General features: G+C 48.1%; 1 protein-coding gene across 7 annotated transcripts; it reads left to right on the top strand.

Moving 5' to 3' along the window:
* Positions 1 to 74885: 74885 nt before the first annotated feature.
* LRFN5 (leucine rich repeat and fibronectin type III domain containing 5) lies at positions 74886 to 236201 on the top strand. 7 transcript variants are annotated; one of them, XM_073350304.1, is made up of 5 exons: positions 74886 to 75764; positions 222855 to 224262; positions 225037 to 225749; positions 233137 to 233190; positions 235791 to 235881. In XM_073350304.1, the coding sequence occupies exons 2-4, from the start codon at positions 222875 to 222877 to the stop codon at positions 233148 to 233150; spliced, it is 2115 nt and encodes a 704-aa protein (XP_073206405.1). In that variant the 5' UTR covers positions 74886 to 75764; positions 222855 to 222874; the 3' UTR covers positions 233151 to 233190; positions 235791 to 235881. The 7 variants fall into 7 exon arrangements, with proteins under 7 accessions (XP_073206405.1, XP_073206404.1, XP_073206398.1 ...); XM_073350303.1 differs by lacking the exon at positions 233137 to 233190 and having other exon boundaries at positions 235791 to 236201; XM_073350300.1 differs by lacking the exons at positions 74886 to 75764; positions 233137 to 233190; positions 235791 to 235881 and adding exons at positions 76012 to 76213; positions 222207 to 222414 and having other exon boundaries at positions 225037 to 229226.
* The last annotated feature ends 52157 nt before the right edge of the window (positions 236202 to 288358 follow it).

Below are 288358 nucleotides of genomic sequence, written 5' to 3'. Positions count from 1 at the left end.
CATCAGAGTCCTTTATGGATTTTACCAACAGATTGCAGGAGGCTATCCTCCGACAGGTGGATAGCCCTGCAGCAGCTCAGGAGATCCTGTTAAAAATGGCGGTTGAAAATGCGAACGAGGACTGCTGCCATGCTCTCCAGGCGGCACAAGCCGCTGGCGTTCTAGAGCTGTCAGACATGCTGCGGGCGTGCCAGAACATCGGCACCCAAGCCCATAAAGCTGGAGTTCTGGCCGCTGCCCTGCGGAAAAGCGGGAAGGGGGGAAGCTGTTGTTACTGCTGTGGTAAGGAGGGTCACTTTCAGCGGGAATGCCGCTCATCGGCGGCGCCCGCCCGCCCCTCAAAGAAGTCCCCCAAGTGTCGGAAGGGCTATCACTGGGCTAATCAGTGCCGTAGCGGGTCGGGAAACCGCATGATGGGTCCCCCCCGAACCCAGGGCCAAACGGGGGTGTTTCCCACTCAGACAACTGTTCCTCTGCTTCAAAACCCATAGACTCCATGAAGGCGGTGACTGCCGGAAGTGCAGGGCTCGATTTGATTATGCAGGAGGATGCTGACTTTTGGTTGCCGGGGGAGGTTTGCGCCATACCTACCCAGGTGATGGGACCTCTCCCTGCCAGATTTGTGGGTCTGGTTCTTCTTCGCTCACACGCTGGGAAACAGGGTTTTTTGTCATCCCAGGGGTCATTGACGCCGATTACACCGGCGTTATTAAGGTTCAGGTATGGACCCATCTTCCGCAGTCGCTCCCGCGTGGACGGTCAATTGCACAATTGATTTTAGTCCCCTATCAGGTGCCAGCCGCAGAGGATCGAGCCCGGGGCGGAGGCGGCTTTGGATCGACGCTGTCTCAGTCGCCGTCTCACAACACGTCCTCTCCACTTGTTGCTCTAACAATGTCGGTCCACCCCTCGAAACCTCAGTTAACACTTCTCTTAAATAATGTTCCTTTTACAGGGCTGGTGAACACTGGAGCTGACGTTACGGTGATTCGTGATCTGGAGTGGCCGGTCAGTTGGCCAACAGTTCCTTCTAAAGAGTTGTGGGGGATTGGGGGTAGCAAACCTGGGCGCCAAAGTTTGTCTTGGGTCACGGTCTCTAAACCAGGAGGCCGGGCCCTTGCTACAATCTGCCCTTTTGTGCTCCCTGTTCACCTCAATATTTGGGGCCGTGACTTACTTACAAAGCTGGACACCACCCTCGATATTAACATCTGATGGCCCAAAACCCTCCCTCACCCACCGTGCCTTCAGCATTACCCTTGGTGTGGCAATCCTTAGAGCCCGTGTGGATTGACCAGTGGCCCCTCCCTCTAGAGAAGCTGAAAGCGCTTCATTCGCTTGTGCGACAACATTTGCATGCCCAGCGCTTGGAGAGCCCCACTAGTCCCTGGAACACCCCGGTGTTCGTTATTAAGAAAAAATCGGGTGCATGGCGGCTGTTACATGATCTAAGGGAAATAAATAAATGCATCCAACCCATGGGCCCCTTACAATTTGGCTTACCGAACCCAAATTTAATTCCTCAAACCGATCAGCTTTGTGTGTTAGATTTAAAGGATTGTTTTTTCACCATCTGCTTAGTCTGCAGAAGAGAAGAATGAGGGGGGATTTGATAGCTGCTTTCAACTACCTGAAAGGGGGTTCAAAAGAGGATGGCTCTAGACTGTTCTCAATGGTAGCAGATGACAGAACGAGGAGTAATGGTCTCAAGTTGCAGTGGGGGAGATTTAGATTGGATATTAGGAAAAACTTTTTCACTAAGAGGGTGGTGAAACACTGGAATGCGTTACCTAGGGAGGTGGTAGAATCTCCTTCCTTAGAGGTTTTTAAGGTCAGGCTTGACAAAGCCCTGGCTGGGATGATTTAACTGGGAATTGGTCCTGCTTTGAGCAGGGGGTTGGACTAGATGACCTTCTGGGGTCCCTTCCAACCCTGATATTCTATGATTCTATGATTCTATGATTCATCCCCCTTTGCCCACAAGATCGCGAAAAATTCATGTTTACGGTGCCACAATATAATAATCAGCGACCCTCTCAAAGGTATCAGTGGAAGGTCTTGCCCCAGGGAATGCAAAATAGTCCGACCTTGTGTCAGCTCTTTGTGGATCGGACCCTCGCCCCTTTTCGTGCCCGATACCCCACACTAAAGGTCTACCATTATATGGATGACATTTTGCTTAGCGGTCCCCAGGTCACAGCAGAACAGCTTGAATCCTTGTCCCAGATTCTCGGCCAAAATGGCCTGTTAATGGCACCAGAAAAAATCCAACGCTCTTATCCTTACCACTACCTCGGGCATAAGGTTTTACAAACCTATGCCGCCCCTGTTCGCCCAGAACTGGTTCTACCTCAACCCCTAACCCTTGTTAAATTACAACAGATTTTGGGTCATTTAAATTGGATTCGACCCTACTTCCGTCTCCCCACATCAATGCTGCAGCCGTTGTTCGAGCTCCTACGTGGAGCTCGGGCACCGGGCGCAGTTATTGCCGTCACTGAGGAGCACATTGCCTGCATTCGACAGATCAATGCAGTGTTTAGTCAGCAGTTTGTGGATAGACTCACTGAGGTCCGTCCCCTACAGTTGGTTCTCCTTGCCACCCCTCATACGCCCACGGCGGCTCTGTTTGTATCTCGTACAGACACAGCCGTCTCTATCATAGAGTGGATATATTTGTCATCCACTCCTCCTCGGAACATTTATCCTTATTTAGATGCCTTGTCCGATCTTGTTTGTAAAGCCCGCCACCGTGCAGTGCAACTCACGGGTACCGATTTAGTTGCCATTGTGTTCCCCTTGTCCCGTAGTGAATTTGATTCCTTGCGCCACACCTCCTTGGCCTGGCAGGTTGCTCTTTGTGATTATGTGGGACAGATCTCTTATAATCCCCCAAAAGATCCCCGATTGGTTATTACCCAACAGGTGCCCTTGGTTGTCCATCGTCTTAGCCGCTCTCAACCCATTGTTTCAGCCGTCACTCTTTTTACTGACGGCTCTCCACGTCGAGGTGTTGTCACCTATCAATTTGGTGACCCCCCTCGTTGGCATTCTCGATTTACACTGCCTCAGCGTTCCGCGCAGCGCTCCGAACTGGCTGCTGTTGTTTTGGCCTTTCAACTTTTTGCTGATTGTCCCTTTAATTTGATTGTGGACACCCATTATGTTTATCAAGTAATTGATCATTTATCCCTTGCCCTCATTACCCTTCAGGTCGATGCAGTCAAGTTGCAGTGGGGGAGGTTTAGATTGGATATTAGGAAAAACTTTTTCACTAAGAGGGTGGTGAAACACTGGAATGCGTTACCTAGGGAGGTGGTAGAATCTCCTTCCTTAGAGGTTTTTAAGGTCAGGCTTGACAAAGCCCTGGCTGGGATGATTTAACTGGGAATTGGTCCTGCTTTGAGCAGGGGGTTGGACTAGATGACCTTCTGGGGTCCCTTCCAACCCTGATATTCTATGATTCTATGATTCTTCACCTGTTTTTGTCCTTACAGTATTTCCTCACCACTCGTAATTTCCCTTATTTTGTTGCTCATATTTGCAGTCATACCCCTCTGCCTGGGCCACTCACTGAGGGCAATGCACGCACCGATCGCGCGTTACGTGGTGAGGTAAATTCCCTTTTTTCTGACCCCATTGAAAGCCATGCCTTTTTTCATCAGTCTGCCTCTGTTTTGGCCCGGCAGTTTCACATTCCTGCTGATCATGCACGTTCTATTGTTCGTTCCTGCCCCCACTGTGCCGCTGCTGCCCCTACCTTTTCTTATGCTGTTAACCCCAGAGGCACCACGGCGAATCAGCTGTGGCAAATGGATGTCACTCACGTGTCACAATTCCGCCCCTATTCGTTTTTACATGTTTCCATTGATACCTATTCAGGATTCCTCTGGGCGAGCCCACAGCGTGGGGAAGCCACTCCCAAAGTTATTCACCATTTGCTAGCCTGTTTTGCTGTTATGGGTCGCCCGAGCCAGATAAAAACAGATAATGCCCCAGCCTACTGCTCCACAGCCCTTTCTGCCTTTTGTGTCCAATGGGACGTCCGTCTCACACACGGGATCCCTTATAATTCCACTGGCCAAGCCATTGTTGAACGTGCAAATCGCACGCTAAAAACCTTGCTTGACAAACAATTAAAACAAGGGGAGCTGCGTCTCCGAACCTTAGGAGACATTCAGCAACAACTGCATATCCTTTTGTTCACTCTAAATAATTTAACGCTGAACGCAGATCAGCAGACCCCCGCGGATCGGCATTTTCACAAATCCGAGGTACTGGAAAGACCGCGTGTCTATTACCGTCAGCTGCCCGATCCGCAATGGCTGGGCCCAGTACCTCTAATCACTTGGGGTCAGGGATATGCTGCTGTGTCTCTCCCTGCAGGACCGTTGTGGGTTCTGGCCCGGTGTGTGCGACCGGCACTGAAGCAGCATGGCGTGGCACCAGGAACTATCGAACCCCATACCGGAGTTTCTGAAGGAGAGCACGGTGCCTCCCGGGTCGACAACGAAGGGACGGAAATGGAGGAGGCGTAGTGTCCCAAGCCAGCCCGTGACATGGGGAGCAGTAAAAGCATTGGTCGCCGCAGCTCAACGACGACTGGCAGCAAACCAACAGCCAGAGACTCCTGAGACTTTGTTTGTGGCCATTTCTGCCCAAATTACTGCTAATTCTGTATTGATTGTATGCCTTTTGTGCCTGCTATTTCCTGTAGGGGTTGGCTCGGGAGCGCTTCCTCCGTTACGGGCCCGAATGACATATAACCTATGGCAAAGATTGGCTTCAATAGCAAATGTTACCCACTTTTGTTTATCTAATTCTGTAGCTGCCGGAGAATTGTTAGGTACATGCCTTATTCCAGTATGTCATCACCCTGAGGAAATTGGGAATGAGACGATGCTCGCTGCTTACGCAAATCTCTCTTCCCAGTACTCTGGCATGGCTAATTGGGGCCCGACCAACTATACCTTGCCTCACACGGCCATATCCCTCCACACACCGTACCCGGCCGGGGCCAACAATGTCACCTGTGCGCGTGTGGTTAACTGCACTAGTACAAAGGTGCCCTTGGGCTGTTGGCAAATTTCTCAACCCCTTTTAAATTGTTCCCACGCCATGAATGTTTCGTACAATTATGGCCATATCATCCTACCATTAGGGTGTTTTTTTACCTGCGGCTCACGCACCTTTAGTTATATTCCCGCAAATTTAAGCGATGGCACCCTTTGCTGCCTTAGTAGAATGAGACTCATTCTGCCTTTTGCCTGCCAAAAGCGCAGTAAAAGAGGTGTACCCCTTTCAGAAGATTGTGTTGCAGATGTTGATCTTTTTAGCCGCACTGAGTATACCGCCTTAGCGGCCTCTATTGTTGGAGTTCCCGGGCTTGCCACTTATACAGCCAGAACTTTAAATAACCTGGCGTGTTTTGCGGCAAAGGCAATTAATACAATATCCCAGGCGATTGCCCTACTTAACACAGAGCAACACAAATTAAGGGATGCAATTTTGGATAACAGAGCAGCCATTGATTTTTTGCTCTTAAAACACCATCTAGGCTGCTCCACGTTTCAACATATCTGTTGCTTTAATTTAACTGATAATAGTCGCTCCATAGAAACTAGACTGGCCGAATTGGCCAATCTTACGGCACACATACGCCAAGATCTGGGGTTTGAGGGCTTTTGGAATTGGCTTACAGGATGGCTGCCCTCTCCAGGATGGCTGCGACAACTTTTCGGTTATGCTGTGTTTGTAATTGTTGGGCTTATATTTTGCTGCTGCTGTATACCCTCTTTGCTAAGGCTTTGTAGAGATCCGCCCTGGCAGGCTCCCTGAGTTATGTCCTTGTCAGTCCAGGGGTTAAATCGCTTGCAAAAGCAAATTGATGGCTACCATGAGATGGCCGAGCACAAATAACAAAAAAAGGGAGGATGAAGAGTTCATGTAGCGTTCATGAACTTGGAAACAGTCAGGGCACACCCTGACTGTTGTGTAGGAGCAATGCACACATTGCTCTGCTCTGTCCAAGGACATGGACCATGGAAACATGGACCATCTGGGAAGTCAAAATAAGGACATCAACCGTGGGAAGCTTCCTCGGCCTAGGCTCAAGGCCTGAGAACAAAGATTGTAGTAGATAGAGGCTGGTAAATAAGAATATTAATCAAAGTCATATTATTTCCTTTGTTGATGCCTTTTGCGGTCGGAGTATGTAATGTGCAGGGGGGAGAGAAATAAAAGAGAGGTGGAAAAGCTGACAGGGAGATCCCATCAGCAGACCAGCCGTTTGCTTGCCTAAAGCCGTGTCCTGTCTTGTACTGAACCGCCACAGGTCCCTCTCCAAAGGCTTTTAAGCAAAGTAAGTTGTCATGGGATAAGAGGGAAGGTCCTTTCATGGACAGGTAACTGGTTAAAGGATAGGAAACAAAGGGTGGAAATAAATGGTCAGTTTTCAGAATGGAGAGAGGTCAATAGTGATGTCCCCCAGGGGTCTGTACTGGGCCCAGTCCTATTCAACATATTCATAAACGATCTGGAAAAAGGCTAAACAGTGAGGTGGCAAAATTTGCAGACGATACAAAACTACTCCAGATAGTGAAGTCCAAAGCAGACTGTGAAGAGTTTCAAAGGGACCTCACAAAACTGCGTGACTGGGCAACAAAATGGCAGATGAAATTCAGTGTTGATAAATGCAAACTAATGTACTTTGGAAAACATAATCTTAACCAATCATATAAAATGATGAGGTCTAAATTAGCTGTTACCACTCAGGAAAGATCTTGGAGTCACTGTGAATAGTTCTCTGAAAACACACACTTAATGTGCAGCTGCAGTCAAAAAATCTAACAATGTTGGGAATCATTAAGAAAGGGATAGATAATAAGACAGAAAATATCATGTTGCCTCTATATAAGTCCTTGGTACGCCCACATCTTGAATACTGTGTGCAGATGTGGTCTCCCCATCTCAAAAAGATATATTGGATTTGGAAAAGTTTCAGAAAAGGGCAATGTTAGGGGGCTTTTCCTTCACTCCCTCCTGTGGTTCTCTTTACCAGACAGAAGGCAGAAGACCAGAAGTCTGAAGTGCGGGCAATGCAATGTTTATTGGGTTTAATTTCAAGCAAGCATAACTATAGCTATAGCATAACTATAACTAATTATGATGCTGCAGAGCCTTGTTTCCCAGTGTCCTGTCTGCTCTCCTCCTCAGCAGGCATAATTATACCTGTAGTACACACCCTTGGTCCCACCTCTTACAACTTATGGTCATGTTCTGTTTTGGAGGATTGTGAGTCTAGGGTCTTCGTCCCACCTCTTTTGTATCTCATGGGATGGATAAGGAGTGAGGTTGTGCTATGGTCAGGGACAGGCATTTCTTTGGGCTTCGTGTTTCTTATACCTTTCCCCCAGTTGCTCTTGCTCCTCTCGATTCATTGCTTGACCTTGTCTTGAGATAGGAGTGGAAACAGTCTTCACGTGTGTGTTCGTATATTATACTCCCACCATGCCCAGTAACACTTTAATTGCTCTTATCTGTTCCCACTATACTAACAAACCCCTCTGGCCGGGCAGAGCACATGACTTATGAGGAGAGGCTGAGGAAACTGGGGTTATTTAGTCTGAGGAAGAGAAGAATGAGGGGAGATTTGATAGCTGCTTTCCACTACCTGAAAGGGGGTTCCAAAGAGAATGGATCTAGACTGTTCTCAGTGGTAGCAGATGACAGAACAAGGAGTAATGGTCGCAAGTTGCAGTGGGGGAGGTTTAGGTTGGATATTAGGAAACACTATTTCACTAGGAGGGTGGTGAAACACTGGAATGTGTTACCTAGGGAGGTGGTGGAATCTCCTTCCTTTGAGGGTTTTAAGGTCAGGCTTGACAAAGCCCTGGCTGGGATGATTTAGGTGGGGATTCGTCCTACTTTGAGCAGAAGGTTGGACTAGATGACCTCCTGAGGTCCCTTCCAACCCTGATATTCTATGATTCTATGAACAGCTTACATATGAGGAGAGATTAATAAGACTGTTATTTTTCACGTCATAAAAGAGATGACTAAGGGGGGAATATGACAGAGATCTATAAAATCTTGACTGGTGTGGAGAATGTAAATAAGGAAGTGTTCTTTACTCCTCATAACACAAGAATTAGGAGTTACCAAATGAAATTAATAGGAAGCAGGTTTAAAACAAATAAAAGGAAGTATTTCTTCATAGAGCACAACACACAGTCAACCTGTGGAACTCTTTGCCAGAGGATGTTGTAAAGGCCAAGTCTATAACAGGGTTAAAAAAATAACGAGATAAGTTCAGGGGGGATAGGTCCATCAATGGCTATTAGCCAGAATGGGCAGGGATGGTGTCCCTAGCCTCTGTTTTCCAGAAACTAGGAATGGATGACAGGGGCTCGATCACTTGATGATTCACTGGAATGCATTACCTAGGGAGGTGGTAGAATCTCCTTCCTTAGAAGTTTTTAAGGTCCGGCTTGACAAAGCCCTGGCTGGGATGATTTAATTGGGGACTGGACCTGCTTTGAGCAGAGGGTTGGACTAGGGGACCTCCTGAGGTCCCTTCCAACCTTGATATTCTATGATTCTATGATTCCCTGTTCTGTTCATTCCCTTTGAAGCACCTGGCATTGGCCACTGTCAGAAGACAGAATACTGGACTAGATCTGGACCATTGATCTGACCCAGTATGGTCATTCTTATGTTCTTATGTTTGGTTGTTTTTTTGTTTTGAGGATGGGGTTTTGTTTTGACGGGATTCACTAAACAGAGACAAAGATAGGGAGGGGAAACTCGGGCTGGGGCTGGGGTAAAGAGGGGGAAGAAGAGGAGAATGGAGGATGGGAGAAAACTACAGGGAAAAGATTGACCATTATAGATTTTATACAGTGCCTAGAACAATGTGACTGCAACCTTTAGGCACTAGAACAACACAAAGAATAATAATTAATAGCCTCTTCTGTGGGACAACATCAAAGGACTTTTGAAAGTCTAAATAAAATATGTCAACTAGTTCTATCTCCGACTTTCCTGAATGAATCAATGAATTCTTGGGTTCGTGGGGCACAATTATCCTGCTGATGAGACCTTGCCATATCCTAGATCATAGATTCTAAGGCTAGAATGCATCATTGTGATCATCTAGACTGACCTCCTGGAGAACACAAGCCAGAGACCTGCCCCACAATAATTCGTAGAGAAGAGTTTTTAGAAAATCTTCCAATCATAATTTAAAAATTGTCAGTGATGGGTGGTAGCCTGCAGGGGGCGGGCATTGGGGCTGTGTGTTTGTTTGTTTCAGGGAAGCCTGGCTGTTTAAAAATAGCCAGAGGTCCGCGAACGAGCTGAGCGGGGACGAACCAGCTGAGCAGCAAAGAACAGCAGAGCAGCACACAGCAGGAGTTTGCCTGGAGTGAGCCCAGTGAGGCTTACATCTTGCCAACTGCTCTGAGGAAGCTCATAGTAGGAAGGTGATATGGAAGGGGGGGGGGGGTTTCAGCTGTTGTGACCTGCGCTGGATGTGCCATGTTTGTCTTTCTTCCACAGGACAGAAGCGACTTTGTCTGTACAAAGTGCAAGCTGGTTTCCATATTGGAAGAGAAGATTGAAGGTCTGGAGCAACAGATAACGACCCTGCGTTGCATACGAGAAACTGAGGATTTTCTGGACAAAAGTCAGGATAGGCTTCTACGGGCACAAAGCTCTACAGATATAGAGCAGGTTGCACAGCAGAGCCAAGAGGCCAGTGAAGAAGCTTGGCAACATGTGACCTCCAGAAGAAGAAGGGGGAATGTCCGGGTTCCAGCAATGTGGACACAGGTAACTAACCGCTTTCATGTTCTCTCCACAGGTACCATTGTGGAGAGTGGACCAGATGATATGTCTGGGGGGAGAAAGCAGAAGGAGACTCCGCTGGTTGGAAGGCATGAGATGCGATGTCCTGAGGTTGGGGGTTCCACGACCACCACTCCCAAGAGAAGGAGGCGGGTGGTGGTGGTCGGGGACTCTCTCCTCTGGGGGACTGAGTCATCTATCTGCCGCCCTGACCGGGAAAACCGAGAAGTCTGCTGCTTGCCAGGGGCTAAGATTCGCGATGTGACGGAGAGACTGCCAAGACTCATCAAGCCCTCGGATCGCTACCCCTTCCTGCTTCTTCACGTGGGCACCAATCATACTGCCAAGAATGACCTTGAGCGGATCACTGCGGACTACGTGGCTCTAGGAAGAAGGATAAAGGAGTTGGAGGCGCAAGTGGTGTTCTCGTCCATCCTCCCTGTGGAAGGAAAAGGCCTAGGTAGGGAGCGTCGAATCGTGGAAGTCAACGAATGGCTACGCAGGTGGTGTTGGAGAGAAGGCTTTGGATTCTTTGACCATGGGATGGTGTTCCATGAAGGAGGAGTGCTGGGCAGAGACTGGCTCCACCTAACGAAGAGAGGGAAGAGCATCTTTGCCAGCAGGCTGGCTAACCTAGTGAGGAGGGCTTTAAACTAGGTTCACCGGGGGAAGGAGACCAAAGCCCTGAGGTAAGTGGGAAAGCGGGATACCGGGAGGAAGCACAGGCAGGAATGTCTGTGAGGGGAGGGCTCCTGCCTCATACTGGGAATGAGGGGCGATCAGCAGGTTATCTCAAGTGCTTATATACGAATGCACAAAGCCTTGAAAACAAGCAGGGAGAACTGGAGGTCCTGGTGATGTCAAGGAATTATGACGTGATTGGAATAACAGAGACTTGGTGGGATAACTCGCATGACTGGAGTACTGTCATGGATGGTTATAAACTGTTCAGGAAGGACAGGCAGGGCAGAAAAGGTGGGGGAGTAGCACTGTATGTAAGGGAGCAGTATGACTGCTCAGAGCTCCGGTACGAAACTGCAGAAAAACCTGAGTGTCTCTGGATTAAGTTTAGAAGTGTGTGCAACAAGAGTGATGTCGTGGTGGGAGTCTGCTATAGACCACCGGACCAGGGGGATGAGGTGGATGAGGCTTTCTTCCGGCAGCTCGCGGAAGCTGCTAGATCGCACGCCCTGGTTCTCATGGGTGACTTTAATCTTCCTGATATCTGCTGGGAGAGCAATACAGCGGTGCATAGACAATCCAGGAAGTTTTTGGAAAGCGTAGGGGACAATTTCCTGGTGCAAGTGCTAGAGGAGCCAACTGGGGGGGAGCTTTTCTTGACCTGCTGCTCACAAACAGGGAAGAATTAGTGGGGGAAGCAAAAGTGGACGGGAATCTGGGAGGCAGTGACCATGAGTTGGTTGAGTTCAGGATCCTGACACAGGGAAGAAAGGTAAGCAGCAGGATACGGACCCTGGACTTCAGGAAAGCAGACTTCGACTCCCTCAGTCTTGATGGGCAAGATCCCCCGGGAGAATAACATGAAGGGGAAAGGAGTCTAGGAGAGCTGGCTGTATTTCAAGGAATCCCTGTTGAGGTTACAGGGACAAACCATCCCGATGTGTCAAAAGAATAGTAAATATGGCAGGCGACCAGCTTGGCTTAACAGTGAAATTCTAGCAGATCTTAAACATAAAAAAGAAGCTTACAAGAAGTGGAAGGTTGGACATATGACCAGGGAAGAGTATAAAAATATTGCTCGGGCATGTAGGAATGAAATCACGAGGGCCAAATTGCACCTGGAGCTGCAGCTAGCAAGAGATGTCAAGAGTAACAAGAAGGGTTTCTTCAGGTATCTTTGCAACAAGAAGAAAGCCAAGGAAAGTGTGGGCCCCTTACTGAATGAGGGAGGCAACCTAGTGACAGAGGATGTAGAAAAAGCTAATGTACTCAATGCTTTTTTTGCCTCTGTCTTCACTAACAAGATCAGCTCCCAGACTGCTGTGCTGGGCATCACAACATGGGGAGTAGATGGCCAGCCCTCTGTGGAGAAAGAAGTGGTTAGGGACTATTGAGAAAAGCTGGACATGCACAAGTTCATGGAGCCAGACAAGTTGCATTCGAGAGTGCTAAAGGAATTGGCGGCTGTGATTGCAGAGCCATTGGCCATTATCTTTGAAAACTCATGGCGAACGGGGGAAGTCCCAGATGACTGGAAAAAGGTTAATGTAGTGCCAATCTTTAAAAAAGGGAAGGAGGAGGATCCTGAGAACTACAGGCCAGTCAGCCTCACCTCAGTCCCTGGAAAAATCATGGAGCAGGTCCTCAAGGAATCAATCCTGAAGCACTTACATGGGAGGAAAGTGATCAGGAACAGTCAGCATGGATTCACCAAGGGAAGGTCATGCCTGACTAATCTAATCACCTTCTATGATGAGATTATTGGTTCTGTGGATGAAGGGAAAACAGTGGATGTATTGTTTCTTGACTTTAGCAAAGCTTTTGACACGGTCTCCCACAGTATTCTTGTCAGCAAGTTAAGGAAGTATGGGCTGGATGAATGCACTATAAGGTGGGTAGAAAGCTGGCTAGATTGTCGGGCTCAACGGGTAGTGATCAATGGCTCCATGTCTAGTTGGCAGCCGGTGTCAAGTGGAGTGCCCCAAGGGTCGGTCCTGGGGCCGGTTTTGTTCAATATCTTCATAAATGATCTGGAGGATGGTGTGGATTGCACTCTCAGGAAATTTGCAGATGATACTAAACTAGGAGGAGTGGTAGATACGCTGGAGTGCAGGGATAGGATCCAGAGGGACCTAGACAAATTGGAGGATTGGGCCAAAAGAAATCTGATGAGGTTCAACAAGGATAAGTGCAGGGTCCTGCACTTAGGACGGAAGAACCCAATGCACCGCTACAGACTAGGGACCGAATGGCTAGGCAGCAGTTCTGCGGAAAAGGACCTAGGGGTGACAGTGGATGAGAAGCTGGATATGAGTCAGCAGTGTGCCCTTGTTGCCAAGAAGGCCACTGGCATTTTGGGATGTATAAGTAGGGGCATAGCGAGCAGATCGAGGGACGTGATCGTCCCCCTCTATTCGGCATTGGTGAGGCCTCATCTGGAGTACTGTGTCCAGTTTTGGGCCCCACACTACAAGAAGGATGTGGATAAATTGGAGAGAGTCCAGCGAAGGGCAACAAAAATGATTAGGGGTCTGGAACACATGACTTATGAGGAGAGGCTGAGGGAACGGGGATTGTTTAGTCTGCAGAAGAAAAGAATGAGGGTGGATTTGATAGCTGCTTTCAACTTCCTGAGAGGTGGTTCCAGAGAGGATGGTTCTAGACTATTCTCAGTGGTAGAAGAAGACAGGACAAGGAGTAATGGTCTCAAGTTGCAGTGGGGGAGGTTTAGGTTGGATATTAGGAAATACTTTTTCTCTAGGAGGGTGGTGAGACACTGGAATGCGTTACTTAGGGAGGTGGTAGAATCTCCTTCCTTAGAAGTTTTTAAGGTCAGGCCTGACGAAGCCCTGGCTGTGATGATTTAATTGGGGATTGGTCCTGCTTTGAGCAGGGGGTGGGACTAGATGACCTCCTGAGGTCCCTTCCGACCCTGATATTCTATGATTCTATGATTTATGATTCTATGTAGAATCCACCATGACCATTAATAAATTGTTCCAGTGGTTAATTACCCTCACTCATAAAAAATTGTGGTTTTTTTCCATTTTGAGTTTGTCCAGGTTCAGCTTCCAGCCATTGGATTGTGTTGTACGTTTCTCTTCTAGGTTGAAGAGCGCATTATCAGATATTTGTTCCCCATGTAGATACTTATAGACTGTAATCAAGTCACCCCTTAACCTTCTCTTTGTTAAATTAAATAGACTGATGAGGCTCAAACTATCAGTATCAAGCAGGTTGTCTAATCCTTTAATCATTCTTGTGGCTCTTTTCTGAACCCTCTCCAATTTATGAACATCCTTCTTGTAGTGTGGGCACCAGAACTGGACCCAGGGTTCCAGCAGCGGTCGCACCAGTGCCAAAAACAGAGGTAATAGAACCTTCCTGACTCCTACTCATTCACATTAGTCTTTTAGGCTAAGCATCACACTGGGCGCTCATGTTCAGCTGATTATCCACCATGACCCCGAAATACTTCTCAGAGTCACTGCTTCTCAGGACAGACTCTTCTGTCCTGTAAGAATGGCCTGCATTCTCTGTGCCTAGATGTATACATTTATATTTGGCCCTATTAAAATGCATATTTATTTTCTTGAGCGCAGATTGCCAAGTGACCCAGATTGCTCTATCAATGACCAGTCCCCTTCATAGAATCATAGAATATCAAGGTTGGAAGGGACCTCAGGAGGTCATCTAGTCCAACTCCCTGCTCAAAGCAGGACTAATCCCCCACTAAATCAGTTAGCCAGTTTTTAATCCATTTATTTAACCCATGCCTGCAGCAGGCCGGACTCACTCTTGCCTCTTTTCAAGCCCATAGCCAACAGACCTTCTGCCAGTAAAATATCCCTGTAACATTTCCCTCTGGTGTTATCTGGGCTGGTGATCTGCTAGGCCTCTCCAATCCTTGACTCTGGGAGCCAGCCTTACCCTGCTCTGCTGGGAGAACCCCCACTTCTGGGCACAGTCTCTGTCATGTAAGCTACTCCTTGGATTGTGCAACCGAATGATACTAGGCCTGACTATGGCCACTGATGTTTAACAGCAATGAATGAGTCATAGAAATGATTTAATATTCATCCAAATGACAGGGCCCAGGCCTGCCAGCCCTGTATGCCGATGGGCCCTCCATTGGGGGAGAGCTTAGAGGATATGAAATGCCACCAAGTACTATGTACAATTTCTTTTCCTAACCCTTCACCTAAAACAAAAGTTCTTTTCCCCTTTCAAATCCTCTAGAATGAGTGTGGAACCGAACACTCCTTAGTCGCCTGTTCAGGATTAGGGCCAGAGTCATTTCTCCATAGAAAAGGCCTGCCAATGTCTTAAAAATCTGGGGTTTGGTTTTCACTGAAAGCAGGCACTTTCTGAAACGCTGTGGTATGTAACTGGGACACCTTCCATAGATTGAATACTGGTAGGGTGCTCTGAATCTGGCACATGAGAATCTGCATAGCACTTAGAACTCACCAGCCGTCCCTCTAGCCCCGTTGCCTGTCTCAGACAGAGGCTGGCACTAGCTGCTTCAAAGAAAAGTGCAAGAACCACAATTATGGAATAACCCAACTATAAGGGTTTTTTTTTTTTCCTGACTCTTGACAGTTGCTGGTTGGCTTAACCCCTGAAAGATGGGAGTTTGCATCCCTTCTTTTTTCTTTTTTCCTCTCTAACGGAATATGGATGTTCTCATTATCGGTATAAATGGCTGATGGAAGAACTGAATATTTTATCCCCTCCCCAGACGCGGCAGTTTTTGCAAACAAAACAGAAGCTGGTTGAAAATTTGGCATGAGGGGGTTATAATTACTAATAACAGGAAACATTAGAATGACAAAGTCACGTCTGAGGCAAGGACTGTGTTTTTGAGTCTTGCTCCATGTCTAGGGTTCCTATAGTAATACAAATAATGACTAATAATAATGTCTTGATTTAACTCTTAATATGCTGCCAGGTATATGATCCCTAAATACCTGCCTTCTACATCAGGCTGGAAATCTGCATGTGGAATTTTCTGAAGTTGTGCAACTCTGTGGGGTGTAGTTATGCATGAAAGGCGTTTTATAAAATTGTATTGTGCTGATATTGAACAATGGAACAAATGGAAAAGCGTGTTTGAGCAAAGAGGATGGTAATGTCCCTTGTATTTTAAATGCAATCAACAAATTGTTGTTTCCTGTGAAATAGGCGTGAACTGCTAAGGAAACAGTTAATCTGCATTACTCAATACACATGTTGTTGTTTTCTTCATTAGCCAGCAGCACAGATAAACCAATTGCACAATAATTATTCTTTCTGACAAGCCATGAATAATGCAGCAAAGAAACAATCCTGAAGAGAGAGATGAGATCTGTGTCATGCTTGATTACCAACTCTTCATGAAACGGGGTAAAAAAAGAACAGGAGGACTTGTGGCAACTTAGAGACTAACAATTTTATTTGAGCATAAGCTTTCGTGAGCTACAGCTCACTTCATCGGATGCATTCAGTGGAAAAATACAGTAGGGCAATTTTATATACACAGAGAACATGAAACAGTGGGTGTTACCATACACACTGTAAGGAGAGTGATCAGGTAAGGTGAGCTATTACCAGCAGGAGAGAAAAAAAAGAACCCTTTTGTAGTGATAATCAAGGTGGGCCTTTCCAGCAGTTGACAAGAATGTGTGAGGAACAGTGGGGGGGGGGGGGGCGGAAATAAACATGGGAAAATAGTTTTACTTTTTATTTTTATTTTTATATACTTTTATTTCCCCATGTTTATTCTAGCCCCCTCACCCCCCTCCACACACACACATTCTTGTCAACTGCTGGAAATGGCCCACTTTGATTATCACTACAAAAGGGTTCTTTTTTTTCTCTCCTGCTGGTGATAGCTCACCTTACCTGACAGGTTTCAGAGTAACAGCCGTGTTAGTCTGTATTCGCAAAAAGAAAAAGAGTACTTGTGGCACCTTAGAGACTAACCAATTTATGATGTCACTCTCCTTACAGTGTGTATGGTAACACCCATTGTTTCATGTTCTCTGTATATATAAATCTCCTCACTGTATTTTTCCACAGTATGCATCCGATGAAGTGAGCTGCAGCTCACAAAAGCTTATGCTCAAATAAATTGGTTAGTCTCTAAGGCGCCACAAGTTCTCCTGTTCTTTTTGCGAATACAGACTAACACGGCTGCCACTCTGAAACCTGTCTGTTAAATATTCTTTTTTTACCCTAACAGTCCCTTTTTCTTTGGATTGAGAGGTAAAACATTTGAAAGAGGTCATGCTTGCCATCACATGTAAACAGATCCTACCTCCCAGATCTACTTTGCTGTCCATCAAGGGAATTTATTATTTGGATTTTCACATTTTTGGTGAAAATTAAGGTTGACAATTTGAATTTAGAAAAGGGAAAATGGGGACAATTTGCCTCCTGAAACTGGGTGATAAAAAGATTTTCAATTTCAAAACATTGATAAAGTTTTGACAAAAATAAAATAAAAGGCTACGCTTTTTAATCTCTCCTCGTATATGGAAGCTCCATACCCCTAATCATTTTTGTTGTCCTTCTCTGTACTTTTTCAATTCTAATATATAGATATAGATATTTGAGATGGGGTGAGCAGAACTTCACACACGAGTGGGCTTGTGATGGATTTATATAGAGGCAATATGATATTTTCTGTTTTATTAGCTATCCCTTTCTTAATGATTCCTAACTTTCTGTTCGCTTTTTTGACTGCCGCTGCACATTGATCAGATGTTTTCAGAGAACTATCCACAGCGACTCCAAGATCTCTGTCTTGAGAGGTATCAGCAAATTTAGACCCCAACATTTCAAATGTATAGTTGGGATTATGCTGTCCAATGTGCATTACTTGCATTTATCAACACTGAATTTCATCGGCCATTTTGTTGCCCAGTCACCCAGTTTTGCAAGTTTGCTTTCTAACTCCTTGCAGTCAGCATTGGACTTAACTATGCTGAGTAACTTTGTATGATCTGCGCTCTTTGCCACTTCACTGTTTACCCTATTTTTCTGAATGTCTATGAATATGTTGAATAGGACTGGCCCCAGTACAGACCCCTGGGGGACACCACTGTTTACTTCTCTCCATTCTGAAAACGGACCATTTATTCCTACCCTTTGTTTCCTATCTTTTAACCAGTTACTGCTCCATAAAAGGACCTTCCCTCTTATTCCATGACAACTTACTTTGCATAAGAGTCGTTGGTGAGGGACCTTGTCAAAGGCTTTCTGAAAGTCCAAGCACACTATATATCCACTAGATCACCCTTCTCCATGTTTGTTGATTCCCTCAAAGAATGCTGATAGATTGGTGAGGCATGATTTTCCCTTCACAAAAGCTGTTGACTTTTCCTCAATAAATCATATGCCTCTATGTCTCTAACATTCATAGAATCATAGATTTTAAGGTCAGAAGGGACCATTATGATCATCTAGTCTGACCTCCTGCACAACACAGGCCACAGAATCTCACCCACCAACTCCTATAACAAACCCCTAACTTATGTTTGAGCTATTGTAGTCCTCAAATCATGGAGTACTGGAGTACTGTGTCCAGTTTTGGGCCCCACACTTCAAGAAGGATGTGGATAAATTGGAGAGAGTCCAGCGAAGGGCAACAAAAATGATTAAGGGACTGGAACACATGACTTATGAGGAGAGGCTGAGGGAGCTGGGATTGTTTAGCCTGCAGAAGAGAAGAATGAGGGGGGATTTGATAGCTGCTTTCAACTACCTGAAAGGGGGTTCCAAAGAGGATGGCTCTAGACTGTTCTCAATGGTAGCAGATGACAGAACGAGGAGTAATGGTCTCAAGTTGCAGTGGGGGAGGTTTAGATTGGATATTAGGAAAAACTTTTTCACTAAGAGGGTGGTGAAACACTGGAATGAGTTACCTAGGGAGGTGGTAGAATCTCCTTCCTTAGAGGTTTTTAAGGTCAGGCTTGACAAAGCCCTGGCTGGGATGATTTAACTGGGAATTGGTCCTGCTTTGAGCAGGGGGTTGGACTAGATGACCTTCTGGGGTCCCTTCCAACCCTGATATTCTATGATTCTATGATTCTATGATTCTATGGTTTAAAGACTTCAAGGTGCAGAGAATCCTCCAGCAAGTGACCCATGTCCCATGCTGCAGAGGAAGGCAAAAATCCCCCATTGCCTCTACCAATCTGCCCTGGAGGAAAAATCCTTCCCGACCCCAAATATGGTGATCAGCTAGACCCTGAGCATGTGGGCAAGACTCACCAGCCAGACGCTCAGGAAATAATTCTCTATAGTAACTCAGATCCCACCCCATCTAACATCCCATCACAGGTCATTGGTCATATCTACCACTAATAGTCAACAATCAATTAATTGCCAAAATTAGGCAATCCCATCATATCATCTCCATAAATGTATCAATCTTAGTCTTGAAGCCAGATATGTCTTTGGCCCCACTGCTCCCCTTGGAAGGCTGTTCCAGAACTTCACTCCTCTGACGGTTAGAAACCTTTGTCTAATTTCAAGTCTAAACGTCCTGATGGCCAGTTTATATCCATTTGTTCTTGTGTCCACACTGGTACTGAGCTTAAATAATTCTTCTCCCTCCGTGGTATTTATCCCTCTGATATATTTATAGAGAGAAATCATATCTCCCCTCAGCCTTCTTTTGGTTAGGCTAAACAAGCCAAACTCTTTGAGTCTCCTTTCATAAGACAGGTTTTCCATTCCTCGGATCATCCTAGTAGCTCTTCTCTGTACCTGTTCCAGTTTGAATTCCTCCTTCTTAAACATGGGAGACCAGAACTGCACACAGTATTCCAGGTGAGGTCTCACCAGTGCCTTGTATAACGGTACTAACACCTCCTTAGCTCTACTGGAAATACCTCTCCTGATGCATCGCAAGACCGCATTAGCTTTTTTCACGGCCATATCACATTGGCGGCTCATAGTCATCCTATGATCAACCAATACTCCAAGGTCCTTCTCCTCCTCTGTAACTTCGAAGTGATGCGTCCCCAGTTTACAACAGAAATTCTTGTTATTAATCCCTAAATGCATGATCTTACACTTCTCACTATTAAATTTCATCCTATTACTATTACTCCAGTTTACAAGGTCATCCAGTTCTTTCTGTAGAACATCCCGGTCCTTCTCTGTATTGGCAATACCTCCCAGCTTTGTGTCATCCGCAAACTTTATTAGCACACTCCCACTTTTTGTGCCACGGTCAGTAATAAAAAGATTAAATAAGATTGGTCCCAAAACTGATCCCTGAGGAACTCCACTGGTAACCTCCCTCCAGTCTGCTAGTTCACCTTTCAGTGTGACCCGCTGTAGTCTCCCCTTTAACCACTTCCTTATCCACCTTTCAATTTTCATATTGATCCCGATCTTTTCCAATTTAGCTAATAATTCTCCATGTGGAACCATATCTAATGACTTACTGAAATCAAGGTAAATTAGATCCACTGTGTTCTCTTTGTCTAAAAATCTGTTACCTTCTCAAAGAAGGAGATTAGGTTGGTTTGACATGATCTACCTTTTGTAAAGCCATGTTGTATTTTGTTCCAATTACCATTGACCTCAATATCCTTAACTACTTTCTCCTTCTCCTCTGATGCTCATTTTCTTCTTTACTATAGTTTCAACCAATTTGCCTGGTACCGAAATTAGGCTTAATGGTCTGTAATTGCCAGGATCGCCTCTGGAGCCTTTCTAAAAAAACAGGTGTTACATTATCTGTCCACCTGTCATCTGCTACAGATGCTGATTTAAGTGATCAGTTACATACCATTGTTAGTAGATCTGCAATTTCACATTTGAGTGCCTTCAGAACTCTTGGGTGAATACCGTCTGGTCCTGGTAACTTATTACTGTTTAATTTATTAATTTCTTCCAAAACCTCTTGTATTGACACCCCAGCCTGGAACAGTTCTTCAGATTTCTGACCTAAAAGGAATAGCTCAGGTGTGGAAATCACCTTCACATCCTCTGCAGTTGCTTTAGCTTCTCCGCAACTGCCTTGTCTTCCTTGAGTGCTCCTTTAGGACCAAGATCAACCAGTAGCCCCACTGATTGTTTGGCATACTTCCTGTCTCTGATGTACTTAAACATTTTTTTTTTTGCTGTTAGTTTTTGTGTCTTTTGCTAATTGCTCTTCCAGTTCTTTTTTGGCCTGTGTGATGGGGTGTTCACACCACACAGGCTAAGTGAGGTCAATTAACCTGATAGGTTGTACCTAGGGAAGAGCCAGGGATGGAAAGGCTGATTGAAGATGGGGCCCAGTTGAGAAAGAACAGGTGGTGCTGGCATAAAGCCAGGACAATGCTAGTTTTGAAACTTCCTGTGTATTGTCGGGGGGGGGGGGGAGGGTTGAAGTCTTATGGAAAATGGTTCAGGAGAATGTAAAGCTGAATGTGAGTTATACTGTATATTTAGGATGATGCCTGTGGTCTTCTCCCTGATCCAGAATATGTTAGCTGAGAGATGTTTACAGTCTTTAAAATCAGAGCTTAGCTGAGGACTTGTAGGGACTGTCAGAAGCGTCCTCATCCAGTCACATAGAGTCATTGGAAGGGACCTCAGGAGGTCATCTAGTCCAACTGCCTGCTCAAAGCAGGACCGATCCCCAATTAAATCATCCCAGCCAGGGCTTTGTCAAGCCTGACCTTAAAAACTTCTAAGGAAGGAGATTCCACCACCTCCCTAGGTAACGCATTCCAGTGTTTCACCACCCTCCTAGTGAAAAAGTTTTTCCTAATATCCAACCTAAATCTCCCACACTGCAACTTGAGACCATTACTCCTTGTCCTGTCATCTGCTGTCACTGAGAATAGTCTAGATCCATCCTCTTTGGAACCACCTTTCAGGTAGTTGAAAGCAGCTATCAAATCCTCCCTCATTCTTCTCTTCCTCAGACTAAACAATCCCACTTCCCTCAGCCTCTCCTCATAAGTCATGTGCTCCAGTCCCCTAATCATTTTTGTTGCCCTTCACTGGACTCTCTCCAATTTCTCCACATCCTTCTTGTAGTGTGGGGCCCAAAACTGGATATAGTACTCCAGATGAGACCTCACCAATGTCGAATAGAGGGGAATGATCACGTCCCTTGATCTGCTGGCAGTGCCCCTACTAATACATCCCAAAATGCCATTGGCCTTCTTGGCAACAAGGGCACACTGTTGACTCATATCCAGCTTCTCGTCCACTGTCACCCCTAGGTCCTTTTCTGCAGAACTGCTGCCTAGCCATTCGGTCCCTAGTCTGTAGCGGTGCATTGGATTCTTCCGTCCTAAGTGCAGGACTCTGCACTTGTCCTTGTTGAACCTCATCAGATTTCTTTTGGCCCAATCCTCCAATTTGTCTAGGTCCCTCTGTATCCTATCCCTACCCTCCAGCGTATTTACCACTCCTCCGAGTTTAGTGTCGTCTGCAAACTTGCTGAGAGTGCAATCCACACCATCCTCCAAATTATTTATGAAGATATTGAACAAAACCGGCCTGAGGATCGACCCTTGGGGCACTCCGCTTGATACCGGCTGCCAACTAGACATGGAGCCATTGATCACTACCCATTAAGCCCGACAATCTAGCCAACTTTCTACCCACCTTATAGTGCATTCATCCAGCCCATACTATGCATATGCCCAACTCTCTTTCGGTATGTGTGTAACTGGCAGGATACCTGGGCCACTGAGCTGAGAATATCTCAAGACCTCTGATGCTCACAAACCGCCCACTACTGTACATTCCCCAGTCTGCCCCCTACACAGCATTTGGTAATATGTACAGTGAATCCCCCCATCACTGCTGCTGGAATCTCTGTGTGTGAAGACCAAGTTCTCTGGGGCAGGGCCTCTGCAGTATTTTGTGCATTGTGCAGAGTGGTTATGGAGTTTCTGCTTCTCCAGTTACCAGAGAGGACCATGATATGTTACAGGGGGGAGCTTAATACATGTAGAAACTTTTTGGTTAAAGAATTCTCTAGCAGCTGCTTAATGCAAAGCTCTTTGTGTTTATAGCTCCATACTACGTGGTGTCAGAAGTGAGTGACTGCCTTTCTCTAAAGGAGTAAAGGAAATGACCCCCCCCCCCAACAGCCAGCATGGTGAGTGAGTGGCAAAATGGAAAATCAAGAAGGAGACCTGTGAAAGCAGTAGCAGGAAGGTAGGAACCAGAGCCATCTCAGTGTGGCAGTAGCACGAATTGCTCTAGTTTGAGTTTTTGGCACCTCACATGGCTGGCCTCACTGTATCTGAAGATTTGAGCAATTCCAGATGGCTTCTGGTTTAACAGAGAAAACACAAAAGTATCACATTCAATGTACAGTCAATCTGTGGAACTCATTGTCAGAGGATGTTGGGAAGGCCAAAACTATAACCTGGATTCAAAAAAGAACTAGATAAGTTCCTGGAGGACAGGTCCATCAATGGCTATTAGCCAAGATGGTCAGAGACACAACCCCATGCTCCGGGTGTCCCTAAACCTCTGACTGTCAGATGCTGAGACTGAACAACAGGGGATGGATCACTTGATGACACCCCTATTCTGTTCATTTCCTTTGAATCATCTGGCAATGGCTACTGTCAGAAGACAGGATCCTGAGCTAGATGGACCATTGGTCTGATCCAGTGTGGCTGTTCTTATGTTTTACCAGTTAAATGCCCTAATATTTGCCATGGGTGATGCTTATGGAGACATCCTGTGTGCAGTACCCCTCACTGATGAGGAAAAGAAAAAATACACCAAAGCAAATGAGGCTTTTGATGCCCTTGTCATAGGCAGACAGAATATTATATACAGAAGAACTAAATTTAACACGAGGTGCCAGGAGCCAGGGGAAACAGCTGAGCCTGTTATTACTGCAGTTCATATTCTTCCTGAGCATTGCAAATATGGAATGATAAAAGAACTAATAAGAGATGAGCACTTGTTGGTATAACAGACACCAGTTTATCCACACAACTTCAGTTAGATACAGCTCTCACAGTAACAAAAGCGAGAATGCAAGAGACCACACTGGAATAGCAATACGACTTACATGCTAGCAGCATAGGAGAGACTGCATCAGGCTACACCGATGCAGTAAAAAGGAAAGACACATGCAAAGGAGGAGTTGGACCAAATTCACAAGAGTAGTGGAGAGCTAGACGGGAGGGAGACCAAAGAACCTTAATAGGAAGGAAGCTTAGAAAAGCTGTGGAAGATGGGGGAAGACACGAGGCCATAGCAGGCAGCAATGTCCAGCTAAAGAGGCAGAATGTCGGAGATATCACAAAATGCGACATTTAGCAGTAGGATGCAGGACACCAAGAGTAGTGGAAACACTCCAAGAGAGAGTGTTATCATCAGATGACAAGGAGTGTGTGACAGTGCCCCCATAAGGCTTTATGCAAATATGCTTATGAATATATATGACATAACTGGAATATGTTCTATGCTACTGTCATAAAAATAAAGGGAAGGGTAACCACCTTTCTGTATTCAGTGCTATAAAATCCCTCCTGGCCAGAGGCAAAACCCTTTCACCTGTAAAGGGTTAAGAAGCTAAAGGTAACCTCGCTGGCACCTGACCAAAATGACCAATGAGGAGACAAGATACTTTCAAAGCTGGAGGGGGGGGGAACAAAGGGTCCGTCTGTCTGTGTGATGCTTTTGGAGGGAACAGATCAGGAATGCAGTATCAGAAACTCTGTTAAATTGGTAAGTAATCTAGCTAGAAAATAGAAAAGGAGTACTTGTGGCACCTTAGAGACTAACCAATTTAAAGCTCATGCTCAAATAAATTGGTTAGTCTCTAAGGTGCCACAAGTCCTCCTTTTCTTTTTGCGAATACAGACTAACACGGCTGTTACTCTGAAACCTAGCTAGAAAATATGTTAGATTTCCTTTTGTTTAATGGCTGGTAAAATATGCTGTGCTGAATGGAATGTATATTCCTGTTTTTGTGTCTTTTTGTAACTTAAGGTTTTGCCTAGAGGGATTCTCTATGTTTTGAATCTGATTACCCTGTAAGGTATTTACCATCCTGATTTTACAGAGGTGATTCTTTTATCTTTTCTTTAATTAAAATGCTTCTTTTAAGAACCTGATTGCTTGTTCATTGTTCTTAAGATCCAAGGGTTTGGGTCTGTGTTCACCTTTACAAATTGGTGAGGATTTTTATCAAGCCTTCCCCAGGAAAGGGGGTGTAGGGCTTGGGGGGAGATATTTTGGGGGAAGACGTCTCCAAGTGGGCTCTTTCTCTGTTCTTTGTTTAACACGCTTGGTGGTGGCAGCATACGGTTCAAGGACAAGGCAAAGTTTGTACCTTGGGGAAGTTTTCAACCTAATATGGTAAGAATAAGCTTAGAGGGTCTTTCATGCAGGTCTCCACATCTGTACCCTAGAGTTCAGTGTGGGGAAGGAACCCTGACAGCTACATATGCCACGTAACATATCTATGTAAAGGTTATGACCTACTGAATCTATTAATCCTATTTGTATGCAGGTATCATTTTTGTATTCAAAGTTATGAATATTGGCCATGTACTAGCTTGATTTCTAAATAACCTTAGTAGAGCATTTAGTCAGTTCCTGGAGAAAGGAATTCTCAAAGTTAAGTGACCAATCAAGAAGCACTTAAAGAACAATGCATCTTGGAAGGCTCCAATCCACATAAGAAGTCTTCCTGGAGACATTCAAGATGCCAGGTGGGCAATTGCTTCTGCCTGTAAAACCTGAGAGTAATGCATGGACATGTGACTTGCCCAGGTGACTCCAGAACTCCATCTTGGAGCTGGACTTTGCATAGTAGAGAGGAGGGGTCTCCACCCACAAGAGAAAGTCTATTTAAGCCCATGGGAGGCCCCTCCATTTTGTTTTCAGCTGGCTAAGGAGATAGCCTCTCCACCCACAAGGATAGGTGAAAGAAACTGGAACAAAGGACAGTAACTACAGGGGGTGTGAGTGATTGCTGGACCCAGACTACAAGGAGATTAGTCTGCAAAGGGAAGCTTACTGGAGCTGGTGAGGTTTTGTCTGCATTCAGTTTGATTAGACATAGACTTGCGTGTTTTATTTTATTTTGCTTGGTAATTCACTTTGTTCTGTCTGTTACTACTTGGAATCACTTGAAACCTACTTTCTGTATTTAATAAAATCACTTTTTTACTTATTAATTAACCCAGAGTACGTATTAATATAAGCTTTAGTATAAGCTTCAGTATAAGCTTTATAGAGGGTAAAACAGATTTGTTTAGGGTTTGGACCCCATTGGGAGCTGGGCATCCGAGTGTCAAGGACAGGAACACTTCTGTAAGCTGCTTTCAGTTAAGCCTACGGCTGTTAGGGGACATGGTTCAGACCTGGGTCTGGGTTTGCAGCAGGCTAGCAGGTCTGGCTCAAACCAGGCAGGGCACTGAAGTCCTAAGCTGGCAGGGCAGGAAAACAGGAGCAGAAGTAGCCTTGGCACACCACGTGGCAGCTCCCAAGGGGGTTTCTGTGATCCAGCCCATCACAGAGTGATTCTGGGATGCATGAACTGGGAAATCTCAAGCAGGAGTCTTATTTTATCTCTGTATTTGGCACTGGTGTGACCGCTGCTGGAATACCATGCCCAGTGTCCACAATTCCAGAAGCAGGTTGATAAATTGGAAAGGGCTCAGAGAAGAGCCATGAGAAAGTTTAAACCATTAGGAAACCTGCTTTACAGGGAGTGAGTAAAGGAGTTCTATCTATTTAGCTTAACAAAGAGAAAGTTTAAGGGGTGAGTTGATGACAGTGTATAAGTATCTATAGGGGAAATAAATATTTAATATGGGGCTGTTCTATCTAGCAGACAAAGATATAACATGATGCAGTGGCTAGAAGTTGAAGCTAGACAAATTCAGACTGGAAATAATGTGTAAATTTTTAATGGTACAAGTAATTAATTACTGGAAGAACCTACAAAGGGTCATGGTGGATTCTCCATTATTGGCAATTTTGAAATCAAGACTGGATGTTTTTCTAACACATCTGTTCAAGGAATAATTTTGGAGTGGTTCTATTGGTCTGTGCTATGCAGGATGTCAAACTAGATGGTCACAGTGGTCGCTTCTCTCCTTGGAATCTATGAAAAACTATATTATCCAACCTGCCTTATTAGCACAAAAGGATAAATCCCTTCAGATCTGGTCACTGGTCCTTTCTACTGTACTTCTCCCATCAAATGTTCATATCCTCTGAATATTAAGGCAGAGAGAGGCACACCAGGTTGGACAGAGATTCTGTACATCATGCTTCTGTTTTATGTAGCTGACATCTCTCTACTTCCACTAGCAAAATCCATCCTATTCTACTTCAATTGTTCAATACTGAGTGTCGTCCATAGACTTCAATACTATATTAAACCTGTCTTTAATCAAGAGTTTGCTACATAAAACTATGTATTTAAGATAAGTCGTTAAAATTTCATTCCTAGTTTTTGGTGCTCTCTGCTTCTAAATCAGTAAAGCCGTGTTAGGAATCTCTGACTAGCTAACGGCGTGTACTGGCAGGTGACCTAGATCTCCAGTTGTACTCCCTTCTGCCTGAGCTTGTAAATTGCTTACCAGCAGCCCAGCAGAGTGGAACGTTGGCCAAAAATGAGACAGAAAATTCTCAAAATCAAATCAGTGAAACACTATTCCTGAAAAAAAAAAAAAACAAACACCCTGTCATCTGTGAAATTGCTGAGTGGGTCCCATCTTCCAGTTACGCGATTTCTGGGCAGGCAAAAGGTACATTTTCATTTTCCCCCTTTGCTAAAGCAGTGTTTACAAAACAATTGTTCTGTCCTATTTGATGCTGTACAGGGTTTTTGACCTCACTCATTCAAGCACCCTCCAGGAGTGCACTAAGACACGATTGTGAAAGCAGCTAAGAAAACGAGGAAAGTAGAACGAATTGGCTGATATGGCAGCAGCCCTGTAAAGTTACAGCTAAGATTTTCTTCTTATATTGAGTCTTTTCTAAAGTCTTGCTTGAAACTCTCATGTGATCACTAAAACATAAGGTCAGAGGATACAGCCCTCACGGCCGGAGTGGCGTCTCCTCCTGGTCATGCTGGGGATTAGCTAGAGGCCGACACCCTCATCCGCGGTCTCTGTCTGCTCCCACCTACGGCTCCTCTCTCAGCTCCCAGAACGGCAGCACCCTCTTTGCGACCTAGCCCTCTGACTGGGTTGTCATCTGAGTGTCCCCTTTCCAGACGGGTAGGGGTGTCTCTGTCCAACAGCCCAGCCATTTCCACAGTGGAGAGGGGGTGGGGGTCCTTGGGACAGCCCAGGGACCCTGTAAATAGCAGCCTCCTGCCGCTCCTCTGTAACCTCTGTCAATGCTGCTCTATTTCCCTGGGACACTTCCCCATGCCCCCAGCACCTTCTTCCCCCTCAGCTCAGGGCCTCAGCTGCTCAGTCCCGCAGCCAGTCACTGCTCTGCCCAAGGGGCTTACAGCTCTCTCAGCGCTCCAGGGATGCAGTCCTTACTCCTGGGCTTCCAGAAGTAACTGACCTGCTCTGCCCTGCAGCTCTCTTTTATCTGAGCCTGCCAGGCCCGGATTGGTTGCTCCTTGCAGCTCCTCCCTGATTGGCTGTGCTTCATGCAGACTCTCTAGGCCCTTCGGAGGACTCACCTCCATTGCTGCTTCCGGGGCAGGACATGATTAACCCCTTCTGTGCCTGTGTGGCGGAGGCACCCCAATGCACACACCAGCACTGGGGCCAGTTCCACAGGTCTCATCAGCAGAGCTCTCCCCCTGTGCTTTATGCCCAGCTGGAGGACAAAGGAAGATTTCAGTAACACTCTTACCTGTGGCTGCAAAACCATGTAAATGGGGAAGGATGGGAGCCTGTGGCTCAGCTAACAAAGGTTGCAAGTGGTGAGTACTCTGACCCCAGCTCAATGTTGCTGGTTGCCAAAGCCGTGCTAAGACGGTCTTTCCGGTATGGCACAGGGCTAGGGTTAGAGGCACTGCATAAAAAGCACTCATTTTCAAATAACCGTTGACAAGGCAGCTGATTATTTCAGCCTCCAGCCATTGCAGATAAACTCCTGCATCATTTCTCCAGGTGAGCTGCTTCCGACAGTAGCCGAGCTCTGTTTCCATTATCCTTGGCGTGCTGGAAATGAAGCTCGTTTCAGTCTAGTTATCAAGGCCTGCCCTGAGGTGGGCTGATGCTAATGGGAAGCTGGTGCAATTGGTGAAGCTGGTGCAATTGGTGAACTTATCCCAATAACGTACATTTGTGATTCGCCTCAGTGTCGGCAGCAGCCTGGACTGCTCGGAGCAGAGGCATCAGTGCTGCTCCAGGCCAGTGGGGGCGGCAGGAAGCGGCGCGGGCCAAAGGACATGCTGGCTGCCCTTCCCGCAGCCCCCATTGGCCTGGAGCGGCGAACCGCGGCCAGTGGGAGCCACAAACCGGCCCAGCCCACCAGGGGCTTTCCCTGAACAAGGGCAGCCCTAGTTTGAGAACCACTGACCTAGACCATCCCTGACAGGTGCTGGTCCAACTTGCTCTTAAAAATCCCCAATGATGGAGATTTCACAACCTCCCTAGGCAATTTATTCCAATACTAAACCACCCTGACAGTTAGGAAGATTTTCCTAATGTCCAACCTGAACCGCCCTGGCTGCAGTTTAAGCCCATTGCTTCTTGTCCTTGCCTCAGAGGTTAAGGAGAACAATTTTTCTCCCTCCTTCTTGTAAAAACCTTTCATGTACTTGAAAACTGTTATTGTGTCCCCTCTCAGTCTTCTCTTCTCCAGACTAAACAAATCCAATTGTTTCAATCTTCCCTCATGTGCCATGTTTTCTAGACCTTTAAGCATTTGTGTTGCTCTTCTCTGGACTCTCTCCAATTTGTCCACATCCTTCCTGAAATGTGGTGCCCAGAACTGGACACAAGACTCCAGCTGGGGCCTAATCAGTGCTCAGTACAGCAGAATTACTTCTTATGTCTTGCTTACAGCACTCCTATTAATACATCCCAAAATGATGTTCGCTTTTTTTTTTGCAACAGCGTTACACTGCTGACTCTCATTTAGCTTGTGATCCACTATGACCCCCAGATCCCTTTCCGCAGTACTCCTTCCTAGGCAGTCATTTCCCATTTTGTAGGTGTGCAACTGATTGTTCCTTCCCAACTGGAGTACTTTGCATTTGTCCTTATTGAATTTCATTCTATTTACTTCAGACCATTTCTCCAGTTTGTCCAGATCATTTTGAATTTTAATCCCATCCTTCAAAGCACTTGCAACCCCTCCCAGCTTGGTATCATCAGCAAACTTTATAAGTGTATTCTGTATGCCATTATCTAAATCCTTGATGAAGATATTGAACAGACCCAGACCAAAAACTGAACCCTGCGGGACCCCACTCATTATGCCCTTCCAGCATAACTGTGAACCACTGATAACTACTCTCTGGGAACGTTTTTCCAACGAGTTTTGCACCCACCTTATAGTAGCCCTATCTGTGTTGCATTTCCACAGTTTGTTTTTGAGAAGATCATGCGAGACAGCATCAAAAGCTTTACTCAAGTCAAGATATACCATGTGTACCGCTTCCCCCCCATCCACAAGGCTTGTTACCCTGTCAAAGAAAGCTATCAGGTTGACTTGACACAATTTGTTTTTGACAAATCCATGCTGTTACTTATCACCTTATTATCTTCTAGATGTTTGCAAATTGATTGCTTAATTATTTTCTCCATTATCTTTCCAGGTACAGAAGTTAAGCTGACTGGTCTGTAATTCCCTGGATTATCCTTATTCCCTTTTTATAGATGAGCACTATATATTTGCCCTTTTCCAGTCTTCTGGAGTCTCTCCCATCTTCCATGACTTCTCAGAGAAGTTTTACTGATGGGACAGAGACATAGCCAGGCTAAGTGACATGCCAAAGGTCACACAGGGAGTCTGAAGTGGAGCACGGAATTGCACTCCGGTCTCCCAAGTGCCAAGCTAGTGGAAGACCCAGCCTCGCTGTTCACTTTCAGACAATGCATAGCGATGGCAAAATTAACTTGTGCTGCACCATCTAATATGACTCTCACTTTTGAAACAACATTCAAGCATTTGCAAATGTTTGTCTTGTTTTCTATGGGCCACGGTGCACAGATTCTGCATTCACACTGGTATATCTGAGATCAGAATCTAGCCCTAAACTGGCCATCCTGAATTGTGTACATTATTTTTCTCTATGTTTTTCTGTACAGTACATGGGTATAAACAGCAAAACTAGGGTCTTACCTGATCACAGGCATCATCTCTACTGCTAGGTAAGAGTGCTTCACTTCCTTTAGCCCCAGCTTCATTGCAGAGCCTGGGCAAGCCCCAGTGTTGTGCCAACACCGATCATTAGTAGCAGAAGCTGAAGAACAGTGCATGTGGTGGAGAGGAGAAGGAAGGAATGGAAGCAATATGTTCTCTACGCAGTGAATCAGCAGAACTGTCGGATGGCAAAGCAGTTCCCAGTGCTGAAGCTGATACCTCATACTGTGAGAACAGGTGCGCCTTACATCGCTGAAATGATAAACTGTCCTTTGTTAAATTTGCTGGCCCAGCTTAATCCATAGTATGACCGAATACCTGTCTATAATGCACCAACACATCATGGGTGAATCTGACCTTTAGTTTTGGGGAGTGTTGAGCTTTCTTACTCAAAAGTTACATTTAAACCAATTGACTGTTGATTTTAAAAAGACAAAGAAATACTTTAATACGCCTAATGCTAAAATAATACGAGTATATGTTAGCATTAATTTGTCAACTGTAGCAGGTTCATGATTGTCCATCCATACTGCCCACTCTGGCAGTACGGTGTAGTGGTTACAGGATTTGAATTATCTCTAAATAAGGTGTTTTCCTGCTTTAAAGTTTTAAGAGAGGAACAAGTCTAATGTGGGTTTATGGATTTATTAAAAGAAATATGACGCTAAGCAAATACATCACTAACTAATTAGCTTCTAATTTCCATAAAATAGTCAAATATAACACAATGCAATAAGCAAATTAAGGTGCAATTGAAATTCAATCAGTAGATCAGTGGTTCGATTTACCCGGCTAACCAATGAGTAGTTACATCAATTAACAAGGTTAACCCTAGAATTACCACAATGAGTTAAGGAAGAGCACTTTTCTTTTCATCTGATCAGTGGGCTAAGAGTCTGCCAAAACACAAGTCACTCTCACCTTTATTTTAACTAAGTATAACTCTTAAAATCATTTCTTTACAGCTTCCCAGCTGGTGTTCCACCTAACATCGCTCTCAACATGCCATCTACGTTGGGCTCTATTCATCGAGCTTATGCCCCTCTGCAAAATAATACCGTGTCTGTGGCAGTCTGCGCTACAGGGTTTTGTAGACAGAAGTTACGCGGCTTTAATTAACCTGCTGTTGCGTGTTGTGTCTGCAGGGTGACTCCACACACCGAGCAGGAGTATCCCATTGTGCAGCTGGCCACAGGGTGCTCTGGGGAGGGTTTGCAATGCCTCCTGGGACAGGTACAGTGTCACATGATGCAGGTTTCTGAATCCCATTGCCAGCTGCTTTTCAATGGAAGTGCATATGGAGAGGAGGAGGGGGAGTGTGTGTGTGTTGGGGGAGTGTATATGTGAGAGACACAGAGGGTGTGTTGGAGGAGTGTGTTGTCATACTGTCTCTTTAAGTTCAGACAGCAGCCTGAGCAACCAATCCTCGGGGAGGGGGACACCCCGCAACATCAGCCCCCACCCTGCACAGCACAGCAGTCCCTCCCCCCCCCCCTGCCCCCCAGCAGCAGCCCGCTCTGCCTGCCTCCCTATGGCTCTGATTCCCTCCGAGTTCTCCCACAGCCTCCTCCACAGCTGGGTGAGCCCCTTCAGAGCAGCAGAGCCGTCACGGCGGGCATCGCGGGATACTGCGGGAGGTCAGCTACGGCAACCTAACAAACAGCAGCCTCTGCACTGATGCTTTGTCCCTCTAACTTTGCCACAGAAAGCTCCCTGCCTCTCGTCGAGGGGGGTTTATTTCACCGGCAAGTCAGCAGAGTTTTGCCACCAACAGTAGCTTTGCGGCGTGTACACCTCCGCTGCTCTGTCGGCAAAACAACCCTGGGTAGTGTGGACAAGGCCTGCGTCTTTCTGTTATTTTTACACAGATACAGGAATGATTCTTAATCCAGGCATTGAGCAGCTTTGCAACAACCTCCTTTTAACCCAAAATGATTTCTTACTAATTAGAGAACAAGCAAGACTGGTCAGTGTCTACCTGGGGAAACAGTTAACGAGATACCCTCTCTAATGGAACGTTGGCGAACTCAGATGTCTTTGAATTCTACACAGCAGCGTTCTCACATCTTATTTTTCTTCCTAGAACCACTAAGGGATTGTCTACACAGCGTGGCAAAGTGGGCCAGGGGAGGGAGGTGATTTGTAAAGTGTTCTAATGAGTTGCACTCTAATTGCCCCATGTAGACCGAGGTGACTACCTAGTTTGTGTTGACATAGTGTTTAGCTTAACAAAGAAAAGGTCAAGGGGTGGCTCGATCACAATTTATCATTACCTACATAGGGAACAAATATTTAAAATGGGCTCTTCAATCTAGCCGAGAAATGTCTAACACGATCCAATGGCTGGAAGTTGAAGCTCGAAAAATTCAGACTAGAAATAAAGTGTAAGTTTAAATGGTGCAAATAATTAATCATAGCAACAGGTGTAACAAATAGCTAGTAAATAATGTTATAAAAGACAACAGGCAAGAGAGGTCATGCATGGTGAATTCAGAGAGGTGATAGCTTGAGCTCCGATTAAAAAAAATACAAAGAAACATTTGTTATGGAAACAATAACTTTCATGGAATTTTTTTCAATTTTATCAATATTTCTTCCCCTTTTTGGATGGTAAATCCAAAAACTAAACGATTTATGGGTTCAGGGTTGTGTTCTCCCAACTGCTTTTTACATGCTATTTCCTAGTTAAGTGGAAATTAAAATGAACAGTCCCAAGACTGAAAGGCCTGCAAGCTTCATGTAAACTCTATAAAAACACCATAGAGGCTCAAACAAAACATATACCCAAATAAAAAACAAAAACAACACAAAGTAAGAGGACCACCAAAAAAAAATATGCCACCATGGCTAAACAACAGAGGGAAAGAAGTGGTTAGAGGCAAAAAGGGCATCCTTTAAAAATTGGAAGTCAAATTCTACCGAGGAAAATAGAAAGGAGCATAAACTCTGGCAAGTCATAGTGTAATGAGGCAGGCCAAGAAAGCATTGGAAGTGCAAGTATTAAAGACACAAAAATTAACAGCAATTTTTTTCAAGTACATCAGAAGCAGGAAGTCCACCAAACAATCAGTGGCTCCGTAGGACAATCAAGTAATAAAGGAGCACTCAAGAAAGACAAGGCCATGGTGCAGAAGCTCAGTGAATTCTTTGCATCTGTCTTCATGGCAGAGGATGTGAGGGAGATTCCCAAACCTGAGCAATCTGACAATCTGGGACAAATCTGAGGAACTGTTCTAGACGGAGGTTTGAGAACAAACCGATAAATTAAACAATAATAAGACACCAGGACCAGATGGTATTCATCCACTAATTGTGGTATGTAAGCTGTTGTAACCTACGTGCCGGATGACTGGAGGATAGCTAATGTGACACCTATTCTTTTAAAAATGCTCCAAAAACAATCCTGGCAATTACAGGAGGGTAAGCCTAACTTTGGTACCAGGCACATTTGTTGAAACAATAGTAAAGAACAGAATGATCAGATGCACAGATGAACTCAATATTGTAGGAAAGAATCAGCATTGCTTCTGTAAAGGGAAATCATGCCTCACCAATCCATGAGAGTTCTTTGAGGGGGTCAACAAGCCCTTTGACAAGGGGGATCCAGTGGACATGGTGAACTTGGACTTTCAGAAAGCCTTTGGCAAGGTCCCAAACCGAAAGCTCTAAAGCAAAGTAAGCTGCATGGGAAAAGAGGGAAGGTCCTTTTAGGGATCAGCAACTAGTTAAAAGATATGAAACAAAGGGTAGGAATAAATGGTCAGTTTTCACAGTGGAGAGAGGTAAATACATGATCCCCTAAGGATCCGTACTGGGACCAGGGCGGTGCAACATATTCATAAATGACCTGTTTGCAGACGGTACAAAATTACTCAAGATAGTTAAGTCCAAAGCAGACTGTGAAGAGTTACAAGGGGATCTCACAAAACGGCAGATTAAGTTCAGTGTGGATAAATGCAGTGATGCACACTGAAAAACAGAATCTCAACTACACATACATGATGATGGGATCTAAATTAGCTATTAACTAATCAAAAATGAGAGCTTGGAGTCATTGCTGATAGTTCTAGGAAAACATCTGCTCAATATACAGTGGCAGTCAAAAAAGCTAACAGAATGTAAACCATTAGCAAAGGAATAGATAATAAATCAGAAAATATCATAATGCCATTATATAAAACCGTAGTATGCCCACACCTTGAATACTGCATGCAGTTCTGGTCATCTCATCTCATTCAAGATATATTAGAACTGGAAAAAATACAGAGAAGGGCAACAAAATTATTAAGTTTCAGAGAAGCAGCCATGTTAGTCTGTATCAGCAAAAAGAACAGGAGTACTTGTGGCAGCCCTCAGCTTGGCTGTTTTTCTGAATTCACAGTCCAGGTCGACTCGTCCTGGGTCTGACCAGGAGTTGGGAGGATTTGGGGGGAACCCGGGCTATTTAACATCTGCCTCTCGACTCAGCTGCTCGCCCTGATTCCACCGCGTGGGCCAGAAGCACCAGCCAACCAAACAGGACTCTCTAGACAAGCGCACGGTGGTTCATGTGCCCCCCCCCAAATTGTCCACCCCACAGCTTGTCCCCTTCTACCTGACCCCAACTCCTGTTAACCACCTGCCACTGCCCCTGTTAGGGCATCGGCAATGGAGGGCACCGGGGTGACCTCCGCTGCTGCCATGCCCACCGCCTCCTCAGACTCTAGGGGACCCCCCTAGCCGGCAGGAAAGGCCAGGGCAAGAAGAAGGGGAAGGGCCCCACTAAAACCACCGGGCCCTCCATGGCAGGGGCCACTCCCACTGCTGCGGCCCCACCACCGACCACGGCATCCTCCCCCGCTGCCCCCTCCACCGGCTCTGCGGGTGTCCGTCCCTCAGCCCCCAGGACGTATCCCGGGCGGCGGCAGCCCCCCGCCCCCGCCTGCCGCTTCGTCATCTCTCCCGCTCACCGCCTCCATCACCATCAATAGTGGCCAGGGCCCCTTTCCCACCATGACGAGGAAGCACGGTGTCCGATGCCTCCTGGTGCCCGCCTCGCCCCACGTGGAGACCTACGTGCGGGCGTTGGCGAGCGTGGTGGGGCCCTCGGCCATTGTGGCGGCCTCCAAAATGTACGGGAAGGTCGTCTTCTTCTTAGCATCGGAGGCTGCCCCCAGGAAGCGGTGGAGAGGGGCCTGGCAGTGGGGGGGGGTGTTTGTCCCCCTGGAGCCGCTAGAGGACCTTGGCATCTGCCTGGTCCTGACCTCTGTCCCTCCTTTTCTCCCCAATGCTGCCCTGCTAACTGCCCTTTCCACCCTGGGGAAACCTGTTTCTGTCATCAGCCCTCTCCCATTGGGCTGCGAGGACCCCACCCTCCGTCACATCTTTTCCTTCCGCTGGCAAGTGCAGCTTCTACTGCTGTCAGCGGCGCGTGATGGAGAGGCGCTCGAGGGGCCCTTCCTGGTCCCGCACCAGGAGGCCCGTTACCGGGTGTACTTCTCCACGGGGGAGGCCCGGTGCTACCTCTGCTGGGCGTTGGGGCATGTCCGGAGGGACTGCCCCTTAGCCCGGCAAGAAGGGGCACCTGGGATCCCCGAGACCCGGCAGGACATCGACCCTGTCATTGCCGATGCCCCTGGCTGCCCGATACCCAACCCCCCCCCCCCCCCCCCCCCCCATTCGGACCATCATTTCTCCCGCTCAGGCCCAAGGGGCACCTCCCCTACAACGCCCAGACGAGCGGGAGAGCCCCGCCCTCGCTGCTGACAATCTGGCGGGGCCTATGGAGGAGGGTGTGGCAGAGATACCACCAGGCATGGGAGAGAGCCTGCCCCAGGGAGAATCCTCCCTCCCTTATGCCGCCCCACCGTCCCCCCCACAAGCCCTTGAGCCATCGCCTTTACCCCCTGATACGACCCCTGCTAACCAGCCCCCAGATGATGCCATGGAGGGCTGGGCCCTAGTCCAGGGGAAGCGAGGCAAGCGGAAGGCTCGAGCTCCACCTCATCTACCCGAGGCGGACGCCTCCCAGAAGACCAGGAAGGGGGGCACCGATGCCGAACCTTCCGCTTTGCCCACGAGTGCGTCCCATCCACCGGTGTCAGCCGGGAAAGACGTGGCAGCACCGGAGGGTAGTGTCTCCCCTCCACAGGAGACCCTCCCCTCCGAGACCCTTGAGGAAGCCCCTTCTGTCCTGACTCTACCCGAAGCCCCCATGAACCCCAAGACAACTGTCGTGGCGGGTGCCGGCAGGGAGAATCCCGGGGCGGCGGAAAGTGTCCTTTCCTCCATGTTCGAGGAGATGGAGGCCCTAGATCTGACCCCAGCTGCCCAGGGGGAGGACGACCTTTCGCCAGCAAATCTCAATCTGGGCAACCTCACTCCACCCCTCTTTTCCCCATGCTCCCTCCCTTAACTGTTGTTTCCGCTCCCACCTCCGAGGAGCCCCTGGACTCCTCCACTGACCCAGCCGCTGATGGCACCCCGCTGATGACCACCGAGCCTGCTCAGGTGACAGCCGGTGCCACGCGGCCGGGACACGAGTCGCTAGGGGCACCCCCCGTTGGTGCGGAGCAATCGACTTCCTTCCTGGGCGGGGGCCCTACAGAAGATAATCCACCTCCTGATGCTGTGGCCGCTAAATCCACCACAGAGCGTGCACCCGGTATCACTGAGAGCTCCCGCCCCACCCCCTTAACCCTTGAGCCTGATCGGGAGGCGCCACCATCCAGCTGCTTGCCTCCCGAAACCCAGAACCTCTCCTCTGCCCCTGCCCCTGCCCCTGCCCCTATCCAGTCTACCTCCTGCGATGTTATCACCGCCCCCGGGGCTGTCTCTTTCCCTTTTCCAACCGATGACCCCCAGGGAGCAGCCTTTGCATTCTCCTGGCCCGACCCATTAGGGGCTGCTATCTTCCCTCCACCACCCCCTATTGCCCCAGAGCTTGAGGTAGGCCTAGAAGCTCCAGCCCATCAGGCACCCCGTTGGGGGTCTGCACCCTGCTTGTCCGTTTTAGTGGACCACAGGGCTGCACCAAGGGCCCCGCTGGGGAACAGCCGGGAAACCATAACCCCACCTCCCCATGAGCTGTGAGGAGAGCTGCGGAAGTTTTTAGAGGATGTCCTTGGCTCCCGCAACAAGGTACAGCTTGCTCTCCAGCAATGGGAGGATTTTTTTCAAAATCCGGGGCCACGCCCTCATGGGGGAAGGTAAAGGGATGGGGAAACAGGATGCCGCAGCCAACTGGCAGGTCCACGTCTTCCGTGAACAATTACTCACCTACGGGATGGGTCAAGGACTGTTGTGCGGCCCGCTGGGGGATGCGAGCATCCCTGCCAGTGAGGATCCCCCCGCCCACCCCTCCATGACACCTCTCACCATCGCAACGTTGAACACCCGGGGCTGTAGGATGGCTCTCCGCAGGTCCCAGGTGCTCTCCTTCCTTCAGGAGGGAGGGTACTCTGTGATTTTCCTGCAGGAGACCCATACAGATCTGACGCCGAAGACAGTTGGCGGCTGGAGTCGGGGGACAGGGTCTACTTTAGCCATTCCACGATTCAGCAGTCTGGAGTGGTGACCCTGTTCTCCCCCGACCTACGGCCCGAGGTGCTTGGGGTCACCGAGGCCATACCGGGTCGCCTGCTGCATCTCTGGGTCTGTACAGAGGGGCTCGTGGTTAACTTCGTTAACGTCTATACCCCGACATCAGGCCCGGAGCGGCTGCAATTCTATCAGCAGGCGTCCGCTTTCCTCGGCACCTTAGATTCTCACGAGTGCCTGGTCCTGGGAGGGGATTTTAATACGACCCTTGAGGTGCGAGACCGCTCGGGGACCGAGCAGAGACCGGCCACTGCGGACACCCTCCGGGAGATAGTTGAACATCACTCCCTAGTGGACATCTGGCGTGACCACCACCCAGATGACACTTCCACGTTCACCTTTGTCTGGGTGGAAGCCCATCCGTTGAGCCACTCCTGGATGGACCGCATTTCTATATCACGCTTCCATCTCTCACGAGCCCAGTCCTCCAGCATTCGGCTGGCCCCATTTTCTGACCATCACCTAGCCACTGTGACAGCCTCCCTCTGTGCAGAGAGGCCGGGGCCGGCCTACTGGCATTTTAACAACAGCCTGTTGGAAGATGAAGGTTTCATGAAGTCCTTCCGAGAATTCTGGCTGGCCTGGCGAGGCAGTGGCGTGCCTTTCCCTCGGCACGGCGATGGTGGGACCTGGGGAAGGTGCGCGCCAGGCTTTTCTGCCGTGACTACACTCAGGGCACCAGCCGATGGAGAAATGCGGCGATAGAGCAGTTTGAACGGGAGGTCTTAGAGCTGGAGAGGCGTCTGGCCGCCAGCCCCGAAGACCCGCTCCTCTGTGGAGCGTGCCAGGAGAAACGGGAGGAGATCTGGGCCCTTGAGGACCATTGGGCCAGTGGCGCCTTTGTTCGATCCTGCATCTGCCTCCTTTGGGAGATGGATCACGGCTCCCGCTTCTTCTATGCCCTGGAGAAAATGAGGGGGGCCAAGAAACATGTCACCTGCCTCCTGGCAGAAGATGGCAGCCCCCTCACGGAACCGGCGGAGATGTGTGGGAGGGCCCGAGCCTTCTACGCTAGTCTTTTCTCCCTGGATCCGACCGACCCTAGCGCTTGCAGAGTGCTTTGGGAGGAGCTCCCTACGGTCAGCGCGAGCGACCGAGAGCGGCTAGAGTTGCCTCTCACTCTGGCCGAGTTCTCGGAAGCCCTCTGTCGTATGCCCACTAATAAGTCTCCAGGCATGGACGGGCTGACCGTGGAGTTCTATTGCATGTTTTGGGACGTCCTCGGCCCAGACCTAGTCACCGTCTGGGCCGAGTCTCTGCAGAGCAGTGTCCTCCCTCTTTTGTGCAGCCGAGCTCTGCTCGCCTTATTGCCGAAGAAGAGGGATCTCCGCGGTTTACGAAATTGGCGTCCCATCTCGCTCCTCAGAATGGACTACAAAATTGTAGTGAAAGCAATCTCACTGCATCTAGGGTCTGTGCTGGTGGACGTGATCCACCCAGACCAGACCTACACTGTCCCGGGTTGCAGTATCTTTGATAACCTATTTCTGGTTCGGGACCTTTTGGAACTCGGGCGTAGAGACGGTCTGTCGTTCTCCCTCCTGTCCCTAGATCAGGAGAAGGCGTTCGATAGGCTGGACCATGGGTACCTCCTGAGCACTCTGCAGGCGTTTGGCTTTGGACCCCAGTTTGTGGGTTTTCTCCGGGTGTGGTACACTTCCGCAGTGTCTGGTTAAGCTCAACTGGACCCTGACCGAACCGGTCAGCTTCAGGCGAGGAGTACGGCAGGGGTGCCCCCTCTCGGGCCAGCTGTACACTCTGGCGATCGAGCCCTTCCTCTGTCTCCTCCGCAGGAGGTTGACAGGGTTGGTGCTGCGGGAGCCGGAGCTGCGGCTCGTCCTGTCGGCATACGCCGATGACCTGTTCCTTGTGGTCCAGGACCCGGGCGACTTGGCATGGGTGGAGACTTGCCAGGCCATCTATTCGGCAGCCTCCTCCGCCTGGGTCAACTGGGTCAAGAGCTCTGGCTTGGCGGTAGGAGACTGGCGGCAGGCGAGCTCCCTCCCACCCATGCTTCAGACCATCCGGTGGAGCACAGGTCCACTGGTCTACCTCGGCGTTTACCTTTCTGCCATGCATCCTTCTCTGCCGGAAAACTGGGAAAATTTAGAGGGCAGGGTGATAGAGCGGCTCCGGAAATGGACGGGACTACTCCGATGTCTCTCCCTCCGAGGGAGAGTGCTGGTGCTTAACCAACTAGTCCTGTCCATGCTCTGGTACCGGCTCAACACCCTGGTCCCAGCCCCGGCCCCGGGTTTCCTGACCAACCTCCGGACATCGATTCTGGGGTTCTTTTGGTCAGGAACGCACTGGGCCCCTGTAGGGGTTCTTCATCTACCCCTGAAGGAAGGAGGACAGGGCCTGAAGTGTCTTCACACTCAGGTCCATGTCTTCTGCCTCCAGGCCCTGCAGAGGCTCCTCTATGGTGCAGGCAGTTTGGCGTGGAGCATATTGGCGCACGCCTTCCTGCGCCGCATCTGAGGGCTCCGATATGACCAGCAGCTGTTTTATCTCCATCCGGGAGGTCTTCCGCGAGATCTATCGGGGCTGCTGGTCTTCTACCAGGACCTCCTCCGGACTTGGAAACTGTTTTTAACAACCAGGTCTGTGGCGGCCACCGTGGGAGCAGATCTCCTCACGGAGCCCCTGCTACACAATCCCCAACTCCGTGTGCAGGTGGCGGAGTCCCGCTCGGTGCGCCAGAGCTTGATCCTGGCAGAAGTCACGAGAGTCGGAGACCTCCTGGACTATGACCGGGGAGACTGGCTGGATCCCCTGATGCTCGCCCGGCGCATGGGGCTCTCCAGACCTCGCACCCCCCCGGCGCATACTTCAGGAGGCGAAGGCCGCTTTGTCGCCCGCTGCTCAAGCTTACCTCGACCAGGTCCTGCTCGAGGGCATGCCCCACTTATCCTCTACCCCAGGCCCGCTGGACCTTTTAATTGGACCCCTGCCCCGCAGACCCAATCGAACCCCTCACCCCTCCACCGCGAGCCAGCTGCATGAACTGCAGCCGGTACGCTTCCAAACCGCGCCAAGGAAACATCTATACATGTTCGTGCTCCACACCCTTCATGCCCTCACCCTAGTGTCCCGCCCCAACACAAAGTGGTGAGACCTTCTGCCACCTTTGGAGGGTGAGCAGCCCCGGTGGGCCAGCCTCTATTCCACCTTGGTTCCGAGGCCCCTCGGGGACATCAGTTGGCGGCTCCTTCATGGAGCTGTGAGCACGGGAACGTACTTGGCGCGGTTCACCCCCGTCCCAGATACTTGTCCCTTTTGCGGTGTGAGGGAAACCCTGGCACACGTATATTTGGAGTATGCCAGGCTGCAGCCCCTGTTCCAGCTCCTCACAAATCTCCTATTACATTTTTGGTTCCATTTTTCCCCTCACCTTTTTATTTGTGCACTCCCCATCCGTGGCCTCACAAAGTCACGGGATCTCCTACTTAACCTCCTCCTGGCCCTGGCTAAAATGGCCATCTATAAAACCAGAGAGAGGAGGTTGGCCGATTGAGTTTCCTGTGACTGTGGGGCCGTTTTCGGATCTTCGGTCCATTCACGTATCTGGGCGGAATTCCTCTGGGCAGTGTCCACTGACTCCCTTGATGCTTTTGAGGAGCGGTGGGCGCTGTCCGAGGTTGTCTGCTTGGTGTTCCCGTCCGGGTCCCTTTGTCTGACCCTTTGACTGGGAGAGAGAATAAGGGACCCCAGCCCCAGCCATTGCTGCTGTGGACACCACCAACCTAGAGGGGTCCTTTCACACGTGGGTGCACGTGACATCCCCCCCCCCCCGGATTGTCCACCCCACAGCCTGCCCCTCTTATTGGGTGCTTTCAGAGGAGGGAATTGTTGGTGACACTTGGGTGTGGTGCCAGGTAACTCAAGGGGGTGGAAGATCACGAGAGTCGATGAAGCCCCCTCGCTCTGGGCCACCAGGTAACTCGGAAGGGTGGAAGACCACGAGAGTCGAGGAAGACCCTGCTCTGGGCCTAGGCAAGCTTCAACACTTCCCTCCCCTGAAGCTAATGAGGAAACAATTGTGATTGGTTGCTGTGTTACACATTGCATATGCTGCTGTTTTTACTTTGTAAGTGTGTTATGCAAATAAAAAAAAATCTTTTGCTTAAAAAAAAAATTACTCTCCTGTAGCCATCCTGCCTGACCCTGTCACACACCTTAGCGACTAACAAATTTATTTGAGCATAAGCTTTCATGGGCTATAGCCCACTTCATCGGATGCATAGAATGGAACATATAGTAAGAAGATATTTGTACATACAGAGAACACGGAACAGCTTCCATATGAGGAGAGATTAATAAGACTGGGACTTTTCAGTATGGAAAAGAGACAGCTAAAGGGGGATATGATAGAAATATATAAATATATAGAGAGAAATATATAAAATCATCAATGGCATGGAAAAACTGAATAGGCAAATGTTATTTACCCGTTTGCATAAGATAAGACGCAGGGGTCACCCAATGAAATTAATAGGCAGCATGTTTAAAACAAACATAACAAATTTCTTTACACAACACCCATCAACTTGTGGAACTCATTGCCAGGGGATGGTGTGAAGGCCAAAAGTATAAGTGGTTTGAAAAAAGAATTAGATAAGTTCAGCAAGGTTAGGTCCATCATGGCTATTAGCCATGATGGTCAGGGATGTTCCCAGCCTCTGATTGCCAGAACCTGGGCATGGACAAGAGGGGATGGATTACCTGATGATTGTCTGTTCTGTTTATTCCCTCTGAAACATTTGGCATTGGTCACTTTCGGAAGACAGGATACTGTGCAAGATGGACCACTGGTCTGACCCAGTGTGGCTGTTCTTATGTTCCCCCTTTTCCAGTCATAAAAAAATGGAGCAAAAAGAGTGGCACCCCAAATACTCAGGGGAACAAAGAGGTTTTGAAAACTGACCCCCACCTCCCAAAAAATAAGTTCCATTTTTGTATCACTGAAAAATTCTGTGAAGTATTTAAAAGAAATGAATACCTTCCACTGCGCTCAGATGTTCTTTACATACAGTACGCAGCATATTAGCCCTTAGTGATATGTGTTCACAGCAGGCACAAGGCAAGTGAAGTCGGTTACAAGGTAGGGTGCCTCCAGCCAGCTGGGCAGCAGCAGTATGACACCTGTTGCCATGTGGTCAGCTCCGAGTGCCTGAAAAGGGGGATAGTTTAAGTAAAAATGGAGGCAGGAAACTTTCTAAGACATAAAGGAGAAACTTGACTAAATAGAGCTGTACAACACTGCAGGATAATGAAGTCTTTTCCTTGACTACTGAGGTATTGAATGGCATTATGGAGGAGAAGTCTATTATAGGCAATATGCAAATCTTACCTAATGTATCGTATGACAAAAAGGGTGCCTTTGAGGGATTGCATTAAATTAATGACATTAGCAACTGTAGGCATAAAATAACATTTGTACTTTGAAAAATGGCAGCACTTTCTGGATGAGACACATACTTTCAAGGCTTGTACGTCATTCAATTCTTTACGTGTCAGGTGGCTGCAAAGTTCTTAGCAGGGTAATCCAATAACCCTCACGGTAAGAGAGGAAATGTCAGCCGTAGTCTGTCTGAATTATCATAATTAGGGCATTACTTAATTGTAAGTGTTTCTGTTGATTCTCATTCCCTGGTAGTGCACTGTCAAACCCAGCCTTGCTGAGTCTTGCCCTGCGTGGAGTTGGAGTTTGGCCTGCTGTTTATTCTCCATAAGGAGTCCAGTCTGAGGCAGGTGTAATACACTGATAATCTGCATGTCTGCTGCTCTTATTTTACTGTGTTTCAGAGCTTAGCTACTATGGTGATGTGCAGGAGTCAGACCGGAGAAAAATGAGGGATGCTTTCCCATGTGCTACCCAGTCTCTACCCACTTGTGATGCCAAAATATGATGCCAATCATGGCAGATGCTACTGTTCCTCATGATGGGATTATCTTTATTTTATTATTTTAGGATTATTTTAGGGCAACAAAAATGATTACGGGACTGGAACACATGAGTTATGAGGAGAGGCTGAGGGAGCTGGGATTGTTTAGCCTGCAGAAGAGAAGAATAAGGGGGGATTTGATAGCTGCTTTCAACTACCTGAAAGGGGGTTCCAAAGAGGATGGCTCTAGACTGTTCTCAATGGTAGCAGGTGACAGAACGAGGAGTAATGGTCTCAAGTTGCAGTGGGGGAGGTTTAGATTGGATATTAGGAAAAACTTTTTCACTAGGAGGGCAGTGAAGCACTGGAATGCGTTACCTAGGGAGGTGGTAGAATCTCCTTCCTTAGAGGTTTTTAAGGTCAGGCTTGACAAAGCCCTGGCTGGGATGATTTAACTGGGAATTGGTCCTGCTTCGAGCAGGGGGTTGGACTAGATGACCTTCTGGGGTCCCTTCCAACACTGATATTCTATGATTCTATGATTCTATGATTCTATCCCTCTCCGTTCATGTGTGCTCTGATCAGCAGTGAAATCATAGATTCAAAGGACAAGAAGGGACCTCCAGAGGTCATCCAGTCCAGTGGCTCTCAACCTTTCCAGACTACTGTACTCCTTTCTGGATTGTGATGGGGCGCACTTGCTCCACAGTGGATTGGGAAGGGCTAAGCCTACATTGCGCGCTGAGGAAACCACGCCCCCACAACTCTACTGGGCATGCTCCAAATGCACTAGTATAAAAGGGACCAGCTCGGCTGGGGCTGACTGCCGGAGAGGAAGGATGCGTGTCTCAGCCGAGGACCAGCCAAAGCCCGAGGCCATGGGAGCTGGCGATGCTGCAACCCAGGCGGGCACCAGGATACCCACAGAGGCTCCGCAGAGTCCAGAGTTGCCAGGGACAGGGCAGACTGGGGAGCCTGGAGACGGTGGAGACACCCGGAACGCAGCAGCAGGAACCATGGTAGGAAGCAGCACAGGGGGATTAGACAGTGGCCCAGTGAGTGAACTGGACCTTTGAGTCGGTGTATTTCGTTCGGACCCCACTGACTCAGTGGCATGTGCTCTTGCAACTACCAGGGCCCTGGACTAGGGCCCAGTGGAGAGGGAAGACCCAAGCCCCCCTCCCTGGGTCGTCACCACCCCATTTTATGTGTGTGGCAGCCCCCCTCCCTGACTGATGCCTCTTGGCCATTAGACCCTACTGCACAGCTAACACGGGCAAATCTATTGACATTGGCCACTGGTCCTTGCCAGCTGGCTGCCTGGGGCAAATCTATTGACTCAGGTCACTAGGCTGTACTGCCCTGCTAATAAGGGTGAATACACTGACTTTGACCATTAGGCCTTCGTGTCCTGCTAATAAGGGCGAGTATATTGACGTTGGCAACAGACAGGTGAACATGGGCTGCTTACGGCCCACCCCTACACCCTTAAGGGGACAGGGCGCACGTGCCCCACACTGGACAGGGTCCCCCCCAACGCTGTCACAAGGAGTCTGATTTGTCTTCTGTACCTCCAAGTTTCACCTGACTTAAAAGCTACTTGCTTACAAAATCATACATAAAAATACAAAAGTGTCACAGCCCACTATGATAGAAAAAGCCCCACTTCCTCATTTTTACCATATAGTTATAAAAAAAATCAATTGGAATATAAATATTGTACTTACATTTCAGTGTAGAGAATATAGTCCTTATCTGTATGAAACTGTAGTTTGTGCTCACTTTGCTAGTGCTTTTGATGTAGCCTGTTGTAAAACTAGGCAAATCTCTAGCTGAGTTGAGGTGCCCCCTGGAAGACCTCTGCATACCCCCAGGGGTACATATAGCCCTGCTTGAAAACCACTGATTTAGATAACGGCATAGTGAGAACACTTATAAAGTTTGCGGACTATACCAAGTTGGGTGGGGTTGCAAGTGCTTTGAAGGGTAGGATTAAAATTCAAAATGTTCTGGACAAACTGGCAAAATTGTCTGAAGAAAACAGGATAAAATTCAATAAGGACAAGTGCAAAGTACTCCAGTTAGGAAGGAACAATCAGTTACACACATACAAAATGGGAAATGACCGCGGAAAGGGATCTGGGGGTCCTAGTGGATCACAAGCTAAATGAGAGTCAACAATGTAACACTGCTGAAAAAAACGCAAACACCATTCGGGGATGTATTGGCAGGAGTGTTGTAAGCAAGACGTGAGAAGTGATTCTTCTGCTCTGCTCCACGCTGATTAAGCCTCAAGTGAAGTATTGTGCCCAGCTCTGGGCACCACATTTCGGAAAAGATGTGGAATAATTGGAGAAAGTCCAGAGAAGAGCAACAAAAATGATTCAAGATCTCAAAAAATATGATCTGTGAGGGAAGATTGAAACAATTGGGTTTGTTTAGCCTGGAGAAGAGGAGACTGAGAGGGGACATGATAACAGTTTTCAAATACATAAAAGGTTGTTACAAGGAGGAGGGAGAAAAAATTGTTCTTTTTAACCTCTGAGGATAGGACAAGAAGGAATGAGCTTAAATTGCAGCAAGGGAGGTTTAAGTTGGACATTAGGAAAAAGTTCCTGACTGTCAGGGTGATTAAGCACTGGGAAAATTGTCCAGGGAGGTTGTGGAATCTCCCTCAATGGAGATTTTTAAGAGCAGGTTAGACAAACACTTGTCAGGGATGGTCTAGATAATATTAGTCCTGCCATGAGTGCAGGTAACTGCACTAGATCAGTGGTTTTATGTCTGATTGTGTAAGCAAGTAGTTTTTAAGTGAGGTAAAACTTGGTGGTACAGAAGACAAATCAGACTCCTGAAAGGGGTACAGTAGTCTGGAAAGGTTGAGTGCCATTGCCCTACACAAACTGTTTTCCTTTTCATGAGCATGCTACCCAGGAATTTAGTGGATCATTATGTAACAAACCTCTTTTATATCAATTATATTGTGTTTCCTTACAAAATAAGTGATTTCAGTTACTATTAATAATGTCTTTAAGTAATTTCTTATTTATACTATCTCAACTTTTTATCCTGGTTTGCAATTAAAAAGTGCTTGAAGCACTTAGCCATAATAATCCTTAATACATTTAAGACTTAACTGCATTATCAACAGCTCAATGCTGTAACAAATGTAAAAGACTTTCTTTCTGGGTATCCTGTTACATAAATCCAAAGCAAGCAAATACACACATTTCCTTTAGATAGGGGACATTTACCAAAAATGTGTACATAAGAAGCAGCTTTATAAAATGGAGACATTTGCCTTATGTCCACATGGGTTTCACAGGGATGTGTTTTGGGTCAAATGTCATTTAACATTTTTACGAATTACCTGAATGTCGGAATAGAGAGCTTACAGATCAAATTTGCAGATGACACAAAGCTGGGGCGTTGCAAACACTTTGGAATACAGAACTAAAAGTCAAAGGGATCTTGATAAACTGGAGAACTGGGCTATAGACAACAAAATGCAATTTAACAAAGACAAATGTGAGGTGCTGCACTTAGGGAAGAAAAATCAAATGCACAAATACAGAATGGGGGATAGCTGGTGCGGCTGCAGCACCGCTGGGAAGGATCGGGAAGTTGAGGTGGATCATGACCTCCGCGTGAGTCAGCAATGTGATGCTGTTGCAAAACAAGGAAATGCAGTTTTAAGTTGCATTAACGGAGGCAGAGCATGGAAGTCACAGGAGGGGATCGTAGCGCTCTACTCGGCGCTGGTTAAGCCTCAGCTGGAGGACTGTGTCCAGTTTTGGTCACCAATGTTTTGAAAGGATGTAGAGAACCTGGAACAGATCCAACAAAGATAATCAAAGGGATGGAATATGAGCAAAGGCTGAAGGAACTGGGTATATTTAGTTTGGAAAAGAGGAGCTTAAGTGGGGGTAAGATAGTGGTTGTCTTATATTTGTAAGTTTGCCATAAAAAAGCTGGAGAAAAGTTGTTCTTTCTTGCCACAGTGGCAGAACAAGAGGCAATGGGTTCAAACTAGAGCAGAGCAGATTTAGATTAAATCTCAGGAAAAACTTCCTAACTATAAGAACAGTGGGACACTGGAACAGACAGCCTAGAGAAGTCATGGGATCTCCTTCATTGGCGGTTTTCCAGAGGAGGCTGGATAGCCATATGTCTTGGATGGTTTAGACACAACACATCCTGCATTTTGGCAGGGTTTAGACTAGATGACCCTTGTGGTCCTTTTTAACCCTATGGTTCTGAGATTCTGTGATTCTAAATCAGGTGAGCAAGGTGAAAGCTGCTTTTTAGTTACTAAAATGTAACTCATTTACTTGTTTTTGTTTCAGAATTACAACTCCCCTTGAATTAAATCTCGGCAGCCTCCCACTGTGGTCGACCATGCCATCAGCATAGGCTTTGGGCCAGTGCTCCACTGGGCTTTTTTCTATGAGTAGCTTCATGGTGGGCCCTTAGAGGCTGGCTCTTGGTGCTGTACCCCGCATTGAATTTCATCTGCCATTTTGTTGCCCAGTCACCTACTTTATTATCACTACAAAAGGTTTTTTTCTCCTGCTGATAATATCTCACCTTAATTGAGCACTCTTCTTATAGTGTGTATGGCAACACTGATTGTTTCATGTTCTCTGTGTGTATATATATATATATATCTTCCTACTGTATTTTTCACTCCATGCATCTGATGAAGTGGGTTTTAGCCCACGAAAGCTCATGCTTAAATAAATGTGTTAGTCTCTAAGGTGCCACAAGGACTCCTCATTCTTTTTGCTTATACAGACTAACGCGGCTGCCTCTCTGAAACCTGTCACCTAGTTTTATGAGGCAGTAAGAGGAATAGGAGGGAGCCCTGGACTTTGTATCTAGTTCAGGGAACTAGAGCAAAGGAAGGGGCTCTGCACAGCCCTCCGCAGTACAGGAGTGCTGTTGATGTGTGGAATGGCCCATTCACCTCAATGGGATGTGCTCAGATGAATTAGAGTGCTCCAAAGAGATGAATAGTCTAACACAATAGCTCTGCGTGGTGCGAAATGACCCATTCATCTCAATGGGAGTTCCCTTCTACCTCAGTTTCAGTTGTGCAATACTGTTAGGGTTCCCTCCCCACTCTGAACTCTAGGGTACAGATGTGGGGACCCGCATGAACGGCCCCTAAGCTTATTCTTACCAATTTAGGGTAAAACTTCCCCAAGGCACAAAATCTTTGCCCTTGGATTAGGTAAAACGCTGCCACCACCAAGTGATTTAACAAACAATCAGGGAAAGGACCACTTGGAGTTCCTATTTCCCCAAAATATCCCCCCCAAGCCCTTACACACCCTTTCCCAGGGAGGCTTGAGAATAAACAAGATGAGCACAAACCAGCCTTGGATTTTTAAGACCCCCAAAACCCAATCAGATTCTTAAACAGAACTTTGTTAGAAGAACAAAAATAAAATAAGAGAACAACTCTGTAAGATCAGAATGGAAGATAATCTTACAGGCAGTCAGATTCAAAACATGTAGAATCCCTCTAGGCAAAAGCTTAAGTTACAAAAAGACACAAAAACAGGAATACACATTTCCTACAGCACAGCAAATTTCACAAGCCTAAAACAAAGAAAACCTAATGCATTTTCTAGCTAGATTACTTACTAACTTTACAGGAGTTGGAGGGCTTGCATCCTTGATCTGTTCCTGGCAAAGGTATCACACAGACAGACAAAAGCCTTTCCCCCCCACTCCAGATCTGAAAGTATCTTGTCTCCTCATTGGTCATTTGGGGCCAGGTGTCAGCCAGGTTACCTGAGCTTCTTAACCCTTTACAGGTGAAAGGGTTTTGCCTTTGGCCAGGAGGGATTTTATAGCACTGTATACAGAAAGGTGGTTACCCTTCCCTTTCTATTTATGACAAATAGCATTGTTCATGCATCTCACTATGCATGTCAGTTTTAGAGCAACTAGAATATTAAAATTTTCTTCTTATTGTGGAGGACAGTATCTGAGGAATGCCTGAACCAAATTGTTCCAAACTTGCACCATTGCCCCTGTTGTGGCATACGGATATCCTAGATAATCTCAAAAAGAAAAGGAGTACTTGTGGCACCTTAGAGACTAACCAATTTATTTGAGCATAAGCTTTCATGAGCTACAGCTCACTTCATCGGATGCATACTGTGGAAAGTGTAGAAGATCTTATTATATACACACAAAGCATGAAAAAATACCTCCTCCCACCCCACCCTCCTGCTGGTAATAGCTTATCTAAAGTGATCACTTTCCTTACAATGTGTATGATAATCAACATAAACACCACCCTATACCAGAAACCTACTGACCTCTATGCCTAACTACATGCCTCCAGCTTTCATCCAGACCACACCACACGATCCATTGTCTACAGCCAAGCACTGCGATACAACCGCATTTGCTCCAATCCCTCAGACAGAGACAAACACCTACAAGATCTCTATCAAGTGTTCTTACAACTACAATACCCACCTGCTGAAGTGAAGAAACGGATTGACAGAGCCAGAAGCGTACCCAGAAGTCACCTACTACAGACAGGCCCAACAAAGAAAATAACAGAACGCCATTAGCCGTCACCTTCAGCCCCAACTAAAACCCCTCCAATGCATTATTAAGGATCTACAACCTATCCTGAAGGATGACCCAACACTCTCACAAATCTTGGGAGACAGACCAGTCCTTGCCTATAGACAGCCCGCCAACCTGAAGCAAATACTCACCAACAACCACATACCACACAATAGAACCACTAACCCAGGAACCTATCCTTGCAACAAAGCCCGTTGCCAACTGTGCCCACATATCTATTCAGGAGACACCATCACAGGGCCTAATAACATCAGCCACACTATCAGAGGCTCGTTCACCTGCACATCCACCAATGTGATCTATGCCATCATGTACCAGCAATGCCCCTCTGCCATGCACATTGGTCAAACTGGACAGTCTCTACGTAAAAGAATAAATGGACACAAATCAGATGTCAAGAATTATAACATTCATAAACCAGTCGGAGAACACTTCAATCTCTCTGGTCACACAATTACAGACATGAAGGTCGCTATCTTAAAACAAAAAAAACTTCAAATCCAGACTCCAGTGAGAAACTGCTGAATTGGAATTCATTTGCAAATTGGATACTATTAATTTAGGCTTAAATAGAGACTGGGAGTGGCTAAGTCATTATGCAAGGTAGCCTATTTCCCCTTGTTTTTTCCTACCCCCACCCCCAAGACGTTCTGGTTAAACCCTGGATTTCTGCTGGGGATGGCCCACCTTGATTATCATGCACAATGTAAGGAGAGTGGTCACTTTGGATAAGCTATTGCCAGCAGGAGAGTGAGTTTGTGAGTGTGTTGGGGGGTGAAAACCTGGATTTGTGCTGGAAATGGCCCAAGTTGATTATCATACACATTGTAAGGAGAGTGATCACTTTAGATAAGCTATTACCAGTAGGAGGGTGGGTTGGGAGGAGGTATTTTTTCATGCTTTGTGTGTATATAATAAGATCTTCTACACTTTCCACAGTATGCATCTGATGAAGTGAGCTGTAGCTCACGAAAGCTTATGCTCAAATAAATTGGTTAGTCTGTACGGTGCACAAGTACTCCTTTTCCTTTTGTGAATACAGACTAACACGACTGTTACTCTGAAACCTAGATAATCTCATTATGCATGTTAGAGTACTTTGAAAATTAAAAGAAGCTCATAATGCAGAGGGAGGACAAATATTGGGAACCTCTTGATCAAATGACCTAAATTTGCACCATAAGTTCTACCCCAGCCCCTGAATAGCTTTTTAATTATTGCTCCCCCAAAAGGGAAGTGGGTGAAAATTATCCACGATTGATCCCGAGAGTATAATATCAGCATCAGAGCCATAGTTTGAGCCCCAAGTATGTGTACAAAAAAGTTATAAGAAGTGAAATTTGGATGTTACATATTTTTTTCAGTGGGACTGTATCTTACTTATATGACCTAAAAAATCTTCACAAATAAATCAACCCTGTGGCTATTTTCAATACAAGGTTTTTTTGAAGGCATCTTTCCCCTAATCAGCTTTATTTTACCCTAACCTATGCTGTTGGGCTCCCAGCATCTGTTCTATATATACATGCAACGGTAGACAGGGATAAATTTTCATACCCAGATCCAGTCTTTCAGGCCCACAAAGTCAGCAGTTACCCTGATTTTGGGGAATTAGGAATGTAAAGGATCATTTCATTTTTAAAGGTGATCTGTAAACGGGCAATAACTGAAACTGGGCCTTTCTTTGATTTTCTTTGGATGTGTAAAGAAGGCATGAAGATTTGGGGGGCCTAGATGTTTTGTTTTGTTTCTTGTTTATATGTTTGTTTTGGTAAGGGAAGATACATTTATGTTGCCTCCTTTTATATTAAAAGTCCAGGTCCTGCCTAGCCTGGGGGATTCATGCTTTGGCTTTGTCTAGACTAGAGTTGATGCTCCAGTTACAATTTGAGCTAACTGATCATAAATGCTAATTGTGTTGATAACTGAGGCTCTCCATAAATGTTTGTTCTGTTTTGTGGTTTGCCCCAGGCTGAATCCCCATGTCCTGATACTCTGCAAATGTTTGAGTCTAGATTAGCATTTACAGTCACTTACCAAGCAATTGGCAATCAATTACAGCAGGAGGACACCTGCTAGTCCAGATAAAACCTAGGATAACAGGGGAACTAGTTTCAGAGTAGCAGCCATGTTACTCTGTATCCGTAAAAAGAAAAGGATGACTTGTGGCACCTTAGAGACTAACAAATTTATTAGAGCATAAGCTTTCGTGAGCTACAGCTCACTTCATCGGATGCATACAGTGGAAAATATAGTGGGGAGATTTTATATACACAGAGAACATGAAACAATGGGTGTTACCATACAGACTGTAACAAGAGTGATCAGGTAAGGAGAGCTATTACCAGCAGGAGAGCATGGTGGGGGAAAACCTTTTTGCAGTGATAATCAAGGTGAGCCATTTTCAGCACTTTACAAGAACAGTAGGAGGGGAAATAAACATGGGGAAATAGTTTTACTTTGTGTAATGACACATCCACTCCTAGTCTTTATTCAAGCCTAATGTAATGGTGTCGAGTTTGCAAATTAATTCCAATTCAGCAGTCTCTCATTGGAGTCTGTTTTCGAAGTTTTTTTGTTGAAGAATTGCCACTTTTAGGTCTGTAATCGAGTGACAAAAGAGATTGAAGTGTTCTCCGACTGGTTTTTGAATGTTATAATTCTTGACGTCTGATTTGTGTCCATTTATTCTTTTACATAGAGACTGTCCAGTTTGGTCAATGTACATGGCAGAGGGGCATTGCTGGCACATGATGACATAGATCACATTGGTAGATGCGCAGGTGAATGAGCCTCTGATGTCACTAGGCCCTATGATGGTGTCCCCTGAATAGATATGTGGACATAGTTGGCAACGGGTTTTGTTGCAAGGATAGGTTCCTGGGTTAGTGGTTCTGTTGTGTGGTGTGTGGTTGCTCGTGAATATTTGCTTCAGGTTGGGGGGCTGTCTGTAATCAAGGACCAGCCCATCTCCCAAGATCTGTGAGAGTGATGGGTCGTCCTTCAGGATAGGTTGTAGATCCTTGGTGATGTGTTGGAGAGGTTTTAGTTGGGGGCTGAAGGTGATGGCTAGTGGCGTTCTGTTATTTTCTTTGTTGGGCCTGTCCTGTAGTAGGTGACTTCTGGGAACTCTTCTGGCTCTGTCAATCTGTTTCTTCACTTCCGCAGGTGGGTATTGTGTTGTAAGAACGCTTGATAGAGATCTTGTAGGTGTTTGTCTCTGTCTGAGGGGTTGGAGCAAATGCGGTTGTATCGCAGAGCTTGGCTGTAGACGATGGATCGTGTGGTGTGGTCAGGGTGAAAGCTGGAGGCATGTAGGTAAGCATAGAGGTCAGTAGGTTTCTGGTATAGGGTGGTGTTTATGTGACCATCGCTTATTAGCACCATAGTATCCAGGAAGTGGATCTCTTGTATGGACTGGTCCAGGCTGAGGTTGATGGTGGGATGGAAATTGTTGAAATCATGGTGGAATTCCTCAAGGGCTTCTTTTCCATGGGTCCAGATGATGAAGATGTCATCAATATAGCGCAAGTAGAGTAGGGGCGTTAGGGGACGAGAGCTGAGGAAGCGTTGTTCTGAGTCAGCCATAAAAATGTTGGCATACTGTGGGGCCATGTGGGTACCCATAGCAGTGCCGCTGATCTGAAGGTATACATTGTCCCCAAATGTGAAATAGTTATGGGTGAGGACAAAGTCACAAAGTTCAGCCACCAGGTTAGCCATGACACTATCGGGGATTCTGTTCCTGACGGCTTGTAGTCCATCTTTGTGTGGAATGCTGGTGTCGAGGGCTTCTACATCCATAGTGGCCAGGACGGTGTTATCAGGAAGATCGGTGATGGCTTGTAGTTTCCTCAGGAAGTCAGTCTTGTGTCGAAGATAGCTGGGAGTGCTGGTAGCGTAGGTAGCCCACCGTGATTATCACTACAAAAGGTCCCCCGCCCCCCGCTCTCATGCTGGTGATAACTCACCTTTCCTGATCACTCTTGTTACAGTCTGTATGGTAACACCCATTGTTTCATGTTCTCTGTGTATATAAAATCTCCCCACTGTATTTTTCACAGTATGCATCCGATGAAGTGAGCTATAGCTCACGAAAGCTTATGCTCTAATAAATTGGTTAGTTTCTAAGGTGCCACAAGTACTCCTTTTCTTTTAAGGGGACTAGTGAAATGACATCAAAAGAGTCAAGAGACAGAAAATTGAGCAATGGAAAGGGGAAGGGGTTTTAAATCACTTTGATAAACTCTGTTTTGTCTGATTTTGTTAACACCTATTTAACATCAGTGCCAAATGAGTATTTTGGATAAAGGATGCATGGGTGCAAGGGAGGGAAGAGAGAGACAAATTTGCCCCCAGATTTTTACTATCCTGGGGGCCCAGGAAAGTCCCCCCCTTCCTCCCCTAAATAGCACCCTGAGGAGAGACACTTCCCCACCTAGGCAGAGCAGAGCAGCTCGGCACTGGCAGAAATGGGGGAAGGCAGTGCAGTGACTCTGTGTGTCCCCACACTCCCAAACTGCGCCCATGGTGGACTCCCCTCCCCCTCTCCCGACACCGCTGCGGCCACCCCCCACCCGCAGCCAGGCTCCCTCTGCCTGGCCTCACCTAGCGCTGTCTGCAGTTGGAACTGGCCCAGGAGATCTATGCAGGGCACGTGGCCACCCACCCCAGGTGAGCAAGGTCTCCCCACTGCTGATCAGGCTGGACTTCAGCAAAGCAGAGGGAGCCCCGGGCTCCCCCCTCGCCGTGGCTGGAGCAGCTCCCTGAGGCTGCGGGAGGAGGGGCCCCATCCCCCACTGAGGGATGAAGTAGGGCTGGGTCAGCCTCTGCTGCAGCCAGCCCAGGGGCCGCAGAACAGCTGACAGGCAGGGTGGGGCTGCATTCAGGGGAGCTCCCCAAGCATGGATTAGCACAGCAGCCTACCAGCGGGCCGGTGGAGGCGGGGCTGCTCAGGAACTGCTGATCCGTGGCTGGGGCTGCAGCTCCACAATTGCACCCACTGGTTCCTTTCCCTGTCGGTGCTCCAGGGCTGGAGCACCCACGGAGTCGTCGCCGATGACGTTTACCCCCTCCAGTCTTCTGGGACCTCACCCATCCTCCAGACGTTCTCCAAGATAACTGTGAATGGTTCTGAGGTTCCTTCAGCTAGTTCCTTAAGTACCCTAAGATGAATTTCATCAGACCCTGCTGACTTGAATACATCTAACTTATCTAAATATTCTGTCATCTGTTCTTTACCTGTTCTGGCTTGCATTCCTTCCCCTTTGTTGTTAGAATTAATTGTGTTGAGTATCTGGTCACCATTATCCTTTGCAGTGAAAACTGAGGCAAAATAGGCATTAAACATACCAACTCACTTCATGTCATCAGTTAGTCTCTCTCCTTGCCTGCTAAATAGAGGGCCTACATGTTCTCTCATCTTTATCTTGCTCCTAATGTATTTTAACAACATTGCCTTTTACGTCCCTTGTTAGGATATAGATATTCAGGCCTGTGTGTAAAGGCCTAGACTCTAAGAATGTAGGTGTATTCTTATCACTTGGCTAGTTATAGTGGTAAAAAAAAAGAATCAAAATCACTGTCTGCCGGTGTAAGGGCCTTCTCTTACTGTGACAGTCTGAGGCCCTGTGCTTAGGCTAAGGCCTCTGGCTAAGCAGCAGAGGCAGCCATAAGCTGGGAAGTGATCAGTCACCTCCTCACTAGTCACATTGAAATAAGGTGCTATTGGGCTGTTAGGCCAGGATTGTATTCCTATCACCTCCAGAGAAAGGGAAGTGCCTAGAAAATGTAAAAGGAAACTTAGTTTGATAGCATCCTGTCTGGCAAGAACTCACTTATCAATAGCTGGGATGTGAAATCCTCACTTCTGTATTGTTTTGTCATTATAGTTCCCACTTTGCTATTGTTTGTCTGTATAATCTCTGTCTGGTTCTGTGATTGTTTCTGTCTGCTGTATAATTATTTTTTCTGGGTGTAAACTAATTAAGGTGGTGGGATATAATTGGTTAAATAATCATGTTACAATGTTAGGATTGGTCAGTTAAATTTCAGGAAAATGATTGGTTAAGGTATAGCTAAGCAGAACTCAAGTTCTACATAGTTTTATATAGTTTGCAGTCAATCAGGAAGTGGGTGGGGGGAAATGGGAACAGGGAATGGGGATGGGGAAATTGGAATCATGTTTTGCTCAGGGGGGGAATGGGAACAGGGCCACAGGTGTAAGGCTCTGTGGTGTCAGAGCTGGGAAGGGGGACACTAAGGAAGGAAACTGGAATCATGCTTGCTGGAAGTTCACCCCAATAAACATCGAATTGTTTGCACCTTTGGACTTCGGGTATTGTTGCTCTCTGTGCATGTGAGAAGGACCAGGGAAGTAAGTGGGTGAAAGAATAAGCCCCCTAACATCCCTTGTTAGGGGTGACTCATTTTTTGCCTCAGGACCTCTGATTTTCTTCCTTCGAGTGTGCTACTCTTTTGTACTCCTCCTTACCAATTTGTCCATGTTTCCACTTTCTGTAGGATTCCTTTTTGATTCTGGAGTCATTAAAGAGCTCCTGCTGGAGCCATATTGCCCTGTGACTATTCTTCCCGTCTTTCCTTCACCTCAGGATAGTGTGCAGTTGTGTCTTTAATATTGTCTCATTGAGAAACTGCCAGATCTCTTGAACACCCTTTCCCTTTCGATTTTCTTCCTGTTAGACCTTACGTACCAGTTCTCTGAGTTTGTTACAGTTGGCTCTTTTGAAGTCCATTGTCCTTATTCTGCTGCTCTTACTCCTTCCTTCCCGTAGAATCATGAAATCATCATTTCATGGTCACTTTCATCCAAATTACCATCCACCTTCCAATTCGCTACCAATTCCTCCTATTGGTCAGAATCAAGTCTAAAATGGCTGTCCCCCTGGTTACTTCCTCCAGTTTGGGGGACAAAAAATTGTCCCCAACACACTACTGGTTCTGTGGATGAAGGGAAAGCAGTGGATGTATTGTTTCTTGACTTTAGCAAAGCTTTTGACACGGTCTCCCACAGTATTCTTGTCAGCAAGTTAAAGAAGTATGGTCTGGATGAATGCACTATAAGGTGGGTAGAAAGTTGGCTAGATTGTCGGGCTCAACGGGTAGTGATCAATGGCTCCATGTCTAGTTGGCAGCCGGTATCAAGTGGAGTGCCCCAAGGGTCAGTCCTGGGGCCGGTTTTGTTCAATATCTTCATAAATGATCTGGAGGATGGTGTGGATTGCACTCTCAGCAAATTTGCAGATGATACTAAACTGGGAGGAGTGGTAGATATGCTGGAGGGCAGGGATAGGATACAGAGGGACCTAGACAAATTGGAGGATTGGGCCAACAGAAATCTGATGAGGTTCAGTAAGGATAAGTGCAGGGTCCTGCACTTAGGACAGAAGAACCCAATGCACAGCTACAGACTAGGGACCGAATGGCTCGGCAGCAGTTCTGCGGAAAAGGACCTAGGGGTGACAGTGGACGAGAAGCTTGATATGAGTCAGCAGTGTGCCCTTGTTGCCAAGAAGGCCAATTGCCTTTTGGGATGTATAAGTAGGGGCATAGTGAGCAGATCGAGGGACGTGATCATCCCCCTCTATTCGACATTGGTGAGGCCTCATCTGGAGTACTGTGTCCAGTTTTGGGCCCCACACTACAAGAAGGATGTGGATAAATTGGAGAGAGTCCAGCGAAGGGCAACAAAAATTATTAGGGGTCTGGAACACATGACTTATGAGGAGAGGCTGAGGGAACTGGGATTGTTTAGTCTGCGGAAGAGAAGAATGAGGGGGGTTTTGATAGCTGCTTTCAACTACCTGAGAGGTGGTTCCAGAGAGGATGGTTCTAGACTATTCTCAGTGGTAGAAGAGGACAGGACAAGGAGTAATGGTTTCAAGTTGCAGTGGGGGAGGTTTAGGTTGGATATTAAGAAAAACTTTTTCACTATGGGGGTGGTGAAACACTGGAATGCGTTACCTAGGGAGGTGGTAGAATCTCCTTCCTTAGAAGTTTTGAAGGTCAGGCTTGAGAAAGCTCTGGCTGGGATGATTTAATTGGGGATTGGTCCTGCTTTGAGCAGGGGGTTGGACTAGGGGACCTCCTGAGGTCCCTTCCAACCCTGATATTCTATGATTCTATGATTCCAAGAACTTATTGATAACTCTGTGTTTTTCCATATTACTTTTCCAAGACATGTCTGGATAGTTCAAGTCCCCTATTACTACCGATGCTTGTGGTTTGGATTTTCTGTTGTTCTAGAGATGCCTCATCCACCTTCTTTTCTGGTTGTCTCTAGTAGACCCTTTCCATAATGTCACTCTTATTTTTTAACCTTTTATCTTTACCCAATGCCTCTCAACCAGTCTGCCTCCAACTTCTTTTTGGATGTCAGAACAAGTGTATGTTTTATTTGGTTATAATGTGACATTTCCTCCCTTTTTTCCCCTGCCTGCCTGAACAAACAATGCCCCTCTCTACCAATATTCCAGTCATGAGAAGTATCCCACTAAGTCTCTCTGATGCCAAGTAAGTCATATTGAATGTATCTACTAATCTACATGAAAAGGAGGTTATGATGATTCACCATTTACCGTTACATTCTGAGACCTATCAGTTAGCCAGTTTGTAATCCATTTTTGTGTAGCTAGGCCATGGGCTGATTCTCTTTGACAGGAAATCACCTTCTCACTATTCAGACAGTGTAACGGGTATTGAAGAGGGTGTAAATGTCATTGTTACCCACTTGAAGGCCCCTTTACACTGCCCATGTGGTGTGAAGGGGCCTTACCATGCCTCAGAATGTGCCCATTGCTTTTGTTGTTGAAAGAATAAAATGTCAGTGTAAAAAAAACAATCTGACTGCCAGGGACATGAATTTCACCAAGAGACCAATGGCAAACACATTTTATTAAAATGGATGAAAATAAATTAACAGAACTACCAAGGAAAATTCAAAGGGCACAAAAACAAGATGTGAAAATTCACCCCCAAAGGCCTCCCTTTTGTGGAGAGAAGCAGAAGTGCGTGTGCACCATTTCAGAACAGATCATCCACTACGGAGACATGACCAACACCCCTCTTGGTACACGTGGATAAGACTGATTGACTGATTGATTTAGGACCTGCTCCAAAGGCCGGGGAGTGGGAAAACTCCTACTGATTGCAATGGCTAATGGATCAGGCCTTCAGGAGGAAGGCTATTCTTGTGTTTAAGGCACTAGACTCTTCAACTGCTGGCTGCACTGCAGACACCTCTGTGAACTTTGGGAAGTCTCTGGTCTCTGGGGATCAGCCCATCACCTGTCACAGGGGGATAATAATCCTGCCTTTTCCTCACTCTTTGACATGTCCATTTCAACTGTAATTTCTTTGTGGCAGAGACTGTCTCTTATTCTATATGTTTGTACAGGACCTAGTACAAAGGAGCCCCGGTCTAAATGAGGATCGCTACGGCACACAACCCACACACAAATAATAAATGTTAACTCATTGATCCCGAATCAACATCAGGGTCGATGGCACACCCAGATTTTACTGCTTCGCCCTCCCAGAGCATGTGGCCGGGTGTTGTTTCCTCGTGACAGTATGTGAAAACGTGTTATAATCCAGGCTAAGCAAAGCCTGCCCGAAGTGCTGCTGTGCGTTTTCTGTATGGGAAATGCAGAGCGAGCACCTGTCGGGCTGCATAAAAACAATCTCCTGGAAAATTAAAAGCTGCTTGTGATTAAGTACCAAAGATCAGCATGGAACCCTGCAGGCAGTTGCTGCTGCTACGGCCCGTCTCCTCATTCTCTGACTCTCTACATAGCATTAGTGGGCGGAAATGCAAAATAAAACACGAACCTAACGGTGAATGTACAGCGACGGTGCAAATCAGGTATCCTCTGTGGCCACTCAAAGTGCAACAGGTGATTAAACCAACCCCAAGAGGTTCTCATGTTGAGTGTGCAAATTTCAGTAACCTGTAGCCCTGTGTTATTCCTCTCCAGAAATCAGGAGAGCGGATTTTCAGTTCAGCACCGAGTGACAACTCCTGTAGGGGCTCATCAGGAAAACTGCTGTGACAAAAGCTGCAATGGAAGATGCTGCTGCCTGGGAGATGACTTTCATTAAACCCGCCTGCCTTTGGCAAGGCAAAATCCATACTGAACCTTAGAAAGAAACACGGACAGCTGCAAGTGGCAAGGCTGAGACCGCGATTCTGCAGCTGCGGCAGAGCACCCCCCATCTGCAGCGGGAAAGGTATATTTAACTGATGATGTCATCATTAAAATCCCCTTCTGGAAAGACGCTTTTCTAAGGGAGACAGTTACCATTTTCTTTCATTGACTGTACATGAACGATGATTCTTCTACTAAACTGTGGCTGCTTTTCATCTTAAAACAGTGTCTCACCTTTCCTAGAGCTATAATTTCCCTTTGCTGCTTCATGTTTATTTTTTCCAATGTACTGAATGAGTATTTACCACGTACCCTCTGATTTTATTAATGTTTTGTATTTTCATAATCCCCTGTGTTCTGAGCCTATGGAAAAATGGATTTTCTATTTTTAGAAGCAATCATTTCTCACAAAATAATTCACACGTGCATTGCCGTCGCGTTATAATTTCTAGAAGAATAGAACTAGCTGGGAGCTAACATGGCAAATTTAGCTGGACAAACTGAAATCAACTAAATAGGTATGTTAGAAGTAGAGCTGGGCAAAACTTTTCAGCAGTGTTCAATTTTCAGCAGACCAGTCAGCTTAACTTAGGTACCCGGAAAGATAATGGAGCAAATGATTAAGCAATAAATTTGCAAACACCTAGCAGATAATAAGGCGATAAGTGACAGTCAGCATGGATTGGTCAAGAACAAATGATGTCAAACTAACCTAGTAGCTTTCTTTGACAAGGTAACAAGCCTTGTGGATGGGGAGAAGCAGTAGATGTGGTATATCTTGACTTTCGTAAGGCTTTTGGTATTGTCTTGCCTTCTCATAAACAAACTAGGGAAATAAAACCTAGATGGAGCTACTTTAAGGTGGGTGCATTAAACTGGTTGGAGAGATAAATTATCAGTAGTTCACAGTCAAGCTGGAAGGGCATATCGAGCGGGGTCCTGCAGGGATCAGTTCTGGGTCCAGTTCTGTTCAATATCATCATCAACGATTTAGATAAAGGCATAGAGAGTACACTTATAAAGTTTGCAGATGATACCAAGCTGGGAGGGGTTGCAAATGCTTTGGAGGATAGGATTAAAATTAAAAATGATCTGGGCAAATGGAGAAATGGTATGATAGTCAATATAGTCAATAGTCAATAGGATGAAATTCAATAAGGACAAATGCAAAGTACTCCACATAGGAAGGAAGTATCAGTTGCACACATACAAAACGGGAAATGACTGCCAAGGAAAGAGTACTGCGGAAAGGGATCTGGGGGTCATAGTGGATCACAAGCTAAACAGTGTAACGCTGTTGCAAAAAAAGCAAACATCATTCTGGAACGTATTAGCAGGAGTGTTGTCAGTAAGACACCAGAAGTAATTCTTCCGCTCTACTCTGCACTGATTAGGCCCCAGCTGGAGTACTGTGTCCAGGTCTGGGCGCCACATTTCAGGGAAGATGTGGACAAATTGGAGAAAGTCCAGAGAAGAGCAACAAAAATGATTAAAGGTCTAGAAAACATGACCTGTGAGGGAAGATTGAAAAAACTGGGTTTGTTTAGTCTGGAAAAGAGAAGACTGAGAGGGGACATGATCACAGTTTTCAAGTACATAAAAGGTTGTTACAAGGAAGGGAGAAGAAAATTGTTCTTCTTAACCTCTGAGGATAGGACAAGAAGCAATCAGCTCAAATTGCAGCAAGGGAGGTTTAGGTTGGACATTAGGAAAAAAAAAATCCTAACTGTCAGCGTGTTTAAGCACTGGAATGAATTGCTTTGGGAGGTTGTGGAATCTCTATCATTGGAGGTTTTTAAGAGCAGGTTAGACAAACACCTGCCAGGGATGGTCTACTCTAGACAATACTTGGTCCTGCTTGCATACAGGGGACTGGACTAGATGACCTCTCGAGGTCCCTTCCAGTCCTACGATTTTATGAGTCTATGAATTTGGAATGAAAGAGGTTCCAGGGCTCAATCAATTTTTTTACGTTCATAAGTGACACAGCAAATGCAGAGGTCTTGGGGCTACGAACTGCCATGCCTAGAGGTGCCGGGGATCATAGAATCATAGAATCATAGAATATCAGGGTTGGAAGGGACCCCAGAAGGTCATCTAGTCCAACCCCCTGCTCAAAGCAGGACCAATTCCCAGTTAAATCATCATCAGCCCTGTCAAGTCCCATCATGATTTAAGCGCTGCTTTTCAGCCCAAACATTTTTTTCCTTCAAAAATGCACACTTGAGTCAATGTAAGCATGTCATGGATTTGTGCTGATTTTGGCAATTCGGTTCAGTCAAAAGAAATCAATCAATCCAAACTGTCAGGCTAGGTTCACCAAACGTAGGAGGAGCAGATGTGGGGCCCCCTTATACTCAATAGCCTCGTGGTTTGGGCACTCAGTGGGGAGGTGGGAGCCCCACATTTAAGTCCCTTGTCTGCCTGATTTTGGAGCAGGGACTTGAACCCAGGTCTCTTACCTTTTATATAAGTAGCCTGACCACCAGGCTCTTGCTAGCCTGTGCGGGAGTCATTCAACCTCTCCTTCGAACACTGTTCCATTGTCTGTAAACGGTTCCACTGTCTGTAAAAGATCTGAGAGTTTGTTGGCTTCAATTGTAGCTGTTGAGAAAGAGAGGGAGCCCTTACCAGATTGTGTCCGAATCTCTCTTCTGCAGGGTTGTTATTACTGGCCTCCTTTTCCATTTTTTTTTTCAAACTAGAAACTTCCCACATCGATGAGCTGTTGTATGCTCAGTGGCTGCTAAGCCTCTTCCCTTTTCATTCCCCTCATCCAATGGAATGCTCCATTCCATTTTTGCTGAACAAGATACCTGCCAAAAATCAGCTCTTGAATTCAGATAAGAGTACAATTTTGCTCTGGGAGTATTAGGCCAAATTAATTCCTGGTGTAACCCATTGGTTTTAATGGAGTTACTCAAGGGTACATTTGAGCCACTGTATCAAATCATTGCTCAAAAGGCATTAACAGTAAGTTTTCCATGAGATCCCAAAATTTGTGTTTCCACCCATCTGATATCTCTCCTATAGGAGATTGGCTAGACTGCAAGGTCTTTTTGGGTAGTGACTGTCTTTTATTGTAAATGTGTACAAGCACAGTGGGGAGCTATCATCATCATAATGCCATTACGCACTGAACACGAGCTCCTAATGTGACACTGTAGCTAATAGTGTGAATATAATCCTTGACTGTATAAGAAGGGGACTAGCAAGTGGAAGGGAGATGTTGTTACTACTAAAAAAAAAGGAGGACTTGTGGCTCCTTAGAGACTAACAAATTTATTTGTGCATAAGCTTTCGTGAGCTACAGCTCACTTCATCGGATGCATGCTGTGGAAAATACAGTGAGGAGATTTATATACACAGAGAACATGAAACAATGGGTGTTACCATATACACTGTAACGAGAGAGTGATCACTTAAGGGGAGCTATTACCAGCAGGAGAGCGGGGGCGGGGGGGGGGGGAAGGAGGGGGAGGAGCTTTTTGTAGTGATTACACAAAGTATAACTATTTCCCCATGTTCATCCCCACCCCACCCCCCCCACTGTTCCTCAGACATTCTTGTCAACTGCTGGAAATGGCCCACCTTGATTATCACTACGAAAAGCTCCTCCCCCGCAGCTCTCCTGCTGGTAATAGCTCACCTTACCCGATCACTCTCCTTACATTGTGTAGGGCAACGCCCATTGTTTCATGTTCTCTGTGTATATAAATCTCCCCACTGTATTTTCCACTGAATGCATCCGATGAAGTGAGCTGTAGCTCCCGAAAGCTTGTGCTCAAATAAATGGGTTAGTCTCTACGGGGCCACAAGTCCTCCTTTTCTTTTTGTGAATACAGACTAACCCGGCTGCTGCTCTGAGACCTGTTGTTACTACTGTAAACAGCATTAGTAAAATCACTACTGGATACTGTGACCCGTTCCGGTGTCCATACTCTGAAAAGGATTTTGAAAAATGGGAAAGTGTTCAGAAAAGTGTACAAGAATAATTCAAGGGCTAGCAAATCCAACTCCAAGTGAGAGACTAAAGACAATATATTTGTTTGATCCAAAAGAAGTTTAAGAGGCGATTTGTTTGCCCTCTACAAGTACCTACACAAGGAAAAAATTTCTAATAGGAGAACATAAGAAGGGCCACACTGGGTTAGCCCAAAGGTCCATGTAGCCCAGTATCCTGTCTTCCGACAGTGGTCAATGGCAGGCGCCCCAGAGAGAATGAACAGAACAGGGAATCATCAAGTGATCCATCCCGTCGCCCATTCCCAGCTTCTGGCAAACAGAGGCTAGGGACACCATCCCTTCCTGCCCTGGCTAATAGCTATTGATGGACCTATCCTCCATGAATTTATCTAGTTCTCCTTTGAACCCTGTTATAGTCTTGGCCTTCACAACATCCTCTAGCAAGGATTTCCACAGGTTGACGGTGCATTGTGTGAAAAAAATACTTCCTTTTATTTGTTTTAAACCTGATGCCTATTAATTTCATTGGGTGACCCCTAGTTCTTGTGTTCTGAGGAGTAAATAACACTTCCTTATTTACTTTCTCCACACCAATCATGATTTTATAGACCTCTATCATATCCCCCCTTAGTCGACTCTTTTCCAAGCTGAAAAGTCCCAGTCTTATTAATCTCTCCTCATACAGCAGCTGTTCTATACCCCTAATCATTTTTTGTGGCTCTTTTCTGAACCTTTTCCAATTCCAATAGATCTTATTTGAGATGTGGTGACCACATCTTCATACAGTATTCAAGATGTGGGTGTACCATGGATTTATAAAGAGGCAACATGATATTTTCTATCTTATCAATCCCTTTCTTAATGATTCCCAACATTCTGTTCACTTTCTTGACTGCCGTTGCACATTGAGTGGATGTTTTCAGAGAACTATCCACAGTGACTCCAAGATCTCTTTCTTGAGTGGTAACAGCTAATTTAGACCCCATCATTTTATATGTATAGTTAGGATTATGTTTTCCAATGTGCATTACTTTGCATTTATCAGCATTGAATTTCATCTGCCATTTTGTTGCCCAGTTACCCAGTTTTGAGAGATCTTTTTGTAGCTCTTCACAGTCTGCCTGGGATTTAACTATCTTGAGTAGTTTTGTATCATCTGCAAATTTTGCCACCTCACTGTTTACCCCTTTTTCCAGATCATTTATGAATATGTGGAATAGGACTGGACCCAGTACAGACCCCTGGGAGTTACCACTATTTTCCTCTCTCTCCATTCTGAAAACTGACCATTTATTCCTACCCTTTGTTTTCTATCTTTTCATCAGTTACCAATCCATGAGGGGACCTTCCCTGTTATACCATGACTGCTTTTTGTAGAAGCCTAAGAAAAGTTTAACAGAAATTTGCAAATATTCATTGTATGAGTATGTCAGGACAATTCTGGTGTGTAGAAACATAGATACACAGATATTTTATGTCATTCAAAGGACTGTTTCTCACAAACAAATACATCTGGAATATCCTCCTTTTCAAGGAGAAACTGTACAAATTCTTCCAATCGTGAATTTGTAACACATGTAATTCAAAAGAAGATTGGATACACCGATTAAATTTTATTTTAAAATAAGGACTAACTCTGACAAGTACAGGGGTGCACTTTAGATGTAAAGCATCTGCTTTCAAACATTACCAGATTGCAGTTTCAGTTGCACTTAAAAGCAAAAGTGTGTAAGGCCAAATTCATCCCTGGTGCAACCTCATCAACATTTTGTATCCCCAGTACAATACACTGACACATTAACATGATTGGTCAGTCATAAATAGTGCCGTTAGGCAACACCCTGGATAGGAGAGTGAAATCAAGCTGTGATAATGATGTATTAACATTGAACAAATGTAGCCCAGATGAGTAATTTGATATAAAGTTGCTTAAAATAAAATTAAGAGGAGTAACTCTGCAGAGGGGGTTTCTCATCTCGAAAACTGTCTGTCAGAGCTGGAATTTAGGTCTATACTTATAGCAAGTCCTCCTTGGCTGATAAATGTAGTATATGGAGGCTCTAATGTGGATAAACGTCATTTCAGAGAGACGCATACACTAGTTAGTGTCATGTGATACTCTCTGAAAGGGTTTACACCTAATTCATACCTCAAACAGCTTAATGAGAATATAGTACTGAGCAGCGAGTGTGATCCAGTCACAGGTTTCGCTTTTGTACAATGCAACAGCTCCCCCATCTTACAGAAGGAAGAATTTAAAGTGGGGAAAAAACTTCCATGGGAAAATACTGGAGGAACTCAACATGTGAATGGCTTTTATTTTAGAGAAAGAGAAAATCACTAGGCTGTCTGTGCCAGAAATGTTTTACAATTCCCAACGTGCCACTTTGGGAGAAAAGCTAAAAAACAACCAACCAGAAACCAAAATCCCACCTCCTCTGCAGACCAGTGCAGTTGACATTTTGATGATTAGGGGATGAATGTGCTTCTTGCAAGAATGAGTAAACGCTGTGGTTTCCTACCAGTTTTTGATGAGGTTCAGCAGTGTATTGTGCAGAAAATTACATTCACGCACTTCTCGTGTTTGGGGTTTGGAATGGATTCTCTCTCTTGCAGGAATTTTAGTGTGTGATTCTCCCACTGTCAGCATACACTATCACTGTGATTAACTATGGCTATTACCCTAGCACCCAGAGGTACCGACTCAGACACAGGCCCCGTTGTGCCAGGCACTGAACACATCCAGGGGAAAGGCTTGTCTACACGGCGCGGCAAAGCGCACCAGATGGGTATGACTTGGAAAGCTCACTTGTGTGCTGTGATCGAACTGCCCCAAGTACTGCCTGTGAGATGCTCTACCGGGTCCTAGTGAATGAGAACTCGGCTTCTTCTGGAGCACGTTAGCAGGGGGTACCTGGCACAGTAAAGGAGTAACATGCTACAGCCCTTTACAAATCAGAGGGTGGTGAAGCACTGGAATGGGTTACCTAGGGAGGTGGTGGAATCTCCTTCCTTTGAGGTTTTTAAGGTCAGGCTTGAGAAAGCCCTGGCTGGGATGATTTAGTTGGGGATTGGTCCTGCTTTGAGCAGGGGGTTGGACTAGATGACCTCCTGAGGTCCCTTCCAACCCTGATATTCTATGATTCTATGATCCTTTAATTCAAAGCAAGGGTCCTCAGTGGGAACTAGAGTGTCCTGCCCCTCGACCTGTTGAGGTTACTCTTTGTGCCTGGATAGCCAGCCTGGCCTCAGCCCCCAGGCCGGACGAGGACCATGGCCATGTCTGGGGAACCTGGATTCACCGTGGAGCTGCCAGCCCTGGTAACTGAGAGGTTGGACATGCACCACATTTGATGCATGCGAATGGCCAAACCCCGCCACCCAAGAAGGACCTTGACAGACCCTGAACGTTTGGGGCAGAGGCTCAGATCAACCTCCCAGGGGGTGCAGGGCCCCCTGCCATGGGTGTCCCCATGCACCTTTTCCACTGGCCTCCCCAGGCAGCGAACAGAGAGGAGCTGTGGAGTGAAGGGTCAGGCTGTGGGCAGTGGGGTGCCAGGCACCCCCAACATGCTGTGTAGGGTGGGTCCGGAAACGGTGAGGTAGCAGCAGTGGGATGGATGGTCCCACCTTTCCAGGTCATATTGTCTTTGCTGGAGACCTGGCCTTTTTGTGAGACCCACACAGCCAGTTAGGAACCCCAGAAGACCCCAATGCAATGGAATTGCACCAGTTCTGCTACACAGGCTAGATGGATGCACATGGGGGAGCCAGTGCCCCATGGACAGCCACACTGTGGTCTGTGCACTCCAGCCACAGGGGATGATATTGGCCATTGGCTGGGGGAGGCGGGGTAGTGAGGGCACAGGGGTCAAGGCCTTTATTCTAGGCACGGGGCTGGAAGAACAGCCAACGACAGCCGACCTGCCTCCATGCTGGGGGTCGATTCCATCCCCAACACACACAGCCCAGCTCCCTGCCTGCCACGTTTGTCAGGGTGTGCGCAGGGCAGGGGTGGGGTGCATCTCATCTGGGGGTCCTTAGAGTCAGTCACAGTTCCAGTGCTGGGCCTGAGAAGGGTTTCAGGTTAGTTCTGCTCGCCCCCCAGCTTGTTCTCTGGGCACAAATTCAGTGTTGTTTTCTAATGATTCAGGGAGGCCACGAGGTTTGTTTTTAGAAGAGACTGAGCGGGAGGTCCGAAAACTGCTTTGGGCAAATTCGACAGCACTAACTCAGGCCAGCGGCCTGACCCAGCCGTTTGTCACCAGGAAGTCGAAGAGCAAGGTAAGCATTTTCTCTGATGCTAAGTAACAGGCGGTAGGATTCTGAGGGAGTGAATATTGGACATGGTCACTGATGCACTGAAGGGCTTTTCTGTTTCCCTCTCTACCATCTCCAGCGCTTCAGTTCCCCACTCCCTCCCTTCCAGCCCCACGGATACACACCCCTACCTGGGGGCCTGCCCCATCTGCAGCTAACCCCATCCCCACCTCCTCCCCGTGCAGGCACCAGGAGTGGGAGCAGGGGAGCAGAAGGGGCCCACTGTCTGAGTGGCCAGGTGCCCACTGAGAGCACACAGCTGCCCCCTGGCACTGTCCCACCTGCAGAGGTGATGGTCACATTTTGATGGGGAACATTGTATTTGAAAAACCCCTAACACCACAAAGCTCGGTGAAGGGAACAGAGCCAAAGCAGGGGCCACTGCTCAGGGATGCACAGGGAGAAGGGTTGGGTGGTTTCAGGGCTGGAGAGCGGCTCTCAGCATTACATTGGTATTATCCGTGTGTACTAGGGGAGTGCCAAAGCCCCTTTGCACTCGGCGCCGTAGGACCACAGAGGTCCCCACCCTGAGGCGCTTACAGCATAACTCGACTGGACGGACGTGGGCGGAGGGGGGGGCACGCCAACAGAGTGAACAGTGGGGGGGCAGGAAATGTCATGATAATACATTGGGGTGGTGGTGGGGGGGCTAGGAGGGGATCAGCTAAATGGGAAGGGAAGGGAAGGGAAGGGAAGGGAAGGGAAGGGAAGGGAAGGGAAGGGAAGGGAAGGGGTGGGAGGCACAAGGCAGGGAAGAGAGGGAAGGAGGGTGGACCGAAGCTGAGGTGAAGAGACGGGGCTAGAGACGACAGGGGACAGGTTAGTTCCCAAGAAGACTCAAGTGCGGGCACCTGAGGCAGCATGTCCTGCCCCTGGCCTGCAGCCATCGGGCAGGACGCTGAGCTAGGGCCGGCGGAAGGTTTCCACACAGCTCACAAGTTCAGTCGTGCCCACCCCAGCCCTTACAGATCAAGTCAAACTCTCCCCTCCCACACACTTGCTACCAGAAGAGCCAGGGGATTGGCTTATAAATCATGAGATAAAAAGCACACCCCCTTTTTGTTTTTGAAATTTTCCTTCTGGCTTTACGTCCTTTGGGGTTCACAACTTCAAGCTTCTCCTGCTCCCCCGGGGTCAAGAAACTGCATTTATTGAAAAACTAACCAACCAGCCCTGTCTCTAGCAGCAGGGGCTTTAAGGTAAACTCCAAGATGGGTGAGGCTTGCGGGAACAGTAGCAGAGCCCTGCCAAGTCCTTCTGATGGAGAGGCAGAGCGGAGCTGGCAGCTGTCTGCCAGCATCAGGCCACCTGAAGTTCTCGCCTTTTGCTGCTGGAGAGCTGGGTCCCAGTGTGGGTTGGGTCACAAGCGGTTGCCCTGGTCCATACCAAAGGGCTGCCACTGGGGCCCTTTTCCAGCACAAAGCAAAATCTCTCTTGTGGATGTGTAGAAGTGTGACATCAGGGGCCACAATCTTCCCTCATTTGTGCCAGTGTATGGCTCAGCCCATCTGGCTTTCCCTCCCTCCTCCTCCTCAGGACTGGGGTGTCCCGCTCCCCACAGGAAATCCCTTGAGCTGGGGAAAGGAAGCCAGTCAGAGCAGCTGCATATACCAGGACCTGCTTCTGCCCTCCACTCCCCCCACCCATGGAGCACTCTGCCATGGCTGGGGAGCTGCTCCCCCTGCCCTTACGGCAGCAATTGCCCCTCTCCCATCCCCCTTCTCAGATCTGGGGAGCAGGTGAAGGTCCTGCCCTGCCCCTGGCAGGCCCAGGGTGCCCTTGGCCCTCAAGTGGCACGAAGAGGGAAGCAGGAGGTGTGAGCGCGAGGCGGGTGGAAGATCTCACACACTCCAAAGGGGAAATGGTACTTTTGAGGAACTGGTACTTTTGCACAGGGTGTCTATTTCCACTAACAAAAAAACACTATCAAACAAAGTTATTTGGTTGTTTTCAGCCACAAGTTTTAGGTTTTCACTTAAAATGTCTGGAGAGAGAACTGCCCGTTTTCCTGACCAGCTCTGTGGAGAAGCACGTCTAGCAAGGCAGTACGGGAAGGAACGTGTGTTGGTGGTTTCAGGAGACAATCACCGGTGTGTGTGTGTGTGTGTGTGTTTTCTGTTAAGTTCTCATAATGCTGAAGCATGCATCATTTAAGAGTCAGCACAGATATGTTAAAACCACTCAGTGTCATGAAAGAAACCTTTGACATTTTCCTACAGTTGAAGTCACTTGGTAAGAAACAACCCTACACAAACACTTACTTTGCTTAGAGTCGTGCAATGGAAGTCTAACAACGGTGATAAATTCTGCCCACTATAAAGTACAACTACCTGCTAGGCTATAGGGGGTACAGCCAGGCAGCTCGAACTAATGTTACTCCAAAATTTGCTGAGATTAAATCTGAATACAATCTCCACACACACTCTCAGAGCGGTTAGAGCTCCAGAAATTGTCACTGAAGTATCAAATGGTTGCCATGGAACTCAGAGCCTACCCCAAACCATCACTTTTCCTATTAGTCTTGATAGAGAGAGGAATTTAAGATGATTGTCTTCTTTCTGAATCTGCAATTCAGCTCTTTACTAGGGTCATTCGACAGACCTTAGGAGGAGCAGACTTGTCAATCGTGGGGAAAAGTGGCCCAGGAAGATGCCCTGTTTATGCAGATTACATGCACAGACATTAATCAGTCATGAAAGCCAGCAGTGGTTTTCTAGAAGTATTTTCTCTGTTGTCACTTTCTCTCTCCTTGTCATTCCTCTCATGCCTGTGACTTTGTAAGCTAATTCTGCCGGTACGTTTGCCAGATAAATAATGAGGTCAACATAAACAGACATAAGCTACTGCTGTCAATCCTTTACTTATTTACTCATCCACTAGAGATGGGCCTGTCCCAGCCCTGGCAGACTGGGTCAGAAGAGGATGCAGGATAGGGTCCTAAGTATTCCTGATGCTGCTGTGGGAGCGTGCACCCCCGCCCACCGCCCAACAAAAGCATTACACTTAAGTTTGAAATTGTGTTTACTTTTTCCTCCCCCCAGAATGGCACTAAGTCTAGAACATTAACAATACAAAGTCTAGCCGTTTGGCATAAACGCGTCAGAATCTAGAGGTGGTCGGTGGTACTCCCCTTTGCTGCTGTATTAGGTTATCAGCTAATAACTGAGGCCTACATTGTCGAGCATGATTTGTAATTTTGGGTCTGCAACTAGACCCCTTGAAAGGCCTGATTTTCAGAGGGTGGGGCTCTGCACTGTCTGGAAGAAAAAAGGCCACTTTAAGGAATCTCTAGTTGTGGATCCAAATAAGGTACAAGCAAACCACCAGCCACTTTTGGAAAGCAGGACCCACACCCCTTTGTGACATCAGGCATGCCTGCCTGCAATACCCATGGACATGTTACCTGCTTAAGAACAGCAGAATCAGGCTGTTAAATTCTGAAAGAAATGATCCCTCATGAGTTATTTTAGGGGAAGTTTGCGATTTCTTCTTCTGTTGACTTCAGTAGACCTGGCCCAGTGAACACCTATGGGTCTGAACAGCTTCAGAGCTGCAAAGCAGAGTAGCAATCTCATCACACTAGTTATTGCATTATCTTCCCCACATTGCATCTGTATTTGCAGCCATCTACAGCTGGAATTTCTGTAGGCTCCAGCACACATTTTCTCCTCAGGATGCAGAGTACAAGAAACATCCTCCCACTGAAACCCCACTCACCCCATCAGCCTCCCAGGCCCTGTGGATGGGAATTTGCCCTCAGCACTGTTGTGCCACACACCAGAGGATGGCTAGATGAGCACAAAGCCTCTTGCCTATACCGCAGCCCTGATTTCTAGGCCATATTGGACAGAGAGCAAGTCACTCCACTGGGTACCACAGGCCTCCGGAGTGTCTGGACACCTTGTGCGCTCCAGGAGAAACCTGGCAGTGCAGCTCACAGCACAGAAGCGTGCAGCACCCCCCAGGAACGCTCCCCTCACTTCTGGCAGGAGTCAGACAATCCCACCCAGCAGCGGGTGTCTCCCTGCTGGGCAGCCCTGCACCCAGCCCAGCCCAGCCAGCCACTCCCTGCTGTCAGAGGGCAGGGGCTCGGGAAGAGGGGCATGGTTTGCTGAGGGACCTGTGTGGTTGGTGAAGTCCCCTTGCCTTGCCCAGCCCAGGGACCCTGCCTGTCTGCCTGGCCCACTCTCTCCAATGCCCCCTGCCTCCCTCAGCCTCTGCGCAGCGCCTCGCTAAAGGAGCCTAAGGGACAAACACAGGAGCCCCGGCTCAGGGGGCCTAGGCCATGGGCTTCACTGGTGCGGCTCAGCAGCAAAGCGGCCAGGGGCCAGGGGCTCGGCGCAAGAGCTGGGCAGGGGGCAGCGGGAAAGCCAAGCACGGAGACGCACCCAGCCCATCACACTCACACCCCCTGAGAGCGCCCTGTCGGAAGGTGAGACACGATCCCCAAAGCCAGGCTCCAAGTCCGCTCCCTGAGCCCCAGCTGTGTCCGCCCGGATCCACGCAGCGCCCGCCACGGTCCCCGAAAGCTGCCTCAGGTCCCAAGCGCCGGTTTCCAGCAGTATCCACGTTATGTCCCCAGGAGGGTCCGAGACAAGGGGGCAGCTTCCCAGGACCGGCGAGCGGCGCCTCTCTGCTCCCCGGACAGCGCGCTCGGGTCAGCGGCGCCCTTCTCGCCGGACCGCAGGCCCCTGTCTTCTCCCCGCTCCGGCAGTCCCCCGCGGGCGCTCTGGGCTGGCTGCCCCGGACCCCGCTGCCCCGAGAGGAGCGGAGAGCCCCGGGGAGGCAGACGAGCCTGCCGCCCGCCAGCCCCGAGAGCTGTGAAGATCGCAGGGCCCCAGCCCGCTGCGCCAGGAGCGCTCCGCCGGGACCCCGCGCCAGCGCGCACGGCCCCTCGCAGCCACCGGCTCCGCCGCCGCCGCGCTCACTCCGGCTCCGCCTCGCCCCCTCCCCGGTTTTGAGCAAAGGCTGCTTAACTGATTGGCTCCCTCCTCTCGGCGGCGCCCCAGCCCCCACCCCGAGCCACCCCCGAGCAGGGCTGGGAGGGGGACCCGCCGCTGGCGCAGGTACCTCCGCGCCCTCTCCGCTCCCCGCCCCTGAGCGCACCCGGGACGGGGGCTGGCCCCGAACGGCGGAGCCCGCGGCAGCCCCTGGGCCCCAGGGCAGGCCGAGGAGAGCGAGTCCCTCCAGGTGCCCCGGGGAGACCCACGGGGGCTCCGACGTGAGGGTGGGCCCGGGCTGCGCGGGGAGCAGCTTTTGTGCCCTGTAACCCCGGACGCGCCCTGCCGGCCTCTTCCCCAGCGAGCATCTCCAGCGCCCTGGCAGAGCCGGCAACCAGAGGCCCCTGCCCGCTGACCCCGCTCCAAGCGCAGCCTTCCAGCCGCTGCCCGGCCCCCGGGGTGGGAATCCCCCGAGCCGGCCCCGGAGCCGGAGGCGCAGTTCTCCAGCCCGGGGGAGTGGCCTGGCGGAGGCAGCGCTGTTACCCCTGCGGAGCGGGCTGCGCCCCCGCTCTGCCCGGCCCAGGGATGCGGGGTAGCCCTGCCCGAGGCTGCCAGCTCCTCCGGCCCGGCAGGAAAGGCGCAGCGACACGCCCCCTCCCTGCCCACTCCCGCGCCAGCAGCGCCTCCCCGCGCCAGGGCGCAGCCGCTGCTCACACGCTCCCCCGGCTTCTCCCTGTCCCTGCGGCCCCGGCTCGCCGCGCACCGGCTGGGCAGCCCTAGCCCTGTCCCCGCCGGCGCTGGCGAGCTGCCCAGCGCGCCCCTGCCCCTGGCTCGCAGACACGTCTCTGGATTAGCGGAGCTGGGGGCGCCCGGCGCCGCTCTGCGCCCGCCCGCTGCGGCTGGAGCTGCCTTTCCCGGCTGCGCCGCGCCATCGCTCTTCTCGCTGCGGAGCAGGCGGCGGCTCGGGCTGGCACCAGGCTGCAAAGCCGGCTTCATGCTGCAGCGAGCGCCGCGGCTCCCGGGGGTCGGGCGGCAGCCGCCGGAGCTCGCCGCGGGGAGGATGGAGCCAGCAGCAGCCGGGGAGGAAACGCGCAAGGACCCAGTGCAGCCAGCTGCGCCCCCCTGCAGCGCCCGGGGCTCCGGCTGCTCCGCCTGAGGCTACCCGGCTCTCGGAGCGCCGCGGCCGGTGGGTCGCTCTCCCTTGGCTGGGGTGTGCATGGCTGCGCCGCGGACAGCCGGCGGGAGAAGCCCGAGGACGGAGCCCGGCCGCGCAGCTCGGCTGTAGCTCCCCGAGCGCAGGAAGAGCGCCCGCCTCCCGGGGCCATGGGCAGCGCGTCCCCGGCCCGCGGCGCTCCAGCCGGCGCCTGAGCCGGGCTGGCCAGAGGCGGAGCGCGGGGCTCAGCGCTGGATTATCCGGCGCCCAGCGCACGGGCGGCGTTAGGGGAGCGCAGCGAGGAGGCTCGGCGAAGCCCGGCGGAGCTCGGATTGCCCTGGCGCAGGTACACGCTGCAAGGTCAGCGGGGCGCGGCTGCGGGGTCCGCGGTGGGGGCGGTGGAGGGGCGCTGGCGCGGGCTGACCGGGCTGCGCCCCTGCCTGGTGTGCGCGGGGGGCCGCGCGGCTCGCTCCCTCCCTCCCTCCTCCCCCCGCCCGGCGCCGTGCGCGCCCGTGCAGCCGCCCTGCCTGCGCCCGCTCCCCGGGAGCCGAGCCGCCGCTTTGCACCGGGCGAGCAGCGCGGGCGCCCCCCAGCCGGACCGCGGGCGCCCCCCAGCCGGACCGCGGGCGCCGGCCGCCGCCTGCCTGCCGGAGGATGCGTATGCGGAGCGATGGCACCGGGCGGAGCAGGGACCGGCCAGCCCGCCGCCAGCCTGTGAAGCCAGCCCGGAGCCGCCGCAGCTGCACCTGCCGGGGGAAGTGCTCCGGCCCCGTCTTTCCCGGCTAGCGGCGCCAGGTAACGCGACCCTCCCGCGCCGGGCGCTGCGCTGCATTGCGGGCTGGGGGGAGCCGCGGGCGCCGCTCCGGGAGGCGCCCCCGTCTCTGCTGCGGGGCGGGGGGCGACCCTGCCCCCAGCCCGGGGCAGGCAGGGGCAGCCCGGCCGGGGGTCTGAGCAGGAGCCTTTCCTTCGTGTGGGGCCCCGCTGGGGCTGGAGCTTGTCCGGACACGGTCAGGGCTCCCCGCGCTGCCCAGGGGCACCGCTCTGCGCTGGTGCCAGGCTTGTGTCTGCCCGGGGCTCGCTCCCCCTCGGGCCGGGGCTGGGTTCCTCTCCGCGCCGGCTGGGGACAGAGCCTGGGGGTAGGGGCGGGGTAGGGGCGCGCACCCCGGGGTGCCAGGGCGGAAGGGGGCGCGGGCGGACTGAGGTCCCCGGTAGCGGAGCAGACGCGCACAGCCGCTGTCCTGCCAGCCCGGAGCTGGATCCGGACGGTGCTGTCGGGCAGGGACGGGACCTGCGGGGCGGCTCCCCGGCCTCGGACAGCGCCCTGGCTCCTGCCGGGGGAGCAGCGCTGCCCGACGAGTCCATCCCTGTTTCATGCCATAGTGAAGCCGAGCTTAATTCAGCTGGGAGCCGCGCCTGCGGCTCCCTGTCCCCGGCGGGGGGAGAGCGGGAGCTGTTGCCCGCCCCCCAGCCTGCCATGTCCCCGGCTGCACCGGGGCTTTCCTCGCACCCCGGCCGCTGCGCTTCTGCGGCTCTCCAGGCGATGGCAGGTGCAGCCCGCGCTCCGACGCCCGCAGCCGGCGATGCACAGCGCCGGGGCGCAGGGAGGGACCGGCCGAGCCCCGCGGGGGGGACAGGCCCCTGCGCTCCGTGCCTGCCCCAAGCTGTGGCCAGGTTACCCCGGCTGGGAACCCTGCGGCAGGAGGGGGCTTTGGGGATTGCGTGTGGCAGGGGCTCTGGGTCCCCGAGCCCGGCGCCTCCTGCCTGCGGCTCCCCTCGGGGCCCGTGGCCGGGGCTTGGCAGAGACGCTGAGGGTGTGAACCCCGCGGAGCGAGCCGGCCGGAGCCCGCAGCTTGGCCCAAACTGTCGGCTCCCCCGGGATGGCCCAGCTGGAGGGCGGGGGCGCCCGGGCGCTAATCCGCCCCATGCCCGCTCTCCAGTAGCCGCGGCCAGGCGCCCCGGTGCGCCCCGGCTCCGGTTTTGTAGCTGCGCAGTTTTCCCGTGCGCCAGGCTGGCGATGGAGGCGGGGAGAGGCGCTGGCCGCCGCTGGCCCTGGCGGGGAAGGGGGCCCACGGGGAGGGGCAGCTCCCTGGGGCCGGGGCGGGGTATGGCCGGCCTGCGCCCCTGGGGTCGAGTCACAGCAAAGTTTAGCCCCGTCTGTTCCACAGGGGATGCGTGTAACTCCCAGCCCATGGGCGCCGTCCTGCCGGGGCAGCCCCGAGCCTGGCGAGCTCGGCCGCTCTGTCGGGTGGCAGGGCAGCGACCCGGCGGCCGGGCTGCAGGCAGCTGGCTTGGGCCGGTGCCGAGGGGAGGCGCTTGAGGCTGGACTGGAGCTAGACTGCCCCGCTGGCGGAGCTCCGCCCGGGGAAGGGCTTGGCTCGGTGCGGCTGCGAGCGGGTCCTTGCGGAAGGCTGGGGTGGGAGGGAGGCGCAGATCCCGGCCGGGGGAGCTGAGGTTACAGGGCTCGGGATAAACCGCACGAGCAAAGCCCACAGCCTCCATTGCAGCCCGGGGCGGCATTTGCCCCCTGCCTCCCGGCTGAGGTGGGCGTGGGTGTTAAAGGGCAGTAGCTGGAGCCCTTACAGAGATCGAATTGCAGGGTGGGGAAAGCTCTTCTCCTGCCTGTCCCTTCCCTGTGGCCCCTTTCCTCTTTGCAAAGTTTCCCTGAGGCACTCTGCTCCCCGCAGGGAGGCAGGCGGAGAAGGGAGGAGCCATTTTGTGTTTTGTTTAAAAAGAAAGAAGCCATCCTCCGCCCGCGCTTGGAAGGGTTGGGCGGGGAGTCTCTCCCGGGGTAGCGTCCCCCAGGCAGGCCTCTTGCGTTTCCTGAGTATTTCTATGGAAAACAGGCTCAGGAGAGAGTGAGGCCCCCGTGGTAACAAGGACATCACAGCTGGGGAATAGCCCCTGGGAAAGTTGCAGCCATGCTGACTTGAGGAGCACAGAACACCCCCTTGTTCCTCAGCGCAACGGGGAGAAGAGGACCCAGTGAGTCCCCCGGAGAGGAAATGAAGGCTGAGGGTGGCCAGCTGCAAGGGTGAGGAAAACCAGTCAAAGGCCCCGGTCTGCAACTGTTATGCTCCTTGAGCAGCACTTACACACTCCCTTGACTCAGTTGGAACTGTTCTTGTGAGTAAGTGTTACTCGCCGTGAGTAAGGACTGCGGACTTAGTGTCCAGCCCCCCTGGGAGGAGCAGTGGTTGTCTGGAATTTGTGTGCGGACACCTCTTTGGTTGTACGACAGTGCAGAGATACTACCTGGGTACGGCCATAGAAGGGCATGGATAGGTCATATTAAGATTATTAATCACTTTGGGTGGGATTCTCGTCTCCTGATGTACTCAGGGTGGTGGCACCTTACTGCACAAGGCCTGTCGTTGCCTGCAGGGGAACAATCTGTGGAGTCAGGCTCTCGTCACCAAGAGTAAAGGTGTGGGCAGCTGACCCTTTAGTAGCTGTAATCCAATTCACACATCTTAAAATATTGCTCTCAGGAATAACACCTTTGCTCTAAATGCCAAATCAGTAGCTATGTCTCTGTGGTGTCAGATCTCTCCACGCAGGGCCAGATCCTACGTTCCCTCATTTAGAGAGTAGCCTCGCTACAACCATAGTCCTTTTGTTCATACATCGATAACAGCTGTCAATTATTTTATGGCAACAAATACAATGTTAAGTAGATCTTGGATCATTCACGTGCCAAGTAAACTAGTTCCAAGTTGGAATAACTGTTTTGTTAGAACATTCCACGTATCGCATAGTTTCCTGAACAGGTCAGCTGTTACTGGAGTGGATTCAAAATTACTGCTACTTAGTTCAGTCACCATCGAATCAGACGGAGCTCAAAGGCTTGTGAGTGGCAATGTGTAGCAAGAGAGTTACCTGATGTTCCATTTGTGATGAACCCATGGGCTGGACGCTTTGGTACAAGCTGAACTGGAGTATTTGTCGTCTTATAGATTTGCAGAGGCTCATTTCCCCCGAGGCTGTTAACTTCTGTGGTGGTCTTAGTGAGCGTCAGTACAATTCACAGTACGTGCATGGCCACTGATGAGCCGAGGTCATTAGGCCTTTGGAGAGAAGAGGAGAGACTGGGCATCCCATGAATTGTAGCCTGAGAACTTGGCTAAACACGTTTCCCAGACAGCATCTGAAGGAACAGCAAATGGCAAATGAAGGTGGTGGTGATGGGGGGGGGGGATTCCTAAAGCAGCTTTCCTGGGGTCTAGGGCCCCTGTAGGTGAAAAGACAGATCAGAGGTCAGAGTGAGAATTTTCAGCCACTGAGTTCAAAGGAAGCTGAATGGGTCCTCTGCTGACGTGGAGTTAGCAGACCAGCTGGTGAAGATGTTCCCAAGCTAGCAGAGTTTAACCCACACCCAAGTGTGGTTTAGAAAGGTCTGCAGAACAATGAAGAGCTCATGGCCCTCCATAGATGATCAATACTTCCTCTGCTTTAAGGCTTGACAACAGGTTCAGTTTTATAGAACAACCTTTCGACTACTCTCTGAACAAACATCCAGACCAGAAAATCATTATAAGAGCTTTGCCATTAACAGGCCAAGCAGAACCTGAGCCAAGCAGGAAATATTTGTCTAAATGCTACTGTAGCATTTTAGGGAAACCGTCTTCCATGCATTAGATAAAATTGGTGCTACTTTGAGCAGACATCACTGAATCTGTTCTATGTAGATGTGTCTAAATGTATTCCACATGGTCCTCAGAGACCAGTTACTAGCTGGGGTTAAAATTACTGTTAGCACTCTCCCATTACTGTGTAAAATGCACTGTTGAGTCCATTTGATGATTTTTTTTAACTAAGGGACATGAGTGTGGCTTTACATCAAATTAATCTTAATTTAATTCTCCAAAATGCTTAGAAAATGAACACGTTTTCACTATGTTCGTCTAAATCTATTGCAGAGGAGAAAATTAGTTGATCAGAAACAAAACTGGAGATCGGTGCAAGCCTAAAAATCCAGATCTGAACATTTGAACTTCTCCATTGACTCTAGGGATTATGTTCCTTACTTTCTGTGTAATAAACAAAACAAAAAAAAAACCCATCTTTAAAACAACAACAACAAACTCCCCTGAAGCTTCACTTTCAATAATTAAATGTGTACTTTACACTTAGAAATTTGTGCTTCTCATTCATTTGCTATCTTGTCTGTAATGCCCTTAAGTCTTAAAGGCCTGTTTGCAAACAAAATGGCAAACCTTGAGCTAACCACTCATCTGCCCCGCATTTATGCAGTTGCAGTGGGACCCATCCTTTACCTTTAACAAACGTAGAGTCTCTGGGTTCCTGTTGATGCTCACCTGAAATTCTCTGAAGGCTGATGACATCAGAGCACTGAAGTAAGGAAAGAACAGCTCTGTGTCTAGGACATACACTAAAAGAAACCAGGGCTTGTTTCCTGGATGAATAAACAGAGGAAGTTAGTAGCACTTTTGCTTCATAGCTAGAAAGTGACGGGTTAAACGCCCACCTTAGAGCTCAGGCTCCAATCTATGGCCTGTACTGCCCTACAATCCTGCGTGAATGCTGCGTGGGATGGTTAAAGGAACGACTGCAGCGAATTACTCCTGAAGAATGTAATTCTGAGAAGCAATCTGATCACTTATCAAGATAAATGTAGCAATGATTACTTTCAGGTATTTTCCTTGGAAAGCTGGCCTTTCCTGTCCCAGGTGTGAAAGATAGCGTCATGATACCGATGCATTCACAGTCTCAGTACATCTATTCTGCAAAAGGAGTTGGTAATGGTTACAGCTGTGGGAAGGTACATTTGTCTGGTAGCAGATATAGATCTCATGGGACTTTCCAAAAGAGCAGAGGGTCCCTCGTATGTTCACCAACCCCAAAACGGGCTCGCCTGTCTCCAGCTGAGGTGCATGTATAATATCAAAATCTGTCTCATTGGTCTACGGTCCATACCAGAATAATACTGATAATAATTGTCACTTCTGCTCCGGCATCTTTTACTGGAGGATGATAGAGCACTAAACAAGCCTCACAGCACTGTGTCAGGATGAATATTCACAGATAGAGGAAAGAGGGTATGGAGAGGTTATGGCCATCATTTTCAAAAGTGGCCACTGGTCTAAGATCACTCAATTTTGCAGGGTCTGATTTCAGTTATTTGGGGCTGGTGTCCTGAGTGCTCACAACTGTTGTTGAAGTCAATGGAACTTTGGGGTGCTCAGCATCTCTGATAATTAGGCCCAATTTGGGCCTCCACAAATCAGTTGGCCCAGTGATCTCCCAAGGTTGCAGAGTCAGCTGGTAGACGATCTGGGAGTCCAGCTCCCAGTTCTGTGCTCTACCAACCCTACCTGAATAATAATAATACTAATTAATAAAAAGAGTAATTTATTTGCCAGCTATTCCTGTTCTATGTTTAATAGCAGATGACACTAAACTGGGAGGAGAGGTAGATACGCTGGAGGGTAGGGATAGGATACAGAGGGACCTAGACATATTAGAGTATTGGGCCAAAAGAAATCTGATGAGGTTCAACAAGGACAAGTGCAGAGTCCTGCACTTAGGACGGAAGAATCCCATGCACTGCTACAGACTCAGGACCGAATGGCTAGGCAGCAGTTCTGCAGAGAAGGACCTAGGGGTTACAGTGGACGAGAAGCTGGATATGAGTCAACAGCGTGCCCTTGTTGCCAAGAAGGCTAACAGCATTTTGGGATGTATAAGTAGGGGCATAGCCAGCAGATCGAGGGACATGATCGTTCCCCTCTATTCGACACTGGTGAGGCCTCATCTGGAGTACTGTGTCCAGTTTTGGGCCCCACTCTACAAATAGGATGTGGAAAAATTGGAAAGTGTCCAGCGGAGGGCAACAAAAATGATTAGGGGTCTGGAACACATGAGTTATGAGGAGCGGCTGAGGAAACTGGGGTTATTTCGTCTGCAGAAGAGAAGAGTGAGGGGGGATTTGATAGCAGCCTACAACTACCTGAAAGGGGGTTCCAGAGAGGATGGAGCTAGGCTGTTCTCAGTGGTACCAGATGACAGAACAAGGAGCAATGGTCTGAAGTTGCAGTGGGGGAGGTTTAGATTAGATATTAGGAAAAACTTTTTCACTAGGAGGGTGGTGAAACACTGGAATGCGTTGCCTAGGGAGGTGGTGGAATCTCCATCCTTAGAGGTTTTTAAGATCAGGCTTGAGAAAGCCCTGGCTGGGATGATTTAGTTGGGGATTGGTCCTGCTTTGAGCAGAGGGTTGGACTAGGGGACCTCCTGAGGTCCCTTCCAACCCTGATATTCTATTATTCTAAAGCAGTATTTGATCAATTAAACAGCAGGCTGAATAATGCAAAAGATGATTTGCTAGATAACTTATTCATCAAAATTGGCAAAATTGAGTGAATATATTATGTATTGACTCATCTGTGACCAGCTGTAACCCCCAGCCTTAGAAATCGATGCCTGCCCCTAGGAAATCAGGGCCCAGTTCCTTGTTTTGTAAAGCTCTTTAGTGAGTTACAGTGTTGCTCAGATGACACTACTTATCAGCAAATCATTTTCTTATAAGTAGATAATTTGTTAACTTTAACCCTGTGTGCTTTTGTTTCTGAAAGATCTGTTCAATCTTCTCTGTGAAAACGATATATATTTTTGGACTAGTGACAGATAAAACTCTCTTCATTTTTACTTTGCCTCAGCTCTGTTTTGTGGCCACTTATCTGATGATTTTTGGATATTTCTTTCTACTTGCAAGCCAGACAGAAACCTCCATGCAGTTAAGGTGCTCATTATGGTCATAATATAAATGCTGAGATAAGTCGGCAGGTAGAAGACGTCAGAGGGACCCTGTCACAATGACATACTGGAATGTGGTCTGATGTCTGTACACCTGGCTTAGCAGGAGAATCAGTAGGATACTGTAACTTGAAACCAAGCAAGTCAGTAAGTCATAGAGGGTGAAAAGTCCTTTGGTAGATTTACCAGCCATGCTTTGTAATGGCAGCTGTACTGAAGGCTAGGGCAGCATTCCCAGTGGAGTTGGAGGCCGGCCTGTGTTTGAAATACTGTTTGTTGTGAAGTAACAGGGCTATTTTCCAAGGCAGGCTTGGAGATGGCTGCTCTGCTCCCACTGGCTTTTAGTTACAACTGGGTGTTAATTTGTCAGTTGAGTCGATTCAGATATTTCCTGGGGGTGGGGGAATTTCTGTCCCTCCCCTGCAACCCCAGAAGCGATCCTGTTCTCATCCCTTATCCCCGCACAGGGACCCCAGGTCTCCCTTAGCCAGGGAATGTCCCCATCTCTCTTACCCACACATCGCATGAGCCAGTGTCACCAGGAGGCAGATCCCTAGCAGACCTCCTCCCCCCACGCCCGCACCCTTGTGCCGTCCAGGAAGAGACTCCCCGTGCCCCTGGTCACAGCAGCTTTGGCCCGGCTGCCCTGCCATGTGGATGGCCATGGCCCGGGTCAGTTTTCAGTGGTGTTGGGACCACGCAACCAGAGCGATGCCCCAGACTGCCCTGCCAGCAGCGGCACTGACTTAGTGCAGGACCACTGCTTAAAAGTGTGGGCCAAGCCCCTCCCTCTCCACGGCCTGTGGGTCTTTCAGCAAGTGCAAAAGCCTTGGGGAAAGCCCCTTAGCTGTTCCCAGTTGTCACTAATGCAAGCTGCCCTATGAAACCTCCGACTCAGTCAAGGTATATATCACACACACCAAGAGCTATGTTATCGAATGTTGTTGAGGTTGCAAAGGGAAGCCCTCCAAAGGTAGGAAATGCCAGAATTCAGGTTGGCTGTACAACCACAGTTCAGCCCCCTCGTGGAGATGCCTTATGCTACAGTCCTTAATTACTTGATCACATGCAGTTTTTTCCCCACAAGACCTTGCCTCATTCATTGCACTGGATGAGCAGAACTCATTTAATGAGCAGCTCTTCAATACTTTATTTTGTGCTCATAGTTCATATGTAACCCCACTCCGCACTGAAAGCGCACTATTCAAACCCTTGGCTGAAGACACAATTATTAATTTCCTCATGTGTTTTTCTGTACCACTCATTACTTAATCTCTGAGTGCTTCACAGACGCGAATGGATTGATCTCACGATGCCTGTGAAGATGATGGTGGTGTTACCTCCATTTTACAGACAGGAACCTGAGGAACAGCAAGAGGAAAGTCAGAAGTCTCTGCCCATTTTTGGGTGCCCAGTTTGAGGTGGCGGGGACCTGCCTTTTCATAGTCCTTTGCATTCTGTATGTTCAAAGAGCAACTCGCATTGGCTTCGACTGCAGCTGTGAGCACTCAGCACTTCTGCCAATCAGACTCCAGGGCAGCGAGGAAGCTAGGAAAGCACAATTTGTGGCCACCCATGAAAGACAGATGTAAGCAGTGTCAGGATGAGCTCCACCCTGACATCTGGTGGTGAGGTGTGGCAAGTTGTGGAAAAGAACTTCAGGGGCCGATCTCATTTGCATAGGCACACCCACCACGCCTAGAATGAGACCATAGCTGCCCAAATGGTCACTTTGGCTGCTGTGGGATCCCCAGTGTCTCTGTTATTGGGGCAGGAAGAATAAATTGGTATTACCCTGATTATGGGAACTGTGCTTGGAACTGTACGTGGCCTTTTGTTATGATGGAGGGATTCACCATCAACTAAGTAGCACTCGCTAGGCAAGGGTCATGGGTTCCAAAACTGTGTGAATGGAGAGAGGCTGGGGACAAGTATTAGTACTTGGTGGCATGGGCCCCTTGGTGAGGGCCTTACATGCTGATTGCACTTCCTCCTCTCTCCACTGTGGAATATCAGAGCTAATTTTGATTTCATTAGAAGTCTAGTTATAGGCTGCTGAGCTCACTTTGGGCTGACAGTGCACCAGCACTGGGGCTCCCCTACTATAAGCTGAATTCACCTAAGAGCTGAAATCACTGAGTGTTGTGTTAAGTAGTGGGGGAGCCTGAAGATATATTGTGGAGCAGTTTGCGGGACGGCTGGTGAAGCAGTTCGATGCGGAGCAGTGTGTGGATGGCAGGAGCTGCTTGTGGGCCGTGGAGCTGAGTTCGTGGGGCAGCTGAGCGAAGGAGTTCGTGGGGCGGCTGACGGAGCGGAGCGCAGCTGAGCGAAGGAGTTCGTGGGGCGGCTGGCGGAGCGCCGCTATGGAGCTATGGGGCGGTCAGCTTCAGATCACGTAAGGTGCCTCTTACCCCCGTCCCATTTCCACCCAGGTTGGGAGGTAAAGCTCCGCCGATAAACTTTCGAACTCTGGGGCTGCCCTGACCAGGGACAGAGACTTTTGGGGCATTGGACTTTTGGGACTTTGGGTGATTTGGGGTTGCTGGACTCAAGAACCAAAGGGAAAAGGGCATGCCCCAATTTGCCTGGGGTGGGGTTGTTTTGCTCATGGGTTGTGTTATGAATCCTGTTGGTGGTGTTTCCCCAACATAATGCCACATTGTTTCTCTCTGTTATTAAAAGGCTTTTGCTACACTCAGACTATGTGCTTGCGAGAGGGGAAGTATTGCCTCTTGGAGGCGCCCAGCGGGGGTGGTATATATTTGTCCCAGGTCACTGGGTGGGGGCTCGAGCCGGTTTGCATTGTGTTATTGGAATGGATCCCCTAGATACTGAACCCGGCCCTTGTTGCTGCCAACTCTGACGGGCAGAAGGGTTACACATAAATGTAAGTGACTTGCCCAGCATCACATAGGAAGTCTGAGACTGTCCTTTCTCTTCCTGCAGTCCCCTTCCTCAGTCCCTGAAACACAGGGGGCGGGGGGTCCTACAAACAATGGGCTCCTTCACTACACAACTCTACACAACCATCAGTCCTGGGCACTGATTGAGGCAGATTCCCTGTGGAAAAATAGTTGTGATCATGTAGTTAAAGACTGTGTCATAATGCACAAGGGCATCAACCCGGAGTCAAGCAGGGCTCCTGGGCTGCTTACGGGGATGGAGAGCCAATCTCAGGAGAGGAGACGCAAGGAACTTGGCTTGTGTAGTCTTGCCCAATGAAGGCTGAGAGGGGAGCTGCTGGCTGTCTATCAATGCATGGGGCGGTGGAGGAGTAAACACCCGGGAGCGAGAAGAGCTGGTGAAGCTAAACGAGGGTATTGGCACGAGAACACGTGGGAATAAACTGACCAGGAATCAATGTTGACTGGACATTAGATGGTTTCTATCACTCAGAGCGATGCGGTTCTGGAACCGTGGGGACAGACGACCTATCTAGTCTGAAAACAGAGTATGAAAAGTCTATGAAGGGGATGCTCTGACGGCGCTGTCTGCGATAGCAGGGATGGGACTTCAAGACCCAGGAGGGCCCTTCCGCTCCTATTTTCTGTACTCCTAACTTAACTCTGGCATTCCCTACCTTGTGAGTGTTTGTGTTTGCTGCTGTGGTAATGTGAACGCTCACATAGTGTGTGTGCAAGTTTGGAGTTTTTTAACAACACAAAGTGCAAAGACAGCAATTTCATCGCTTGGCACCATGTTGGCACCCACATGGTTCATCAGCAGGTCGTACCCTTTAGATCCATGGCACAGACATCAGCCACTGGAGCTCCTGGAATAACTGATAGCAGTAGTAGGTTGTCACCCTCTGTTTGGACCAGCACTAGCGGGGGCTGGGACACCCTTTGCCAGTGGATCTCACTGGTATTTGCTGGCAGCAGAGGAATGGTGAGACTCAGGAATCCTGGTTTCACTCCAGATTGTAAAGGGAGCATGCTTTATGGGCACAGACCCTTCTGTCCCTGTTGTCCACAAGTGTGACCTCTTCTTCCCCACCCCCCAGGCTTGTCTCTTCCCCTCCTGGCTCCTCATCCCGGTCCTGCCCCTCCCTAGTCCTCCTCAGGCTTCTCATCCAATCTCCTTGCACAGCCCATTCCACTCTCACCCTCCGAGCTCTCCATCCAAGTCCCAGCCGTGCCCCCACACCAGCTGCTAGTCCCTACCCTCAGCCGCCTCAGCCCGGTCTCCCCTACCCTGACCCGGTTCCTTGTCCTAGTGTCTTGCCAGCCACTCTCAGTTCCCCCGCCCCCTGGCTCTCTCCTCATCCAGTATGTCTGCCCCCCACCCGTAGCCCAATCCCAGCCCCCCACCCCCGCACAGGCTCTTTGTCCCAATCCACTCCCTCCCCCCATCCTTTCACCCCAGGTCCCCGATCTGCATCCCAATCAGACATCCTCCTCCTCCTCCTCCTCTTCTTCACTGCTGCCTGGGCCCAGCAGAGGGAGCTTTAGGAGCCCAGGTGAGACAGGCTCCCTATTCTCAGTCCTGGGGCATGGCACCACAATGGCCCTAGGGGCTCCGAGCTGCCATCCTGGCTAGCCCCAGGCCGGAGCATGCTCAGTCGCTCTGTGGGCATATGGCCTGTGTGGTGCAGTCAGTGGGGAAGGGCTGGAGCATGCTCAGTGCAGATGGAAGCTTTGGAGAATTTAATTGCCAAACTCTAACACGTGTCTACTGAGCATGTGCGAACTGAGATTTCCCAGAGGGTCTTTACTTGGCCAATTTTGGGTGAATTTTCCCAGGGATGCAAGAGGCACATTCAGCTGGTGGTCGGTTTTGACGAGGTGAGGTCTGCAGGGTTTGGTTGGCAAGTATCACAAGCAAGTCCCCCACTGAAGTGATTGAGGGCCATGTTTTCAGATGTTGCCAGCGTCACATAAAGTGGCTATTGATGTATCGCAGAAAGACTCACTTTGTGCGTTTGGTGCCTGGGGTTATGGAAGTGCCTGTTAATCTTCAATACAATGTTTTAATTTCATCTTCCCGTCTGCATCGCGCAGGGCCTCTCTGAGTAGCTCCCGTCAAGGGTACCGGTGTGTGTCTGAGGGTTTGCGCTGTGGACGCTGGTCCACTGGGCTAAGGCTTTGCCGCGTTATGGCTGTGGAGCAGCAAAGCGGGTGATTTTCGGACTCTCCAAGCAGCCGATTAGTGCTGCTCTGGCTACTTTCCGAAACAACCCTGCTGATTTGCAGACACAGAGAAGGCAAGTGGTGGTTTGAAGGTCAGAGGAGCTGGCTGAACTCTGAATGCCCTGACCCAAAGGAGCACTCCAAAGCCAGCTCTCCCAAAGCAGAAGTTTCTCGCTGCAGGCCAGGAGAGCAGCATCTAAAAACATGGATCCCGGTCTGGGCCCCAGGCCTGCCTTCCTATACATTAGCACAGACCCCCGAGTCTGTGTGGGGTCCCAGTGGGACTCTGGGCCAGCGCAGGGGTCCCTATTGGCACATCCTGAGGCAGGATTGGGGCCTTGGATGCCTTTGGTCATGTCTGTGGTGTGAGGAAGAGCCCGTGGTCCTTCCCCCCACTCAGGGGCAGCGCTGGCATTTGGCTGCACAGGGATCTCCGTGCTGGTTGTGCGTAGTCCAGCGCACAAGACCCTCGTGGAGGGAGGCTGGGGCTAGGCCTGGCCTCGCAGGCAGGAGTGCAGCAGCTCCCGTCCCCAGCATAGCTGCAGCCTGGCAAGCTGGCTCTGGGTTTTAGGGGTTGGGTTTTTTTCCCCATAGCTTCATAGGCTCCAAGGCCAGGAGGGACCATTGCGATCATCCAGCACGGGCCAGAGAACGACCCCTAAAGAATTGCTGCAGCCGATCCCTTAGAAAAACATCCAGCCTTGATTTGAAAATCGTCACGGATGGAGACTCCACCGTGACCCTGGGTAAATTGTTCCAATGACTAATTCCTCGCACCATTACCAATGTACTTCTTATTGCCAGTCCGTATGGGCCTAGCTTCCACTCCCAGGGCTGATTCACTTCCCCAGCTGCTCTGTGCTCCACTTGCATAGAGCCCCAGTATTCATGCTCTCGGCCGGTGGTATGAATTCCGCCTGCGAATGAATCCGCCTCAGGATCTGTGGGGGATCTGAACGCTCCCACCCACCTAGTGGGCCTCCAAGCATGAGGAATCCCTCACTCTGGGTCTGGTTTTGATTACAAATAAGCCGTGGAATGAATCCAGTGGCTTGTGCACTGATAATGATTTTACAGGGCCAGTGAGAGTTGTTCGTATTTGGAACAGGAGAAGGCTATTCACATTTGTTTTTTGGTATGGAAAACAGCTAGTAGTAGGCAAAACTTGTGATATTTCCCCTTTCTTCAGTGAAGAGCTCTGGAGCTTTTAGCTGCAGGTAGAGCCAGACATATCTGTGATTGTTTATATGATTTAAAACGTAAGGGCAAGTGTACGCAGAATACAAAGGCAGTTCTTTTTTTAGCTATATCTCTTTATCTCCCTGGGAGAGCTTAGCACCTCTGGGTGCTTTTCTCAATTCCTGCTGTGTAAATCTTCAGTAATTCTGCTGGAGCTATTTCAAAATTACATTTATGTAGCTGGGAGCCAAATATGGCCCTTTGTCTCATTGCATTCTGGGACTGAATCCTCATTGAATTCCTGGCTTCGCTGATGGGTTAGGCCCTGATCCAGCAAAGCACTTAAGCACGTACTTAACAATAAACACATCAATAAACCCCTTGCAGTCCATGGGACTCTGCACAAGCTGAAAAGTATCACCTGCTTAAGTGGATCAAAGCCCTATTGTGTCTGCATCCTTAGGCCTTGTTCCTGCAAACATGTCTGCGCATGCCTGACTTCACCTATGTGAGTAGTACCATAGGCTTCAATACAATACATGTTCCTAAGAGTTTGCAGGGTCAGGACTTGGGTGAAAGATTTTTGGTTATAACGAACACAACAGACCAGTGCGAGTGCAGGGTATTGGAACACTGAGGTGTGCTGAAAGGGCTGACCTAGAGAGGAACTGAGACACAAAAGCTTATTTTCCAAAGCAGCTCTTTTGAGAATTGTTTAAAAATAACAAGGAAGAAGACATCCCACGAAGCGCTGGCTTTCAAGGATTTAGTGACTGGTAATATGAAATCACCGTGGCTAGAAATGTGGTGTGCAGGGATTTTGAATTACAAAACAGGTTTGCTGAAGCAGCTTCATAATACAAGCTTTATCCATTTATTTGTTTTTCTCTAAATGAATTTCCTGCTCAGAAACGGCTGCTGATTAATAGCCTGGCATGCTATTTGTTTTTAGCTGTATCTTCTGTTAAAATATTCTGTTTGCCAGGCTGAAGTTCAGGTCACTCTTTAAAATGACAGATATTTTGTAAATATCCATAAAATGTTAACAATTTCCAAGAAAATTCATAAAACAAATATTTTGAAATAGCTTTTCTATTAAAATAGTACCCTGCACTGACCAAAAATAGACAGCTTGAGTATAGGACACATTATTGTTTGTTTATAGAGCTGTCGGTCAGGCTGCATTGTCAGCATTAGCTCTGTTCCTTTGTGTCACAACCTCCACATTATTTAATGTACTACTTTGTATTTTTTACTATCAGCTAAGTTCTTGTTGATGAATACAAACAACTGGACTCAGTAAACATAATTCCTTGTAGGTAGCAGTGAAAAATCCCGTGCACATACAGCTCTACTGTATTTGAAATTAATCTGGTCCATTCAGATAACCAGCAGAAAAAATTCAGAAGTGAAATCCTGGCCATTTAAATGTTGTCAAGACTCCCAAAATGCAATGCAGAAACTAGACTCATTGCCAAGCTGGGTATACATGAAATCAGATATTCAAATGGTTCCCTGATATTCATGAATGCTTCCTTGATTTATGTCGAAAATGTTCAGAAAGGTGAAAGATGTAGGATGGGAGTGAAGGGCCAAAGCATGAGAGTTATCACATAAATCATACCTTGGAAGTTCAGGACATCCTACTGTGTTGTTGGACATCAGTGAAACTAAACAAAAACAACTTGCGGGAGGAACCCGTGTCACAGCCAGTGATCAGATTGCGTCCATGTGCTGACCCACAAGAACAGCAAACGTGTGCTGAAAGGTGCATGAACTCATGCTGTATAACATGCATTTCCCTGCTGTCACATATTGTGCTCTCTTTCACTCTTGATTTACCTGGAGTGCAAAGACTAGAGGTTACACTTGAATGCCCAGGTGCAGAAGCATATTTAGTATCAATGGCTTGATTGTGATCTCAAAGCCGTACACTCAGAGCATCAAAAAGTGAAGTAATCTACGTGTCTCTGCTATCTGCAGTCTCTGTCCAAAACTGTTTAGACACTTTTGCCCTTCATAAAATGTGTTACTCTTAAGTCAGTTACTCTGATCTAACATGCTTCTGCTAGAGAGTCCTCCAAACTGAATAAGATTTGACCAAAATTGCTATTTTTTTTAATGACTCAGTATTAGTTATTTGCATACTCCAGTCTGAGGCTAGCTTATCACTGGCATACCTCACAAGAAAAAAAACATATTCCATTGTGTTTGATGAGATAATTAGTGCACATGAGTCTGCCCAGATGCATAATCTATGGGGCACGGATTATATTTTCATGTGACTTTTCTCTTTCCAGCTCACAAATCCAGTGCTCAGGGGCATCCTGGTGGACACTCCCGGGGGACTTTGTGCTGCTAAACCCACTAATGGATTACCCCAATAGAGCCTGGAGAGTATTCTCTGTTCATTAAGTAATCCCACTGTAATTCAATTAGAGACAGGCTGACATGACCTGGTGGTGTCAGGATGCAGAACCTGGCCAGATCAGAGTCCTGAGCTCTGCTTTTGACCCAGTCCCAGCCAGGTGGACAGATCCAGATTTGCTTCTGGCATCTGAAGCAAAATGGCAGAAATCTCAAGAGAACAGCTCATCCTGAGAGAGGACCCTAATTCTGGCCTCCCCTTCTGCCCTCCAGCTCCCCAGCTCAGGGGCTACCGTCTTCTGTCTGGAAGGAGGGACCACAGGCCTCCAAGCTCCTGTGGGGCTCTTTAGGGGGTGACAGCTGAAATGCCAATGTGGGGTAAATGTCTGTCCCCCATGCTTACATCCCAGATGTTAGGGCTGTGGTATCACAAGAAGTCTTCAAGTCCGAAGTTACGTGGTCAGTCCCAGGTTTTCAATACAGACTGGAGCTCACTGGAAAACAAGATTTCAGTTTCGCAAAGAAAGTCAGGGTTTTGGAATTAGTTTCCATTCCAATGCGGAATGAAACCTGGACCTTTTGGAATTGTTCACAAAAAACGGGACGCCCGCCCATCCCATAATAGCCATGTGGTCAGGGCATTTACCTGCGATGTGGGAGACCCAACTTCACCAGCCACTTGAATTTAGGTTTCCCACCTCCCAGGTGACTAGCCTGGTGGTCAGAGCAGTTTCTGGGGTCTCTCTTTCTGATTTTAACCAGAAATTCCATCCGGAACTGAGAATTCTTTTTGATGAATTGGCATTTTTTAATTCAAAACGTTTTGTCAGGGAGTTCCCATTCCTATACAGAGTGTGTGTGCCCCTACTGACGTGTGCCTAGAGATACTGGAACAAATTTTGGTCAAGTGACACATGGAGACTAGGTGTTACAGGGATGGGCATGTTAGAAACACAAATACCAGTGCAGAGATTTGGACAGATACATACAGATGTGCAAACCCATTCAATTCAGTGAGGCTGCATGTGTGTGACTTAGCCCTGGTCTACACTAGGGGGGAATCGATCTAAGATACGCAACTTCAGCTACGAGAATAGCGTAGCTGAAGTCGATGTGTTTTAGATCAACTTAGAATCACTTACTTCGCGTCCTCGCGGCGCGGGATCGACGGCCGCTGCTCCCCTGTCGACTCCGCTTCCACCTCTTGTCGTGGTGGAGTTCTGGAGTCGGCAGCAGAGCGATCGGGGATCGATCTATCGCTTCTACACTAGATGTGATAAATCGATCCCCGATAGATCGATCACTACCCGCCGATCCGGCGGGTAGTGTAGACGTGGCCTTAGAGCATGCAGCATTTGGAGATTAAATTACAAGGATTTATGAGGAGAGGCTGAGGGAGCTGGGATTGTTTAGTCTGCAGAAGAGAAGAATGAGGGGGGATTTGATAGCTGCTTTCAACTACCTGAAAGGGGGTTCCAAAGAGGATGGTTCTAGACTGTTCTCAATGGTAGCAGATGACAGAACGAGGAGTAATGGTCTCAAGTTGCAGTGGGGGAGGTTTAGGTTGGATATTAGGAAACACTATTTCACTAGGAGGGTGGTGAAACACTGGAATGCGTTACCAAGGGAGGTGGTAGAATCTCCTTCCTTAGAAGTTTTTAAGGTCAGGCTTGACAAAGCCCTGGCTGGGATGATTTAATTGGGGATTGGTCCTGCTTTGAGCAGGGGGTTGGACTAGATGACCTCCTGAAGTCCCTTCCAACCCTGATATTCTCTGATTCTATGAAATTAAAGTGATCTTGAATCCCTGAGATTGCTGAATTGCTCCAAGGTTTCATTCTCAAGCAGAGGTGCCTACCATGAAATGCTGCCAACCTAACTTCAACACCTGGTAATATGTATTGGTCAGGTACCACAGAATAGTAGTGTTGGGTTACATATAATTTGTGATTGCAAATGGAAAGGGATATATATAAATCTCATATATCTGAGCATACTAACCTGCAACAAATCACTTTATTTCAACAACAATCTGAGTCATTAGGTACTGCTGTTATGTGGCCATATAATCACCAAGATAGAACAAGGAAATAAACTCCCAGAACCAAGGAATAATTTGTAATCCATGGAATAAATTACATTTAATTTGCACCATTTACTTTCTTACCATCATTCTGCCCACTAACCTCTGCCAAGATTAGCCATTCCGCCTTGCCAGTAGCTCTGCTGCTGTCTTTTATTTAAGGAGGGGAACAAAAAACGGAACTGAAGATAAAGGAAGTTCCTAACCCCGCCAGACTCCGTTTGGGGAGCACGGTAAAGAAGAGATGGTAAAGCACACTTATTAATAGATCCCAATGCTGGAAGGGGAAATTAAGTTGCTGAAAGTTTCCCCAACTTGAAGGGGAAAGGAGTCCAGGAGAGCTGGCTGTATTTCAAGGAATCCCTGTTGAGGTTACAGGGACAAACCATCCCAGTGAGTCGAAAGAATAGTAAATATGGCAGGCGACCAGCTTGGCTTAACAGTGAAATCCTAGCGGATCTTAAACATAAAAAAGAAGCTTACAAGAAGTGGAAGGTTGGACATATGACCAGGGAAGAGTATAAAAATATTGCTCGGGCATGTAGGAATGATATCAGGAGGGCCAAATCGCACCTGGAGCTGCAGCTAGCCAGAGATGTTAAGAGTAACAAGAAGGGTTTCTTCAGGTATGTTGGCAACAAGAAGAAAGCCAAGGAAAGTGTGGGCCCCTTACTGAATGAGGGAGGCAACCTAGTGACAGAGGATGTGGAAAAAGCTAATGTACTCAATGCTTTTTTTGCCTCTGTCTTCACTAACAAGGTCAGCTCCCAGACTGCTGCGCTGGGCATCACAAAATGGGGAAGAGATGGCCAGCCCTCCGTGGAGATAGAGGTGGTTAGGGACTATTTAGAAAAGCTGGACGTGCACAAGTCCATGGGGCCGGACGAGTTGCATCCGAGAGTGCTGAAGGAATTGGCGGCTGTGATTGCAGAGCCATTGGCCATTATCTTTGAAAACTCGTGGCGAACCGGGAAAGTCCCAGATGACTGGAAAAAGGCTAATGTAGTGCCAATCTTTAAAAAAGGGAAGAAGGAGGATCCTGGGAACTACAGGCCAGTCAGCCTCACCTCAGTCCCTGGAAAAATCATGGAGCAGGTTCTCAAAGAATCAATCCTGAAGCACTTGCATGAGAGGAAAGTGATCAGGAACAGCCAGCATGGATTCACCAAGGGAAGGTCATGCCTGACTAATCTAATCGCCTTCTATGATGAGATTACTGGTTCTGTGGATGAAGGGAAAGCAGTGGATGTATTGTTTCTTGACTTTAGCAAAGCTTTTGACACGGTCTCCCACAGTATTCTTGTCAGCAAGTTAAGGAAGTATGGGCTGGATGAATGCACTATAAGGTGGGTAGAAAGCTGGCTAGATTGTCGGGCTCAACGGGTAGTGATCAATGGCTCCATGTCTAGTTGGCAGCCGGTATCAAGTGGAGTGCCCCAAGGGTCGATCCTGGGGCCGGTTTTGTTCAATATCTTCATAAATGATCTGGAGGATGATGTGGATTGCACTCTTAGCAAATTTGCGGATGATACTAAACTGGGAGGAGTGGTAGATACGCTGGAGGGGAGGGATAGGATACAGAAGGACCTAGACAAATTGGAGGATTGGGCCAAAAGAAATCTGATGAGGTTCAATAAGGATAAGTGCAGGGTCCTGTACTTAGGACGGAAGAACCCAATGCACAGCTACAGACTAGGGACCGAATGGCTAGGCAGCAGTTCTGCGGAAAAGGACCTAGGGGTGACAGTGGATGAGAAGCTGGATATGAGTCAGCAGTGTGCCCTTGTTGCCAAGAAGGCCAATGGCATTTTGGGATGTATATGTAGGGGCATAGCGAGCAGATCGAGGGACGTGATCATTCCCCTCTATTCGACATTGGTGAGGCCTCATCTGGAGTACTGTGTCCAGTTTTGGGCCCCACACTACAAGAAGGATGTGGATAAATTGGAGAGAGTCCAGCGAAGGGCAACAAAAATGATTAGGGGTCTAGAACACATGACTTATGAGGAGAGGCTGAGGGAGCTGGGATTGTTTAGTCTGCAGAAGAGAAGAATGAGGGGGGATTTGATAGCTGCTTTCAACTACCTGAAAGGGGGTTTCAAAGAGGATGGCTCTGGACTGTTCTCAATGGTAGCAGATGACAGAACGAGGAGTAATGGTCTCAAGTTGCAGTGGGGGAGGTTTAGATTGGATATTAGGAAAAACTTTTTCACTAGGAGTGTGGTGAAGCACTGGAATGCGTTACCTAGGGAGGTGGTAGAATCTCCTTCCTTAGAGGTTTTTAAGGTCAGGCTTGACAAAGCCCTGGCTGGGATGATTTAACTGGGAATTGGTCCTGCTTCGAGCAGGGGGTTGGACTAGATGACCTTCTGGGGTCCCTTCCAACCCTGATATTCTATGATTCTATGATTCTAAGGGACCACTGTGATCATCAAATCCGACCTCCTATATAACAGAGGCCAAAGAACTGCCCCCATATAATTCCAAGAGAAGATCTTTGGGGAAAAAAAAATTCCTTGATTTACAAATGATCAGTGACGGAGAATCCACCACGACCCTTGGTAAATTGTTCCACTATCTAATTACCCTCACTGTCCAAAACCCACGCCTTATTTCCAGTCTGAATTTGTCTCACTTCAGCGTCTAGCCATTGAATTGTGCTACACCTTTCTCTGCTAGACTGAGTCCATTATTCAATATTCCCCCCCATGTAGATACCCATAGACTATAATCAAGTCATCCCTTAGCTGTCTCTTTGTTAAAGTAAATAGATTGAGTTCCTTGAGTCTATCACTGTTATTCATGTTTTCTAATCCGTTCATCATTCTCATGGCTCCTCTCTGAACTGTCTCCAATTTATCAACATCCTTCTATATTGGAGCACCAGAACTGCACACAGGATTTCAGCAGTGGTCATACCGGTGACGTATACAGAGATAAAATCACCTCTCTGCTTCTCCTCGAGATTCCCCCATTTATGCATCCCAGGATCGTGTTAACTCCTTTGGCCACAGCATCGTACTGGGAGCACGTGTTCAGCTGATTATCCACCAGGACCCCAATTCTTTTTCAAAGTCACTGCTTCCTAAGGGATAGCCCGCTTCCTATCGGTCTGGCCTGCATTCTTAGTTCCTAGTTATATTTTGTTGGCTGTCCCAGGCAAGCATTGCTGTATTCGTTCCTGGACCCGTGACAGGGTACAAGCTGCCATAGCTGGAAGTGAAAGCTGACTCCTGACTGAGAATTGGGATTTCAGTTAATGGTAGAAACCATTTCCTTCGAGCCCCAGCAGGCGTGAGATGCTGGATCTAAAAATCAGCAGATTGATTTCCAGAAACGCCTCTGACAGAAAATGTTTAAATTTTTTGAAAATTTATTAGCTGTAATTTTTCAAAAAGAACAGGAGGACTTGTGGCACCTTAGAGACTAACCCATTTATTTGAGCATGAGCTTTCGTGAGCTACAGCCCACTTCATCGGATGCATCTCTTAGTCTCTAAGGTGCCACAAGTCCTCCTTTTCTTTTTGCGAATACAGACTAACACGGCTGCTGCTCTGAAACCTGTAATTTTTCAGTTACTCTGAGGCCTTTATGTTGTAACTAAGGCAACCAAGTGTGCAAGGCAAAGTGTTACAAAACATAGTGTCAGTAACATTCTTCCGAAGTCTAAAAGTTTCTAAAATGGCTTTTTCTTCTGAAATCTGAGACATGAGCAAAACGTGACAGGTGCGTTAAGAGGCTTTTAGTAGCCCCTGCTTGGGAGGCCGGGCAGGCTTCCCTTCTGAGGAGTCTCACCATTGCAGGCCCCTGCCAGCACAGCCTGGTGTCAGAAGGTTGTATGGCAAAGGCACCTGATCACAAAATGCAGGTGACGATTTTCAGCTGCGTTCAGTGAAAACAAGCTCTTGGTGCCCCACGTTTTGGTGCAGCCAGGTGCTGTGGGGCACCGAGAGCTCCCTGCCTCTCCTGTGCGGGTGCAGTCTCTGCATAGACCCCGCCCTTGCGGAAGTGGGGCAGCCAGAGGCAGGAAAGGAGGGGACACTCCGGCGGGCGGCCGGGGGAATCTTGCCGAGAAGGTGCTTGGGGATGCTTGTAGAAAGCAGATTTGTTCACTTGCTGGGGGGTAGCACATGGCAGCCCTGATGCAATGAGGGGACAAACTTCTCCAAGCCCCTCGCCAGAGCCCTGGCCCCAAGACAATGAAATGAAGCAGACGAGGCGGACACCAAGGTGCGTTGCTTTGCGTGACGGTGATGAGCGACAAGAACGGTCTCAGTCCGGCTCCTGTTTAAGGCAATGGCAAAGCTCCTGCTGACTCTAGTGGGAGCGGGATTGGGAGCAGACAGCTGGAGGCAGCCCACGAGGAGGTGTAAATTGGCATTGGCTATGATGCAGCTGTTCCGATTCACACCAGCTGAGAGTCAGCTGATCCTCTGTCCCCGGCCAGCACGCATCACAGCAGCCCAGTCCCTTGGCCGTCCGGTTGGGGACTAGGTTCGTGCGGCTCGGAAGGTTTAAAATATTCTCAATCCCCTGCCCGCGTCCCTCTCTGCTCACTCTGCTGGAGACGCTTCGCACCCCAGCAGCTGCTTCCAGCCCTTCTTATCAGCATAAGAATATGTTCATCCAGTCAGGGAACAGAAACAATAGCGTGGGGCTTGTGTGACCAGTCACAGCTAAGCAAGCCAGCTCAGCTCAAAGGCTGGATGTGGAGTATCACACACCTGCAGCAAACTGCAACTGACCGTCTCTGTGCCTTTCCCTTCTCACTTCGGGTGGCGTAAAGTCATCTCTGATTTTTCTCCCGGCCCATGCCCTATCATTGCTCTTAGTATGCACAGGTAGTTAATGCTGTACATCACTTTGGGATCCCAGTAACTCTAGTAAAGTGGGTTGGACGGGAATAAGATAAAATCATGTTTCAGTAAGCTGGTATCTAAAAAGGCAGAAGATATCAATCCATGTTCGTGCTGGGAAGCCATTCCAGGATGAAGTTCATTGCAAGTTTAGCTCCTCTGGGCATCCTGGAACAATAGTCTCAGTAATGCATACGGTTATCAGTTAACGCTTGCCCGGAAAAGATAAGGGCTGCACAAATGAGTTCATGACAGCCAAAGCGGTGGAGGGGAACAAGAGGACCCTTGGCAAGTATGTCAATGGGGAAAAAAAATAAATGCTGGCGGGAAAGTCAGCCCATTATTGAGTGAGTGAATCTGTTCTGTTCCTTTCCTCTGGGGCACCTGGCACGGGCCACTCTCAGCAAGCAGGCCCCTGGGCTAGGTGGACCTTTGCTCTGACCCACTATGGCCGTTCTTATAAGGGCGGGGGGAAGTGGAATTAACAGTTCTACAATGGCTGTTACTGATTCACTTTAAAATGGATCTTTATCTCCTCCCTGGGCGTCATCTCTGCATCAGCCCTCCCTGCAGGTCTGCCTCTCTGGGACATGTCTAAATCTTTCTGCTTCTTTGTGCATAAATGTCTCTGGGATTCAAAGCTTTTCCTTTCTGTCCTCGGTTCAGGCCCATTTCACTCCTAGCCTGCTGCAGTTTTCTCCTCTCCGGCTTTGACTGCTGCACCTTTCCCCCAACTGCACAAGGCTGGTTCATTGCCCTGGCGCCTTGGTGCCCTGTTTGCGTTGCTTTCCAGGCTCCCTTTGCTCCACCACATCTAACAAGCTCTTGGCTTTGCTGCCAGGGTCTCTTATGGTGGAGTGGTACTTTCCCTTTCTGCCCTGCTGTCTAGGTAGGAGGCTGACCTCTGGCTTCCTTGCAGCTGGCTTATTCTCCTGCTAGCCTGCCTCTGCCGCAGGCAGCTTCGCACCTTCCCCCGCCCACCCCCTCCCCCCAACCATACGGCCGTGTCCATCACCGTATCTCCCCCAAAGCCCTCCTCAAGGCTCGCCTTGGCCAGGGTGGCCACAGAACTCAACTGCTGACAATGGCCAGGCTGGTGCTGAGCTGAGAATGCTGCTCACTCTGCAACCCGCACCCCCCATCTTTTGTCACCCTCCTGAACCAAGGCTGGGTGCTCTCTGGGGCGGGGGCTGCCATCTCACCGCACCATACCGGCCTGCACCGTGCCGTGTCGGCACTTGCGATGACCCCTGTGCCCTTCTAGTTCCAAGGGAGGCGCTGGCCGGGCTGCTCAGCGCGGTCCCCATGTGCTCAGAAGGAGCTGGCCCCCAGTCTGGGGTCAGGCAGGATTTCCCCCGTCGTCAGGCCGGCCTGGTATCTCACCGGGAGGCCCTGTCTGAGCTGGGGAGGGCTAGTCTGTCATATAAGGATTCAGAGAAGGGTGATTAGACTTCAGAAAAAATACAGAGAGAGAGAGAGAGAGGTTTTAAAAGGCCGCACCATTAATGCAGGTAGGTAATTTATGCTTTGTGTTTGGCTGTTCTCCAGGAGAGATGTGCATCGAGGAAGCGTCAAGGAGTGTAGCAATGGCCGTTGCAGTATTACCTTGGTACGTGCTGTTTAAACACCCAGAAACAGAAAATGGCAAAAGACTGGGTTGCTGGGTCCCAGGGGATGGGATGAGGACATGCCACAGAGGTGTTGAGAGAGGCCTTGTGCTCTAAAGCAGGGTTTCCAACATGCTAGCGCTAAAAGGCTCCTTCCGCTCCTGGCTTCTTGCAGCTAGTCCGTGCTCTCTATGTGCCAGGCACTAAGCCCATGTCGGCACGAACAGAGCTGCCTCCTCAGGCCATGGGCTGTTCCTGCCGTGCCCCGTGCCGTGGGCACTCCCCGCGCACTACAGTGCTACTCGTCACTATCTGGTTAGACGGGTCAGGCTACACTGCAGTCAAACACCCGCAGCTGGCCCAGCTCAGCTGACTCGGGATTGCGGGGCTCTAGCTGCAGGGCTGGACAATTGCTGTGTAGACATTCGGGCTCGGGCTGGAGCCTGGGTTCTGGGACCCGCCTCACTCATGGTGGCCCCCAGCTCAGGGTCCAGCCCGAGCCTGAACATCCACACAGAACTTGTACTGCTCCGTTGCCTGAGGCCTGCGAGCCCGAGGCAGCTGGCACAGGCCAGCCGTGGGTGTTTGGTTGCAGTGTAGACACCCACAGCAGGGTTGTTCCATATCCCAGCATTCCCGACAGCCCATTACAACCATGTCATTTCAACTCCTGGGGAAAGCGCCAGGCCCTCCAGAGGTTAATACGGTGTCCTATCGGCCCGCTCAGCGCTGCAGCCTGCCCCTGCCCACAGGAGCCGTCCTGATATCCGGTGTCTCCTCTGGCCGAAGGGAGAGGCGCACACAGACCTAGTGTCCTCGTGACTCCTCGCACGCAGGCTAGAGCAATAACGCATGCGTGTGTGTGTGTGTGTGTGTGAGTGCAGCTGAGTGTGCGACAGGGCACGGAGGGTCTCTTGCCCCAGAGATTATCCCTGTCTGGCCCCTCGTCTCGATTCACACTCTGCAGCCCAGAGAAAAAGCCCGAAACCCCAGTTCTAGTCCACTGGAGCCTGAATAGGCACCTTCCTGCCTGCTTTCCCCAGCCCGCAGCTGCCTGTCCCTGCCCTGTGCTGCCGGCCCAGCTGGTCGCTGCCGGGAGGACGGGGACCGGGAGAGAAAAGGGGGAGCAGAAGGTGGAGAGGGCTCAGCTGCAGGGTGTCGCAGAGCTGGGGGCTCAGTCAGGAAGGCTGCACCTGCCCTGACTCTCCTCCTGTCACACGGGGTGGTGTTGACATACGTTTTCCAGCAGCCAGGGTGTGCCCTGGACACATCTGGGGAAGTCTCCTCCCCTCTCCAGCTGTTCAGAATTTCAGCGCTTCTCATCCTCTTGAGGAGGTTCTGGGTCAGCTGAGCAGCAAGCCCACTGGCCATACTAAAGGGCGGCTCCGAGGGGCCGGGCTGGACTGAGGACAGTGGCAGCTGCCCTGGGGGTCTGTCAGCTCTGTTAGCTGCTGCGTGTTGCCGTGGGGCCGCTCTCTGTACCCAGGTTGTCCCGTCCCACCTGCAATATGCTTCACGCACAAAGCACAGGGTAATAACACGGTGTCTTTCCACAGGGATCAATGGCCCCTGCTGAAATGCAGATTATTGGCATGGAGAGAAATCCACCGAATTTCAGGACAAAAGGTCGGATGTGTCTGCTGGCAGCAGTCCGACCTCGTCAGTTCTCTGGTTCTGCAGGGAGTCTGAGGTGCAGGTCTGCTCCCTGTGGGAGAGGAAGGTAGGCGCGGCCATCTCGTTCGGCGGCGTCCCAGCTGAGATCAGACGCCGGGTGCTGTGCAGACGCACAGTGAGAGATGGGGCCTGCCCTGAAGAGCTCGTGGGCTACATGACAAGGCAGACACAGGGTGAGAGGGGAAACAGGTGCAGAGAGAGGATGTGACTTGCACACAGCCGGTCAATTGCAAAGGCAGGATCAGAACTCTGGTCTCCTGGCCTAGGGGCCTGCCCACTGCTCCACACTGCCTGACGCCTCCCCTTAGGGCACTAATCTTGGAGAATAAAGAGTTGTCATAAAGCCTTTAGAAAATCTCCACTGTGCCCAACCAGACAGGGCCTCCAGCCACTTAATATCACCTCACAAACCTTCCAGCCGGCTCTGCGGGGGTCCGTCTGCCTGTGAGTGCAGAGAGGAACAGCAGATGTTCCGACACTGAGGCCAGCCTGTGATGTGTGTCACTGGTCCACACCCAGGCTGGTGCAGCAGGCAGGGCTGGCCGGTGCTGCTCTGGGCCGGCCTGCGGAGCTCCCTCCCTCATGGCTGAATAATGTCCCAAATGAGGGCCAGCAAAACCCTTGGGCCACACCATCAAATACATTCTCTTCCCATGATATTCTTCTTATTAATACTTTAAATCTGGGCTGTTTTCTCTCAAGCGTTGATTAGACTGATGTTTTGTGAAGTGGGGTAAATCAGGCCAGGGTGCGTATTTGGACTGGGAGTGAGGAGGGTAATGAGCCCAGCATTAGTATCCGGGTTGTGTCTGTCAGCAATCCACCGTCAGTGCAATTGCCAAGCGCCCAAGTTCCAGCCAGAATGTCTGCGTCTGACAGCTCAGGTCAGCACATTCTCCCAGGCCGCGTTGTAATGCGTCAGTAAATGACTTTTTATTGCTTTTGCTTGAGTGATTATGTTTATTTCCCTAGTAATGCAGATTGTGCTCATTGCATTGATCTGTTACAGTGTGTCGTTTTGCAGGTCAGACCTGACAGCTGAGGCTTCCTACTGTCTCTGTGGCCCTCTTCGTTATTTCCTTGGGTTTGGTTACTGAGAGGCACGAGAGGAAAGACAGCTTTGGAAACCAAAGAGGTGCAGAATATATTGATTCCAAATAGCAAAGTAGCTCCTTCCCCTCTCTCAGATGTGTAAGCAGATAAATGCTCAGCTACCCATTGTAGTGCATCGGTCTAACTTCCCCGTCGTATGCGGAATACATTTCCCACGGGCCGCCTCAAAAGTTAATGTGCGTCCAAAATGAGCAACTATGGCAATATGGCACTTCCCGTCTTCTGCTGTGTATGTGCGTGCGTGTGTGTCATCTGAGTGCGTGTGTGTGTGAGATCTGTGTGCATGTGTGTCATCTGCATGTGTGTGTTCATACCTAGGAACTGGCTTGGAGATGGTGGCATCATTACTAGGCTTCCAAGGCACATAGGTGACGTTCTAAACTAATTGCATGTGGAGGGTGCTCCTGCCAGGGGATATTTCTGCTGTTGCTGTTGTGAGGGATTTATGTGGCCGCAGCACTGTGCATTGTGTGTTGCCTTGGTTCAGACAGACACATAGAATCATAGAATATCAGGGTTGGAAGGGACCCCAGAAGGTCATCTAGTCCAACCCCCTGCTCGAAGCAGGACCAATTCCCAGTTAAATCATCCCAGCCAGGGCTTTGTCAAGCCTGACCTTAAAAACCTCTAAGGAAGGAGATTCTACCACCTCCCTAGGTAACGCATTCCAGTGTTTCACCACCCTCTTAGTGAAAAAGTTTTTCCTAATATCCAATCTAAACCTCCCCCACTGCAACTTGAGACCATTACTCCTCGTTCTGTCATCTGCTACCATTGAGAACACAGACACTACCCTGAAGAGGTTCTCAATCGGTTCTAATGCCACTAATTCTGGACAGTCCAGCCTTTTATAAGAACCTCAGGCCAGTTGTTTAGAAATAAAATACAACATTTGCACATTTTCTCAGGTTAGAAAAGCAATTTTGATGATGATAGAACATTTGGAAAACGGTATAAACAAGCTTGTCCCACTGTAAAGTCCTTACCTGGTGAGGAATGCCCTTTCCCCAGTCTAGAACTCTGTCCACATGACCAAGAGCTTGTGATTTCCATATGCTGTCATCGCCTCGGTTGTCTCAGTGTTGGGCTCTAGATATCATTCCTCTTAGCAGTAACATTTCACCAGCCTGGCCTTTAAGTCGGATATTGCTTTTCTTGTCATGTCGCACTCAGAAAGCTCTTGATACTTGATGGAAGCCAATATTTTCTTTCTTTCTTTCTTTCTTTCTTTCTTTCTTTCTTTCTTTCTTTCTTTCTTTCTTTCTTTCTTTCTTTCTTTTTCTACTGTAAGCAGAACAAATGATTCCCAAAGCTCAAGTTAATCTGACCCTCCCCCACCCCTCGTGGTCGCTGTGTTTTGTACCCTTCTATTCACTCCTCCTCTCTGCTGCCTGCCACATCAGTCACAATCCTTCCTCCTTCATTGCAGGCTCCACATTCTCTGTCACCACTCACTCCTTGCCTTTCACTTGTCCTCCCCTTCTCTCTCACTCCTCCTCTTCCCATCCTGCCCCTCCTCCCTTGCAGTTTGGGAGAGAGAGAGAGAGGAAAGAGACACAGAGCTCTTCCTTCCAAGAGGGCTGTAGCCTTGGGATGCTGGGCCCAAGAAGCCGTATTTCTCTGGAAATCTAGTCGGGAAATTATTCTGGAGAAATCGGTGCCACTAGCAACACTGCCTGCTGCCTTGGAAACAGATGTTACGAGCCTCGTTCTTCTGCCACAGGGCTCTGGGGCTCCACCAGAAGGTACCTGGCACAGGGAAGGTGGCCTGGGAATGGTGGTGTGGGGAGACAGGGTTTGAGGCGGAGGGACCAGCAATATGAATGCAAGTTGCCGAATGGCCAAAGGGCTAATTTCAAGCCTCTCTGCTGCTGGGAACTGCCACCTGAGAAATTGGGGTGGGTTCTGCAGCTGAATTGCTTGGGAGACAAGTTAACAGGGTTCTCTGGTGGGCTAGGAGAGGCAGGAATGCTGCGGGGTTCTGCCAGCGTCAGGGTTGTTGGGAGAGTTGAGGGAAGGGTTGCTTCCCCTTGTATTGGTAGCCAAAGGTCTTCTCTTGTAGGGACTCTCTTCACAGGGGTGCTAAGGATCCAAGTCAGATTGATGGGAAAGTGACTCAGCTAAGGACAGAGATGCTCTGTTTTCTTTGCCGTGGTGGTCCTGGGAATGTCAGTGAAGATGGGGGGTCGGAAGGGTTCAGGTTGTTTCCTATCGTGGTTCCTGTTGCTGATGGTAAATGGAGAGATGGGAACGAAGCAGGCAGAAGCCATCAGTGTTTTCAGAGCAACTGTCTGCCAGAGAAGACCAGCATTGCTTGGCATGGCAGGTGGGTTCAGAGCTCTTCACAGCTGAGCACAGCCTGGAGGAGCAGTGCACCGGAGTTGAGGGAGGAGTTGTTCAGTGCTAACGGAGAAAGTTGGAGTCAGCATAAGAACATAAGAACAGCCAGACTGGGTCAGACCAAAGGTCCATTTAGGCCAGTATCCTATCCTCTGACAGTGGCCAGTGCCAGGTGCCCCAGAGGGAATGAACAGAACAGGGAATCATCAAGTCATCCATCCCCTGCCCCCATTCCCAGCTTCTGGCAAACAGAGGCCAGAGACACCATCCCTGCCCATCCTGGCTAATAGCCATTGATGAACCTATCCTCCATGAACTTATCTAGCTCTTTTTTGTACCCTCTTATAGTCTTGGCCTTCACAACATCCTCTGCCAAAGAGTTAAACAGATGGAGTGTGCGCAGTGTGAAGAAATACTTCCTTTTGTTTGTTTTAAACCTGCTGCCCATTAATTTAATTGGGTGACCCCTAGTTCATGTGTTATGAGGAGTAAATACCACTTCCTTATTTACTTTCTCTACACCAGTCATGATTTTATAGATCTCTATAATATCCCCCTTAGTCGTCTCTTTTCCAGGCTGAAAAGTCCCAGTCTTATTAATCTAGTCTAGGTACCTGGATGGGCTTTGGTGAGGGACCTTGTCAAAGGCTTTCTGAAAATCTAAGTACACTATATCCACTGGATCCCCCTTGTTCACTTGCTTGTTGACCCCCTCAAAGAATTCTAGTATATTGGTGAGGCATGATTTTCCCTTTACAAAAGATGTGTTGACTCTTTCCCATCAAATCATGTTCTTCTATGTGTCTGACATTTTGGTTCTTTCCTGCAGTTTCAGTGAGTTAGCCTGGTACTGACGTCAGGCTCAGCGGCCTGAGATCACCTCTGGAACCCTTTTTTAAAAATTGGCGTCACATTAGCTCCCCTCCCATCATTTGGTCCCGAAGCTGATTGAAATGATTGGTTACATACATAGATTACAGCAGAAGTTGGAAATGTCCATCCCCTGATAAATGAGCAGGATGCAAAGAGAGGATGCTGCAGTGGGTTCTGTGATGGGTCTAGGCAATGGTACCAGGTGGCAGTGCGGGGACCTGGGCGGTATGGTGTGAATAGTTGGGGAATGGTATAGGGTACCCTACCCTCACTGTATGACGAGTCAGCTGTGAATAAAGGGTTTGCCAGCTGGGACAGAGGAACAGAAAGTTCTTAGGGAGGAGAGGTGGACATTCACGTTACATCTCATCACCATGGAAGGAAACCTCCATGGGCCAGCCGGGATCACAGCCAAACATTATTTTTGTCCATTTGAAGAGCTGTGCTGAGCACAGATGATAAGATTCTGCCCTCTGTTTTAGCTCATAGCCCACCAGTTGTAATACTTCAGCCAGTCCAAAGCTGTGAAGGGCCAGCTGGTGGTCAAGAAGTAATATGTGTCTACCCCAGTCAGTGATGTGGTGCTGGGTATGGCGTGCCGGAGTGCTTCTCTGATGGTTCAGTTTATTAATTGCCAGAGAGTGTGTATAGCTGGAGGTAGGGAATGGCAAGCTGCTATTTCTCAGAGACTTGTCATTGAAGCAGAGGCCAGCAGTGTTGTTTCAGCAGCAGTGTGCTGTCCTAGGAACCCATCTACATGTGTGTCTAGGTACCTGGATGGCCTCTTCCCTGTTATCTGAGCTTGCCCTGGGGATAGTCATTCACAGCAGTTTCCCCCCGATGTGCCGCTCCTTCATGCTATTGGGCAGGGTAAAGGTCTGGATCACACCAGAGAAACATGGTCAATTTATGTAGAATAACAAACCAGGATTAAAGTGGCAAGAGCCAAATGTCCAGTGGGAAAGGGTCTTTCAGGGGAGGTGCATGGGGCCAGGGGAGAGACCCGTCCCCAAACATTGGTGGAACTGGCCCCTGTGCCCTGAATATGCTGGAGCCCGGGCACCATGGACCCATATAACTCACTGCCCTTGTATTGCTGGACCTATCCTCCAGGAACTTATCTAGCTTTTTTTTTAACCCTCTTATAGTCCTGGCCTTCACAACATCCTCTGGCAATGAGTTCCACAGTTTGACGGTGCGTTGTGTGAAAAAAAAAATCTTCCTTTTGTTTGTTTTAAACCTGCTGCCTATTAATTTCATTGGGTGACCCCTAGTTCTTGTGTTATGAGAAGGAGTAAATAACACTTCCTTATTTACTTTCTCCACACCCATCATAGTTTTATAGACCTCAATCATATCCCCTCTTAGTCTCCTCTTTTCCAAGCTCAAAAGTCCCAGTCCTATTAATCTCTTCTCACACGGAAGCCCTTCCAGACGCCTTATTATTTTTGTTGTCCTTTTCTGAACCTTGTCCAGTTCCAATATATCTGTTTTTGCTACGGGGCAATCACATCTGCACACAGTATTCAAGATGTGGGTGTACCATGGATTGATATAGCGGCAGTATGATATTTTCTGTCTTATTCTCTATCCCTTTCTTAATGATTCCCAACATTCTGTTCACTTTTTTGACGGCTGCTGCACATGGAGTGGATGTTTTCAGAGAACTATCCACAGTGACTCCAAGATCTTTCTTGAGTGGTAATAGCTAATTTAGACCCCATTATTTTATATGTATAGTTGGGATGATGTTTCCCAATGTGCATTATTTTCTATTTATCCACATTGAATTTCATCTGCCATTTTGTTGCCCCATCACCCAGTCTTGAGAGATCCTTTTGTAGCTCTTCGCAGTCTGCCTGGGACTTAACTATCTTGAGTATAGAATCATAGAATCATAGAATATCAGGGTTGGAAGGGACCCCAGAAGGTCATCTAGTCCAACCCCCTGCTCAAAGCAGGACCAATTCCCAGTTAAATCATCCCAGCCAGGGCTTTGTCAAGCCTGACCTTAATTTTGTAAGGTAATTTTGTAATAATTAAGTAATTTTGTATCATCTGCAAATTTTGCCACTTCACAGTTTATCCGTTTTTCCAGATCACTTATGAATATGTTGAATAGGACTGGGCCCAGTACAGACCCCTGGGGGACACCACTATTGACCTCTCTCCATTCTGAGAACAGACCATTTATTCCTACCCTTTGTTTCCTATCTTTTAACCAGTTACCGATCCATGAGAGAACCTTCCCTCTTATCCTATGACAGTTTACTTTGCTTATTAGCCTTTGGTGAGAGACCTTGTCAAAGGCTTTCTGAAAATCTAAATACACTAGACCCCTTGTCCACATGCTTATTGACCCTCGCAAAGAATTCTAGCAGATTGGTGAGTCATGATTTCCCTTTACAAAAACCACGTTGACTATTCCCCAACAAATTATGTTCGTCTATGTGTCTGACAATTTTATTTTTTACTATAGATTCAACCAGTTTGCCCAGTACTGAAGTCAGATTTACGGGTCTGTAATTGCTAGGATCACCTCTGGGGCCCTTTTTAAAAATTGGTGTCACATTAGCTATTGTGCAGTCATTTGGTCCAGAAGGTGATTTAAATGATGGGTTACAGACTACAGTGAGTAGTCCTGCAATTTCACATTTGAGTTCCTTCAGAACTCTTGGGTGAATCCCATCTGGTCCTCATGACTTATTACTGTTTAGTTTATCAGTTTGTTCGAAAACGTCCTCTAATGACACCTCAATCTGGGACAGTTCCTCAGATCTCTCATCTAAAAAGAATGGCTCAGGTTTGGGAATCTGCCTCACATCCTCAGCCGTGAAGATCGATGCAAAGAATTTATTTAGTTTCTCCGCAATGGCCTTATCGTCCTTTAGTGCTCCTTTAGCCTCTCGATCGTCCAGTGGCCCCACTGGTTGTTTAGCAGTTTTCCTGCTTCTGATGTACTTAAACGTTTTTTGCTATTACTTTTTGAGTCTTTGGCTAGCTGTTCTTCAAATTCTTTTTTGGCCTTCCTAATTATATTTTTACACTTCATTTGGCAGAGTTTATGCTTCTTTCTATTTTTCTCACTAGGATTTAACTTCCACTTTTTAAAGGATGCCTTTTTGTCTCTCACTGCTTCTCTTATTTTCTTGTTTAGCCAAGGTGGCACTTTTTTGGTTCTCTGACTGTGTTTTTAATTTGGGGTATACATTTAAGTTGAGCCTCTATTACAGTGTCTTTAAGAAGTTTCCATGCAGCTTGCAGGGATTTCACTTTTGGCGCTGGACCTTTTAATTTCTGTTTAACTACCCTCCTCATTTTTGTGTCGTTCGCTTTCTGAAATTAAATGCTACAGTGCTGGGCTGCTCTGTGTCTCTCTAATCTCCCTGAGCATTTCACAATCACAACCACTATCCTGGTCAGGTGCTTGGTAATATATCCCTATCGCTATATTCTTATTACTCAAGCATGGAATTACTATCCATAGAGATTCTATGGTACAGTTTGGTTCATTTAAGATTTTTACTTCATTTTATTCTACGCTTTCTTTCACATATAGTGCCAATCCCCCACCATTATGACCTGTTCCCTCATTCCGATATATTTTGTACCCTAGTATTACTGTGTCCCATTGATTATCCTCATTCTACTAAGTGTATGTGATGCTGTCAAGGTTTCTTCCCCACTCTGAACTCTAGGGTACAGATGTGGGGACCTGCATGAAAGACCCCCTAAGCTTATTCTTACCAGCTTTGGTTAAAAGCTTCCTCGAGGTACAAACTTTGCCTTGTCCTTGAACCCTATGCTGCCACCACCAAACGTGTTACACAAAGAACTGGGAAAGAGCCCACTTAGAATCATAGAATCACAGAATATCAGGGTTGGAAGGGACTTCAGGAGTTCATCTAGTCCAACACCCTGCTCAAAGCAGGACAAATCCCCAATTAAATCATCCCAGCCAGGGCTTTGTCAAGCCTGACCTTAAAAACTTCTAAGGAAGGAGATTCTACCACCTCCCTAGGTAACGCATTCCAGTGTTTCACCACCCTCATAGTGAAAAAGTTTTTCCTAATATCCAACCTAAACCTCCCCCACTGCAACTTGAGACCATTACTCCTTGTTCTGTCCTCTTCTACCACTGAGAATAGTCTAGAACCATCCCCTCTGGAACCACCTCTCAGGTAGTTGAAAACAGCTATCAAATTCCCCCTCATTCTTCTCTTCTGCAGACTAAACAATCCCAGTTCCCTCAGCCTCTCCTCATAAGTCATGTGTTCCAGACCCCTAATCATTTTTGTTGCCCTTCGCTGGACTCTCTCCAACTGATCCACATCCTTCTTGTAGTGTGGGGCCCAAAACTGGACACAGTACTCCAGATGAGGCCTCACCAATGCCGAATAGAGGGGGACGATCACGTCCCTCGATCTGCTGGCAATGCCCCTACTTATACGTCCCAAAATGCCATTGGCCTTCTTGGCAACAAGGGCACACTGCTGACTCATATCAAGCTTCTCGTCCACTGTAACCCCTAGGTCCTTTTCCGCAGAACTGCTGCCTAGCCATTCGGTCCCTAGTCTGTAGCTGTGCATTGGGTTCCTCCGTCCTAAGTGCAGGACCCTGCACTTATCCTTATTGAACCTCATCAGATTTCTTTTGGCCCAATCCTCCAATTTGTCTAGGTCCCTCTGTATCCTATCCCTGCCCTCCAGCGTATCTACCACTCCTCCCAGTTTAGTATCATCCGCAAACTTGCTGAGGGTGCAATCCACACCATCCTCCAGATCATTTATGAAGATATTGAACAAAACCGGCCCCAGAACCAATCCCTGGGGCACTCCACTTCACACTGGCTGCCAACTAGACATGGAGCCATTGATCACTACCCGTTGAGCCCGACAATCTAGCCAGCTTTCTACCCACCTTATAGTGCATTCATCCAGCCCATACTTCTTTAACTTGCTTACAAGAATACAGTGGGAGACCATGTCAAAAGCTTTGCTAAAGTCAAGAAACAATACATCCACTGCTTTCCCTTCATCCACAGAACCAGTAATGTCATCATAGAAGGCGATTAGATTAGTCAGGCATAACCTTCCCTTGGTGAATCCATGCTGACTGTTCCTGATCACTTTCCTCTCATGTAAGTGCTTCAGGATTGATTCTTTGAGGACCTGCTCCATGATTTTTCTGGGGACTGAGGTGAGGCTGACTGGCCTGTAGTTCCCAGGATCCTCCTTCTTCCCTTTTTTAAAGATTGGTACTACATTAGCCTTTTTCCAGTCATCTGGGACTTCCCCCGTTCACCATGAGTTTTCAAAGATAATGGCCAATGGCTCTGCAATCACAGCCGCCAGTTCCTTTAGCACTCTCGGATGCAACTCATCCGGCCCCATGGACTTGTGCTCGTCCAGCTTTTCTAAATAGTCTCTAACCACTTCTTTCTCCACAGAGGGCTAGCCATCTACTCCCCATGCTGTGATGCCCAGCGCAGCAGTCTGGGAGCTGACCTTGTTCGTGAAGACAGAGGCAAAAAAAGTATTGAGTACATTAGCTTTTTCCACATCCTCTGTCACTAGGTTGCCTCCTTCATTCAGTAAGGGGCCCACACTTTCCTTTGCTTTCTTCTTGTTGCCAACATACCTGAAGAAACCCTTCTTGTTACTCTTGACATCTCTTGTCAGCTTGACAGCTCCAGGTGCGATTTGGCCCTCCTGATTTCATTCCTACATGCCCGAGCAATATTTTTATACTCTTCCCTGGTCATATGTCCAACCTTCCACTTCTTGTAAGCTTCTTTTTTATGTTTAAGATCCGCTAGGATTTCACCGTTAAGCCAATATGGTCGCCTGCCATATTTACTATTCTTTCGACACATCGAGATGGTTTGTCCCTATAACCTCAACAGGGATTCCTTGAAATACAGCCAGCTCTCCTGGACTCCTTTCCCCTTCATGTTAGTCACCTAGGGGATCCTACCCATTCATTCCCTGAGAGAGCCAAAGTCTGCTTTCCTGAAGTCCAGGGTCTGTATCCTGCTGCTTACCTTTCTTCCCTGTGTCAGGATTCTGAACTCAACCAATTCATGGTCACTGCCTCCCAAATTCCCATCCACTTTTGCTTCCCCCACTAATTCTTCCCGGTTGGAGACGTCTTCCCCCAAAAATATCCCTCCAAGCCCTACACCCCCTTTCCTGGGGAAGACTTGATAAAAATCCTCACCAATTTGCATAGGTGAACACAGACCCAAACCCTTGGATCTTAAGAACAATGAAAAAGCAATCAGGATCTTAGAAGAAGAATTTTAATTAAAGAAAAAGTAAAAGAATCACCTCTGTAAAATCAGGATGTTAAATACCTTACAGGGTATTCAGATTCAAAACACAGAGAATCCTTCTAGGCAAAACCTTAAGTACAAAAAGACACAAAAACAAGAATCTACATTCCATTCAGCACAACCTATTTTACCAGCCACTTAACAAAAGAAAATCTAACACATTTCTATCTAGGTTACTTACTAACTTAACAGAAGTTCTGATACTCCATTCCTGTTCTGTTCCCAGTAAAAGCATCATATAGACCGACACAGACCCTTTGTTCCCCCCCCTCCAGATTTGAAAGTATCTTGTCTCCTCATTGGTCATTTTGGGTCAGGTGCCAGCGGGGTTACCTTAGCTTCTTAACCCTTTAGAGGTGAAAGGGTTTGCCTCTGGCCAGGGTGGATTTTATAGTTCGGTATATAGAAAGGTGATTACCCTTCCCTTTCATATTTATGACACTTGCCTATTATATCAATATTCTCATTTAATACAAGATACTCTAGTTCACCCATCGTATTATTTAGACTTCTAGAATTGGTTTATAAGCACTTTAAAAACTTGTCATTTTTTAGCTGTCTGCCGTTACATGATGTAATTGAATGAGACTCTTGTTCATTTGACTGTTTCTCATCAGATTCTATCTGTATTTTATCATCTTCCATCCTCTCCTCCTTACTAGGACATAGAGAATCTCCATTAATAGATCCTCCCCTAAGGGATGTCTCTGTCTGAACCACGTGCTCCTCCGCACCCGTCGGCTTTCCCCCAGCCCTTAGTTTAAAAACTGTTCTATGACCTTTTTAATGTTAAGTGCCAGCAATCCGGTTCCATTTTGGTTTAGGTGGAGCCCATCCTTCCCATATAGAGTCTCCCTTTCCCAAAGCTTTCCCCAGTTCCTAATAAATCTAAATCCCTCCTCCCTACACCACCATCTCATCATGCATTGAGACCCTGCAGTTCTGCCTGTCTATCCGGCCCTGCACGTGGAACTGGAAGCATGTCAGAGAATGCTACCATGGAGGTCCTGGACTTCAGTCTCTTCCCTAGCAGCCTAAATTTTGCCTCCAGAACCTCTCTCCTCTCCGTCCCTATGTCATTGGTACCTACATGTACCACGACCACCAGCTCCTCCCCAGCACTACACACAAGTCTATCTAGATGTCTCGAGAGATCCACAGTCTTTGCACCAGGCAGGCAAGTCACCATGCAGTTCTCCTGGTCATTGCAAACCCAGCTGTCTGTTTCTAATGATCGAATCTCCCATTACTAATACCTGTTTCTTCCCAATAACTGGAGTTCCCTCCCCTGGAGAGGTATCCTCAGTGCTAGAGGATACCACCATATCATCTGGAAGGAGGGTCCCAACTATGGGATCGTTTCCCTCTGCTCCAGTTGGATGTTCTCCTTGCCTGAGACTTTCATCGTCCTCAACATCACAGAGGCTGCCAAACTGGGAGCGGGACCGTTCTGCTGTGTCCTGGAAAGTCTTATCTATGTACCTCTCTGTCTCCCTCAGTTCCTCCGGTTCAGCCAGCCTGGTCTCCAAAGCCTGTACACGGTCCCTGAGAGCCAGGAGCTCCTTGCACCCAGTGCACACATAGGCCACCTGCCCATAGGGCAGGTATTCAGACATGCTCCATTGAGTACAATAAACTGGGTAACCCCCACTCTGTTGCCGGACTTCTGCCTGTATTTTCTTTTCACTCCTGCAGCTCGTTCCTTTGTGTGGTGAGCGCTAAAGTAAGACTAGATCGATGATTCATCATTTCAGAGCAGCACCAAGGACATGTTGGTTCCTCTCAGACACTAACTCGTACGCTGTCTTCTCCACCCTGGCAAGATGGGTGGGATGCATGGCAGGGCCTGGGGGGGCTGGGGCACTGGAGAAGTTATTCTGCTTTAGTGCTGTGCAGGGCATCAAGTCTCCGAGTGTCTGAGCAGTAACAAGGGCCAGATCCTTCAGTAGCAATTGACCTTCTGGTCTCTCCCCTCTAACAGGTTAGTTTTAAGCCTGTGTCTCCTGAGTCCTAATGTGGAAAGTGATCTCATTCCTACAGTAGCAAGGCCGCTGTCAATGGCTGCTTCTAAACAATTCTGATATTAATTGGCAGGTTGCTCAGGTGAGCACATTAGTGTGTTACTGTATTAGTGTAATGGGGCTCCGAAAGGTCGAGCTGATCTGGAGATGCTGCAGTACAGCAATGTGATGGATGTGCTGTGGCTTTCTCCCATCTCACAGGTCAGGAGATGTGCGTTGGATACATCGAGAGGGATTCTGGTCTGGTGCAGGGAAAATATTCAGCTCTTCTATTTCACAAAACGCTGCCAACACAGAAAAAAGCCTCTTTTGAGGGATTTTCCTCTAAGGAGAGTCCATCTTCTGCAGTGGAAAAAAATTGTATAATAAAGGAGTGTTACTGAGTCAGGAATAATGTCACTGGAAAAGGAGCTGTCAGAGGATAAACCTCTCCAGGATGCTTATTTTCAGAATGGGCGACACAGAGCTATAAGGATCTATCAATTGTTCCCTTTTTATTATTAGTTATTATAGAAACACCAGGAGAACTCACTGAGACGGAGGCCCCACAAACACATATTGAGAGATGCACCCTGCCCTGAACAGATAAAACCGATTTTCATTCCCACTTAACAGATGGGAAACTGAGGCATGGAGCAATTAACTGATCTGCCTGGGGAGTTTGTGACTAAGCCTAGAACTAAACCTAGATCTCCTGGATCCACAGTCTATGCCTGGCCCACAAGGCCATCTTTGCTCTTGTAATTTTTATTATAACAAATGACTGATGCACATGAAATAATTCGGAGCTCATTGACTCTCATATAGAGAGGTCTCCTATATAAATAAAATATAAATTTATTAAATAGCAATATAGTTACCATAAAGCTTGTCTCTGATGTAATAAAAGGAGTAAAATTGTCAAAAGAGCCCCAGTTTCATTTATAAAATGGAACTTAGGAGCCTACGAGTCATCAAAAGTCAGTGGGACTTAGAGTTTGTCTAGACTGCAAGGTCAGCTCCCACACAGTATGGGGAAGAGGTGATCAGCCCTTAGTGGTGACAGAACAGGTTAAAGACTATTTAGAAAAGCTGGACATGCACAAATCCATGGCTCCAGATCCAAGGCATCCGAGGGTGCTGAAGGAGTTGGCTGATGTGATTGCAGAGCCATTGGCCATTATCTTTGAAAACTCACGGCAATTGGGGGAGGCCCTGGACGACTGGAGAAAGGCAAATATAGTGCCCATCTTTAAAAAAGGGAAGAAAGAAAATCTGGGGAACTACAGGCCAGTCAGCCTCACCTCAGTCCCTGGAAAAATCAAGGAGCAGGTCCTCAAGGAAACCATTTTGAAGCACTTGGAGGAGAGGAAGGTGATCAGGAACAGACAACATGGATTCACCAAGGGTAAGTCATGCCTGACCAACCTGATTCCCTTCTATGATGAAATAACTGGCTCTGTGGATATGGGGAAAGCAGTCGACGTGATACATCTTGATCTTAGTAAAGCTTCTGATACTAAAGCTTGATAGTAAAGCTCCCACAGTATTCTTGCCATCAAGTAAAAAAGTATGGATTGGATGAATGGACTATAAGATGGATAGAAAGCTGGCTAGATTGTCGGACTCAACGGGTAGTGATCAATGGCTCAATGTCTAGTTGGCAGCCGGCATCAAGCGGAGTACCGCATGAGTTGGGCCTGGGGCCAGTTTTGTTCAACCTCTTTATTGATGATCTGGATGATGGGGTGGATTGCACCCTCAGCAACTTCATGGATGACACTAAACTGGGAGGAGAGGTAGCTACGCTGGAGGGTAGGGATAAGATACAGAGGGCCCTAGACAAATTACAGGATTGGGCCAAAAGAAATCTGATGAGGTTCAACAAGGACAAGTGTAGAGTCTTGCACTTAGGACAGAAGAATCCCACGCACCGCTACAGACTAGGGACCGAATGGCTCGGCAGCAGTTCTGCAGAAAAGGACTTAGGGGTTACAGTGGACGAGGAGCTGGATATGAGTCAACACTGTGCCCTTGTTGCTGTGACGAAGTGGGCCTGTTCTTAATGTTTCCTCCGAATATTGTGGGGGTGCCTCAGTTTCCCCTATGCAGTTCTTAAGTATCTAGGTGGTGGGGTAAGGGTGTATGATCATTGCAGAGCCCTAGAGGGCAGGTGTGTGCAGGGGTCTGGACACAGAGAATGGCCGACACCCTATTTCCTGGCAACTGATGGCCTGGGCCCTTCCCCCCCTTGCAAGGTGAGAGCTAAAGGGTTGGAGAACAAAGGAATCAGGTGACCTCCTGGCCCGGGAAAGGAACAAAGCCCAGAGGAGGAGGGGCTGGAGGGAGTTTCAGTTTGGGGCTGGCTGGGACATGGAGTGAAGTGCAGACGTGGTTGTCTGGCTCACTGCCCCCCAAAATGGACCCAGCTGAGGGGTCCCGTTCTCTGCACCTGCAAGCTCTGTTTTAGACCATGTTCCTGTCGTCTAATAAACCTTCTGTTTTACTGGCTGGCTGAGAGTCACGTCTGACTGCGGAGTTGGGGGGCAGGACCCTCTGGCCCCCCCAGGACCCCACCTGAGTGGACTCGCTGGGGGGAAGCGCACGGAGGGGCAGAGGATGCTGAATGCTCCGAGGTCAGACCCAGGAAGGTGGAAGCCGGGTGAGCTGTGTGTCCTGAAGACAGGCTGCTCACAGAAAGGCGACTGCCCCAGAGTCCTGACTGGCTTCATGGGGAGCAGTTCCAGAGCATCGCCCAGGGACTCCGTGACAACTGGTGGCAGCGGTGGGATGTACTGCACCCCGTGGATGGCACTTCCTGCAGTAAGTGACTGGGGAGCAGTAACATGAAGGGGGATCGCCAAGGACCAGGCCTGCTGAAAGCTCAGAGAGGAGCTGTTTCGGGGGGCTGTTAACCCCTGGGAGTGTGTGACCAGCGAGAAGGACTGTGCAGTAATGGGGTCCCCCTGGGGACTGCGGGGAGCAGTTTCAGGGGCGGAGGAGCCTGCAGCTTGGCGTGGGGAGAGAGAAGGACTTTTGCAGTAACCGGGTTCCCCTGGGGATTGCAGCGAGCAGTCCCAGGGGCGGAGGAGTCTGCAGCTCGACCCTGGCAAAGAGGTGGTGACCTCGAGAAGGGCTGGCACACTAGGGGTTCTCCCTGGAAACCGTGGGGAGCTGAGAACACACGGGCCTGTGAGTCCACAACAACTTGGGAGGAGCGGAGTGATGGTCTGTCACCGTCTCCTTAAGAAGGACATTGTAACCCTGTGCAAAAAGAGAGGGTTGAGCGTTGGAAAGTTCACCAAAGCAGAGTTAATTGTGCAGCTGGAGGAGGATGACCGCTCTAAGGACCAGATTCCTGACCCCAAATGGGGCTATCGCAGGATCTGGGAGCAGCTGGAGTGGGAGCCAGGCATCCCCAAGACTCCTGTCCCCGAGCAGACGTTCCCCATCGGGGGATCGAGACGGACGGGATTGGAGCTGAGTCCGAGAGAGCAAGAGGACCGTGGGAGACAGCGAGAGCCCGAGAAAGAGCTGCAGAAGCAGCAGCAGCATGAACTGGCGGTGGGGGAGCGGAGAGGCCTAGGGGACCCCCCAGGGGTGAGTGGGGATAGATCCCGGGGGGCCAGTTCCGCAGGGAACCTCGAGACTAAATTGCTGCCCCGAGTTAAGGAGGGGGGGGTGGGTGCCCACCTCACTGCCTTTGAGCAGGCTGGCGATTTGAACCAAGGGGACCCTGCGGAAAAGCCCCGGTGTCTAGCTCCCTTGCTGGGTCCCAAGGCCACAGACTCCGTCAGCCAGATGGGTGGGGAGGTGGACACGCTCCCACTCCTGACCCCAACCTATATGTCTGTGTGGAGTTGCCTGGGGCCAGGCCCCTCGGACCTCCAGTGGGAGCGGAAGGTGATGGTCAATGGGGAGACATTCCTGGGGTGGCGAGATCCTGGGACAGAGAGAACGGTTGTCAGGCCCTGGGTGGTGCAGCCTCAGATGCTGAGGGGCTGTGTGAGCTGGGTGAGGGTCCCAGGGACGAAGCCCCTCGCCCTGCCTATGGCCCAGATCCCTGTGCAGACCCAGGAGGGGTGGGGCTGGCTGGTCATTGGGGTTCTCCAGGACACCAGCTGCGAGACCCTGTTGTGGGGTGACTGTGTCTCTTTGGGACAGGATCCAGGCCCTGCTCCGGTAACTGCCAAGGGTTTGAATTTGAATCCAGGGAACCAATCGGTGGAGAGGGAAATGGTCAGTGAAAATGCAGATGACCTGGCTGGCAGCAAGGAGGAGCCGCTAGGCTCAGGCTACCTGCCTGCCTGTAACCAGACCCCTGGGGCTGGGTGGGACAGAGAGATGCTCCCTGCCCCCTTGCACACCAGAGTGGGGACTCTCGCTGGCTCTGATGCATTGAGGAAAGCAGTGGTCTGCTCCCACTGGGACAGCAAGGGCAGTGCTGAGCACAGTGGGAGCTGAGACCCCAGCTGAGTGGGGGGAGACACAGGCAGGGCACGGGATCTGTGGGGAGTGGCGAGGTGCTTGGTAAGGAAAGTTTGGATGAGCCTAGGCAGCCTTGTGATCTGATGGGTGTGTCCAGTCAGCAGGGTGGGAAGGCGAGGAGAGTGGAAGATGAGAGTCCCTGGACCTTACCTGTTAGCTGGGTGGAGAATTGGGACAGTGAAGGAAATGGGTCTCTGTCTGTCAGGGGTATTGACTTGCCTATGGAGGGAGCTACCCTGATCTCCAAGCAGTTGTCTGTGACCAGCCTTGTGTGCTGGGACAAAGGGAATGAGATCCCAACCTGTGTGTCTGGGAAAGGAGAAAGTGTGTCCGGCTCTTCTTGGTCTGGGGAGCAGACAGAAGGGGCCTTTCAGCCTGTGATGGTTGAGGGTCGTGCAGTTGTCTCAGAGCTGGTTCTGGATTCAGCTAAAGCCCAGGAAGGGAAGGGTCCTAAGTTTCTGTCTGCTCGGGAGAATGGCCCTGTAACTAGGTCGCATCCAGTTAGTGTCTATGTAAAATCCCCGAGACCAGACAATTCTGGTGCTTGTATTTTGCCTGTTGCTAGTGTGTTGTTGGAAAGGGTGGAGCAACTCTGTCTAATCAGGGTGAGATCCTAGCCAGGGCACAAGGAGAGCATGAAGGTGTGTGATTGTGTTACCTACTGAGGGTGTGGAAACCTGTAGCAAGGAGGAAAAGATTCCTGAACTTGTGTGTGGCAAAGGGAAGGAGAATGCTTCTGACCTTTTATCTAGGAAGTCTGTAAGTTTGCCTGAAAGGGGATTGTGTAGGAATCCGCCTGATGGGCCAGAGGTGAATCTGGATGTAAGGGAGACCCAGAAAGAGTCTGTTGTTGCTCAGGAAAGTGTTCCCCTAGAGCAAGCCCTAGGTAAAGAGGGTAAGAGCAGAATTTCTGGGAGGGGTGAATTGTTGCATAGAAAAGCCCTTGGGAAAGGAATCCTCATGGAGTCTTTGCAAGCAGTTTACTGCAACTGAAGGGTGTGAAAATGATTTAATCAAGAAAGTTTCAGTTCCTAACAGCCAGAAATTTTCTGTTGTGAATGGATCCACTGACTTTCCTGTTGAAAGATCCAGTGTGGATAGCTTTGAGAAGGTCTCAGATGGAGTGAAAGCTGTTAAGAAAGGTACACCGTCCTATAACCAAGTGGCTGTGTTTGGCCAGCTTGTTGGGGAGACAAGGTTGTGGAGAAAGGGATGTCTCCATGCTAGTTCTGTAAGTAAACAGTATGTGGCCCAGGTCAAGATGGGGGCCCTTAACCAAGAGAGCCCGAATTGCAGCCCTCCAGACTGGAGCTCTTGGAGAAAACCCAATCCCAGTTTGACCCCCTGGGGTTTTGGGGTGGCCAAAGGGCATGGGCTGCAGAAACCTTCCCACATGCAGCCTGCGAGTGCTATCGACCACCCCCGACCTAAGGGAGGGCGTGAAACTGGAAGGACCTGGTGTAACTCCTACCAAGGAATGGGAGAGATGCTGGGGCATCCATGGGAACATTGGTGGCTTCGAACTTCCCCAGGTCACCGGGTAAAGTGACCCCGCTCAGTTCGATCTCGAAGGGGGGAGAGATGTGACGAAGTGGGCCTGTTCTTAATGTTTCCTCCGAATATTGTGGGGGTGCCTCAGTTTCCCCTATGCAGTTCTTAAGTATCTAGGTGGTGGGGTAAGGGTGTATGATCATTGCAGAGCCCTAGAGGGCAGGTGTGTGCAGGGGTCTGGACACAGAGAATGGCCGACACCCTATTTCCTGGCAACTGATGGCCTGGGCCCTTCCCCCCCTTGCAAGGTGAGAGCTAAAGGGTTGGAGAACAAAGGAATCAGGTGACCTCCTGGCCCGGGAAAGGAACAAAGCCCAGAGGAGGAGGGGCTGGAGGGAGTTTCAGTTTGGGGCTGGCTGGGACATGGAGTGAAGTGCAGACGTGGTTGTCTGGCTCACTGCCCCCCAAAATGGACCCAGCTGAGGGGTCCCGTTCTCTGCACCTGCAAGCTCTGTTTTAGACCATGTTCCTGTCGTCTAATAAACCTTCTGTTTTACTGGCTGGCTGAGAGTCACGTCTGACTGCGGAGTTGGGGGGCAGGACCCTCTGGCCCCCCCAGGACCCCACCTGAGTGGACTCGCTGGGGGGAAGCGCACGGAGGAGCAGAGGATGCTGAATGCTCCGAGGTCAGACCCAGGAAGGTGGAAGCCGGGTGAGCTGTGGTCCTGAAGACAGGCTGCTCACAGAAAGGCGACTGCCCCAGAGTCCTGACTGGCTTCATGGGGAGCAGTTCCAGAGCATCGCCCAGGGACTCCGTGACAGTTGCCAAGAAGGCTAACGGCATATTGGGCTGTATTAATAGGAGTGTTGCCAGCAGATCAAGGGAAGTGGTTATTCCCCTCTATTCGACATCGGTGAGGCCACATCTGGAGTACTGCATCGAGTTTTGGGCCCCTCACTACAGAAGGGATGTGGACAAATTGGAGAGAGTCCAGCGCAGGGCTACGAAAATGATCAGGGGGCTGGGGTACATGACTTATGAGGAGAGGCTGAGGGAACTGGGATTGTTTAGTCTGCAGAAGAGAAGAGTGAGGGGGGATTTGATAGCAGCCTTCAACTCCCTGAAGGGGGGTTCCAAGAGGATGGATCTCGGCTGTTCTCAGTGGTAGAAGAGGACAGGACAAGGAGTAATGGTCTCAAGTTAAGGTAGGGGAGGTCTAGGTTGGATATTAGGAAACACTATTTCACTAGGAGGGTGGTGAAGCACTGGAATGCGTTACCTAGGGAGGTGGTGGAATCTCCATCCTTAGAGGTTTTTAAGGCCCGGTTTTTAAGCCCTGGCTGGGATGATTTCGCTTTGAGCAGGGGGTTGGACTAGATGACCTCCTGAGGTCTCTTCCAACCCTGATATTCTATGATTCTATGATTCTATATTTAAAAATAGATATTTTTAAAAAAATAATCATTTGTTTTCAAATTGTTTGGTGGCAAATACTGGAAATAGAAAATGTATTTTTCCTTCCTACTTATAAAGTGGGGAGGTGATGGGGATAAAAAGGAGAAAAGAGAAAGGAAAGGGGACAAATCCCAAACTGACAATTGAAAAATAAAGAAAATAAAACACCCTTAATTGGTTTTTGGGGGAAATTGAACGTTTTTGTTTTTGAAAAAAGGCGATTATTTTATTGGAAAATGTTTCCAAAAAACAAAAATGTGATCAGCTCAAGCCCGTAGACACCCAAAGTAAAGCCTGTAAGAAAGCAGTTGTGGGATGTTGGAGGACATTAAGGATGGGGGGACATCTTGATTCTGCTTTTTCTGTTATCTTTTGTACAGTAAAGAAAAGATCCAACCACTGTAATATTTCAGAAAATCACTGAATTTGTGTAGTAATCACCCAAAGCACTGCAGTCGCAAGACAGCAAATCTGCACCTTTGCAGTATAGTGCCGTAGCACTGTAAACAAGGGACACCCTCTCTGTCGCTGTCTTTCTGGAAGGGACTTTTTCGTGAAGGTGCTTTGAATTCTGTGGCTTTTCAGGGTCAGTTTTGTGGCTGGTCCTGTGGCAGCTTTCCGCACACTGCATGCACGTCACTGGTAGCGAGAGTGCCCGGGGCAGGCATCTGCTTTTTGACAAAGATTTCCTCGACTCTCCAGCCATTTGCATAATTGCAGGAGCCCTGCTCTTCACAGCTCTGACATAATTAAATTGCTGCAGCCCTGGAATGTTCTAGCCCTCACAGTGTTCCCAGATGGCAAGGGAGGGCTGTATTTCCCCAGAACAATGTGTGCGCTGGATTTTTACTCTAAATGGAGCTTCCTCCACCTCACACACACATTGGGGGTATGTGGCTAGTAGACAAGGCAGGCACAGAGAGAGAGCTTGCAGCAAAGCCTGGCCTTGGGTGCTGGCGAGGTTTCCCTTGGCGTGTTCTGCTCGCTCTGCAGACAACAGCTGATGTGTGAAAACCAGATACATTTTCCTGTGTCCTTGGACGCTGTCCCTCGAAGTTGACTTTTCAAGAACCAGGCAAGTAGGTGCAACGAGGACATCATTCAGCCTGGAACCATGCAACAGTCACAGACAAAATCCCTGGGCATGCTAGATATCAGCTTGTGGCTGGCCGGCTTCAGACCTCAGTCAAAATGCTGATCTCGGAGACGAGTCCACAGTCATGTTGGCTGGGCACTCTAGGGTTACTGAGCTGCCTGGCTGGTTTCAGGTGAGCCTGTCATCTCCCCTTCTACCTAAACAGAGATTTAGCAAAGCAAAAGGCAGGACTAGGCTCTTTGGATGAGCTGGGCAGCATGTTTATTGTTCACTCTTAGATACTTACACAACTGCCATCCCCATAGTGTCTGGTCACCTCATAATGAGGAGTTTATCCTCGCACGCTGCCGTGGGGCAGGGCTATTATTTACAGAGGGGTACTGAGGGGCTAAATGACTTGCCTAAGGTCACACTGGAAATTTCCAGCAGGGGAAGGAGCTGACCTCAGGACTCCAAAGTCCTACGCTGTGGGCCCTTGCCACTGAGTAGGGTGACCAGATGTCCTGATTTTATAGGGACAGTCCTGATTCTTGGGTCTTTTTCTTATATAGGCTCCTATTACTCCGCACCCCCTGTCCCGATTTTTCACACTTGCTGTCTGGTCACCCTACCACTGAGCAGTCTTTCCTTTGAAGAGCACCTACTTCCTGCTGCCCTTTTTGGGGGCAGCGTGGTGGCAGATGAAGATAATGCAAGGTTGGGTAACATGGAATTGGTGTAGATGTGTGTTTAACCATGTAGGTTTCCATATGAATGAGGCCTGTGGACTTTTACCTCTGTGGACCGTGTATGTTGGTAGGCTGATGAACAGTGCTGTGTTGTTAGGTGACAAGCACAATGGGCTACGAACCTTATTTGAAAAGAAAACCAGATAAGAATGAATGTTGGCCTCTCTCCATGTCCCTGCCCCTCCCCCCCAAAATAGAAGGGGAGCCTCTTGTCACCTGTATTCCCAGCTAACCTCTGCAAAGCCCGAAGACAGCTGAACTGCAGCACCTCTTTCTGTGCCAGCCTTCCCTGCCCCCACGCGTAGACCTTTGAAGTTCAGTTAATTGTTGCTATTTAATTCATGAGCAGGAAGCGATGCACATTTCACAAGGAGAAACAGCCCAGTTTTGCTCGGTTTCTGTTCTTTTCTCTCTCATGCAAAACTGAGTAACATCTGAGCCACAAGAGGAAAGAATGAGGAATCTCTGCATAAATCTGAACCCTTGGCACATGCAGCTCTCCATGTTACGGGCACGTCAGGTAAATTTCCTGACGGCGCAAAGAGAGGGACACACCCGCCTCTTCCTTACCTCAAAATCTTTTCTCCAGGCTGTCGCATTAAGTAGACAGGGTGTGAAGTACACATCCATCCCCACACATGTGCGTTCCTATGTGCAGTAGCCTTGTTATGAAACAAGGACCATAAATATTTGCATACGACCTTTGGGGGGGCCCTGAAGTCACTCAGCTGGTTTCTGAAACCTACGGTCAGTGTAATTTGGTGTGGCTGCATCGGCTTCAGTGGAACGCTGTTGATTTCTATCAGCTGAGGGTCTGGTCTGCTGTTTCTACAAGCACTGTCATATGTTACATTATTCCTTTGCTTTTATGAAAAATGGACTGTTTTATTGCGCTGATATGAATTAATATAAGTGCAAATGATACAAAAATATATTCAGTGGAAAAAACAGTTTAAAAATATCCCCAAAGGTGCAGATAATTTTAATGGCAGGAATCCTAAGTAACTGATGTTGCACTGATCAGCTGATGTCACCAGATGCTAAGGGACACAGACTGCAAAATATTTTATAACTATCTGTTTTATATGCATGATTTTTTAAGAATTTTGGAGTTGGAAAAAGTTTATGTATGGGTTAACAAAGAGTGACCATATTAAGACTGATGAGCTTCAAATTATATACCTTAAAAATTGTATGTATTCTCTTTGTTACTATTTTGAATGCTGCAGATCTGTCGTGTGTTAAAACAATGGCTCAGACATTGTTAAAATTACCCTTGTATTGCAACTCCACAACAAACCAAGAACACTTGGTTTGTCAGCTATTTGAGGTATACAAACAAACGTGTGTCCTTGTGTGGCAGTATTCTTGCCAGCAAGTTAAAAAAAGCATGTATTGGATGAATGGACTACAAGGTGGATAGAAAGCTGGCTAGATTCTCGGGCCCAATGGGTAGTGATCAATGGCTCCATGTCTAGTTGGCAGCAGGTATAAAGCGGAGTGCCCCAGGGATCAGTGCCCTGGGGCCGGTTTTGTTCAACATCTTCATTAATGATCTGGATGATGGGATGGATTGCACCCTCCGCAAGTTTGCAGATGACAATAAGCTGGGGGGAGAGGTAGATACGCTGGAGGGTAGGGATAGGGTCCAGAGTAACCTAGACAAATTGGAGGATTGGGCCAAAAGAAATCTGATGAGGTTCAACAAGGACAAGTGCAGAGGCTTGCACTTAGGACGGAAGAATCCCATGCACCGCTACAGACTAGGGACCGAATGGCTCGGCAGCAGTTCTGCAGAAAAGGACCTGGGGGTTACAGTGGACGAGAAGCTGGATATGAGTCAACAGTGTGCCCTTGTTGCCAAGAAGGCCAATGGCATTTTGGGCTGCATTAGTAGGAACATTGTCTGCAGATTGAGGGAAGTGATTATTCCCCTCTATTTGGCACTGGTGAGACCACATCTGGAGTACTGCATCCAGTTTTGGGCCCCCCACCACAGAGGGCAACAGAAATGATCAGGGGTCCAGGGCACATGAGTTATGAGGTGATGCTGAGGGAACTGGGCTTGTTTAGTCTGCAGAAGAGAAGAGTGAGGGGGGATTTGATAGTAGCCTTCCACCTGAAGGGGGCTCCAAAGAGGATGGAGCTCAGCTGTTCTCAGTGGTAGCAGATGACAGAACAAGGAGTAGTGGTCTCAAGTTGCAGTGGGAGAGGTCTAGGTTGGATATTAGGAAACACTATTTCACTAGGAGGGCGGTGAAGCACTGGAATGCGTTACCTAGGGAGGTGGTGAAATCTCCATCCTTGGAGGTTTTTAAGGCCCGGCTTGACAAAGTCTTGGCTGGGACGATTTAGTTGGGGATTGGTCCTGTTTTGAGCAGGGGGTTGGTTTAGATGACCTCCTGACATCTCTTCCAACTCTAATCTTCTATGATTCTGTGATTCATGACATCTGGCATCACAGCCATTAAACAGCTGGTGTTTATTCTAGAAAACAACTACAACTATAGAAACATGCTTCCACATAGCTTGAGCTCTAGCATTGTCTCTGTTTATCACTAGGGACCATAACCTTTTTGCAATTCTGTATGGCATATAAAGACATCTAGTGGCTGAATATTATAGTGCAAGTATACATCATTACATGTATCATACAGTCTTCTCTCCGTTTGTCTGTAACAGTTTCTTTTCAGGGTACATAGGGCTCAAATGTGATTTCAAATGTGTGTGAGTGTAGCACCAAAACTGGAAGGGCACACATGGTCTGAGAAGCTAGTGTTGATAAATTTTACAGTCAGTTGCTTGACTACACTTTGGTTCATTATGAAATATGCTCAAGAGACCAAATAGCCAGTGTCAATCAGGTTTATTGATATGGTACAGGAAAAGGGTTCTATATGACACTGGTCTCTCTGGAGCCATCCTGTACAGCGATATTCCTTTCACCTTATGCGTAAGGTGCACTCCCCAAGGTACACATTTTACAAGTTACCCCTTCAGTTTGTCCCTGTTCCCTAACTTGCTGTTGTGTTCCTCCTTATCTTTGGTTTGGATACTAGAATTCCAGGTACTGGTCAGTGAAGGTATTTCCCTAGCTTAGACTTAGAACAAACAATCTTGATTTTAACAAGTTTCCTTTCGGCTTGTGCCAAATGGTCACTTCAGCAAATGCAAGGAGTTATGGGATATTAGCATAAGTGAACAGGATGATGGTATAGGCCGGATTAGGCTATCTCACTGGTAGAATATTTGTGCTTAAGGTTATTGGTGCTTAATACATACTAATCTTATAGGGTGTGGCTAATACATCTTATTAGTATATCTATTTATATACTAGCCAGCATATATTAGTCAAAAGCCCTCCCCCGCCCACTTGTCACCGTGATGATTGTTATAGTCAAGGCGACACCGTTGCCAAATTAATGCCTGCGTTAGTGATGAAGGTCTTTGTGTGTGATTTAAAGTGTTTTAACAAACTGCGTAAGTGGCGATACATAATTAACACAGCTCAAACTAATACACCTTGTCAGGCAAGTGAAACCTTAAATGCATTTTTTCTTCACGGGTGGGAAATTAGTATTTCAAGATCCCCATCCCAGTGAAAGTCATTCAAGGGTCTTTATGTCTTGTGCATGTCACTGCTAATCTAAATAATATGTGTTGCTCCTTTGTGTAGTAATATTTTAAAATGTAAAGTGATTATTATGCAGGTTAAAACTGGTAGATAAGTTTCAACTCCATCCTGGTATTGGGGCTCACTTTGGGTAATAGATCCATTTTGAAAAACCTGGGATTGGCTTTATTATCGTGTGCCCCACTGAGTGCCATACACAACGAGTAAAAGCGAAATTTGGAGTAATGGCATTACAAGTGAGGCCTCCGTGTATAAACTTCTTGTAATTAGTTACTACCCAGGACTGTCCATCCTTATGGTTGTCACCATTTGGAAAGCTTTCCCGGGCAGGAGACAGGAGCAGCTGGCTTCTCTGTCTCATTGTGCTAGGCTGAGCCACACACTGGAGTTGCAATCCCTAGCATCCCTAGCAGAACAAGCTGGGTGCGGTGCTCTTCATGTTTGCATTGCTGAGTGATACACCAGTAGTTGACATAGATCCAGTTGTTTATTCTAAGTGCTGCTGTCCAGATAACCTACTGAGTGGATAGTAACCAATTTATCAAATATTGCTGTGTCACGATCCGGTATTGGTCGTGATACCACAAAAGAAATGTATGTGGAACCAGATACTGAGCAACACTGTTGTGAACAACATATTCCTTGATTAGCATGTCACTAGCCCCAAATTATGACTGGTTCTAAAGGGAATATGTCTGCAAGATTCAACGGGTTGCCAGTTACCCATATTTTGGTTACACGCTCAGCTAACTTGTATGGCCCTGACTGTTCACCACTAACATCATTTTCCTTTTTCTGTGTTCCCTAATGAATTGGTTATGGCAGTTAACATGTATTTTATGGTAATTACCATGTAACTCCCGTAAGCAGTATAAATAATTTCTTTATGAAACCGGTTTTTGTTTGCCTTCACATTGTTTACTGCAACTAGTTTGTTAATTTTTACTTGTGTTTGATTCGACAGTGTAGCAAAGTCCTGCACATTGTAAATGGTGTTCTGTTTCTCAGTAGCCAGGCCCTCAATACCATGAATTATAGGATTAGGGACGGTGTCCACTGCTTGAAGTCTCATAGACTCATTGACTTTATGAGGACTATCATGATCATCTAATCCAACCTCCTGCATGTTGCAGGCCCCAGACTCCACCTGCTCCTGTAACAGACCCCGAACCTCTGGCTGAGTTAGTGACATCCACAAATCATGGTTTAAAGACTTCAAGTTGCAGAGAATCCACCATTTACACTAGTTCAAACCTGCAAATGACCTGGGCCCGAGGCTGCAGAGGAAGGCGAAACCCCCAGGGTCTCTGCCAATCTGACTTGAGGGGAAATTGCTTCCCAATCCCAAATATGACTATCAGTTAGACCCTGAGCATGTGGGCGAGACCCTCCAGGCAGACACCTGAGAAAGAATTCTCTGTAGCAACTCAGAGCCCTCCCCATCTTGTGTCTCCTCTCTTGCTGTTGGAGATATTGGCTACTAGCAGTTGCAGATCGGCTGCATGCTGTTGTAGGCAGTCCTATCATACCATCCCCTCCAAAAACTTATCAAACTCAGCCTTGAAGCCAGTTAGGTTTTTTGCCCCCACTGCTCCCCTTGAAAGGCAGTTCCAAAATGTCACTCCTCTGATCGTTAGAAACCTTCACCTAATTTCAAGCCTAAACTTGTTGATGGCCAGTTTATATCCATTGTTCTTGTGTTCACATTGGCACTTAACTTAAATAACTCCTCTCCCTCCCTGGTATTTATCCCTCTGATGTATTTATAGAGAGAAATCATAGCTCCCCTCAGCCTCCTTTTGGTTAGGCTAAGCAAGCCAAGCTCCTTGAGTCTCTTCTCACAAGGTAGGTTTTCCATTCCTTTAATCATCCTAGTAGCCCTTCTCTGCACCTGTTACTGTTTGAATTCATCCTTCTTAAACATGGGAGACCAGAACTGCACACAGTATTCCAGGTGAGTTCTCACCAGTGCCTTGTATAACGGTATTAACATTTCCCTGTCTCTACTGGAAATACCTCGTCTGATGCATCCTAGGACTGCATTAGGCTTTTTCATGGCCGGAATAGTTAATGTGAAGTTATACATCTAAATATATGTTTTAATATTACCCCTGTTCTAAATAGATATTCCAGATTCAGATAAATTTGAAATGTAACCAATAATTCCAATAAGATTTTGGAGTCTCCTATTTTGAAAGATACCAGACCACATAATAGTCTTTTGCCCAGCCATTGAGTCATGTGCATGTAGGGTGACCAGATGTCCTGATATTATTGGGACTATCTTGATATTACAGGCTTTATCTTATACATGCTACTATGCCACCCTCCCACCACCCCCAAGAAAGTGTCACGATTTTTCACACTTGCTTTGTGGTCTCCTATGTGCATGTTCTTGATAAGTAGCTAGTATATTAGCTTACACAGAAGTATACAGTAAATATCCATTTGCTTTTACACAATAACCAAACCCACTGAGAGAGACTTAAAGCTCCAGGTATATGAATGCACTCACTTTGTTTAACAATCTACAGTTTCAATCACAGTTAGACCTGGCGTGGCTAGTGGTTTTTACAATGTCTCCATAGCAGATTGCGCACAGAGAAATTGTCCGTAGATGGTAGACTAAAGTGGAGCTGACCAGTCTGTTATTTACAACAGACTATTTAAAATAAATGAATTAGACTCGAGTAGATTCCCGCCCATAGGAAATAAAATGTAGCATTACTGACTCTGGGTTCAAACCTACGCTCCTGCAAAGGCGGAAAGCCATGTGAGGCCAGCGGGAAGGTGGCCTGTATAAGGAGTGTAGGTTTAACACCTAAGTAACAATGTCTAGGGAGTGGCCACGAGATTCCTGCGTCATCAGACGGAGAATTGTCGGGTTAGTGGCACTTGCAGCAGGGAAGGAGCAGCCTGTGCCACTTCCTGGGTCCCGCTGCCCCTCGCCTGCCGGAGACACCATGGGGCGCTGGGCATGTGGCGTCAGAGGAGCCATGTTCTGAGCTGGTCGTTGCTGGGACGATGAAAACACCCAAGTGTGAGGGTTTGTTTGTTTTAATCTCCAGTCATTTCTGGTACATCTGTGACCTGTGACCCTGCAGGAGTGTCTCTTCCGGCTGGCTCTTTGGGTTCTGTGGCCGGTGGGTGCCCTGAGGAAGAGGAAACACTTGGGGGAAAAGAAGCCAAATGATTTCAGTCAGGATCATCTTTGTCGGTGTCTGTCTCCCCTGAGGGTTTTGCGGCTGCCTGCTATTGCACTATGTTAAATAGCCTGGCAACAAGTCCAGGTCCCTAGCGGACTCCACTGCGTCTCTGGCTCTCCTCCTGTCTCAGGTTCTGGGCACTCTGCTTGGGGCAGGGCCCCGGTCTGCTTCTGCTGAGCTCAATAGCAGACAGTCCTATGACATCGCTGGGACCTTTTGCTTTATAACGAAAACTGCCTAAAACCACCATGCAACCAGGTTCACTCAATGAGCTGTAAAGGCTCTAAAGTGCCTGGACAAGATGATGATGGTTACAAAGGCCTTTTATGAAAACCCGCCCGTCTGATACATCAGGAAAAATACTTTGGTGGGCAGAAATCATTCACTGTTAGGAACTGTCCTGATGCTGGATCACCTTTGCAAGGGAAAATGAATATTCTTATTGAGTGCTTTGATTCCCAGAAGTCTGGGAACTTTTTGCCATCAGCTGCCTTTAGGTTAGCACTGGGGTTCATTGTGCATGAGATTTTCCCTATATAAAGTTTGTGAGACCTTTTTTGGGGAAGATCGGAGAGAAATCTGAATATTCCAGGCTGTGGCCATAAAGGGAAATTACAGGGCAGAATGTTTGTGCCTCACTCTCACCTTCTCTGACGTGTGGAGGCCACAAACTGTACTGGTCCCCTGTGACCTGTGCCCCTACAAGAGGCATTCGGGAGCAGGGCTGAGGTCTCTGTGTCTGAGCACCGACAGCCCCCTGCCTCCAGTGAGCTGCGCCTGCAAGGATGGCTCCTGGCAGTTTGCCTAGGGGTGGTTGGTCTGGGTCTATGCCTGCATGAATGCTGATGTTCCTGTGCGTGTGTCTAAGAACACTGAGAGCCTGAATTTAGCACTTGAGATGTAAGAACAAGCGATTAGAGTTTGTCATGCCCTGAGATAAGGTGGGAAGTAGGACAGCCTCCCACAGAACCCAACAGAGCCCAGAGATCAGGGCGGCTGTCCTCAGTGAGTCACCCCCTGAGGCCACCATTCTGCTCAGAGCAGTCCTGTCCTCTCACCTGTAGTCAATACGTAGAATGATTGTAAGCTATAGGAACACATCCCAAAGCCACAGGATTTAAGTTTAATTTTTACGGCCTGATTCTGCAAACTCCTGAGTAAAATTGAGGTCTATGGGACTGCTCATTCGAGTCACATGTGTAGGTGCTTGTGGGGCTGGTCCTTACATTGTAAGTATTTTGAGACAGGGAATGTCTTCGTCCGTGTCTGTTGTATAGCACCTAGGAAAATCGGGCACAGATCCTGCCGAGAGTAGAATTATGAAATAATAATAACGATCACAGGTATGGCACGCAGACTAGATTATTCTGACGTACCAAACTTATAAAATGAAATAAATACTTTTAGTTTTGCTCATCTTTGTACTTAAATGGAGTACAATAGGAGAAAGGCTGGGGCTTCATAAGTGTCCCAGTTAAAGTTTTTGTTTACTGAGTTCACATACTAAAACCTTGCAACAGAAACACCCTTGATCAATTTTTGATGGTGCAATTAAAATCTAAAATTTTCTTCCTTGCTAAAGCTTTAAGTATGTCTCTTATCTATGATGCTCAGAAGTGTTGCTGAGTTAAGAACATAGGCACCAAGAGACCAATAAAATTCTCTGGCGTAGAAAAGATAGCTATAAAACCTGTAAATCTGCTCAATCTCACAATGCGGAGCTGATAGAGTTTTTATACACGCCAGAGTAAAGGGGGGGAAAGAATCTTTCTGGGATAATTATACTTGCTAAGAAAGGTGCCTTGAAAATGAACTAAGGGTTTGGGATGTTTTCCCATTCCAAAAATGTTTCTCACAGATTTTGACCCTGTCTAGTTAAAAAGAAGCCTGCTTTGGGTTTTTTTGGTTTTGTTTTTTTTCCCCAGTTCTCCTGGTTAGATGTTTGATGTGTCTTCTTGAAAGACAGAGAAAGATAGAGTACTTTTCTGTGAGCCCTTCCTGGATTAATTAAAATGATTTGCAATAATTAATTTCAGAAACTGTAACGCAGAGATTAGGTTAGGGTCTCTAATAATAATTACTCTAGATCCTGTGCATTGTTCAGTTAAGTTACTAACCAGTCACCCCTTTCTGAAGGACTGGGCTGCCCTTCTGTTGAAGGAACTGACCTTAATTTCAGCTGGATACTTTATTAATTAATAACCCCAGTGCTTAATGACCAGTAAACACTTATGTAGATTCTTATCCTGCCTAGACTAAACAACAAGGTTTATTTATGTGATGTAATATAGGGTGGAAAAATAGCTAATTAACAAATGAAGTCATGATGCAGTCACTTAGTCAAATACCTATTTAAAACTGTCAGAATAAAGCAGCTTTTCCTGGTTCAGTCCGACAGTGAGGCACAGATGCAGTCCCAGTCTCCTGGGAAATGCGGGTCTCCTCTTTGCCCACTCTGAGCAGAACGGGTGTGGCAGCATGTGTTGTAATTCAGGGAGAATTCCAACAGCCTCCTTATTTAACCTCCTTTTTTCCTGCAGTTGCACATAATTTTCTGAAGCGAATTTCTTTCTGGCTGACATTTGGTCACGCTTTGTCTAAGCCCTGAGGAGAACATATTTAAGTTTCACAGTGATTTTTACATTCTGTGGCCCTGATCCTAGGTCAATGTAAGTCTTTTAGTTAAATTTCAGACTTTATGTACGTAAAAATAACCCAGTTTCAGGAGCAAATAAAATCCTAACCATGATCTAGGTCAAATATTAGATAATGTTGGTAAATTTGTCAATCATTCCACAGAAAAGGAGAAGGATTCTATAACTGTAACTCTTATGTTGAAAGAAAGAGGATGATGAAATCTTACAAAGATAATGAGATTGTTTCTGTTGTAGGGAGGATATTAAATAGCGTCTGTTAAAGTAAAACATTTTTAAATTGGCAGGACTGCTTAACTTGCATCCAGGAGTATTAAAGGAATTGGCTGAGGAGCTCTCTGTCAGAGTTCAGGGCAACTGAACCTGTATTCCCCTTCAGTTATCCAGCAAGGACACGTGCTCCTAGGCTTCTGGCTCCCCAGCCATCACCTCTCTTGGGCAGTCACACGCCTTTCTCCCTGCTGACTGGGATATTTCCAGGCTGCACAGCTCCCAGCCCATGCTGTGAATCTCTCAGCAAAGTCAGACTGCCTAAACGGGCCTACTCCGTGTTTCTCTTTAGGGACCGTAAACAGTATAATTGTCACAGTTAAGTTACCATACAGCTCTTTCTAAGCAAGCGCATTTATTCTTAAGGTAAAAGAATTACAGGGGAAACATATTAAAAATAATAAAAGGCCCTACATGCATGCTACACAGCTTAGCAGAGATTGCCCCAGCTCCAACAAGGGCTGGCAGGTGAACAATCCTTCAAACCCCAACCAGGGTTTTTCCTGTGGTTAAAAGATCATCACTTCTTTGGCTCAGAACACTTCCCTTCCCCGGTTAGTCTGTGAGTTATTTCTTTTCGCTGTTTGGGCCTTTTGATCCTGGGAGCTGGTAATGCATAGACAGAGGTCCCCTCCCTAGGGTGAAGCTGCTAAAGGATGGGTCCATTGGTGGGTATTTGGCATTCTTCTCCTTCCCAGTATTTCCTAGGAAACCCACTCAACTAACATTGCATTCTTGTCTTAGCCCATTGTTTACAAGAGTCCTCTGAAGCTTGTAACACTTCCCAGGCTTTCTATTAGTCACATCTCCTGGACGAGTTGCACACAATCTCACAATGACGTATAAACATGTGCATTTTTAGTACAATGAGCCGCTAAGTGACTTAAATGTAATTCCATAAGGTTTAGCTTCATGCAGGACATTTTGTCCAGGGTACTGAGGAAATTGCTCTGAACCACTAAAACTGATTTTTAACAAATCCTGGAACATTGAGGAAGTTCCAGAGGACTGGAAAAAAACAGCTTAATGTTGTGCTAATATTTAAATAAGGGTAAATAGGGTCTCCCAGGTAACTAGAGGCCTAGCACCGCTGTCAGGCAAAATCACGGAGAGGCTGATAATGGAGTTACAGGATCAGTAAAGATTTGAAGGGTGGGAATATAATTAATGCCCGTCCACATGGTTCTGTTGAAAATTGGTCTTGTCAAACAAACTGTATATCATTTTTTAATGTGATTATAAGTTTGGTTGACAAAGGTAACTGTGTTGATATTATATATTTTGACTTCTTAGGAGATTCAACTTTGTCCTTCATGACATTCTGATTGGGGAAGACAAAGAACACCCGAGCACTATATAAAATCAATATGCATCGAATAGTATCCCAGTGAAGATGTTTCTAGTGGGGTCCAGCAGGGATCCGTGTTCAGCCCAATGCTATTCAATAGCTTTATCTACAGTTATAAGGTAGGCAACTGCATCTAGGAAAACAGCGACAGAAACAACCTAAGGGGTCCTGGTACGTACTGGTTGAAAACAAGTGTCCTTTGTGCTGGTGTAGCTAAGAGGGCAAACACGGTTGCTGGATGCATAAGCAGGGGAATATCAAGTAGGCAAAGGGAGGTGACATTGCCTCTGTACATGGCATTACACTATTACTTGCCCCTCCTGGAATACTGTGCCCAGTTCTGGAGTTCACATTTCAAAAGACAGGGCTCTGTACAGCGGAGGGTTCCCTGTCTGCAGCAGGGTGTTACCGCCTGTTCTGTATGGCCACCAAGCTGTGAGCTCTGCTGGCTGCTCCCTCTGGGGAGAGAGCGAATCGGCTTTCCGCACCCTCCTGGCAGGGAATTCTGCCAGCAGCTGCCCAGGTTTCCCCAGGACGCTTGCTCCGAGGCGGGGCAGATCAGCTCTGCCATTACCCCCTCCCAGCAGCCTGGAGCCTCGCACATCGCTGCCCTTCTACTTGCTGCAGGGCCGCCAGGACGGCCGACACCCTAGGGCCTGAACCAGGGCCCTCCAGAGTTAAAAGCATGAGCTGCTGGAGCTTGAGCTGAAGAGTCAAGCCCCTGGATGTGGGGGCGGTAACAACCCCTATCCTCTGTGGATCAGCACGGCAGGGCCCGTCACATACCCTCACGAGGGGTTCCACAAACACGCCCCTTCACCCGCCTGCCTCCTCCCACGTGCTCCATCATATAGAGGGGTGGGGCAGTTTGTGTGCAGATTTGTCCTTGTCTGGAAAGCAAACAGAGCCAAATGCTGTAGGGAGGGGGGCCCAGGCCAGCATCTGGAGCAGTGTCGGATCTGTTGAATGGGTGAAGCTCGTTAGCTAGGAGGGACCAGAAGAGTTTATCAAGAGAGATTCATTCAGAGTCCGAATGCCACTTGCCACTCACTTGTGTTGAGTGAAGGACCCAGCCTAGCCTTGGATAGTTTCTTAATGGTATTGGACATGCAGAATTCTTTTTGTATCATCATTCTGACCAGTGGGCAACTCTCTGTCATTGATGGGTTTCTGGGAGAAAGAGGGTATCGTCAGGACAGTTGAGACAACACAACAGATTAATTAGACAGTAAAATGCTAATATCTGTTCAGGGGAGCTGAGCTCATTATGTGCCCCTAAGTTTAAGTTTATTAAAACTCCTTTCTCTGTGGCTTATTAATTTTTGATGACTTAAGATAAATTGCACTGAGCCCAAAAATAAATTAAAATAAGTGCTTATAAATCATTTATCATTCTTGGCTTCTGCCAAATAAATTTCCATTTCAACTCTTGTCCTTGTTTTGTTACATGTATTTTACCTATGCTGAATTTTTTTATTGTGATAAAAATACTTTATCTTCTTGGGATTCCTTGACTTACTGTCTTCAGTATTTATGAGGCTTTTGTACCCTGAGACCATTCCAAGTATTGTCTATAGTAGTATGAGCTTGCAGTGAGTCACCTGATCTATCAATGAAATGGTTTGGCCCAGATAGCAAACAAATACTCCTCCTGAAGAGAAAGCTACACATAGATACCAGGGTTAGCTTATGTTAAATTAAACTTGAGAAAGAAGGTGAAAAATAAAACCCCAGCTTGTTTTATGATACAAATCCACAAATGATGCCACAGGCAGGTATGTGGAGAGTCATAATAAATGTTCATCTGTTCTTGTATCATTTATGTGTATGAACGAATAGAGCCACTAGGAGAAGAATAGACCTCAGTTAATCCTATATTTATTGCAAGACATTTTATTAAGATAATAAATAACACTCAACTAAATCAGCGTTAGTTTTTGGATTGAATTTTGCAAAGTGTGCATACATGAGGCAGTGGGACTGCAAACTAGTTTTACAGCATTTAGACAAAACCCACTAAATATTTAGATTTGGAAGTTTAATTATGTTAAAAACAAGGTTTAATTTTCTTGTATATACTATTCAGAATCTCATGGTTAGTTTTGTGAACTTTCTTCTATTTTCAGAATATCGCATTCAGATCATACTTATGTTTTAAAAGTAGTAAATAGAGATTTGATTTAAATTTAATACATAACATAAGAGATTGTTGGTGCAAGTCATATTTGTACACGTAGGATACGCCTGGCATTTTCGCTTCTTTCATTCACTCATCTCTTTCTTATCGTGGACCAATACTGTTCTGGAAGAGTGTTGGCTGCGCTGACTTCTTAGCAACATGCATATGAAGTATGGCCCCAATCTTGGAAATAAATTATGCACATATTTAAATGGAACTATTCAGATGTCTGAAGCTAAGTACATGCATAAGTGTTTGCAAACCCTGTCTCTGTGGCCATATAGTGGAATTCAGATCAGGTCTGGATCAATCAGTAAGGGCCTGGTCTTAGCACCCTTCCTCGGGACCCTACTCTCAGAGAATTCTAGCGTGAGGGAGGATGGCAGAACTGGACTCTAAATGTTTCCCTACTTAAATCATGTTTACAGTGAGTTATTATGGGGAAAGAAATGGAGTCCCAGGCTACCGGCATGGCACATCACAAAACAATCAATTAGTCTGGACATGAACAATGTACATATCTATCTAGCACACTAAATTCGTACATGACCCTATTGCTATAGTATGAGAGTGCCTTCCATAGCCTTGAGCATTCAATAACACTCCCCCTTCCATCCTTTAAGAGGGACAGATGCCAAGAACTAACAAGGCACAAAGTACTTCTTATTGGACAAGAATAATTTCACTATTTCCAGCTGCCAAGGCTTATGCTACGTCCTGTCAGTGCTGCCTAGCTCTCTTGGGCAAACACAAGGTCAAGTTTCCACCACATCTATCTGCACTGTCTGGTTCTACACCTGCTGTATGCCTGGCCTCTTTGGTCCCTTTCATTTTCCTCCTTTGGCTCATATAAATGGCTTCTTATTGCCTTTTATGTCCCTGGCTAGCTATAACTCATGCTGTGCCTTCGCCTTTCTGATTTTCTCCCTACATGCATGTGCTGTTCTTTTCTGCTCCTCCTTTGCAACTCACCCATGTTTCCAGTTTTTGATTTTAGGTGATTAAAGAACTCCTGATGAGCCATGTTGGCCTCTCCCTGTTCTTCCTCTCTTTCCTTTGCATTGGGATAGGCTGCACTTGTGCCTTTATTGTTGTCTCCTTGGGAGCCTGCCAGCTCGGCTGAAATCCTTGATCCCTTAGATTTTCTACCAGTGCCCTGAGCTCGTTAATGTCGGCTCTTTTGAAGTCCATTGTCCTTATTCTGCTCCTTTCACTCATTCCTTCCTGTAGAATCATGAAATCATCATTTCATGGACACTTTCACCCAAACTGCCGTCCACCTTCAGAGTCACATCCAGTTCCTCCCCGTTGGTCAGAACCACGTCTAAAATGGCTGCCACTCTCCTCCCCCGGTACTTCCTTCACTTTCTGAAACAAAAAGTTGTCCCCAAAGGACCCATATGAAATGTTGTGTTTTCCTGTGTTACTTTCCCAACAGATGTGTGGGTAGTTAAACTCCCCCCTTACTGTACCAGCAGCTCTTGTGTTTTGAATCGATCTGTTATTTGTTCTAGAAATGCCTCATCCACCTCCTCGTCCTGATTGGGCAGTCTGTCATAGACCCTTACTATGACGTCACCCCTATAGTTCCCCCCTTTTATCTTTACCAAGAGACTTTCAACTGGTTTGCCTCTCACCTCCTTCCAGGCCTCGGAACATGTGTATATATCCGGGACGTATCATGCAACACCTCCTTCCTTTTCCCTGTCTGTCCTTTCTGAGCAAGCTAGGCCCCTCAGTACCAGTGTTCCAGTCATGCAGTTTATCCTATCACGTCCCTGTGATGCCAATTAAACCATAACTTAGCTTATGTACTAATACTTCCAGTTCCCCCTGTTTATTTCCCGTACTCCTGGCATATTGCCAGGTGCATCCTGGTGTGAATAAGAATACGTGCTGCAGGGTTCCAAAATATTGTGAATGTGAGAGTCCAAAGCCTCCTCCAGACTAGAAGACCCTGAGGTGTTTTAGTTCCTCTAAAGCTGCTGTCTGAGAAGGTTTCACCAGAAAGTGTGCTCATCGGTCACCATTCCCTGCGTGTTCTCACACCTTTCCCGTGGGATGCCCTACTCCTTCCATCTCCTTCCCTGCCCTGCTGTTTATAGCTCACGTCATCCGACTGTTTCCACCGTCATCTAGGTCGCTCATTTGGAAGAAGTGGCTGTTCTGGAGGCAGCATGAGTATGTGGGGGTGGGGAACTGTTCGTAGTCTTTAATGATGGAAAATGTCTCTCTCTTCAGGCTGCAGTCTTCTCCCTGCATCCAGGGTTCAAATGTCAACAAGGCTCATCACCTTGTAGCAATTATCATGTGTTTCTATGAGGTGCATCTGTGCCAGTCACTGTCCACCTCACCCTGATGCTCCTATTGTCCCCAGCCTAATAGTTGCTGCCTTGTTATAAAAATACCACCTAATTAGATGATTTTACTTTCTGGCATTGTTCTGCATTTTCACGAAGAACCTCGAGTGGCAGCAACTGTGAATATTACTCACAAGTGTCAGGTTGATGCCTCGTGACAAGACAGGAGCATTGTTTAAAATTGACATCCGGCAGCCTTGGGCCTCCAGATCAGCTTTGCGTCTATGATGATGAACAGGCTTCCCTGCCGTGTGTTGTTCCTGAGGTCGGTTCATCCCACCCTCCTGAGAGACTAATAACGGGGCTTTGCCAGCAGAGTAAAATGATGCATGTAAAGATTGCTGCAGTGTCACAAATAGATGCTGTACTTAGGAAAGCAAACATCCAGGGTAATTTAATTATATTTTTGTCATGTCATTAAGGTTAGAAATTATGAAGGTTATAAGTCCTGATCAGGACTAGTGTGTAAGATGCAGTAGGCAATGGATAACTTGCTTTCTTTTTTTCTGTTTATTTTTCTTTAAAAGGAGATTACATGTAACACGCTCTTCCTGGTAAATGCTCTGTCGGGTTTGGATACTGATCTGGCCCCCATTCCCGGGGTATTTGGGCACCATCTTTAGTGTATTTATCCTCACAGCTCCTTGGGACGTGGGGATGAGCAACAATCCCCATTCTGCAGCTGGGGAACCGAGGCACAGAGAAGCTAAGGACCAGATTTTTAAAAGGTATTTAGGCACCGGAAGATGCAGACAGGCACTTCTGAAAATCCCACTCGGTCTCTAATCTGCATCAGTAGGTGCCTAAAGGTCTTTGAAAATCTGACCCTATGTGACGTGCCCCACGTCACGCAAGGAGTTTGTGGCAGAGCAGGAAATTCCGAGGCTTCCTCCCTGTGTATATTACACACAGAAACACACAATGTTAAAATATCATTATTCTGGTTGCAAAGTTCCAGATGTGCAAAATGTTGGCCTAAGTTGTGTGTGTGTGTTTAATAGTTACCATGAGCCAGGCTGTTTGGATAGAAAAGATCATTTTCTAGTTCAGTTTGGAGATCCTGGCCAATATATTCTCTCTCAATGAGAGGTGCAGTCCAGGGCTGATCTAAAACTTAATGAAGTCAGTGGGAGCTGGTCCATCTTTCCACTGACTTTGTCGGTTTTGCATCGGGATCTCTGATAAGCCCTTCACATCTAAACAGGCTCAGTGCAAACCTGAGGCTAGCAAACAGGAGCAGCTAACCTGTGTGGGGAAGGAGTTTAGAGAGGGAATGTGAGAGCTAGATACATTTGATTACCATTTTCTAAAGGTAGAACAAATAACACCCCCTCTGCCAAAAAGACCAAACCAAAACACAACAATGACAACCAACAGAAAAAGCTTCCAGGGTAAAGAGGATGCAGGCAGGAGACCAGCAGCAGAGTGGGGACAATCCCATTTATTGCACTCAATGCAGCACGTCTGATGACCTGCCCTTGGACCGGTGGTGTATGTGTGTATTCCGTCCTTGCAGCTCGCGATGCTCAGAGACCAATTATGAGCTCTGGAGACTAGAGTGGCTGAACTGGAGGAGCTAAGGGAGACAGACGAGCCTTTATGGGGCACCCCCGGTCTGACAGCCTCTCTGCTGCTGAGGAGAATGACAGTTGCGGGGAAGGAGAACATCCAGCTGGAGCAGAGGTCTCTGTGTGGATGAGAGATGGTGTAGGGAGGAGGGGTTTAGATTTATTAGGAACTGGGGAAACTTTGGGGGAAAGGAGGAGCCTATACAGAAGGATGGGCTCCATGTAAACCAAAACAGAACCAGATTGCTGGCATGTAAAATTAAAAAGGTCATAGAGGAGTTTTTAAACTAAGGGCTGGGGGAAAGTGGACAAGTGCAGAGGAGCACATGGTTCAGACAGAGATATCCATGGGGAGCATCTATTAATGGAGATTCTCTATGTGCTAGTAAGGACTAAAGGATGGAATACGATAAAGTACAGTTGGGAACTGAAGAGAAACAGTCAAATGAAAATGAGTCCCATTCAATTACATCACATAATGGCAGACAGCTAAAAAGAGACAAATTTTATAAGTGCTTATATACAGAAGTTAGAAATCTAAATACTGAGATGGGTGAACTTGAGTGCCTGGCATTAAAGGAGGATATAGATATAATAATCATCACAGAAACTTGGTGGAAGGATGATAATCAATGAGACATGGTAATACCAGGGTACAAAATATATAGGAATGACAGAGTAGGTCATGCTGGTGGGGGAGTGACATTGTATGTGAAAGAAAGCATAGAATCAAATACAGTAAAAATCATAAATGACTCAAACTGTACCACAGAATCTCTAGGGATAGAAATTCCATTCTTGAATAATAAGACTATAGTAGTGGGGATACACTACCGACCACCTGATTAGGATGGTGATTCTGATTGTGAAACACTCCAGGAGATCTCCACTCCAGGTAGAAAAAATAGAAAACTTAATACAGGGAGAATTCAGCTATCCCGATATTCTCTGGGTACCTCTCGTCTCAGGACGGGATGCAGAGGTAACGTTTCTCGATACCATAAATGACTGCTTCTTGGAACAGGTGGCCCTGGCACCCACAAGGGAACAGACAATTCTTGATTTCGTCCTAAGTGAAGCATAGCATCTGATCTAAGAGGTGAATATAGTTAAAGTGCTTGGTAATAGTAACCATAACATAATTAAATTTAATATCTTTTTGGGGGGGACACCAGACCCACCCACCACAGTGGCATTTAGAATCATAGAATCATAGAAGTTTAGGGTTGGAAGAGAACTCAGGAGGTCATCTAGTTCAACTCCCTGCTCAAAGCAGGACCAACCCCAACTAAATCATCCCAGCCAGGGGTTTGTCAAGCCGGGCATTAAAAACCTCTAAGGATGGAGATTCCACCTCCTCCCTAGGGAACCCAGTCCAGTGCTTCACCACCCTCCTAGTGAAATAGTGTTTCCTGATGTCAGGGTTCCGTCCTCACTCTGAACTCTGGGGTACCGATGTGGGGACCCGCATGAAAGACCCCCCTAAGCTTATTTCTACTAGCTTAGGTTAAAAACTTTCCCAAGGCACAAGCTCTTCCTTGTCCTTGGACAGTATCACTGCCACTTGGTGGGATGTTTTAAATGTAATGAGCAGGGGCATGTGAAGGCCAACTGCCCCAAGAACCCCAACAGACTTCAGTGCATTACACCGGACTCACACCAAAGGTCCCCAGGCCCAGATGCCTCCCAGATACCCTCAGAGCAAAGGGAAATTGTGAGTGTCAGCAGGAAGAAGGAGGAATAAACCTCCCTCTTAGCATAGGGAAAATTCACAAGTTAAAACAAAAGATAAGCTAATGCATTGCCTTGCTATTACTTACAATTTTTATAATCTTGGATGCTTATTTCAAATAGGGTTTTAGGAGATGTTTTTCCTGCCCTGGTCCCTCTCTGTCCTGAGAGAACAAGAGAACACAAACAAAAACTCCCCTGCCCCCAAGATTTGAAAGTATCTTCTTTCCCCACTACTCCTTCTGGTCAGGTGCCAACCAGGTTATTTGAGCTTCTTAACCCCTACAGGTAAAGTGGGGATTTTATGCTACACTTAGCTGTATATTTATGACACCTAATATCCAGACTAGACCTCCTCCACTTTGGAAACCCCCTTCAGGTAGATGAAGTCTGCTATCAAATCCCCCCTCATTCTTCTCTTCTGCAGACTAAATAACCCCAGTTCCCCCAGCCTCTCCTCATAAGTCATGTGCCCCAGACCCCTAATTATTTTTGTTGCCCTCCATTAGACTCTTTCCAATTTGTCCACATCCCTTCTGTAGTGGTGGGGGCGGGGAGGGGGGGAGAGGGAGGAACTGGATGCAATACTCCAGATGTGGCCTCACCAGTGCTGAATAGAGGGGAATAATCACTTCCCTCGATCTGCTGGCCATGCTCCTACTAATGGAGCCCAATATGCCGTTAGCCTTCTTGGCAACAAGGGCACACTGCTGACTCATATCCAGCTTCTCGTCCACTGCAATCCCCAGGTCCTTTTCTGCAGAACTGCCACTTAGCCAGTCTGTCCCCAGCCTGCAGCGGTGCATGGGATTCTTCCTTCCTAAGTGCAGGACTCTGCACTTGTCCTTGTTGAACCTCGTTAGATTTCTTTTGGCCCAATCCTCCAATTTGTCTAGGTCCCTCTGTATCCTATCCCTACCCTCCAGCATATCTACCTCTCCCCGCAGCTTAGTGTCGTCCGTGAACTTGCTGAGGGTGCAATCCACACCATCCTCCAGATCATTAATGAATATGTTGAACAAAACCAGCCCCAGGACAGTCCTGGGGCACTCCACTTGATGCTGGCTGCCAACCTCACATCAAGCAATTGATCACTACCCATTGAGCCCAACAATCTAGCCAGCTTTCTATCCACCTTATAGTCCATTCATCCAGCCCATACTTTTTTAACTTGCTGGCAAGAATACTGTGGGAGACCGTATCGAAAGCTTTGCTAAAGTCAAGATATATCACATCCACCACTTTCCCCCTATCCACAGAGCCAGTTGTCTCATCACATAAAGTGATCAGTTTGGTCAGGCATGACTTGCCCTTCGTGAATCCATGTTGACTCTTTAACTTCAGAAATGGGAACTACACAAACAAAGAAAAGGAGGACTTGTGGCACCTTAGAGACTAACCAATTTATTTATTTATTAGTCTCTAAGGTGCTACAAGTCCTCCTTTTCTTTTTGCAAATACAGACTGTGAGGATGTGACCCAGCAGGGAGGGGGGAGTGTTGACCTGGGAATGTGCCCTGGGGATGGGAGACCTGAGAGCCTGTCACCTGAGCCAGGAGGGGGAGGGGGAGGTAACACCTCTGCCCAGGAATGTGGACGGAGGCTGCAGCAGGGAACCTGCTGGGTGAGTTTAGTGGGCAGTTTGGGGCTGGGTGGAGGAACACAGGGAACCCCAGGGCTGGGGTCTAAGCTCCCTGCTCCCCCAGAAGGACGTGATTGAGGGGTTCTGGTTGTACCCACAAGCTCTGTTGTGGACTGTGTTCCTGTTGTCCAATAAACCTTCTGTTTTACTGGCTGGCTGAGAGTCTCAGTGGATCCCAGGAAGAGGGGTGCAGGGCCTGGACTCCCCCACACTCCGTGACACAGACGAACACGGCTGTTATTCTAAAACAAACAAAGAAAAAGCTACTTAAATGGAAATTAAAAGGCTCAGTTACAAAAGTGAAATCCCAAGAAGCTGCATGGAAAGTTTTAAAAACATCATAATAGAGGCTCAAATTAAATGCAAACCCAAATTAAAAGCATACTAAAAGTACCAAAACGGTGCTACCATGGCTAAACAGCAAAGTAAAAGAAGAGGTTGCAGGCAAAAAGGCATCCTTTAAAAACTGGAAGTTGAATCCTACTGAGAAAATAGAAAGGGGCATAAACTCTTGCCAGTCAAGTACAAAAGTATGATTAGGCGGGTCAAAAAAGAATTTGAAGAACAGTTAGCCAAACACACAAAAACTAACAGCCAACATTTGGTTTTAGTACATCAGAAGCAGGAAGCCTGCTAAACAATCAGTGGGGCCACTGGGTGATCAAGATACTAATGGAGCACTCAAGGAAGACAAGGTCATTGTGGAGAAGGTAAACAAATTCTTTGTGTGGGTGTTCACTGCAGAGCATGTGAGAGGGATTCCCAGACTTGAGACATGCTTTTTAGGTGAGAGATCTGAGGAACTGTCCCAGATTCAGTTGTCAGTAGAGGAGATTTCAGAAGAAATCAGGGGCATGCACAAGGGTGGGGGGAAGCAGAAGAATGGGCCCCCACAATAATCATCGGGGGCACAGAACTTTTCTGGCCTCAGGGCTGCAGAGACAGGAAAGATGGAGCTTCTGCTGGGGCTGGGGCAGGATGGAGGGGGGGCTGTGAGCTCCTCCCGGAGGATGATACTAAACTGGGAGGAGTGGTAGATACGCTGGAGGGGAGGGATAGGATACAGAAGGACCTAGACAAATTGGAGGATTGGGCCAAAAGAAATCTGATGAGGTTCAATAAGGATAAGTGCAGGGTCCTGCACTTAGGACGGAAGAACCCAATGCACAGCTACAGACTAGGGACCGAATGGCTAGGCAGCAGTTCTGCGGAAAAGGACCTAGGGGTGACAGTGGACGAGAAGCTGGATATGAGTCAGCAGTGTGCCCTTGTTGCCAAGAAGGCCAATGGCATTTTGGGATGTATAAGTAGGGGCATAGCGAGCAAATCGAGGGACGTGATCGTTCCCCTCTATTCGACATTGGTGAGGCCTCATCTGGAGTACTGTGTCCAGTTTTGGGCCCCACACTTCAAGAAGGATGTGGATAAATTGGAGAGAGTCCAGCGAAGGGCAACAAAAATGATTAGGGGACTGGAACACATGAGTTATGAGGAGAGGCTGAGGGAGCTGGGATTGTTTAGCCTGCAGAAGAGAAGAATGAGGGGGGATTTGATAGCTGCTTTCAACTACCTGAAAGGGGGTTCCAAAGAGGATGGCTCTAGACTGTTCTCAATGGTAGCAGATGACAGAACGAGGAGTAATGGTCTCAAGTTGCAGTGGGGGAGGTTTAGATTGGATATTAGGAAAAACTTTTTCACTAAGAGGGTGGTGAAACACTGGAATGCGTTACCTAGGGAGGTGGTAGAATCTCCTTCCTTAGAGGTTTTTAAGGTCAGGCTTGACAAAGCCCTGGCTGGGATGATTTAACTGGGAATTGGTCCTGCTTTGAGCAGGGGGTTGGACTAGATGACCTTCTGGGGTCCCTTCCAACCCTGATATTCTATGATTCTATGATTCTATGTGGAGGGGGGGCAGCGAGCTCCTCCCGGGTTTGGAGTGGGAGGGGGGCACCATGCTCCTTCCAGGGCTGGGAGGGAGGGGGGTAGAAAGCTTCTGTTCCCCCCTTCCCAAAAAGGGGTCAAATTTAAATTCTTGTGCACATCCCTGAAACAAATTGATAAACTAAACATGAATAAGTCACGACAACCAGATGGTATCACCCAAGAGTTCTGAAGGAACTGAAATGTGAAATTGCAGAACTACTAACAATGGTCTGTAACCTATCACTTAAATCAGCCTCTGGTTGAAACTCTAGTAAAGAACAGAATTGTCAAACACATAGATTTTGTTTGGGAAGAGTCAACATGGTTTTAATAAAGGGAAATCATGCCTCACCAATCTGCTAGAATTCTCTGAGGGTGTCAACAAGTATGTTATACAAGGGTGGTCCCATGGACATATTGTACTTGGATTTTCAGAAAGTCTTTGACAAATTCCCTCACTGAAAGCTCGTAAGCAAAGTAAGCTGTCAAGGGATAAGAGGGAAAGTCCTCTTGTGGATCTGTAACTAGTTCAAAGATAGGAAACAAAGGGCAGGAATAAATGGTCAGTTTTCAGAATGAAGAGAGGTAAATAGCTGTGTCCCCCAGGGATCTGTACTAGGCCCAGTCCTAGTCAACATATTCATAAATGATCTGGGAACAGGGGTAAACAGTGAGGTGACAAAATTTTCAGATGATACAAAACTACTCAAGATAGTGAAGTGCCAGGCAGACTGCAAAGAGCTACAAAAGGATCTCTCAAAACTGGGTGACTGGGCAACAAAATGGCAGATGAAATTCAGTGTTGATAAATGCAAAGTAATGCACATGGGAACACATTGAATACTGTGTGCAGTTCTGGTGACCCGATCTTAAAAATATATATATTAGAATGGGAAAAGGCACAGAAAACGGCAACAAAAATGATGAAGGGTATGGAACAGCTGTCATATGAGGAGAGACACAGGGGTCACCCAATGAAATTAATAGGCAGCAAGTTTAAAAGAAACAAAAGGAAGTATGTCTTCACACAGCGCACAGTCAGCCTGTGGAACTCCGTGCCAGAGAATGCTGTGAAGGCCAAAAGAATAAGAGGGTTCAAAAAAAGAATTAGAAAAGTTCATGGAGGATAGGTCCATCAATGGTTATTAGCCAAGTTGATTTGGGATGCAACCCCATGCTATGAATGTCCCCATCCTCTGACTGACAGAAGCTGTGTGTGGATGAGAGTGGATTTATCACTCGATAATTTCCCTCTTCAGTTCATTCCCTCTGAAGCACCTGTCATTGGTTACTATCAGAAAACAGGATACGGCGCTAGATGGACCATTGGTCTGACCCAGTCTGGTTTTGCTTATAGAATCATAGAATTATAGAATATCAGGGTTGGAAGGGACCCCAGAAGGTCATCTAGTCCAACCCCCTGCTCAAAGCAGGACCAATTCCCAGTTAAATCATCCCAGCCAGGGCTTTGTCAAGCCTGACCTTAAAAACCTCAAAGAAAGAAGATTCCACCACCTCTTCACCACCCTCCTCCTGAAAAAGGTTTCATATATCCAACCAAAACCTCCCCCACTGCAACTTGAGACCATTACTCCTTGTTCTGTCATCTGCTACCACTGAGAACAGTCTAGATCCATCCTCTTTGGAACCCCCCTTCAGGTAGTTGAAAGCAGCTATCAAATCCCCCCTCATTCTTCTCTTCTGCAGACTAAACAACCCCAGTTCCCTCAGCCTCTCCTCATAACTCATGTGTTCCAGACCCCTAATCATTTTTGTTGCCCTCCGCTGGACTCTTTCCAATTTTTCCACATCCTTCTTGTGGTGTGGGGACCAAAACTGGACACAGTACTCCAGATGACGCCTCACCAATGTCAAATAGAGGGGAACAATCACGTTCCTCTATCTGCTGGCAATGCCCCTTCTTATACAGCCCAAAATGCCATTGGCCTTCTTGGGAACAATAGCACACTGTTGACTTATATCCATCCTCCAGATCATGAATGAAGATATTGAACAAAACCAGCCCCAGGACCAACACTTGGGGCATTCTGCCTGATACCGGCTGCCAATTAGACATGGAGCCATTGATACTACCCATTGAGCCCAACAAACTAGCCAGCTTTCTATCCACCTTATAGTCCATTCATCCAGCCCATACTTCTTTAACTTGCTGGCAAGAATACTGTGGGGGACCATATCAGAATCTTTGCTAAGGTCAAGAAACAACACGTCCACTGTTTTCCCCTCATCCACAGAGCCAGTTATTTCATCATAGAAGGCAATTAGATTAGTCAGGCATGACTTGCCCTTGGTGAATCCATGCTGACTGTTCCTGATCACTTTCCTCTCCTCTAAGTGCTTCAGAATTGATTCCTTGAGGACCTGCTCCATGATTTTTCCAGGGACTGAGATGAGGCTGGCTGGCCTGTAGTTCCCCGGATCCTCCTCCTTCTCTTTTTTAAAGATGGGCACTACATTAGCCTTTTTCCAGTGATCCGGGACTTCCCCCGATCACCATAAGTTTTCAAAGATATTGGCCAATGGCTCTGCAATCACATCCGCCAACTCCTTTAGCACTCTCGGATGCAGCGCATCCGGCCCCCTGGACTTGTGCTCGTCCAGCTTTTCTAAATAGTCCCAAACCACTTCTTTCTCCACAGAGGGCTGGGCACCTCCTCCCCATGCTGTGCTGCCCATTGCAGCAGTCTGGGAGCTGACCTTGTTTCTGAAGACAGAGCCAAAAAAAAATTGAGTATATTAGCTTTTTCCACATCCTCTGTCACTAGGTTGCCTCCCTCATTCAGTAAGGGGCCCACACTTTCCTTGACTTTCTTCTTGTTGCTAACATACCCGAAGAAACCCTTCTTGTTACTCTTAACATCTCTTGCTAGCTGCAATTCCAGGTGTGATGCGGCCCTCCTGATTTCACTCCTGCATGCCTGAGCAGTATATTTATACTGCTCCCTGGTCATTTGTCCAATCTTCCACTTCTTGTAAGCTTCTTTTTTGTGTTGAAGATCAGCAAGGATTTCACTGTTAAGCCAAGCTGGTCGCCTGACATATTTACTATTCTTTCTACACATTGGGATGGTTTGTCCCTGTAACCTCAATAAGGATTGTTTAAAATACAGCCAGCTCTCCTGGACTTCTTTCCCCCTCATGTTATTCTCCCAGGGGACCCTGCCCATCAGTTCCCTGAGGGAGTCAAGTCTGCTTTTCCGAAGTCCAGGGTCCGTATTCTGCTGCTTTCCTTTCTTCCATGTGTTAGGATCCTGAACTCGACCATCACATGGTCACTGCCTCCCAGGTTCCCATCCACTTTAGCTTCCCCTATTAATTCTTCCCAGTTTGTGAAGAGCAGGTCACATATAGCCTTATGTTCCTTGAGATGCATGTAATCTGGGGAAGAGAGGATATGAGCTGGGGTAGCCTCTGACTGCAGCAGACCCTCTGTCCCATCACAGACCCCTTCCCCCCAGTATCTCAACACTGCCAGCAGGCCTTGGAACCTTGCCTTACCATCAGTTGTCTTGTTGGTGGGCCAGTGGCCTGGTGTTGTATGGGGCAGCCAGCTGGCAATCTCCCACAATCAGGATCGTCAGTCAGTGGCTGGCTGACTTATTGTTCAAATCTTCAGAGGGCTGGATTTCTGCTCACCTCTGCCTCTCCTACACCTCTCCATTTGCAGAAGCAAACCCAGGCTGTGGCTGCCCATACGCATGGTCAGTGGTTTAAAGGCTTTTTTCCTGTGTCCTGGAATCATAGATTCATAGAATATCAGGGTTGGAAGGGACCTCAGAAGGTCATCTAGTCCAACCCCCTGCTCAAAGCAGGACAAATCCCCAATTAAATCATCCCAGCAAGGGCTCTGTCAAGCCTGACCTTAAAAACTTCTAAGGAAGGAGATTCCACCACCTCCCTAGGTAACGCATTCCAGTGTTTCACCACCCTCTTAGTGAAAAAGTTTTTCCTAATATCCAACCTAAATCTCCCCCACTGCAACTTGAGACCATTACTCCTTGTCCTGTCATCTGCTATCACTGAGAACAGTCTAGATCCATCCTCTTTGGAACCCCCTTTCAGGTAGCTGAAAGCAGCTATCAAATCCCCCCTCATTCTTCTTTTCTGCAGACTAAACATCCCAGTTCCCTCAGCCTCTCCTCATAAGTCATGTGTTCCAGTCCCCTAATAATTTTTGTTGCCCTTCACTGGACTCTCTCCAATTTCTCCACATCCTTCTTGTAGTGTGGGGCCCAAAACTGGACACAGTACTCCAGATGAGGCCTCACCAATGTCGACTAGAGGGGAACGATCACGTCCCTCGATCTGCTCGCTATGCCCCTACTTATACATCCCAAAATGCCATTGGCCTTCTTGGCAACAAGGGCACACTGTTGACTTATATCCAGCTTCTCGTCCACTGTCACCCCTAGGTCCTTTTCTGCAGAACTGCTGCCTAGCCATTCGGTCCCTAGTCTGTAGCTGTGCATTGGTTTCTTCTGTCCTAAGTGCAGGACTCTGCACTTATCCTTATTGAACCTCATCAGATTTCTTTTGGCCCAATCCTCCAATTTGTCTAGTTCCCTCTGTATCCTATCCATGCCCTCCAGCGTATCTACCACTCCTCCTAGTTTAGTATCATCCGCAAATTTGCTGAGAGTGCAATCCACACCATCCTCCAGATCATTTATGAAGATATTGAACAAAACCGGCCCCAGGACTGACCCTTGGGGCACTCCACTTGACACCGGCTGCCAACTAGACATGGAGCCATTGATCACTACCCATTGAGCCCGACAATCTAGCCAACTTTCTACCCACCTTATAGTGCATTCATCCAGCCCATACTTCTTTAACTTGCTGACAAGAATACTATGGGAGACCGTGTCAAAAGCTTTGCTAAAGTCAAGAAACAATACATCCACTGCTTTCCCTTCATCCACAGAACCAGTAATCTCATCACAGAAGGCAAGTTCCTGGCCCCTTGCATGTGCGAAGCAGCAAAGGCAAATCTTCATATTCTGCTGACCAGAACCACCAATTGGGGTTTGCGGAGGCTGTGCAAGCCCAGACCCGCAGGCTTTGCACAAGCCCATTAAGGACTCAGGCTTAAAATGAGGAGAACCATTTCCAGGTTGTAAACACGTGCCAGAGATTTGCAGTAAGAGTCTGGCCTCGGTGCCTGGAAGCACTGATGTGTGACTTGCTTGGGACAGTCGGCTGGGACTGCTGTGCCCAGCAAGCTAGTGTTTCATTTATTAACTCAAAATGTATCTCCTGTTTCTCCCCTGCCCAACAGCAGAACCTCCGCCTTGCTGCTCGGTGTGCCCAGTGCCCTGCATGTCGCTGTAACGCAGCCTATTGTTGTCAATTGGTTTGTGCGTCAGAGTGTCCCCAAGTCTTGTCAAAGCCAAGTGGCTCCCAGTTTTCTGCGAAAATGATTTTCCTGGTACAGTGATATCGAGGGAGGATTCATCGATTCCAAGGCCAGAAGGGACCATTGTGATCGCCCAGTCCAAGGTCCTGTACATGGCAGGCCAGAGACCTGCCCCACCGTAATTCCCAGAACAGATACAATCCTGATTTTAAAATGGTCGGTGCTGGAGAACCCACCACAACCCTGGGTGAATTATTCCACTGGCTCCTGTTAAAAACGGATGCCTTGTTCCCAGCCTGCATTTGTCGAGCAGCCTGTCACGCGCCCTCCTCCCACAGCCCGACACACGCCCTCCTACCACAGCCATTCACACCCGCTCCGCCCGCACCCTGACACACGCCCTCCTCCAGCGGCCCTTCATACCCACTCCGCCCGCAGCCTGACACATGGACTCCTCCCAGAGCCCGACACACCCGCTCCGCCCGCACCCTGACACACGCCCTCCTCCAGCGGCCCTTCATACCCGCTCCGCCCGCACCCTGACACATGGACTCCTCCCACAGCCCGACACACCCGCTCCGCCCGCAGCCCGACACACGCCCTCCTCCCACAGCCCGACACACCCGCTCCGCCCGCACCCTGACACACGCCCTCCTCCCACAGCCCGACACACCCGCTCCGCCCGCACCCTGACACACGCCCTCCTCCCACAGCCTTCACACCCACTCCACCCGCACCCTGACACACGCCCTCCTCCCACAGCCTGACACACCCGCTCCGCCCGTAGCCCGACACACACCCTCCTCCCAGAGCCCGACACACCCGCTCCGCCTGCAGCCCGACACACGCCCTCCTCCCACAGCCTTCACACCCACTCCACCCGCACCCTGACACACGCCCTCCTCCCACAGCCCGACACACGCCCTCCTCCCACAGCTCGACACACACCCTCCTCCCGCAGCCTGACACACACCCTCCTCCCGCAGCCTGACACACGCCCTCCTCCCACAGCCCGACACACCCGCTCCGCCCGCAGCCCGACACACGCCCTCCTCCCACAGCCTGACACACCCGCTCCACCCGCACCCTGACACACGCCCTCCTCCCACAGCCTGACACACCCGCTCCGCCCGTAGCCCGACACACACCCTCCTCCCAGAGCCCGACACACCCGCTCCGCCCGCAGCCCGACACACGCCCTCCTCCCACAGCCTTCACACCCACTCCACCCGCACCCTGACACACGCCCTCCTCCCACAGCCCGACACACGCCCTCCTCCCACAGCTCGACACACACCCTCCTCCCGCAGCCTGACACACACCCTCCTCCCGCAGCCTGACACACGCCCTCCTCCCACAGCCCGACACACCCGCTCCGCCCGCAGCCCGACACACGCCCTCCTCCCACAGCCCGACACACGCCCTCCTCCCACAGCTCGACACACACCCTCCTCCCACAGCCTGACACACCCGCTCCGCCCGTAGCCCGACACACGCCCTCCTCCCACAGCCCGACACACCCGCTCCGCCCGCAGCCCGACACACCCGCTCCTCCCGCAGCCTGACACACGCCATCCTCCCACAGCTCGACACACACCCTCCTCCCGCAGCCTGACACACCCGCTCCGCCCGTACCCCGACACACGCCCTCCTCCCACAGCCCGACACACGCCCTCCTCCCGCAGCTTGACACACGCCCTCCTCCCGCAGCTTGACACACGCCCTCCTCCCGCAGCTTGACACACACCCTCCTCCCACAGCCTGACACACGCCCTCCTCCCGCAGCTTGACACACGCCCTCCTCCCACAGCCTGACACACCCGCTCCGCCCGCAGCCCGACACACGCCCTCCTCCCACAGCTCGACACACACCCTCCTCCCACAGCCTGACACACGCCCTCCTCCCACAGCTCGACACACCCGCTCCGCCCGTAGCCCGACACACGCCCTCCTCCCGCAGCCTGACACACACCCTCCTCCCGCAGCCCGACACATGCCCTCCTCCCACAGCTCGACACACGCCCTCCTCCCGCAGCCTGACACACCCACTCCGCCCGCAGCCCGACACACGCCCTCCTCCCACAGCCTTCACACCCACTCCACCCGCTGCCTGATACACGCCCTCCTCCCACAGCCCGACACACCCACTCCGCCCGCAGCCCGACACACGCCCTCCTCCCACAGCCTTCACACCCACTCCACCCGCTGCCTGATACACGCCCTCCTCCCACAGCCCGACACACGCCCTCCTCCCACAGCTCGACACACGCCCTCCTCCCGCAGCCTGACACACCCACTCCGCCCGCTGCCAGACACATGCCCTCCTCCCACAGCCTTCACACCCACTCCACCCGCTGCCTGATACACGCCCTCCTCCCACAGCCCGACACACCCACTCCTCCCACAGCCCGACACACGCCCTCCTCCCGCAGCCTGACACACCCACTCCGCCCGCTGCCAGACACATGCCCTCCTCCCACAGCCCGACACACCCACTCCACCCGCTGCCTGATACACGCCCTCCTCCCACAGCCCGACACACCCACTCCGCCCACAGCCCGACACACGCCCTCCTCCCACATCCCGACACACGCGCTCTGCCCGCAGCCCGACACATGCCCTCCTCCCACAGCCTTCACACCCACTCCGCCCGCTGCCTGACACACGCCCTCCTCCCACATCCCGACACACGCCCTCCTCCCACAGCCCGACACACGCCCTCCTCCCACAGTCTTCATACCCACTCCTCCCGCAGCCTGACACATGGACTCCTCCCACAGCCTGACACACCCGCTCCGCCCGCAGCCCGACACACGCCCTCCTCTCAGAGCCGTACACACGTCCTCCTGCAGCCCGACACGCCGTCCTGCAGTCCGACATGTGCCCTCCTCCCACAGTCCTTCACACACTGTCAGTTACCCAAGGTGTATGTCCTGAACTCTTCATATTTCCTTCTTTGTTGGCCTCTCCCATCCACCAATCTGATCTTCAGTGAATTCCCTCCAATCTGTCACTGTGTTTCTAGTGCTGAGATCCCTAAAGTTTAACTGAACGTGACTGAAATGAGTTAACTGCATTGAAATACAAGCAATTGCAAGGTCACTAGAGGGCAGTAGCCAGGAAATCACTGATACTGGAAGGGCCTCGGCTTCTGCCAAGTTTTCTGAGAAAGCAAATGTGACCCTGGGATGTGTGAACCTGGGGCCGGGAAGACGGAGTCGGAGGCGGCATTACCTCTGTATATGGCAGCAGCGAGCCCAGGACTGGAGACTGTGGCCAGCTCTGGGGTCTGCAGGTCAAAGAGGCTGTGGGCAAACGGGGAAGGTTTCAGAAAACAGCAGGAAGAGCGACTTGAAACCCTGTCCGAAAGCGAGAGACGCAAGAAGCTGAGTCCCATTACATTTATCCAGCAGAAGGTGAAGAGGTGTCTGTCTCAAAAGTATCAAAGTGAGGTGAAGATTTTTGATAGTAGGTGGTTCTTTAATCTTGCACCAAAAGGCACATCAGGGTTCAGTGGCTGGAAGCAGGGTTCAGTGGCTAGACGGATTCAGACTAGAAATGATTTGTTAATTGTTAACATGGAGGGTCATTAACCACTGGCACAACTTTTCTTGGGATGTTTGGCATCTCCGTTGCATGAAGGCTTTAAATCATGACTTGATGCCTCTTTCTAAAAGACCTGCTCCAGCTCAGGCAGGACTCACTGTGTGAAATTCTCCATCTTGTGCAATGAATGAGATCAGACTCCATTGTAATACACTCACCTTCTGGCCTTAAAATCTGTGAATCCATCAGAACACAATATTCCAGACCATTTGGCCAGTATTGCCTTGAGAAGAATGATTGCATCTCCGCTCAGTGATGTAAATCTTCTCCCTGATGTAGCTGAAGATTACTTCGGCCTCTTTTACTGTGCAAGAGCATTGCAAATTCATATCCACTTTGCTTCTGTGATCAGCCTCCAGGTCACTTTCATATTCCTGCTCTCCTGCCTATTTGCAAGTAGGATTCAGTGAGAAGAGAAATGCATGCAGCATGAACTCAACAAGGCACAGTAAAACATGGGCAACATCAGCCTGTGCGTAGGTGCACAGGGATCTGAGGACAGTGTGCAGCTGGAGAAAGGATACTATCCCTTTCAGGTACAGGCTGGAGCCTGGGGACAATCAACAAGGGTCTGCCCCACCCTAGGAGCTGAGTGATTAACCTCCCCCACCACACACACACATGGATCAGGGTAGAAGAGAGAGATGGGATTACAGACAGGCAGCCAGGAGCGAGCCCCTGACCAAGCAGGGACAGACTCTAAAGCTATTCTGGCACCTGGGACCATGCAACCAAAGTCGCTGCTGCTGATAGTGGAAGCTGAGGCCACTGCTTGGGCAGTGAGACACGTGGCCAGGGCACTGGTCCTGGCCTCGCTCTCTGACAAGTTGTCTGAGCCGACTCTGGCAGTGTGGTTGGGGGACATTGACATTTGTCTGCACTCGGAGGTAACCATGACGGAAGTGCTCCTTCCCAAATGCGTTAAGAAATAGAGCTACACTGAAGTTGAGTATTTGGCTTTTCCTTGCCTGGGTGGCTAAAGAGACCTCATTGAGGGAGAAACTGAGGCAGGGGGAAACTCAGAAGACATGAGCCTCAGGAAATGTGTTTGTGACCCACCTCAGACTCCAAGGTTCAGCTCCATCAGCTTCTTCATACGCTTGGAGTCTCAGCTTTCACACCGCGTCAGACACTTAGCTCTGAGCACAGACGTTCATGAGATGGTGGCTGCTGAAATCCTGTGGAAAAGACTTCTGCAAAGGTGCTAAATTGGCAGAGCAAGCTCTGATGCTTGGTCAGTTCCCAAGCGTGAGTCCCGGATCCGTGGTCAGAGAGGGAGAAAGAATCGTAGAACCATGGGACTGGAAGGGACCGCAAGCAGTCATCTAGTCCAGTCCCCTGATGTCATGGCAGGACTAAGTATTATCTAGACCAGTGGTGGGCAACCTGCAGCCCGTCAGGGTAATCCACTGGTGGGCCACGAGACAGTTTGCTTACATTGACCGTTCCCAGGCACGGCCACCTGCCACGCCCAGTGCCCGCGGTTCACCATTCCCGGCCAATGGGAGCGTGGGAAGAAGCGGCCAGCATAGCGGTTGCCCACCACTGATCTAGACCATGTCAGATTCTAGATTCAGTGCCGGGCAAAGGTGAGGATTGTCTTCATTCAGATGTGACACTACATTACAGCCCCCTTGGTTGTCCCGGTGCTGGAATAATTCCATGCAGAAGTAGCAATGTTTGATTTCTTATGAAGAGCCCAGTCTTGAGAATGTCACGTGCTCTACGAGCTCTCAGCATTCCCAGGTTGGGGCCCTCGGAGAGGAAACCGAAGTTCTGAGAGGGTGAAATTCACCCCTGTGCAGAGACTGCCACAAGCTCTATGCACTTAACCCTTCAAAATAGGCGCCCAGGCCCCTCTGCACAGGCGTGAGTTGGACGCAGAGGAGACCCAAAGTGTCTGTTTTCCAAGGAGGGCTATTCTCACAGGGTCTGAAGAGCATGCTTGTGGCCTGTTGGTTTTCTCACCCTGAAATGGGGCATTCCCTTTGTGCATTATGTCCCCACTCCTGTACGGGAGCGTACCCTCAGCTTTGCAGCTTTGTCTGGGCTTTGCAGTTCCCACTGGCTCCTTCATCTGTTTACTTTCTCTGACTTACTGAGATAGGACAGGCTGGGTTTCAGGTGAGGCTGTGCAGAGATGCCAGCTCTTTGCTGGAAATTAGTGAGATGCCACTCCTATGCAGAATACAATTGTGAATTACTTCTTTGCTAGGCCTTCCTTTCTGCGTTGCATGGAATGAGGAGTGGGCTTTCTGCAGTCCCTGTTTATGGGACACATTGTTGCGTTCTGCATTATGTTACGCCTGCCTAGGGCAACATTGGCCTATGAATAAGAATTGCTTCTATAAATCACAAGGGCTATTTGGAAGATGAATAATCCATGCCCAGTGCATTTTGATTTGTTCCTGCGTTCAGGTGGTGTTGCACAGTGTTGTAGCCCATTGTGTTAACGCATCTAGGAGAAGAGACCTCGGTGGAAGAATGTGAGAATGGAAACCCAAACTTAAAACTGGAAGCGGGACATTAAATCTCAAAACGGAGAGAGCTGATCATAGAAATGTTGGGCTGGGGGGGGGACCTCAAGAGGTCATCAAGTCAAGCCCCCTCACTGCGGCAGGACCAAATAAAACTAAACCATCCCTGACAGGTGATTGTCCAACCTGTTCTTAAAAAGCTCCAAGAACAGCCATTCTACCACATCCAACGGAAGCCTATCCCGGGGCTTAACTGTGCTTATAGGTAGAAAGTTTTTCCTACTATCTAACGTAAATCTCCCTTGTTGCACATTAACCCCTTCACCTCTTGTCCTGCTTTCAGTGAACATGGAGAATAACTGATCACAGGCCTCTCGACAGCAGCCTTTACCATATTTGAAGACCTTTAGCAGGTCCCTCCTCAGACTTCTTTTTCTCCACTAAACATGCTCAGTTTTTGTTAACCTCTCCTCGCAGCTCAGGTTCTCTAAGCCTCTGATCATTTTTCTTGCTCTCCTCTGGACTCTCTCCAATTTGTCCCCATCTTTCCTAAGGTGCGGCGCCCAGAACTGGACACAGCTGGGGCCTCACCAGTGCCAAGCAGAGCGGGACAGTTATCTCTGTGTCTTACATGTGGCACACCTATTAATACAGCCCAGAATGATATGAGCCTTTTCTCACAACTGCATCGTGTGTTGACTCATATTCAATTTGTGACCTGCTATAACCCTTCGATCCTCTTCAGCCACTGCCACTTAGCCAGTTCTTCCCCATCTTTTAGTTTTGCATTTGATTTTCTCTTCTGAAGCCTAGTACTTTGCATTTCGTTTGTATTGAATTTCATCTTGTTGAATTCAGACCAATTCTACAATTTGTCAAGATTGGAGGACAGGATTAGAATTTAAAACAAAGTGCTTGCAACCCCTCCCAGTTTAGTGTCATCCACAGATTTTATAAGCATACTTTCCACTCTAATATCAAGTCATTAATGAAGATATTGACAAGTATGGCAAGCAGGAATAATCCCTACTGAACCCCATTAGATATATCTTCCCCATTTGACTGTGAACTATTGATAACTACTCTCTGAGTACAGCCTTTCAACCAGTTGTGCACTCACTTTATAGTAATTTAATCTAGAACATATTTCCCTAGTTTACTTATGAGACAGTCATGTGGGACTGTGACAGAAGCCCTCCTAAAATCAAGATCTATCACAGCTAATGCTTCCCCCCGCCACCCCCATCCACTAGGCCACGAACACTGTCAAAGAAAGGAATTAGGCTGGTTCGGCATGATTTGTTCTTGACAAATCCATGCTGGCTATTCCTCATAACCCTAATCTCCTCTAGGTATTTACAAACAGATTGTTTAGTAATTTGTTCCAGTATTTGGGCAGGTTTCAAAGTTAGGCTGACGGTTCCTCTTTGTTCCCCCCACATTTTTTGCATCTTTCTCTTGCTCTTAATGTATTTAAAGAACCCCTTCTTTTGACGGCCTTGCTGGAGTAACTCATTAGATGCTTTAGCTGGTTTTGTTGTCCCTACATGCTTGTGCTATTTTTTTGTACTCAGCGGTTTGTTCGTGTTTCCACTTTTTGTAGCATTCTATTTTGATTTTCACATCGTTAAACAGCTCGTATTCTTCCTATCCTATTCCATTTTCTGACCACCTCCAGATCCTAGAAACTGGCCCCACCTTCCCCCCGGAATAACAGGATCAAGTTTGCACTAACATAACGAGGCAGGATCTCAAATTGTTTAAGCCTCCCAACACCTGGGAGAGGTCAAGCGGTGTTACTCTGGTCCTTCTGGAAATGATTATACTCATGATTATACTCAAGCAGAGGTTAAATATCTCACCAAAGTCTTCCAGCATGTCAGTGGCTCAGCTAAGCTATCCTGACTTACAGTCCCTTGAAGTAGAACCAAAATGGAACTAAAACTTTGTGTCTCTTTCCCAGCAGCTGAGACATGAATGAAAATCTGAGGAGTAAGTTTGGGCATTTGCATCGCAGAGCTATAAGCTACCCTCTGAAAAAAACTAGCTATTTTCTTATTCCCAGCAAGTGCAAATGGGAGGGGCGATTGACATAAATGTATTTAGACTTTCTAAAGGCTTTTGACAAGGTTGCGACAAAGAGGCTAAGTCAGGGCTTGAGAGACACAGTGTTGCCCTGTTTCAGAGTAACAGCCGTGTTAGTCTGTATTTACAAAAAGAAAAGGAGGACTTGTGGCACCTTAGAGACTAACCAATTTATTTGAGCATGAGCTTTTGTGAGCTACAGCTCACTTCATCAGATGCCCTGGACCAATTTGCAGATGACACAAAGTTATTTGTGTTGTATTGGTGATGTTGTGAAGGCCAAGCCTATAACAGGGTTAAAAAAAAAAAAACACCCTAGATAAGTTCATTAGCCAGGATGGGCAGGGATGGTGTCCCTAGCCTCTGTTTGCCAGAAGCTGGGAATGGGCGACAGGGGATGGATCACATGATGATTCCCTGTTCTGTTCATTCCCTCTGGGGCACCTGGCATTGGCCACTGTTAGAAGACAGTAAATAAATGGACACAGATCAGACATCAAGAATTGTAACATTCAAAAACCAGTAGAAGAGCACTTCACTCTCCCTGGATACTCAATTACAGACTTAAAAGTGGCAATTCTTTAACAAAAAAAACTTCAAAAACAGACTTGAATGAGAAGCTGCAGAACTTGGAATTAATTTGCAAACTGGACACCATCAAATTAGGCCTGAATAAAGACTGGGCATGGATGAGTCATTACAAAAAGTAATTTTCCTTTTGCTGATACTGACACCTAATTGTCAACTGTTGAGAATAGGCCACTTCCACCTTAGTGGAATTGGCCTCATTAGCACTGACCCCCACTTGGTAAAGCAACTCCCATTTTTTCATGTGCTGTGATATATATACTGCTTACTCTATTTTCACACCCCGCATCTGATGAAGTGGGTTTTAGCCCATGAAAGCTTATGCCCAAATACATTTCTTAGTCTCTAAGGTGTCACAAGGACTCCTCATTGTTTTTGTTGGAAGACAGGATACTGGGCTAGATGGACCTTTGGTCTGACCCAGTATGGCCATTCTTATGTTCTTATTTAGGTTAGTTAGGGCAAGAGCAGACTGTGAGGAACTACAGAGAGACCTAAACAAGCTGGGTGAATGGGCAAAGCGATGCAAATGAAATTCATTGTCAATAAATACAAAGTAATGCACATTGTAGGGGAAAAATAAACTGCTCTTACACCTCACTGGGTCTTAAATGAATAGTAGTTACCCCAGGAAAGTCCACTTCTTAAATTTTCAAACAAGCATGTTTGTGCTTCCTCCCAGGCTGCCCTGCCAGCCTGGTGGGCGCTCCCCATAAACCTCCACAAAATTAACTCCTTATCCTCCTTCAAAACCCTCTTTAAAACTCTCCTTTGCTGTGAGGCCCACAAAAAACATGACAGCAGTTAGGCTGCTCAAATGTTGAGAACACTGTCTTCTCAGGCTGGCCAATGAAATCCTATTTTCTTATGCTCCCCTGTCAGTCTATCCAAATATTATGGGAACAAGTAAATAACTTTCCCTTATTCACTTTCTCCACACCGTTCATGATTTTATATACCTCGATCATATCCCCCCTTAGTCTCCTCTTTTCCAAGCTGAAAAGTCCTAGTGTCTTTAATCTCTCCTCATATGGGACCCGTTCCAAACCCCCAGTCATTTTAGTTGCCCTTTTCTGAACCTTTTCTAATGCCAGTATATCTTTTTTGAGATGAGGGGACCACATCTGTACGCAGTATTCAAGATGTGGGCGTACTATGGATTTATATAAGGGCAATAAGATATTCTCCATCTTATTCTCTATCCCTTTTTTAATGATTCCTAACATCCCGTTTGCTTTTTTGACTGCTGCTGCACACTGCGTGGATGTCTTCAGAGAACTATCCATGATGACTGCAAGATCTTTCTCCTGATTAGTTGTAGCTAAATTAGCCGCCATCATATTGTATGGATAGTTGGGGTTATTTTTTCCAATGTGCATTACGTTACATTTATCAACATTAAATTTCATTTGCCATTTTGTTGCCCAATCACTTAGTTTTGTGAGATCTTTTTGAAGTTCTTCACAATCTGCTTTGGTCTGAACTATCTTGAGCAGTTTAGTATCATCTGAAAACTTTGCCACCTCCTTGTTTACCCCTTTCTCCAGATCATTTACAAATAGGTTGAATAGGATTGGTCCTAGGACTGACCTTTGGGGAACACCACTAGTTACCCCTCTCCATTCTGAAAATTTACCATCTATTCCTTTGTTCCCTATCTCTAGTGCATGCCATTGTGCCTTTGCCAAGCTGATCCGTTTTTAGAACCATCCCATAAGTTACAGACAAAGTCTCCACCTGAAATAGGGACCCGACTGATTGGAAATCCATGGATCTGTTCACAGCCCTCCGTTTCTGATACTAAACTGGGAGGAGTGGTAGATACGCTGGAGGGAAGGGATAGGATACAGAAAGACCTAGACAAATTGGAGGATTGGGCCAAAAGAAATCTGATGAGGTTCAATAAGGATAAGTGCAGGGTCCTGCACTTAGGACGGAAGAACCCAATGCACAGCTACAGACTAGGGACCGAATGGCTAGGCAGCAGTTCTGCGGAAAAGGACCTAGGGGTGACAGTGGACGAGAAGCTGGATATGAGTCAGCAGTGTGCCCTTGTTGCCAAGAAGGCCAATGGCATTTTGGGATGTATAAGTAGGGGCATAGCGAGCAGATCAAGGGACGTGATCGTTCCCCTCTATTCGACATTGGTGAGGCCTCATCTGGAGTACTGTGTCCAGTTTTGGGCCCCACACTTCAAGAAGGATGTGGATAAATTGGAGAGAGTCCAGCGAAGGGCAACAAAAATGATTAGGGGACTGGAACACATGAGTTATGAGGAGAGGCTGAGGGAGCTGGGATTGTTTAGCCTGCAGAAGAGAAGAATGAGGGGGGATTTGATAGCTGCTTTCAACTACCTGAAAGGGGGTTCCAAAGAGGATGGATCTAGACTGTTCTCAGTGGTAGCAGATGACAGAACGAGGAGTAATGGTCTCAAGTTGCAGTGGGGGAGGTTTAGATTGGATATTAGGAAAAACTTTTTCACTAAGAGGGTGGTGAAACACTGGAATGCGTTACCTAGGGAGGTGGTAGAATCTCCTTCCTTAGAGGTTTTTAAGGTCAGGCTTGACAAAGCCCTGGCTGGGATGATTTAACTGGGAATTGGTCCTGCTTTGAGCAGGGGGTTGGACTAGATGACCTTCTGGGGTCCCTTCCAACCCTGATATTCTATGATTCTATGATTCTGTGGGGTGGGAGTTGAGGAAGGGGTGATATTCAGGGATCTGTTGTGGCATGGGGCTGGGAAGAGCTGCCCGGCTGATGCTGGGAGAGCTAGGGGACTAGCGTTGGGTGAACTCAGCTTTGTGGTGTATTTGAAAAGCTGATCTGTGAGAGCAGATACCAGCCCTCTGATGGAGATGGAGATGGAGATCCTGATGCACTATCCCAAGTGGTATTTGTGTTGAAAATTGCACCACAACCTGTTCCATTTTCAGAAACTCTTTTTGGTTGAATAAATTGCTGAGGAGCCTGAAATACCCTTTCTTTAAAAATACCCACATTAGGGGGTAGCACATACATTTGGTGTGACAAGCTACCGAAGCCACACACCGTCCTCAAAGGTGAATTCCCAGTATGGTATGCGGTGCAGTTTCCATCTCTATCTTGGGCACGCCTGTGTCTCCATTCTGATAGCATTGGAGCACCTGGCCATCCGGAACTGTATTGATCCCCACAGGGTCCCTGCAAAGCAGGGCAGTGCCGTCATCCCCATGTCACCAGCGGAACTGAGGCCTGCAAGAGGCTACACAGGAAGCCTGTGGCAGAACAGGACATTAAACCCAGGTCTCCTAAGTTCCAGGCTGGCGCCGAGGCACTGAGCTACCCTTCCCCCCCGGGATGAGCCCAAAGCCCTTGCACGGTGAGATTGTTAGTAGAGCAGAGTGAAAATTGGAATCTCCATCCCATGGGAAACTCCAACATTTGTGTTTGTCCCAAATCAGGACAAAAAGCTGAAATTTAAGAATTTAAAAAATACAAATCATGCCATCGGGGTGTCCTCTCTCTCTTATTTGTAACCCTCTAAGCTGGGAAATAATGTCAATCACAGCATGGTTGCCTTTCTAAGCATCCGTAATTCCTCGCAGAGTGTTACCGCGTGCGTTTCGCAGTGCCCTTTATCACCAGTGTGTCACAGGCCTTCACAAAACACCTCACTCGATGCACCTTTCTCTTACAATACTATTGCATGCAATCCGTGATTCAGTCGCTTATCACTTGAGACACAGACCCCCCTGTTTCCCTAGCCCAGTAAACCTTTGCAATGGATTCATAAGTGCAACTCTTTTCTCCAGCTGGGAAGAGATGCTTTGCGATCTGGTGAGGACCTCATGCTGGCTCCTCGCCTGCTTGTTAGTTTGAGGGCTTTGTTTACCTTGCATGTAAATGGACCTTCATTGTCTCTGCCTGTCGAGCAGGCTGGTGAGACAAGCCAGGCTGAGCTTGTGCCCTGCTAGCCAGGCACTTTGAGAACATAATTCCCGCATATCCGTGAATCTCTGTGTGCACCCTGGATGCCAGGCAGTGATTTCTGGGACCAGCACATTACTGGTTTGTGTAGGATACAGCTTATGGCAACACTCCGTCTGGTGCGGTGAGTAGGTCAGGCTGGCAAGAGTTGCTGACACAGAGTAGGGAGCCAGCAATGGGTGTCCTGGTTACAGGCACATGGACTCATGGAGCCTATAGTTCTGCAGCCGGATGAGCTTATTCTCCCCGGTGGGCTCAGCTCCCTGGCCAGCCTGCGTCTCCCATGATCTTCCAAGACTGTTGCCACTCCCGCAATGAACTGCTCAGAGCTTGGTCAGAGGGAAATCTGCATTATGCTGTGGTAGGCGTAGTCCTCCTGGGAGTGTGCCCCAGAGGGAAGAACGGGGGGCCGAACTACAGCTCCGAACTGCAAGGAACTGGCAAGGAACTGCAGCTTAATAGCTTATTGAACTGATTCAAAACAAAACAGTTCACTCTAGTTTAAAACAATGTTCCTATTTGGGTCAAACTGACCGAAAATAAAATACTGAATTTTGTTTCTTCTGATAGTAAATGAAGTAAAGTTTGAAACATTGAGCTTTTTCCTGTGGGAAACTTTCATTTTGTGGAAACTGCATTTTCCCTCACATAATCATTCTGGTGGAAAATCTCCGTCCCCCGTGGTTATTGCCTGAAATCCATACAGGAACAATGAGAGCCCTCAGTAGGAGCCACTCCCATGAGGGACATAGGGATCAATTCACCAGGTTCTCTTCTGGCAGAATCCATCCCGGTGCGGCGACCCTGGTGCGGGAGCTGGCTGTGAGGGGTGACTGCGGCCAGGGCACCTGGCTGGGGCACAAGGAGGCACCATTGTGAGACCTACACCAGCGAAGGTGAATCCAGCCCACACGCCTGGTAAAAGCAGAGAGTGATTTGAGCTAATGGGCCTGTGATGCGCCTGCCACAGCACCCTTGGGAACAGGTGCAGAGCCTGTGGCGGGGAACTCTCCTTACTGCACACAGGACGAGGGGGAGAGACGTATTCTAGGTGGCCAGAGGCGGTCACTTGGCAGAGCAGCAGAACTGCTGCTGTTCTGAGCAACGCCGCGGCTGCACGCAAGCATCCAGAGGAAGTCGCATCCGACAGCGTCCTTGCTCGGCACATCTGAGCAATGCCAGTCCGTCGTGAGCAACATTATTCCTCGTGCTCCATTAGATTGACCACTGTGATTTACCACTGACGTGGAAGCTGGCTCCTTGTCACCATGGGTGTCCCCAGGCTCTCTGCGGAGGGCTAGCAGGGGTGGTAAGGGAGTTGGGTTCGCACCTGTGCAGCTGATTTTGAGGCTGTTTGGTGTGTCTCCGTATGGTTTAAATGGTTTGTCCCAGGTGGCTTGGGGAAGGTCAGTATAGACCTGAGAATCTGCCTCCTTTTCTTCCAGTGTCCCAGGGGGAATCTTCACTAAGGCCACTTCTCCCTACGGTTTCCATTCTTCCACTCCATTCTTCCCTACAGCGGTGCTGGTGATGCTGAGATATATACCGCTCTTCTGTCCAAGGGCTGTCACGCTGTTCCTGCCCTGACGATTTGTTTAAGGGACCTTCACTGCCGTCTGCTCCATGGCTTTGTAAAGCAGAATCCAAACCAAACTGAAGCCCTTGTTTATCAGTGCTAAGCAGTGACTAAGGGCTGCTCCCACCCTCACAATGCTGTTCAATAATGTATTACTGACTCCATCTGCAAGCAGAAACTGTCTGGGTGTTAGACTGGCCGCAGGCCTGGCGATGGAGATGCTGCTTGGGTTCATTACGATTTGTTTTTAACCTTCTGTGAGACACAGAGCTCAGCAAAGCAGATATAGAGCCGCTGACAAATACCTTTGTGTTTTTAAGATTACATTCCCGTAATACTTTGTTTTCAGGAGCTTCCCTTCACGTTCGATAGAAGATGCAGCAGATTCAATATACAGCTGCTCTCATCCTTCAAGGCACTTGCCTGCCGAGCATATTGCTCTGCCTGAAAGTCTTTGTATTGGCTTCTTTCCAAATCTCGTATTGATTTCAAATGTCACTGCCTCACGCTCAGTCCTGAATGACTGTGGCCCAGCCTGCCTCGCTACCCTTCCTCCATTTAGGTCCCCACCTACTAGTATTGTCAGAGTCAGCAGAGTATTTGGTTGGACCACAATTATCACCTGCAGTGTGTGGGCACCAGAACGTTCAGTATGTGTGCCCCCGGGATATGGATTTAGCAACCCATTATAGCCAGGGGTGCTCAGCATGTCTCCCCTGCAAGGCACAGCTAAAGAAATCTATCTACACGGCCGCTTTGACCTGTGCTGGCTATTTGGTGGTAGCTGATTTTCCATGGCTGCAGACGTGCTGCATAGGATGCGGTATGGGAAATAGGTGTCAGCCCACCTGCCGTGGAGAAAGTGGTTTGGTTTGCAGGAATGGCTGACCTCTGCTGAGGCCCAGTGGTTCTCCAAGGGGAGGAGCCTGTTTGGGGGTTTAAGCCTTGCTCTGATTGGCTGGACTACCCCCAGGGTAATGGGATGCTTTGGCATCAAAAGGTGAGACAGGCTAGTGGCCAGGGCTGGGTTAAGGCAACCTGCGGCCCTGGGCAACAGACAACATGGCCCCCCTTGTGGCTTAGCTCCTGGGGTCCAACCCTTGTTCCATGGCCCTGTGTCCCTTCCTGAGGGATTGCTCAGTGGTTTGAGCCTTGGCCTGCTAAACCCAGGGTTGTGAGCTCAATCTGTGAGGGGGCCATTTAGGGATCTGGGGCAAAAATTGGGGATTGGTCCTGCTTTGAGCAGGGGGTTGGACTAGATGAACTCCTGAGGTCCCTTCCAACCCTGATATTCTATGATTCTCACGAGCCAGGGACAGCTGGGGAGGCCCCTTTTCCCTCCCCCAGGAGTGGCAACCAGGGCCCTTCCTTGGGAGTAGCAGGGCTCTGCTCTCACGCCCAGAAAAGCAATGGCAGGAGCAGGTAGCCCTCCAGCTCCCTATAGCTGGGCATGTTGTAGCCTAGGCTGGAGCCAAGGCTGATCAAGACATAGCTGTAGGTGTGGAGCAGTTCAGGCCATGCAGAGCTGTTTCAGGCTCTCTTCAGATTCAGGCAGACATCACACCATCTGTTATGCTTGTTTCCCATTTTCCAGCTTTTCCCACTTAGGAGGGGCTAGAAAATAAATAACAATGACCGTGAGTTCAGGTTCTACAGTGAGCTCATGGCTCCGGGAATAGGGACCCTCAGCATGGGGCTATGGTACCTGTGCCTTGAGCTGATCCAGCCGGCAATAGCTCCGCGTGACTGTTTCACTCCTGCTCCTTGCAGTGAGCCAGCTGGGCTGCCTTGAGGAGTTATCCTGCTTAACTTGCACAGTTTATTAAGAAAGTTGCAGCCACTTGACCGAAAATCCCCGATCACGTCTGTCTCTGTCCTCTGTGGCCGACTGCCATTCACCACGGCTCTAAAGGCCCTTTTCAGCTCCTTTCATCAAACATATTTGGTTCAGATTGTCCAGGCTACGTTTCTAGAAAACTGGGAACCCAAGTGCTTTGGGGTGTGCACACACACATCCAAACTGGGCAGCCCGCTGTGCAATAAGCTGTTTCGATGAGTCATGTTTATGCCGCTAGCGGCATCTCTGCCCCCTTCCCAGTCTCTTGCCCTTACCTGCTTCGGGGGGTGAAGGGCAGGTGGAAAGTTGTAAAAGAGCAAAAGAAAAAAGTGCAGAGAATGTGGGAGCACAGAGCCATGCCACGGCTGGTTTTGCTTGCCTTTCTGAGCCAGCTAACACGTTTTAATGGCAGGCAGGGCTTAGAGCAAAACAGACCAAAGCAACTGCAAGGAAAAAAGAAAAAAATGAGAGTTACATGGATTAATATGGAAGCAAAAGAATGAAGATTGGTTCCTTGTTTCTTCTAGAGAGGGGTTAGTCTGAGATCAGGGGATAGGGGAAACCATGGAATAAAGGTCTAATCAAGTGATCATGAGCTAATTCAGTTCAAACTGAATGGAAAGGTTAACAAAAATAAATCTGCAACTAGGGTTTTTGATTTCAAAAGGGCTGACTTTCAAAAATTAAGGAAATTAGTTAGGGAAGTGGATTGGACTGAAGAATTTATGGATCTAAAGGTAGAGGAGGCCTGGGATTATTTTAAATCAAAGCTGCAGAAGCTATTGGAAGCCTGCATCCCAAGAAAGGGGAAAAAATTCATAGGCAGGAGTTGTAGACCAAGCTGGATGAGCAAGCATCTCAGGGAGGTGATTGAGAAAAAGCAGAAAGCATACGGGAGTGGAAGAAGGGAGGGATCAGCAAGGAAAGCTACCTTATTGAGGTGAGAACATGTAGGGATAAAGTGAGACAGGCTAAAAGTCAAGTAGAGTTGGACCTTGCAAAGGGAATTAAAACCAATAGTAAAAGGTTCTATAGCCGTATAAATAAGAAGAAAACAAAGAAAGAAGAAATGGTACCGCTAAACACTGAGGATGGAGTGGAGGTCAAGGATAATCTAGGTATGGCCCAATATCTAAACAAATACTTTGCCTCAGTCATTAATAAGACTAAAGAGGATCTTGGGGATAATGGTCGCATGACAAATGGGAAGGAGGATATGGAGGTATATATTACCATATCTGAGGTAAAAGAGAAACTCAAAGAGCTTAATGGGACTAAATCGGGGGGCCCAGATAATCTTCATCCAAGAATATTAAAGGAATTGGCACATGAAATTGCAAGCCCATTAGCAAGACTTTTTAATGAATCTGTAAACTCAGGGGTTGTACCGTATGATTGGAGAATTGCTAACATAGTTCCTATTTTTAAGAAAGGGAAAAAAAGTGATCCGAGTAACTATAGGCCTGTTAGTTTGACATCTGTAGTATGCAAGGTCTTGGAAAAAAATTTTGAAGGAGAAAGTAGTTAAGGACATTGAAGTCAATGGTAAGTGGGACAAAATACAACATGGTTTTACAAAAGGTAGATTGTGCCAAACCAACCTGATCTCCTTCTTTGAGAAAGTAACAGATTTTTTAGACAAAGGAAACACAGTGGATCTAATTTACCTAGATTTCAGTAAGGAGTTTGATACGGTGCCACACGGGGAATTATTAGTTAAATTGGAAAAGATGGGGATCAATAGGAAAATTGAAAGGTAGATAAGGAATTGGTTAAAGGGGAGACTACAACGGGTCCTACTGAAAGGTGAACTGGAGGGAGGTTACCAGTGGAGTTCCTCAAGGATCGGTTTGGGGACCAATCTTATTTAATCTTTTTATTACTGACCTTGGCACAAAAAGTGGGAGTGTGCTTATAAAGTTTGCGGATGATATAAAGCTGGGAGGTATTGCCAATTTAGAGAAGGACAGGGATATCCTACAGGAGGATCTGGATGACCTTGTAAACTGGAGTAATAGTAATAGGATGAAATTTAATAGTGAGAAGTGCAAGGTCATGCATTTAGGGATTAATAACAAGAATTTTAGTTATAAGCTGGGGATTCACCAATTAGAAGTAACAGAGGAGGAGAAGGACCTTGGAGTATTGGTTGATCATAGGATGACTATGAGCCGCCAATGTGATATGGCCGTGAAAAAAGCTAATGTGGTCTTGGGATACATCAGGCGAGGTATTTCCGGTGGAGATAAGGAGGTTTTAGTACTGTTATACAAGGCACTGGTGAGACCTCACCTGGAATACTGTGTGCAGTTCTGGTCTCCCATGTTTAAGAAGGATGAATTCAAACTGGAACAGGTACAGAGAAGGGCTACTAGGATGATCCAAGGAATGGAAAATCTGTCTTATGAAAGGAGACTCAAAGAGCTTGGCTTGTTTAGCCTAACCAAAAGAAGGCTGAGGGGAGATATGATTGCTCTCTATAAATATATCAGAGGGATAAATACTGGAGAGGGAGAGGAATTATTTAAGCTCAGTACCAATGTGGACACAAGAGCAAATGGCTATAAACTGGCTACCAGGAAATTTAGACTAGAAATTAGACGAAGGTTTCTAACCATCAGAGGAGTGAAGTTTTGGAACAGCCTTCCAAGGGAAGTAGTGGGGGCAAAAGATCTATCTGGCTTTAAGATTAAACTCGATAAGTTTATGGAGGAGATGGTATGACGGGATAACATGGTTTTGGTAATTAAATATTCATGGTAAATAGGCCCAATGGCCTGTGATGGGTTATTAGATGGGGTGGGATCTGAGTTACCCAGGAAAAAATTTTCTGTAGTATCTGGCTGATGAATCTTGCCCATATGCTCAGGGTTCAGCTGATTGCCATATTTGGGGTCGGGAAGGAATTTTCCTCCAGGGCAGATTGGAAGAGGCCCTGGGGTTTTTTCACCTTCCTCTGTAGCATGGGGCATGGGTCACTTGCTGGAGGATTCTCTGCACCTTGAAGTCTTTAAACTACGATTTGAGGACTTCAATAGCACAGATATAGGTATGAGGTTTTTTGCAGGAGTGGTGGGTGAAATTCTGTGGCCTGTGTTGTGCAGGAGGTCAGACTAGATGATCATAATGGTCCCTTCTGACCTAAATATCTATGAATCTATGAATAATGACTAAAGGCCTGGGTCCAATGACACACAGTGTCCTGTGTTTGCAGATGGTAAGTGACTGAGACTTGAACACTCGGTGTTACTGGTGTCTGTAGCTTGGAAAGGCTGTCTGGAAAACTGGGGAAGGAGCAGTGTTGCACTTCCGGGTTTGGGCAATTGGTGTTCTTCATGGAGCGTCCCAGTGAGCGAGCCCTGCTTGTGTGCTTCCTCCACACTGCTGTTACTGACATTATTTCCCGACTTAGAGGAGAGAGAGGAACCCCCCCCCCCACAGATCTGATTTGCATTTTGTTTAAAAGTAAGTATCCATCCGCGTTGCCCTCTCTGTGACTTGATGGGGAAGCTGGGGTGTTGGTTGCGTTGCGGTGGGGAGTGCAGTTAGCTCTGCGCTTTGCCAGTGTCAGGTTTTATAACTTAGGGGGCCCTGGATGTTGCCATGTTCTGTTTTCTAGAAGAGCTCAGCAGTTTGTTTTCAAATCCTGTAACATTACCCCGATGCTCTGGGCAGAGCTGTCCTTAGAGAAGCTGGCAAGCGGCCTGGAAGCTGGTCATGCTGGCGGGTCAATCTCCACCTTCTTGGAATCTTCTTTCTGTGGCCAAATAAAAATGAAGCACTTACGGAGGGAAAGCGGAGTTCTTTGATTCTTCAGCGCCCCACACTGTACACCTGGTGTCAGCGCGGCCTTCTGGAGTCATGGCCCAAAGTCGTCCACCTTTCCCAGGACCTGCAGCTGGAGGGGACGCGTCCCCAGGCCGCCCTCGGCAGGCTCCAGTAGTGTTATTTACATTGGGTGGTTAGTGGCTTGTTGTAACGGGATTAAGTTCTCCAGGTGTTTGTAGAGTTCTGGCGTTGTCCTCAGGCATCCGCTCCCTTGGCCGGGCTTTCTACAGCGTCAGTCCAAGGCATATGTGCAGTATTATGCTCCCCTTTGTGCCACTCCTTCTGACAGGCATGCTGTCCCCTCGCTGGGGAAAGCTTTCACTTGGGTAGCAGCGCACATCCTCATATCGGTGCCTCCCAGCCTGCCCACACGCCTCTCAAATGCTTTCCATGCCTGTGTTAGCTGCCCAGCAAGAGTCCTGTAGGGCTTAAAGCTGGCAGCCATTGCAGAGAGCACAGGGCATCTTTGGGAGCAGGGCCCTGGCCGGGCGCATGCGCTGCTATGTGATGTGTGGATCAGAGAAGCCACCTCTGCGATTGGCTCGTCTGACAAGTGCAACACTATTTAGCTGACCTGAAATTGTCTGCATTGTGCGACAGTCAGAATGGTAACAGAAGTCTTGGAGGAGGCCCTGGGTCATAATCTCATCTCAACACATGGTGAGTTATGCATATAAATCCTGATTTATGAAGAGGAAAATAGGCGCCTTATTGCTGGAATATGATCTTGTTCTCTGAAAGCTGGCATTATAGTAACATAATATAATTAAGAAAATTACACCATATTTTCTTCTTCACATAAAGTCGTATGAAGAGCAGTTGGTGGCATAGATGGGGGGAAAGCACTTTGTAGCACACATAGGTTATAGATTTCGGGCAGGAATAGCAGTCTGTCGTTGTACACTTGAATGTGTTTATAGATCTGAGCTACCTTCCACACTAGAGTAAGCAAACCTCTCAGAATATCTGAGTAGTTAAAGGGTCTACCGTCAAATGCTGACCCCGCCTCCTGACCATTTGGGCCCTGCCCCCTGTTCCCATATGACCCCCCCTGGGGTATCACTGTCGGGGCAGAGGTTGGTGTGTGTCTAGAAGAAAGGGGTAGCATGTGACCCCTCTAAGACCCTTCTAAGAACACCTCTTGTTGCCTTCAACCAATCAGAGTGGGTGTTAGCCCCCTAGCCTCTTCCTGAAGGGAAAGGCATACCAATCAAAATAGGTATAGGCGAGGAATACCGACCTCTTGAGTTTGGTTGGCTGCTCCTCATTCTCTGGCATGTCGGTTTGAAAGTCTCCACTAGGGAGCCTCTTTTTTCCTCTCTCCTCATCACCTCTCTAGTTTTTTTTTTTTTTTAAATTCAGTGACCTTGGGTCATAGCTTTTTGGCAGCCATCTGTTTTCCCCCACACCCTGAAGATACAATTGCCGAACCCCCGTTTGCCTCCCCACAGCTGATGTGTACCCTGGAGGATACCCCTGTTACCTGTGCCCCTTTCCATGACTAGTCAGACCTGCTCAGAACCAGAACCACGCTATGGAAAACAGGTATTTCTCAAAGTCAGCCACAAGAGCTTGGGCATTGCTGACAGTTTCCCGTCACCCATTCCTTTAGAACCCTGGAAGATACGCTCTCCATCGGTTTTCTGAACAAAGCATCGTGTTTGTCCTAAATCATTTTAGCCATAGTTAAAACAGGGGTTTTGCATGCTCTGGTGAATTTCAGCTTGAGGTTGCTGTTTCTATACTAAACAGAACACACTGCAGTAAAGGCGTATGGTTATTGGTAAGGACAGCATGCGCGAAGAGTAAGAGCATGTATGTATTCACAGTTCTAAAACAAGCAACCTACCTCCTCTTGCAGTCCAGCAGCAGCCCTTCTGTTAGCTCGTTTCTGTTGTAAAAAGAGAGTCTCCAGAAAAGCTTAGGTTTTTGTAGTAGCTTACCACTTTGTTTCAAACAGATGTCAATGTCCGCAGTTAGCAGATTGATTTGACTCCAGCTCTTAATTAATAGATAAGTAAGGAATTGATGTACCCTACCCCAAACATTTCCTTTTATGATCTCTGGGTGACAATTAATTTGTCTACACAACAGGACTGCTTTGGGTTAATTTTTAATTAAAATATATTTTCTGTTTCAATTAAAAGCAGAGCACTACAGAGCCTTCAGACAATATTAAACAGCAAATCACCAGACCCAACAATCCTGAATGTTTCTGTACCCTCACACTTGACTGCTTACCTTGCAGCTGCTAAGGGATGTCTCATGGTTTTTGTTTTTGTTTTTCCAATGTTAATCCTATTTCATGGGTGCTTAAAGTTTTTGTTTGTTTTTAAATAAAAAAATGGACATAGAATGTGCCATCTGTGTGGTATTAAGTAGCAAACTGAACCCAAAGGCCCTCCGCTTTTAAATTTTTGACAGGGTGCTTTTGTTGATAAACTCAGTGACAGTTTTTGGCTCCCTGCAGCTTTTCAGTTCTGGGTGAGACCAGGGGTTACTTTTGAAAATAAATTATTTATAAACTTTTTGTCATTTTTTGAGTTGCTGGAAAGATTGACCAATAGCATTCTATGAACTCCTGAGGTTTAATTTAATGTAATATTAATCAGCACAGTCCCCTTTTCTGTGGCTGAACAGTCATCAAACTTACTGACGAGTGTTTCTGCGGGTGGACTCATCAGACCTATTTACTGATCATTTTTCCAACCGCCAAGAAGTCACAATATCTTTAACCCTGGTGGAGTGCTAAGGAAACGTGGGTGGATTATCATAGCAAGGCCAACGCTTGCAGCGTGACCCAGGGCAATACAGTCACTCTGGCTATTTCAGTAGGACGTGGGTAAGCCCAAACTACCCCAGTTCATTTCACTGGGGTTGAGTGACTGCTGTTGTCCTCAAGCACATCTCAAACATCCATGTTTTATAAAGTTATGAAGTACAGCGGTTCTTTGCTTAATTTTATATTCATGGCTTTTTTATTTCCTCCAGATTCTACTGCAAACATGTTAGCTTTTTGTTGAAATTAGGTTGCCAGACACAACAGCAGGATTCTCACAAACTATGCTTATTTAGAGTAGCCGTGTTAGTCTGTATCAGCAAAAAGAACAGGAGTACTTGTGGCACCTTAGAGACTAACAAATTTATTTGAGCACAAGCTTGTGTGGGCTAAAGCTCGCGGATTCCTTACAGGTACTAAAAACTATTTCCCCATGCTAATTTTCCCCCTACTGTTACTCACACCTTCTTGTCAACTGTTTGAAATGGGCCACTCTCATTATCACTACAAAAGTTTTTTTTCTCCTGCTGATAATAGCTCACCTTAATCGATTAGTCTCAGTATATATCTTCCTACTGTATTTTCTACTGCAAAGCTTATGCCCAAATAAATTTGTTAGTCTCTAAGGTGCCACAAGTCCTCCTCCTTCTTTTATGTTTATTTAAAAGACATACAGCTCCTTGAAAATCCCTCTGACCCCCTTTTGAATTACAGCCCCGCTCAGGCCTTGGAGCAGAAATACAGCTAGTCACATAGGCTTGTGGCCGATCCCTAGCAGCAGCCTTGTCCCTGGCTATCCTTCTTTTCGAAGGCCCTGACCTCTGAAATGTGTCGCAGTCACCCCATGTCTTTTTATTTCCCTCTATGAGCTGTGTACATTTGTCGTGTTTGTCATATGTACCCCATCGCTTTACACAGTGCTTGAGGTTGGGCTCTCTCTGCATGTTATAGCTTAGATCTGGGTTTATTTTTTGTAAATAAGTTATATTTAAACTTTTCACGTCTTTCCGAGTTCCTGGGAAGAATGAGTCACAGCCTTTTACAAAACCCGACATGTTTGATACGTCTCCGTGCACCTCCCTCTGCCTTTGGGGGTGCTCAAGCTGAGCATTCATCAAACTTGTGTCGTGGGAAAGTTGCCACCTGCATGAGGCACGGTATCCTTAACGTTGACGAGATGGTAAGGGGGCCCCAGGTGGGTGATTGCGTGTGGAGGCAATAGCTCCACACAACACCCCTTTTTCAATAGGTTGCAGCTAAACCAGTTCAGTTCAGTGGGGTTGAGTCATCTTGATTGTACTCAAGTAGGTGTCTCAAATCTCCATGTTTTATAAAGCTTTTGATTTATTTTTAACACTTTTTTTTTATTTTCTCCTACCTGCATTTCAGCTTTTTGCTGTAAATTGGCCGTTTTTTCCCAATAGCAGGGGTCACAAAAGTATTTTATTTAAAAGATATACAGCCCTTGAAAACAAAGCAAGATATCACTTCAAACCCTTCATTTTATTTAAGGACCACACAGACCTTGTAAATTACGGAAACAGATATTCACAAAAGCTTTTCAATAGGTATTTTTACTAACAGACATCAAGTTTTATTATATTTTATCTCCTGTTTGTCCCCTCACCAGTCTCTAACTTAATCATTTTAGATTTCATATAAATATAAATTAGTCAATAAAGTTTTCCTCAGCAGGGTTCTGTTACTTTTTGTGCAGATCAGGTGATCAATATAAGATATGAAGTGGGTGTCCTTTGATTCGGTAATTTTGTTTTAAAACACTGTTAGGGTTGTGAATGCTTTGCACAGCATTTTCCTGGGTTAAGCACAGATCATACATTGCATAGCCTATTGCAATATCCACATTTAATAAGCTTTCTAAACACGGATCAGCACGCAGGATCTGAAGCCTGCAGTTTATATCCTCTGAAGACCAATTCACACAGTCATGATGCTGCTGGCCTGGCACATCTATAACACAACCTTCACAATCTTCAAAAATCTTCTGCCTAAGACGATGATTAAGGACAACATGAACAGAAACAGGTACAACAGATCTTTTCTGCTCGCAGCCTGGCACTTGCTCAGTTAGTTCTATGCCAAGGGTATTCCTTAAATTCACAGAGCCCCAGTCTTCTTCGCACTTGATGTCCACTTGAACAATTTTCCTCAGTATTGAGCAAAAACAAATTGGGCAAGATTCATCTTCAGTCTATGATGCAAATGAGTCTAGGTCCTCTGTGTTCTCTAGAAAGGCATCGTTGAGCTTTTGAGACAGTTTTAGAGAAGAAGGAGCTGTAAATCCCCTGGTTTCGATTTATGTAACCCAGGTCAGTTCCTACCCCGTTACAACCCTTGAACTCCACGTTTTGTATTCTGCCTGTGCAATGTCTTCATGGTTCCAAGTCCAACGAGTCATGGTTGCCTTCTTCTAGATATACAAGCATGTGCACTGGAACTGTCTAATTTATTGATGTGGTCATTCCTTGGTGGATAATTGTTGTTCTAAAATGTCTTAGACTTGTTATGGAAATTCCTTTGCTTTCTGAGACAACTGCTTCTCTAGTAGCACCGATGAATCACGGGGGCGTGCTGTTTCAGGAGCTGGGGGAAACCAGCATGAGCGCCAGGGGCCAGATTCACCATCGTCTGAATCCATGCCACGAAAGTCCATGGAGTTGGCTTTGCAATTTGAATTTGACCCTTCCTCTGTAAAATGTGAAGGATGAAACAGGCAGTTTCCTCCAGAGTCAGCATGGCGAGAAACACCGAGTCTTGGTGCTCAGGTACTGGGTGGGGAGGCACAGATGTACTTGAGAGACCAAATACTTTCTCAAAGCAAAGCGTATTTCAGTGTAGCAGAATAACACAAGGAGCATTCCAAATGATAATCGACCTGCTTATTTATAAATCTGGGGGCAGAATGTGGATGGTAAGAGCTGATGTAGCACTGCTGTGAAATAATGAGTGATGCAGATGTTAATAACAATTTGAAATGTTCTGGATAGTTTTGAGAAATGTAATAAGCACTAGCAACTGGCAAACTAAGAAAGGCTTGGTTAGGATAAGCCATGAGAGGTCCAGCTATACAGCCAAACCTTTTGGGCCTAATGAGCTGTAGTATCACCTAGGTTGTAAAGTTATTATTCGATTAAGAGCCTTCATGAGAGAAATAGAGTGAAATAACAGATACCTGCTTTGCTTAACCAGACCTGCCCTTTGTAGAGAAAGGGAAGGTGGGCAGATCTCTCTTTCTCAGAGACTGGTCTCAGATAGCTGACACTCCCTGTTCTGCAGCATCAGGTTTTAGTCTGGTTCCTTTGTCTTTGGCCACTCCCTATGGAGCAGAGACATGAGAAGGAAGGGGGCCAAGATAGTCCTGGCCCAAAGTGGTAAGGGCTGGCTAAATGCTTTTTCTTTGGACACCTGTAAGACAGAGGCTCTTTATGCCAATATTAGCTTCTGCATAACTGTCCTCCCTAACATATTAGGGTTAGATTGGATGGCTGTCCAGTGGGCCATGTATCCTCCAATTGCATTATGGCAAGTGATTTCTTTGGCCGTAAACCACCCAGGGTCCTTGATTATCTCAAATTAAAACAGCTCCATAGCCCCTCTTGGCAGCGTGCTCTGTCTCCCAACTGTTCTTGCACTGATACAGCTCTTCATTAGATTCAACCACAATTTCCCTAGCTGCATCTTAAGCCCATTTTTCTTTATTCTGTCCTGAACATCCAACGAAACTAACCAGTTCCTGCCCTTTCTGTGACACTTGTTTGTGTCTCCTGTCTTTCAGTCAGCCTTTTTGTCTGGAATGAACATGGCCAGATCTCTTTATTTTTCATCATTGTGTAGATCTCTCTTTTCAAGACATTTGTCACTTTTGTTGTTCTCTGCAACAGTTCCAATTTGTCTGCATCTTTTTAAAATTGCATTTCCCCAAACTAATTGCAGTATCTGAATGGTTCCCCTACCAGTCAGACGTCTTGTAAAGAGGGAGAGAGGAGTGATTACCTTGGCTGGTTTGCTTATGATACCACTATTAATAAACTGCAACCCAACATAGCTTTTGTCTTGTTCCTAGACTATTGCCATGACTCATTCAATGTATATCTCTGAGCTCATTTTCTGTGATGCTACTGCTTAATGAGTTGCCTGCATTTTAGATTTGTGCAGCTGAATATTCCTTCCTCTGTGCATTGCTCTATATTTGGTTTATTAAATTTCAAATGTATTAATTTTAGCTCATTATTAGCAGGGAAGTGGTACAGTATTGTGCGCTGTTCTTTTGATGTATATTAACTTTGTCCCAAAGTGGGGTGTTCTGACAAAAATGACCAAGTCAGACATGTTCCAGACATTGCAGAAGGCTTCGTTTCCTGGCGAGGATGAATTATCATGATATTCTCTATCACATGCCCACCACTAATGGAGACCAGGCAGGGGGTTAATGGTGAGAAAGATGTAGGGGGTTCCTGCTGTTTGTTTATGGACATAAGTGGTGTAGAGAGGGAAGGAGAACCAAAACCAAATTGAAATAATTGAAAACACTGCGTCTCTACTTCTTCAACTGACTGTTCATGTTATCATCAATCTGGCCCATGCTAGGTATGTCAGTGGGGGGAGGGAAGAGGGGCTCTCTAGAGCACTCAGCATTGGCCTGACTCAACTTCCATTGAAGTCTGTAGTAAAGGGAGGAAGCAGAGTTGGTCTGAACACTGGATAATCCCACCCATTGTGCCTGAACTAGATTGCAAGGACCTTCGCTTTCTCTGTTTGTGCTGACAAGAACTATGACATTCTATATTTATATTGTGACAGGGTCGGGCCAGATGGCTTCAGGAGAGTAACAGAAGGCAGATATATTAACCCCAGGTTAAGTAGGTCCCTTTTCCCTGGGAGGTAACAGGGAAGGTTCCAGAACAATCAGGAACCTTCTGGAGACAAGACAGATAGGCTGATTAGAATGACTGCAGCCAATCAAGAAGCTGTTAGAATCAATTAAGGCAGGCTAATCAGGGCACCTGGGTTTAAAAAGGAGCACACTTCAGTTTGCGCTGTGCATGTGAGGAGCTGGGAGTAAGAGGCACTAGGAGCTGAGAGTGAGAACGCGGACTGTTGGAGGACTGAGGTGTACAAGCATTATCAGACACCAGGAGGAAGGTCCTATGGTGAGGATAAAGAAGGGGTTGGGAGGAGGCCCTGGGGAAGTAGCCCAGGGAGCTGTAGCTGTTGCACAGCTGTTCCAGGAGTCACTCTAGACAGCTGCATTCCGCAGGGCCCTGGGCTGGAACCCGGAGTAGAGGGTGGGCCCGGGTTCCCCACAAACCTCCCAACTCCTGGTCAGACACAGGAGGAGTTGACCTGGACTGTGGGTTCAGAAAAACGGCCAAGCTGAGGGCTGCTGTGAAGCTCCAAGGTGAGCAAATCCACCAATAAGTGCAAGACCCACCAAGGTAGAGGAGGGACTTTGTCACAATTTGTAAAAGTCTATATTTAAATTGTCTGTATTTCGTTTCTTCTTCTTTTTTAAAGATCTGCTCTAGGAATTATTTTGGGGAAGTTCTCTGGCCTGTGTTATACAGGGGATGTATTAGATGATCACAGTGGTCCCTTCCGGCCTTGAAAACTATGAATCTTTGAACAAAATAAAGTGCCTCATCACGAGCTCTGTCTGTCGTGTCAAAAGGACATTTCTTCTGGAAACAAAAGTTGAAAGAAGTAAGTAGTCTCTCCATGACTAAAAGTGTCCTTTTTGTTCTTTTTTGTCATGGCTACCACTTTTTCTTCAATGGACAAACAGATAAAGACATGCTGGTGTAATTCTGACAGCAGGATTCATTTCCCTAATGGTGTTGCCTCCCATTGATTTATTTTGGGACAAATAGAAAACATTTCAAGATCTCTCAACAGCTGAACAGAACAAAGAGCAATGCCCTTCCAAGTCACTTGACATGCAGTGTACTTCTCCTCTGGCCCTCGTTTTGGGGGACATCGTCCATTTTAATCCCCACATTAATGACGTTCTACCCAAAGTGTATACCTCTTCACTTTTATTGGTGAAAATTATTTACACAAGACATAATGAACCATGAATCTGAGGTTACACAGGGTGTTATTTGCACTAAGGGAAGGTATCCCGCAGCATGTTAACTTCCCTGCAGTAGTGATGCTTACGTGGTATTGTTAACCACAAGCATTGAAAAATCATAACTAGACCTACAAAATAATGACATTTAACAAATAACTAAGTTTGGAGCTCGTTTGTATTTGCCTTCTGGTTTCTGTGGCTTCAGGGGGACACTTAAGTTATGGTTTTAAGCTTTTCTCTGCAAACATGAGGGCTAAAAATAGTATTTTAAATGAAAGCTGACTTTTTTTCCATGTAATCACATGACTCAAGAAGCTGGGGCTTTAAGGGCTGGTCTACACTGCAAAGTTAGGTTGGCTTGACTACATTGCTCAGGGCTGTGAAAAATTGCATGCCCTGTGTGATGTGATTAAGCTGACCTAAGCACCAGTGTAAAAACCATGATTCTTCCATCAACCTAGGTACCAACTCTTGGAGAGGTGGATTTACGCCTTCCGTTGCTGCTGTCCCGCTATAGAATTTCTAGGGTAGACATACCCTCAGGAAAACACCAAATGTTGTAAGATGTATAATAAAATTGTGACAGTTAGGAACTCTCTTCTTGTGTCCATCGTTCTGGGCTTTTATCAGGCCTTGCATCTCCTGTTGGGGCCTGGCAGGTCGAGAGGTATGCTGTGCTGTTTACAGTGACTGCTACCCCTCATTAACAGTGCTTCAAGTCCTGTGCTACACAAGGAGGAATTCATATGATTTGCACATGAGCTGAGGAAGTAAAAGGCCTTTGATTTTTTTAGATTCTAGAAAAATTCCCACAAGCTTTGGTACAACGCCGGGATTAAGATGGATGTGGATTGTGTGCAGTGCCCATCACAGTGATCCACTGAATGGGACTAGGAAGTCCTCACAGGATTTATTAAAAGGCTGGAGTGATGGGTGGCAGGCCAGCTCCCTGAGCACTTGTGTTCATTTGCTGCATTGCTGAAAAGACTCTGTGGACGAAGTGGTACGGAAATTAACTCAGACATTTTAAAATATTCCCAGATGTGTGCACGCCTGGGCAACCTGCTGTCCAAAGCATGGCTCTTTGTGATAGCCTGCACGCCCCAGGTGCAGAGGGGTAGGGGCAGAGGCTCTGACATGCAGTTAGCTCCCCTACCCTCTCCAGCTGGCAGGAGACGAGATGGAGAGCTGTTAGTGCTCCCGCTGGGTGACGAGGGCACCCTCTGATGTCGCTAGACCCAGTCCCATGGCCAAACTCCAGTGGATTTCAGTAGGGTCCATCCAAGGAATGAGGGTTGAGACATCTGCTATTGTGGGGGTTCAGCACCTGGTCCAAACCTAGGATAACTAGGGGTGCCGTAAGAGAATGGTATATGGGACAATCAAGGGTTCTCTCTTTAACACGACTTACTTTGACTATTTCCACATCCACATGAGGAAGAGCAGCGACGGACGTGAGCATTCTGCGTAGGAAGCTGCACTGGGGATTACCAAGCGCTACGGACCTGTGACAGGGAATGTGTTGTAGGGCTGCAGACGGCAATGGTAGAGAGCGTGGACGCAGATGAGTGCCATTGGTGGCTGGGAGTGTGATGGGCGAGATTGAAGCAGAAGAGAAATGGGAAATACCAGCATGCACAGGGTTTGACTGTGGTGTTGAGAATTATGAAGGATGTCATGAAAACCTATCAGGTATTTAATGGCTGCTAAATTTTAAGACAAGTACAAAGATTTCTCCTTGTGCTGTATGGTCACCCTGTGGAATTCACTGCTGCAGGAGGGCTGAGAGGCCAAGCGGAGGCAGGGTTTCTGCAAGGGATGGGTAAATTTATCACCATTACTATCAGTTCAAGCTGAAGTGGGGTAATCCTAGCCCATGTTTCAGGGCATATGCAGATGAGTTAGAGGGATCTGGAAGGTGTATCCCCTCCTTGGGAGAAATGGTTATGTGTATGTTCATGTTGTTTGTGTTGGTTTCCTTCCACTTCGTCATCAATATTGGCCGCTGCTAGAAGTGGGATACTGGATTAGATGGCCCAGTGATCTGATCTTGTACAGCAAATCCTATTTTCCCGGGTTACTGGTATCAGTGAGTATCAGTCACCATCACTGCAAACAGAGGAGTAAGCAGATGCAAATCAGGATGATTTCCTCCCTCCACAATCTGTTCTGCTCTTTCAGAGCAAGCGCTGCTTTTCAGCTGATAAATCGGGGGTGCATAGTGTCGAAGCAGAGCCAAACGTTTGACTGGGGTGATCACAAGGAAGATACCTCACCATGACTGTAGCGTTTTGATTATGAACCTTCCCCCTCTTTTCCCCGGCTTATGTGCCTAGTGCGGCCAGTACAAGTGACCAAGACGTGTATTGTCTGTGCTCTGGTGTTGGGTGGCTCCTTGGGGAGAGGTAATCGATGAAGAATACTTTGTCCCAGGGGGCTGCTGGGAGGATAAAGGTTTGGGGTGGGAAGGAGGCTTGGGTCAGCACTTATCTATATGGACCAAGTTGGCTAGATTGTCGGGCTCAACGGGTAGTGATCAATGGCTCCATGTTTAGTTGGCAGCCGGTGTCAAGTGGAGCGCCCCAGGGGTCGGTCCTGGGGCTGGTTTTGTTCAATATCTTCATAAATGATCTGGAGGATGGTGTGGATTGCACCCTCAGCAAGTTTGCGGATGATACTAAACTAGGAGGAGTGGTAGATACGCTGGAGGGCAGGGATAGGATACAGAGGGACCTAGACAAATTGGAGGATTGGGCCAAAAGTAATCTGATGAGGTTCAATAAGGATAAGTGCAGAGTCCTGCACTTAGGACGGAAGAACCCAATGCACAGCTATAGACTAGGGACCGAATGGCTCGGCAGCAGTTCTGCGGAAAAGGACCTAGGGGTGACAGTGGACGAGAAGCTGGATATGAGCCAGCAGTGTGCCCTTGTTGCCAAGAAGGCCAATGGCATTTTGGGATGTATATGTAGGGGCATAGCGAGCAGATCGAGGGACGTGATCATCCCCCTCTATTCGACATTGGTGAGGCCTCATCTGGAGTACTGTGTCCAGTTTTGGGCCCCACACTACAAGAAGGATGTGGATAAATTGGAAAGAGTCCAGCGAAGGGCAACAAAAATGATTAGGGGTCTGGAACACATGAGTTATGAGGAGAGGCTGAGGGAACTGGGATTGTTTAGTCTGCGGAAGAGAAGAATGAGGGGGGATTTGATAGCTGCTTTCAACTACCTGGAAGGGGGTTCCAGAGAGGATGGTTCTAGACTATTCTCAGTGGTGGAAGAGGACAGAACAAGGAGTAATGGTCTCAAGTTGCAGTTGGGGAGGTTTAGGTTGGCTATTAGGAAAAACTTTTTCACTAGGAGGGTGGTGAAACACTGGAATGCATTGCCTAGGGAGGTGGTAGAATCTCCTTCCTTTGAGGTTTTTAAGGTCAGGCTTGACAAAGCCCTGGCTGGGATGATTTAACTGGGAATTGGTCCTGCTTCGAGCAGGGGGTTGGACTAGATGACCTTCTGGGGTCCCTTCCAACCCTGATATTCTATGATTCTATGACCAGTTAAAGCAGCCCAGTCACAGACTCTGAGTTACTCGGAGGCACCATACTCTCGTTTTCTGAATTCCTTTATCCCTGCAGAACCCTCCCTCTCTGAGACGGGAGGCAGGTCCTAGTATTACCTTTCTCACTGCCCGGGAGTCCGTGTTACCAGCGTGCAGGGCGAGCCATGTCTAAGCTCCCAGAGCCAGCAGGACAGCTTGGCCAGAAGTGAGCACGTGTGTGAGAGACGAGAATAAGGGGGCTCCTGCAGGAGCCCCCGAGGGGATGACAGGAACTGAAGTTGTGCTGGGTGTGTGGTCTCTGCTCAAGGAAATACTTGGTGTTAGAAAGTGAAGACTGAGTTTTAAACACTGAATTCATTTAGGTCTCTCTGCATGTAGGTTCCCACCCCAGTCTGCTCCTGCCCTATGCCCACCGTTCAGGTAGGTTTCCATGAACCAGTTTGCTCCAAATATCAACCTTCCCTGATCTCTGCCAGTCTCCCAAGCCATGGAGCCCAGGGGCTGGTTCAGGTACCACCCACCCCGCTTTGTGCAGATGGAGCCAGGCCCATGGCTTCAGCTCTTCTCTTTATGGCAATAGCATCTCAAGGCACGTAGCACAGCGTGGAAACCTCGCCAGCTGCAAGGCTTTCCAGGGACCATGCCTCACACCAGGGAGGCCCCGTAACATTCAGCAGGGCCAGCAGCAGCCTGCCCCTATCTCCCGGCACTCACACTTATGCTGGTAGGGGAAGGGCAAGGGCTCTCTGGAGGAAGGTTCCTGCAGTCACAGAGAGTGGGGGGAGCCCCCTCCACAGAGCACCCCAGTTGCTGATGTGGAAGCCTCCTCTCAACACTGTCAGCCCCATCAGCTCCTCCGATACCCTCATAGCATCCTGTTTGGGGCGCTCTGCCCACGGGCTGAGCTGGGAACGATATTCTGACTCTCATGTCGTCATTCTTGCTCCTGTGGCTTAAGGGGGTGGCGACTGGGTTGGGAAGATTGCCAAGGAGAGGAATGGCCGGGCGTGGGAGTGTGTGGGGAGCATGGCCCAGGACTGCAGCCCAGCGATGCTCCGAGGGAGCAGTAAGTTACCCCCTTGCTGGTGCCCCAGGTCGCCGCAGTATGTGCCCTGTTGTAAATGATCTACCGCATGCGATTCTGACCAGAGAGACGCTCTTGTAATATAGGGGCATCATGGCTAGAGTGGAAAATGTCCTGGGGATCTGAGCTGAGACCTGGACCAGCTTCTGTCACTCTTATGAAAACCAGGCCAGAGCTCAGCTTACTCATAGTGTTTAAATCCTCAGCCTTAACTTTGCATTAATGAAGCTGCATTAGGGGGGCATTTTCCTTGGTCTACAGTGAGAGAGAGAGAAGTTACTGGCCTCACCAAGCCAATTTGCCTCTTAGTAGTACAATCAGCTCAGGATCACTGAACAATACACACACTCGTTCTGCTCTTCAGAACGAATAATGCAGCTGCGCACCAGCACACAGAGCCTGCTCTCCTTCCCTGTGTGGGAGGAAAGTTCCCCAACAAGGCGCTTTGCCAGCCAGGCTAGGGGGTGACGCAGGGGTGGGTGACAGTGAGGGAAGCGCTCGCACTGCTCTTAGAGCTCATTGCCGCAGGGAAGTGGGGAAGTTGTGGTTTCTCTTCCCCATATGGCTTAGGCCATAAATATTTGTGTGCCTGTCAATAAAAAACCCACCGGGTCTGCCTTGGATAATATCATCAAAGTGAGGCTCCCCGCACATTGAGTGCACGCGTGTGTATCTTTTGGGTTACAGCAAAATTAGCAGACAAAAGATGCACAAGTAGCAGGAGTTTAAACTTGCAAATTACACTGCGGGTTACAAATAAATTAGGGAAATTGAGTTTCTCATGAAGCAGATGAACTGTGAAAAGAGAAATCAACTGCTGCAACGCCACACCCCCTCCTGCTCCGGCACATCTTCTCCCAGATAGAGTGACAGCTGAGAGTTGTGCGGAAGGGATGCTCAGACGTAATAAGCTGCCATTAGAACAATCCAATATAGAGCCCTCTTCTTAATCTGTTGCCTAAGAAGGTGTTCTGAAAAGACACCCAAAATCTGCATTAGAAACTCTCAGGCTGAGTTCGTGGAGAATATTTATGGAAATGCATCAGTGTAGGGTCTGTAACAACTGTGAATGAAAAACAAGGAAATGCTCTTGATCATAAACTCAGTCCCACTGGTGCAGTGCTTGGCAGGCAGGGTACCAGAGTCCTTCCCTGTCAAGAAGCAGGAGGTGGGAAGTGAACCAGCCAACTCCCCCCGAGGAGGAAGGAGCTGGCCAGGTAGCTGCCCAGTGGGCAGTCTAAGGTGAGGGAGTAGACAACCGCTAGGCTCTTACAAGGTAGCTGCAGGTAAGAGTGGTTGGATGTGAGAGAGAACGAGTGCGCGAGGGGCTGTGGTGGTGAGACGGCTGAAAGAGCGTGGGAGAGCCAGGTCCGTGTATTGTGTTCCACACTGAAACCAAAGAACCCTGTAAAAAGGCTTACCCGTCTCAGGGACAAGTCCCCTTTCCTCATAACAATTAGACATGAGTGTAACTCACTTGGCTTTGGTGGAGTTAGTCCTGATTTGCACCAATGTAAGTGAGAGTAGAATCAGCGCCTGGTTTGAAACTATTCATCGATTCACAGATCAGAAGGGGCCGTTGGGATCATCTGGTTTGACCTCCGTGTAGCACAGGCCAGAGAATTCCACCTGGAGACTCCTGAGTCCGGCCCAGAGCTTGTACTTCAGCCAGAGCAGATCTTTTACGATGACCTGCAGTCTCGACTGAGAAACTTCAAGTTATTGCAAATCCACCACATACTTTGGGAAGCTTTTCTAATGCTTAATTAGCCTCACTGATAAACATTTGTGTCTTATTTCTGTTCTGAGTTTCATCTTCAACTCTCACCAGCTGGCTCCCTTTTCTGCCTTTTTCTCCTAGAATCAAGGACTCTCCAGTATCAGAAATCCCTTCCATGTATGTTCTTATGGACCACAGTCATGTCACCTCTAACCTTCTCTTGGATAAACTGAATAGATCATGCTTCTTTAGTGTCTCACTCTAAAGCCTGGTTTCCAGACCTCAGGTCATTCTTGTAGCTCTTTTATGAATCTCTTCCAGTCTGTCAATGTCCTTGCAAAGTGTGGACGCCGGAACTGCATCCAGTATTCGGTAACGTCTCACTTATGCCCCCTATTTGGTGGTGATACTATCCCGATGGCATGAGAAAGCTTAAAATTATTGTTGGGATTCATTCCATTGGTGGGCGTGGGTGTGTGTACGCTCACACAGTGTAGGGTGACCAGATAGCAAGTGTGACAAATCAGGACCGGGGGCCTACATAAGACAAAGCCTCTAATATGGGGGCGTCTGCTCACCCTCACACAGTGGGTGGCCGCTGATCTGTGTGAGAGCGGGGTATTGCAGGAGAGCTGTGACTTTGCATCCAGCTCTCGGTGCAGCTGGGTTAGTCCTATTGGTCCTATGGCAGCCAGCCCTGGGTTCCATACAGCTGGATGCTGTGGGAATGCGTCTGCGTCTTGTCAATATGCATCTTCTCCTGTTGTTGCTGTGGAAGGAAGCTTGTCATAAAAGATCACTGTTGTAGAAGGAGAGGCATGTCTGGGGCCAGTACCTTGCAGGGCTTTGAAAATCAATGAAGTGACCTTGAAGTGGACTCTGTAACCAGCCAGTGCAGGGAGTGGTGAATGGGGAGCTGATGCCTTCCTCAGGCCATCTGGTTTCCTTCCCCAGGGTAGGGATTGCAGGACTCGACGCTGTGGGCTATAGATGTATGGACCATTGTGGGCAGATCAGGGTCCAGTAGGACTAGGAGTGACCCCCTGGCTAGATGCAGGAGGCAGGATGTAAACTGTAACCTTATCCTCCCAGTCCTGCACATAACTTCATTTTCCTTGTGAAGCTTTGTCTCCGTGCTGGGAAATGGCTTTTCCATGATCATGTACACTCATAAGTCATTTCCTTGTGATTGCCTTGAAACGTGGAGAAAACTAATGTTTAAGTGAAACATCTAAATTAGTTTTAGATGGGCTACATGAGTTGAAACAATAAAGCCTAGAAAGTGAGCCAAACTTACTGTACCATTACAAATAATAAGAAAATAAATTGAAAGGCTCGTTTTGTGAGAGCAAGTGCGTAACTGTAATGCCGTGTGCACATTTGTAAATGAAAACATATGCAACACTTGAGCAGTGCAGTGTAAAAATGTGTGCTGTGTTTGTGTGGCCTGAAATTTGCTAGCAACCATCTGAATCCATGTATCTCATTTAATTAGGAGACTTAAAAGAATAAAATAAAATATATTGGTTCGTAGACCACCTATTTACAGCACAAATTAAGATATCACTGACTGCTCCCTTTCTCCGTGCAGCAGCTCTGAATTGAAGTTCAAGGTAGGGATGTACTTTAATGCGTAAGTGGTCCATGTCACTCTGAGACCATAGCCAGCCACAACACAAGAGAGGGAAATCTAGTCCAATCATAGAGCTACAGCCAGTCGGAAGGACAATTGTAGGCCAGCTTCCTTGTCCTATAAATCAATAAAGTAGATTATCAATTTCAGCTAAGGGCAAGAGGGGAAAGCCATGGCCCCGTGCCATAGGATGGTGTTGGGGGTTTACATGTGCTGGGCTGATATTCAAGAGCTGTGATATGAATGTTATGGCCCTACTTGCTGAATTTCTGTTGCTCAGATGAGTACTATAGTACCATCTCTGGGATCGATTAGAATGCGATTGCTGTATATAGAAACACACATATTCCCAGACTGGCTCAGACCCGAGGTCCATCTGGTCCAGGATAATTTCTCTGATAGTGGCCGGTATCAGATGCCGCAGAGCAAGATGCAAGAAACCCCACGGCTGCTCTTGTGGGTTAACCTGCCCTGCAGGAAGTTCCCAGCTGATCTCCAGCGGTTAGAGGGCAGCTCAGGTCCTGAAGCAGGAGGGTTGGCAGCCCTTACAAATGCTCATTTGTTTTGTTTAAGATTTACTAGTCTGGTCTGGATGTTCCTGTTTCCACGTAAATGCCCATTCCTTTCTGAATTATCATTCAGATCTGCCAGACAAATGGTCCAGACGTATTCTCCTCTCAGTGTTGCCAGCTGTTGAGCAAGTCAAATAGGAATAACACAGCACAACTGCTTTGGCAAGTCAGGACTGCGATTTTTAATTATGTGAAGGCAACCCCTTTTTAAAAGTAAGATTTCATTGCAAAGTGTATCTTAGGAAGTTGGTAAGCACCCTTGGAAGAGAATCCCGAATACCTCCCATAACAACAGTGTCCTGCAGGGAAAGGCTGACAATGATGATAAGAATAAAAGGATTTGACTGTAATGTGCAATATTTGGGAATCGAAGCCTTAACCTCACCTTGTGGTTCCAGATTTTTATGTTAAGGTAAACGTGTGAGCATGTGATTTTGAATTATTTGAATATAAGTCTCTACTTTCAGCCATTATGAAAAAGTTTGTCCAGAAATTCATAGCAAAGCCCATTTATCTTATTTAAAAAAAAAAAATACTTTCAATTTCAAGTACAGTGCATGCTGCACATTCAGACCATTTCCTGTGTTCATTCTTGTTAATAACTACTAGTTAAGTAGCACCATGGATAGGCATGGCCCTTTACAAAACAAAGCCCTTACTCCAAAGAGCTTCCAGGCTGAGAAAGGGGGAAGGGGAGGGGGCGGATAGCTCAGCGGTTTGAGCATTGGCCTGCTAAACCCAGGGTTGTGAGTTCAATCCTTGAGGGGGCCATTTAAGGATCTGGGGGGTTGGACTAGATGACCTCCTGAGGTCCCTTCCAACCCTGATATTCTATGATTCTATGAAAGACAAAAACTAGAGGCAGAGAAGATGTGTGTTGGTCAGGTGGGTGGGATGGGGATAGGGAATGAAGGGGAAGGTGCTAAGACATTGTTTCCCAAGCAGTGCACCCTGGAGGGACGGCAGTCGTAGAGCATATGAAAGTGTGGTGCTCTCAACAGGCTCCAAAAGGTACCTGGGGTGCGTTGCTGTCATGCTGGGGCGGCATCAGCGGGTGCGAGGCACCTTTCAGAGGCTGTCAGCAGGGTCTACAGCTAGCATGCAATACTTGACACTGCTCTACAGTTTACAGCCCTCCGGTGCACACAGCCGCCCTGTGTAGACAAGCCTGAAGGCACAGGACAGAATCAGTGTGGGTTTCCCTGTGGGTCAGCAAAGCAGCAGAACATAGCTACCAATGCCTCACAATAAAGGCTTTTGTCTGGGACTACAGCAGGTCCAGCGTGCGGGTCACCTGTTTGCAAGAGAGGAGAGAATATCAATGGTGCTCTTGTTCCAAGGAATGAAAGAAACTGACTTGAGGCCAGAAATGCCGCCAGGGCTCGGACGGAGGCGTTATGATGAGATACGGCACAAAGCGATCTGCTCCATTCTGCTATTCGCAGCTGCTGTGGCTGGACAGCAGTTTCGCCTCTGTCATGTGGGAGATCCTCTGGAGCTGACATTAGCATAGATGTTCATGGCTGAGAGGGAGGCAGCTGAGAAATAATGTACAGCAAGGAATTATGAGGAAACACTAAGAAAAAATAACTCCAAAAGCATCTATTAAATCTGATCTCTGGAGCCGCTGGGGAAGTTTGGAAAAAGCAGAAACGAAGGGGAAGAGTTGCAGAACTATTCCCAAGTTTCCAGTTCCCACCAGCTCCATTGCCGGGTGTGTGATTTCGTGGGGCAGTTTCTTGCAGGAACAGTCTCAAAATGAAGAAGAAAAAAGAAGCTGTGACAACTCCAGAAGCTGCACTGTGCAAACAGAAACCTCAGGAGCTGAAGAGACGAGAAACAGATTAGAGAGAGAGGTGGGAAAACCCCTCCACCATCTAGCCAAGACCCCAGCCACGGAAGCTAGTGTGAGGCCATGTGAATTAGCTTTTGCGTATCTTCCCTCGCACTCTCACGCACATGCGCATTTTCACGGGGCTGGGGAGGGTCCCTTTTCGACTGGGTGTTCCCGTTGAAAACCGGATACCTGGCAATCCTAATCCACATGAATGCAGCGATGCCATCTCCGGTTTATGTCCTGACCAGCCTGGCACTTTGTCCTGCTGTTTCGTTGTAACCATCTGCACAGCGCAACCCTAATCTGAGCCACACGACACATCAGGGTCGCCTGCAAGAGAAGCGGTGGGAGTAGGGGCAGGCACAGAGAGATGAGGGTTGGTTACCTGAGGTACCACTGACTCATGAGCGCCTCCTTTAGAAACATGGACGTTCAGTCTTCAGATTTATTCATTCACAATTAGTGAGGTTACTGCAGTAGCCTGAAGTAGTTAATTACCATACTCTGAGAAACGGAGCTCCAAGACCCCGCTCCCAGTGGCATTAATAGGAGCTGCGGGGCTGAAGCTGCACAGTGAACGGGGACCCTGCCCCCTCAAGGCTGCATTCAGGGTATGGCAATGAGACAGGACACACAGGTTTCAGAGTAGCAGCCAGGTTAGTCTATGTTCGCAAAAAGAAAAGGAGTACTTGTGGCACCTTAGAGACTAACCAATTTATTTGAGCATAAGTTTTCGTGAGCTACAGCTCACCTCATCCACTTTTCCACTGAATGCATCCGATGAAGTGAGCTGTAGCTCACGAAAGCTTATGCTCAAATAAATTGGTTAGTCTCTAAGGTGCCACAAGTACCCCTTTTCTTCTTACAGGACACACAGTGGCCTTTGTTTTAATCTATAAAGGAGAAGATTAGGGTTAATGCCCGGCTTTGTGTGTCTAATCTCTAGAACATTCTCCTCAAACCCAATTTATGGCATGTGGTGAAATAGCAGAGTCTCTGTCTGGAACATGCACCCGCTCTGTGCCCCTACATTACGAGTTTTGCATTCTCAGAGTCTTTGGAGTCTTTATGCTCAGCTCCCGCCATCCCATATGGCACACTTCTGAGTAACTTGCCCAAGCAAGAGCTGATCAGACAGAATAAACCAAATCAAGAGTGCTAAGATAGAGGGCAAAATAAATCTGCCAGGGATGGTGCTCATGTATGAATTATCTCCCCAACTCTGGCTCTCTTTCTAGCGCCTTGTGTCTCTGTGTGCAGAAATAAATTACATTTCGTTAGAACTGCAGCAAGCTGTGTGATGGGTCTCTGTAGTCTGGCTGATGAAGCCTTCCCAGTCTGTGCTCCTCCCCTTCTGGGCTGCAGCAGGACCATCCTTATTCATTATACTTGAAAGAGAGTGGATAGGCAGGAGAGGAGCCAGGGCATATTGGAAATAACCCAGCCTTCTCACTACCTGCCCCTGTCAAGGCCTTTCTAATATTTTGCTGTATCAGGGGCGTGGTCCAATCCCATTATCTCTTCTCCCCTTGCAGCTGTACACAAGTGGGGCGAGCGCAGGAGAGAAAGGACCTGGGATCCTGCCAGGGCTGCTAGAGTGGGTGGGAAGCCCGTCTGCATGAGGCTTCTGTTCCCGCTGCTCCATTGCTCCAGATGAGTACGGGGGAGAGCTCCTCAGTCCCCCCGGCTCCACGGGGCTGTCCAGGCCTCAGGACTGGCCAGCTTGATGCAGAGCTGGACTGCGTGGCTGGGAAGGTGCTTACGCCGCTCTTCTGTCCATGCAGCACAATCCAGTTCCATTCTGCACTTGGAGACAGGCACGCAGCTACCGCTGAAGCCGAAATAAACCCTTTACGAGTCCAGCAGCCCCATTAACTTTAACTGTCAAGTATTCCTCTTCTTTACTCTGCCTTATCTCTTCTCATTCTCGACGCTGCTTTCCTCTCAGTGCTTGTATTTCCTTACCAGTGTAGATGTCCGCATTGACTGTACACAGCTCCGGATTTGTGGCTTAGCTTTTCATGCCCCTCTGCTATTGTTTTCCTTATTCCTTCTCTGCAAATGCCAGTTAATTGGCTGCCATGGAGGGTGCTGTGGGAGGGAGAAAAGCTGCTCTGAAAAAATCACATTTGTTTTTTGAGGTTCCCTGGTTGTTTATAAGAAGTGTTGGTAACGGTGTTCCCGGGAGCCGAATGCCCCTGCACACTGCAGCAGCCTGCTCTTTACAAAGCCTCCGTGATGGCACCGTGAGGTCCCTATTCTCTGGGCTCTCGATCCAGATTATTCATTTCATAAATTATTCACAGGGAGCTGCTGTGGCTCCTGTAAGCCACCCAACCTCCTCCTGCTCTGCCCCTGGACACAGGGGATGGAAATGAACCATCTGGGCTGGTTTGAGGAGCAATGTGGGGCGGCAGGGGGTCTGACTGAGGGCCTGGGTGCCTCCTGAATGGGCCCTCCTTTGTGGTCCAGGGATATTCAGCAGGGGCTGCTGGCATAGAGCCTCAGTGGCCTCCTTACCCTAGGAAATTCTGTCCCCAGTTTGTGCCTCCTCCTCCCCCCTCTCCGGCCATCCGTGCCCCTAAGACCCTCCGCACACAGCCTGAGGGCTGGCTTCCTTGGGCCGCGCCGCTGGGGGACGAAGCCACAAGACGTCTGGCTTCAACATTCTCCTTAAGGAAGAGCTTGTTTTTCTCCCCAGGATCCGCACTTTCCTGCCGGGCCTATCGCACGGCTGCTCCCCTCCATCTGAGACCTAGCCCCGATTCCCTCAGGCCCATGCAGCACACCGGGCTCCTCGCTTCAGGCTGCTCCGGAAAGCATCAGGGACAATGGGCCGGGGCGAGGGGTAGCGGCTTTGGTTCTCGCTGTGTGAAAGTCCCGCTTAGATCTTAATCCTGTTCCTGCTGCATCTGGATCATGAGCTTCACAGGCCCCTCCAGTGAAGCTCATGATCCAGTGCAGCACTCGCCCCTCTGTGTGTGCAGGGGGGTAACAGGCCCTGCCTCCACCCCCCGAGCGTCTGTGTCTGGGGGGCGGACTGACCGGGGGATGGCTGGGACTGTCTGCAGGGGGGTGGGAGAGAGGGGGTGACTCCACTGGAGTGAGGAGACCTGATCCTGTCACCTGAGCTGGGGACGGGGGGGTTGGGCCCAGGTGACACCTTTGCCCGGGAACCTGGACACAGGCTGCAGGAGGAGCCGGGGGGAGGAGGAGTGAGACTGGGGTAGGGGGGTTTTTTGGTTTCAGTTTTTGGTCTGCGTGGTCGAATGCAGGGAACCCCAGGGCTGGGGTCTAAGCTCACTGCCCCCCAGAAGGACTTGACTGAGGGGTCCTGGTTGTACCCACAAGCTCTGTTTTAGACGGTGTTCCTATTGTCCAATAAACCTTCCGTTTTACTGGCTGGCTGAGAGTCACGGTGAATCCCAGGAAGAGGGGTGCAGGGCCCGGACTCCCCCACACTCCGTGACACGGAGAATAGGGCAGGCCTAGGTCGACCACCTTTTTAAAAGGCAAAAGCAAGACACTTGCAGGAGCCCCGCCCTCTCCGTGGCCCCGCCCCTTCCCCTTTTCTTCCCCTGAGCCCCCGGCCCCGGCTTGGCCTCTTGCCCCTACGTCCCCACAGCAGGTGGTGGGTCCAGGACTCCCCATAGCATCCTTACTACTGCCTGGCTCCGGCTTCTGGCCTGGCCAGCGGGGGAGGCTTGTTGTGAGGGGGGCCTAAGGCCCATCTCAGCCCCCTCCCCCCCAAAGGGAAGAGGCTAGTGTTGTCCCTGAGCCTCGGGCAGGCATGGAGAGGCCCTGCAGGGAATCTGGGACAAATGCTGTCCCGGAGTCATTCAGTCCAGTACCGGGACTTGAACTCTGCATTTCGGAACTGTCCCGCACACTTCAGGATGGGTGGTCACCCTAGGAAGATCAGTGGGCATCATGGCTACCTTGTTAGCATGTCTCTGCCCCCCTGAGCATGGGAAATGCAGGCATGCATTGCTGTTCCACGGGCCACGTGGCCAGGGATGGGGTTAGGTCCCTGTGCCCTCCAGTGCCCCACACACCTCTGTAGAACCTAGGTGCAAACTAGCCCTGAAAAGCTGGCTTCCAGGGGACGGGTCAGAGCATTGCTCCTGGGAGGCAGATGGCTCTTGGGTCACGGGTTTGCGCCGGACACAGGCCCGCTATTACCAGCTAGCAAGGGGTTGGCGTCTGTCTGTGTGAGTCCATTGGTGGCGTCAGCCCATTTCCATGTCACAGACCCCTGTGCCATGTGGCACTAGTGGGCTGCATGGCTGGCCAGCCCTGCAGAGGCCACGGTCTGAATGGTCTGGTATCTGCCTGCTCATGCACACAGGGGTTCCCTCCTGAGCAAAGGTGATTCATAAAATCCTAGAATCCTAGACTATCCGGGTTGGAAGGGACCTCAGCAGGTCATCTAGTCCAACCCCCTGATCAAAGCAGGACCAATCCCCAATTAAATCATCCCAGCCAGGGCTTTGCCAAGCCTGAACTTAAAAACTTCTAAGGAAGGAGATTCCACCACCTCCCTAGGCAACGCATTCCAGTGCTTCACCACCCTCCTAGTGAAAAAGTTTTTCCTAATATCCAACCTAAACCTACCCCACTGCAACTTGAGACCATTACTCCTTGTTCTGTCATCTGCTACCACTGAGAACAGTCTAGAGCCATCCTCTGTGGAACCCCCTTTCAGGTAGTTGAAAGCAGCTATCAAATCTGCCCTCATTCTTCTCTTCTGCAGACTAAACAATCCCAGCTCCCTCAGCCTCTCCTCATAAGTCATGTGTTCCAGACCCCGAATCATTTTTGTTGCCCTTCGCTGGACTCTCTCCAATTTATCCACATCCTTCTTGTAGTGTGGGGCCCAAAACTGGACACAGTACTCCAGATGAGGCCTCACCAATGTCGAATAGAGGGGAATGATCACGTCCCTCCATCTGCTGGCTATGCCCCTACTTATACATCCTAAAATGCCATTGGCCTTCTTGGCAACAAGGGCACACTGTTGACTCATATCCAGCTTCTCATCCACTGTCACCCCTAGGTCCTTTTCCGCAGAACTGCTGCCGAGCCATTCCGTCCCTAGTCTGTAGCTGTGCATTGGGTTCTTCCGTCCTAAGTGCAGGACCCTGCACTTGTCCTTTTTGAACCTCATCAGATTTCTTTTGGCCCAATCCTCCAATTTGTCTAGGTCCTTCTGTATCCTATCCCTCCCCTCCAGCGTATCTACCACTCCTCCCAGTTTAGTATCATCCGCAAATTTGCTGAGAGTGCAATCCACACCATCCTCCAGATCATTTATGAAGATATTGAACAAAACCGGCCCCAGGACCGACCCTTGGGGCACTCCACTTGATACCGGCTGCCAACTAGACATGGAGCCATTGATCACTACCCGATGAGTCCGACAATCTAGCCAGCTTTCTACCCACCTTATAGTCCATTCATCCAGCCCATACTTCGTTAACTTGCTGGCAAGAATACTGTGGGAGACCGTGTCAAAAGCTTTGCTAAAGTCAAGGAACAACACGTCCACTGCTTTCCCTTCATCCACAGAACCAGTTATCTCGTCATAGAAGTCAATTAGACCCAGCTCTCTGCAAAGCTGCTGCCCTAGCCGGCGTGCTGTCTGCTGGGCTGCACCTGGTGCTCCATGCAGGACTAGCAACCCAGCTCAACAAAGCATTTCACCACATGGCGAAACCTTATTCACTCCAATGGGACTTAAGCACCCACTTAAACTTCCAAAAGTGATCAGCAAACACGGGCTTCAGCATTCACCATGTTCCATTCTGGGATAGTCAAACCAGATGGAATAGGCCATCATAAGCACTGCAGTAACTGTTGCCACTCTGGATGGCTTTTCTAATCTGTCCCGTGTTGTTGTCATTGGACTGTGGGTGCCCTGGGACCAAAGCGGCTTGGTCTCATAGCTTTGTGCGATGGCCAGCGCACCACTGGGTGACGTGAAATGAGCAATAGTACATTGTCAGTCTGCGGCCGTGTGTATACTTCGTTGCAGGCCTTATTGATGTTTGTCCTGTTTCTAGCTATAGTTTTAATGTATTATTATCGTTCATCTTAATGTTGCTAGTTTAGATCTAGATACTGGGAGAAATTTCTGTCTCACGGGCTGCTTTCAAATGCAATTTTTTTGTTTTGTTTTGAATGTGCATCATTTGTGGCACTAAGGTTGTAGTAACATGAGAATTGCTACATTGGAACAGACCATTAGACAGACTGCCTCATTATCCTGCCTCCAGCAATGGCTTATATTTCATCATTTACCACAGGATCCAACCCCCCACCATGAACCTGATCAGCTGTGCAATCTGCAGCTGTGACATGGGGCACACACAAACAGGGATGCCCTGAAGCATGAGAATTTTATCTCTTGTAACTTTTTAATTCAGTTAAGGTTGGCTTGAGTGTTGTTCTATTCATATCTCTGTTAGAAATCTTGTTAAATGGTTGGCCTCAATAATATGCAATGTAGTGATGAAAGCTCATGGCATATTCTGCATGGATTAAAGAAAACCCCAAGCTATATCATTGCCACTGATCACCAGTTCTTACGCATACTCAAATTACCTTGGGCATAATTATTTCTCATTCAAACGAAAAGATTTTAGTAAGCTCTGTACTATACTGGGTACAAAGAGTCTGAGTCAGAAACTATTGAAACTTCTGCCTTTTCGTCTGACTCGGAAACACACAGTGGTACGTGCATACAATGCCAGTATGCAGGATCATAATCCAATGTGGATTGACGTGAGTTCAGAAGCAGTTATTAAACATCAAGATACCTGTTCCTGTGCAAAAGGCGTGTACTGCAAATGTGATGGACAATCCTGATAGCACAAAATGTCTATGAACATGAGATTAAAAAGTAACGTTAGAGTTTTTCAAATGACAGCCCTAAAGTTTCATGTAGCCACTCAGCAGAGCCTATTAATATGTAAAAAGAACAGGAGGACTTGTGGCACCTTAGAGACTAACAAATGTATTTGAGCTCAAGCTTTCGTGAGCTAATATGTGTTACTACTAATAAAATATGAGAATCAGTTATGGCTCATAGATTCATAGATTCTAAGGCCAGAAGGGACCACTGTGATCTTCTAGTCCAGGGGCTGGCAACCTTTCAGAAGCGGTGAGCCGAGTCTTCATTGATTCACTTTAATTGAAGGTTTCGCGTGCCCGGGATACAAGTTAATGTTTTTTAGAAGGTCTCTCTCGATAAGTCTCTATATTATGTAACTAAACTATTGTCGTATGTAAAGTAAACAAGGTTTTCAAAATGTTTAAGAAGCTTCATTTAAAATTAAATTAAAATGCTGATGTTACACCGCTGGCCCGCTCAGCCCACTGCCAGCCTGGGCTTGCATTCACCTAGACCGGCAGCGGGCTGAGCGGGGCCGGCGGCCGGGATCTCAGACCCTGCTCAGCCCGCTGCCGGTCTGGGGTCCCGGCCCACATAGAGCGGGTACCTACAGCGGGTACCTACCTTCTCCCTGGTTCTGGCCATTCTCTTCCCCTCTCTCTGCTCTGAGCTGAGGGTGGGAGTGCGCCGAGCACAGGGCTGGGGGTTGGGGTGCAGGGTCTGGCCCGGAGCTAGAATGAGGGAGGGGGCTCAGGGTTGGGGCAGGAGGTTTGGGTGTGGAGTGCTTACCTGAGCCGCTCCCATTTGGTGCGAGGGGTGCAGGGGGGAATGTTGGGGGGGTGCAGGAGTCAGGGCAGGGTGTGTGTGAGGATTGTGCAGGAGTCAGGGCATGGGGTGGGGGGGGCTGGGTATGTGTGGGGGGTGCTGGAGTCAGGGATGGGGTTGTGGGGGTGCAGGGATCAGGGCAGGAGGCTGGGGTGGGGGGGTCAGGGCAGAGGGTTGGGGGTGTGGGCTGGGGCCATTGGGGTGCTCCCAGCCCCCTGCCCAGAGCGGCTCACGGCAGGGGGCTGGAGGGGATATGCCCTGATTCCACCCCCCATCTCTACAGCCCCATCCCCACCTCGTCTCTGCCTCCTCCCCGGAGCAGCGAGCGCCCTGCGGCTCCACTTCTCCCCCTCCCTGGCAAGGGCCATCAGCTGATCGGGGGCAGGGAAGGGGGAGAGGGGGAGGGGCAGGGTCCAGCAGGCTGGGGGAAGAGGTGGGGGAGAGGGGGAGGGGCAGGGTCCAGCAGGCTGGGGGAAGAGGTGGGGGAGGGGGAGAGGGGCAGGACCCAGCAGGCTGGGGGAAGAGGTGGGGGAGGGGGAGAGGGGGAGGGGCAGGACCCAGCAGGCTGGGGGAAGAGGTGGGGGAGGGGGAGAGGGGGAGGGGCAGGACCCAGCAGGCTGGGGGAAGAGGTGGGGGAGGGGGAGAGGGGGAGGGGCAGGACCCAGCAGGCTGGGGGAAGAGGTGGGGGAGGGGGAGAGGGGGAGGGGCAGGACCCAGCAGGCTGGGGGAAGAGGCGGGGGAGGGGGGAGGGGCAGGACCCAGCAGGCTGGGGGAAGAGGTGGGGGAGGGGGAGAGGGGCAGGACCCAGCAGGCTGGGGGAAGAGGTGGGGGAGGCGGGAGGGGGAGGGGCAGGACCCAGCAGGCTGGGGGAAGAGGTGGGGGAGGGGGAGAGGGGGAGGGGCAGGACCCAGCAGGCTGGGGGAAGAGGCGGGGGAGGGGGGGAGGGGCAGGACCCAGCAGGCTGGGGGAAGAGGTGGGGGAGGGGGGGAGGGGGAGGGGCAGGACCCAGCAGGCTGGGGGAAGAGGTGGGGGAGGGGGAGAGGGGGAGAGGGGGAGGGGCAGGACCCAGCAGGCTGGGGGAAGAGGTGGGGGTGGGGGGACCTTGCTTGCCCTGCAGCAGCAGCCGGCAGGACCAAGCTTCATCACCCTGCCCCGGGGAAGGGGAGGCAGGCCGGAGGGGTGGGGGGGGGGCGGAGAAGAGCAGGCCGGGGCGGGCAGGATTTTTAATGGCTCGCTGCTGCCTGCCAGGGTCCCGGCCTGGGTTCGGCAGCGGGCGGAGCGGAGACGGCGGCCGGGACCCGGCAGGCAGCAGCTAGCCGTTAAACATCGGCTCCCGTGCCGTCTTTGGCTCGTGTTGCCGACCCCTGATCTAGTCTGACCTTCTGCGTAGCATAGGCCAGAGAAATTCCCCAAAATAATTCCTGGAGCAGAGCGTGCAGAAAAACATCCAATCTTGATTTAAAACACTGACTGTGATGGAGAGTCCACCACAATCCTTGGGAAATGGTTCCATTGATCAAGTACTTTCACCATTAAAAAACGCGTGTCTTATTTTCAGTTTGAATTTTACTAGTTTCAACTTCCAGCTGTTGGATTGTGTCACAATTTCCTCTGCTGGCTTGTTTCCCATGTTGGTAATTATAGACTGTAATCAAGTCACCCCTTAGCCTCCTCTTTGTTAAGTTAAATAAATTGCTCACCTCCAGTCTTACAGAGCAGGTATTCTAATCCTTACTCATTCTCATGGCTCTTCTCTGAACCCTTTCCAATGTATCAATATCCTTCTTGGATTGTGGGCACCAGAACAGGACACCGGATTCTAGCAGCAGCTGCACGAGGGCCAAATCCAGAGGTAAAATAACCTCTCTGCTCCTACTCGAGAATCCCATTTATACATCCCACCCTTGCACTAGTTCTTTTGGTCACAGCGTCACACTGGGAGCTCATGTTCAGCTGATTATCCATCACAACCCCAAATCTTTTTCAGTCATTGTGTCTGTATGTATCTTTAGATAGAGTCTTCCATTTGGTACAAGGTTTACATTCTTTCTACCGAGATTACATTTAGATGTATTCAAATGCATATTGTTTGCTTATATCCAATTTACCAAGAGATCCAGATCACTTTGTATCAATGACTAGCCCTTTTCATTATCTAGCACTCTGTCCATTGTTTTTTTTTATCGTCTGTAAATTTTATCACTGACGATTTTATGTTTTGTTCCAGGTCATTGATAAAAATGTGAGATAGCACAGGGCCAAGAACTGAACTCTGTAGAACCCTCCCCGTCCCAAAACAGACCTGCTCAATGATGGTTCTTTGTTTACAGTTACATTTTGAGACCTATCAGTTAGCCAGTTTTTAATCCATTTAGTGTGTGCCATGGTAATTTTATATCATTCTATATTTTTTAATCAAAATATGCAGCACCATGGCAAATGCCTTACAAAAGTCTAAGTGTATTATATCAACAATTAAAAGAAAAGGAGTACTTGTGGCACCTTAGAGACTAACAAATTTATTTGAACATGAGCTTTCGTGATGCATCCGATGAAGTGAGCTGTAGCTCACGAAAGCTCATGCTCAAATAAATTGGTTAGTCTCTAAGGTGCCACAAGTACTCCTTTTCTTTTAGCGGACACAGACTAACACGGCTGCTACTCTGAAATATATCAACAATGTTAACTTTATCAACCAAACTTGAAATCTCATAAAGAAAGATATCAAGTCAGTTTGACAGGATCTATTTTCCATAAACCCATATTTATTTGCATTAATTATGTTATCTTCCTTTAGTTCATTATTAATTGAGTCTCGTATCAGCTGCTCCATTATCTCGCCCAGGATCAATGTCAGGCTGCATCATAAATTACCTGCATCATCCAGTTTACCTTTTTAAATATTGGCACAACATTAGGTCTTCTGGAACTACCCCAGTGTTTCAAGACATTGAAAAACAACATGAACAGTCCAATCAGCTCCTTTGCCAACTCTGTTAAAACTCTTGGATGCAAATTATCTGGACCTGCTGATTTTAAAATGTCTGACTTTAGTAAAATGTGGGTAACATCCTCCAGAGATACTAGTGGAATGGAAATAGTGTTATCATCACCATATGATGAGACTGCATCATCTGTTTTATCCCCAGTTACAGAACAGAAATATGTATTGAACACCTCTGCCTTTTCTGTGTTACTGTTGATAATTCTACCATCTCCATCTTGTAACAGACCAATATTATAGTAAAAAAAACCTGTTTTCATCATGTATTTTTTAAAAATTACTTCTTATTGTCCTTAACTCTTCCGGCCATGATCTGGGCGCTTGGTTCTAATTTTAACTGCTGAAAGTTGTTCTTGTTGTTGTTTGGAAATGTCCAAGCCATGGTTCCTCCCCGAAAACACCCTACCTATCAAAAAACAGCCTGGCCTAGTGCAAAAACAGCAACAACAACACGTTAAAAGTGATTTAGCTTCAGCTGTGATTTGTTTCTTAGGTTCTGATTCTGCAAAACGCCTACCACGTGCTTAAGTACCATTGCCTTTGATGAAATTCAATCATGTGTTCAAGTGGTTTGCTGACCTGAGGCCTCCAATTGCCCATGTTAAATAATGGTAGCATTAAAGGCCCCATTTCCATTGCAAAAATAAGCTTGTTTAGCTGAAACTTGTCAAGGTTCCTTCCCCACTCTGAACTCTAGGGTACAGATGTGGGGACCTGCATGAAAACCTCCTCAGCTTACTTTTACCAGCTTAGGTTAAAACTTCCCCAAGGTACAAATTAATTTTACCCTTTGCCCTTGGATTTCCACTGCTACCACCAAACTTGAACTGGGTTTACTGGGAAACGTCTTTCCTCCCAAAATCCTCCCAACCCTTGCACCCCACTTCCTGGGGAAGGTTTGGTAAAAATCCTCACCAATTTGCATAGGTGACCACAGACCTAAACCCTTGATCTGAGAACAATGAAAAAGCATTCAGTTTTCTTACAAGAAGACTTTTAATAGAAGTAAAGGAATCACCTCTGTAAAATCAGAATGGTAGATACCTTACAAGGTAATTAGATTCAAAACTTAGAGAATCCCTCTAGGCAAAACCTTAAGTTACAAAAAAGACACACACTCAGGAATAGTCATTCTATTCAGCACAGTTCTTTTCTCAGCCATTTAAAGAAATCCTAATCTAACACATACCTAGCTAGATTACTTACTAAAAGTTCTAAGACTCCATTCCTGGTCTATCCCTTGCAAAAGCAGCATACAGACAGACCCAGACCCTTTGTTTTTCTCCCTCCTCCCAGCTTTTGAAAGTATCTTGTCTCCTCATTGGTCATTTTGGTCAGGTGCCAGCGAGGTTACCTTTAGCTTCTTAACCCTTTACAGGTGAGAGGATTTTTCCTCTGGCCAGGAGGGATTTTAAAGGGGTTTACCCTTCCCTTTATATTTATGACAAACCTGTTTTAACATGGTTTGAGGATATCTTTTCTGGTCCGTGCAGAATGAGCAAAAACACGTGGGAGTCAATTTGGTCTAGAGATTAGAGCACAGGCCCAGCAGGCCAGAGACCTGAATTCTCTTCCAGCGCCACTAGTAACCTGGGTAATGTCAGGCTGGTCACATAATTGCACATCCTGTAACGTGGCAAAGACAGGTGTCAAAGGAGCCGCCGTGTGAGTCTGTATCCGCAAACTGAACAGGAGGACTTGTGGCCCCTTAGAAACTAACCAATTTATTGGAGCACAAGCTTTTGAGCTACAGCATCCGATGAAGTGAGCTGTAGCCCATGAGAGCTTATGCTCAAATAAATTGGTTAGTCTCTAAGGGGCCATGAGTCCTCCTGTTCTTTATGGCAAAAATAGTTGACCTAAAGTACCCTCATGGGTCTGCTGTAAGAGTGGATTCAATGAGCGCAGGAGCACCACTTTCCGATCTTCTTGTCATTGGTGCTAGAGAAGTGTGAGGGTCTCATCCTCACCCTCATCACCGCAGGGTACCAAGCAGGCTTTGAAGGTACACGTCCCTGGTGAGCAGAGTTCAGACCCTGTTTGGTGAGTGGGGTGGAGGAGACAACCGTTGCTCAGCTGCTTCTCTTCCGCGGGAGACGGATTCCTGTGAGGTCTGTTAGCAGGACAACAGCTCCCTGGCTACCTTGTGCTGCCCTTCATAGCAGCACGTGCGCCCAGCCTCACTGGCCCCCTGAGCACCACGGACAGCTGCTGTGCATCAGTGGAGCAGCCTGAGGTATGCCAGTGAGTGTGGCCTTTGGGGCTGCACTGTGCTCCCAGGGATGCCCCCTACACCCTGATCTCGCCCTCGCACGGAAGGGAGGGACACCATTCTTTCCCCTTTCCTTCACACCACAGAGGAACCTGTGTGGGGCCAGGCATCCAGGAGTGGGGAATGAGTCCTGGGGTGGGGCGAAGTGAAACGCCCTCCATCCCCCGGCCCTCAGACTGAGTTAGCTCTTCGCAGTCCCCCTTTGTGGGATTTCTCTCTGAGGGGGAGGAGGGGTGCGGTTTGGGAGCACCTGGAAGTGCAGATTCATTATCATCATGCCTCCAGGGAACCATGAATGGATGCGAGAGCCCCCAGGGACAGTGCAGAGGTGCACAACCATCCCATGGATGGCACCGGCCTACAGCAGAGTGTAGATCATCGGCTCCACAGGCGGGATGCCCTCCTGCTTCTGGTGAGGAGAGAAAAACTCTGCTCAAAGAATCTGAGGGAAAGTCCCCCAGGGAAGCCCACAAAATTCCCCTCCCCTTCCCTCCCTTCCTAGTGGAGGGAGTGCCCCGGCCTTTCTTTTGCTCTCTTCTACCTATTTGTGAAGACCTGGATGATCAATACTTCTCTCAAGGACTGGAGGGGCAGGAGGTGTGTTCAACAGCCTTCTGACTTGACCTCTGTGCTCACAGATAATATTTGGATCAGATGCAATAGCAGCAGCCACTAGGGTTTGTTGTGTTTCATTCCTACTGAACACCGGCTTCTGCAACGTGTCTCCAATGCGGGGAGACCCCCCCTGTGCTCGGATCACATCAGCTACCTGAAATGTTGGCTGTAAAGGACTTGGGCTTGTTTTGTTAATTTTCTAGGTTGGCTTCTAACAAGCTATTTCCCTTTGACTCCCTCGGTTGTGATGCACAAAATGAAAACGGGTTAAACTTCCCAACACAGAGACGTGGCAGCTGCTGCTGCATCAAGTGAAGTCAGTTTGTTCTGATAAAAGGTGGGAGGCTGGGGCGGGGGAAATGAAGTAATAGGAGAGGTAAGCGGCACAGAGACAAAGAGCATCACTTCTCGGTGGTGTTCGGGATAGTTCATTCCCCTGCTCGCTGAATTGATTCCAGACCATAATGTCAATTTCATTGGCTTTTCATATGACCTCAGTTTGTTATTAGGGCAGCAGCTAGTCATTCATTTCTATAGAACACTGCTTACAGGGAGCCCTTTGGTCTGTGCTGCGAGGGAGCCACAGCTTAACCTCATCAGCATCAAAGCCACCTGGCTCCATGGACTCGTTCTCAGCCATCATTAGGTTTTAGGAGGAATTTGGCATCAATTTCCATTTTAGCAGTATAAAAAGACCATGCGAGACAGTAAGACATAGTTTTCAGACTGTGCAAAATTTCTCAAGACAGAAGTCCAAAGCCGACTGCAAAGAGTTACAAAGGGATCTCACACAACTAGGTGACTGGGCAACAAAATGACAGATGAAATTCAATTGTAAGAAGTGCAAAGTAACGCATGTTGGAAAACAGAATTCCTACTATGCATTCACCATGTGCGGATATAAGTTAGCCATTGCCACCGATAGTTCTCTCAAAAAATATCTGTTCAATGTGCAGCAGGAATTAAAAAAAAAAAAGGTAACAATGTTAGGAACCATTAGGAAACGGATAAATGATAAGACAGAAAATATTATAATGCCATTATGTAAATCCATGGTACACCCACTTTAATACTGCATGCAATTCTTGTCACCCCATAGCCAAATCATTTGACACAGTCTCCCACAGGATTCTTGCCGGTAACTTAAAGAAGTATGGGCTGGATGAATTGACGATAAGGTGGATAGAAAGCTGGCTAGATTGTTGGGCTCAACGGGTAGTGATCAATGGCTCCATGTCTACTTGGCAGCCGGTATCAAGTGGAGTGCCCCAAGGGTTGGTCCTGGGGCTGGTTTTGTTCAATATCTTCATAAATGATCTGGATGATGGGATGGATTGCACCCTCAGCAAGTTTGCAGATAACACTAAACTGGGAGGAGTGGTAGATACGCTGGAGGGCAGGGATAGGATACAGAGGGACCTAGACAAATAGGAGGATTGGGCCAAAAGAAATCTGATGAGGTTCAATAAGGATAAGTGCAGGGTCCTGCACTTAGGATGGAAGAACCCAAGGCACAGCTACAGACTAGGGACCGAATGGCTAGGCAGCAGTTCTGCGGAAATGGACCTAGTGGTGACAGTGGACGAGGAGCTGGATATGAATCAGCAGTGTGCCCTTGTTGCCAAGAAGGCTAACGGCATTTTGGGCTGTTTTATTAGTAGCATTGCCAGCGGATCTGGGGCCACACTTTGACTACGCAGAATTAAAATATATTGAATAGCTACCCAGGCAGTGAGCACTCTCCATCTTGTGCACTGACTAAGGCAGTGTCCTGTGGAAAAAAGTAATTTAGAATAGAATCATAAGTCATGTGTCCCTGCCCCCTAATCATTTTCATTTCCCTCTGCTGGACTCTCTCCAATTTGTCCACATCCTTTCTGTAGTGGGGGCCCCAAAACTGGACACAGTACTCCAGATGAGGCCTCACCAGTGCCGAATAGGGGGGAATAACCACTTCCCTCGATCTGTTGGCAATGCTCCTAATATACAGCCCAATATGCCATTGGAGTTCTTGGCAATGGGGGAACGCTGCTGACTCATATCCGGCTTCTCGTCCACTGTCACCCCTAGGTCCTTTTCTGCAGAACTGCTGCCGAGCTATTCGGTCCTGAGTCTGTAGCGGTGCATGGGATTCTTCCATCCTAAATGCAGGACTCTGCACTTGTCCTTGTTGAACCTCATCAGATTTCTTTTGGCCCAATCCTCCAATTTGTCTAGGTCCCTCTGTATCCTATCCCTGCCCTCCAGCGTATCTACCTCTCCTCCCAGTTTAGTGTCGTCTGCAAACTTGCTGAGGGTGCAGTCGATGGCGTATTAGCCTAGGCCGATAAGGCCTAGGCCTAGGGCAGCAAATTTATAATAACAACATTTTTGTAATCATGACATTTTTGCACAAGCCCACTGTCTGTTGGATGCCTGTATCGTCGTTTGTTCATATTGTAACTGCTCACCAAACTGAAGCACCTGTGATGCCGCAATTCTACCAGTCATAGAGCGTAATGAAACCACCAATGACGGCGTGACACCATGAAGTAAACATACCTGCGACAATCCTGAATGTTAATAGTGTGACCGGAAGGAAGAAATTAAGTGGTTCTCAGTTAAAAAAAAATGCTACAAGAAAGAAAGAAAGAAAGAAAGAAAGAAAGAAAGAAAGAAAGAAAGAAAGAAAGAAAGAAAGAAAGAAAGAAAGAAAGCTTTGAGCAGGGGGTTGGACTAGATGACCTCCTGAGGTCCCTTCCAACCCTGATATTCTATGATTCTATGAAAGAAAGAAAGGGAAAATGAAATGATAGCAAAAATGCGCAAAATAGATTCCTTTGTTGCATCAGTTACTGCTGTTCACAAGTTCATATGGGGGCAGCAATTATTTCAGGGCCTAGGGGTGGCAAAATTATTAATCTATCCACCTTATAGTCCATTCATCCAGCCCATACTTTTTTAACTTGCTGGCAAGAATACTGTGGGAGATCGTGTCAGAAGCTTTGCTAATGTCAAGATAGATCACATCCACCACTTTCCCCATATCCACAGAGCCAGTTTTCTCATCATAGAAGGCAATCAGGTTGGTCAGGCATGACTTGCCTTTGGTGAATCCATGTTTACTGTTCCTGATCACCTTCCTCTCCTCCAAGTGCTTCACAATGGATTCCTTGAGGACCTGCTTCATGATTTTTCCAGGGACTAAAGTGAGGCTGACCGGTCTGTAGTTCCCTGGTTTCTCTTTCTTTCCTTTTTTAAAGATGGGCACAACATTAGCCTTTTTCCAGTCGTCTGGGACCTCCCCCAATTGCCATGAGTTTTCAAAGTTAATAGCCAATGGCTCTGCAATCACATCCGCCAACTCCCACAGCCCCTTCAGATGCATTAGATCTGGACCCATGGACTTGTGCATGTCCAGCTTTTCTAAATAGTCCTTAACCTGTTCTGTCACCACTGAGGGCTGTTCACCTCCTCCCTATACTGTGCTGCCCAGCGCAGCAGTCTGGGAGCTGACCTTGTCTGTAAAGACAGAGGCAAAAAAAAGCATTGAGTACTTCAGCTTTTTCCACATCATCTGTCACTATGTTCCCTCCCCCATTCAGTAAGGGGCCCACACTTTCCCTGACCTTTTCCCTGTTGCTAACATACCTGTAGAAACCCTTCTTGTTACCCTTCACATCCCTTGCTAACTGCAACTCCAATTGTGCCTTGGCCTTCCTGATTACACCCCTGCATGCTCTAGCAATATCTTTATATTCCTCCCAAGTCATCTGTCCAAATTTCTACTTCTTGTAAGCTTTCTTTTTGAGTTTAAGCTCACCGAAGATTTCACTGTTAAGCTGAGCTGGTCGCCTGCCATATTTACTATTCTTTCTACACATCGGGATGGTTTGTTCCTGTGCCCTCAATAAGGCTTCTTTAAAATACAGCCAGTTCTCCTGGACTCCTTTCTCCCTCACATTAGCCACCCAGGGGATCCTGCCCATCAGTTTCCTGAGGGAGTCAAACTCTGCTTTTCTGAAGTCCGAGGTCCATATTTTGCTGCTCTCCTTTCTTCCTTTTGTCAGGATCCTGAACTCAACCATTTCATGGTCACTGCTGCCCAGGTTGCCACCCACTTCTACTTCCCTTATCTGTTCTTCCCTGTTTGTGAGCAGCAGGTCAAGAAGGGAATGGCCCCTGGTTGGTTCCTTCAGTAGTTGCACCAGGAAGTTGTCCCCAACATTCTCCAAAAACGTCCTGGATTGTCTGCATTTCTGTATTGCTCTCCCAGCAGAGGTCAGGGTGGTTGAAGTCCCTTATTAGAACCAGGGCCTATGCTCTGGAAACTTCAGTTAGTTGTCCGAAGAAAGCCTCGTCTGCCTCATCCTTCTGATCTGGTGGTCTAAAGCAGACGCCCACCACGACATCACCCTTGTTGCTCTCACCTCTAAACTTAACCCAGAGACTTTCAACAGGTTTTTGTCCAGTTTCATACTGGAGCTCTGAGCAATCATACTGCTCTCTTAAATACAGCGCAACTCGTCCACCTTTCCTTCTGTACCTGTCCTTCCTGAACAGTTTATACGCATCCATGACAGTGCTCCAGTCATAAGATCATGTAGTTATAGACTGTGACATAATGCATGTGTACAATGGGGCTGAATTAAGGTTGAGCAGACCACTGTCATTCTGGCATTTCCTGACTTCTAAGAGCTTGATTTTGCAACTTTGGCAATCTTATAGTTTATGTATATTAGGGCTGTCAATTAATCACACTTAACTCAAGTGATTAATGCAAAACAAATTAACTAGATTTAAAAAAGTCATAATTAATCACAGTTTTAATTGCCCTGTTAAACAACAATAAAATACCAACTTAAATTTATTATAAATATTTTTGGATGTTTTTCTACATTTTCAAATGTATTGATTTCCATTACAACACAGAACACAAAGTGCACAGCGCTCGCTTTACATTATTATTTTTGATTACAAATATTTGCACTGTAAAAAAGATAAAGAAAAGAAGTAGCATTTTTCCATTCACCTCATACAAGTACCGTACAGCAATCTCTTTGTCATGAAAGTGGAACTTAGAAATGTAGATTTTTTTTTCACATAACTGCACTCAAAAACAAAACTTTAGAATCTACAAGTCCGCTCTGTCCTACTTGTTCAGCCAATCGCTCAGACAAACCAGTTTGTTCACATGTACAGGAGACAAAGCTGCCAGCTTCTTATTTACAATGTCACCTGAAAGTGAGGACAGGCGTTCGCATGGCTTTGTTGTAGCTGGTGTTGCGAGGCATTTATGTGCCAGGTTTGCTAAACATTCATGCGCCCCTTCATGCTTTGACTTGCCTCGACTAATCTTTTTTGCAGTGCAAATATTTGTAATAAAAATAATAATATAACGTGAGCACTGTGCACTTTCTATTCTGTGTTGTAATTGAAATTTGAAATCAATATATTTGAAAATGCAGAAAAACAACCAAAGTATTTATAATAAATTTAAATTGGTATTTTATTATTGTTTAACAGCATGATTAAAACTGAAATTAATCACGACTATTTTTTTTAATCTGCGAATTTGGCAGAATTTGGCAGCACATTGGCTATTTGAAACTCTCACGTCCAGCTAAGTAAAAGGCAAACCAGTGGCTGTTGGTTCATTTGATCATGCTGCTTCTGAGGAGGACTGTTCAAGAAGGCCGTGTAAATGTGGCCGCAGTTCAGGGTTTAATACACAGAGTGAATGGCTTCAAGTATCAGATGCCATCTCGAAGCTGATTTTTAAAAATCCATTTCATTTGCATGGCCTCTTCGTTGGAATTACAAATATCAGTTCAGGAATTTGAGTTTCTCAGACCTTTTGTGTGGCTGCCAATGTGAGTGTCAATGAAAGCAGTGTGTCTCCTTAACTTAGGAAAACGTTGGTTTTTAAATGTATTGTTTACAAAGCGGATAGCAACAGTAAAGCCATGATTTGCTTTGACCCATGAGCTCTTTTCTGAAATGGTTCTTTGCTTTGCAGTGATGCTGCATCTGTGAGTTATCAGTGACAACAAGGGGCATGAGGAGGACTGGAAGTGAAGAGGAGAGAAACAAACTGGAGAATGTGTATCAGAGTTTACAGCTGCCTCACTTGGGGACCTGGGCCAAGCTTGTTCAGTTTTTGGTACAGAAGTTTCAGCTCTGAATCATTATTGCAGTTTTACTCCCCCATAGCTCATCTGAGTTTGGAATCCCTTCCTTTCTTCATCATGACTAGAAAATTCCTATTAGAAAATACTCTGCTCTCTTTCAGCAAGCTGAAGGTTTTTCCTTCGGTTCCTACAGCCAAGAAATGATGCCATGGGCAGATCGAGCTAGTCAAAGGCTCCTGACTGTGATGGTTGTCTGGCAAAGATATGTGTTTTAGCTGAAGAAAGCGAAGATCTCTTGTTATACATGTCAGCTAATCTTTGCCGGATCTACAGATTGTAAACCACAGGCATGGAGTTGTGTAAATACTTGGTTTCATTTCAAGCGTTGCTTACACTCATATTACAGTGTAGGGTATTTTTTAAGCAATCATTGTGAATCCTCCAGAGCAGTATATTGCAGCTGCCATAGCTCGGTGAATTTTCAGCAGCCTTCCTAGTCTGAGGAGACTCCAGTGGTAGACCCCAGACATCCTGGCTTCCAACTCTTTATGACTTGGGTAGACAAATGAAGGTGTCGCCAACAGGTCAGAGCATGTTCTGCGTCTCCCTCTGGGCCCAGTTCCCAGAGGATGTGATTCTGTTACCGCCCAGCTACAGAGCCTGACTCCTGCTCTCAGCGCTGGAGGTCTCTGGCTCGGTCTCAGGTGTTAGACAGGAGGGGGTTAAATCAAAGGCAAAAGGCACATGCTGGATACGTATAGTCCTCGTACTGGAGTCGTCAACTGAAACTCCCTTCGTGTCATTTCATAGAATCATAGAATCATAGAATATCAGGGTTGGAAGGGACCCCAGAAGGTCATCTAGTCCAACCCCCTGCTCAAAGCAGGACCAATTCCCAGTTAAATCATCCCAGCCAGGGCTTTGTCAAGCCTGACCTTAAAAACCTCTAAGGAAGGAGATTCTACCACCTCCCTAGGTAACGCATTCCAGTGTTTCACCACCCTCTTAGTGAAAAAGTTTTTCCTAATATCCAATCTAAACCTCCCCCACTGCAACTTGAGACCATTACTCCTCGTTCTGTCATCTGCTACCATTGAGAACAGTCTAGAGCCATCCTCTTTGGAACCCCCTTTCAGGTAGTTGAAAGCAGCTATCAAATCCCCCCTCATTCTTCTCTTCTGCAGGCTAAACAATCCCAGCTCCCTCAGCCTCTCCTCATAACTCATGTGTTCCAGTCCCCTAATCATTTTTGTTGCCCTTCGCTGGACTCTCTCCAATTTATCCACATCCTTCTTGAAGTGTGGGGCCCAAAACTGGACACAATACTCCAGATGAGGCCTCACCAATGTCGAATAGAGGGGAACGATCACGTCCCTCGATCTGCTCGCTATGCCCCTACTTATACATCCCAAAATGCCATTGGCCTTCTTGGCAACAAGGGCACACTGCTGACTCATATCCAGCTTCTCGTCCACTGTCACCCCTAGGTCCTTTTCCGCAGAACTGCTGCCTAGACATTCGGTCCCTAGTCTGTAGCTGTGCATTGGGTTCTTCCGTCCTAAGTGCAGGACCCTGCACTTATCCTTATTGAACCTCATCAGATTTCTTTTGGCCCAATCCTCCAATTTGTCTAGGTCCTTCTGTATCCTATCCCTCCCCTCCAGCGTATCTACCACTCCTCCCAGTTTAGTATCATCCGCAAATTTGCTGAGGGTGCAATCCACACCATCCTCCAGATCATTTATGAAGATATTGAACAAAACCGGCCCCAGGACCGACCCCTGGGGCACTCCACTTGATACCGGCTGCCAACTAGACATGGAGCCATTGATCACTACCCGTTGAGCCCAACAATTTAGCCAGCTTTCTACCCACCTTATAGTGCATTCATCCAGCCCATACTTCCTTAACTTGCTGACAAGAATACTATGGGAGACCGTGTCAAAAGCTTTGCTAAAGTCAAGAAACAATACATCCACTGCTTTCCCTTCATCCACAGAACCAGTAATCTCATCATAAAAGGCGATTAGATTAGTCAGGCATGACCTTCCCTTGGTGAATCCATGCTGGCTGTTCCTGATCACTTTCCTCTCATGCAAGTGCTTCAGTATTGATTCTTTGAGGACCTGCTCCATGATTTTTCCAGGGACTGAGGTGGAAAAGTGACCAGTGGTCACTTCTTGGGAGGTCAGTGGGCTAGCTGCTCCTGCTGTGCTGTGCCCGAGGAAGGGCAGTGCCCAGCTGGACCATTCCAGGAGCAGAGCGGAGAGTCAATTCCTCTTTGCAGGGAGGGGAGTAAGTTACTACACTGCTTTTGATGCTGCACACCCAGCCAGCCTTTGCCTAGCTAGCTCTGCCCATGTCGTGAGTCCAGCCCTGCTAGCCCTGCCCAGTCACAGCCCTGGAGCTCAGGGGGGGCCTGCTCTTCCCACGTGTGCAGGGCAGAGCACGGTGTCGCGGCAAGTTGGTTTGCCTGCCCCAGAGCTGGAGACATCCCACCTCCGTTGTGAAACCAAACAGCGGGCGGGCATGTAGGAGAGAGGGCAGTGTGCTCCTCCCTCACCTCCTGCCATGCTGGGCGTTCTGATCTGTGAACTGGTCACAACTCTGAAAATTAATACTAACTTTGGTACAAACCATCACGGTCTTGTCACATTTATAATGTGCAAAAAGAATATAGTCCAGACCAATGATCCGTCTATGTGATGCTTTAATAGGGCCAATTTCACAACACTAAAAACAATTATGAACCACATCAGCTGAGAGAAAGAATCTAATCAGAAAAATGTGAATGATCATTAAGAATCTTTTAAGAACACCCTGTTAGATGCCCCCAAAGCCATAGTTCTACAACTGAGGAAGGAGGCTGTGCTGGCTAAAAAACCGACCTGGTTTAGAAGGGAAGTGAAGGTAACTGTAAAAAATAAATGAATAAAAATAATATATAACAAATGGCAGAAAGGGGAAGTTGATGGTAATGAATGTAACTCAAAAGTTATTAGATGTAGAAAATTGATGAGGGAAACAGGGACACAAGGAGAAATCTATGGTCATCAGATTTAAGGACAATAAGAAGGAATTTTTAAAAATATATTGGGGGGGGGGAAAGGAATCCTGACAGTGGTACTGGACTGTTACAAGAAGGACATGGAAGAATGATCAATAATAATGCAGAAAAGGCAGATATGTGCAATAAATATTTCTCTTCTGTAATTGGGAATAAAACAGATGATGCAGTCTCATGGTATGGTCATAACATTCAACCCATTCCACTAATATCTCAGGTGCATGGTAAACAGAAGTAACTAAAGTTAGACATTTTAAAATCATCAGACACAGATATCTTTTATCCAAGAGTTTTAAAAGAGCTGGCTGATGAGTTTACTGGACTGTTAGTGTTGATTTTCAGTATGTCTTGGAGCACTGGGGATGTTCCAGAAGACTGGAAGGAAGCGAATGCTGCGACAATAGTTAAAAAGGGTAAATGCGATGACTCAGGGAATTATTGGCCTGTCAGCCTGGCATTGATCCTGGGCAAAATAAGGGATACAGGCCTCAATTAATAGTGAACTAAAGAAGAATAATGTAATTAATGCAAATCAAAAGGGGCTTTGAAAATAGATCCTGTTAAACTAACTTGATTTTTTTTTTGATGAGATGACAAGTTCGGTTGAGAAAGGCAAGCGTGCTGATGTGAGACATTTAGACCAGCTGTGAGATATTTAACTTGCCGCCTCATGACATTTTGATTAAAAAGCTAGAACTCTGTACATTCAGCGTGGCGCACGGTAAGTGGATTAAAGGCTGGCTAATAGGTAGGTTTCAATATGTAATTGTAAATGAGGAATCATCATTGCACGGTGCGTTTCAAATTTAGCTACAACTAATCAGGAGAAAGATCTTGGAGTCATCGTGGATAGTTCTCTGAAGACGTCCATGCAGTGTGCAGAAGTGGTCAAAAAAGCAAATGGGATGTTAGGAATCATTAAAAAAGGGACAGAGAATAAGAGGGAGACTATCTTATTGCCCTTATATAAATCCATGGTACGCCCACATCTTGAATACTGCGTACAGATGTGGCCCCCTCATCTCAAAAATGATAGACTGGCATTAGAAAAGGTTCAGAAAAGGGCCACTAAAATGATTGGGGGTTTGGAACGGGTCCCATATGAGGAGAGATTAAAGAGGCGAGGACTTTTCAGCTTGGAAAAGAGGAGACGAAGGGGGGAGATGAGAGAGGCAGTGGTGAGCGGGAGCCAGTTCACACCGGTTCGCTAGAACCGTTGTTAAATTTAGAAGCCCTTTTAGAGCCGGTTGTTCCGCGAGGGAGAGCCGGCTCTAAAAGGGCTTCTAAATTTAACCAGCCCAAAGTGGCTCCTTAGGCGCTGACTCCACGGGTGCTCCAACCCTGGAGCACCCATGGGGGAAATTTGGTGGGTGCAGAGCCCCCACCGGCAGCTCCCGCCCCACCCCCGGCCCCAACTCACCTCCGCTCCTGAACGCGTTGCCCCCCCCTCCGCTTCTCCCCGCCCCCCACCCCCGGCTCCCCGCAAATCAGCTGATTGGCGCGGGAAGCCGGGGGGCTTCGCGCTCAGGCCCAGGGAGGTGGAGGTGAGCTCAGGCCGGGGGGGGGAGGAGGGGGGCCGCCCGTGCCGCAGCAGGTAACCCGGGGGGGGCAGGGGAACCGCTCCCCGCCCCAGCTCACCTCCGCCACCCTCGGCCTGAGCAGGAAGCCCCAGCCTGCTTCTCTGCCCCCTCCCAGCTTCCTGCTGAACAGCCGATTCACGGGAAGCCGGGGGGGGGGGGGGCGGAGAAGCAGGGCGGGGCGGTGGGTTCAGGGGAGCAGGCAGAGTGGAGGTGAGCTGGGGCCGGGCGTGGGGCGGGGAGCTGCCGGGGGGGCTCTGCACCCACCAATTTTCCCCGTGGGGGCTCCAGCCCCAGAGCACCCAGGGGGTCGGTGCCTAAGGTGCCACTTTTGATGTGATCAGTGGGGGGAGCGGCCGCTCCCCTTGCTCCCCCCCAGCTACGCTCCCCCGCCCCTAGGAGCCAGAGGGACCTGCCGGACGCTTCCTGGGAGCTGCCCCAGGTAAGCACCGCCGGGACTCCCCCCCTTGCCCCCCGGCAGGTGCCTCTGGATCTTAGGTGTGGGGTGGGCACCCACTACAGTGGCCCACGAGACCCTCCTGCCCGGTTCTGGGGGCAGTCAGGGGAGAGGGGAGGAGGGTGGATGGGGCAGGGGTCCTGTGGGGGGGCGTCAAGGAACGCGGGGGGGTTGGATGGGGCAGGAGTCCCGGGGGGCAGGGATGGGCAACGACCCCCTCGTGGGGTGAGGAGGGAACCTGTTGTTAAGATTTTGGCAGCTCATCACTGGAGAGAGGTCTATAAAATCATGAGTGGTGGAGAGAAAGTGAATGAGGAAAAGTTATTTACGTGTTCCCATAATATAAGAACTAGGGGCCACCAAACGAAATTAATGGGCAGCAGGTTTAAAACAAATAAAAGGAAGTTCTTCTTCACACAGCTCAGTCAACCTGTGGAACTCCTTGCCTGAGGAGGTTGTGAAGGCTAGGACTATAACAGGGTTTAAAAGAGAACTGGATAAATCCACGGAGGTTAAGTCCATTAATGGCTACTAGCCAGGATGGGTAAGGAATGGTGTCCCTAGCCTCTGTTTGTCAGAGGGTGGAGCTGGATGGCAGGAGAGAGATCACTCGATCATTACCTGTTAGGTTCACTCCCTCTGGGGCACCTGGCTTTGGCCACTGTTGGAAGACAGGATACTGGGCTGTATGAACCTTTGGTCTGAGCCAGTGTGTCCGTTCTTATGTTCTTAAGGACTGGGTCTTGGCCCTATGCCATTTAACATCTTAATCAATAATGTGGAAGAAAACATGAAATCATCACTGATAAAGTTTGCAGATAACAAAAAACTGGAGGGTGTGTGAACTAATGAAGATGACACCTCACTGGTTCAGAGTGTTCTGGATCACTTGGTAAACTGGGCAGAAGCAAACAAAATGTGATTTAATTTGGCTGAATATAAGTGTATACATGTAGGAACATAGAATGTGGGCTGTTCTTACAGGACGGGGGACTCTATCCTGGGAAGCAGCGACTCTGAAAAAGTTTGGGGGTCATGGTGGATAATCAGCCAAACACAAGCTCTGGGTGTGATGCTGATGCTGATGCCAAAGGAGAAGGTGAAGTGGTGACTTAATTAAAATCTGTAAGTATCTGCACAGGGAACAAATATTTGGTAGTGGGCTCTTCAATCTAGCAGAGAACAGTGCAATACGATCCGATGACTGGAGACTAAAGCTAGACAAAATCAGACTGGACGTAAAGGATACATTTTATACCAGTGAGAGGAATTAGCCATTGGATCAACTGACCAGGAGTCATGGTGGATTCTCCATCTTTGGCCATTTTTAACTCAAGATTGGATGTTTAATGTGGTGACCATATTCTCCTACTTAGCCCCCCAGAGGCCAGCTGGGAATGGCAACTTAGATAGGAGGAGAAAGCCTGGAGCAGGAGTACGAGGAGGGGAGTAGAAAGGAGGGGCCAGAAGCAGGAAACGGGGAGGGAGTCATGGGCATGGGGGAGGGACCATGCGAGGAGAAGGCAGGGGGCAGAGGGGATGATTGCCAGTCTGTCCTGATAGGCACCCTTCTCATGCCCCAGCCCCCAGCTAGCAACAGAGTTACTGTGCTCTGGGGAGTGAGCACAGGGTTGGGAGTCAGGCACTTCTGAGTTCAAACCCTGCCTCTGCCACTGAGGTGCCATGTGGCCTTGGGAAAGTCACTTCACTCTCTGCCTCAGGTCTCCCAGCAGTGACATCACTCGTATCTGTATGTATCTGTATGTCTGCACAGGGTTCAGAATAGGTCCGGCACATTACCAGTGCAAAGGGTTGCTGTTTTCCCAAAGGCCAGGAGTTGTGGTGATTTGGGAGCAGTGGCAATGGGGAAGGGGGGCTGGGCACACGAAAGTGGGAAAGAAATGATCATTATTAGGAATACTGAACGAGAGATGGCTGGAGGGAAAGGGCCAGGAAAGGAAGAGAAATAACAGAACACTCAAGAGACTGCGATTTTTAAAAATGTTATTAAACAGTCTGGTAGCAAACCATTGCAGAGAACAAGCCAGTCACGGCTGCTTTTGGCCACCAGGTCACAGCAGTGTGGGAGGAGGCCCGAGACCCTGGCCTGTGGGTGCCGACCGCAATGCTATAATCCCCTTGGCTGGGTTTGTGTTCACATCACAGCCCCGGGCCTTTGGGGTGCTCGTGCATGGCCGAGGGCAAGCGGGGGCGTATCTGAGGGCGTTTGGGGCAAGAGGCTCTTCTGGCTTCGAGCTTGCCAGTGGGAAACGTTACACATACCTATGAGAGAGGTTTAACACAGAATCTTCCCTCTGACTTGCAAACTGGCCTCAGCAATATCCGCATTTTCTGGGTGAGGAGCAGCAGCCCCATCCCTTGGTTTTTATAGCAATACAGAGTCTCCTTCCAGTCCAGTCCCAGATTGTGTCTACACTTCCCCCGGCGGTGTGCATTCCGGCTCGAGGAGAATTGCCTGCACTCTCTCTAATCAAGCTAGTGCCTTAGACCTAGCAGTGTAACTGTGAGTGGTGGGAGGGGAGAGCCGCCCCGAGAGCAATCCTGTCTGGGGTGCTAGGTACATACAGGGGGCAGCTTACCCCATATACAGCCTTCGCTACACTCTGTTTTGAGTGTGCTAATGAGAGCAGATCTAGTGCGGGTTTGCCTCTTTGAATCCCAGCCCCAGCGCCCACGTAGGCATATCCCGTGCGGTGGCATTGGGAGCTGGCCAGGGAAGGGAAGCTCTGGTTCATGGGAATTCTGGGACGTTGACAGTTTGTTTCACTTTCTTTGTTCTGCGTCGACATTGCGGGATTTCCTGCCAAATGGAACCATCCGTTTCAGCACCCAGCTGCCTGGCCACCGGGCAGGGGAGCTGGCAGGCGGGGCGGGCAGGCAGTGCCCCGGGAGCCTGACCCACCCACAGCCCAGCCCACTTTCCATTGAACGTGTTGACGGCTTTGACGTGTGCCAGTGGAGAGTTCAATTCTGTCCAATCAGCACATTTACACGGACACTGGTGAGAACGGCTGGGACGGCGCTGGGGCAGCTGCAGACGTTGGGTGGTCACTGCTCTGCATAGGGCCCATGCACAGGCTGCAGGGCCTGCATCGGGACAGAACTCCGCTCAGCTGCAATTCTCCCCTGCTCGCCACCCTGCACTGCCTTCTGCCAAGGCAGCCCTCCCTCACCCGCGGGGATGCTGGGACTGGGGATGGCAGCCGCCGGCACCTGTGCACTCCTGCTCCTCTTGAGAGCCACTCTAGTGCTGGGTATTTGGAGCCGGGATCATGTGCCCCGGGTGTGTCTGTGCAGTGTGCCCAGGCTGTGTCTGTGCAGTGCGCCCTGGGTGTGTCTGTGCAGTGCGCCCTGGGTGTGTCTGTGCAGTGTGCCCGGGTGTGTCTGTGCAGTGTGCCCCGGGTGTGTCTATGCAGTGTGCTCAGGTGTGTCTGTACAGTGTGTCCTGGGTGCCCCTGTGCAGTGTGCCCCTGTGCAGTGTGCCCCAGGTGTGTCTGTGCAGTGTGTGCTGGGTGTCTCTGTGCAGTGTGTCCTGGGTGTGTCTGTGCAGTGTGTCCTGGGTGCCCCTGTGCAGTGTGCCCTGGGTGTGTCTGCGCAGTGTGCTCCAGGTGTCACTGTGCAGTGTGCACTAGGTGTGGCTGTGCAGCGTGCCCCTGTGCAGTGTGCCCCAGGCTGTGTCTGTGCAGTGTGCCCAGATGTTTCTGTGCAGTGTGCACTGGGTGTCCCTGTGCAGTGTGCCCCTGTGCGTGTCCGTGCAGTGCGCCCCGGGTGTCTCTGTGCAGTGTGCCCAGGTGTGTCTGTGCTGTGTGCCCCGGGTGTCTCTGTGCAGTGTGCCCCTGGGCGTGTCCGTGCAGTGCGCCCCGGGTGTCTCTGTGCAGTGCGCCCTGAGCGTGTCCGTGCAGTGCACCCCGGGTGTCTCTGTGCAGTGCGCCCCGGGTGTCTCTGTGCAGTGTGCCCTGGGTTCCCCTGTGCAGTGTGCCCTGGGTGTGTCTGTGCAGTGTGCCCTGGGTGCCCCTGTGCAGTGTGCCCTGGGCGTGTCCGTGCAGTGCGACCCGGGTGTCTGTGCAGTGTGCCCTGGGCGTGTCCGTGCAGTGTGCCCTGGGCGTGTCCGTGCAGTGCGCCCCGGGTGTCTCTGTGCAGTGTGCCCTGGGTGCCCCTGTGCAGTGTACCCTGGGTGTGTCTGTGCAGTGTGCCCCAGGCTGTGTCTGTGCAGTGAGCCCTGGGTGTCTCTGTGCAGTATGCCCTGGGCGTGTCCGTGCAGTGCGCCCCGGGTGTCACTGTGCAGTGTGTGGTGGGTATCTGTACATGCCTAGCACATTGTTGTCATTGCTTTATTATATAAATAACAGCATGCTCAGACACACGAGCAATGATGAGAATATTTAGGATGCAGGATGAAAACAAAGCTGCCTGGATGCATGTTAGTTGAAAACATGCAGACATGCTCTAATAGCTATTGGCCTCAACACAACAATATCAGAGGAAAGATTTATGGACACTAAATCATGCTGCATAGTAAATAACATGAACTGTACTAAACAGGTGCAAACAAGGCTCATTGTGAATTAAGCTTCTAAGTTGTTGTCTAAAAAGGTTATTATTATGGTGTTCATTTAGTCTCTGTTCACTATGTGAATTCCCACCGCGTTGATTCCATTTACAGGAGTACAATCTTTCCAACATATATTACTTGCATAAAAAGGCCTGAAATTTAATGTATTTAATGTATTTAAACATCATCCTTGAAGTTTGCTTGCTGTCAAAATTAATGCAAAAACGATTCTCCATGGAGCTACAAAAGGTTTTAGTCTAAAATTTTACTGGTGTTGACAGGAACAGACTGCTTCATATGAGTTTAAGGCTAGCAGAAAAGGGAACTAATTTAATGGGTGCATTTATAGTCCAAGAATGGCCAGTTGGGTCTGAAGGAGCCCAGTATAAATTGGTGTAACATTGGATTCTATAGAGAAAGAATTACACTCTCAGCTGGCTGTAAAAAATAAATGTGTTTTTATATCCTTTTCCAGTTGTCAGATAAATACTGATTCTCTAGCACATGTATTATGGGAGAGCCATTGGCTGAGAGATTGATTCAGTGATGAAGGACCATTTTCTAGTCCCTGGGTGATACGCTCTCCTCTGTTTAAAAATACAACCTGCCTAAAAGGAATTTGCTAGAGGGGAAAACCTCAGCACCTACATAGAAGTGCAAATACTGTTTGGGTAACAAATGATTTAGCAACAGTTTATGCTGAGTAAGAACTTTTTAATTCAAGATCATAACCAGATAGCTCAGTATATGGACTGTTTGTTAGAAATAAACCTTCTACAGGAGTTTATCATGTGTTGAAGATGGTCATCAGCACTAAGAATCATCAACCACACCCTCAAGGCTCTGTACATTTTTTAAATGATAATTTGTCAGGTGAAGAAGCCCTCTTGTCTGAGGGACTTGGCGGTCTGAGTCAGAGGTTTGGAACAGCTCCCACGTATGTTAGTTTCAGAAAGACTTGTGGGTGCTCAGCAATTCTGAGGAACAGCACTTAGGGGCTTGATATTGTCTTACTGCTTGTCTTTGCATCTTACAGACTCTTATTCCATTTAATTTCCCAGTTCATGGACAGACTGGATTATTGTTCCCCATTCAAAGTTCCCAGGGCTTGCCTAAAAACGCTCACAAGCTTTGAGCCTGGGACAGCTGTGAAACGTCTTGTCTGTTTGCATATGCAGGGGTGCAGGAGCCATGCCCGTCCCTGGTTATTAGAGAGACAAGGTGGGTGATGTGCTCTTTGTTACTGGACCAAGTTCTGTCTCTCTCACCAACAACAGTTGGTTCAGTAAAAGCTATTAGCTCACCCCCCTGGTCTCCGTGTGTTTATGGCCATTTAAAATGTACTGTCTTTATGGTAGTGTATTTATGGGGCTGGTGAAGTGGTTGTGTAATTCTGGTGTGCGGAGACGTGCTAGAACCCAGCTCTAAGACGAAGACTGTAATTGTACTGGCAGAATTTTCTGGGGGTGAGGGGAATACAGTGTTGTTGCCCAGGGAGTTGGAGAAAGTGATAATCATCTACAATTTGGTTGTGTTCCCTACTTATCTAGCTCTCCACCAACAAAATGGTTAACAATTTATGAATGGTAGACAACAAACTCCTTTGAGTTTGTTCTGCGCATAACACTAAGGGCTTAGGGGTTGGGTAGACCTGTATGTTCCACTTATCGTTTTTAGGAAGACTGGCTGAACAGCTGCGAGGTCTGTACAAACAGGTGCAAGACTCCTTTCCCACCCAGATGACTACTTAGCAGTATCACAAAGACACACCAAAATGGAGGAGTTGACAATGTCTGCTCAGGAGAGGCCAAGGAGAGGCATAACCGGGTGGTGCAGGTCCGAGAATGAGTTGCGTTGGCAGGGTCTTCAAAATGCGCTGCTGACAGTACGTAAAATTCTGCGCCTCTGTTATCCACCTGCTCTTTCCATAAGACCGAACAAATAACATATAAACCACCAAAGAATCCTGTGCCGGTCTGCTGTTTGCTAATGGATGACACCTGTCACCATTAAAAAGTAAACCCACGGCTTATGACTGCCCATCATAGTTATCATGTATTCATTGTATTGGGGTTCTTCTCAGCCTAATGTGACCATCTCCTGTTGGTGTCATCATTTTTCCCGTGGTAGCACCGAGACTATGGCCTCATTGTGCTTCTCAGCGTACAATGTATTGAGAGACAGCCACACCCCCAGCATCCCAATCCCTTGAGCCACAGCCCAGTGCTGTAACCACTAGCCCATCCTTCCTTCCTTTGCCTCCTTATCACATGGGTTGTGTTCCACATGGGAGATATTAACAATGTGCTTTGCACTCTCTTTCAGGCTCTGAAACCTGATCTACAATGGAAAAACTGCTTTTGTATCTGCTGTTCATTGGCGTAGCAGTGAGAGCCCAGATCTGCCCCAAGCGCTGTGTCTGTCAGATTTTGTCTCCAAATCTTGCAACCCTTTGTGCCAAGAAAGGGCTTTTATTTGTTCCCCCAAACATTGACAGAAGGACTGTGGAACTGCGACTGGCAGACAATTTTGTTACAAATATCAAAAGGAAAGATTTTGCCAACATGACCAGCCTCGTGGACCTGACGCTATCCAGGAATACAATAAGTTTTATTACACCTCATGCATTTTCTGATTTGCGCAATTTGCGAGCTTTGCATTTGAACAGCAACAGGTTGACTAAGATCACCAATGACATGTTCAGTGGGCTTTCCAACCTGCACCATTTGATACTTAACAACAATCAGCTGACTTTAATTTCTTCCACAGCGTTTGATGATGTTTTAGCTCTTGAGGAACTGGATTTGTCCTATAACAATCTAGAAACTATCCCTTGGGATGCTGTGGAGAAGATGGTTAGCTTGCACACACTCAGTTTAGACCACAATATGATTGATCACATTCCTAAGGGGACTTTCTCCCACCTCCACAAGATGACCAGGTTAGATGTCACATCAAATAAATTGCAGAAGCTGCCACCTGATCCTCTCTTTCAACGAGCTCAGGTATTAGCAACCTCAGGAATCATCAGCCCCTCTACTTTTGCATTAAGCTTCGGTGGAAACCCTTTGCATTGCAACTGTGAACTCCTGTGGCTGAGGCGTCTTTCCAGAGAGGATGACCTAGAGACTTGCGCTTCTCCTCCACTGTTATCTGGTCGGTATTTTTGGTCAGTCCCAGAGGAAGAGTTCCTGTGTGAACCCCCTCTCATTACTAGACATACCCATGAGCTCAGAGTGCTGGAGGGTCAACGGGCAACTCTGAGATGTAAGGCCCGGGGCGATCCAGAGCCAGCCATTCACTGGATTTCACCAGAAGGCAAACTTATTTCAAATGCAACAAGGTCGTTGGTGTACGACAATGGAACGCTAGACATACTTATAACAACTGTGAAGGATACAGGCTCCTTCACCTGCATAGCATCGAACCCTGCAGGAGAAGCCACTCAAATGGTGGATCTTCACATAATCAAACTTCCTCATTTGCTAAACAGTACAAACCACATTCATGAGCCTGACCCTGGCTCCTCGGACATCTCAACCTCCACCAAGTCAGGATCCAATGCGAGCAGTAATAATGGGGAGACTAAAGTCAGCCAGGATAAGAAAGTTGTAGTAGCAGAAGCAACGTCATCCACTGTGCTACTCAAATTTAATTTTCAAAGAAATATACCTGGAATACGTATGTTTCAAATCCAGTACAATGGTACTTATGATGATTCACTTGTTTACAGGTAAGACAGAGCCAACCACATCTGTATCTGCACTTAGCTCTCCATCAAATTGTTTCCTATTGATTTATTAATGCACTGTTTCATTGCAGTCCATTACTGAGGAGTGGTTACAATATCACTTCTCCTGATCAGAATACGGTCCTCGGAAACATATGGCGCAGGGCTTTTGAAAGACTAATGCAATTTTCAACTAACAAATAGGAAAATTACTTTGAATAGTGTTATTTTTGGATAATCCAATCTGACCTTTATTCCCTGCGGTAATCTGATCAGCAGAAGGATTGTAAAGTTAGATGAGTTAAATGGTTCTTACACCCTCAGGTTTTGAAAACCTGGGAGAAAGATGTCAATAATGTATGTCCGCTAAGGCCCTCGAATGCTATCCTCAGTCTCTCTGCCGTGCAGCCTGGTGCAGAGCCCGCAGAGGTGTTTTATGTGCTAAGTGGATTTGTTTCCAAGTCAGCTACTGTAACAGTCCCACCTTTCAAAACCAATTTGTCATAAATGATTTTTGTTATTTAGCAGTGGCTGTTCTAAGGAGCTCTGTGCTGCCGAGCAAGGCAATTAGTGGGCTTGCCAATGGGAGAGGCAGCACCATTGGCTCAGAGCCATTTGAATTGGCTCCGTGTAACGTTAGACTGCCCGGGTGCCGTGTGTTAACACCAGAGGGATTGGCCTCTTCGGGGCGATCGCCTTCACAGGTGACTTGAGAGCTGGGGATGGGAGATGACTGTGAGTGCCTTGTTTAATAACACCAGTTCCCTTGTCCCCCAGAATGATACCTCCCACGAGCAAAACCTTCCTGGTCAACAACCTGGCCGCTGGGACTGTCTACGACTTGTGTGTCTTGGCAATCTATGACGACGGCATCACCTCCCTCACGGCCACCAGGGTCGTCGGGTGCATACAGTTTACTACCGAGCAGGATTATGTCCGTTGCCATTTCATGCAATCCCAGTTCCTGGGCGGCACCATGATTATCATCATTGGTGGGATTATCGTGGCCTCCGTGCTCGTGTTCATCATCATCCTCATGATCCGCTACAAGGTGTGTAACAACAGTGGGCAGCACAAGGCGACCAAGGTCAGCAATGTTTATTCTCAGACCAACGGGGCTCAGGTACAAGGCTGCAGTGGTGCGATGCCCCCGTCAATGTCCAAACAGGCTGTCGGGCATGAGGAGAGCGTCCAGTGCTCCAGGGTCTCTAAGGACAGTGTGACTCAGTCCTCAGACACTTGCTCGAGCCAGGACCCCACTACCACTACCTCTGCCCTGCCTCACACGTGGACTTCCAGCGCCTCTGCCTCCCAAAAGCAGAAGAGAAAGCCTGGGCCAAAGCCAAGCAACGAGCCACCGAGCGAAGCTCTCACAAATATCGAGTCCCAGAACACTAACCGAAATAACTCCACTGCGCTGCAGCTAGCTAGTCGTCCCCCGGCCTCTGCCAAAGGGCCCCCCACCTACAAAAGAGCACAATCAAAGCCAAGTAAGTTTCTCACTTTGCCAGCTGAAACATCCAGAGCAAAGCGCAGGTACTCCCTGAATGGAGAATTAATGGAATACCATTGTTATGGTAACTCCCAGAACACAGGTGGATTATGGTCTAAAAGGAGCATGTCTATGAATGGGATGCTAATTCAGTCAGACAATTCTGATGTGGATAGTGGAAAAGCAACTTTCTCGAGTTCTGAGTGGATATTGGAAAGCACTGTGTGACCTGCTTTTTAAAGTGTATTTTATTTTATTGCCATGAAAAACAAAACAGCAAACATTGTCTGAGACCTCCCTGCTGGGAGATGGGGATTTGGAATCCCACTCCTGTCTCGCTGAGTTCTGGCTTGTCCATGCAGGGTTGTGTGTGAGCTGCCCAGGGCACACAGGGTTTGTTATGTTTATTTTATTTTATTTAATATAACAACCGAAGGCAACATTCAAAGATAAAATGATTAAAGGGAAAAAGCATGAAACAGCACCAGTGCCTTCCCCTACTCTAGGACTGGCTTCCTGGTTCTGCAGTAGCAGAAAACAAAAGAGAGTTTCACAGAAAAAGCCTTTTCTAAAGGAAATGCTCTTTCCTCCAAGCTAACAAAAGACAACTGATGGATCAATCAGTAAAATGATATTTTTTAAAACGATCAGACTGTATGTTTCTTTTCAGTGACCATGGTGTTGCCTTTGTTTTTAGGCAAATGCTGTACAGAAACAACAACTCTGTGTTGTTATGTTGTGTAAAATAAAATACTCAATAAGTATACCCAGCCAGTGTTAAAGGAAGTCCCCTTTGAAGCAGCATTCTTGGTGTAGGTGCCTTAGGGGTTCCCTGGTATTGATGTTACCCAGCTGGTGCAGGGAGGGGAGGGGAAAGGCGATGCCCTCAGCAGTCTGGTGCGAGTAAAGGCTCTGTCTGAGTGTGCGGGAATGAAGACCCAGGGCCAGATCCTCAGCTGGTGGAGATGGGTGTTGCTCCACCCCAGCCAGTGACAATGTCTGTACACCCACAGAGGACCTGGCTCAGAGCCATAATCCCAAATGCCGGCATGTCTGCATTCAGGGCTTTGAAGTGTGTTGGGGGTGGGGGCAGCAAAGGGTCTGAGCATGACAGGTTTGTTAGTTTCAGAATAAATGGAGAAAAACAATAATGCAGGGCCCAGAGCTGCCGTCCCTAATCAGTAAAGACACGTGGTGATTGCAATGGGGGGTTATGGGTGCAAGCGCAGGAGTGTCGGGCTCAGAAATCTGCAGCCAGCCTCGCTAGCAGGAAACCTGCCCAGTCTTCATCCCCACTTTAGCAAGGACCTGTCAGGATGGCGGCCTGGACACAGTACCCCAGCCAAACACTGTAGAGCCAGGCAACACCAGCGCTTAATTTAGCCATCTGAAACAAGCGGCCTGGGTCCTGGGTGCTGGAACCCTTCCATGACCCTGCATCGTGACAACCTACTGCTTCTCATGCATGAGAAACAGTAGATCTGCCAAGACACAGTCCCCAGTACAGGCCTTAGATTAGACGTGAGTGCATAGTGTGAAGATTAGTGATGGTTAAAAGGAAGGCACTCCTTTTCATGTTAAGATAAATCTCTCTGAGGCTGCAGGGCATGACTAGGCAGGTGTATCATCTTCTGGCAAATTAATAATATTAACTAATAATTAATCATTAATACAATCCTTTCCCAGCCCTGGTGCTTCTTATGGTTGTCATTTCTGTGCGTTTGCATACTGTTTGGAGATTTCTCCGCTGTCTGGGTATGATAAGGGGCATGGAAGGCAGTCCCATCCATGAACTCGCCAGTTATCCGATTGTTGTGCCTTGGGATTTAAATCTCATTTTTCAATTATACGATTCGAAACAAAGAGAGAAGAGTGATGCTGTGAAGGAGTGGCGAGATAGAACTGCTGAGAGAGCCACTCCAGTCTGTTGCATAAAACATAAATGTGCGGAAATAGTTGCCTAACTATTGAAACAGTCATTTTCGCAAGGAAAACAAGTGTTTCTATTGCTCTGTTGGGTCCATTCCCCCCCCCCCCCCAGTACATTCCACTCTTCCCTTCACCTCAGCTCATTTGTTCTCTGTGTCTAAATCAGAGATATTTTAATGGCGTGACAATTGTAATATGCTACTCAATGTAATTCAATAGTTTTAGCCTCACTTTGGCAACAAATCATACCTATCCAGTAGTTAAGGTAGTAGGCCCTTTTTCCTTAGCAGTATTAGTGTTTTGAGGATTACAGTAACCAAGTGAGAGATTTTGCTCTCTGGTCAAAATGGTATTTTATACCCAGTAGTTTGGTGCTTGAAACCAATAATAAAAATAATTCTCAATGATCTGTTACAGGACAGCCCAGTTTTGCATCAGCTTAGCCCCTTGTCAGGCCGATCCTGCAATGTTGCTATTGCCATCACTGGATTGCATCTGCAAAGGCATTGCAGGATTGGGCCCAGAAAGGGCCCCATCAGAGTCTACTAGAAGATAGACCATGTTTTGACTCTGTGCTGGAAGGAGAGAAACCCTCTTTCTAAAAATATACCATTTTTTCCCCATGCAACTGCAGAGACCCACAAGAAAACCTAAGCTCAAAATGATGATATTCAATTCCCAATGAGCAAGTTAAAAACCTTGGGTTTCTCTGCCATCCATGCATTATAGGTCCCTTTCGGCAGGGGCACACACTGATAGCTGCTAAAACGTTGTGTCACAAAGCATCCCCACCTATTTATTCTAATTCCCGTAGTCTTAAAGCGAAGGTGTTGTCAGACATGGTTAAGAGAAAATACCATGTGGTCTGTACTGAGGGAATAAAATACTATGGAGCCAGTGTATTGAACCTGTGCGTAGGTGAGAAGGTAGCTTTACAGGGTTTTCTGCTGATCTGTTTGTTTCAATCATGCGCAGTTTAAAAGTAACAAACTACAATGCTATATATGTTGTCTGAAATTGGAACTAACGTGTGTCTAACGTGCTGTGCAAGTGCCAAAATATTAATAGCTTCTTGGGTTTTTCTTTTTTACACTAACGAGTCAGTTTTGTAAACACTAAAGCTAAAAAATCCATCCACTGTGCATTTCCGTCAGAGGCTTTCGGGGACCAGATGGCACAGTTTGGTTTAATTCTATGGTAACATTACAGGAATATTTAGATTGGATATCAGAGAAGGTTATTCACGTGGCTCTCTCTCCCTTCATCTGAAATACATGCAGTGTATATGCATTGGGCATAAAATGTCTGCCATTCCACTGTAATAAATGTGCAACAGGACCTTTCATTTTATTCAGGTTTTCCATGGGCTTGACTCCTCCAAAGTGTGGAACATCCTAGGATGGAGGAGAATCCGTATTCTTCCAATTCTGCAAAGCCAGCTGTGTCAATTGCTTGGGGGCAGAGTGTGCTCGGACAAAGGCATTCATTATTCAGAAGAACAAAACTTACACACACATACTCAGTGTGAACTACTGGAAACCTTTCAGAAAAGAAGAGAGATGGTTAGCAAGGGCTGGTGAAATCCCCCCTGTGCAAGGAGGCCAGCATAAGAACTAGGTACCACTAAATTCTTGGAACTTAATGGCACCTATCTCATGTACGGGCTCCCTGCACAGGTGCCTTTCACCCACTGAGACCACTAGGGATTGTGCTTAGCACTTAGCCAGCAGAAGACTTTCCGCAATGAATCACCTCAGGTGCCTGTGGCTTGTAAAATACAGACCCTGTTCCAAAGGGGCAATGCGAGCCGGATTCCGATGCTAAGAGCTCCACATGAAATGGGACCTTCTCTTATAATCACCAGAGGGGGGGAAATTCACAAGCGTGTTATTGGTTCTCAAAATTGCTGGCATGTACCTCCTCTCCCACCCCTTCTGAAATTAACTGTTCTGCTGAAAGAACAGGCACTGGGGTTGCTGTCATGGTTTGGATGGAGAAACAGTGCTGGGCGCAGAGAGGGTTTGCTGTGTTAGAGGTTCTCTGTGCTGCCTTTCTGGTTGTGCTTTGGGGGGGTTCCTTGCTCTGGGCTGAATATGGGATAGTTCAGTTCTTGGGGCAGATGTGGCTTGACTTCTGCCATTGTATTTTTATTGGCTTGAAAACGCTCCAGTTTCCTCATGCTCCTATGCAAAAGAGCAACAATAGAACCATCAGCTAGAACAACGTGTCCCAGCCCCACCCCCTCCAGGAAAAGATGGAGTCCCAGCTGCCAGCCTGTCCAGCTTCCATTCAGCTCCATGTTGTCCTTTAGCCCAAATTCTGGCTCTCTGCCCCGCCTCTCAGGGAATGCAGAAAATAGAGACAAGGGCCCACCAGTGAAGCATGGGCTGCATGCAGAATTGTGTAGCTGGGAAAGCAGATGGTAGATGCTGCTGGGTGTGTTAGTATCCAAGGGTACTGGAGAAGGTTCAGCCTCTCAAGGATGCGTATGGTTACCCCATTATTAAGTACTGTTCCTAAATCAGCCAATCTTGTCCGTCCCATGGAAAACTCAGCTCCCTGATGTTTTGTTGCCTAGTCTGTCCATAATACCCAGGTGAGGTCATTGTGACAGTTCAGAAACCCTTTGACCCACCTCTTTTGCAGTGGCCAGGTGCATCGTGTCACCCACTTTTAGGTAGAAAGCCACTTTCTCAATGTGCCTACCAGACGAACGTTCACACCGGGCTCTTGGTCGCTGACTGGTGGTTTTGCAAACCTCTTTCGTTTATGCCAACTCGTAAAAATCAGCCAACTCGTAAAAATCAGCCAAGTCTAGATCATAGAATCATAGAATATCAGGGTTGGAAGGGACCCCAGAAGGTCATCTAGTCCAACCCAATGCTCAAAGCAGGACCAATTCCCAGTTAAATCATCCCAGCCAGGGCTTTGTCAAGCCTGACCTTAAAAAACTCTAAGGAAGGAGATTCTACCACCTCCCTAGGTAACGCATTCCAGTGTTTCACTACCCTCATAGTGAAAAGATCAACACTTTTCCCCTGTAAACTGAACATAGCTCCCCCTTATGACCTGAGAGCGTGCCTGGTAAATATAGGGTGCCAAATCACAGAAGCTTTGCTAGCATGTTCATTCAAAGCAGCTCCTTCGATGCTGTATTATACCTCAGTGAAAACTGCAGGAGCCATGGACCCCTCTAAACTGAGCAGAAAATGGAGCCCCAAAGGGCACTATTCACAGAGCGCTCCTCTCACCAGCATTAAGCTTTTGTGTGCGAGGTTTGAAATCAAAATTGGGATCTTGCCTTTTGATTGATGCATAACGTGTGTTTCCAGAGCAGAAGAGCTGTAACAATCTGCTAAACCAGCTGGGAAGAGGGAGGCCTTTGAGCCTGCTCTCTCTTTGCGAAGCTGTAAGAAGGCTTAGCTTTGCTGCTAATGAAACCATGGTCTTATTGCCCAAGGAACATTCAAAAGAACTGACAACTGTTTGTCATGCTCTGATTGTCCATTGTTTAGGCAATCACCTTTCAGAAGGCTGAGAACCACATTACGAATCAGATCCTCAAATGATGTAAATCGGCATGTCAATGGAGCTACTCCCATTTACACAAGCTGAGGCTCTGACCCAGAGTATTATGCTTGCGCTTGCTTTTGCATGGAGCAAACACTGTGCTGCATTTTCCTATGTCCCTGATGTTGCAAAGTCAATGGGAATCCTTCTGGGGAATGCCCTGTCCGTTTCACCAGCAGCACCTCTGAGGACAACAGCAGCAAGGTGCACCATGCAGAGGAGGGAGAAACTGTTTTTTCCTAATTAATTAATGCAGCAAGCAGCAGAGGGGGAGTCTATACACAGGGCCTTCTCATAATACAGTATTCGTGTTTGTCACTGTTATTATTTCCCATTGCCTCGTACTTATTAAAAGCAAACGTTGACTCTAGAAGTTGCTGTTCAGCAGAATTCCTGCAGTTTGCAGCCTCACGAAATTTGTATCAAAACTTACTGGCTCAGTTGCAAAGTCTGCTCCTTCGCTGTTACCATGCCAAGTGTGAAATCCATTCTTTGAACCCCTCTATACAAAAAGTTACTTGCCCCAGGCAAACAGATTTAATTATTTGTGACTAAATTTAAGGCAGAAAAGGCTTTTGGTTAAATACCAAACCAGCCAGTTGTCAGTTTTGTGCTGGAAATGGCCCACCTTGATTATCATGCACATTGTAGGGAGAGTTGTCACTTTGGATGAGCTATTACCAGCAGGAGAGTGAGTTTGTGTGTGTGGTTTTTGGAGGGGGGTGAGGGGGTGAGAGAACCTGGATTTGTGCAGGAAATGGCCCACCTTGATTATCATGCACATTGTGAAGAGAGTTGTCACTTTGGATGGGCTATTACCAGCAGGAGAGTGAGTTTGGGGGGGGGGGGGGGAGGTGGAGGGTGAGAAAACCTGGATTTGTGCTGGAAATGGCCCAACTTGATGATCACTTTAGATAAGCTATTACCAGCAGGACAGTGGGGTGGGAGGAGGTATTGTTTCATGATCTCTGTGTGTATATAATGTCTGCTGCAGTTTCCACGGTATGCATCCGATGAAGTGAGCTGTAGCTCACGAAAGCTCATGCTCAAATAAATTGGTTAGTCTCTAAGGTGCCACAAGTACCCCTTTTCTTTTTGCGAATACAGACTAACACGGCTGTTACTCTGAAACCATACATACATACAGAGAAGGTGGAAGTTGCCATACAAACTGTGAGAGGCTAATTAATTAAGATGAGCTATTATCAGCAGGAGAAAAAAACTTTTGTAGTGGTAATGAAGATGGCCCATTTAGACAGTTGACAAGAAGGTGGGAGGATACTTAACATGGGGCAATAGATACAATTTCAACAGCCACTCCCAGTCTCTATTCAAACCCAAGTTAATGGTATCTAGTTTGCATATTAATTCAAGCTCAGCATTTTCTCCTTGAAGTCTGTTTTTGAAGCTTTTCTGTTACAGAATTGCCACCCTTAAGTCTTTTACTGAGTGGCCAGAGAGGTTGAAGTTTTCTCCTACCGGTTTTTGAATGTTGTGATTCCTGATGTCAGATTTATGTTCATTCAAGTAAGAAACATAAAAATGCATTACATTGCCTGCACTTACAAATGTCAGGGTTCTGCTTCTGCACACTTCCTGCATCATGGCGCTTGCTTGCAGTTCCAGACCAGTGCTGGGGTATGCCGTGGGTAAGTGGTTTCTCCTGATGTTGCTCTACTTTGATTCCGCCTATAGCCCTGCCTGTAGAGTTCGTGTCCTTCTTATTGTCGCCTTTCACGATGTAAGTGCCACCTCAGATCCTGTGGGTGCAACAAATTACAACCTCTCGCGCTCACAACATTCTAGCCTCACTTTGTTTTCTGCAGCCTATCGAACTGGGACACCCGCGAAGAGTGATACCGTTATTCTTTCTTTTTTCTATACAGGGCTAGGAAGATAAATTAGCCATTAGATTTCGACGGTCAGAGTAAATCAATACTGTAAGTAACAATTTGTACCAGTTACATATTCTCCCTTTTATAGTCCAGTGTGGGTCTGATCTCGCTTTCCTGAGGGACCCAAATCCACCATTGCTCGCAGTGGGGAAATGGGGCATGCAGGGCATTTTGGTTACAGGAGGACCTATACAGGGTGACCAGAGAGCAAGGGTGAAAAATCGGGACGGGGGTGGGGGGTAAAAGCACCTGTATAAGAGAAACCCCCAAATATTGGGACTGTCCCTATAAAATCAAGACATCTGGTCATCCTGCCTAGGTAAATACATCTGAGCAACATTAGCAGAGTGGATAGAGTTTGAATCCTGCTCACCTTACTCACAAGAGGCTTTGGATGCAACTGGCCAACTCCCAAGAATCAGGTGCCCAGGACGATGTCATAAAAAAGGAGAAAGCATAATCAGCAGCGATGATAACTGACCGTTCCTGGAGAACGCACTGCTACCCAAGCACAGAACCCGCTGAGACAAGCTATGTTGCATAAGGAGATTTTTAAGAGCTCTGTATCTTACCTTTGCACTTTAGAGACAGGTTGTTTCCTGATAAAGCCAGCACTTAGAACCAAGATAACACAGCTAGCTGGCTGCACACTCATTTGCTTCTTTGAGACTGCCGGCTTCCTGTGAAAATACCACTTAATTTCTGTGTTTCCATTCGCCTGCCTTCAAGAACGCTGAATCAAACGGCACCCCGCACAAGCACCCTGCCAGTACCAGAGAGCGGCAGGTTTCTGGAAGCTAGGGATGCCATGCACCCGCCATGTTGCTGAGAAGAGGAGATTGTTTTCTCTGCGTGTAGCACTCTTGCCCCATCTTTGCAGTGATGTGCATTTATCACGTGCCATTGTCACTTGCCTTAGACTCAGCTCTTTGGAGCAGGACAGGGTGACCAGACGTCCCCATTTTATAGGGGCAGTCCTGGTCTTATAGAGGTGCCTATTACCCCGCATCCTGTCCCAATTTGTCAGACTGGCTGTCTGGTCACCCTAGGGCAGGACCATCTTTCCTTTCCCTGTGCATATCTAGGGCCTGGCCCAATGGGGCCCTGCCCTCCGTTGGGGCCACTGAGGGCTACAGCAAGACAAACAAACAGTGGCTGTCATGATGATCCCTCCATGGAAATGTCACCTACTCCATGTCAGAACCAGGAGGGCATTTGAAAATTCACCCCTTCCCCATTTCCATAGGGTGCCTTTGGCCCAATCATGCTCCTAGCCCTCATTTCCAGCAAGCTTCATGACATTTCCCCCCAGACCTAGAAGCCCTGGGATTCACACCCATTGGTGAGGGTGCGGGGCGGGACTGGGGGAGCAATGGAGAGCTGGAGCTCTGGTGGAGCCATGGGAATCCCCTGGAATCCCCCAACCCCTCAGATCCTGGGTGCTGGTGGCGGGGGGGAGTTGTATCTGGACCTCACAGCCTGCCCTGCAAGGGCGAATCCCACCCCAGATGGAGCAGCGGGTAGAAAGCTGGTGGCATTTTGTCACTGTATCCCATCCTATTCCCACTGGACTGGGTAACACAGCCCAGATTCAGCCTTCTGCAGACTGTGCCCGCCAGACGAGACAGCTGGACCTGGAATAATTGACCTTAGGGAACAGGCTGAAGGCCTCTGAAAACCTCAGCAAACTAGGAAGCAGTTTTAAAATACATGCTAGGCCCTGTTAAACTGCCACACGTACAACATGGCATTTTGAAATGTCAGTCATTAGACTAGTGTCTAAAAAATTCCTTCCTCTTCCCCACTCAGTGGGGCGCTAGATGAGCTCACTAGCAGCTTTTGGAAAAATACGGATCTATTTCAAGTGCGCCACAGTGCATTTCAAACAGCTTATCAGGGTAGGTCCAAGGATCGGCACGTGCTGGCCTGGGTAAGCTGTAAACTGTGCACACGACTGTAAAGTGATTTTTTTTTTTTTAAATCCATGCGACACCCACAAAGGAAGGGGTCATTTGAAGTTTTGTTGTTGGAACAGCATGTGCGGGGGGGTGGGGGGGGATTCGGTACAAATCAGTCAAAGCACGTGAAACGTGGGATTCCCTCCACAGAGCCAAGTGACTGTTCTGTCATTGGCTTGAACGAGCCAAGGACCAGCCCTAGAATTTGCAAACGTAAGATGGATTGCAGAGCAATGTCTTTTGTCCTAGTAATTGGCACTGCAGTGGGCTCCACCTTCTGTCTTTCAGTTACTGCTGGTTGAATAGGAGGGTTAGTTAAATACTGTAGTCAATTAATGTTGCAATGGGGGGGTAACTTATTCCGTTAATTGTTTTTTCTTCATTATTCACCTGGCTTTGCTTGCCAAGTGTTGGCATTTGTGTTTGCAAACAGCCACCCTATGGTAGTGCAGGAGGGATTCTTTTCAGCCTCTCCTTGTGCTGAAAAGCGCTGGCCAGCTGTGGCTGGCTCAATGGCAGGCATGGAGTGTGGGGGGCGGGTTATGCAATGGTAGTTGGACTATACCAGTCAGAAAAGTGTTTCTGCACCCTCCCATTGGCCCTGCATTTGTAGGACATGTGATTAACTGACAGTCTAAGCCATACCCCCTTATCTCCTTATTGCCTTTGTTTTGGTTCTTTTCACAGGCGCAGGAATTGAGCTGAAGAACGCCTGCCCTCTGCCACCTCCAAAAAGTGTTGCCATTGATGTTTTCACTCAGAAAAAAACAACATGATCCAACTCACTGAAGATTAAGCTGTTGAACCAATTCTCACCCCAGCAGAAACTCTCATTTGACATCTACAGCCTGCACCAACAGGACGTGGAGATTGGCTCCCTTGGATAAACATGCTTTCCCGGTTCCTGGATTCCCCACGCCCCCAACTTCGACATTCATTCTAAATATCTTTTCTGGCCTTCAAGATTTTTTAAATAAATAATATGGTGGCAACAGCTTCCATATGAACTCGTGTTAAATGTTGCCAGTGGTGAATTCACAGACTGTAAAATGCTCAGTAACTTATATCACCTTAACAAATAAACATTTTACTATGGCAGAGTTTGCATACTGGCTGATTTATAAAGGCAGGGCTTGGTAAATGCTAGCTGACTGTCACAGGTCTGTGATGCCATTCCTCCCAAAGGAGCCCTACACACGTCACAAACAGTAATCAATTCACCCCCTCTCCCCAATAATATGCTTCCCCCTCTGGGGTGGCATGTGGCAGCTGTTTGTGCAACACAAGAGCACGGTTTAAGGTAGAGAGAAGAAGCGTATCCTGTGTTTGCATTTAAAGAGGCACTAGCAGGATTTCACCTGACTCCCCTGGAATTCAGTCTATCTCCCTACAGCATCTGTCCACCATTTACGCTGTGCTCATTCCGGTAGAATCGCTCAGTAGCAAGCGGATCCCTTCCTCCCTCCCTGGGCAGTACTGAGCCACCTGTGCGCGGAGCAGCTCTTCTCCTTGGCTCATGAAGAGCCTGCAGAAGAGCTCATTTGTTGTGCTGTTTGGTGCTCTGGGTGGCACTGGGGTGGGGTCATGTATTTTCCATCTGTTTTCCCAGCACAGGGTGTGCCCCGAGTCCTCCTCCCTTCCCTTTGCAAAGGCTCAGAGAACTGCATCCCATCGATACTGCAGGGGAAATGTAGGCAGCAAGGAAGCCACTGACTGAGCACTAAATAAGGCTGCCTTGTGGCCTGGGCACGAGGGCTAACACCGCTGCTCTCGGCATGGTCAGTCCTGTGGGTTACATCTCAGCCAAATGGTGGCACCTCTGACAACAGAGACCACGAGCTCACACGGTGTACGTGACCTGCTGAACGTTCCACACAAATGCTTAACTAAGAACCCGTCCCAATGCCCCGGTGTCTTGTGAGCCTATTATACAGCCTCCCGCACGGAGACACAGCCTGCCAGACGGCTAGGGTGCAGGACCTCCTGCATTCCACACGTGCCAGGCCAGGAGCTCAGGCTGCGGCTGCCCTGAGACACTGAATGGTTCGAGGGGCGGATTACTTTTCAAATAGTGGGTTTCGGGATGCGTGCGCCTTTCCCGTCAAGAATCTCAAACAGCCTTATTGATGCCATCATTACAGCGTCTGCACAAGCCACAGGAAAGCAGACAGCTCAGGGGAGCATCTGTGTAACAGCTCTGAGTAACTAGTACTATTCCTGTTTGTGTCGCACTAATGCCTCCAGGCCATGTCTAGGGCAGGGCCCGTTGTACTTGCTGCTGTACAAACATATTGACAATACAGTCCCTGTCCCAAAGCGTGAGCAGTGTAAAGGGCTGGCCTTTAGGAGAGGAGGAGCAGAAAAAAACCATACTCGCTTGACATTTCAAGAGGAATTTAGAGAAGCAACATGTAATTACAGTTTGGGTCTGGAACCGAACCTACCACCCTCACGCTTGCAATCGGTGTCATGGCCCACACTGCGTTTTTACATGGATTGTAATAATGGTATTTACCTGTTCCTTGGGAAATACCAGAAAGTGTCCATGGGTTTGATGCCGTACTGCCTGGGTGTGCTTGTCTCCAGTCTGAAAAGGGAGTATGTTAATTTTGCCAAGAAAAGTATTTCATTTGTATAATGTCGAAACTGGTGCCCACACATCACCACCTCTCTTATTGGAGACAACTGCAGGAGCCGCAGGGCACAGGACCTTTCGCCAAAGAGACGAGTGCCATTCAAGCCTCCAAGACAAATGCATCACTAAATAAGATGTGAATCTATGAGCCAAAACCCACAATTTCTAGCAGGGCTTTGGAGTTGTGCTCCGGCTCCACTCCAGCTCCAGGCAAAAACCTGCAGCTCCACAGCTCCGGAGCTGCTCCGTGCTCCAGCTCTGGGCTACGCTCCAAAGCCCTGATTTCTAGAGAAAGGATCAGACCTGGATTTCCTCCCTTTGAAATTCTCTGTCAGCCCCCAAGACTATGCAGCTGCTGAAAGTTCTACTCAAGCAAAACCCTAGCTCCCAACCTCCAGGCATGGGCCACCTCAGCCCTCAGGGCTTCATTTCACATTAATATCACGTTACTCCCTTGTTCCACAGCTTCAATTTCAAGCGTGCATGCACCTAGCAGCATTTCTTTTCACTTGCTGATTCCTCTTTAGAGCCATTTAATTAATTGTCAGCGTAAGTCTCGCCCATCAGCTTGGTATTAGTTAGCAAGCCACCTTCCGTAGCGGCAGGCTTTGCCGGAGTCATGAATCAGGATTTGCAAGGGAGAAACGTGAAGCACTTTTCTGAGGACCGCATTCTGATGGCAAATAACAATTAGCAAGTTTGCTGCTGCATTGGTGACCCTGGACAGCTGCTGTTTAGAATGGGCTCAAAGTACGTCTATACATTGGGCACTTGATTCAGTTTAGGGCTGCATCCTCATGTTGTCAGATGTCACCAGTGTGGTGCTCTGCTCTGTTCAATGTTGGTAACAGTCAGCTGGGTGCGTGTGTTCCCTCTGAGTGCTGCCCCGGCTCTGCGCAGATCGCTGACACAACAGACCCCGAGAGAACCCCCAATGACCACAGACTCCGATAAGGTACAAAGGCACCCGGACAGGTTTATTGCCAAACGAAGCACAGTAATAGTTTCCAGCAGACTCTACAGGACATACTATGAATATGTGCCCCCTGACAATGGACTGGCTCAGTCCGTGGCGGGAATCTCCACTGCCCCCTAGGCCAGTCAAAGACACCGGCCCAGGGATGGATTCTTATACACAGGTACAAACAGGTTACACCTCACTCCTGACATATGAAGGTGCAACCCCTCTACATAACAAGTTTCAGAGTAGCCGCCGTGTTAGTCTGTATTCGCAAAAAGAACAGGAGGACTTGTGGCGCCTTAGAGACTAACCGATTTATTTGAGCATAAGCTTTCGTGAGCTACAGCTCACTTCATCGGATGCCTACTGTGGAAAATACAGTGGGGACATTGTTTCATGTTCTCTATGTATATAAATCTCCCCACTGTATTTTCCACTGAATGCATCCGATGAAGTGAGCTGTAGCTCCCGAAAGCTTATGCTCAAATAAATGGGTTAGTTTCTAAGGAGCCACAAGTCCTCCTGTTCTTTCTACGTAACAAGGTGCAACCCCTCTACGTAGCAAGGTGCCGCCTCTCACCTTCTACAGGTTGGTTCGAACAAAACAGCTCTATCCATCATAGTACCCTTTTGCCCCCGTCTTTGGGATGGGTCGGCCTGTCCCTTGTTATGTGTGTGGAATGTGCAGGTATCAGTGTGTCCCGGACCTTTCAGGTATGGGTATTTTTGCAACATCAGCCTTTTTCTTGCCTTCGTCTGTGAGCAGGGCCTGCCTCTGGCTCACAGTTTAACTGTGCTTTATGTCAGTAAAGTCTTGACCATTGCTTTAGGCCTCATACCGGGCCTCTGATACAAGGGTTTATGTTTCAGGGCCTCATCTTCCCACTCCTCAGATCACCATAGAACAACTCCACTGTTGTGGATTGTAATCCTTTAGTGGCATATTTATTAGCAAACCTTGCAAATTACCTCCCGTGGTAGGAGCAAAGACCCAGGCCTGTGAGAGTCATCACTGCTCCCTGGATTCAATGGGAGCTACAGCACCCTTCACTGGGGCTGAGTCAATACCGTGCTGGATTCGCCCCACCTGCCCCAGGTGAGTCAGTCAATCCCCAAACATTCACCAGCTTTCATAGAAACATCTGGTCTCACACCCTTGGAAGCTTTGCCACAGAGTAACTGAGGAGCAGGACAGGGCTCCAATTTGTGTCTATAGCTATCTACACACTAGGCTGGGTTCCTTTGTGGGTGGCGGAGTGAAACCAGCTCCATTGCATGGGCCTGGTTATTGTGCAAGCCACGCCAACAACACTCAGATGCCCCCAGCAAAGTTACGGGAAGGCACTTTCGTCAGCAGGGGGCGAGGGGTCAGAAGAACTAGCGGAGATCATTGATGAGACGGGTAAGGGACAAGCAGGGGAGTTAGTGTTCCTGGACGGAAAGGATGGCACACAAGTGCGCCCGATGAGTCACTCTTCCAAACGTTGTCTGCTCGGTGAAGGAACCGGGCGTTGCCGTTGTGGTGCGGATCAGATGCCAGTGGTGAGCCCAGAGCTACACGGGGCGAGTGAAGAACCAGCCCCTTTCCCACAGCGCGCAGAGTCCCAGGAGCAGACACGACTACCAAGCGTGCGGCACCCACAGAAACCGAGCGGCCGTGCGCTCAGCCCGGTGTGGGCCTGCGCCGAGCCAGCTGCACCCCGGCCGGACGTGGCAGCCCGGTGCTGATGGCCCCAGCGGTGACCACTGAGCAGCGAAGCGCTCTGGGAAAACCAGAGCCGCACGATGGAGCCCTGCAGCGGGCAGGGCAGGGCAGGCGGCTTTCCAGCCATCAACAAACCAGACAAGGCCACCTCTGGCGCACCTGCAAAATCGAGAGTCTTAAGGGAAGCTGTGTCCTTCCTACGAAGGAGTCACGCGTGCTGGAGTGGGGAGCTGCCTCTCGGCTGGGCTTTGCCTCCAGCAATCTCGCCTCCTGGGGGGGCTCTTGGGGGCGGGAGGGGAGCACACGGCCCCACCCTTTTTACTCCAGGAGCAGCGAAAGCCCTGGCTCAGACTACGGGGGCACCGTTGCAGCTCCGAGCTTTGCAGACAGTCCCTGCGCTGCTTCCCCAGGCCCCAGGAACATGGGCCGACCTGCGACTATGTCCGCGCCCAGAGCCGCGCCACGCAGAGTGGAGCGTCCCTGCAGGTGCCGGTTTGGGTCCCCCCTGCAGCGGTTTAGAGCTGGGCTGCCTCGCTGTGTGGGGGAGCGCGTGGGAGGGGATGTGACACGACTCACCTGTGCGAGGGGCCAGCCTCTCACCTCCTGTTCCCTGGTGTCTCTGTGGGCTGGAGGGGCCCAGGGCGATTCTGGCACGCTCAGCCACCGGAGGACCCTCGAGCAGCTGCTCCCTGGGTGGGTGTGTGTTCACGCTACAGCCTGGTGGCACTCTCCCGTCACAAGAGCAGCAATCCCATGGCCCCACGAGCCTGTGCCCCACAGACACACGGGCCTGCCTGTCAGGACTTCCCCCCGGGGGCGCCCAGTGCAGCCTCGTGGCATGCACGACTTGGTGCATCAGGCTCCCTGCAAGGCGGGCGCACGTCACGTACGGCCAAGGGAGAGCCCAGTGAGCAGTGGGTACACGGGGGCGGGGGTGCTGGGAACTGGATAAGGTGGGACCAGAAATGGGATGACGGGAAAGCGGAGGAGAGACTAATTTAAAGCAATGCAGGCCCGAGGGACGAGCAGGTTTGGGCGGGGGAGGCTCAGCTGCCCAGACTCCTAGGCAGCATGGTCTGGGCAAGGGGAGAGTCAAAGCTCAGGCCCTGGGAGTGAGGGCTCACACTGGTGCCATGCACGCCAAAGGCTGCCCTGCGATCCTTCTTCCTGAGTGCCAGCTGTTTGACCTCTGATTTGCAATGAAATATGTGTGCGCCTGTCCGCGTGTGTGTGTGTAGGCCTGTGTGTGTGTGTGTGTGTGCATGACCGTGTGTAGGTCTCTGTGTGTGTGTGTGTCTGTGTGTGTGTGTCTGTGCACATGCATGTCCGTGTGTGTGTGGGGGGGGGTGCATGCCCGTGTGTGTGCCCAAGGGCGAGAGTGGCTCTGTGTGTGTGTGTGGGGGGTGCATGTCCGTGTGTGTGCCCAAGGGCGAGAGTGGCTCTGTGTGCGTGTGTGTCTGAGGGAAAGGGTGTGAAAATCCTGCTAAGAACGTGTGGGCAGAATCTCGTCATTGAGTGTCCCCCGCCCAGGGCTGCTGGAGCTGAGATCTCCTGCTGGGCCCCCCACCCAGGGCCACTTCCCGCCAGCGATCCTGAGCTCCACGCTCCCAAAGGGAGGCCCAGGAGCAGGCCTGCATGTTTCGCTTTGGGGAGGGGCAGGGGGCTGTGGCCTGGCCCTTTGCTCAGTGCTAGGACAGCCGTAATCAGTAACGGGCTGGGCGATTTCCATGCCCTCTGTCACTTGGGAGCACTGACCCGTGTGCCTGTAGGAAAGGGTTTCAGAGCCAGGCCTCCATTCAGCTCAGTAATCCTGGCAGCCAGTGAGTCACTAGCGGAGAGAGGTTCACTGTGAGGCCTCCAGCTCTTTCCTATGTGCCAAGGCCCTGGACCCCTCAAGGTTCACCCGCCTTTACAGAGTCCCTTCTGGAAGGCCAGTCACAAGCCACTGTGGCTAGAGATGGCCACAGGTTTAGTTTGCGATGGCCCGACATGCACCATCTCTGCGTTTGTGCTATTTTGTAAGGGCAGCAGGGCCACCCCCTGCTCCACTGGACGCTGGTTGGTACTGCTTCCAGACTGGCCCCAACTGCTTACTCAGCTGGCCTCTGGGTTTATACCAGAGCTAGCCATCGCTTGCCGATCGCAGAGCAGTTCGCTTCCAGCATTCAGCCTGCCAGGCGAGCGGGCAGGCAAACCAGAGGAAGCGAGAGCCAGTTCCGTCGGAAGCTTTGTCACGCAGACTGGTGTCCACAGGAGAGGGGAAGGTTCCAACTCTGTCCCGACTGCAAATGTGGACGCGGGCAATCAGCAACCTCCCGGTCAGAGGCAGCACAAAGAAGAAGAAAAGACGAAGACGCCGATGAATCCTGGCAGGAGAAAACTGCCGTGCTGGCTGTTTAACCTGACAGATCCAAACTGATTTCACATATAACTTTTCTCTTAGTCCGTTGCTGTGAATTATTCACGAGTTGCTGAGGAACAGGTTTTTGCCCAGTAATGGAGCTGGGCTTTTGTCTGCTAAGGCTGGGAGTCCCTCTTCTAACATCCCAGGAGTCCCACTGCGAGAGGCCTTCCTGCAGCATTTCCGAAAGGGAGAGGCCATGTTACTGCTGCAGCTAGCGCTGAATGCAGGGGAGTCTTCGGCACGGCCGCCATTTTATCCTAAACTTATTTTAAGAAAAATGAAAAGAGGCTTATTTCAATAACGGTCAGGTGCCTTTGCAGAACGTCTCCGAGTCTCCGAGCAGAACACAGTGACCCTAACCCCAAAGGCCACTGGCTCAGCAAGTCTTCATTGTCCTGTGTGTGCACAGAATGTGTTTGTACCTTCGTTCTCCAAACACGGATGTCACAGCTTTGCTTGGCCAAATGCCTGAGATTAGCACTGGGAAATGACTGAGTTTGGAAACAGTTATAGGCTCGGTGTATGCATCCTAATGGATGAGTCCTGTATAATGTAATAGGTGGATATAAATGTAATAGGGTTCCATGTACAGTTTTCTAAAAATCTAAAGGATGCAGTCGAGATTAGACTCTTTCTATAAAGAGTTTTAAACCATCCTCTAGGATTTCGTAATGGGGTTGTCACTGTTACCGAATGCTATGGGACTTTTCCATAGGGTCAGATGTATGTGTAAAACCTGGCACTTGGTAACTGCTAACTCAGCAACTTGATTTGCACCCTCAGATTCAGGTCCTGTACCTGAAGGAAGATTTGAACGCGTGTTCTCATGCTACTCCCTCCACCTTGCATGCACATTGCCTGTTTAACAGTTCTATTGGAAAAGCCAAAGAACCAGCCAGAGGTCTCATCACAAGGACACTGGTGGAGATTTTCCTTCCTTAATGAATCAAAACAGAGCTTTTACTTCACTAGGTATAAACCCACCCACTATAAACCAGACATGGCCAAAGCACGTCACACAGCACAATGATTTCTGCTCTTCGGCCATGCAGGAGATGTGCCAGGTAAGCAGGGTGACCAGACAGCAAGTGTGAGAAATTGGGACGGGGGTGGGAGGTAACAAATATTGAGACTGTCCCTATAAAATCAGGACATCTGGTTACCCTCGGGGTGAGGCAGGCTGCAAGTGCCTCATTGAGAATGGTCAGGACAGAGCATCTCACTGAGCAGCCTGTTCTACGGGTCGGTTTGTGTCACCGTCACACCACCACGGGCTTTGCTGGCAGTTTGGTGGGATTTTATTTCAATTTTAAAATTTCTTTCCATGCAGCCATCTTTGTGATTCCCCTTCCCACCACCTCCAGCCAACAAGCACTTCTCCTGCCTTGATCTATCCGCACTGATTATGTTCTCCTACATGCCTCAGCCCCGCAGACAGCCATGGCTGGAAGCAGGATCCTAGGGGCCTCTGCTCACAATTCTGCCACCTGACTGCGGGGAATCATAGAATCATAGAATATCAGGGTTGGAAGGGACCCCAGAAGGTCATCTAGTCCAACCCCCTGCTCAAAGCAGGACCAATTCCCAGTTAAATCATCCCAGCCAGGGCTTTGTCAAGCCTGACCTTAAAAACCTCTAAGGAAGGAGATTCTACCACCTCCCTAGGTAACGCATTCCAGTGCTTCACCACCCTCCTCGTGAAATAGTTTTTCCTAATATCCAACCTAAACCTCCCCCACTGCAACTTGAGACCATTACTCCTTGTTCTGTCATCTGCTACCATTGAGAACAGTCTAGAGCCATCCTCTTTGGAACCCCCTTTCAGGTAGTTGAAAGCAGCTATCAAATCCCCCCTCATTCTTCTCTTCCACAGACTAAACAATCCCAGTTCCCTCAGCCTCTCCTCATAAGTCTTGTGCCCCAGCCCCCTGATCATTTTTGTTGCCCTCTGCAGGACTCTCTCCAATGTATCTACATCCCTTCTGTAGTGGGGGGCCCAAAACTGGACACAGGACTCCAGATGTGGCCTCACCAGTGCCGAATGGAGGGGAACGATCACGTCCCTCGATCCGCTGGCAGTGCCCCTACGAATGGGGAGGGACGGGGTGATTTCTGTGCCTGGGCAGGAGCTCCCTGTTTCCCACGTGAGTTAGAAGAGCATTCGGTTGCCCGGGAATGGGCCAGATGTCAGCCAGCTGCAGGGATGTAAAGTGACCATGCGCGCACAGTTCTGGGGGAGCGAGCGAGCCCCGGTGCCCCTCGCTGGCTCACTGAGCATCTCCTAGCACTGCACTCTACCTGCCCAGGTGAGGGCACTGCAGCGTGACATGCTTGTTCTGCAGGTGGGGGCCAACCCCCTGCTCTGGGCTCAGATGGAAACAAATGACCAGGTGCCTTGGCTCCCCGCTGACAGCACTTGACCTCCTCCTGGCCCAGGTAGACTGCTGACTAAGGAGACTTTGCTGGAGACTCTTGTTAACCATTGTCAACATATCACTGTCTGCCCAAGATGCTCCCCAGAGTCATGTCCGCCACTAGTCAGAGCAGATTGCAGTTCCCAGCCCGCAGGGAACCAACCGTTGCCAGGTTTGGTTTCAATAATAATACTAATTAATCACTCTTTCATCTTACGGACACCTTTTAACCAAGGAGGCTCTTTCCCTGATTTTTTAGCCTCACACTAACCCTGTGAGATAGGGATGGAGGGGATCACTAGACCTATTTTATGAGAACCCGAGGCACAGCTGAGTGAAGGGTTTTCTCAAGGATGCAAAGCACGTCAGCAGCTTGGCCAGGAAGGGAATCCAGGAAGCTTGGTCCCAAGTCCTTACTCTAGCCACTGGGACAAACTCCCTCCCATAGAATTAAGTCTTCTAGGCAGCTGGGTATGACAGGGTAGCTGGCCCTTTAAAGGGAGATAGTTTGTCACAGGTGAGGCAGAAACCGATCTCACCTCCCCAGGAGGAGCCCTGGGAGCAAGGCCTGGGAGTGGCTGCTCAGAGAGAGCAGGGAGTGACCCAAAGGAGCCCAGGGCATGTTGTGAGGAGACTGAGCAGAGCCTGGGAAGGGCTGAAACGCTGTGCCCAGGTTGGGAGTGTGAAGCCAGACAGAGCTCGGAGAGGTGTGCCCAGGTTGAGATTGGACAGGAAGAGACTGAATTTTGAGTGTCTTCTATATTGATAAACTGACCTCAGGAGGGGGTGGTGCTGCCGGATGTGTAACCTACCTCAAGGAGAGGTAAGCTGATTTACTTACCAATTCTGCATTACAGAACTTCTTTATCTCACTCAGGATATTTGCACAGACCATGAATTCATACCATTGGAAGAAACTACAGCTGGATTTGCTATAGGGACCCTCTAAATGCTAAAAGTGGAAATTGTAATAGGATTCATTTGATTTCTTTTTTTTCTTAGAAATCCAGTATCAGTCTTTACCAGAAGACAGTTCACACAAAATTAGTAGGTTCAAATTTCTTTTCACTGAATGACACTGCAAAGATATGCAGTATTGTAGCTATGTTGGTCCCAGGATATCAGAGAGACAAGGTGAGAGAAGTAATATCTTTATTGGACCAACTTTCTGTTGGTAGGAGACAAAGTCATTATTTTCATTAATGACTTGTCTTTACTGACTTTAATGTTGTTGAATTCTGATCAATTCTCCAATTTGTCAAGGTCATTTTGAATTTTAAAACTGTCCTTTAAAGTTTTTGCAACTCTTCCCGGCTTGGTGTCTTCTGAAAATTTTATAAGCATCCTCTCTACTCCATTAGACAAGTGCAAAGTACTTCACTTAGGAAGGAAAAAATCTAATGCCCAACTACAAAATGGGGAATAACTGGCTAGGTGATGGTACAGCTAAAAGGGATCTGGGGGTTATAGTGGATCACAAACTGAATAGGAGTTGTCAATCTGTTGTGGCTGCAAAAAAGGGAGGAGTGTTGGATGTAACACATGAGAAGCAATCACACCACTTTACTCAGCTTTAGCTGGAGCACAGTGTCCAATTCTGAGCACCACAATTTAGGAAAGATGGGGACAAACCAGAGAGAGTAAAGAAGAGAGCAAAAAATGAATAAAAGGTTTAGAAAACCTGGTTTATGAGAAAGAGTTAAATAAAACTGGGTATGTTTAGTCTTGAGAAAAGGAGACTGAGGGCAACCTGATAATTTTCCAGTTTGTTAAGAACTGTCACAAAGATGGTGTTGATCAATTGTTCTCCATGTCCACTGAAGATAGGACAAGAAGTAACAGGCTTCATCTGTAGCCAGGGGGATTTAGATTAGAGATTAGGAGAAGCTGTCTAACTCTCAGGGTCGTTAAACTCTGGAACAGGCTTCCAAGAGAGGTCGTGGAGTCCCCATCATTGTAAAGCTTTTACAAACAAGTTGGAAAAACACCTGTCGGGAGGAGGTGGAGGGGGTCTAGGTTTACTTGGTCCTGCCACAGTGCAGGGGGCTGGACTGTTACCTGCACGCTCTGGGGCACCCCGCCTTTACCCTTCCCTGGGCTCAAGGCATAACCCAGTTCATTTAGACATCCTCATCCTTTACCAGTTCCTAGGGCTCCAGGCGAAGGGCACCTACCCTTACCCAGTTCATAAGGCTAAGGGCCACCCATACCCAGTTCCTAGGGCTCAGGGCATAGTCTTCTGGGGGATTGTGGGGCCTTTTACCAGTGAAAGAGCCTTACACAATAATATCCTTAACATCTATCTATTAATAATCACCAAACCAGAAGGTACCCGCTAAGCAGACAATGCGCACCACTCCCAATAAGGCAGATGGACTTTTCCTGCTGGCCAGTCAGGATCAGGTCATTCAGGGGACTCCAGCTTCTGCATGATATGGCTGGCGGGGTGTTGAGGTCTGGCAGCTCTGATGTTGGACTATGTCCTGGAATTAGGTATCAAAGAACTTCTTTTTGGACCCCATTTTATATCATTAAAATTGAGTCCTGATTATCTGTACCAATCATTTTAAACAAAAGTACTACAAAATAATTCTTTGACCAATCCTGACATATTGCAAAACAATTCTTTAACCAATCAGACCCCACCACCTTCATTGATTTAAACCTTGCAAAATTAGTTATGCAACAGACAGAAACAATCAAAGAACCAGACAGAAACCACAGAGTTAAACAATAGGGAAGTAGGGACCATAAAGGCAAGAAAATAAAGAAGCATAGATTTTACAATCACAATTGTTGATAAGTGATTCCTTGCCAGACAGAATGCTATCAAACAAAGTTTTCTTTAAACATCTTAAAATCTGTTTCTCTATCTGATGATGGTGGGTGCTATTAGGACAGGTGCTTTCTTTACAGCCGGATATTTCATTGTTTTAATGTAATTTAGATGGAATGTGAGGATGCGATTTTCTGCTTTTTAGCTCATGGTGGCTGCTGTCCTAATGTGGCTGCAGAAAAAGCCCTCAGACCTGACAGGACTTGATGACTTCTTGAGGTCCCTTCAAGCCCTCCATTTTTATGATTCTGTGATTTAAGTTTTCAAGCAACGCAGAGCTCCGTGTAAGCTCAAAAGCTGGTCTCACACCAACAGAACGTCAGTCCAATAAAAGGTATTCCCTCACCTACCTCGTCACTCCAAAGACAAACGGTTGTCGCACAGCAGTTACAACACACCCTAGCTAGACTAACATCACTCGCTCAAGATTTATTATTTCCCTTTAAAGTGAGAAATATACCAACTGGCCTAAACTCTAAAATATATACGGAAACCTCCCCAAAGAAGTACATGGATTCGCACTTTTGACAATCAGAGATGTCTGGCTTTCACGTAGGCTCACCCTGTGCATTATAGTGACAGGTTAAGACATTTCATGGTACCACATAACCAATTCTTTCAGCACCCCTGGTACTGAGCATATACACCACGGCAAATAAGACAAGTGACAATTTCTGTTGCGGTTAGTCACACTGTGTCTTTGGTTCAACGATGTGATGCAGCCCACAAAGACATTGGCCTTCAGCCTGCAATTCCTCCTTCAAAGCATTTTCCCTGTCTCAATCCCACTGACTTCTGTACAATTACAGGAAACTGTACTGAGATCCAACCCACAGATTCAGTCTGGATTACCCTGGCAGCTCCCTGCAGGGTTGTGTTGGATCTCACTGGCACTCTGCATTGCTGCCAGTTTTGTACCCCTGAGAGAACTCACTACCGATTGGGCAGGAGCTTCCAGCTTCTCACCAAGGGGTACGTGTGCACATGCAGGGATGTCTGCCCTTAATGAAAACTTCCACACCAGCTTTGAAACAGCTGCTGAGCCTGGTTAACAGCTCGCTGCCTTCCCTCCCGTGTGCCGAAATAGCAACTACTTGTTTGCAGTCACTCCTCTACCCCGCCACCTTGCCCGCGAATGGTTCCCTATCAGCTCAGAGCAAGTAGAAACAGCAGCTGTAATTACAGCAGTAAGGCATTGGGCTGAGCACCAGAAAACTAAAACAAAGAAAAAAATAGAGAAGGGGGTGACAGACACATACTCCTGTGTGGAATTCTTGGGGAACCGCAAGGAGGGAAATGTGGGGGAGTCACGACAGAGCCAGCCCTGGCCGTGATTGGGCGTGAGGGAGGCCTCCAGCCAGTTACCTTAGGGATGCTACAAATGTCCAATGTGGAATCTGAGTGATGTTTGGAGGGTGTTGAAACCCGCGGTGCAGAAATATTCATGATTCTCTGCACAGGAGACTCTTTGGAGGACAGTGGGACTAGACGGTTACAGGGGATTCTGAAGCAGAAATATTTTATTTAGGAAAGCGCACATCAGATCACTTCGCCCCTCCCCAGTGGGTGGATAAGATAATGCTGCCCAGATTTCAGCTAGCAGTTTTGGCCCCAGTCCAGTAAATCACTTAAACACAAGGGTGATGACATGCAAGGCCGTCAGTGCAACTGTTCACATGCTTAAGTGTTTTGCTGGATCCAGGGCTATATCAGTACTTCTGAATAATGACAAGGCCCTTCCAGTGGAGACTATTTTTTTAGAAGATACCTAAAGATACCTGTGTCCAGTTCTGGGCGCCACATTTCAGGAAAGATGTGGACAAATTGGAGAAAGTCCAGAGAAGAGCAACAAAAATGAGTAAAGGTCTAGCAAACATGACCTACGAGGGAAGATTGAAAAAAATGGGTTTGTTTAGTCTGGAGGAGAGAAGACTGAGGGGGGACATGATAACAATTTTCAAGTACATAAAAGTTGTTACAAGGAGGAGGGAGGTAAATTGTTCTCCTTAACCTCTGAGGGTCGGACAAGAAGCAAAGGGCTTAAATTGCAGCAAGGGAGGTTTAGGTTGGACATTAGGAAAAACTTCCTAACTGTCAGGTTAGAAAAGCACTGGAACAAGATGCCCAAGGAGGTTACAGAATCTTTGTCGTTGGAGGTTTTTAAGAGTAGGTTAGACAAACACCTGTGCGGGATGGTCTAGTCTAGTTATTACTTAGTCCTGCCTGGAGGGCAGAGGACTGGACTAGATGACCTATTGAAGTCTCTTCCAGTCCTACACTGCTATGATTCTATGCTGTTTTTGCCTCTTTAAATCCACATGAAAGGGTTGCGTACAGCTTATTTGGTTTTTAAAAAGGAAAGAGGGCAAAGGATCTTAAAAATAGACTAAATGGCTTTGCTACAGAGGTAAACAACTGGAATCATCATAGGTAGGTGGCCAGTGCTGACACTCACAAAATTACTGCTGAATACAAAATTCAGGCTTAATACTTTTAACAGGACAGTGGCTGAATTTAAGTTCACATACTTAAACTGAAGCATATGGGAAGAAAGGGAAATATAAACTGGTGGCATGACAGCCTGTGAGGAAGCTGTCGCCAGAGCAATGTACACCCGAAACCATTCTGATGGAAAAGTTAGCAGAAATCCATCTGCAACCAGCACAGTGCTCTTGGCTTCTTTTGTTTTAAAACCACCTTACTCAGCGCACGGATCATCCCCACACATTAATAAGCAGTTTACATTTACCTTCACTCTCTCCAGAGGATCTCTCATTATCAGGAAGGGACAGGGTGCTCAGATTACTATCCTTCCGGTGCTGCTCCGAAGAGCACCGGGTATGGCCCACTGCCTGTCTCAGGGAGGGAATTCCTGTAATATTGGCTTTCAAATGAGAAATGACAACAGTGTAATTGCAGCCACTGCCCACAATGCCTGGCCAATGCCCTAGTGCAGCACTTTTTCTTGCGTGTGGTGTAGGTAGCAACAACTACAGAGTCATATCGAAGTTTGCTAGCCAGCACATTGCCGCAGGAGTGAGCTGGTGAATGTCCTTCAGGCCCCCAGCAAAAGAACGAAGGGGACACTCAGCTGTGATGTGCTCCATCGCTTGTGCCCACTGACCACAGTCGTAGCCAGGTGTTTGCCTCATTTTCCATTTAAAGAGGGTTTGTCCACCTCTCCCACGAGCTGTCCTGATGTGATTCAATTTGCACCAGTCTCTCCAACATAAATCAAAACCTGGGGGCTCCTCGGCATGGTCAGTGAGGAGCTGTTTGTTTTGAGCGGTCAGAATGCTCCATGTGACTCTCCATTGAGCCTCAACATCGAAGTTGAGTGTAAGGGTCTTGATGCGGTTCCACAGAGGGTTGCGGGATTTTAATCTTGTCTTTGGTGGGTTCTGCAGGTCATGGTGCAGCAGGATCCTCGTTGTTTGTGTTGACATGGTTGCGAAAGTGAGATGTCTGGGCAGCTCTTCTCATCTGTGGAGGTTGGATGTGCAATAGGACCAGGAGTCGGTGAACTGGAGTCAATTTGAGCATCCCTGTCACTATGTTCCTGGCATTACTGAGTTGAGTATCAAGGAGTTTAGTGTGACTGCTGTGAGACCAGACTTGCGCACAGTATTCAGCCGCAGAATATACCAAGGCAATTGTTGTGGTTCGTATGGTCTGTTGCCTGGAGCCCCATGATATTCTGGCCAATTTCCGGCAGGGCTAGAGGCAGGTATAAATAATAGTGACCAGACAGTCAGCAGGAAGCTGGCATTCATTTCAAAAGGAGGAAAAGGTCCCAAGAAATGCAGGTCCTTTGCATATTGCACTTATGGGCAATGCTGGCATTAGCCACAGTGTTGGCCCCTGCCTGTTCCTCTCCACTTGACCATGCCCCTCCTGGCCCCTGATACTTGGGGTGGGGCAGGGCAGATAGCCTAGGAGCTGGCTCCACTAGCTAGAGACTTTGCCACACCTGGCTGTTCTTAGCAAGGGACTTGTGGAAGTTCTCTCTCACATTTGCTCTGCTGGAGAGGAGAGGGCTGGAGACCCTGTCCCATAGCTTTAGCACCAGCTGCAGAATGGGGCTAATGATGAACGTTTAACTTGCAGGGGGGCCTGACTAAGTAATGTCTGCAAAGGGTGAACCCCTTTCAGAAGAAGAGGTGGGAACAGACTTCACGGGACCTACAGGCTCCCAGTTGTGCTTGTTTCTCTAGGCCATGGGCAGCTGAATTTGAGGAGGTGGGTGTCACCTTCACAAGCCGCACATCAGGAGCACACACCCCTTGGGACATAACCTCCATACAGAGCCCCTGCATTGGTCAGAGAATCATAAGAAATATAGAATTGGAAGGGACCTTGAGAGGTCATCTAGCGTAGACTCGTACCCTGAGGCAGGGCTACGTATTATCTAGATCATCCCTGGCAGGTGTTTGTCTGATCTGCTCTTAAAAATATCCAGTGATGGAGCTTCCACAACCTCTGGATGGAGAATTTGTTTCAGTGCTTAATTACTCAGACAGTTAGCAAGTTTTTCCTAATGTTGAACCTACATCTCCCTTGCTTCAGTTTAAGCCCAATGCTCCCTGTCCTGTCCTTAGTGGATAAGGAGAACAACTTATCACCCTCATCTTTATAACAGCCTTTTATGTACTTAAAGACTGTGATCATCCCCCCCGGCTCCTCTTCTCCAGATTAAACAAACCCAGTTTTTACCATCTTTCCTTGTAGGTCATGTTTCTGAGACCTGCTCTGGCTTTAACACATTCTGTATTACCCAGGTGTGTTTTCTGCAGCATGCGGGGCCATGACTCGGGGTCTGTATGGCATGTAGCACGGCTGCCAGAACTCTATAAAATTAACAGGGGCTGACGAGTGGGTGCCCCAGTCGTTACCAGCCTGACCATGAACAGACATGTAGAATTTCTAGGGGGGAAAAAAAGGAAAATAACCCTGAGTGCTCGTTACCTCCATTTTTGAACCTCCATATTCTTCAAACACCTCATCTGATTTGCCCCACATTATCCAGAAAATTTCTTCCATAAGTTTAACACATATATATGAAATTTCAGGTGGGTCAGCTCTGTTTTGACCCAGACAAATGGGTGATGGATGTTAAAGTCAGTCTCAGAGAAGGAAGCTACTGTAGATACACCCTTATTAACGACACAGGTGCTGGTGCCTGTAGGTAAGAGAGTTCAAGGGTTATATGATAAGGAGAAATCAGCATGTTCATTCCACCTCCCTAATGCAGACATTTTATTGTTCATTAATGACCCCACAGCCTCTTTACCAATTGTCTAAGAAACAATGTAGTCTTCTGGAGCTATTTTAGATTACAAGATATACGGGGCTACATCTTTGATCATGCCTCGAGATGACAGTAATTATATAGCTCTTACATGCTTGCTCCCCCTTAAGTGGTCTAATATTTGTCTTCGTTATTTAGGAGTGCTCATCCCAAACAAATGGTCTGACCTTTAGAGCCATAAAACCCAACTGAATTTTCAAATAAATTGAATCTAATCTGGGCCTCTGGACTGATCTCACCCTGTCACAGCCTGGAAGGACAAATATGATCAAAATGGATATTGCGTTCCTGGAACTGTACCTCTCCCAAAGGTTAGCTGCTGAAACCTGTGCTGGGTATTAACACTTTGGTTGATACTTTAACATGCAAAGGATCTGTTCCCCGTATCAGGCTGTAGGCACCCAGAGTAGGGGCCCAGTTCCCTCCATCAGGGTACCCGTGCTGAGAGCTGGTGGTGGCCATTGGAGCGTGGTCTCTGTGCCTCTCCATGTGGATGCCAAGGGAGACACAGGATTAGCATATCTCTGGGCGGCATTGCGAGGGCACGCAGGCCTTTGGCTGGCACAGGGTGGTAAGGGATGAGCCTGACCTAAGGTAACAGCGACAATGGTTTTGTTCGTTTCTAATTAATTTGATTAAGTGAGAATAGTTCTATTCCCAGCAGCAGCCATGGCAGGGTAAGGGTCCCCCATGGGTCGACCTAGTTCTAAGGGTGTATGGGCGGGGAAGGGCTGCACCAATACCTCAAGACTTGTGCAGGGATGGGAACAGGAACTGGTTCTGAGAAGGGGAGGGGGGGTTCCTCCCAGTTTTTTGGCTCACTCTGAAGGGCTGGGGAGTTTGGGAGGCCAGGGTGGCTTCCTCATGGGCAAAGCTGGTTTGCTGGGAAGTAAATGACTCCTAGGAGTGTAAGGAAGGGACTGCACCGGTGCCGAGTGCTGCAGAGAGGCAGCAGTGAGCACTGATGCTGCCTGGGGCAGGCGACTGGGGGTGAAAGCCCTCAGCATGCCGATGGTAGCTAACAGCCTGAGAATCTCGGTGGGGGCGCCTGGCCTGGGGAGGGAAGGGACCGGGACAGAGCACAGGCAAGCGTCTACACAAGGGAGAAGCAGAGGAATGGCTGAAGTCGAGGCAGCAACATGAAAGACCCAGAGGAACATGGGCTCAGGGAGCCAAGGATGGTGCCCAAGGCCCCTGGGACCAGAGACACCCCGGGGAATGAGCGCAGGACCGAGGGGAGGAAAGATGGGCAGTAGCTGTATTGAGGGCAGTTTCTGTGGACTGGAGAAGGCAGAAGTCAGCACAGGGGAGCGACAGGACATTGAGTCGACAGGCTAGGAGCAGTCGGCCCGTTCGAGGCCCTTGCCATGGGAGTGGGGGGCAGTAAAGGGTGAGTCAGGAGAGGGGAGACACAGCCGGCGTGGGAAAGGAGGTGGCACAGAAAGGGTGAAGATGAAGACAGGGAAGGGAGGAGGGAGAGGGGAGATGGCTGGAGAAGTGGAATCACAGGGACAGGTTCAGGGAGCAGGGCAGAACGACTTAGTGTTAGGCATGGGGTGGGGAAGGAGAACAGTGCCAGGTAGCCAGCTCTCCCCCTCCCCGCCGGGACCCGCCGGATGCTGCTTTCCTCCTCTGTATGTACAAATCAAGCAATGCAGGAGTTACAAGAGTGCCTGTGGTAGGCCAGGTCCCTCCCAAAAGGTTGGTAGGAAAGCTGCTGGCTTGTGTAGATCTGCAATGCGGGAGGGCGGATCAAAGCACACCCTTCATTCCTTCTCCACCACCTTGGTGAGAGGGAAGGGAAGATTTCACAAGCTGCTTTTACTAGAACAAATACAGATTTTGCCTGGAATATCTGTGCATTAAAGTCTTTCTCTGAGGGACAGCTCCAGAAGGCCAGCAGGCCGAGCACCTCGCTGTCAGCCATAAAGAGAGCAGAGATGCAAGAGCTGTTTCATCTCTGTGAAGATCAATATTGCGTCACCTTGTCACGTGAAAACTCGCACGTGCCTGACAGTTGTTGTAAATTCTGTTGCAGAAAGCGCGTCCTGTACTTTACCTGACAAACGTTCCAATTGTCCGCGTTCTGAGCAGCTCCAGGCACTCCTTCCGCCAGGCTCGCTTCGGCCTCCACTCTTCAGTCCCTCCGTTGGCTCTTTGCACACACCCAGCTCTCTCTGCATTGCTTTGGCAGCTGCAGCGGGAGCACGGTTCCCCAGGAAAGTAGCTGACACACTTACCCTTTGCTGAGCACAGCACAGAACACGTGCGGTTTGACCGCAGACTAAGTGCCTCACCTCCACAGCACACTTGCTTTCCACTGGCCAGAAGCCTAAAAGCCTCACTCCCGTACCCAGTTCTATTTAATGGGCAAATATGCTGCTGCCAGGTCTCTCAAATCAACTTCTAATTGTTTCTGGTGACTCCACGGCTCGGCTCGCTGAGGCTGATGAATCCGCAGGCTGCAATTGCAGTTCAAGAGCTGGCCCAGCAAAGAGGGATAAATGACAGTGTCTGTGATCTTGCAGTGACATCAGCATTTCTCTTTGCCAGGGGAAGCAGAGACAGTCTCAGGCCAAGATGCAGAGGGGAAGGGAGACGCTCGGTCAGCAGTGGCTGAAGCAGAAGCAGAAGGAAAAGCCGTGTCTGGACTGTACTTCTCTGAACAGCAGCAGGGTCAAAGGTCCCTACCAGGCTGGCCCTCACTGAACGCGGTCCCGGCTGGGCACTGCCAGAGATTTTTCATCATTCTCCTGATTAACCTGGGCATGGCAACTCGCCCACCTTATCCCGGTGGGCCCATGGTGCCGTTTGGCCTGGGTTTGAACTGCCCGTGGAAACCCGCAATGAAGGCAGAACTCAAGGGGCTTTGTCCTGGAAAGATTCTTCCTCTAATTCCTCTTCCCCTGGCACTCTTCTTGTGCCCGCTGCTCTTCTTGCCAGACAGGATGCTATCAAACTAAGTTTCCTTTTACATCTTCTAGGCACTTCCCTTTCCCTGGAGGCGATGGGCATCATCAGGACAGGATTGTATCCTAACAGCCCAATAGCACCTGATTTCAATGTGACTAGGTCAGAATGTGAGGAGGTGACCGGTCGCTTCCCAGCTTATGGCTGCCTCTGTTGCTTAGCCAAAGGCCTTAGCCTAAGAATAGGGCCTGTCACAGGGAGAGAAGGCCCTTACACCGGCAGACAGTGATTTTGATTCTTTCTTTTATACCTCTATAACTAGCCAAGTGATAAGAATACACCTGAATTCTTAAAGTACAGGCCTTTACAGACAGGCCTGAATATCTATATCCTAACACTAATCACAAATAAAATATTTTTGCTAGTGTTTTCAGTAAGCGGAATTTAAAAATCCCTGCCACACTGGAAGTAACACTGGGTGAACAGATATTTCAGTTCACTGGCAGTTCAAAAAAAAGTTATTTTTTGGGGTCAAACAAAAAAATGTTTCAGTGAATTAAAAATTCAGAAAAAGTGTTAAAATGTCTGAACAGGGCACTTTGTTCAAGCAATCTCTATCGAGGCAACTTCACAGAACAGCCAGAGGAGGGGGTGCTATTGCCACCCCCACCCCCTTTCGGACCACAGGACTCATCTGGGTTGGGGGAGCCCTGGGCTCAGTTCCCCCCCCACCTGACGTGGAGAGGGGATGTGAACTAGGCTCTCCCATGCTGCAGGACAGTGCCCTAACCACTGCGCTACAGGACATTCGGGAGGGGCTTTTGTCATCCTCTCCTATTGAAGCTGTTTCACTTTGCGTATATAATTTAAAAAAGGAGGACTTGTGGCACCTTAGAGACTAACCAATTTATTTGAGCGTAAGCATCCGATGAAGTGAGCTGTAGCTCACGAAAGCTTATGCTCAAATAAATTGGTTAGCCTCTAAGGTGCCACAAGTACTCCTTTTCTTTTTGCGAACACAGACTAACACGGCTGTTACTCTGAAACCGTATATAATTAGCCTCTTGAGCAAGGACTTGAACCTGGCTCTCCCCCAACACTGACGTATGTCCTCGGCACTGGGTTATGGAGGAATCACACTCCCCCTCCCCCCCCCCCGTAACTATTCATTGTAATTCACCATGGCAATTTGGAATCATTCGTTCACCACCAAGACCAGGAGTTTTTGGGCTAATAAGCTATTCCCTGAACACGTTTTCACCCAGCTGTAATTGGAAGAGTGAAGATCCTGCTTTGGTTCATTCCTGTTTGGAACTGGCTGCATCAATATTAATTATGCACTAAATTCTCATGAGAGAACAGGAGCCTGCTAACACCTTGGGCCCAGATCCTGCCACGAGGTCTATGTTACTGACCCTTCATGCACCATGGCTTGTTTCGCAGGATCAGGGCCAAAGTGACATCCAGTCATTGCTAGTTTACCTGACTTTTGGCATTGGTTTGAGGAGCAGCAGTAAGTGTAAGTGCTCCCGCTACATGCCCTTCTTCTCGCGTGAGCATGTTGTCACCTCCCCAGCGGTGAGAGTCCTGGGCTCGGTCCACCGGCACGCTCTGCATACACTGTGCCGCTCTGCGACATAAGGCGGCAGTAAGCACCATGCAAAGCACGCACACCCTCAGGGTCATCGGCCAGGTAGGAACACAGGAATTGTCATAATGGATCAGAGCCGAGATCCTTCTAGTCTAGTCTGACAGTAACTAGCTCCCGTTGCTTCAGAGGAAGGTGTAAGAACCCTTCAGCAGCAGACATGGGGTAATCTGCCCCCAACCTTGTGTCTTGGTTGCTAACAGTCACGGATTGGCTAAAGCTGTGCAGCAGATTTAATATCTCTTTTCAAACAACTCGATAATTAATGCTAGCTCAGGCTATTCTTGTTAGCCATATCCTGGCCAATCACTTTGAGAATCTTGCTCAGTTCTTCTTGTGGCAGTGAATTTCACAGCCTAATTACACATTGTGTGGAAAAATCTATTTCTGCTCGTCAGTTTTTAATTTGCCTGCTTGTGATATCATTGAATGCCTTCTCCTCTTCTGTTAGGAGTACAGCTAGCAGGAAAACTGAGATTTTTGGGGGTGCGGTAGAATCATACCAAGTCAGGAAGAAAAGCCAAAAGGTTGATTTTTTTTCAAAATGTTTCTGGTCATTTGAAGCGTTGCATTTAGATTTTGACCTTTTTTATTATATATTGTGAATTTTAAAAACAAACAATTTTGGGGTCTGAAAATAGCGAAACAGGATATTTTGGCATTTTTTGAAATATTTTCTCCAATTTGTCTTTTACAATGATTTGCAAACTTGTATCAGTAAAATAAAATGGCAGGTTTCAGAGTAGCAGCTGTGTTAGTCTTATTCGCAAAAAGAAAAGGAGGACTTGTGGCACCTTAGAGACTAACCAATTTATTTGAGCATGAGCTTTCGTGAGCTACAGCTCACTTCATCGGATGCATGAATGTAGCTCACGAAAGCTTATGCTTAAATAAATTTGTTAGTCTCTACGTACAACTCCTCCTTTTTTTTTTTTTAAATAAAATAGTTTGTTTTGTCAAAATGGCATTTTCTGATGGAGAACCTGTTCTAGCCCTAGTTATGAGACAGGAAGAACAGACTCCCTGATCTACCCTCTTTATCATTCATTATTTCAGCTACTTTTATCATGTCCTCTTCTATTCACCTCCTTTCTACATTAAATACTCCCACTCTATTCAATCTCTCCCCCTATGGGAGTTTTTCTAGGTTCTGGATTATGTTCATTGCTCCTCTCTGAACCATTCCCAGTTCTGCATTTTCCCTTTCAACTGGGGTGACCACTGCCAGTCCTGCACACAGTATTTCTCAGGAGGCCATTGGTGAGTTAAGCTGAGTATTTCTGAGGTAGCAGAAAGCAAAGCTACTTGTGAATCTGGCCCATGAGCTCTTGGCTGCTTGTGTAGCAAATTCAGAAAGTGGATTGCTTTGCAGAGTGGTAGATATTTAGTTTTGACATGTAAATCCTTTGTTTCTGTCTGCAGACATTACGGCAGAACTAAGTCCTTTCAGCATTCAAACAGTTCAATGCAAGAATACTTTTACACAAGGCCAGTCATCATTCCTGCTTTTTAAACAAGCTCTACAGGTGGGTCAGTATCAGAAGGGAGAGTTACAGAGCTCTCTGCCCAGAAGCGTTAAATGGCCAGCACCTTTGCTCTAATTCTTCCCCCTCCCTTGTATGGGGCCATTCATTACTCAAATGACATGAAATTGGCTCCGGATTATATAAAGGCTAGAACAAACCATGTGGCAATTTACTCTCAGACTTGTCCATGACAAATAGTTTTGTAACATCAACGGTCAGACAAAAACCCCCACAGTAAAAACTAAAGCAAGGGAACAAATTATGAATTTCTACAGGCGGCTTCTATCGATGGTTCTATAAAACAAGCTCAGCCCCCAAGTGTCCTGCTCGAGCGTGGTGACTAATGGATGTTTTTGGTTTGCTGGGAATTCTGAAACAATAGAAAAAAATCATTCTGGGTCAAACAGAAAATGAAATCTCTTCAATTTTTGGTGGATTGAGACGTTGATAAAATTTGAGTTGGGTCCCAGTGAAACATTTCAGTTTGACACTTGAAAACCTGGTTCAATTTCAGGCTTTTTGGATGGAAGCAAAGGACAAGAGGACGAGAGTCACCGAAGGGGAAGTGCTCCCCCACCTCCCCTTATTAGCTCTCACCCGGTACTTGCGGAACTCACCAGAAATGGGGAAGATTGACAGGTCTAGTCCCCTTTCAGCCTGATGTCGAGAAGGGATTTGAACTTGACCTTTGTCCCCTAGCCATAGGGCCGTGGTATGTGGCTCTCAGTTTCTCCTGTTGAAGCTGGTCCTCTTTGAATAAATAAATAATTGTTGGAGCAGGTACCTGAATTTGAGTCTCCTACATTTATGGGGAAGCACTTGCTTCCTGCGGCTCAATGACCATTCACTGAATAAAAATGTAAAACTCTCAGAGACAAAGGTTACTAAACTCTCCCCATGGCACTGGCCCCAAGTGGGGCCTGGTTTTGACATCTATAATTACTGGGTTGGTTAGAAAGTACCGTAGAACCTTAGCATTCTGAACACCTGAGATGCAAACTGATCAGTCAACCACACACCTCATTTGGAAGTGTGCAATCAGGCAGCAGCGGAGACCCAAGAAAGCCAATACAGTACCACAGGTGCTGGGACTAGGGGTGCTGCCGCACCCCCCGGCTTGCAGAGGTGTCCGTCATAGACAGGGTTCACAGTCTGGTTCAATGGCTCTCAGCACCCCCACTGTACAAATTGTTCCAGCCCCCCTGTACAGTGCTGTGTTAAACGTAAACTCCTACAAAAAGGAAAAGCAGCATTTTCCTTCTGCATAGTAAAGTTTCAAAGCTGGTCAGTTGTAAACTTAAAAAAAAAAAAAAACAGCCATAACTTTTTGTTCAAGATTATGACCATTTCAGAGTTACAAACAGCCTCCATTCCTGATGTTTGTCACTGAGGTTCTACTGTACAGCGATGGGTGTCCTAAAAACACTTTCACCAGAGAAATTAAAGTGCCCAAAGTAGACACATTTGTACCATCCATGAAAATGCACTAGCTGTTGATCAAAAAGCAGACGCACATACGCATGGTTATTACATGCCAGCCTCAAACTCCACCTGTCTGTGAGGCTTTTTATATGAGAGCCCAATGCAGCTTCAGACTGCTACCATCCGTAACTCAGAATTCATTGCAGGGGTGAGGATGTGGGGAAGCAACACTAAAAACTGCAGCATTGTCTGACTCAAGCTTTATGAAATATGAACCACAGATATTTTAACAAATAACTTATTTTCCATGTCATCCTAGCTCCCCTCAAGCACTCTCTGAATTTAGCACCAGAGTTGCAAGGACAGCAACATGTCTAACTTGCAAATTATCCAAATCAGTAACCCTCCACCAGCCCCTGGAAGGATAGAGCAGGTTCTCACCTCTTCTAGGTGCTCGAAAATGCTTCTTGCAGATTATCAAACACATTAGAGACAGCAGAAATCACACATCATCTTTAAAGTTCTATAATTCCCCCAGAGCTCTGACACCAGTAACTGCTAGTGAAGGTGCAAGGAGCAGCCCTAAAAAAGTCTTTTAAACCAAACTTTTTAGCACTAGGTAGATTTGCAGAGTCGCTTTTTGGCTTTGCTCTATCATCTGAAAACCATTCCAAGCATCAGACGTTGCTCCCACTGAGGTCAATAGCAGAATTCCCATGGATGTCAATGGTGGAAGACCGCATCCAAAATTGGTAACACTAACAAAAACGCACACTAGAGACCTTTGAGTTTATAATGTATCTCCTAAGTCCAGAAGGGACCATCAGATCACCTAGTCTGACCTCCGTTTAACCAGGACAAAGAAACCCACTTGCCTCCATGTTGAGTCCAATAACATGCTTGACTATATTTTCAAGAAAGGCATACAACCTTGATCTGAATACATCGAGAGACGTTTTTAGTTTCCCTTATTTTCTACACTTCATAACATTTAATTTATATCGATTGTTACCTATATTCCCCCCCACCCACATGTGTTATATATTGCTTTTTATTATTATTTCTAGTTGTTTTCTTCACTTCATCACAGGTCCAGAATGGGCTTTTAGCTAAAGTTATCCTCTTTCTTGATTGGAGAATCATGGGTTTTTGACTATTTAATAAACTCTTCTTTAAGAACTCCCAATTTTCATTTATATTTGACTAAATTTTTCTTCCCAGTAAGTTTTGCTCAGAAGTCTCCTAAGCTTTGGGACACTAGCCCATTTGAAGCCCCAAATATACGTTTTACTAGTTGTGACTGTCCTCTGCTTGCCTATATTGAATGTAATCAGGTCATGATCGCTGGTTCCTATGCAACCATCAGCTTGCAGACTAGTGATTTATTCATCTCTCTTTATCATGATGACTTCCCTAATAGTTGTGTGCAGTACAATTTGTTTTAGAAAACTGTTATTTTTCTGAAACTCATGATTTACTACTGCTGTTCAGGAAATCCTCCATGTTATGTAAAATAGCCACTTTATGTAGGCAAAGGCAGACAGTCAGATCCTTTTACTTTAGGTAGGAAATTTTATGTGAAACCTTCTTTCCAACCCTCCCTGCCTGGCTCTACACCCACAAATGTTTCAGTGACCTAGTCCTATTTCAGATGACTAGGCTGGGTATGAAGCATTCATCAATCTTCTGGAGCTTACATAGCTCAGCAGGACTATGGATCACTTTGCATGAGCAGAGCCCCTTTTGTCACACACGTGAGTGTGTAATCAAATTCTCCTTTGATCTCTTACTTTTGGGTTCGGGAGATCCCCCCGCCCTTTTCTTTCCAGGCAGTTTCAACACTATTACAAGAACTGTGGCAGGGAGCAGCAAAGCATGACTCTTTGGTAACTCAATCTAAACTGTGTTCCCTTTATAATTGGTATTATAGAGACTTTAAGAACAGAAGAATGGCCATAGTGGGTCAGATGAGTGGTCCATTTATCTGAGTATCCTGTTCTGACAGTGGCCAGTGCCAGATGTTTCGAGGGAATGAACAGAAAAGTCGATTATTGAATGTCTTTCAGTCCAAGCATCTGGCAGTCAGAGGCTTTTACTTTGACTTTATCAAAACAGAAACACCAGGCATTTACTATAGTACCTCCCAAACCTTCCCTGTCCCTGGTTATGACTAGTGACATCCATCTTTCTACCCCGGAGACAGTTGTTCTGTAATTGCTACAGAAGTAGAAAAATATCAAGGCAAGACCAGCTAGCATCCTGATCCAACGGTAAGATTTGATTAGACTCTAAAATAGCCAGGAGGGTGGGGAAAAGACATGGCAGTTTGGACATACAAGAGGAATGAGGAGTTGTGATGCTTTGTCCCAAAGTACCTAATGTTTAGAGGCCCAGAAAACCACAGAAACACACTGAGGTCCTCAAAGCCTGGGTTAGGTGCCCAGGCTCCCTGTATAGTGACTGGGGAGAGACAGGTGCCCTAGACCGCGATTCACAGAACCCAGCATGCTAAGTGGGGAGCTGCCCAAGCAGCCAATGGGGGATGCTGATCAAAGGGGATATAGGCTAAGCCCCACCCCCTCAGAGATATGTGCCTAAATCCAGGCTGCTGTGATCCACAGCTGGGAACCCTCTCTGAAGTCAGGAGCCTATCCTGTTTTGCAAGAAGCTGGGGGCGAGGAAGGAGGAAAGAATCATTGTGGGACAGAGACAGCCAGAGCACACAGCAGTATGAGTGGCCCCCTGGCCTAGCGGTTAGAGCATTCGCCCAGGCTGTGGATAATCCCAGATCCAGGCTCCCTGCTCCAACCACTCACTTTTTATTTATCCTGAGTGGAACAGCTTCAACAGGAGAGGGAGCCCCAAACCAGAATATCCCGTAGCTCAGTGTTTAAAGAGTTTTCCCAGCTCCTCAGCACGTGGGTGGGGGGGACTAGAACTGTGGGTCTCCCACAACCCAGGTGAGTTCCCGAACCACTGGGATAAAAGTTAGGAGGGAGTGCCTCCCCAACAGGCTGTTTTGTGTGAACCCATGGGAGGGGACTGACCCAGTAGGCATGCTCACAGGCCCCTATGGGATTGGGGTCCACAGGTGACTTACATGGTTTGTGAACTCCATCATCCACTGGTTTGTGAACTGCTCTGGGGTTTAGGCATCTGGGCACCGAGAAGGAGACAGAGGTACACATGTGGAGAGGCAGAAACACCTAAATAGGGGTCTTGGTGCCTACGTGCTTTGGGGGACCTCGGCCGCAGACACCACTGACACCCCAAGTACACAGAAATTGGCTTAAAACCTCAGAGGGTTTTTTTTTTTTTTTTTTAAGATATAACTTTTGGGCTTTTTCTTTCCCTTCTTGTTTGAGTCTTTAGGGGCCAGATTTTCAGGCTCTTCTCGAAAACTAGGAGGGCTAGAAACTCGTGTTTCATATTTTTAAAGGAAAGGGAAGATTCTCATGTAACCAAATGTCCCAGGATTTAGGGATTTAACCAAAACAGCTACCATCATGATCGGGTGCAAATTCCAGAGTTAATACTGTATAAAGGTCACCTAAAACTCCAGTGTTGCTGTCAACCCAGAGGTGAGCATTTAGAGGGGTTTGTAATGCATGGCTTAGGTGCTCAGATATGGCCTACGACACAACGATCATCCTGCCAATGTAATTTGTGGTGAAGTGCTACAGGAGAACTTGAGGAAGACGAGGCCAGTGCAGAGCAGCTAAATTAATTCTTTGCTTAAGTTTTCACTGCAGAGGATGTGAGGGAGATTCTCAAGCCTGAGCCATTCTTTTTAGACGACAAATCTGAGGAATTATTCCAGATTGGGGTGTCAATGAAGCTTTTGGAACAAGCTGATAAAACAGCAGTAATAAGTCACCAGGACCAGACGGGATTCACCCAAGAGTTCCAAAGGAACTCAAATGTGAAATTGCAGAATTACTAACGGTGGTAGGCATCCTACTGCTTGAATCAGACGCTGCACCATATTGCTGGAGGGTAGCTAATGTAACAGCCATCGGTAAAAAAAAAAACCTCACAGGCCATCCTGGCAATTACAGGCCAGTAAGCTAACTTCAGTACCAGGCAAATTGGTTCAAATGGTCGTAAAGAACAGTATTATCAGACATAGATGAACATGATATACTGGGGAAGAGTCAAGATGACTTTTAAAAAGAGAAATCCTGCCTCCCCAACCACTAGAATTCTTTGAGGGTGTCAATAAGCATGTGGACAAGGGTAATCCAGTGGATATAGGGTAATTGGACCTTTCTGAAGCCTTTGACAAGTTTCCTCACCAAAGTTTCTTAAAGCAAAGTAAGCAGGCTTGGGATAGGAGGGAAGGTCCCCTCCTGAATCAGTAACTGGCTAGCAGACAGGAAACAGTAGGAATAAATGGTCAATGTGCACAATAGAGAGAGGTAAATAGTGGGGTCCTCCAAGGATCTGTACAGGGGCCAGTGCTGTTCACCATAGTCATAAATGATCTGGAAAAAGGGGTGAATAGGTGGCAAAGCTTTCAGACTATGCACCGCTACTCAAGATAGTTAAGTCCCAGGCAGACTGTGAAGAACTACAAAGGGATTTCACAACCCTGGGTGACTCGGCAACACAATGGTAGATCAAACTCGATGTTGATAACTGCAAAGTAAGGAATATTGGAAAACAGAATCCCAACTCTACATTCCAAACGGGATCTAAGTTTGCTATTACCACTCAAGAAAGATCTTGTAGTCAGGGTCCAATGCAGCCACAACAGGAAATCACCTGGTTGTTCAGACAAGCTTACTGTGCCTCCTTCTGCCTTAAATAGGGTAGTTGGACCAGTGGGTGGAGCTAGGTGATCCTCCACTCAGAGCTCCCCTGGGTGATGCCTTGTCTGATGCTATCGTCATAGCATCTCATCGGACCATTGGATTTCAGCAGACTTTGGGTGGCGGTCAGGATGCAGCAGCTCATAGTTGCTGAGCATCCACCAGCAGCCCCCCCATCAATGCCTCTTCCTACCCCCACTGCCTCCTGCCCGCTGGTGGGCCCTGCTGATCAGCGCCTCCCCCTCCCTCCCAGCACCTATCGCCTGCCGTGGATCAGTTGTTTTGCGGTGTCAGGAGGCACGGGGGTGGGGTGGAGGAGCAAGGGTGGAGCGCGCTCGGGGGCGGAGGGGGGAGAAGGGGGGTGGCACTGGGGGGGGGAAGCAGTGGGGCGGGATTGGGAAGAGGTGGGGCAGGGTGGGAAGGAGCAGGGCGGGGGTGGGGTCTGGGCAGATTAGAAACTCAGCACCAATGCAGCTGCTGTTTGGGGACGCTCAGGCCCGGGAAGTCACAGCCAGGATCTCGCTACCTGAAGCTGGGAGTGGATGAATGGGGATGGATCACTTGATAATTGCTCAGTTCATTCCCTCTGAAGCACCCGGCCTTGGCCACTGTCGAAAGACAGGATACTGGCCTAGCTGGACCATTGGGCTGACACGGGATGGCCATTTTTTGTTGGCATCAAACCAGAGGATTTTAGCAGTGGGTCCAGCGGACACTAGTTTGAAGGACCCAGACAGTCTACGCAGTACGTGGCAGTGAATCCGAGCTCACGTCAACAGGCTGGGGCTTGTGCTACAGCCCTAAACACAGCTGTTAAACATTCCAGCTTGGGTGGGAGATTGTTCTCGGACGCCCGCCTTCCTCCCCGGGCTTCAGAGCCTGAGCATCTACACGGCTGGTTTTTATGCCGTATGTGACCCAGAAGACCGAGTCTGTAGACTCAGGCTCTTAGCCTCACTGTATAGATGTACCCGTTGAGAGTGAGCATGTCTCTCTCCATCAGACTGGGGGGCCGTCTGGGGCAGCAACGTTGGGTGTGACATGGGAATACTTAGCCTCACCGCCGCTTTCAGCCTCCTCCAGGAGCACGGGAGCTGAATGGAGAGAAGGGGCTTTGGGGTGCATACTGAAAGTGCTGCCTTGCTCCTGGTCTGGGGGCTATTAGGAGATCGGATTAAACCTCTTGCTCTAACTCATGCTATGCACAGCGCATAAAAGACAGACACTGCAAGCTGCAAAGTGTCCTCGGGCCCACCCTGGGGCTTGCAGCACAATCAGAATGAGCTCAGCCTGCTGCGTTGCTGTCAGCTCTTTGGTTATATAAAGATTAAGGGAGCCTCATTTTGCCATTTAAAAACCTGCCCTGGTCACACCATGCTTTACCTGAGAGAAACCAGCCCCTTAGCCAGGTTTTTCCTTCAGCAATTAGAGCTGCCCAGTCACACACTCACTCACTCTATCACAGAGTAGGTGGCATTTCAACAGACTGATTATTCTGAAGTCTTTGTCTGGGGGTGCGGCTGATTCTTCTCCATTCTATAAGTGATGTAAATATAGTCATATCCAACACATGCTGTAAGTGTTCACTGCACTGTGGATATTGGTATCAGAAAAGTTTTGAATTATTTTCCCAGTGGTTCCTCCTACAATTGCAATGCTTTTATGAAAAGGTTACTATGTAGTATAGGGCCCAAACCTTAAAACATTTCCCCGCATCAGTTGTTTTTCCTCAGTGGTTTTTAGTGCGGTTCTTTCCTTAACCTGGGGTGGTTCCGTCCCTCCCTCATGAAACCCTGCAGTTAGCACACAGGAAGATTGGTCAAGAAAGCTTCAGCTGTAAACTCTGTCACAGGTCTCTTTTGTGACCTTAGGTAAGTCAATTAATATCTCTGGGCTTGAGTACCTTGTCCAGTAGGCCCTGATCTCACAGTGAATATGGGGAGGGGTCTAACTACAGTTATGCAGGGTGAGGGGCTTAAGCCGTAAAGATGCGTTGCCTCATATATAGCGTCTTTCATTTGTACCCACAAGCACTAAATTGTGCGAGTTAAGTTTTTTCGATATGCAACATTTCAAACACAAAACCTATGGAAATAAGAAGTGAAGTCATCTAATCTGACATGCCTTTTACTTCTCCAGCCAGAGACACACTCATCATTAGAGTAACCCCCATACATTGCGGCCAACACACCATGACCTTAACTCTGCTCCAGTGGGGATTTTGACGTTCCAGAACCTCCTTCCCCAAACTCCCCACCACCAGAAACTGAGACTTCCCTCCTGCTATCCATTCAGCACAGTTCTGGAAAAATCATACTGTTCATGTTGTCACCACTGTCTTAGCCCACCCACGTAGCCAAGGATAAAATCCATCAGGTATGTTTAGGGTATAGAGGTGAAAAATAAGCATTAATTTAATGTTGCAACACAGGGCCCACAGCCCTTGGGCCTGTAAGATATTTAGCTTTGGCCTGAGGCCTTGTGTGGCTAAAGATTGGTTAACTACTCACATCAGCCTTTGAGTTACCAGTACTATTCTGGGGATTTTTGCAGACAAAGGGTGCGACGTTATCTGATTAAAATATGACCACGTAGATCATTGTTGCTACCATTGTTGCAACAAATCTTATACAAAGCGTGTCAAGTAAGGTGTCATTAGAAAAGTTATGATTTGCTGAATATGATTATGCTATTTGTATGCATGTATCATTTTTGTATCTGAAGTTATGGGTATTGGCTCTATACCTGTATTTCAAATGTTTGCTCATGTGGAAACACCAACGAGATGTTTAGCTAGCCCATTGTAAAGGAACTATTTAAGTTGAATGGCCCATCAAGGAACACAACTCACAAGGGACCATGGGAGATGCCTATCTACACTTAATGGGCTTTCCTATGAACATTCTATCTGAAGTATGGGTAATGGCTTCTGCTTTGACTAAGTGAAATCATGCGTGAGCATGTGACTTGCCCACGTGACCCCAAACACCATCTTGTTACCTGTAATTTTCCAGAGTGAGAACAATGGGTTTCCCTTCACTTGGAAGAAGCTATAAAAGGCTCTGGAAACATCTCCATTTTGCCTCTTTCCTGCTCAAACCTCTGGACTATGAACTTATACTAATGGGAGCATCTAACCAAGGGACTGAGGACCTTCTAATGGTTTGGAAGCAACCGGAGACTTTTTTGTTTTGTTTTTGGTGATGATGCAAGGACTGAAATGCCTAAGGAGAGTGCTTTCCTGACTTCTTGTTAGCCAGCGTGGTGAAACAGATGTTCACTTTTGTTGCTGGTTTGGTATATCTTATGGGAGAATAAACACCAGTTTTGGGGCATGGCTGCCCTATGTCTCAGCGGTTTGTCTCAAATTTGGTATTCTCAGTTGTGACCCATGGAGGCACAGTGATACAGGGTATCAGCAATGTGGTAACCACAGGTTCTTATGGTGATTGAGTTACATAAATGTTAGTGAGTATAAGGGGAACTAACAAGTTAGCCTATAAAAACAAAACAGGGCACCCCAAAAGTAGTGGGTTGTGGAAATTCAAATAAGGAAAAGGTTTTGAAACCTTCATAACTATTTATGAACCCCAGTGGGCATCAGCGTAACTGTAATAGCATAGCACTCACCTCTCATGAGCACCCCCTTCTGGTGAAGTGCATCTGCACTTCTCTCCATTTCTGGTGGCCCCTTCCGGAGGTTTCAGTGACGCAGCCCACCGGCTGAGTCACGCACTGCCTGTATGGAACACAACTCAAACAGATCCTTTCCAAGGTATTAGTCCAACAAAGTCTTTAAGCAGCCCTGGCTCTGCAAGGGGTGAGACAGATTTTCATTACCAATCTGCCTGGGGCCACAGTTGATCAGGCTGGGGCCACAGGATCTTTTTGGGGAGGAGATGACGAGGCACACCAAGTGTCTAAATTTTAAAGCTTTATTAATAAAATAATAAAATAACACCGAGAGTGTTAGGAACTCTCCAACATCATTCAGGGGAAGAAAGAAAGTGTTAATGCCCCAAGCCCTAACCCACTTTCATACTCACACACGCACAACCCAGACTGGCCAATTCTGCGTGTAATGTCAGAAGAAGAGGGGGTAGGTGGACAGGAGTGCTGTCCTTGGCCCAGGCCATCCAAGGATCTGCTGTGCTCTCCGAGTTGCTCCAGCTCTCAGGAGGGTGTTAGGTCCTGGGCTCCTTTGGGGCTGTTCCATTCCACGACCTCTGTTCCTGGTGCTCTTTGTGCCAGTCCAAACTGGCTTTCCTTGCTCTCTTTCCCTTTCCCAAAACACCCAGTATGAGGGCTGGGAGACAGTTCTGTTTGTTCCTGGCTGACCTTCGCCATCTTGCTCCTTTTCCCGGCCCCTGCATTTTGTACAACAACTCTCCTTTCTCACAGCTGGTCGGGGGGGGGGGGGAGTGGCACACTGGACTTACCCCTTTTCTGTCTTGGCAGGTAGCAGCTGGCCTTAGACTGGAATCAGCTTCTTATCTTTGGACTGATCTTGCCAGCTGCAGTGTTGAATTAACCCGTTCTCTGCTTTCTTCTTTCTCTCCTCCCCTCCCACCCACCTCTCATACCTGCAAAGGAAACTTCCACTTCCCACTCATACACCTCTGACCCTCCCCAAAATGCTTTGCGATGCGAATAACAGCATTAGCAATATACAATGCTGATCTGCCTTCCCAGGGGACTACTTGAGGGAGGGGGCTGTCGGGGTGTGACAGGGGCCATACACCCAGGCCTTCCTCCTTGGAGATTCTTCGCCAACTCTGGTCTTTTCTGGCCCCAGCTCGGCCTCTTAACAGTTCAGATCCCCATCTGAGGGTTTATTCCTGTCCAGTTGTAGGCCAGTTCCCCAGTAACTTATGGGGGCGCGTGGACCTGCCCACTTCTCTGGGTCCCAGCCCAGGGACCCTAAGAATAGCAGCCACACAGAGCCAAATCCCTTTAACTAGCCTGCCTTCAGCACCCAAGGCCACTTCCCCCAGCCCCAGCCTTCACCAAAGCTTCATCCTTACCTAAGGGCCCTGGCCCTGGCCCTTGCCCGGAGCACCACGTACACTTCTCTTGCTCTAGCAAGGACTCTAGTCTGCACCACAGCTCCTTTTATACTAGCCTGAAACCCTCTGATTGGCTAGCCCCTTGCAGCCTCCCCCTGATTGGCTGCTTTCCTGCACAGTCTCTGTAAACTGCTTGGAGGACTTAGTGCCACTGCTTCTCTCCTGGGACGGGTGTGGCAGGACCATGAGGTTTCCAGAAGGGGCCTCTGGGCCTAGTCCCCTCGTCACAGTATTGCGCTATAGAAGCTGAACTCCAGTCTGTGTGCTTGTGGAGACAGTCGCTGGTGGGGATGGTGATGGTGAAGAGGAAGATAATGACTCACACTCCCAGCATGAGATGTGAGTGATGCCAGTTGTAGGGTGCCAAGGCTGAATCCCCACTCGGTCACTCTGAGTGCAGAGTGGGGCCCGCAAGGATTTTAAAAATTAATACTGGCCACTCTAGGCTTGTATTAAACTCCCAAGGTTACAGCTTTTCTCTGACCTTGGCTTGGTAAACACACGCGCTCACAAGCGAAGAGCTGAGAAAGGAAACAAAGGAAATTTGCTGTGGCTATCAGCTGATCAAACAACATGCACAAACCTCTTAGGACACCAAAAATCCAACCCAATCTTAAAAAAAAAGGTAAATTTTATTAAAAACAAAAAGAAAGAAAATCCACCTGGATTTTGCTAGATTTTAAAAGAGCAATTCCAAAAATCAAGCACCCAAAATAGCTTTCTTGGGGGTTCAGCTTAAATGTGACAAGCAAACAAAAGCATCTGGGGTTAGCACGGAGGAGTTCACAAGCCAATGAGAAATAAAAGAAATAACCCTGATTGCATCTAGCTAAACACTGGGATCTACTTACACACGTGGAGTTCAGATAAGTAGTTCTAGGCATGATCTGATGATTTATGATCATACCTGGCTTAAGCTGCTTACAGCATGGCTGCTCTGTCCTTCCAGCCCAGAGAACAACAGACAAAGGGAAAGTTTCTTTCCCAATTTTAAAAAGTTCTGCCTTCCCATTGGCTGTTTTGGTCAGGTGCCCCCTTTTTTTCTTTACCTGGGGGACTTTTTAACCCTTTACAGGTAAAGCAAGTAGAGAACAGCTACCAAGAGGGATTTTACAGCGAACTGGCTGGCTGGGTGTCCATCAAAGAGAGCTATCCCCCCTTTATTTATCACATACGGCTAAATACTTTGTACTCCATTTCTCTGCCTGCTGTGATATTCCAGTGTTTGTGGGATTGTTTAGCTGCTTAGTGGATTTGTTAATAAAAGTACTTAAAATAAATGGCAACTGTTTCTGGTGTGCTCCTCCGGTCTCTCACTCTAATGATACTGGTAATAATCTCCCTGATGCTGTAGCCAGTCAGGAGACCAAACCCTTATTGACCCCTTAGTGGTCTAAGGGATTAATCAACACACCAATTCATCAATTAATCAACACACCAATTCATCACACTCCAAGACTCTGTGTGGTGGAGATGAGTTTGAAGTATGCATGGTGTCCTTTCCTTCCTTTGGGTTTGAATGCCCTGCCCAGGGCTGTCTGTAACTAGGTCATTTGTGACTTGTTTTTCTCTGTGTAGTGCACCTTCCTACTCCTACAAGCAGGGGCAGGGCCTCATTTGGGTCAGAGCGGGCAGAGCATTCGAGAGCTAATGCATGTGTGCTTGGTGCCCGTGTTTTCTCTTGCCTGTGTGTGTGTGTGAAAAACAGACCAGTCTCCACAGCATTCCCTGCTCCTAGAGCCCTGGCAGACTTAATATGTTTTAAAAATATAAACCCACTATGGGCTGTCAGCTCCTGGTGGACTACAAAGCTTGTGGGCGACTTCTAGATAATCAGATAATTCACTTCAAGGCATGTTGACCAGATGGCTGGACCCCCTGAGATGTGATGTTTTGGGGACCAGCTGAACTACGCAGAAAAGCTCTTGCCCCTCCTCATACACACCATCCCATCATCCTTCAGGTGAGCTCCCGGTTTTAGGAATGATGCTCCAGTAATAAGAAAACGGTGCTAGCTGAGGCCCCAAAGAGGCTGAAGTAGGTGGCTTCCTGAAAGTTGCTCCAGGTCCTAATGCAGAGGGAAATGCTGAGCAGAGTGTGAAAAGGGAGGGGATGGCACAGGGAAGGAACAGAGATGGGGGGGAGGGGGCCTGTACTATACACTGGACTTTAAATCCATCTAGCTTTGCAGAAGAGTTCTTGGTGAACTGCTCCATATTTTATACAGACTGGTCAATATTCCTGGAGCGCTATCGTCTACTGGGGGTGAAATTCACTCCTGTGCAGAGGGACTAACGCAAGACTGAGGCACTATTTAAGTCCCCCTTAAGCCCTATTTTGAGGACTTTTGTGGTGAATGGGCCTTATGCTGGCTCTCTGTTCAGGGACAGATTTCACCCATAATGAACTCAGGTGACATTTACCAGATACCACATTTTCCCCCAATATCCAACCAGCTCTGCTGTTCTAGTTTGGCCAAGTCGTCCCAAGGAAAGAAGGTTTGAACCTGAAGGAGTGAGATTCCACTGCGTGGTGATGTGACTGGGAAAGGCAATCAGAATTTGGGATATTTTTTAAAATCCATTTTAGGAAAAAGTACTCCTCCGCACTGCAGGACGAGAGAGTAACTTCTGAAAGAGCCACCCCCACCGCCTGGAAGCAGCTTTGGGAGCCACAGCTGCCATTCTACTAGATGGGCAGCACACTACTCTACTGCAGCCTGTATCCTCGCCGAGCATGGTTACTGTTCATTATTACAGTAGCACTGTGGGTCCTTATTGTGCTAGGCACCTCACAGACACAGAGTTAAAGTCTCTGCCTCAAACAGCTCAGAATCTAAACAGACTGGAGGGGAAGAGACATGCCCAGGGCCACACAGCCCGTCAGTTGCAGAGCCAGGAACAGAACCCAGGTGCCCTGACTCCCAGAGCAGGGCCCATTTATTAGCCCACACTGCCTTCCAGTGCTGTCAGTAGTGGCAATAACAAAGCACTTTAATATTGATAGCCTTAATGGTAAATATCTACATTTCTATCTGCACTTCTGAGACACAGTCCCTATATCCAATTTCCCCAACCTAGCCAGTATTTGCTGAGCTGTTTCCTGTAGGCTTCATGGAAACAGAGTGTCCTGAGAAGAGATTGGAACGGGGAGAGGATATAGCCTTTGCAGAAGATGCTGAAAGTAAAAATAAAGAAGCACCCAAATTCCTGAGGGTACAGAGGGTGGGTTGAATAAAGTAAAACGTTTGATTAGGGGCCTGTGTCAAAATGGATGGAAGGGAGGGTTGTTTTAAAGTTACGTAGAGAGAAGATATTCAATGGACAAGGAGGGCAACTTTATTTATCTCTCTTCTCACATGCATAGTGTCATAAAAATAAAGGGAAGGGTAAAACCCCTTTACAATACCTCCTGGCAGAGGAAAAAATCCTCTCACCTGTAAAGGGTTAAGAAGCTAAAGGTAACCTCGCTGGCACCTGACCAAAATGACCAATGAGGAGACAAGATACTTTCAAAAGCTGGGAGGAGGGAGAAAAACAAAGGGTTTCTGTCTGTCTGTGTGATGCTTTTGCTGGGGATAGAACAGGAATGGAGGCTTAGAACTTAGTAAGTAATCTAGCTAGGTATGTGTTAAATTAGGATTTCTTTAAATGGCTGAGAAAATAGCTGTGCTGAATAGAATGACTATTCCTGAGTGTGTGTCTTTTTTGTAACTTAAGGTTTTGCCTAGAGGGATTCTCTATGTTTTGAATCTAATTACCCTGTAAGGTATTCACCATCCTAATTTCACAGAGGTGATTCTTTTTTTTTTACTTGTATTAAAAGTCTTCTTGTAAGGAAACTGAATGCTCTTTCATTGTTCTAAGATCCAAGGGTTTGGGTCTGTGATCACCTATGCAAATTGGTGAGGATTTTTACCAAACCTTCTCCAGGAAGTGGGGTGCAAGGGTTGGGAGGATTTTGCGGGGAAAGAGGTGTCCAAACTCCGTTTTCTCAGGAACCCAGATAAAGTTTGGTGGTGGCAGTGGAAATCCAAGGGCAAAGGGTAAAATTAATTTGTACCTTGGGGAAGTTTTAACCTAAGCTGGTAAAAGTAAGCTTAGGAGGTTTTCATGCAGGTCCCCACATCTGTACCCTAGAGTTCAGAGTGGGGAAGGAACCCTGACACATAGATTTTAGGGCCAGAAAGGGCCATATTGGTCATTCAGTCTGACCTCCTTCATAACACAGGCCACAGACCCGTAACCAGGGATTCCTGAATCAAGCCCATACCTACTGGCTGACCAGGGAGGATCTTTCAGAAGACACCAGTCTTTAAATTCTTTCCATTATGTCCTCAGGTGCATTGACAGAATGAGGAGTAATGGTCTCAAGTTGCAGTGGGGGAGGTTTAGATTGGATATTAGGAAAAACTTTTTCACTAGGAGGGTGGTGAAACACTGGAATGCGTTACCTAGGGAGGTGGTAGAATCTCCTTCCTTAGAGGTTTTTAAGGTCAGGCTTGACAAAGCCCTGGCTGGGATGATTTAACTGGGAATTGGTCCTGCTTCGAGCAGGGGGTTGGACTAGATGACCTTCCGGGGTCCCTTCCAACCCTGATATTCTATGATTCTATGCATTCTTCCAATGTTTAATTGCCCTCACCTTATTTCTGCTCTGAATTTGTCTAGCTTCTGCTCCCAGACAGTTAACCTTCTGAGCTTAACCTGCACCAGAATGCACCGAGCATGAGGCTTTGTTGTGAACGTTTGGGAGAAGAGGCAGTGAAGTGGCATCAGAAAGGAGCCTCAGTGGGGTGATCTGCCCTTCTTTTGTCCAACCCGTGCAGACCAGAATGTCACAATTCTCCAGGGTGTTCAACGTGTCAGCGTGTTATTACACTGAGACCGGGCAGAGGATATTCCCATGTCTTACTTGTACTGGTAATTGAGTACCAATTTCCTCCATGCTGACCCCACGGTAAGGTCTAGCTTGAGCACTACGAATTGCCTGTCTTGCCATCCTGCTTCAGTCTGTGACTCGGATGAGACCTGCCAGTTTATGATGATAATTACAGTGGCACAAGATGACCCATTGTGGTTAAGGATCATGCAGCATTTCCATTATCAACCTCATTGTTGAGGGGTTTGAACGGCAGCTGTGAAACGTGCTCAGAGCTGAACCTCAGTGTTTGTAGGGGAGGGGAAGTCAGCTTATCCCAAAGCAAGCACACGGGTCGTTTAGAGTACAAATTTATTGTGTGGGATTCCTTCCACATGGTGTCCTAGACCATGTCAGAGAGTTAAAAAATACAAGGAAATACTCTGTATTTATGACCCTTTGCTGCGGGAAAGCGAGAAACTTTCCAGAAATAGTCTCCTTGGGCACTAACACACTGAGCTCTCACTCTATAGCCATGAAGGTGAGCTGCGACACTCTGGTCACATCCTCTTATATATGCACAGCTCTAAGGTCCAAAGGGAATTTTGTGGTAATCCAGTCTGAGCTCCTCTTCTGCTAGTCAGGCCAGAGAACCTGCCTGGCTGTTCCTGCACTGAACCCTGTAACGTATGGTTGCTTTTGGAGCAATCCTTCTAGAATTGTGTCCAATTTCCACTTAAAACCAAGGGGTGGACAATTTTCAACATCCCTTGGGAAGCTGTTGCAATAGCTAATTACTGTCACTATTAAAAACGTCTGTCTGATTTGCAATTTGCTGGCTTTATTTTATTTAATATTAAACATTTTGCTGACTTCAGTTTCCAGCCCTTGGATCATATCATGCCTTTGTCTCCATTGAGCTCCCACGGTGATGCTATGGCCCAGGGGCCTACTGGACTGGGTGGATGTATAAACAGAGGAATAATAGGAGGAGGAAGGTGGCATTTCCTCTTTGTGTGCCACTAGTGAGACCATTACTGAAATACTGTGTGTCCACCCTTCAAACAAGTTGGAAAGAGTTCAGAAAAGAGACACAAGAATGATCTGAAATCTGGACACCCTGCCTCACAGGGAGAGATTAAAGCAGCTCAATATAGTTAGCTTGATAAAGAGAAGCTTGAGAGATAACTTGATCACAGTCTACAAGCACCTACATGAGGGGCAGTTTTCTGACAGAAGAGGGCCCGTTAGTGCAGCAGACAGATAGAATGAGGCCCAATGCCTGGAAAACTCCCTCCTAGCATGCACGCGTAATTAAGGCTAATCTGGGCCTGTATCCACAAAGGTGTTTCTTTCCCAAAGTTTTGGACCTCCTGTGGCACAGTCCTCTTCCTCCCACACCACCCAATACAGATTCAACATATGGGTTCCCCATCAGGTCACTCAGAGTCTTGAAGGCCAATATTTATGTGTGACCAGGAGGAAAATATCCCTACCTTGCATCGCCATCTTCATGCACTGGATCCCCTCTATTTCCCTCCTCCTCCTCAATATCTACTGGGTTTGACTCCATCCCTCATATCTTCCCATTCTCATTGCTTCCCAGTCTCACCAGTTAAACCCTGGCTGAGCCTGAACCATGCAGGTGTCCTTCCATGGATAACAGCAGCAGCATCTCATAGGAGATGGGGAAGGTCCCTTTGTGTGTGTTGGGGTTGGGGGATGACCTAGGACTGCCAAGGCCCAAGGTCTACTGGGAAGTTTAGAAATGCTTAGCTGCTCAGACCCCATGTGGGCTGATCAAGAGGAGCTCCATGCGGCTGGAGTTCTTTGTGAAAGCACGGCAAGGGAACTTATCACAGCTCTTAAAATAATCCCAGTGGCAGAGCATATTGTAGGGCTGGAAGGACCCTGAGAGGGCATCCAGTCCAACCCCCTGCACTGTAGCTGGACCAAGTGAACCTAGATCATCCCTGACAAGTGTTTGTCCAACTTATTCTTAAAAGTATCCTGTGAAGGGGACTCCACAACCTCCCTTGGAAGCCTGTTCCACAGCTTAACTCCCCTGAGAGTTAGGTAGTGTTTCCTAATATCTAACCTACATCTCCACACAATTATCCAAGTCATTAATGAAAATATTGACTAGTACTAAACCCAAGACTGATCCTGAGGCACTCCACTAGGCATGCCCTCTGTGTTTGAGAGTGAACCATTGATAAGTACTGGCAAGGTTGCTTCCCCACTCTGAACTCTAGGGTACAGATGTGGGGACCTGCATGAAAGACCCCCTAAGCTTATTTTTACCAGCTTAGGTTAAAAACTTCCCCAAGGTACAAACTTTGCCTTGTCCTTGAACCGTATGCTGCCACCACCAAGCATTTTAAACAAAGAACAGGGAAAGAGCCCACTTGGAGACGTCTTCCCCCAAAATATCCCCCCAAGCCCTACACCCCCTTTCCTGGGGAGGGCTTGATAAAAATCCTCATCATTTTTAAAGGTGAACACAGACCCAAACCCTTGGATCTTAAGAACAATGAAAAATCAATCAGGTTCTTAAAAGAAGAATTTTAATTAAAGAAAAGATAAAAAAAATCACCTCTGTAAAATCAGGATGGTAAATACCTTACAGGGTAATCATATTCAAAACATAGAGAATCCCTCTAGGCAAAACCTTAAGTTACAAAAAGACACAAAACCAGGAATCTACATTCCATTCAGCACAGCTATTTTACCAGTCATTAAACAAAAGAAAATCTAACGCATTTTCTAGCTAGATTACTTAATAACTTTACAGGAGTTGTAAGGCTGCATTCCTGTTCTGTTTCTGGCAAAAGCATCACACAGACAGCCCAAACCCTTTGTTCCCCACCCCCTCCAGATTTGAAAGAATCTTGTCACCTCATTGGTCATTGTGGTCAGGTGCCAGCGAGGTTATCCTAGCTTCTTAACCCTTTACAGGTGAAAGGGTTTTGCCTCTGGCCGGGAGGGATTTTATAGCACTGTATACAGAAAGGTTGTTACCCTTCCCTTTATAGTTATGACAAATACTCTTTGAGTTCAGTCTTTCACCAGCTCAGTACCCACCTTATAGTAATTACAGCTCTGTAATTTTAAAAATGATTTGTGGCTATCAGGCTACACTTGAAACAACAAAAGATTTCATTCAAAATGTATTGGAAAGCACAGAGATTCCACAAGCAAAAGGCCTTTTCATCTGAGATTTGTTGGAGCTGTAACAAGGAAAAGGGCACCCTGATGCCCATGCTGTGGCCTGTCCAGCAGTCAGAAAGCTGTGCGAAATGGTGGGCATAAGAGTTAAAATAGTGCTCAGCTTCAGCAGCCAAACCTCCACTGAAAATTATAGCCTAGGTTATTTACCAGCTAAGCTGGGTTTAACTCCCCCACTAAGACATTGGTCTGTGAGGGCTGCAATGGCCACCAAGCACATGCTGTTATGGAAATGGAAGAGGAGGCTTATGCCCAGAATAAAACAGAATAATCAGAGCTGTCTGAGTTACAAGCCAAAGAAAGAACAGCTTATTGCCACAGAGCAATTGTAGGAATTGGTCCCCGTTTCCAGATACATATTGACAAAAATATTGAGATGGCTCAAAGAATGTCAGACCCCCCCTTCCACCTAACGCTCCTCTTTCCTCCCTCAGTCCCCTTTTCCCATCCTCTCCCTACTCACGTATGCCGTCTCCTATTTTACCACCGTCCGCCCTGCCCTAACATGAGATGTCTATGCAGTATTGTCTGGTTTTGTATTGCCTCATCTTGTAGCATTGACATGCTGTAAAACTGTGTCGTTCCATAATTCTACTGGAGAGCTTGTGAATTGTATGCTACTTGGAAGCATGCACAAGCTCTAAGTTGTTTACCTTTTGCTACGTGTCATGGCTGTTTCTTTATGAAAATCAATAAAAAGTTATCACAACAAAGTTGGGAGAGTGGAGTGGAGCGAGAGCTTCACACTTGGTCCTGGCTGGCTTGACAGGATCCCTATATACACTTTTTTTCTGTGCCTGGATGAGTCATCTCCTCCATGCCACTGGTCTCTTTTGTGTTCTCTTTCTGTAAAGTTGTCTCTGCTTTTATCTCTCTAAATGAATAATAGCAGAAGCCCAGCACTGCTGCTGTTCCATGTTAGCAGCTGGAGATGATTAAGTGTTATTTTAGTTGAACGTCTGCAGGTAAGAGTGAATGCTGTCTGGATGAGTGGGAGCTTCAGTGGGAAATGTCCCTTCGAACTCGGCACCATGAGATAAAAGTTTTGTCTCCACTGTAGAAGTGGCAACGTGACATTGTACCAATGAATGCTACAAGTGGCGGAAGCCATTATTAATCATAGAATCATAGAATTATAGAATATCAGGGTTGGAAGGGACCTCAGGAGGCCATCTAGTCCAACCCCCTGCTCAAAGCAGGACCAATCCCCAACTAAATCATCCCAGCCAGGGCTTGGTCAAGCCTGACCTTAAAAACCTCAAAGGAAGGAGATTCCACCACCTCCCTAGGTAACCCATTACAGTGCTTCACCACTCTCCTAGTGAAAAAGTTTTTCCTAATATCCAACCTAAACCTTCCCCACTGCAACTTGAGACCATTACTCCTCGTTCTGACATCTGCTATCACTGAGAACAGTCTAGATCCATCCTCTTTGGGACCCCCTTTCAGGTAGTTGAAAGCAGCGATCAAATCCCACCTCATTCTTCTCTTCTGCAGACTAAACAATCCCAGTTCCCTCAGCCTCTCCTCATAAGTTGCAGTGGGGGAGGTTTAGATTGGATATTAGGAAAAACTTTTTCACTAAGAGGGTGGTGAAACACTGGAATGCGTTACCTAGGGAGGTGGTAGAATCTCCTTCCTTAGAGGTTTTTAAGGTCAGGCTTGACAAAGCCCTGGCTGAGATGATTTAACTGGGAATTGGTCCTGCTTTGAGCAGGGGGTTGGACTAGATGACCTTCTGGGGTCCCTTCCAACCCTGATATTCTATGATTCTATGATTCTAAGTCATGTGTTCCAGTCCCCTAATCATTTTTGTTGCCCTCCGCTGGACTCTTTCCAATTTTTCCACAACCTTCTTGTAGCGTGGGGCCCAAAACTGGACACAGTACTCCAGATGAGGCCTCACCAATGTTGAATGGAGGGGAATGATCACATCCCTTGATCTGCTGGCAATGCCCCTACTTATACACCCCAAAATGCCATTGGGCTTCTTGAAAACAAAGGCACACCTTTGACTCATATCCAGCTTCTCGTCCACTGTAACCCCTAGGTCCTATTCTGCACAACTGCTGCCGAGCCATTCGGTCTCTAGTCTGTAGCGGTGCATGGGATTCTTCCATCCTAAGTGCAGGACCCTGCACTTGTCCTTGTTGAACCTCATCAGATTTCTTTTGGCCCAATCCTCTAATTTGTCTAGGTCTCTCTGTATCATATCTCTACCCTCCAGCGTATCCTCCTCTCCTCCCAGTTTAGTGTTATCTGCAAACTTGCTGAGGGTGCAATCCACGCCATCCTTCAGATCATTAATGAAGATATTGAACAAAACCAGCCCCAGGACCGACCCTTGGGGCACTCCACTTTATACCAGCTGCCAATTACACATGGAGCCATTGATCACTACCCGTTGAGCCCAACGATCTAGCCAGCTTTCTATCCACCTTATCATGCATTCATCCAGCCCATATTTCTTTAACTTGCTGGCAAGAATACTGTGGGAGACTGTGTCAAAAGCTTTGCTAAAGTCAAAGAATAACACGTCCACTGCTTTCCCCTCATCCACAGAGCCAGTTATCTTATCATAGAAGGCAATTAGATTAGTCAGGCATGACTTGCCCTTGGTGAATCCATGCTGACTGTTCCTGATCACTTCCCTCTCCTCTAAGTCCTTCAGAATTGATTCCTTGAGGACCTGCTCCATGATTTTTCCGGGGACTGAGGTGAGGCTGAGTGGCCTGTAGTTCCCAGGATCCTCCTTCTTCCCTTTTTTTAAAAAAAAGATGGGCACTACATTAGCCTTTTTCCAGTCATCCGGGACCTCCCCCGATCGCCATGAGTTTTCAAAGATAATGGCCAATGGCTCTGCAATCACATCCGCCAACTCCTTTAGCACTCTCGGATGCAGCACATCCGGCCCCATGGACTTGTGCTCGTCCAGCTTTTCTAAATAGTCCCAAACCACTTCTTTCTCCACAGAGGGCTGGTCACCTCCTCCCCACGCTGTGCTGCCCAGCGCAGCAGTCTGGGAGCTGACCTTGTTTGTGAAGACAGAGGCAAAAAAAGCATTGAGTACATTAGCTTTTTCCACATCAAGCTCTTTTGCTGTTTATTGTTCATAGCTCCCACCATCAGCACCCCACACATTACTGCAACATTCCTACAAAGGTGCTTTGCTGTGCAGCCCTAGAAGGATTGCAGAAGCCAACTGGAGGTGTTCACAAACTCTCGCTCTTGTCGCTGTTTCCCTTGTAGGGGGAGAAGCTGCGACAGCCTCATGGCCTTGGAGATGTCCATCCCCCCAAGCAATACGCGCAAAGGCTGTCTGCCTGGATGCTTTCAGCAAGGAGTGGGGTGCGGGCAGGCTGAGCCAGAGGCAGGGGGAAGAGGCAGACTCGTAGAGGTGGGGCAGCGGAGCAGTACTGTTGGGTGCTGGCACAGGTAGCAGGGGGAGGCAGGCAGGCATGAGGGAACAGAGCCGGCAAGGGGAAGCCGGCGCAGGGTTTGGAGAGGCTGGGTCTGCAGAAAAAGCTGGGTTTGCCTGTCAGACTGGCAGAGGCAGGAACTGGTGCTGCATGCTGGCCCGTGGGGACAGGTCGCCCGCCACCGCGGTTGATAGATTAATGATATCAGGTGCTTGGAGAGTGAGCTTCTCCTCCTGGCTCCTCCAAGACAGACTCAGGAGCCCACCCGGCTCCACAGGAGAATGCTTCATACACGGGACTTTCCTTTCATTTTTGCATGAACACATCCCCAGCCCAGCGGGGGTCCTAGCCATCCTGCAGGGCTTCCCCTGCATGGGCATGTCCGGATTCACTCAGGCCTCAGCACTGATCTGTGCTCTCCAGCCGGTCGGAGGAGCCGGAGGAAGTGGGTGGAGGCGGGAGGAACCGGCTGGACTCCATTACACCCCCCAGGCCGTTCCCTGCCTCTCCCGGGTCACGAGACATCTCTCAGGTCACCGGATCCAGGTGAAAGTGGGGAATTACTGCACCATGAGAAACTCACCCACAACTAGTCTGCATATGTACTTTGGCATCTCATTACCTACCTCAGGCACTGGCATGGCCCCCGCCACCAGCGAATCTGAGCACCTTGCAACCTTCTGATTTATTCATCCACCCATCACCCCTCCGCTAGTTCACAGATGGGAGACCGAGGCACAGAGAGGCAAAGTGACTTGTGCAAGCTGTCGCAGGAAGCCTGGGCCAGAGCTGAGATTTGAACCATAGGCTGAGTCCCCAGAATAGCACCCTAACCATGGGGGTGCTTTCCTCTCATCAACAGCCAACATGCTTTGGGTTTGATGCAGAACTCACAGCAGAAATTCTGGGGCCTGTGCCAGGCAAGGGACCAGATGGGATTATCATAATGGTCCCTTCTAGCCTGAAATGTACGCACTTACGTGAACCTTGTCTGTAGCCCTGTATAAATGCAGACCAGGACAGCACACAGGAAGGAAGGGCTGGAGGTTATTTCCTCTGATAAAAGTGATGTTGTCGAGTTTGAGACCCACTGCTCTGCACTATACGTGTATTGTAACATAGGAAACATAAGTGTTATCTGCTCCACTCCGTGTTCTGTCTGACTTACAGAAAACTCAGCTTCCGCCGTGGCCGGGCGCTGATTCAAACAGACAATATTTTGATTCTACACATGGTAGCATGTAGCCTCTGCAACAGAATGAAATGTCAGTTTTGAAGTCTTTTTTGAATGTGACCTTTTTTTCCTTTTCCCAGCTTTGCTGTGCAGAGCCAAGACATCTAATTCATCAGGTGATTCAGAGACTTTCATTGATTTGCTACTGCCTCTGGGTTGGACACAGCTGACTTTGGTCAAGGCAGATCAGAGTTTAATCTCCCTGGAAATGCTGCCAGTCCCCCATGTGTCCAACACACCTTGCATAAGGCAGGTCAAATAAGGTATCTAAGACAAGGCGATGGTTTGCTGGTTAGGATTATGCTCTGTTTGCATGTATCATTTTTGTATTTAAAGTTATGAATATTGGCTCTGTACTGTCTGTAGTTCAAAGTTGTGCTATGCTTCTGGGTGACACACTAGACAAGTTGGGGTCAGCTCTGCCTAGTCTGCTGGATGGCCCATTAAGGACCATCAGCGATGCAAGTGACCCATTGAGAGAAGGCAGACACGCCTGGGAACTCAGCCAGGTGTGCAGGGACCTGCCTATGGACAGAACTCTGAGGTGTTTCCAGGCCATGGGATGGGCAGCTTGTCCTTGGGACAAAGAAAGCAGAGACCACATGGCAAGAGACTATAAACAGCTGCTGCAGCCCCTCCATCTTGTCTTCAATCCTGCTTCCTACCTCTGGAGGGACTTCGCTATCCTGAAGCTTTGAACCAAGGTCTTAAAGACCCATCCCAGCTGGGGATGTTCTCCAGAGACTGGATTTGAACCTGCAGTTTATTGTATCACTGCTACAAGCCTGAACCAATAACTTGGCCATTGCTGTCTGTCATTGATTCCATTTAACCAGTTCTAGCTCTCGTCTCTATCTTTTCCTTTTATGAATAAACCTTTAGATTTTAGATTCTAAAGGACTGGCAGCAGCGTGATTTGTGGGTAAGATCTGATTTGTATATTGACCTGGGTCTGGGGCTTGGTCCTTTGGGATCAAGAGAACCTCTTTTCTTTTACTGGGGTGTTGGTTTTTGTAACCATCTGTCCCCCTAACGAGTGGCGCTGGTGGTGATACTGGGAACCTGGGGTGTCTGAGGGAATTGCTTGTGTGACTTGTGGTTAGCCAGTGGGGTAAAACCAAAGTCCTCTCTGTCTGTCTGGTTTGTCCTGAACTGGCACTCTCAGCTGGGTCCCGCCAGAACCCCCCTCGTTACACCCATCCCCATCATACTGAGTCACATGGGCCAGACAGGAAAGGGAATATGGCTCGGGAGGGACAGGAAAAGTAGTGGCTTGTGTGGGTGGGAGCACTGCTGATTGCTTCCACCTGCAAGGCCTCGTCAGCTACTCAGCCCAAGTGACACAGGCTTGCACAAAGCCCTCTTCTGGCAGTGGCATGTTCAGTCTGAAGAGAGGCAGTTCAGAAGTCCTGAAACTTTGAATCTGCATTTAATGATGGTGCGGATGCGGGTTAGCATGGGAGTGGTCATAACAAATCATCCAGCATGATGCTATTTATTGCTTATGAAGAGAGTTAAGGGTACAACGTAAGGGTCTGAAAGACCGAAAATCCCTGGTAAACATACACCTGAGCTCGTGGATTAATAATGCTGAGCTGGGCCTCAGGGCCAGGCAGCTGCTAGCAGAGGGGGTTTATTCACACCATGAAGGCTTTGCAGAGGGTCGATCCTTCCGTTTGCTGATGACCCCAGACTTCCTATCTCCATTGTAATCGGGGTGCCTAGGATGGGTCTGGGGGAACAGGTGCATGGCTGAGAGCCGGCTGACTGGAGCTGGATCAGGTGCAGGCACTGGTAGGGTGGGGAAGCACCCAGAAGCTGTGATCACACCCCTTCGAAGGAGGGTGTGCGCCGGCTGTTACTTGGGTGGTGCTGGATTCTCCTCAGCGGTTAGAGGGTCCGAGAGCAGCCATGCAGGGGAAGGCTCCCCATTGTCGCCAGCAGGCCAGGACTGCCGGCGCAGTTTCTTTTGAATGCAGACCCTGCTGCTATGATCCATGTCTGTGTCCCCTTGAGGCGGGATCACTGCAGGACAGTCGTCATGGGACCGGCCATAAATCCCCCAGGGGAAGTTGATCTGGCTCCGTGTGGTTGTGCTGGCAAGGAAAGCAGGGCCCTCGGGGGCAGCATGTGCTTCCCACGCACCAGGCCCCGCTGCCCGCTGGCCTCTAGGGGCATGCTGACATGCTGACCTGGCAAGCCCACCTCTCCCCCCATGCCCCATGGCCATTGCTGTGCTCAGCAGGAGCACGGTCTGACACAGGCTAACGGTGCCCTATCCGCATACAGCACAGGGGGCTGGGCCAGTCAAGGCGTGATTGCGGCTGAGCAGAACACAGTGCTGGGGAGGAGCCACCTCAACTGGACTGGTCACCTGGCACGTGTGCGCTGGCTGCGGAGGACGAGGTGCTCCTGCTCTGCGGGATTGTTTATTTATGCCTCCTCTGGACGTGTGTGCTCTGTACTATGCCGAGGGCATCGGCAGCTTTGGATCGGGCGAGGGAGGGACGAGTGCCCTTGGAGCTGGAGTTTATATAGGATCGAGCCCTGAATTGTGCCTGGTATTTACCCTGGTCGGGGTGATAACATTTTCCTTCCTGATATTAACACTTGACAGTGAGAGTTCATCATTTTATGTGCTACATATTCGGCCACACCAGTGGACTTCAAAGACAATAATGTCCGGAAGGAAACATGTCTCCATCGATTAGCATCTCTCAGAGCCGCTCTCTGGGAACAGTGCCATGCGCCTGACAGAACCCAGCTCCCCGCCGTGGCTGGACTGCGCATTTCACTGCTGGGCTGGACGTTCTGCACAGACACTTACCTGCTTTTCTGATTAACAGCAGTGCCTGACCTGAGTACAGTATTCAAGTGAAGCCTACCAATTTGGAGACCAAAGCCCTGAGGTAAGTGGGGAAGCGGGATACCAGGAGGAAGCACGAGCAGGAGCATGTGAGAGGGGAGGGCTCCTGCCTCATACTGAGAAAGAGGGGCGATCAGCGAGTTATCTCAAGTGCCTAATCACAAATGCACGAAGCCTGGGAAACGAGCAGGGAGAACTGGAAGTCCTGGCAAAGTCAGGGAATTATGATGTGATTGGAATAACTGACACTTGGTGGAATAACTCGCATGACTGGAGTACTGTCATGGATGGGTATAAAGTGTTCAGGAAGGACAAGGAGGCCAGAAAAGGTGGGGGAGTTGCACTGTATGTAAGGGAGCATTATGACTGCTCAGAGCTCCGGTACGAAACTGCAGAAAAACCTGAGTGTCTCTGGATTAAGTTTAGAAGTGTGAGCAACAAGGGTGATGCAGTGGTGGGAGTCTGCTATAGACCACCGGATGACCAGGGGGATGAGGTGGACGAGGCTTTCTTCCGGCAAGTCGCAGAAGCTACTAGATGGTACGCCCTGGTTCTCATGGGCGACTTCAATCATCCTGATATCTGCTGGGAGAGCAATACAGCGGTGCACAGACAATCCAGGAAGTTTTTGGAAAATGTAGGGGACAATTTCCTGGTGCAAGTGCTGGAGGAACCGACTAGGGGCAGAGCTCTTCTTGACCTGCTGCTCACAAACAGGTAAGAACTAGTAGGGGAAGCAAAAGTGGATGGGAACCTGGGAGGCAGTGACCATGAGATGCTCGAGTTCAGGATCCTGACACAAGGAAGAAAGGAAAGCAGCAGAATACGGACCGTGGACTTCAGAAAAGCAGACTTTGACTCCCTCAGGGAACTGATGGGAAAGATCCCCTGGGAGAATAACATGAGGGGGAAAGGAGTCCAGGAGAGCTGGCTGTATTTTAAAGAAGCCTTATTGAGGTTACAGGGACAAACCATCCCGATGTGTAGAAAGAATAGTAAATATGGCAGGCGACCAGCTTGGCTTAACAGTGAAATCCTTGCTGATCTTAAACACAAAAAAGAGGCTTACAAGAAGTGGAAGATTGGACAAAAGACCAGGGATGAGTATATAAATATTGCTCGGGCATGTAGGAATGGAATCAGAAAGGCTAAATCTCACCTGGAGTTGCAGCTAGCGAGGGATGTTAAGAGTAACAAGAAGGGTTTCTTCAGGTATGTTGGCAATAAGAAGAAAGCCAAAGAAAGTGTGGGCCCCTTACTGAATGAGGGAGGCAACCTAGTGACAGAGGATGTGGAAGAAGCTAACGTACTCAATGTTTTTTTTTTTCCCTCTGTCTTCACGAACAAGGTCAGCTCCCAGACTACTGCACTGGGCAGCACAGCATAGGGAGGAGGTGGCCAGCCCTCTGTGAAGGTAGAAGCGGTTCGGGACTATTAGGAAAACTGGACGTGCACAAGTCCATGGGGCCGGATGCGTTGCATCCGAGAGTGCTAAAGGAATTGGCGGATGTGATTACAGAGCCATTGGCCATTATCTTTGAAAACTCATGGCGATCGGGGGAAGTCCCGGAAGATTGGAAAAAGGCTAATGTAGTGCCCATCTTTAAAAAAGGGAAGAAGGAGGATCCTGGGAACTACAGGCCGGTCAGCCTCACCTCATTCCCCGGAAAAATCATGGAGCAGGTCCTCAAGGAATCAATTCTGAAGGACTTAGAGGAGAGGAAAGTGATCAGGAACAGTCAGCATGGATTCACCAAGGGCAAGTCATGCCTGACTAATCTAATTGCCTTCTATGACGAGATAACTGGCTCTGTGGATGAAGGGAAAGCAGTGGACGTGTTGTTCCTTGACTTTAGCAAAACTTTTGACACTGTCTCCCACAGTATTCTTGTCAGCAAGTTAAAGAAGTATGGGTGGGATGGATGCACTATAAGGTGGGTAGAAAGTTGGCTAGATTGTCGGGCTCAATGGGTAGTGATCAATGGCTCCATGTCTAGTTGGC

This window comes from Lepidochelys kempii, chromosome 6, assembly GCF_965140265.1.
Source record: "Lepidochelys kempii isolate rLepKem1 chromosome 6, rLepKem1.hap2, whole genome shotgun sequence".
Taxonomy (NCBI): Eukaryota; Metazoa; Chordata; order Testudines; family Cheloniidae; genus Lepidochelys; species Lepidochelys kempii.
Note: the sequence above shows the minus strand (reverse complement) of the source record. Positions and strands in the feature narration are given on the sequence as shown.

Excerpts from the sequence above, each read along its gene's own strand:
- LRFN5 (XM_073350297.1), top strand. The coding sequence starts at position 222,875 with ATGGAAAAACTGCTTTTGTATCTGCTGTTCATTGGCGTAGCAGTGAGA. Across the intron at positions 224,263-225,036 it reads GATGATTCACTTGTTTACAG|AATGATACCTCCCACGAGCA; the intron begins GTAAGACAGAGC and ends CTTGTCCCCCAG.